The 281,227-nt window shown below is 38.9% G+C and overlaps 24 protein-coding genes and 1 long non-coding RNA gene across 34 annotated transcripts in view; 18 read left to right on the top strand and 7 right to left on the bottom strand.

The window, feature by feature from the left end:
* The window catches only part of sptlc1 (serine palmitoyltransferase, long chain base subunit 1), a 4,561-nt gene extending 1,026 nt beyond the window's left edge, over window positions 1-3,535 (top strand). The window contains exons 3-15 of the mRNA XM_033990179.2: window positions 1-63; window positions 163-256; window positions 335-407; window positions 524-656; window positions 734-863; window positions 935-1,024; window positions 1,477-1,584; window positions 2,179-2,274; window positions 2,349-2,445; window positions 2,529-2,583; window positions 2,714-2,831; window positions 2,922-2,995; window positions 3,082-3,535. The exon at window positions 1-63 is cut by the window's left edge and continues 32 nt beyond it. Coding sequence (XP_033846070.1) covers window positions 1-63; window positions 163-256; window positions 335-407; window positions 524-656; window positions 734-863; window positions 935-1,024; window positions 1,477-1,584; window positions 2,179-2,274; window positions 2,349-2,445; window positions 2,529-2,583; window positions 2,714-2,831; window positions 2,922-2,995; window positions 3,082-3,175 — 1,225 coding nt within the window. The 3' untranslated portion in view covers window positions 3,176-3,535. The remainder of the gene's footprint in view (window positions 64-162; window positions 257-334; window positions 408-523; window positions 657-733; window positions 864-934; window positions 1,025-1,476; window positions 1,585-2,178; window positions 2,275-2,348; window positions 2,446-2,528; window positions 2,584-2,713; window positions 2,832-2,921; window positions 2,996-3,081) is intronic.
* A 233-nt stretch (window positions 3,536-3,768) lies between these two features.
* ror2 (receptor tyrosine kinase-like orphan receptor 2) lies at window positions 3,769-28,539 on the top strand. The gene is made up of 9 exons (XM_033989773.2): window positions 3,769-4,077; window positions 16,334-16,405; window positions 22,097-22,384; window positions 22,741-22,771; window positions 25,021-25,142; window positions 25,225-25,539; window positions 25,610-25,864; window positions 26,297-26,502; window positions 26,587-28,539. The coding sequence occupies exons 1-9, from the start codon at window positions 4,014-4,016 to the stop codon at window positions 28,036-28,038; spliced, it is 2,805 nt and encodes a 934-aa protein (XP_033845664.1). The 5' UTR covers window positions 3,769-4,013; the 3' UTR covers window positions 28,039-28,539.
* An 844-nt stretch (window positions 28,540-29,383) lies between these two features.
* On the top strand, window positions 29,384-33,924 carry nfil3 (nuclear factor, interleukin 3 regulated). The gene is made up of 2 exons (XM_033989143.2): window positions 29,384-29,568; window positions 31,526-33,924. Exon 2 carries the CDS (start codon window positions 31,618-31,620, stop codon window positions 32,866-32,868), a length of 1,251 nt encoding a protein of 416 aa, XP_033845034.1. The 5' UTR covers window positions 29,384-29,568; window positions 31,526-31,617; the 3' UTR covers window positions 32,869-33,924.
* Window positions 33,925-34,515: 591 nt separating this feature from the next.
* On the top strand, window positions 34,516-37,658 carry auh (AU RNA binding protein/enoyl-CoA hydratase). Of its 2 annotated transcripts, none has more exons than XM_033989146.2 (10): window positions 34,516-34,780; window positions 35,098-35,165; window positions 35,236-35,323; window positions 35,403-35,489; window positions 35,592-35,684; window positions 35,831-35,887; window positions 35,970-36,157; window positions 36,228-36,278; window positions 36,359-36,406; window positions 36,470-37,656. In XM_033989146.2, the coding sequence occupies exons 1-10, from the start codon at window positions 34,552-34,554 to the stop codon at window positions 36,545-36,547; spliced, it is 987 nt and encodes a 328-aa protein (XP_033845037.1). In that variant the 5' UTR covers window positions 34,516-34,551; the 3' UTR covers window positions 36,548-37,656. The 2 variants fall into 2 exon arrangements, with proteins under 2 accessions (XP_033845037.1, XP_055087414.1); XM_055231439.1 differs by having other exon boundaries at window positions 34,518-34,780; window positions 35,592-35,693; window positions 36,470-37,658.
* A 1,649-nt stretch (window positions 37,659-39,307) lies between these two features.
* syk (spleen tyrosine kinase) lies at window positions 39,308-47,629 on the bottom strand. The gene is made up of 13 exons (XM_033989142.2): window positions 47,395-47,629; window positions 44,659-45,087; window positions 44,301-44,461; window positions 43,156-43,294; window positions 43,010-43,091; window positions 42,885-42,931; window positions 42,397-42,459; window positions 40,881-41,092; window positions 40,596-40,805; window positions 40,009-40,198; window positions 39,786-39,926; window positions 39,603-39,715; window positions 39,308-39,507 (listed from the first exon to the last, which is right to left on the bottom strand). The coding sequence occupies exons 2-13, from the start codon at window positions 45,058-45,060 to the stop codon at window positions 39,435-39,437; spliced, it is 1,833 nt and encodes a 610-aa protein (XP_033845033.1). The 5' UTR covers window positions 45,061-45,087; window positions 47,395-47,629; the 3' UTR covers window positions 39,308-39,434.
* Window positions 47,630-49,644: 2,015 nt separating this feature from the next.
* chd1 (chromodomain helicase DNA binding protein 1) lies at window positions 49,645-63,129 on the top strand. The gene is made up of 36 exons (XM_033989141.2): window positions 49,645-50,034; window positions 51,445-51,539; window positions 52,657-52,852; window positions 52,982-53,098; window positions 53,177-53,373; window positions 53,547-53,821; window positions 53,900-54,125; window positions 54,448-54,548; window positions 54,631-54,809; window positions 55,233-55,360; window positions 55,432-55,648; window positions 55,755-55,844; window positions 55,923-56,113; window positions 56,217-56,405; window positions 56,491-56,650; window positions 56,765-56,917; window positions 56,988-57,059; window positions 57,164-57,313; window positions 57,470-57,618; window positions 57,704-57,800; window positions 57,884-57,979; window positions 58,061-58,237; window positions 58,318-58,475; window positions 58,562-58,603; window positions 58,901-59,034; window positions 59,201-59,339; window positions 59,425-59,575; window positions 59,773-59,895; window positions 59,978-60,115; window positions 60,221-60,502; window positions 60,577-60,708; window positions 60,782-60,960; window positions 61,031-61,130; window positions 61,218-61,272; window positions 61,344-61,596; window positions 61,674-63,129. Exons 2-36 carry the CDS (start codon window positions 51,487-51,489, stop codon window positions 61,948-61,950), a joined length of 5,376 nt encoding a protein of 1,791 aa, XP_033845032.1. The 5' UTR covers window positions 49,645-50,034; window positions 51,445-51,486; the 3' UTR covers window positions 61,951-63,129.
* Window positions 63,130-63,375: 246 nt separating this feature from the next.
* reep5 (receptor accessory protein 5) lies at window positions 63,376-67,761 on the bottom strand. Its single transcript, XM_033989148.2, has 5 exons — window positions 67,538-67,761; window positions 67,229-67,322; window positions 64,286-64,424; window positions 63,771-63,939; window positions 63,376-63,684 (listed from the first exon to the last, which is right to left on the bottom strand). The coding sequence occupies exons 1-5, from the start codon at window positions 67,653-67,655 to the stop codon at window positions 63,635-63,637; spliced, it is 570 nt and encodes a 189-aa protein (XP_033845039.1). The 5' UTR covers window positions 67,656-67,761; the 3' UTR covers window positions 63,376-63,634.
* A 3,750-nt stretch (window positions 67,762-71,511) lies between these two features.
* On the top strand, window positions 71,512-75,341 carry dcp2 (decapping mRNA 2). Its single transcript, XM_033989145.2, has 11 exons — window positions 71,512-71,764; window positions 72,152-72,303; window positions 72,422-72,549; window positions 72,710-72,808; window positions 72,884-73,036; window positions 73,115-73,227; window positions 73,303-73,392; window positions 73,466-73,565; window positions 73,658-73,744; window positions 73,824-73,875; window positions 74,430-75,341. The coding sequence occupies exons 1-11, from the start codon at window positions 71,697-71,699 to the stop codon at window positions 74,552-74,554; spliced, it is 1,167 nt and encodes a 388-aa protein (XP_033845036.1). The 5' UTR covers window positions 71,512-71,696; the 3' UTR covers window positions 74,555-75,341.
* A 7,971-nt stretch (window positions 75,342-83,312) lies between these two features.
* Window positions 83,313-93,756, top strand: ythdc2 (YTH domain containing 2). Its single transcript, XM_033988996.2, has 31 exons — window positions 83,313-83,408; window positions 83,735-83,895; window positions 84,010-84,100; window positions 84,172-84,368; window positions 84,457-84,656; window positions 84,768-84,934; window positions 85,044-85,146; window positions 85,601-85,757; window positions 85,835-85,942; window positions 86,203-86,342; window positions 86,446-86,581; window positions 86,671-86,797; window positions 86,873-86,938; window positions 87,019-87,203; window positions 87,339-87,435; window positions 87,561-87,648; window positions 87,721-87,801; window positions 89,111-89,193; window positions 89,278-89,383; window positions 89,472-89,591; window positions 89,659-89,931; window positions 89,997-90,123; window positions 90,226-90,431; window positions 91,349-91,532; window positions 91,613-91,704; window positions 91,811-91,930; window positions 92,086-92,231; window positions 92,360-92,516; window positions 92,626-92,832; window positions 92,904-93,086; window positions 93,165-93,756. The coding sequence occupies exons 2-31, from the start codon at window positions 83,736-83,738 to the stop codon at window positions 93,225-93,227; spliced, it is 4,170 nt and encodes a 1,389-aa protein (XP_033844887.1). The 5' UTR covers window positions 83,313-83,408; window position 83,735; the 3' UTR covers window positions 93,228-93,756.
* Window positions 93,757-94,455: 699 nt separating this feature from the next.
* On the top strand, window positions 94,456-99,859 carry hmgcs1 (3-hydroxy-3-methylglutaryl-CoA synthase 1 (soluble)). Its single transcript, XM_033988997.2, has 10 exons — window positions 94,456-94,613; window positions 95,278-95,726; window positions 95,812-95,937; window positions 96,066-96,230; window positions 96,698-96,866; window positions 96,938-97,108; window positions 97,896-98,002; window positions 98,089-98,214; window positions 98,283-98,434; window positions 98,564-99,859. Exons 2-10 carry the CDS (start codon window positions 95,279-95,281, stop codon window positions 98,633-98,635), a joined length of 1,536 nt encoding a protein of 511 aa, XP_033844888.1. The 5' UTR covers window positions 94,456-94,613; window position 95,278; the 3' UTR covers window positions 98,636-99,859.
* Window positions 99,860-100,407: 548 nt separating this feature from the next.
* On the top strand, window positions 100,408-133,015 carry tln1 (talin 1). The gene is made up of 56 exons (XM_055231378.1): window positions 100,408-100,590; window positions 111,279-111,441; window positions 111,978-112,075; window positions 112,305-112,434; window positions 112,512-112,664; window positions 112,745-112,887; window positions 112,965-113,092; window positions 113,192-113,252; window positions 113,374-113,478; window positions 113,688-113,843; window positions 114,157-114,258; window positions 114,345-114,421; window positions 114,543-114,723; window positions 115,393-115,506; window positions 115,587-115,695; window positions 115,814-116,022; window positions 116,107-116,205; window positions 116,732-116,899; window positions 116,981-117,275; window positions 117,371-117,537; window positions 117,734-117,862; window positions 117,928-118,041; window positions 118,135-118,248; window positions 118,320-118,454; window positions 118,553-118,681; window positions 118,784-118,886; window positions 118,988-119,196; window positions 119,295-119,414; window positions 119,557-119,754; window positions 119,839-119,978; window positions 120,055-120,148; window positions 120,426-120,515; window positions 120,648-120,770; window positions 120,853-120,996; window positions 121,077-121,238; window positions 121,382-121,522; window positions 121,601-121,782; window positions 121,872-122,004; window positions 122,169-122,270; window positions 122,353-122,523; window positions 122,649-122,897; window positions 122,966-123,085; window positions 123,168-123,314; window positions 123,698-123,864; window positions 124,307-124,490; window positions 124,575-124,700; window positions 124,784-124,900; window positions 126,131-126,316; window positions 126,651-126,758; window positions 128,346-128,451; window positions 129,090-129,214; window positions 129,421-129,546; window positions 129,856-129,918; window positions 129,997-130,179; window positions 131,821-131,946; window positions 132,030-133,015. Exons 2-56 carry the CDS (start codon window positions 111,312-111,314, stop codon window positions 132,162-132,164), a joined length of 7,626 nt encoding a protein of 2,541 aa, XP_055087353.1. The 5' UTR covers window positions 100,408-100,590; window positions 111,279-111,311; the 3' UTR covers window positions 132,165-133,015.
* A 268-nt stretch (window positions 133,016-133,283) lies between these two features.
* Window positions 133,284-140,970, top strand: tpm2 (tropomyosin 2 (beta)). Of its 2 annotated transcripts, none has more exons than XM_033989715.2 (9): window positions 133,284-133,589; window positions 134,660-134,785; window positions 137,178-137,311; window positions 137,572-137,689; window positions 137,902-137,972; window positions 138,839-138,914; window positions 139,425-139,487; window positions 139,559-139,628; window positions 139,823-140,171. In XM_033989715.2, the coding sequence occupies exons 1-9, from the start codon at window positions 133,476-133,478 to the stop codon at window positions 139,903-139,905; spliced, it is 855 nt and encodes a 284-aa protein (XP_033845606.1). In that variant the 5' UTR covers window positions 133,284-133,475; the 3' UTR covers window positions 139,906-140,171. The 2 variants fall into 2 exon arrangements, with proteins under 2 accessions (XP_033845606.1, XP_033845607.1); XM_033989716.2 differs by lacking the exon at window positions 139,823-140,171 and adding an exon at window positions 140,695-140,970 and having other exon boundaries at window positions 133,346-133,589.
* A 776-nt stretch (window positions 140,971-141,746) lies between these two features.
* On the top strand, window positions 141,747-148,698 carry il6st (interleukin 6 cytokine family signal transduce). The gene is made up of 16 exons (XM_033989094.2): window positions 141,747-142,037; window positions 142,277-142,358; window positions 143,119-143,421; window positions 143,507-143,654; window positions 143,732-143,889; window positions 144,380-144,534; window positions 144,623-144,779; window positions 145,498-145,577; window positions 145,701-145,956; window positions 146,124-146,294; window positions 146,376-146,477; window positions 146,587-146,733; window positions 146,805-146,945; window positions 147,272-147,368; window positions 147,513-147,594; window positions 147,721-148,698. Exons 2-16 carry the CDS (start codon window positions 142,289-142,291, stop codon window positions 148,321-148,323), a joined length of 2,670 nt encoding a protein of 889 aa, XP_033844985.1. The 5' UTR covers window positions 141,747-142,037; window positions 142,277-142,288; the 3' UTR covers window positions 148,324-148,698.
* Window positions 148,699-149,171: 473 nt separating this feature from the next.
* On the top strand, window positions 149,172-153,301 carry purg (purine-rich element binding protein G). The gene has a single exon (XM_055231707.1). It carries the CDS (start codon window positions 149,475-149,477, stop codon window positions 150,474-150,476), a length of 1,002 nt encoding a protein of 333 aa, XP_055087682.1. The 5' UTR covers window positions 149,172-149,474; the 3' UTR covers window positions 150,477-153,301.
* Window positions 153,302-156,016: 2,715 nt separating this feature from the next.
* slc38a9 (solute carrier family 38 member 9) lies at window positions 156,017-161,415 on the top strand. 2 transcript variants are annotated; one of them, XM_033989095.2, is made up of 15 exons: window positions 156,017-156,366; window positions 156,852-156,982; window positions 157,739-157,868; window positions 158,087-158,205; window positions 158,296-158,359; window positions 158,447-158,540; window positions 158,854-159,024; window positions 159,096-159,155; window positions 159,229-159,429; window positions 159,512-159,619; window positions 159,709-159,815; window positions 159,893-160,006; window positions 160,102-160,250; window positions 160,438-160,527; window positions 160,647-161,415. In XM_033989095.2, the coding sequence occupies exons 2-15, from the start codon at window positions 156,888-156,890 to the stop codon at window positions 160,810-160,812; spliced, it is 1,668 nt and encodes a 555-aa protein (XP_033844986.1). In that variant the 5' UTR covers window positions 156,017-156,366; window positions 156,852-156,887; the 3' UTR covers window positions 160,813-161,415. The 2 variants fall into 2 exon arrangements, with proteins under 2 accessions (XP_033844986.1, XP_055087461.1); XM_055231486.1 differs by lacking the exons at window positions 156,017-156,366; window positions 157,739-157,868 and having other exon boundaries at window positions 156,847-156,982; window positions 160,647-161,372.
* Window positions 161,416-162,504: 1,089 nt separating this feature from the next.
* On the top strand, window positions 162,505-175,507 carry nrg1 (neuregulin 1). Of its 2 annotated transcripts, XM_033989098.2 has the most exons (9): window positions 162,505-163,187; window positions 163,278-164,252; window positions 167,560-167,698; window positions 169,515-169,573; window positions 171,168-171,270; window positions 171,516-171,639; window positions 171,728-171,846; window positions 172,237-172,437; window positions 173,895-174,003. In XM_033989098.2, the coding sequence occupies exons 2-8, from the start codon at window positions 163,544-163,546 to the stop codon at window positions 172,427-172,429; spliced, it is 1,446 nt and encodes a 481-aa protein (XP_033844989.2). In that variant the 5' UTR covers window positions 162,505-163,187; window positions 163,278-163,543; the 3' UTR covers window positions 172,430-172,437; window positions 173,895-174,003. The 2 variants fall into 2 exon arrangements, with proteins under 2 accessions (XP_033844989.2, XP_033844988.2); XM_033989097.2 differs by lacking the exon at window positions 172,237-172,437 and having other exon boundaries at window positions 173,895-175,507.
* A 786-nt stretch (window positions 175,508-176,293) lies between these two features.
* macir (macrophage immunometabolism regulator) lies at window positions 176,294-179,436 on the top strand. Its single transcript, XM_033989103.2, has 2 exons — window positions 176,294-176,375; window positions 177,214-179,436. Exon 2 carries the CDS (start codon window positions 177,217-177,219, stop codon window positions 177,862-177,864), a length of 648 nt encoding a protein of 215 aa, XP_033844994.1. The 5' UTR covers window positions 176,294-176,375; window positions 177,214-177,216; the 3' UTR covers window positions 177,865-179,436.
* A 154-nt stretch (window positions 179,437-179,590) lies between these two features.
* pdzph1 (PDZ and pleckstrin homology domains 1) lies at window positions 179,591-185,737 on the bottom strand. Its single transcript, XM_055231549.1, has 11 exons — window positions 185,680-185,737; window positions 185,070-185,216; window positions 182,352-182,513; window positions 181,854-181,955; window positions 181,660-181,770; window positions 181,041-181,219; window positions 180,505-180,662; window positions 180,368-180,410; window positions 180,072-180,258; window positions 179,851-179,986; window positions 179,591-179,744 (listed from the first exon to the last, which is right to left on the bottom strand). The coding sequence occupies exons 1-11, from the start codon at window positions 185,735-185,737 to the stop codon at window positions 179,645-179,647; spliced, it is 1,383 nt and encodes a 460-aa protein (XP_055087524.1). The 3' UTR covers window positions 179,591-179,644.
* Window positions 185,738-186,926: 1,189 nt separating this feature from the next.
* LOC129457381 (uncharacterized) lies at window positions 186,927-188,564 on the bottom strand. Its single transcript, XR_008649215.1, has 3 exons — window positions 188,338-188,564; window positions 187,144-187,205; window positions 186,927-187,044 (listed from the first exon to the last, which is right to left on the bottom strand). It is a non-coding gene; the product is annotated as an uncharacterized LOC129457381 (long non-coding RNA).
* Window positions 188,565-188,785: 221 nt separating this feature from the next.
* Window positions 188,786-222,830, bottom strand: LOC117391316 (peptidyl-glycine alpha-amidating monooxygenase-like). 5 transcript variants are annotated; one of them, XM_033989093.2, is made up of 26 exons: window positions 211,276-211,345; window positions 209,342-209,444; window positions 209,140-209,257; window positions 208,938-209,052; window positions 208,786-208,843; window positions 208,613-208,700; window positions 208,224-208,315; window positions 207,956-208,039; window positions 207,789-207,837; window positions 207,648-207,715; window positions 207,190-207,270; window positions 207,047-207,123; window positions 202,546-202,649; window positions 202,270-202,460; window positions 201,964-202,011; window positions 193,004-193,133; window positions 192,790-192,906; window positions 192,641-192,710; window positions 192,308-192,518; window positions 191,957-192,160; window positions 191,755-191,873; window positions 191,570-191,666; window positions 191,436-191,486; window positions 191,088-191,351; window positions 190,953-191,012; window positions 188,786-190,826 (listed from the first exon to the last, which is right to left on the bottom strand). In XM_033989093.2, the coding sequence occupies exons 3-26, from the start codon at window positions 209,229-209,231 to the stop codon at window positions 190,651-190,653; spliced, it is 2,646 nt and encodes an 881-aa protein (XP_033844984.1). In that variant the 5' UTR covers window positions 209,232-209,257; window positions 209,342-209,444; window positions 211,276-211,345; the 3' UTR covers window positions 188,786-190,650. The 5 variants fall into 5 exon arrangements, with proteins under 5 accessions (XP_033844984.1, XP_055087990.1, XP_055087989.1 ...); XM_055232015.1 differs by having other exon boundaries at window positions 191,088-191,348; XM_055232014.1 differs by having other exon boundaries at window positions 191,088-191,348; window positions 191,436-191,483; window positions 211,276-211,312.
* A 7,770-nt stretch (window positions 222,831-230,600) lies between these two features.
* On the bottom strand, window positions 230,601-248,462 carry LOC117391323 (peptidyl-glycine alpha-amidating monooxygenase-like). 2 transcript variants are annotated; one of them, XM_033989102.2, is made up of 16 exons: window positions 248,159-248,462; window positions 247,253-247,336; window positions 247,087-247,133; window positions 246,946-247,013; window positions 244,920-245,022; window positions 244,718-244,835; window positions 244,516-244,630; window positions 244,364-244,421; window positions 244,191-244,278; window positions 243,723-243,814; window positions 243,537-243,620; window positions 243,364-243,412; window positions 243,232-243,299; window positions 242,773-242,853; window positions 242,630-242,706; window positions 241,688-241,795 (listed from the first exon to the last, which is right to left on the bottom strand). In XM_033989102.2, exons 6-16 carry the CDS (start codon window positions 244,807-244,809, stop codon window positions 241,688-241,690), a joined length of 912 nt encoding a protein of 303 aa, XP_033844993.1. In that variant the 5' UTR covers window positions 244,810-244,835; window positions 244,920-245,022; window positions 246,946-247,013; window positions 247,087-247,133; window positions 247,253-247,336; window positions 248,159-248,462. The 2 variants fall into 2 exon arrangements, with proteins under 2 accessions (XP_055087992.1, XP_033844993.1); XM_055232017.1 differs by lacking the exons at window positions 241,688-241,795; window positions 242,630-242,706; window positions 242,773-242,853; ... (4 more) ...; window positions 247,087-247,133; window positions 247,253-247,336 and adding exons at window positions 230,601-230,644; window positions 231,508-231,698; window positions 231,784-231,887; ... (3 more) ...; window positions 233,294-233,342; window positions 233,461-233,544 and having other exon boundaries at window positions 248,159-248,199.
* pomk (protein O-mannose kinase) lies at window positions 248,432-250,416 on the top strand. Its single transcript, XM_033989099.2, has 3 exons — window positions 248,432-248,582; window positions 249,042-249,323; window positions 249,412-250,416. The coding sequence occupies exons 1-3, from the start codon at window positions 248,571-248,573 to the stop codon at window positions 250,180-250,182; spliced, it is 1,065 nt and encodes a 354-aa protein (XP_033844990.1). The 5' UTR covers window positions 248,432-248,570; the 3' UTR covers window positions 250,183-250,416.
* A 42-nt stretch (window positions 250,417-250,458) lies between these two features.
* On the bottom strand, window positions 250,459-253,568 carry LOC117392024 (thyrotropin receptor-like). The gene is made up of 12 exons (XM_055232016.1): window positions 253,372-253,568; window positions 253,224-253,295; window positions 253,043-253,117; window positions 252,886-252,960; window positions 252,739-252,813; window positions 252,587-252,661; window positions 252,431-252,499; window positions 252,172-252,249; window positions 251,853-252,041; window positions 250,913-251,666; window positions 250,628-250,665; window positions 250,459-250,542 (listed from the first exon to the last, which is right to left on the bottom strand). Exons 1-12 carry the CDS (start codon window positions 253,560-253,562, stop codon window positions 250,515-250,517), a joined length of 1,719 nt encoding a protein of 572 aa, XP_055087991.1. The 5' UTR covers window positions 253,563-253,568; the 3' UTR covers window positions 250,459-250,514.
* A 9,974-nt stretch (window positions 253,569-263,542) lies between these two features.
* Window positions 263,543-271,677, top strand: drd4-rs (dopamine receptor D4 related sequence). Its single transcript, XM_033989802.2, has 5 exons — window positions 263,543-263,704; window positions 267,709-268,179; window positions 268,939-269,051; window positions 269,384-270,066; window positions 271,149-271,677. Exons 2-5 carry the CDS (start codon window positions 267,928-267,930, stop codon window positions 271,349-271,351), a joined length of 1,251 nt encoding a protein of 416 aa, XP_033845693.1. The 5' UTR covers window positions 263,543-263,704; window positions 267,709-267,927; the 3' UTR covers window positions 271,352-271,677.
* A 3,908-nt stretch (window positions 271,678-275,585) lies between these two features.
* On the top strand, window positions 275,586-278,417 carry LOC117392023 (cadherin-related family member 5). Its single transcript, XM_055231548.1, has 9 exons — window positions 275,586-275,684; window positions 275,895-276,005; window positions 276,210-276,374; window positions 277,071-277,161; window positions 277,228-277,334; window positions 277,407-277,607; window positions 277,681-277,812; window positions 277,976-278,054; window positions 278,224-278,417. The coding sequence occupies exons 1-9, from the start codon at window positions 275,586-275,588 to the stop codon at window positions 278,415-278,417; spliced, it is 1,179 nt and encodes a 392-aa protein (XP_055087523.1).
* Window positions 278,418-281,227: the final 2,810 nt, after the last annotated feature.

The following is a 281,227-nucleotide window of genomic DNA, read 5'->3' as shown; positions in this document are numbered from 1 at the left end:
AGAGCCACTAGTCCCTCCTGTTTCCAAAGACCATCCTTCAATTAACTATGATGTTGTAACAGGGTAAAGCTCTTTGACTTAACTTGGATTTCAAATGGTCACTTAATGACAACTCCCTGTCTGTACATAAAACATTTCATGTATTTTACTTTGCCATTACAGGCCTCCCAGTCACAAAATTGTAATCAATGGGAAAGAATGCATTAATTTTGCTTCTTTTAACTTCCTTGGTCTACTTGACAATGATCGTGTCAAAGTAAGTTACCTTTTTGTACCTCCAAATGTATTTAAAAATATATAGTCATGGTATAAATGCATTTTTATCTAACTTCAGCAAAAGGCATTGGCTTCACTGAGAAAATATGGTGTGGGTACATGTGGCCCAAGAGGCTTCTATGGGACTTTTGGTGAGTGTAGAGTTGGGTTTCTACATTGCATTTTTTCATATATTGTTCTTTCAGGTTTCCATGTCACTCAGAATGTTACTGTTTTATCAATAATTAACTGCTGTTTGCTTCAATAGATGTTCACCTAGAATTGGAAAGTCGTCTGGCCAAATTTATGAAAACGGAGGAGGCTATTATCTACTCTTATGGTTTTGCAACTATTGCCAGTGCAATACCAGCCTACTCCAAGAGGGGGGATATCATCTTTGTGTGAGTATTTTCACTGCTAAATGATGTATAGTTTTTCAAAATGCATAAGTTACCATTGTTTTGTGTTGTAAACCCAGTGATGAGGCAGCCTGCTTTGCCATCCAGAAAGGCCTTCAAGCATCTCGCAGCTTTATCAAATACTTCAAACATAATGACATGGAAGATCTGGAGAGATTGCTGAGGGAACAAGAACAGGAGGACCAGAAGGTAAAATGTTAGATTTTTTCTATTATATTTCACTTTTCCTGTTGTGTTAATTTCTTTTCTATTCTTTTCAGAATCCCAGAAAGGCACGAGTGACGCGGAAGTTCATTGTAGTTGAGGGATTGTATATAAACACTGCAGATGTCTGTCCTCTTCCTGATCTGGTTTGTAAAACTAAAATATCAGTCCTTCTTATGACTATTCTTTTTGTTTTATTTAATGTATTTATTACATTATTTTTATTGAACACTTTGTGCTTTATACAAATAAAACTCAAAACAAACAAACCCCAAGAACAATAGAACAGCATAGCGTGTTACATCACCAAATGAACAGCATAATAATTCTATGAGATCAAATGCAGCAGTTCTGACAGAATAGAAGCAACAATCACCACTTACTCATTGTATTACACCACTACCCTTTTAATTTTCAGACAGTCTGGAGCATTTTCCCATCCCACAAGACAATATCTTAACCATTCTAAAGTCGCTGTCTCAGATATTCAATTCTACATTTGGACAGAAGGGGCGTCATTACCAACCCATTTTGACATTATAGTTTTTCAAGCTTCATTTTTGTTATTATTAACTTTTGCATTTTTGTGTATCATCAGGTAAAACTAAAGTACAAGTACAAAGTGCGGATCTTCTTGGAGGAGAGCATGTCTTTTGGGGTGTTGGGAGAACATGGCAGAGGTGTCACAGAGCATTTTGGAGTTAATGTGAGTTTCTTTTTTTTTTTTTATTAAATATGTAACTGCACACTGTTTGCTTTAGTCCTTGAATCAACATACTAGTCTCAAGTTACAAGACATGATCCAGTAATGGACTACAAACCAGCCTATTAAAGCATGTGTATATTTGGCATGAATCCAGCAGTAAACAGGGTCATTACTGTGATTGCTCCGTTCTAGAGTTTGACATCCCTGAACCACTGAATGCTGTGTGTGTTCCCAATTTGCTGTAATTTCATAAACTTTGTGTTTTTAGAATGAACTTGGGCCTCAAACTAATGACTGCTGTCTTTTAACTAGTGTTACACAAGATATTGCAAAACTAACTTTATCACAACATTAGCTAATACAAAATGCATATCTCAAGAAAATCTGAGGTTTATAATCTTATTCCTTGCAGTCTTAAGAGTCTTTATTGAAATAAATACATTTTTGTTTTATATATTTGAATGTTACAATAAATGTTTTGCAGTATGTCTAATTATCATACAGCCCAAATTTTTAGATTCTTCCCTATTCTGTCTTTTTTAGTTTCTCCATATACAAGCAGCATCACGTTTACATATAATTCTCCTCTTGTAGATAGATGACATTGATCTGATCAGTGCAAACATGGAAAATGCCGTAGCCTCCATCGGTGGGTTCTGCTGTGGTCGCTCCTTTGTTATTGACCACCAGGTAAACACATGTTTTTAAAAAATCATTTGTACAAAGTAAATATTCATTTTAAAAAAGGTTTCTTCTATCTGTAGCGTCTTTCAGGTCAAGGTTACTGCTTCTCTGCCTCTCTGCCTCCCATGCTGGCAGCTGCGGCCATCGAGGCACTAAACATTATGGAGGAGGATCCAGGTAAAACTGGACTTATCTGTATGTTTTATATAATAATTAAATAAGCTTGTACATTAGTGTAATTTGCACTTTGTGTTAAGCAGATATCTTCTCTGTCCTGAGAAAAAAGTGCAAGCATGTTTATGAGGCTTTACAAGAGTAAGTGAATCAATAATAATAGTGTCAAATAAGAATAACTTTTAGCCACTGTAGGTTTCACACATTTGTGTCATGTTTTAAGGCTTCTGTAATGAATTTATCTTTGATCTTCTTTTCTTGTTTGTGTTAGTATTGCTGGTTTGAAGTTGGTGGGAGTGCCATTTGCCCCAGCCCTCCACTTGCAGCTTGAAAGAACTACAGGCTCCAGAGACTCTGATTTGCAGCTGCTTCGCAACATTGTAGAATATGTATGCAACTCAGTCCATTAACTATCTAATTAAATAAGGGACTATTTTTAAAAAATATTTTTCTAATGTTTTTCTTATTTTTTGTGTCAGTGTATGGAACGAAGCATAGCTCTGACCCTTGCAAGGTATCTGGAGAAGGAGGAGCGTTTTCTGCCGGCTCCCAGGTAATACGTTTTCCTGAATCTGCTCTGAAAATCTGTTCAAATGCTTGAAGCAGATTTGCGACTTGTATGTTTCTGTTTGTGTGCAGCATCAGGGTGGTAATCACTGTTGAACAGACCGAAGAGGACATCCAAAAGGCTGTGTCTTGTATCAAAGAGGCAGTGACAACTATCCTTAAATGAACATGGTGGTGTCCGTGGCAGAAGGACGTAACTGTGAAGAGCACTAGAGTTTATTGACTGAACATTGTTCACTGGATGCTTTATGCAGCTTTGTTGTGTTATACATTTTTATTCATGACTTTTTTGAAGGTCCTTTTGAATGAATCTTTTTCATCGTGTGTCCTTACTGTTTTGCTAAAATTAACACATGTTCTCTTAATAGAATGATGGCAGTAAAAGAATAATTCTTAAATTGTTAACCAAAGTTATCTTATTTATCAACTATGTTTTGTACCCTGATGTACTTTTGTTAATTTTTTAAATAATATTATGACCTTTTTTGTTTAACACATTACAAATAAAATTGATCTGTTTTCATATATGACTTGATTTTTTTGTTAAGTGCTATTTCCAAGTTACTGTTCATTTTAAGTCCCTCTCAGAAAAGCATGAGAAGCATTTTAAAACTTAATATTCAAGTCAAATGGGATTCCTCAGTAGTCTTTTCTGTCACCCAGTGGCCTGTAGGTGGCGCCAGGTGACACCTTTTAACTTGCGCGTTTGAGGAGGCGCGTTCAGCTCATTCCTGCTCCAGAGTTTCACTGAGGGGCCACTTAAGGATCTGCTGCCCGCAGAGCGCACTTCACTCGACATCTCTGCTGGACTCACACCTCTTCACGGGATGAACGCGCCTTTGTTTCCAGCTTCAAACTCGTGTCTCTCCCGCAACAACTTCATGTTGCACCCCGCGACCTGAGCAGCGCAGATCAGGAGCCGAGGAGAGCCTCCTGGAGGGAGCTTCGACTGGATGTGACCATCTTCACTCACTCAAGAGAGTTTAGCAACGTTTCCTGACGCTATGACCACGTTCACCAGGACCTTATTTTGGATATTAATTTTACCTCTGAACCTGAGGTGCCAGGGTAAGTTCCCTGTAACAGCCCACTATAGTGTGAAGCTGAGACTGAAGTTTATGGGAAAGCGCACGGATGCTCCAGCGCAGCGCACTTGGTGATCTGAATGCTCAGGGTGGTTTAAATAGTCTATTTAATGTAATATAACCTGCCGAGCAGGTACAAGGTTATGAAGTTTAGGCATCTTATAAAGTTGTTAAACGGTCAGTTGGTTCCACCCGTGCCCCTTAAATCCTGTGATAAATGTCCACAGTGGACAGTGTCTGGTTGTCCCACTTTATTTCTTTCAGACATTTTTAAAATGTCCTCAGTAAGTTCTGATAAAATGGAGGTAGGGCTGTGTGTTTGGGGCGGGGGTCCCCCCCGCAGGTTTCAGTCCCACTCAAAGCCTTTGTCCTTTCTGTGCTTGTTGACATGTGTCCCTTTGCAACACGTAGCCTTGATTAAAAGTGCCTGTGTCAGACTCAAAGGGCCTCTGTGTCGTTGTCATGTTAATTGGACGCATAGCTTGAGGTGATCTCGTATCTTTGTCAGCATCTTGTGCGCACTGCTGAGATTTCCTGTTTTGTGGCTCTGAGGACTTGGCCATTTGGTATGAAGTGAAAGGGCCAGGGGGTAGGGCTAATCATTAGCACCTTTTACACCCTGCTTTTGCAGTTTGAGTCTCTAAATTTTAGTCTATAATGATGTTACTGATGTGGCATTACTCTTCTCTTTTGTAATGAAATTTTGAGGAGGTCAGATTTTCTCATTAGGTTGGTGATTTATATGGTGGTTTCCATGAGGCAGAGTGAGGCCTGTTGAAGACATAATGTAAATAAAGTGAAGTCTGCATTAATGAACAGGAGTCTCTTCTTTGGGTCTGCAGAAGTGGCCTGGATGGGCTCGGTCAGCAGCAGGGGGTGTTTGTATAGAGTCTAGCACTAACCTGAGCCATCTGAACTTACAGCCACAATAACCCATTACCTACCTATTATAATGTTACTAATTTATATGTCGGCATCGTAAGTTCACTTTAGTATCTGAACAGCAGTGACAAGAAACAGTTCTAAAAATATCTGCACTTATTCATACACTTGGCTCACATCTTGACCGCTGTTGTCAAAGCCCTGTTTCATGGACTCTGTGTTGCTAGCTTCCATCTATAAAACAGCAGGAGAGGGTTATTGTTATGAAGTCTTGTTGTGAGTTTAGGAAAACAGACCTTGTAGTCATCAGATGCCCTCCCATATTAATTTTGTACATCTGCAGCAAGGGTGGAGCCTCTGTGGTCTGACCAAGTAGTGGCTATAGCTATAGGCCAGTCATGATCAAACCAACATCACCAGGACAAAACATGATTAACTATTGAATGGCACGTAAGTTTTGCTTAAGATCTGTTGGCTCTGTGTCGGTAATAAAAGCATGTCTGGCTGGGCATGTGTTTCCTCAAGACAGAAATCTTTCAATATTTCTTGACCATGTACAATACGGATCTTTAATCACTGACATTTAGCTCAAACATTTTGACATTTCTTCTACCAATGTCTGATCTCCAAACCAAATGCATTTACTGAATTGGCCGGGGACTATTGATTAAAAAGACTCGAGCATATTATTGACGAATAGAAACAACTTGAATCGATAACTAAATTTGATTAATTGCACAGTTGACCCAGATGTAGCCAGAGGATAAGTTAGCAATAACTATTTTGTCTAGGTTGAGTCTGTCCTGTCTTTTTCATTATAAAAGTCTTTATCACCGGCGACAGAATAGTTAACCATCTTGCAGCCCATCTGGAGATAAGCTCAAGGAGTCTTCTTTCATGTTTCTCACTAAAGGGTCAAAGGTGAGGCTTTGTGTGACTGGTGTCTTGTCAGTACTTTCCCACATGTTCTCTTGTAGTGGTGGTGTAGAGGGGAGATGACCACTCACTGACCCTAAACTAACATGAGATTAAATGGGAGGCTAACTCATGAACTAAGAACCTGCCCTACTGCAAGCAACAATTATTTACTCAGGTCAGTATGTTGTAGATAGTCTTCTTGCATATCATAATGTGACTGATGCGTGTGCTTGTGAGCCTGTGTGTGTATCCACAGCATGATTGTTTAATACAGGGGTTCCAATAGCATTATAGCACTATAACGTTTTAATATTATTTTATTTAAAATGCAGTAGCCTGTATAAGAGTGGAATGTCATGGGTCGTTTGCATTTTAGTTTGGACAGTTTCAGTCAAAAAGTTGATGGTCACAACTCAAAGCCTCAATGATGAATAATTATGATGTATTCATAATCAGAGATGAGTGGTACTCAGTTACATTTTTACTTACCATATTTTTACTTGTGCTTAAGTAATATTTCAATCCTCTTGTAAGTGTTGGCTAATCTTCACACTATGATTTGGCCTACAAGTCTACAAGTAACAAAAGCTTTATGTTGATATTTTTTATGATTGAAACCATTGCACTTATGAACTTTATCTTCAGAAGTAATGTTACTATTACTTGAGTAGTATTTCGTCCACCTCTGCTAATAATAATTCTCACAGGAGTCATTCATCAAAGTGAAGCAAGGAATTTAAAAGTTTGGAAGCAGGAGATGACTGATCCCTTGACCCCCGACAAAGACCCCCTCTCCTCTGCTCTGCCTGTTTTCTCACACATTGTCAGCTTTATGATCACAACACCCGCACTCCCAAGTATGTGGCTACAGAAATGACCTTCAAAGTCATGAATAACTATAACTATAAGCCCACAGCAAACAAGGAGCATGGGGGGATTTGAAGTCTGTTTGTTTACATGATGTGACAAAACAGAGGAATGGTTATCAGGAAGTGCTCTGTTGTATGGCGGTATGTTCCAGGTCTGGTTCACATTATAGTGCAGTTGGATCTGGGACTAATTAGCCTGCTGCAGGACATTCCCATGGACAGGCCTCACTATGGAGTGACTTTTGAGCACAATACAATAGGTGCGTATGGTGCCATGTCATAAAATTGTTAAGGCAAAAGTAGTGGTTCTTACATCTTCACATTTTCCCAAACATGCCATCAAAGTTTAAAACAAAGTCGTAACAAAGACTAAACAACAGAAATGAACCAGGATCAAAACGCCAGCTCTAAACAGGACTATTCTCAGCACACAATTCAGACTGATTGTTACTCATCTGCGGCTATATTCTTAACCTTGACTAAGCTAAAACCAATGCACAGTCATCACATAAAACTATTCCAATGGTAGGTGTAAATCTGGAATAAACTAACGCTAGCTCGAAAACATTTACGAAAAAAAGACATGATAACAATTTTGACATAATAGTTTTATATAATGCTATTTCTAACCCACCCTTGTTTTAATATAGATCATAAAACAGGGCTATTTATGTATTTGTTCACTATCAAACCTAATCAAATCACTCATTCTTAATAATTTGTCAAGCAAAATCAGAACTCTGACTTCTACCACCAAACTAGCACACGGGTCGACTATTGTGCTACTTGAAAACTGTAACACATCGCCCAAGTACGACGCTTATGTACAGTGCTAATTGGTGAAGCATTGCAGAGGAAGGAGATGGGGCCCAGCTGCACCCGAGGAGAGGCAGTATAAGGTAGTAGTGCTTCTTTGTTGCTCTAACCCCATGTGAGACTCTATGTGGGTCAGTGAATGGGCCCCAATCACTGTTAGCTCCGAGATGATGAAGACATTTATGGCTGTGGTATGCCTCCCTTTACAATGTGCTGAGCAGCTATGTCAGGCATGCATTTTATTACAATAGCGGTGAGTGGGGACCTGACTGGACAGACAGCCTTATGGTCTGGATCTGGATCTGCTGCTCACATTGGCTGTATAAACGATTTTAAGAAAAGTCAACTGGAACTGACCACGGAAAATAATATATAATCAATTATTTTCATAAAGTTAATAATGAACAAGTACATTTCAAATCGCACTGTAAATCGGGCAAAAGGGAGGTTTCAAATTGAGACTGGATAAAATCTAGTGGTAACATTTCTTCAAAGGCTTATTATCTTCAGTGAGCATAATTACCTTTTCATGCTATATTCATACTGTAAATAAATGGCTAACTTTGCCTCGCATGGCTTCCATCCGGAAACATTCTTATTTATTTGCAGGTTTTGACATGCATTCAATTTAAACATATCTGTCAATTTCAAAAAGGTTAGTATTATATTCTATTGAGAAGATCCAATCATTTTAATGTTTTTTAACTGAGAAGTCCATAGCCAATCCAAGTTTTTGTGCAAAGTTCAGTCTTTGGAAAACTATTTTTAATATATTTTTGCGTTACCTCTGAGTATGTTTGGTCCAAGGCACCATCTTATCTGATACATAAATGATCCTCCTCAAGGAAAAAACAGGAAAAGTGCCAGATTAAAAGTTTCCCCTTAAGACCTCCTGATGCAGCAGTGTGAAGAGAGAGAGAAAAAAGAGGGATAAAACCACCCAGCTTTGTACCAGGTGGTTTTATCAGTTGTTTGCTTAGGACTACCTTTTGAACTGGTTACATTTTGCTTCATAACTTTCAGAGGTCAGCAGTAACTTTTGCAGGTTTGCCTCTCCTCAGTATATGAAGTGTTTTTGTGATCGGCTGCAGCTGTATTTCCCAGAAGAAGAGGATGGTGTTTTTAATGTGCGCTGATTCAAACATGTGCCTGTAATGGTGTGTTTGGACTACAGCGTGCTCAGAGCCACGGGCTGTGCTCCTCAGTCTGCTCATAATTATCCTGTTAAAGTGTCCCAGGATGTGTTCTCATGTTTTATAGTGCATACTTCCCTACCTGTGTAACCATCTTAGCACGGCCTTTCTGCCATTGATGTTTTGAACTCATACAAACAGATTAGTTACTTAAAGATACACTGTGCATCTTTTCTGGTTGAGGCCACCTGCTTGGCTCCGTGGAGATCCTATTTGTTATTTACTTACTTAATAACAGGGTCTAATATTTGTACAAATATATTATCTTAGTATAAAAGTGTTGTGAGTCTTCAGTGAATATTTTTATGCCCACATGTGACTTTTTCATAATTTTTTTTTTACACAAACAACAAATCCAAAGCAAACACATATGTCTTTTATTAACATTAATATCCATGAACAAAGACAACTTTTAGTCATTGCCAGTTCACAACAAAAATCACAAATGATTCATCCAAAATCTGAACTTCTCCTCAAATCCTTGATCTTCATTAAAATGTGATCGATTGCACAGTAGCCGTAACATGTAACTGTCAAATGCTGGTTTATCCCTTGCCTGTTTTGCCTTCTATATAAACAGTAAAATGGCAGCTGAGCATGGTGGGAGCTCAAAGGACTGTGGCTAATGCTAATAGGACCACTGGGCTGTTTAATTACTGATTATTTTATTATCTCACCAACTGGGGCTTTGGATTAAACCCTTAGAATATCCCTGAGATCCACATGGAGACAGAGGAGGCAGCACATGGGACATATCAGGCTTAGGAGCGGGCAATAACAATATCATTTGTAGAGCGTAGATCACTATTTCTATTCATGCTGTTTTTAGTTTTTTTTTTTCTATTTGTACGTCATTAAGAGGTAACTCGAGCCATCTTCTAATATGGAGAGTTCATACTTCACTGTGATTGTGTTAAATCCAGCTGTGACTCACTCAAAGCATGGTGGTGTAAGAGGTGTCTAAGTGTTTTCGTTGCAGTTTCTAAGCAAAGAGCTGCATTAAACACCAAAGAACTGAATCGCAATTTTATCTTGTCTCCAAAATAGCAAATAGATCAGATCATATTGGATTTTTTTAACACCCAGCCCTACTTTCTTCATGGAGACAGCTCCTATAAAAGTCTTCAGCAGTCGGACATAGCTCTGTGTGGAAATATGTTAACAGCAGACTTGTCAAGCTAATAGCCTCTCCCTCTTCCTCTACCAGATGCTTTCTTAAGACCTGTCACAGTAACAAATGTTCAAGTGCGCTGTATCACGATAAACGATAATATTGAAACTACTCTCACTACTCGCGCTAAGAAAAGATACACACAGTAAATAATTAGCCCCAAACATATTGTGACATGCTCAAAAAATGTTTCAATGGGATTTACCCTGCTGCTTGCTACTTCAAATGTCTGGGTTAAGGACACAGATAAACAATTGATACTACTGCTTAGTTAGTTTTGCATTTTCACAACTCTCCTCAGACTTGTTGGCAAGCATGCACTGGCTGATCATCGAGAGAAAAAGAGAGTGAGAGAGAGGGAGCGGGGGCTGGAGGGGCTTTTAAATGTAAATGAGTCAGCGTGTCCTCCAATCACAACCTTCCCCGCACATTTATTGTCTTGTCTTTGAGCTTCCAAATGGTCAAATATTTGAAGGGAAGTGGCTATGTTTTTTATGAGTTGGCCATTGTTGTTTTAACTCAGTCATGGGGATGGAGTTACCGGGCGAGTGCTGCCTTGGAGATGGGGGCTTACACAGTGAAGATAGTATCTGAACCAGCTAAGGCCAGGAAAATTCCACTGTAGGCAACTGATACCATCTCACCAGCACATTATAATGACATAAAACACTTTTTCTTCACTTCGATGAAGATGGTACAGTACAGATGGCATAATGACAAAGATGTGTATCTGTCACTTCTGCTCAGTGGCTACAGCTGCTTTATTTTAGGTCCACCTGTGTCAAATGAAGCTTTGTACAATTTCAAAATGTTTTTCTTAATTTATTATAATTTTAATGTAACCACGACTACCATTGCTGTCCTAACTTTCTTCACATTTTTTTCAGATTTATATATATATATATATATATATATATATATATATATATATATATATATATATATATATATATATATATATATATATATATATATATATATATATATATATATATATATATATAATATATTGTATTGTGTGAATTTTAAAGGGCATATGAGAGTTTAGACTACTCACTTTACTAAAACACAGTTAAAATCATTAGATTTAAGTTTTTGATAAAAGTTTTACATGTTTTTCCCCAGTTTGGCCATTTTTTAGGTTTAAAATTTTACTTCCTGACTGGAAATTATGACATCGAGCTAAGGAATTCTATCTAGCAACCACACACCAAGCAAAAATAACCCCTTTATTTTATTGAAATAATGTTTAGCAGAAAAAAAGTGTTTTGTATCTAAACCATGCCGAATTGGTTCTTGTCTGTTGTAAAACTATATTTATAACTTGTATTATTACATCAAAATAAGAACGAGAGAATCATAAATACACAGTTATACACATTTTAAAGGTGCGAGTTAAAAACTTTGAGTAACAAACTCACTTCTATAACTAAAGTGAAAATCTTGTTGATTTTTAAAAGTGTGATGTTAAAATCACATGGCACAAAGTACCTATTGTTTTTATTCTACTCAGCTCTTGGCACTTTTTTACTGCAGGCATTTTCCAATCTAATTAGTCCTAATGTCATTGTTTTCTGCACAGGAAAAGTGTCCAGAACTGTTTGTGTATTTGAGAGTCCAAATAGAATTAACAGACTTAACTGCTATTTGGCTTGTTTGGGACAGTCACTTGCCACATTATCATTTGTCACTCTTAGCAACATGCTCCATTTGTTTGAAGAGCGAAGAATGTATGAGCCCCTCTTTAGGAAACATCTCACAGCTGTTTCTGAAATTTAGTGTGAGATTTTCTTCTTTTTCATAATTTACCTGCATTTTACAGCTGTAAAATGTGTATGTTTTGATTTTGATTTTATAAAGGGAAGTTTTCTAAAAAGACCATTTAAATGTCCACCATTTTTAGCAAATCCTGAAGAAATAAATAGTATAAAACATGTGTTTGTACTCCACATTAAAGTGGCTGTAAAGTAGTTGTTGGTAGGGTTGAAATAAGATCACGCTCTGCATCTAATTAAAATAAAGAGGTTTATTGTCCAAGAACCAGATAGTGTGCTGTTAGAATTCTAGTTTTTGTTAGCCTAGCAGTGACGGCAAAACTCCGCTCTGGTTTCTGAAAGATGTGGAAAGTGCTTATAAAGTTATTGTGGTGAATAATTAGGATGCCAGGAATGTGTTAGAAAAAGGAGGACTAACTTGGACCACTGCAAACCGTTTGCAATGAAATAGATCTGATTTTCACCTCCATATTAACTTTCACATTTTGGGTCATTTGTATTGGTTCCATTGAATTATTATAGCTATGGGCAGTTTCCCCCGACACATTGACCCTCTTTTGTGTTACAGCAGGTTATAACTGAGCCATGGCCCTTTCACAATAAATACAAGTAAAGTTTTGGATGAGACCAGCCTGGCGACTTAGTAATACTACATTCCATCACATCAGATCCAGACTTTCCATCTCCGTCTTAACTGGCTTGGGAGACTAATAATTCAGGATTTCCGCTCTCATTTTTTCCTTGTCCCCGTAGTAGCCCAACTGACCAGACGCCCCCAGCTCATGGTGGTGGTAAAAGGGCTTCTGCTCAAAATTAGCCTGTCATTTAGTTTATGGTAGGGCAGTCATTCGGCTGCCGTTCGTCTAAGATTCCTGTTCAAACTGGTATTAGCGCATTTGCCTTACACTGAGTAAAGATCAAAACTGCTATTTGGTCTTTGTAGTAGGGCTCCCTGCTTAACTTAATTAAAATGTGGTTGGACACAGCGCTTTGCAAACTGTCTGTCACCACCTTCTTGATAAAGCGCTAAAGGAAAACCATCTCAAATATGAATACTTTCACTAGAGACAGGCCACATTGTTAACGAGGTTGAAGTTCTATATCTGAATGCAGCTGTCACTAATAAAAGACAAAGTAGGCTTTCATTGAGCTAAGGGCAACTTGGTGCTTTGTTGACAAATGTGTAGCATCCTTAGCCCTCAAATCTAAATAATGTGTATAAGAGATAGTGAAATAATGAGCCTTATGAGCCAATGCACGGCTAATATAAGTATAAGCTTTAAGTAATTTCACTGGGTCTGCATTTTAACCCGTCAGTGGTGGAATGTTTTGTCTTTGATGTCTGCAGTTAGTCTAACCTCTTGTTAGTAATTGTGCATTTATTATGACAGTTAAAACAATTGATAGTAGTAATTCACCTCTCAACCGGAGCCAAGTCAGGTAGAGCAGTGTCCAAGCAGACGCTGCCCAAAGACATTCCCCGGTTGGCTGAACACAGTCAGCCCAAAGTGTCCGGTAGAAGGCTATACCTGGGGCCTCTTCATGGTGGGACGTTGCAAGGACACATGCCCCAAAAGCCTTCAAAGGATGGTACAAAACAGACCCAAAGATATTGTGTTGGAGCAGTGGCTCTACTCCAAGCCCCAATTGAGTCATTGTTTAGTTTGACTGAAAGGACATTTTGCATTACTAAATAGACTAGGAAAGACAAGTTTATTTGTAAAGCACAATTCCTACACAAAAAAAATTCAAAGTGCTGATTGCTGGATACCTTAAATGTGCGCTATGTAACTTTTCTGGTGGGGGGGTTTCACTACCTGCTTGTCTGCATGGAGATATTATTGCTTTGCCTCGAATGTTCCGCAGTACGGTATTCAAAATTTGTATTAGTAACATGGTTTGGTCATGACACCTGCTTGTCTTCATGGAGGTGCGTAGATCCCAGACAAAAGCAATAGCATCTCCACGGCGACGAGCAGGTGGCAGACCCTCCACTAGAAAAAGTTACACAAAGAGGCATTAGAAGGATATGCAAGAATCTCTGTATGAGCTTTCTTAGTGTAAAGGAAACTTGCTAGTGGTGAAACTGAGGAGGGCCGATGTTTACCCCAGGGCAGAAAAATGAGCTGCTGACCGGTGGCACGGACAGAAAGAGCTCACAGTGAATCTGAACTGGATCTGGAGAAAAGAGAAAGCTTGACCAGAACTTGACATTTTCAACCAGAGAGATAATGCATGGCCCCATCCCAGCACAGTGTCTATCAGAGTGTACTACTGCCACTTGTGCAGCGGAGCAAGTGGCAGATGAGCAGATAAGGCCGGAGAAACGCAGAGACAAGCAATGCAAAATGAATCAGACAGTAGAAAGTCTAAAATTGAGCTGTTTTATTTCCATGGTGAAATACAGTAATCGTAAATAAGTATGTGGTCACGGAAGATTGTCTTGTAAATGTATCCACCCATTGATTTATTTTTACCACAATTTTCTGTATATTAAAAAAATAATGTCTCCAATGACGGCTGCCTTTTCTCACAACACTAAATAATTTGTTCTGAACTTTGACCTTTCCCTGTTAAATGTCTCTCGTGACAACTGAGAGGACAAGACTATTCATTCATGGCGTTGACTCTCAGTGAACATAAATAAACCCTAATGAAAGTCTATAAAACACTGCATAATTTACTCCGTCAGTTTCCCTCTACTCAAAACGCACAGCTTAACATACTCATGCAACATTTACATGATAACTTAAGCGCGCCACTGGTCCAAGTAAAAACATTATGGTTCCTGGTGGAATTAAAGGCACTCCATTAACCGCTCACCGTTTTGGAGGAAGGGGCAGCTCTGGTTTAGTTTTCAGTCTGCCCTCTGGTTCTCCGTTTCCATCTGCTGAGGTTTCTTTTTGCCAACGTCATTTGCCCTTATTCCTCAGTTGCTTTACATTACAGGAGTTTTACATTTACATACATACATTTTTGTCTTCTTTCTATAGATAGGTGGATTAACCTAAAAGATGAACCCTTAAAAAGTTCAGATTTGAGGGCAGAAAGGCGTGTGAGAAAAATGTAGTGATGTGTAGAGTTACGTGAGCCAGACAAACGCTTGTACACTCTCAGACATTTAAGCAGGAGAGGGAAGGAGCACGCTGAGGTGTGCCAGAAGGCCCTCAGTCCAAACCCCAGTAGATGGAGCCATGGCCTGGCCTCTTAGCTTTCAATGGGCTCTTTCATGGCTGAGGCAGCAGCCAGTTGGAATGCATGAACCAGAAGTTGCATTCAGCGAGGGAGGAAAACGCATCCCAACAATCCCTCATTTTGCAAGTTTGTGGATAGTTATAATCAATCTTGGCCCGGTGTGACGCAGGCAGTGAGACTGGTTTGGCCTGAGCTAAAGCGGCAACATATGAACTCTAAGCAGTGGAAATGTTTTAATGTGTAGTCAATACATGTGGTTACTGGTGTAATAAAATGTTTCTGCTTAGAAATAAGAAATGTTCACTAATTCAAAAATTATTTATTATTGTGGGACAAATATAGTAGAAGTAAGATTTTGTACTAATTTTGAGATTCAAATAGTAGTAGTAGACTAGTGCCTCAACACATTGTAAAGGAAAATATACTTTATAAACTAATGAGGCTGTCATAATCCTAAAAAAGAAAACGATCGTTTTGGAAAACAATTAGCTATAGTTGGCTGCAGTGTTACAAAAATACTTTGTACAGAATATACAAAAATTGCGTTAGCAATTAATAATCATTGAGTATCCTTGGTCAGTATGACTGACCATTAAAGGCAGATAGACCGTGGATTTGCCCTATACTTCTTTTTCTCCAGTCCCATCATAAAGACACTTCTCTGCACATGTTTCAGGATGTTGAAAGATACAACTGTCTTACTTTTATGGCCTGAGTTTTCAATGGTGCTTTGCGCACAGATTTATAACAGATGGTACCAGTGGATATGCTGCACTCTGATACTTTGTCTGTGAGGCAGTTTAATAGTACAGGCTGGCCATCCTCAGTGCCTAATACTATGTAATGTTCAGAGGAATATGTTGGACAAGTCAGGACTGGTCTTTAGAAGGAGCTGGTTTGAAGAACATGACCAACATGTTAAATGTGAGATAGAAGTACAGTCCCGGAGAGGGAAGTGTGGCTACTGCATGGAATGTCATATGGTTTTGTTCACTCACGTCTTTGGCACCACCAATTTCCTCCATCACCCACATCTGTGGGGCACATGTGCTGTACGACAGAGAAGACAGGAGCCAGCGCCAAGTCAAGTCGAGCTAATAGTCGATGCATACGTTGTGTCCATTGACAAGCGCCTGGTCCTGATTAACTTTCAAGGAGAGCCAGCCTCAATCAAACAGAACCGCCAGGGTATCTATTACGCTTACTCCTCATAAACTAGAGAACAGGAATGTGCATTGAGCATTATTTTTTTTATACAAAGAGATTTAAAAGATCAAGGTATTCTAATAAATGTGTTATTCATGGAATGGTACGGTAATAAAAGTTTGTGAAGCCTTTATAGGGTTTTCATGTGTTAATACAGTACTTTCTCAATGTCTTGCATAAGTTTATATTCACTGACTGCTGATTGTCTTTGCAGCTGACCTGGGTCTGTCAGTGGAGCCTGAGGGTTTGGCCGAGGCCCAGAGTGGAGCAGCACCTACAGCTGAAGGTAACACTTAATCATTAACCATTTCCATTTATGCTATAACTTGTCAACAGAAAGTTGTTAGCCCAGTAATTGCATTTTGCATTCTTGAAATGAGATCATGCCTGAACCCCACATGCTTAGCAAGCTGTATTTCATTGTATCTTTGCATGTGTGTGTGAGTGTATGTGCGTGACTCAATTTTGGAGTGAACCAACATGCTTTCATCTTTTAGGCTAGGCTAATCTTAATCTCCAGACAAGCACATGTCGTCATACCCCCTTAAAAACATCGCAAAAAGCTCAACCCTAAACTTCATTTATATAAAAATATTGTCCAAACTATAAGGTCATCTATTATTAGGTCTATCAACTAGGAGCCACAAGAAAATAGATTTTGAACAGTACAAATATCCCAAAACATGGTAATTCAAAATATATTTAATTGAATGGTAAAGGTGATTCATTGATTCTTTAAAAATAATGCAGTGTATGTACAAAAGCTCCCCTGAGGTCTGCGCCATACAGAGCCCCATCGTTTTCCCAACAGCAGCGGCACACACTGAGCCACACGTTTCTGCGTTTCCACGAACATGCTCTGTTTATTTGGGTTTGGTCCCACACAGACACTGTTCTGTTGCCACTAATACTCACCAGCACCGGCAACGTATATTTATCTACACCTGAAAACGGCTTCAGACAAATACCCCGTTTCCCCACAAAATACAGCTGTTAAAGATCCATAATAGTTATATATGTGTAAGCTCTTGTCAATAGTTCACCTCCAATCAAAATGTCAGGTAGAGTTTCAGCAGCACACAGCTAAGTGGGTGTTCATTCTCCAGGCTCTTGAACATCAATCATGCCATAATTTAAGGGGAAGCTTCACCGCTGTTGCAACAGGGTCTGTTTAGTACCAACTGAGGAAATGAAATGCTACAATGTAGGAGTTTTAGTTTTGACTGTCCAGAAAGAGCAGCCGAGAGTACTTCATGAGCAGTACTAGTTTGTCTTTAAATCTCTTGTATAACATTTGCCTTTTTATCCAAAAAAGCCTTCCACATACAGCACTATCATTTAATAGAGGTTAAGAACCAGTACTAATTAAAAAACTGGTTTGTTACGCCATGTAGCTGGATGGATTAATTCATGGATAACTGAAAACTCACTATCAATTACAATAATCATTCTATTTAAAATAAATAGCAAAAGTTGAATAAGCCTGCTCTGCAACTAACTGGCCACTGTCCAGGGGTTTCCCTTAAAGTCCATAGTTTCTTGGATAGGTTTAGGCACCCACAATCCACAACATCAATAAACGGAAAGGGTGAAAAGCAACTATCTACCCACTTGAAGTTGGATGTCACGGTTTTGCAGGTTTTTCAGCCAAGCACTTTCTGAGAGAGGTAAACTTTACAACAAGGAAACTTAGGAACGTCCCAAAGATTTTGCCCTGTAGGTAGAAAAGGCTAGCTTTTGGCTCTGGCTGTGAAGAAACGACAAAGTCTGGGGACCAAAATGCCGCTAAGATGACCTTCAAGTTAAATCCAGCTGCAAGGGGTGGCAGAGAGATGTCCCTGTCCACTTCCCCACCATTTTGAGGTGTTCTGGAGATTAAAGGGGCAAAACATCAATGAAAGATGGCTCCCAGCTGAAGACCCTGCAGCTGGCACCCGGCACCGGCAGAAGTGCATCAGGCAGTTTTGCCATGCAAGACCTACCTGTCTTAAAATATAGAGGTATTATTTACAGGACTTTTCCTTAAAAAGATTGGATATTTTGTTCTTTTCAGAGGACACTCTATTGTCTAAATATTTGCAGCCTTTACAATTTGATCATTTTGATTTTGATTAAATTGTAATATACTATAAAACACAATCAGAAAGAGTTCCTGTCTCTCTATGTGTAGATGTCTGCACCTGTGTCATTGTGTGGACAACTACTTTAGGAATAGCAGTACAAACGAGATTTGCGAGCAGCCAGCAGAGGAATCAGCCGGTGTTTTTCACACGGTCTCTCACCTCTGCCTCATGTGTGTTTTGTGGCTTTGATTTTCCCACAGCAGCATTCGCACACCTTATATCTCACATGTCACCTCTCATCAGCATTTGAATACAGCATCGCAAAGTTTTTGCCCTACAACCATGTCACATATTTTTGCTATGATTGACACAAGGATAGCCATTTTGGGGAGACTTGTTAACCGTGACCCCACTATTTTGTCTGTCATTCTCCCGCACCTCCGCCTCTCTCATTTCTTGGGCAAACACACGATTGGTTTAAAGCGGAGCATGCTTTGGGAGCTGTGCCAGAGCACTAGCTTTGAGAGAAGGCTGCTTTTCATTACCTCTATCTCCTGGGGATAGTACTAATCAATCAAGCACTTCAGCCTTGATATCTGAGACAGTGGGGCCTTTACAAAAGTCTTTTACTCTGCTCAAAGTAGTTTGGCTTTTGACCATGCGTCCCTGTGGGTCACTGGAAGTGGGTCCAGGATGCATGCTGTCTTTGGCTTGTGTTACTTTGCACAAGGAGACACTTGATTGATAAGAATTACATGTTGTATCTTTTACATGTTTTATATTTTAAACTATATACATTTTCTGGAGGAGGGCCTGCCACCTGCTTGTCTCGATGGAGGTGTTATTTCTTTGTCTTGAATGTACCTCAGTAAGTTGTTTAACTTATCAATTGCCATAGAGACAAGAAGGTGACACCATCAACCCATGTGGAGAGGCAACCTCACTTGCAGAAAAGTGACATTGTACACCTTTAACTTTCTAACCCCCTGCTTAAAAATGGATCAAGTCTCAATAGGTCACAGGATTCATTTGGGCTTGTCCCAAACCTGGGTAAATGGTAATATGTTTAGCTTGTTGTGGCCCCTCCCCAAGGCCATAGTACATGCACAAAGTTAAAACCTTATAATTACAGACCATGGTGGTGACCTCTTCTCTGTGTATCTGGCAGCGCAGTTCTTCCTTCTGATGAAGACTAACCAGGATTACATTGCTCATTTTCCATTGCATAAATTCACAATCTTGGCAGAGGTTCAAGACAGCACTAAATGCAGGGTACTCAACTGTCTCTGTGTTTATTAGACACTCACTCAAACTCAAACTCTTGCCCTTATACAGTAATGCACTCACAGTGACCATACTCAAAATTTCTTTTGTCAAAACGCTCAAATATCACTGCACCTCAAGCCAGATGTCTGCTCAAAATGTTTCAAAACTTTCTTAGCTTTAAAATGTGTTGTGGCCTAAATCAGGGTTAAGCAAATATATAGGTTGAAATAGTACACCTCTGTGACATGACATTTTGTAAATTCACTTTTTGGTGAAAAATAGCAGTAACAAGGTATAGGTTTTTTTAAACACAAACTCATTGTTTGTCTGTCTCTGACTCTGTTTAAAGAGGAATTGTTCAAATTAAGAGTTGGTGAGCAGCCAGTGACTTTTTGAGTTGAGAGAGGAAACAGGGCTGAGTATTTTCCTTTGGGAATATGACTGGACCCCTGCCCACTCTGCAGTGGCCTGTTAACTTTTGTTCTGTTTCACCTTTGTTTGTTTTTTCTTTCTGAGCTTGTGTGGATTTTCTTTTTCCATTACTTAAGTCCATTTATCCAGTCTCATTTCATCTCCTGTCAGCAACACCCACTGTAGCCTGGGTCCTTAATCAGCTCTTGGAAGTCGATTAGTTTTGGAGCCGTTGAGATTATGTGGGAGACATCCCAATGTTTTGGTACAGGGTCATCTGCAAGAAAATTTATCACTACACCCAAGAGATCATTTATTTTAACATAGATGTGACAATCCTCATTACATGACCTTCCATACCGGCTTAATTTTTAAGGAAGGTTCTATAAACAGTATATATTTATAAATGCTCAAATACCCTTACATCATATATGTTATACAACAGAACAATATGCGGCAGTAAATCTTCAATGATATAGGAAAACTGAGCTAATAACAAATCACACCAGATGACTCAGTGTACTGTCTCGGACTCTTGTGACTTACTTTTAGTCACTGTACATCATGGTCTATCTCTGACGTGTGAACGAGCTGCTGCATGTGTAGTTGAAAAAGGTTAACCTCAAGCTCCAGATGACTTTCCTCAGATTTATACATTTTAAACAGGGGAACAAGACCACCCATAGACTTACACACAGTCAGGCCGATATTTCCCCTAAACTTATAGAAGGTAATTCATCATATTCACAACAGTTGACAAAGAAGCATATGTTTTACTCTAAAATGCAAACATCCTCTATCTTCACATTTTCCAAAGCAGACACAATCTGCGGTGGAGAGAGGAGGAAATATGTCCACATGAATGTCTGCTTAGTGTTCTATTCTCCCAAAGACAGATATGGCTACAGACAGGCCTTGGACCGTCACTTCTTATTAATGTCTCCTTCCTTGTGGGGAACACATTTACAACTTTTACTTAGCATTCACTGAGCTCTCTGCAATAATAGATTTACCTTTGAAGTCTAAGAAACGGCCTGGGTCTTTTTTGAATCCCAAAGCTGTTGTTTATAAAATTAGACACTGACAAATGGTCACATGTGAGGAGACAGGGTTGTATAAAATAGAAAGGCAGACGATACAAATGCACGAAGAGTCATTATAAATTGGCAAGAATAAATAGTTTTATGGGAGAAGCGACCAAAAACTACAAGGTTCATCACTGTAATGTTCCCTGTGGTGCAAATATGACTAACAAATCAAAACAAAGCAGTACATTTTTCGCACAAATTGCTCCTGGACTCCAAAAGATGTCATATACAAAAATACATAATTGTTATCATCATCATTATCGTATTTAACTAACCTAAACAAAGTCATGTGAGTGTAATGTTACAATACCTCATTTTAAAGAGAGTCGGATCTCATCAGCTCAGAAATGATTACACATTGAGTTGAGTAGAGGCTTTGGCAGAGCAAGTTTCCAGTTGTCAGGACATTGGAGTGTTCAATGATTTCACCACATGTTCACTAGTTTGTTTGTCTCTCTATAGGACATCTCAAAAGAGGCTACATTACTATTTTTGTCAAGATTCAAATTTGCCATTAAAGCCAACAGCCCCTTTAGATACTATTGTTTATGTTTGAGGCGGCCAAGTGGGCTGAAATATCAACATACTCTGACGCTGGTTCCCTTTGAGTACAGCCCACAGGCATTAACACGGCTGTAGTGAGAAAGATGTTTGTGGTGTTAAGATGTTGAAGTTGTACATTTCTTTTCTTTATACCTCTTAGCACTTACTCTTCCTCTCGACTGAGTGAATTTATTTTCCCTTAAAGCACTAATAGAATTGTAAATTGTTGTGGGAAGTCAAAGAAAGAAATACTTGGGTTGTCATAAAATCCACTCTCAGATACTAATCGATACTTCAACTAGTATTGACACTGGAATTATATGTATTTTTTTATTGTGGTATTGAGTATCAAGCCTTTTCCTTAGTAGTGATACCATGTTTTTTTGGGTTTGTTTTTTTTTTGTATTGTAACAACCATAGACAACTCTACTATATACCGAATTTGAATGAATGTAAATGTGTTGATCAGTGTGACGATTATGCAGTTTTTGAAGAGACAGCAGTTGTGTTAGTAGTAATATGAGAGGCACAGCAGTAGCAGCATCATTTCAAGGTACTATTTTATCCATTTGCATGTTTTACACCCTTTTATATTTTTTTCTGCAGGTTATTATCTTGAGTTCTTGGAGCCAGTCAACAACATCACCCACTTCCAGGGCCAGACAGCGACACTGCAGTGTAAAGTGGCAGGGAACCCACGCCCCACTATTCGCTGGTTGAAGAATGACGCTCCGGTGGTCCAAGAGCAGGGCCGCATCACCATCCGAAAAACCGAGTCTGGATCCAAGCTTCGAATTCAAGACCTGGACACCACAGACACAGGCTACTACCAGTGTGTGGCATCTAACTCACATAAGGCCATCACCGCAACTGGGGTCCTCTACGTCAAGCTTGGTATGTATTGGTAGAAATATTCCTGGGTTTCAGATGACATCACTTTGTCCAATAATATTTAATACAGATGGCGGGCAGCCAACATATATATGGCATGCTAATATGAAATGCAGATTTTTGTTATAATACAGTGAGCTAGTTTCCAGTCACGCATATAAATCATCAGGTTCAACATTTAACCTTTTGGATGCTTCATGACAAAATGCAATGTTATTTATAGGGAAAAGTAGCTCTAGTGGCACGTCACCACATGCTCGAATCTGCAAACCACCAATTACTAGTGTTACTCTAAAATCATTGCTAAAAGTGACTGTAAATGTATTTATTTATTTGTTTGTTTTACTTTTTATTCACAGGCCTCATGCCCACTCATGGACCAGATGAATCGTAAGTGTTTTCCTAAACAGATTTAGTAACACACATTTGTAGAGTGTTCAGCTACCTGCTTGACTCCATGGAGGTCTTAATGCTTTGCCTGTAATGCTCCACAGTATGACAATTGAAACCATCTAGCACTTATGTAATTACAGGTGATTTTATCGGTCAAAGATACTACGAAAAACATACATTCTTACTGTGGGCTTGATAGCCACTCCACAGATCTAACATGTAATTTGGCCTGGTTTCACCCACTTGACTCCATGGAGATGGTTTTATCCCGTACTGTGGAACATTCCAGGCAAGGCAAAAGTATATCCATACAGAAAAGAAGGTGGCAGGCCCTCTACTAGAAAAGCTGAATAGTACAAATTTAGAAAAGCAAGGAAAAAATAATGAATATAATGTAAACGTAATATAAATGAATATGTTTACAAAAAAGAAAACAGTGGCTGTGTAAGGATTGTATAAATTATTAAAGTGGTTATAAACATTGGTGTGTACCGTCACCTTCTTACTCTCACCTCTGTTGTAGTATTTGCACAAATCTATGCTGTATATTTAAAGTAGAGGGTTCTGTCTCTTATCTTAAACACAGCACATTTCTTGTATAATGTTTGCCTGCCCAAAGCAAAAACAGACGTGCATGGACTTGAACTAGAAGTCATACCTCCAGTGTCTGGCTCTGACAATTAGACCTGATTGAAGATGTGTTGTGGTGCTATAACAGATGCTAGTGGCTGTGAGGAGATAGTGGACAATTAGCTTTTCCTCTTGTGGCTTGACTCAGGCATAGCTCACTAAAGTCAGACTCTCTCCCATTGGTGGTTTGGACAAACCTGCTTTGAACTGGAAACTCTGCTGATTCATGTCCTCTGCTTCAAATGGTTTCTTTTTGGATGCTTATCTCATCAGCTATTTTTTATGGCCCCTTTCAGGTCTCTTATCTTCAGTTGAGGGGGAATACATTGCATTGTGTGTCCTCAGGGTTGCAGTGTCCGTGTTTTAAGCCAGTGTCTATCTTATGACAAATTGACAAATTTAGTTTTTATTTTACTTGATATTTGTATTCCCTCATTTGTCCAGGAATGTTCCATGGTAGAAAAGGTTTCAAAGGTCATCTGGGCAATGTTTTAGCTCATCATTCAAAGGCCATTGCCAAGCTGTCCAGATTGATGTCTGTATATTAAAATAAATTTAAGTTTACCCTATATAGTACATTATATTCATTATATTATTCACCATTATGCATCCTGATGCCTCAGTCCAATGTTTGGAGAAAGACCTCTGGTTGGGTGGAAAAAATATGTCTTGAGATAAATTATCTATAAAGTACGAAAGAAGCTTTAACATAACACAGAGCAGACCCTATGTCTAAACAGCTGTGGCCTATACACAAACTACCCCGGAGCTGAGAGGAGGCTGTAGCAGCATTTCACCAAGGGACCATTTCTGTAAACAAAGACCCTTTCTGGTCAGGTTCACGTGGGTCTTGTTTGAGTGAGCACCTTCCATGAGAAAACATATTGAAAGTGATTTTTGGTTCTAATTCTGAAGGCGTATTTGCTATAACTTTTTGATAGTGTTAATTAATTAAGATTTGGTGCTGGTCTGTTTTCCTTCTAATTGTTTTATTGAGTTAAGACTTCCAACAAGGTGAGACTCAAGAAGAGATTGGGCAATTTAAGGTAAATTTGTTAATGTAATTTGGAAAACTTGTTGCTTGGCTCTATTGATAACAATTAGCAGGCAATGTCAAAAATAGCATAATATAAAAATAGATTCTTAAACCTCTGTATTTTTGCACACCTTTTAATGTAATTACCATGACCACACAAATTTGATTCTAGCACAAGTGAAAAGACACAAAATAAATATAGCCACCTCCCTAAAATTAGCATTCACAAGATAGAAATGCTGAGTGGAGCAGATATCCCTCCCTCTTTTAAGTCCTTGCTGTTTGTTTAGTGGATTAGGACTTAAGTCAGGCCTGAAAGGTAAGCTTTGCACAAACAGAGCACATAGACGAACCCAGCAGAGAGTGAAGTGTAAAAACAAGCTGGTCTTAGTGGATTTAATCTATACAGATTCCTAAAGCTGCTACCTTTTTATGTCTGTGTTCTCTATGCTTTCTTTTAATTTCATGTTACTTGTGTTGCGTATATATTGCACTAATCCTTGCTGCTACTTTGCTTTCTTTATATAAAATAAGGTTTATTAATAGTTAATGAAATATTCCACTCACTTCTGTCTTGTAGGTCTAATGAAAAAGGTTTCTGCCAGCCATATCGAGGCATAGCTTGTGCTCGATTCATTGGGAACCAAAGCATCTATGTGGAGTCTCTGCAGACTCAGGGCGAGAGTGAAAATCGCATCACAGGTATGAAAAGCCAGTCTATTTACATACATGGTCACAGAAAAACACCTTTATTTATTATATCTATTTCTGAATGCTTTTCTAGCTGCCTTCACAATGATTGGCACCTCTACTCATCTATCAGATCAGTGCTCCAATTTTGCCATCCCTTCTTTTTGCTACTATGTTTTCCCTCTTTGTGATGAGGGCTCTCGTGGACCTCGTAAACGCCAGCTCTGTAGAGATGAATGTGAGGCCTTGGAAAATGACCTGTGTCATGCAGAGTACACCATCGCTAGGTCAAACCCCATGATATTAATGCAGCTGCAGCTACCCAACTGCCACCTGCTGCCACGGCCTGGTACACCTGAAGCCTCCTCTTGCATGAGGATTGGAGTCCCAGCTGAAAAACTGGGATCATGTAAGTTTAAATTTATAGCCTCTACATTTGACTCAGACTTGGCCATAGATTTGATATTTTAATTTTGCAGACTCCCCTTCAGACCACAGCTGTTACAATGGAAGCGGAGCCGACTACAGAGGCACAGTGAGCGTCACAAGGTCTGGGCACCACTGCCAACCCTGGAGTGCGCAGTCCCCACACAGTCACCACCTCACTCAGGACTACCCCGAGCTCTGGGGGGGGCACAACTTCTGTCGAAATCCTGGAGGGCAGATGGAGGCCCCCTGGTGCTTTACACTAGACCCACAGGTCCGGGTGGGTCTGTGTGACATCCATGCTTGTCGTAAGTAGTTTTTTGTTCCGTATTACTTTACTACAGTAAATAAATATAACTGAAAAAATATACCCATGCTGCGTAGCTATTAAATATATATAACAACTTTCCCTTAGTTCATTCTTGAGTGCTCATAAAATTCATATTTTCACCTACCCTCCATTTCCGGTGACGGCTCTGTACTTACTTCTTACTGTCAAGTAAAACAATGTAGACTCCTGGTCATTCATAAATGTAGGGCACAAGATGTCACATAACTATTTTTCAACTGTACAGTTTTGAACAGGATGTCAAGTACACAAAAAGATGTGTGTACACAAAAAGATGTGTGTATACATATGTATAGGCAGAGACATAATATATGTTTATTTGTATTGTTGAAAAAATAAATTAAAAATATGTTTGTAACCTCTGGAATCTATGAATGTTTCTTTTGTGCAGAACCTCCTGAGAACCCCAGAAAGGAGATTCTGCTTATCCTTATCCCTGCTGTTGCCATCCCACTGGTTGTCGCTTGCCTGTTCTTTCTGGTTTGTATGTGTCGCAATAAACAAAAGGCATCCAGTGACACACCATCTCGTTGCCAACTCAACAGTTCACCCACCCAAGATGTAGAACTCTCTCTACTCGCTCAGCAAAAACACCAGGTAACACCCACTTTGAAATGGATTACCTCCTTGAATAATGTCATACTTAATCAAACAGTAACAGTGACTTTTTTGGGTATGCAGGCCAAACTGAGAGAGATCAACATGTCAGTTCTGCGGTTCATGGAAGAGCTTGGTGAAGACCGTTTTGGCAAAGTTTACAAAGGTCAGCTATATGGCACTGCACCTGGAGAGCAGACTCAAGTGGTGGCCATTAAGACTTTGAAGGATAAAGCTGATTCCTCTATATGTGAGGAATTTCGACATGAAGCCATGCGACGCTCTCACCTGCAGCACCATAACATTGTCTGTCTGTTAGGAGTAGTCACCAAAGACCAGCCAATGAGCATGGTCTTCTCTTTCTCCAGCATGGGGGACCTCCACAAGTATTTGGTTATGCGCTCCCCTAACTCGGATGTCGGTAGCTCAGATGACGGCAAGACCGTGAAATCTACGCTAGAACAGACAGACTTTCTTCATATCGTCACTCAGATAGCTGCTGGGATGGAGTACCTCTCAAATCAACAGGTTGTGCACAAAGATCTTGCAGCTCGCAACATTCTCGTTTCTGACAAACTCAGCATCAAAATCTTGGATCTGGGTCTCTATGGAGATGTATATTCAGCTGATTACTACAATCTGATGGGGAATCACTTCCCTATTCGTTGGATGTCTCCAGAGGCTATCATGTATGGCAAGTTCACCACAGACTCAGACATCTGGTCATATGGCGTTCTGTTGTGGGAGATCTACAGCTATGGTCTGCAGCCATACTGTGGCTACTCCAACCAGGATGTCATTGAAATGGTTCGTAGCCACCAGCTGCTGCCCTGCCCAGATGACTGCCCGTCCTGGGTCTACACACTAATGCTGGAGTGCTGGAGTGAGTTTCCTGCCAGAAGGCCTCGCTTCAAAGATATTCATGCTCGTCTGCGCTCCTGGGAAAACCTGACCAGCTACAACAGTTCTGCCCCTACCTCCGGCAATAGCAACACCACCCAGACCAGCTCCTTGAGCACCAGCCCCGTCAGCAACATTAGCATTGGAACAGCCAACGCCTCAAGATATGCCAGTCCCAAAAAGACCTCCTCCCCCTTTCACCAGCCACAGTTCATGCCAATGAAGGGTCAGATGCACCGGCCCATGGTTCCCCCACAGCTCTATATCCCAGTCAATGGATACCACCCCATGCCAGCCTACCCTTACATGCAGAACTTTTACCCCATGCAAATCCCCATGGCCATGCCACACCAGCAGATGCACCACCCTCCACAGATGGTGGCTAAAGCTGGTTCTCACCACAGTGGCAGTGGATCTACTTCTACAGGTTATGTCACCACTGCTCCCTCCAACACTTCAGCCACAGAGCGTGCTGCTCTTTTAAATGAGGACAAGGCAAACCATGAGGACTTAGTGGATGGAGTTTCACAGGAAGAACCGGAGCATCACGAGGACTCGTCAGTGCCAGAGACAGAGTTACTCGGCGACAGTGAGCCACAGACTGAAGAGCTGGTCATCCACTTGTCTGACTCATAAGGAAACAGTAGGCTAATATGAAGAAAATACAAAATAAAGTGAATGGAGCAAAATGGATTTGCAAATTCTTAATGTTTTTTAGCATTTCTTGATGGGACAGTAAAGTACGGAATTTTTGTAACTACAACTTTCATGTCATGGTTTTATCAAACTGAATATGTTGTTGCTCTGATCATGATAACTATAAATATCCATTAATGTTGCTGTGCAACTAACAAAATTATGTACTTTCAAATCCCAATCACCTATATGACTTTGCTGATGTGACTCTTGTGCTCACTGGTGACTGAACTTCAAATATTTGGATGAGACTATTTAATATTATTTTCTCAAGTGGAGGAACAGAAAAAAAGAATGTATACCACAGGATATCTCACACAAAGTTGAGGCATGCATCTGCTACAAATTGTACAGGATTTCATAAAAGAATGTACTTTTGTCTGAACATTTGTCTATAGATTAATTTTTTAAGCTTGTAGCATCACTGCTGGTATGTAAAATGATATTTTATTGTGTATCTCCATGTACATGGAGTATTCAATAAAGACTTTTTTATGCTTGTTTTGCTAGATGTTGGAGGCCTTTTATGTGTAACACACTGTGTGGATGCAGTTTTGGTCTTAATGTATTGTAAATTTATATAACCTAACATGCATGCACATACACACAAACAGGTTTTATCAGACAACGTGAGAGGTCTAATATATTATGCAATAAAAATCAGAATAACAAGCACAGGTAAAGGCTCTAAACACGTGACGTCACAACGTTTGCAAAGACATGTAGTACGATACAAATGCCTTCCTATCTACTCCCGTGTCAATGTGTGAATAAATTTATTATATGCTAATATAGGGGGGGGGGGGGGGGGGATAAAATAATATATATATTTTTTTTTTAAATAAATAAATCAAAAACAGATACTGTAGCCTACTGTAGATCTAACAGCTCTCGTCACAGGCCATACAAAAGCCTGAATAGTGAGGCAATGGGGACCCCTAGAGGATATTGTATGTAGCCTAAAAATGCTAAATGCAAATTTGGTTGATGAAAAGTGTGGGGTAGTCCGACTCCTAACCTCCTTCATGATACGAATTGATGCCAGTATCTGAATACTTTTTTGATTAGTAGCCATAAATAGAGCGAGTTGATTAGTGAGTCCTGTGATCCCGTGTACCTGAACGCAGCACACGTACAGTGGGTGACGTCACGCATTTTAGATGAGACGTGGGCTGTCCGTTAACGGCGAAGCTCATTGGCTGAAGTTGGAAAATGCCTCCTCCTCATTGGCTGCGCACACTGTCAATCAACGCACGCTGCCAATACACTTAACCAGTGACCTACTAACACAGATCCATGAGTCAGTGGCCACTTTGTGAGGAAAAAGGCGAGGGTGGAGAGACTTCGTAACTTATATGATTTTTGCCTACAGTATTATTTCTCTGTAAGCTCATGGATGATCTCCACTTCAGACCCGTGTCCGATACGGTGTTCAGCATAGTCGCTCTCTCGGCTGAAGTTGTAGAAAAGGTATGCTATTGATTTGATTTGTGTTTAACTGCATTAAGCCTGTCTTATCCTCGCCCCTGGTGATAGGAGGCTTTCTTGGGATCCGCGAGGTGTTTACGTGAACCGGGACATGCTGGATTGGATTTCGTGTAATGTTTACAACTTTATATAGCCTATAAAATTATTCAGGTGGCATTTTGAGATTAGACATTGAGACAGTTGCAGCCTGGGTTATTATCCGCCGGTGTGTAATTGTGCATTAGTTATTAAGTAATTATAGTTCCGCGGAGCTCATCTGCTAACAGGAAAATGGCCGATATAGGAGACAAGTGTTGAATGTTATTTAGGCACGTAGGCCGCTCGGAGCTCAATTTATGAATTGCAACACAGTGTCGTAACCCAAATGTTCTCGGCCTAATGTAATAGTAGCACCTAATAGCAGCATATAGTGGGTATTATAAAGCTGGTGTTCTTACAGTAAACCACGCCGATACATAGTGTAACTCCCCTGCATAGTTTATTGTACTTTTCAGTTGTCTTTTTAATAGGGCGTATATAAAGCCCGGCTTCAGTCGACTGTGTCATGAGTAAGCAAGCCATGATGTCATGTAACAGGGTGAATGCCCACATTGTCTTGGTACGCGCGTTAATTACTAATTTGACCAATTTTATTGTATGTATTATGTTGTAATAAGAGCCATAAAGTTGGAGACGAGTAGCCATCACATTGCCTCACAGGCGATTTCATAATGTCTGCAGTATATAGAAACTGCTGGCTTTCGGCTTCCCGGGGGTGGAGGTGGGGGCTCCATTTATTGTGTAATCCCGACACAATGAAGGAATCTGGGGCAATAGGACGTGTTGACTGGGCACCGCTGGCACGTCGCGCTGTGACCGCGTCAATGGCTGACGCTGAAACGACCGTGAACTCCGGGTGCCCCTTTCCTCTGCACACCCTGTTCACTGCACACCCTGTTCACTGCACACCCTGTTCACTGCACACCCTGCTCACTGCACACCCTGCTCACTGCACACCCTGCTCACTGCACACCCTGCTCACGCTGCGGCAGTGCAACCATCCACTTATATCACGTGTGATCCAGATTTAGTCTTGATGTCATGTTGTTGCTGTTACAGAAGACAAAAGAGAATGAGCAGTGATTTGTGAACAAACTCTGTCCTCCACAACAGTTCTCAAATAGTTGAATAATCCCATTGTAAAAGAGGACTAGGCAATCTATAGGTCTACAATTGTCTTATAGCTGCCCAATGTTTTCAAATGCTTTGTTGTGGGGTACATTTTTGTCAAACATTTTTTTTTTCAGTATACCCCAGGGCAAACCTGCAAACAGATTGAAGATGTATTTCACAACACAACATTGACATTGTATTATTCTGATTTTGAATTGTTTGGTATGGGGTGTGTCTTAGCCTTTGCAGGAGCAGGGCCACGTGTTATAACTACAGCTGTATGTATCCTTTGTTCCCTTCTTTTGGAAGTGAGGGAGTAGCATTAGAGAAGGTCAAACAATATCAATTGACTTTTACAACAGTCACGAATAATGAGCAGCCAGTTGCCCTATATCAGTCCTAATTTGGTTGACATAGTCATTATTTGGAGATCTAGTTTACTCATTCTAAGCTTATAATAGGTCATAGGCTCTATAACCTAATTAAGCTTTCTACATAGAGACTTCACTTCCTTGTTGCTGTTCGGTCACAGTTATTAGCTTAACAATGCGATGATTCATACAAAATTAACAGTGGATACTGTTCTAACACATATTACTCTTACAACATCGAGGCCATGTGATCTGTGAATTATGAAATACTTACTGTAATAGGCTGTTGCCATATAAGGAAACAGCAATGCTCAAGGTTATTAAGTTGATACATAATATAAACTCATTGTATGCTTTTATTGGATGGGAAATTGAATTATAAATAACATTATCTTACTTCTCTTTTGATTTGACAGACAGAAATGGATATACTCTTTTTTGGCTTCAGCTGTTGGATGCAATGATATTGCAGCGGACCTCCTCATGATTATCATTAAACACTGACGATATGCAATCAATCAAGAAAGAGGTGGACTCATCTGACACATACACTGGAGACGATGCTCTGGTGTTTGCTGTGGCCTTACAGGGAGCTAATCGAGACCTGTTGGGTCACCAACTTCCTGCATTGCCTTTCAAGCCTAAAACGACCTGTCGCAGGAAAAGGGAGTTCATTCCAGAGGAGAAGAAAGATCACTTGTACTGGGAGAGACGCCGCAAAAACAATGAGGCCGCAAAGCGTTCGAGAGAAAAGCGGCGCATCAATGACATGGTGTTAGAGAATAAGCTGCTGGCACTGGGGGAGGAGAATGCTTCTCTAAAGGCAGAGCTGTTGTCGCTTAAGCTAAAGTTTGGTCTGCTTAGCTCATCAGCCTACACACAGGAAGTGCAGAAACTAGCCAATGCAACCAGCACAAACCTTTACCAGGAGTTTGTAACCCAATGTAGTAGCCAGAGTCCTTCCAGCAGGGACACAGAGCTGCACATGCGCAGCAGTTGCATATCTGTCATTAAGCATTCGCCACACAGTCTTCTACCTGATAGGACTGAGGCAAGTACGACTGCTCAGGACAGCCTGAATATTTGTCGGGCTACAGGTGTAAAGCAGGAACCAGCAGGGAGTTACACACAGGAGCGCAGCAGTCCTTATGACATGTTCGGGCCGTACATGACCAGTCCTTTGAATGTAAACTACACACAGCCCCCTTCATTTGTGCAGATGAACCGCTCGTCCAGTGACTCCCCTGGAAGCTCTGAGGATGGAGCTGTGAGTAAGTCTTCGGACGGTGAAGAGGAGCAGCAGGTACCCAAAGGGCTGCCCGCTGACCCCACAAGTGTCATAGTATCCACGCACAAAGTGCCAGATGCAAATTCAGGATCTGCTTTGCCTCACAAACTACGAATAAAATCTAGGACCATCCAAATCAAAGTGGAGGCCATTGACCCAGAATATGAGACTTCTGGAAAGTCCTCTAACCACACCAATGGGGAAAGTTACCAGACTACTCAGGGCTGCCCTACATCATCCATGTGTGATTTGTCTGTGCAGGTGAATCATATGCATAACTGGACCCAGCAGTCAGAGTCGTGGCATAAAGATGAGACAGAGACGTTGACCCCAAGCCCCAGTTCAAATGGCTCCTATGCACACTCAGACAATGATGACACAAACCTGATCACAGGACGCCAGAATTCTGTTATAGAAACTGCCAAAGGTGCCACAGAACACCATGCACAGTTAGGAAATCCCTTGAAATAACAATTGTGTATTTGCATTTTCACAGTACATGCTGCATCACACTCCATGTCATGCGGTTTTTGCAAGGTTCATGCAAACAGGTACATTTCCAGTTTTGTTTTAACAATTGAACCCAGAAAATAACCATACTCACCATAATTTTAGAATGTATAGATTTATTCACTATTGTGTGGTGAGAGCACTGATGTGCACAACTTTGTACTGTGCTTTAGTTGACCACATTTTCAGAATGCTGAACACACCTTTAGTAACACCTTCCTGTTTTATTTTGTGGTGTTTCCTACAGTAGCATAAGGCTCTACTGTCACAAACCACTGTGTTAATAGGAGGCAGTTGACTTGCAGCCTGGCCAATCTTTGCCTTAAAGCGAATTTTCTGAAATTACAAACCTTTATTTTTGTTTGTCAGAGATGTGTTAACAGGATTAAAACATTTTTAAGTCACTTTCAGGAACACCCCTTCATGTTACATTTACATGTATTTAATGGGAAAACTCGTGGCTCTCACTCTGTGTTTAGCGCTCATGGCCTTGTAAAGACAGGGAGCTAATCGACATGGTGTACTCTCTCTGGTGGAGTTTAAACTTTTAGCTTTAATCTTTATTTTTGTTTTTCAAAAAGTGTTGCCTTCTGCACTAGTTCAGTATTTTATTTGAAAAGAACCTTAAATATTGCCAAACAACACATTTTGTTTTATGTTGTTTTGGTTGTTTTGTATTTTTCAGGGTGATACACGTAAATTAAAATAGTGGCACTGAGTTGGGATTGATGTTTAACAACATTTTACCCTTTTGCGTGTCATCTTTATTTACAATTTCTATCTTAAGGTTTTCATTCAATTTGCTCTTTTAGACATTGTTAATAACTACATCACTTCTATTTAGCTGTGTGTGTGTGTGTGTGTGTGTGTGTGTGTGTGCCTTTGTTTCCACATTTTGTACAATTTTGGTGGAACATGAAGAATTCACCCAGCAGCCTAATGTTCAGCAACATGTAATGTTGGGCACTTAAGACTTGTATTGGTAAGTTTTTGTTTACAATAAATGAAATGCATTGTCACTGTCACTCTCCTTGTTTTTTGTTATTATTATCGCTACAGAAACATACCAGTGAATTTACAAAGCCCAAAGGGGTTATTCAGTGTGGCGTTTCACAATCTATGACTACTGGTGGTATGTTTCTTGGCAGTCTACTGAGTCACTTTCATCTGCACAGTTGTCCTCATTTGGGTATATTCCATGTTTAGAAATATACTTAAGTAATGGTGTAATTCTATAATAGACTTGGTTTATCCCCAGATTAGATTATATAGTGTTTACTCAGATGACTATCTCTTCTTAGTGGGTGTGAAATTTAAAGCTTATAAATCTCTGTCTTAATGTTTTGTTTTGTTGTTGTTGTTTTTACACAAAAATGAAGATAGAACAAACCATTTAATGAACACCACTTGAAGAGTATAAACTGAGAAAGTAGAGCCCCAACATCAATTTTGACCTTGAAACTGAGAAATAAGTGGCACCGTAACCTCTATTTAGTAAAACATTTTGTCTGCATCACACACAAAGCTCCACAATAGGAATGTATAAAGAAGCTCTGCTTTAATCTAGAGTAGAGAGGAATCACGTGGCCCTGCTGCGTCACAGAGTTCAAAGTTGAAAGTCAAAAGCCTCTGCTGCTCTGCAGTATGGCGGCGTTGGTGGGACGCAGAGTCCTGCTGCAGGCTTTCCGAGGGCATGCAACCGACCGGGGCAGTGTATGTCGGCTCGGGGCGGTTTGCTACAGACCCCGGTTCTGTGGTCGCGGTAAAGAACTGGAGATGTCCGCTTTGGCGTGGAACAGAGCCACGGTGAGACACTACAGCTCCGACCCAAAGGATGACCTGCGCGTCAGGTATTTGGATGGAGAAGACGCCGGTAAATAAAGTTCACTTCCATTTCAAGAGGTTAAGTTTGAGCTGAAAACGCTTCTGCGCACGGACAGTGCTACACCACGCCTCCGTAACGAGAGACCAAGCAAAAGTCCACATATCCGGGTTAATATTCAGATCACGTAGGCTACTACCTGGTATAAACACATTGTGTTTCAAATGAATACTCCGAAAACTACAAAACACAGTTAATACTGGTTTAATCACAATATAGTAGACATATTAGACATACATTATATTAAAATAAAGCATAGGCTTCATTCATTCAGAAAAATGTTTATAAGTTGATCTTTTGTCTTTCAGGAATTGTTGTTGTCGGATTAAACAGACCCAAAGCAAAAAATGCCATCAGCAAAAACCTTGTTAAAATGGTTAGTTGCTTAAAAGAAGGCTACACACTGGTCTGTTGATTAGATTTATTCGATCTGTTTGTGTTTTCAGATGTATGATACAGTGGAAGATATAAAAAAGAATAACAAAGTACGAAGTGTGATCCTGTGTAGTGTCGTTCCTGGTGTTTTTTGTGCTGGTAAGTTATTATTGGCATGCTTTGTGATTGGCTTATTTACCTACAAAATAATGATCTCTCTACTTTGCCTGATGTGCAGGTGCTGATTTGAAGGAGAGAGCTAAGATGCACCAAAGCGAAGTAGGACCATTTGTGTCAAAAGCAAGAGCGCTTATCACAGAACTGGGTAAAGACTAGACCATAGTTACTTTCTGAAGTTATCACATATTTACTGCATTACCAAAAGGTGTCACATTGGTTACACTGTAACTAGTGGTCATTGTTACAGGTAACTTGCCAATGCCGATTATTGCTGCAATTGATGGAGCTGCATTAGGAGGAGGTTTAGAAATGGCCCTTGCTTGTGACATCAGGATTGCTGGTACGATAAGTGCATGCTGTGCATGATAAGTACAATGTTGTGTCCAAATAGAGTGAGTGAATACATTCAGTGTCACAAAAAGAGACCCACATTGTCCGTTAGATTCAACATGTATATTTATTTGGTTAATGTCCTGTGTGTAACAGCCAACTCTGCCAAAATGGGACTGGTTGAAGCCAAACTGGCGATTATCCCAGGAGCTGGTGAGATTTCATAATCCACACTGACACTATTTTCTGAATGTAACTGGCTTCAATGTAAACATGTTGTGCATATCCTGTGTAGGAGGTACACAGCGTCTTCCACGGGCCATTGGTGTTTCTCTTGCCAAGGAGCTAATTTTTGCCGCAAAGGTCGTCGATGGAGTAGAGGCCTGCCGCTTGGGGCTCGTCAACCATTCAGTGGAGCAGAATGAGAGTGGAGACGCTGCATATGTACGGGCACTGGAGCTTGCTAGAGAGATTAACCCTCAGGTATGTCGCCTGCGCCTGTGCTCAGAAAACATTATTATCAATGGTTTATTATTCAGTTATGTTGCCATAGGGTCCTATTGCTGTAAGAATGGCAAAACTGGCTATAAACCAGGGCATGGAGGTAAGTGACACTAGGGAGAGTAAGAAAATATTATTATGTACATTCAAAATTTGTTTTTATTACATTTGCATCATAACTAGGTTGATTTGTCAACTGGGCTGGCAATAGAAGAGGCCTGCTATTCCCAGGTTTGTATCTGTTTTTTTTAGTGTGAATAGCATAGCAGTATGTAACTTGAAATTTGATTCAAGGTGATCCCAACTAAAGACAGACTGGAAGGTTTGGCTGCCTTCAGAGAGAAGAGGTCTCCTCACTACAAAGGGGAGTGAGGTACCACTCCTTCAGTGCGCACTCTGAGTCGTGCCTATGTGCTCACCCCATGTACCTCCAGAGATAGTTAGGGTGACACGGCACATGACAATAACATAACAGGTACACTAACCAGGTGAAGTCTGCAGAATCAGGACTTTGGCTATGGCATGGGGTTTAGTCCAGTAAAGGTTTGAAGGCTGATGGACTGTATGTAGAACTAATCAGTGCAGTACACTATTAATAAACTGCTGTACATTTAGTCATTAACAATAATTACTGCAAATTATAACCTGCATCTGTGGGTTACTCAGCATGAGGCAACACACTCATCTTTATAGTTTGACCCAATATAACAGTAGTCTCTGCATGGATCATAGATATTCAGAAACATGACTCCTTGTTACCCAATAACATATCATAAAATGTACACACATGTCTAATGGCAGACAGATCTATAATGATCCATAATGTTAATTCAAACATTTTATTGTCATGGTCCATATTACTTGCAGCGCTGTTTTGTATTGTCAAGACCTACTTGTCTGTCACCCATATGTTTGCGTTTTCTTACAGATTTCCAAATAAAGGCTTACACTATGTAAGCACCTGTGCCTTCAGCAGCCATTTTATTTCATACATTACAGTTACATTTAAGCAGTTCAAATCCTATAGGATTTGCTGCTGTTGTGTCTAATGTTCTGTTCTGAATTATTTTTACTTTGTTTACACACAGTCCTATTGCATAACTTTAAGAATTACATTAATAATTCCACTTGTGCAATGTCAATAAAACACATGATCGACATTATTTTATCAGAAATACTAAATATGCATGCAGCAGTACACCTGGCCCATGTCAGTGAACTCCCATAAAGTGTCCTCTAATTGCATTTGTACCCTTGTCTCCCATTTACTGAATCTGTTTAGGTCCCTTCCTTCACTCATCTCACTTGTAGTCAGTGAAATATGTTCGGTCGATTATCCTCCTTTAAAGCAATGGGATGTCTTGAGTTAAATTGCAATGCAATATTACTGTCTTGATATGTGAAAGGATCAAGCCTCAAACATTTGATTTAGTCTGTTTCTGTGTCAAGAGTTCAAATAAAACCAAACACTGACACAACTGTGTCATTGTCATCTGTTGAGAATCATAGTTCATCTGAAAATGCCTAAGGATTATTACAAATTAAGTTGCCCAAAATTACAACTCAGTTCTACATGATTTATTTTACCATTATCCAAGACATTGTTGAATCTTTTTTAAATGCAAATAAAAAATACTAGTCTTTGAGGAAATGTCATGTAGCACAAATGTGTATTTAGGAAATTCATGAAATTACAAGAAAGACAAACCCAGTGTTTTATTACATGTTTAATTAAAGCCTAAATCAACAGTTGGTGGTTGATGGCTGTAGTGCCGTTGCTTGGTGTTACGGCCTATCATAAGTCCACATATAGACTATGACTGTTGGGGCCCCGGTGGCGGTTGTGAAGAGGCCTGCCCTGTGGCTTCATGCTGCTCCTCTGATACAGACACAGGCTGCACATCCCCACTGTGGCTCACCTGTTTCCGGCAGATGTCCAGCACTCAGCCGGAAGAATCCCACCACAAAGCAGGGTTGCGTAAAAAAAAAAGACCGGTTCCCCAATACTGAGGACCTGCACCCCACCAGATTCACATGGGAAATGTTACATGTATAACCCTCCATGCACTGTGTACCTTCTGGAGGCTTTCTATTTTTTTGTGCTTTAACAGTTTATCAGTAGTTGGTGTGAGTTCCCAACCATTTCATAAAAATAATGCTTTAATCTTATGTAGTGCTTCTCCAGATGCTCAAAGTTGCATTAACTGTTCCCCCCGTACTCCGGTGGTAAGCCATGTGTAGCTACAGCTGCCCTGGGGCAGACCAACGGAAGTGAGGCTGCTAATCTGTGCTATCAACCCTACAACCATCACCAACACTCAAGTACACACCACATTCATACTAGGCAAGGTGGCTGAAGTGTCTTGCCCAAGGACACATCAACAGTTAGCACTAGATTCACTGTTGCCTTGCTGTAGCACCTGGTATTTTATAATTGAAATTTGTACACATTCAACCCTGTAAATTTAGGTTTGTGTTGACATCGTATAAAAGGGGGCAGACAAGAGGGTTAGTAATTTGTGCACATACATAAAGTAATACATAACAAATAGTAAAATGTACTATTACGGATTTCTCTGTCTCAGCAAAACAATATATTTTTTAGGCCAGCTATAAATTAGCACTAATTTCTTTATTTCTTTTACTATATTTATTATTATATTGATTGTATATAGTACACACACACAAGTGAAGGCAAAGGAACTAAAGTCATGAGCCAGGGGTAAGGAAATGCAAATTGCTGTGAACAATGGAAATCTTCATCAGTCATATATGGAAGATAACGTGTGATGTGGTGGTGACCTCTGCTAGGTGTAGCCACAGTTCATTGCATGTATCAGCACGTTCGTTGTAATGTAGTATGTCTTATGACAGCAGCTTTAATCAGAATCAGTTTGCCTATGTATAACAGTATACATTAAAAGCTATTGAATTGAAAAACATTATACAGTTTATTTTATTTAGTTTATTTTTATTTAACTAACAAAAAGAAGTTCAATGTTTGTGGATCATTGATGTTGCAGTTGTTCAAGCCAGATGTGACTGTGGCTCAAAAAATGTATTGTTTTCTCATTGTTATACTATGCTACAATGCTTCCCCCTAATGGACAAAATCAGATAATTACACTTGAAAAGTTTTAAAAAATATTTTATTGTATGTCTAGTTCAATACTTACAAGCATATGTTGACAGTATAGTACAATAATAATTCATTTAAAATATCAACTGAAATAGTTTGCATAAAAGTACCCATCAGTCATCACTGTGAAATATCATAGTAATACTCTCTTAATCTTGGCTCAACCACAGCAAAAGTCGGCCTCTCTTCAACCCTGTCAAGACACCAGAAGACAAGTTAATAAATAATTAACCACAGACTTATAATTATGAGCTAAATTAAAACATAATTTGAGAACAGTGGTCATACTTGTAGGTCCAGCAGGTCCTCATCAGATCGTACATCTCCGGAGGACAATTCGCTGGCGCCTCCATACGTCCGCCACTTTCAATCATCTGCATTACGTCATTCCCTCTCATTCCCTAAGAAGCATCATTATCTTTAGTGCATTTTTGTATATGCTGTTGGTATTACCTACTTTGTATTACATACTTTGTATGGTTTCTGTCCAAGGGAAAAGGCTTCCCACATGAGAACCCCAAAACTCCAGACGTCACTTTTGGATGAAAATTTGAAAAAGTTGATGCATTCAGGAGCATACCACTTTACAGGCCACTTGCCATGTCCCTTGGCCTACGATCAAAGGCAAACACTCAGTAGATGTAGACTTAACATTTCTGTCTATATGCACTGATAGATATAAATAATAATTTACCAAATAGTAGTTCTGATCCTCACCAACAGCTTTGGAAAGGCCAAAGTCACTGATTTTTGCATAGTGCTGAGTGACAAGCAGAACATTCCTGGCCGCAAGGTCCCTGTGGACAAAGTTATGCTCCTCCAAGTACTTCATGCCCATAGATACCTGGTGGACCAGTTCTGTGATGTTCTTTAATGTTGTCGACCTATGAAGATAAGAGATCTCATAAAATTTTGAGGAAGAGACACAGCTAAACTATCCAATATTATGCATTATTTAGGCTTTTGAAAAGATGTTATACTGCATATGCATTTTTCATCTTTTACAGCTTTAAATATTGTACATAAAACAAGTTAAAGTAATTCTGACTGTCAAAACACCAGGATTGCATAGGGATAGAGTGTAGAGTTAAATTGTTTAAAATGAATGGCTACTGTAGCTTCAGAGTTGAGTTGACCTTGTGTGATGCATGAGTGTTAAAAACCTAGTTTTCAGCTCTAACAGTTGATTTAGCAAATATAAGATTATAACAACACATTAAAGGTCACTCCACACTTAAACATTTTGGTAGATGTTGTATAATGAAGTAGTAGAGATCCAACTTGTTTTTTTGCAGAAACTTGTGCAGTGGTCCCAGCTCAGCGAGCTCCATGACGAGCATGAGGTTCTCGGCTTCACAGATGCCGATCATGCGGACGATGTACGGGTTATCCAACTGTTGCATTACGTTTGCTTCCCGAAGCATCTCCTCTCGCACTGCGGGGTTGGTGTCGTCATTCTTTAGTATTTTCACTGCAACTGGTTTATCTGTCCTAAAGCAGAGTTATTTGATCATTACAGGCAAAACAGATTTGTCATAGTTTGAATCATTAATTCACAAATCATACTTTCTCATTTTGTAAATGCCTTTCATAACTGTGCCGAAGTTTCCTGAGCCCAACTCTCCATCCTCTAAAAGGAGCTGGCTGCGATCGACTGTGAAACTTCTGAGTTCTTCAGGGTCTGCGTAAGGACTTTCAAAGGTGGCTGAGTCCATTGGCAAGGCTTTGAAGACATAGTCATTGTCATCATGGGAGGTGGACCGCTGAGATGGGCGCTTCTGAAGCAGAGTAAATGGTGTGTATAATCATACTGATGTTAATATGTCATTTCATTCTTTTTTTTCACTGCACTGAAAAACCTGCATTACAGAAACCGTGAGCAAGCTTGCATTTCCACAAACCTGGCTTTTATTTGGGCTGGAGGAGGGCCTTCTCCTGCTTGTTTCCATGGAAATATTATACATTGGCTAATCTTCCTCAGTATGGAATAAGACTTGTCCATGTAGAATATTCCAAAGTTTTCTATCTCCATTTCGATCTCTATCTTTCTATTTCCATGGAATCATGCAGGTGACATACCACCTCCAGAAAGTTACATAGTGCTGCTTTTGAAACAGAACATTTAGTTCAGCATATTTCAGACAAAATGTGTGTATTTATGGTTCGTAAAATATGTTCTTATGCTTTTTTTACACATGTGACTATACTGGCTTGATTCACATAGTTAATACATTTGACCTGATCCTCACTACTGGCATAATTCCTTCAGTATAGAACACACACACGCACACACACAGCGCAGAGCGCAGAACACAGCAGAGGTTGTACCACAACTCAAAATATGAATGACTATCATCTAGTCTCTAAAATCAAATTTTCTCTCAATAAAATCCTAGAATTTCTAGTGATTTTCCCCTTCCATCAATCCAATTCAATTTTATCTGTATAACACATTTCAAATAAGCTTAAGTTACCCAACAACAACAACAACAAAAACAGGCAGAGGGCGCTGTTCCACAGTCTGTGCACTGCCACAGAAAAGGCTCTGTCACCCTGGTCTTTAGCCTTGCCTTGGCTGGATGAGCCTTATCCTATCCTGGATGAGCCCACTTCTGTCCCTCTGTCTTGAGTAGACTCCGGCTCTACTGACTTGAATTCTATCAACAAATTGATGTGCATCAGTCCTGGACACATCTATAGCCTGCCTGAGTGGATCTCCCCCTTGTGGTTCTCATAAAGAATTATCTTTTTCCCATTGTTTTTTTTTTTGTTTGTTTTGTTTTGTTTTTCCTTGGACATGTGCTGGGACAGTTGTTAATTTGCTTGTGCCATGTGGCTGTTGGTTGATCAGCCTCTCAAAGGCTCTAGGTGGGCCATGGCATGTCTAAATAAAGGAATATATTAGAATATTAAGGTTCCTGCTTGTAAATCACAGATAAAAATATAAATGGCATTAAATCATAAATTGTTTGTTATAACACTAAATGACCTGTAGATGGCATGAATACTTTTCAGACTGGTGGTTAACAAAGGGTTTAGAACTATATGCATGTTACCAAACAAAATGTGTGTGTAAGTGTACCTTTGGTAGGCCAGGCAGGTTCACAGACATGATTTTATCAAGTAATCCACCGGCTGCATTTCTCTAAAAAACAAAAGTTAAAGAAGTGGTTAGTGAGTGACCTAGTGGAGGACAGTCATGTGTTCTTAAGAGCTTTTTAATACAATACAAACAACTTAAACAAAAAAGGGTTTTAAATTCAAATATTACATTCACCTCATTAAAGTTTGTGTAGAATTTAGAGTTAGTGACAATTCATTTTCTTCCAAATATAGACATACACTGTATACATATGAGGCAATGCTATATTTAAACTGCAATAAAAATAATGCTATGATGAAAATGGAAGTGATACAAGTGCACAGACAATTTATATGTTCATTATCATAAATGTGTGTATACTGTACTAACTTTTAACATTGTAGCTACTGGTATGCATTTTAAAGGCCTATTCAATGGACTGTATAATTTACAGCGCTCTGTAAAAAAGTCTTTTATGGTTTACTTACAAAAGAACTTTGGTGAGGTGGTGGGATTAATGGTCTTCCCAAATGAGCTGTAAATCAAACCAGCATGTGTAAGATAAAAACCTGATTACAAATACAAAATATTTTAAGTAATTATTTGTGTCTACCATTGTCTCCGCCTGGTCGTGAACAAGGATCGGTCAGAACGTGCAAAAGCCCATCTGGTTTGTATGAGTAGTGTTCCACCAGCTGAGACAAGAAAATTATTCTTTAATCAATTCATACACTAAAATGCATTTGCCAGTGCCTATACCTGCCAAATGGTGTCAAACTTTTTCCCATCAGGTATAGAGAGTTTGCTGGCATGGTCCTTGTCGATGCGGTAGTGCATGACGTGCCCATCATGAAGCAAGCACAAGGCGAAGGACCCGTTCATGTCTCTTTGTCGAATCCTGCAGTGAGAGAGACACAAACATAAACACAGAACAAAGGTCCAACATGTAACGTGTGATCTTTGAAAGCCTGATTTGGATCTTTTCGAAACAATTTTATTTAACAAAGTATCTAATAAATCATTAAGAAATTAGTGGCTTGGATTTTTTTGTGGACTGTGTGAAAAAAATAGTGGAATGTTTAAAATAAGTACAAGGTTACTATTACAAAATTTTAATTTAGACACTCGGTTAAGTTGTTTGCATCAAGTAACACTGTTCTGTGTCGATTTTCACACCCCACCAACTATGTGTGACCAAGACTTCTCTTTTCACTGTAGGTAAAAAATAACATATTTTACTGTAATCTTGATGAGCCACATACAAAGAGACCTAGAATAGTACAATACAAATAAACTTTAGGTCATGATCCAGTTTTCTTACACACTTATTCAATATATATTTTTAGTAGCATTGTCTATTATTTGCTTTAGTTTCTATACTTTTCTTTTCATCTTTTTTTACACTTGAATTTTAACTTTTATGCATTAAGATTTTTGTAAAATGTCATTCTTTTTCTTGTTGGGCTACTTCAGGAAGTGTCTCGCTAACTGCCAGAGCGGAAACCACAGTGTGACTGAGCGTGAGCACAGACCACTGTGGTACAAGAGCTACTACATAAATAAAGTGACAACCATTGGATATCCGAGAGTCCAACAATTTCTGTATATAAACAAGTAGACCATTATTTTGTGCATCGTTAACCACAATAATGATCTAAAACAACCAAGTGCAAGGCTGTGAGTGAGGACAGGGGGTAGGTCAAAACTGATTTTGGAGAACTCAAAAGCAGGACAATACAGGATTACTCAGACATGCAGGAATCAATCTAAATCCAACTTTCAGTATGTTAATGATGAGGGAAAACCCGTATATGGTAAATTTTGCATGATATGATCATAAAAACAAATGTCTAGTGTTAGGGTTAATATGTCAGTGAGCTTATAAGATTATTGTAGAAACTTACAAGAACTTTCCATTTGCGCGGGAGCCATTTTGGAGCCTGGACTCAGACTCCTCTCGAGTTATTTTTTCATGAAACCAGGGCATTCTCTCATGGGCTTTTGTAGCAATGACTTTCTCTATCTGTGGTCGCTGACTGATGATGGCCTGTTCCAATGCAGCACCCTAAAACAGACACACACTTTAGGCCTGAGTAATAAACACAATCCCGAAGTGTCATATTTATTTTACTTCTTCCAATGATTTCAATCTTTAAATGTATATATGTGCAAGTTTGTGCGGTTTCCAATTGCAATTCCAATGTATTGTCATGACTTACAGACACTGAATGATCATTAAATATTTAAATGGTAGACAAAGACCTGCAAATTCCATGTCTGCTTCACAAACTCTCGAATCAGTTTTTCTTTCAGGTCGTCAAATGCTCCAACTTTGGGCTGCATGTTCTTGGGACGGTTGCAGGGCTTCTTGAGCAGGCACACAAGGCCATCACTCTCGTGGGAGTGGTAGTCGATGACATCCTGAGGGCTTCTATGGCTTTTGCCCCCTGCAATAGCATACGTTTCTCTGGGTTCTCTCTCGATCGTGTAGTGGTAGCACCGTCCTGCATAGGCCACAGAGAGGGCAAACCCACCAAGAAAATTTCTACTCTGTCGCAACAGGTAGAGCCCATTACCCAACCCGGCCTGTCGAAGGTATTCCTCTGCCTCTTCTCTGGTAATGCTGCCATAGAAGAAAGGCAGTGTATTCACCACGTCAGCCATTGTGAACCCAGGCTCAGAACGAGTTTTCTAAAATACAGAAAAAATCAATTACACATGAACAGTAGTTAAGTAGTTAGTAGTTGATAAATGTGTTGTGTAAACTGTGTGTGCGATATAGTGAGAGTATAGGGTGAGTTTATAAGTGTTTGATACGTTCATAGTATTTGACTGTCATGATAAAGTCCCTGTATTTATTGCTTTTCTATAATTAATCACGTCGCTTTTTAGTGGAATCTGAATTGTCAAAAGTCCTTTTAAGGACTGGTGTTACAATAAATAAATAAATATTGAGGAAAGTTTAGGAAAATTACTCAAGAAATCAGGGAGAGTCCAGGAACTCAACTATTTCTATAGTTGTCTGTTCCACAGGGCGTCAGTTCAAACTAGGCCTGTCAAATTTTAAAGCTCATATATAGATTAGGGCTGTGCAATTAATCAAATTAATCAGATTCATTTGGGTTTTTAATTGAAATTTTGAAAAATTGCAAAATCATGAAATCGAGGATTATTATGAAACAAGTTTACTCCTGACTTTCTTACTTAAGCAGGGTTATTATATAATTACAATTAGATATCTACACAAATGTAATTTAACAATTTCTTAAATATTAGGATATTATTTTTATACAATAGGATATGATAAGGATGGAAACGTAAAGAGCTTCTGCCTTTAGAACGATGAGCAGTCTCTGCTCTGACTTTGATTAAAATCAATTAAAATCGTAATCGATGTTTTTTTTCCTTTTTTTTTTTTGTCCATATCGCCCACCCCTAGTACAGAGATATACTGCGAGAAACGATGATAGTGAAACTACTTTATATCACTGACACAATAACAAAAGCGCAAGAAAATCCCAGTAAACTTTTTTTTAAGAAACAGTAGGCCTGAGCTGCAAAAAATAATGTACTATTATATGTGAATAATGAGCCAGAGAAATCACTTATTCAACCTCTTGCAGCTTAAATGTTATTGTACTCACTTGTGACTCAAATGTTATAGTATAGTATAGTATAGTATAGTATAGTATAGTATAGTATAGTATAGTATAGTATAGTATAGTATAGTATAGTATAGTATAGTATAATCAGTATCGCGACAGGCCTAGTCGCAGGTAAGTACAAACAACATAAGCTTTCATAATGGTCAGAAGGAAGAAAGAGAAAGAAGATTCTTTCTACCAGAAATGATGTGCAGATAAACTCTGGAGTAAAGATGAAAGACCTTGTGAAGATAATGGCTAATTCATTTCAAAATCCACGGTGAAACATACTATACAGAGATCAACCTTATTTGAGTCACGGCACACTTTAGTTGCTGAAAAACAGCTGCGGCCGTAACAGCACACCCTTCCCTAAAACATTATCAAATGACGCCCATTTGAAAAAAAAAAAAAGAAGTGTAAATAATTTTGGTGTATGGCATTAACAGTGGTCATTTTCACTACAAAATGGCCAGTTCTTAAATTAAATGACTTATGAGTATTACAATTACAAAATCCCCAAAATATAGATAAGATATAGATAAGGTTTAAAAAGAACAGCAGTGTAACTGTAATTACATAACACCAAATTTCATTTTTTTTTCACCCAATTTCAAAGGTTTATAAAAAATACAGTTCTAAATATGGCGGCAGTAGCATCATGTTGTGGGGGTATTTCGCTGCTAGTGGGACAGGATCTGGTGCATTCCACAACAGAGACCAGAAAGAAAAAGCATTATGTTGACATATCGAAGCTGTATCTCAAGACATCAGGCAGTCACACTCTATTTTTTCAACTAGAGAGATGTTAACTTTTGACCGTGCAAAAAATTGCTGCTTTAAAATCCAATATTTGATTTTTGGGAAATGCAACAATATAAATATTTCTTGTTCTTGGTAAGTATTATACTAACTAACCCCATTTGAAATGTTTGTAATGTTTGGTTCAATCCGTAAATAAAATTATTGAATATATCTCAATCAATGCCCACAGTAATGTTGTACAAACAAATGTATTACTTAAAATGATTTCAAATTCAAATCCATCCTGAATAATTTGGTATTAACTGTAAGTAAACAAATACGTTTTATGTTAGTTGTGGAGTTAGATATTACATTATAAACAAAACACATTTAATCTAATTTAGAAATACAATACTGCCCATGCCCCTCCCCTGATCAAGACTTTCATGATCAATCTGATTAAAACTATAATCTAGGACCATTTTTATGACAATATGTTTAAGATAAGCACCATATAGAAAATGTATGATAATTCTATACCTACTAGTATTATTATACTCAACTGAATCCTTTCTAAACCAGTTACAGTTACTGAAAAGTATATTCTCACCGTTTTGGTAGCCAATTGCAGCTCCTTTTTGGGCAAACTTCTATCAGCACATCTCCAGCAGAATGACCTTCAGTCAAACAAAGCACAAATATCATAAATGGTTGAGCGGTTTCCGGGCAAAGGCAGGCCTCAAAATGGTTTGATCTGATCTGCAGCTAACAAGTGTCTGCTGTCCAAACTTCCTTAATTTACTAACTTCCTTGAGAATTTAACTTAACTTCCCCATTTAAGCTGCGCACTGACCAACACATCTGCTACACACAGGAAATGACACGAAGGAGAATGATGCCATTTGTTAGACTGCTGTGTGATATGACTTAGCCATTTCATCATTATATCAAGAAGGTACATTATGGATTAAAGTTTATGAAAATGCACTTACTGCAGCCATTACTTATTTTACAAAGTGCTTTTGCATGAACTTTGAATATAATGTAATTATTTGTAAATAATAGCAATAATGAAAATATATGTATTGATAAACCTTTTTTATTCAGACTTTTTTTATTTTATTTTTATAGCCGATAGAATTCAAGCCATTCTGTTCACAGTGTGTTCTGTGCATTTGTGTTGCATTTCTTTAAGCAGTTAAAACATTTTGTGACGGAGCTCTCTCCACTTTCTTACCCTTAGAACTGTTGTGCAACACAGTGACATTTAAGGCATGTAGCCTATGCTTTTAGTCGTTACAGTTGATCTTGAAGATGAAAACAACGTTTACATGGTATGTCAGTATATTATTAACAAAAAAATGTGAAGACAAAACAGGATGTTTCGTATTGGATGCTATAAATATTCTGTTACACATGTTGTTGGCTCACTGGTTAGGTCTATGCACCAAATGAGCACTTTTACTAACAGGTGTCTCCACCTTGTGGAAAAAAATGTTGCTTACAAAACATTCACCAATGCAACTAAACTACTTACTGCAAATAATGGTTTATCAACATAAGGGCAATTCTTTCAGATTGTGTAAAAAAAGTTCAGAACAGGTGTCTTCAAACCTGGTTTAGGGCTGAATGAAACCTGGTTTAGGGTTTTGGCTTTTTTCCCCCTCATTGCTCTTGGTCTGTGCATGTCTGGCTACAGGCTCTTGGTTAGTTATGACTGGTTACTGCAGCTTATGGAATGTTCTTCAGTGTGGCATTAAACAGTCTATGCATTTTGCATTTCCTTCATTACAGAGTTTTATTGGTCAAAAAGACATTGACAGACATTCTTCTGGACATTCCTCACAGTACTGGTATATAACTTGGCCTGGTGGCTCTTTATAGAGATAGATCAATGTAATGCCATATAGTGAAACATACAGGCAATAACATCTCCATGGAGACAAGCAGGTGGTGGACCCTCAACCTTTAAATAAAGAGCATTAACAAAGTCTCTTAATATGTCATGTGGAGGACATGTGCAAGATAAGTGCAAATTGTCTATAAAATTTGTCATATAGGTCTACACATTTTTAAATCCCAAGTGCAATTTCATCAGGCATTAGAGAATGCTTTTTGCATTCAGCCCAGCTTTGTTCAGCAGTGCACGCTATAATCCTGTAACCCATACTTAAATAATAGCTCGGCTATATCTTCTACACAAGCCAAATAAAATTATGCTACTACAAAAGTATATAGGGGGAAATGCATGCAAAGTCATACTCACCTTGGATGGTGTCTTTTTGCCATCGGTGTTCCAGTTTCACAGTGTTTACCTATATAGTCTGGATCCTATAATGTTCACATTGCCGAGTCCCATCCTTCAGTCAGGACCAACTAGCTCTTCTATAGGCTCTCCTATCCTTTGGACATGGTCCGGACGGCTGTTTGGTGATGCAGAAGAATGCGCGCTTCCGCCTCGAGCTGCAGGATTCCTGGACCACTTTCTATTGGCCCATAGTATCTCTCAAGCTCTCTATCCAACCAATAATATGCGCACTCAACAAAAATAAACAAAAATATCCAAACACTGATCTATGGGTTTCTGTTAGTTTGTTGATAAGGCCTAACTCAGATCACACATATGCCACTGTGCAAGAACCAGACTGCCCAATAGCCTACGCCTCATAAACAAGGTGAGCTCCTAGAGTTCTTTTAAATGTGGCAAAAAATAAAATAAAAAAATTACATCACATCTGTATATTCCTCATATCGATATAACAATTCAATAATTCAAATATTTAAACAAGTATTAGCGTGTTAAAGACTGAGTGAGAGTATGTTTATAGTTTTATTCTGCCAGACGATGCTGGTGACCTGAAGATGCTGGAGTGGATGAGTGGATGAGTGGATGGCGCTGCCGTGGTTACGTCACTGTGCGGGGTTTCCTGTTGAGTGAACCGACGGCGTCATGGCGGAGGCCGGGTGTCGGAAGAAGACACGGGAATGAAATGCCATCGTTCTACTTTCACAGTTCAGCAGCGAGTATTATAACTTGTGAAGAAGGATAGGGGAAGCGGACTACAGTTTTCTGAAGTTGGGGCGTGAAGATTATCATACCAGTTCTTACCAGTGGGTAGTTTGTGGCTGCTCTCCCTTGGTGGGAGCTAGCAGCCTAACGTAGCTTGAGCTGGAACACCACGACTGATAAAAGAAACACACCTGAAGTGAGAGGAAGACTACATAAATAACCACTTCACAAGTTTCTCAGGTAACGGGAAATACAAGCTGCTGAAATTCAAGTAAAGGCTATTGTATCTTTTATTTGGTTAGAAAATAAAGCAACGCTGTATGTTGATTGGCGTAAAAGCCGCGAGAAGTGAGCGGCGAATGAAAACAAGATGGAAGAGGGTGAAGTTAGGTTAGCTCAGATGGTTATGTGGGTGAAATTATGAGCACTGCGTAAGAAATCACTGATCTGTGAACATTTACCTTTACATACATTTGCGTAGGATCTCCGCATGTGTTTCGAAAATGGAAAAAACGAGACCAACCAATCAGTTGTGCTTGGCTAAGATGAGCTAGCGCAAAGTTTTGGCATTTTGTTAGCCGCTGTGCTAGCCGCGTGCTCCTCGGCGTTAGCCTGCGTTACTTTCCTTGACAACCATGTAAACGGTAGCTCATCTCAACCCCAAGTTTGCTTTTTTCATTTACACTAGCTAACACTCTTCACAATCGATGACTGGTTAGGATCAAAACAATTCAACCTAGCCGTGCGATACTTTATTGATGGTATTGGTGTTTGTCGTATATGTTTTCGCTAACAAAACATAAGGGCTAACGCAACTCAATACATGCCCCATCTGTCAACGTGCAACATTAATGTCAACCTTTAAACATTTTTTAAATCTTAATGGTGCATATTTTATGTTTTTTACTTTTGAGTCAAACAATGCTTCATAGTCTCATTTAAACCGTTTAGTAAAGATGCTCTGTTTGCATCTCTTATACCTACCCCGCCAATAATAATGCTCGCGTCGCTCTTACCCTATGCTAGTTAGCTTGGAGCTAACAGCTAGCACTGCTAATGCTCTACCTGAACGATGCGTGTGCTGTGATGAAAATATTGAATGATTATTCTTTCCGAGCATAACATTTTCCACAGAGCTATTCATTGTTTGAATTTAAAATGATAACTTGACTCTGTCTTTTTATGAGTAAATATTACATCCACACGGGCCCGATAGGCCTTATAATTGAAGAAACATAACGAAGTTAACTTGTTTAGTTAGCCAATTTTTCATAGGCTCAATGTTTCTGCAACAGAGGCATAATAAAATCTCAATATTTTATCTGGCACATTGTGCAACTAATTATTATTATTTTATTTTTTTTGTTTTTTTTTGTTTAGAGCGTAGTATTTTATTAAATGTAATATTAAAATAGCAAATTCTGTATTTTTCTCAGCGTTGTTGGACTATTTCATTTTAGTTTGCTATTGTCTCTGTAACCTTTTTAAAAACGTTTTTCACCACTATAGAAGAGATTTATGAGAGAAGCAAGTAAAATATGAGAGTACAATAAACTATGGAAGCCCATCATAGTACTGCCTCAATGTTTTAACATACATTTCCATATAGAGTTGTAGGGTAGTTTTTAATGAGGACTGTCAATTTTTCAGGTTAACTACATAGACCTGGGGGGGGGGAGTCTAGACATCAGCATGGCTGGGCGCAGCGAGGATGAAAGTGTCAGCAATAGCAGTGGAGAATCAAGGTATGTAAATCCTATTTTTTGTAAAAAGTTGATCTGAAGATTGAATTTAGATTTGTATTAGGTGTAGACTGGCTCATGCCAGATTGATATGTATAGCACTCTAAACTGAGTTCTGCACATTATCAATCTGATTAGTTGTGGTGTCACAACAGTGGAACAAGCTGAAAAATCTAACTTTTGTTACGTCCAATTGAATGAAACGCACAGACACCTTTCCTGCCCACAAATGCACAAAGCGCTTACCTTCTGCATGTTTTTCACAAACAAACTAGTCCATATTGACTCTAAAATAGGCTGGAGTACATCTGTCGGCATTGCCATGTTTGTTTGGTTCCCTTGGGCTCCCACACTAACTTCAATGCTGCTCCGTTTTTGATCCACCCCCTGCTAGGTGAATTTGAACCTTACAGTGGGAGTATCTCAAGATGGATTCTTGTGAGATTGTGAACTTAAAAATATGACGATATCTAACGTTGGTTGATATTTGCCCTTTTTATCTTATAGGCTATAGGCCGTAGATCTCCAGCAGAGGCCAATATTTTGTTTGCCCCAACCAGCTGCCTAAAGATGTATAAAGAGTATGCCTAAAGCTTTATTTGAACCCTTTGAGTCCAAAGAGGGTACTGCACTGCGTAAATGTGACTACACTGCTTTTATCCATTTTGAAGAAAAACAAGGTCATGGATGAGTATGTACTAAATTCACATTGGATAATTTGGTGAAAATTGCCAAAATCGGCCCTACAAATTGGTAGAGCTCAAAACCCCTATCAGCAGGTCTCTCGTTTCTATAGGGCTTTCTGTCTGATCTAGAATAATTGGATTTTTAAGTGTTTTTTTTTTTTTCACTATTTGAAGTAGTATGTGCCATGGCAAAATCTGACACAGTGAGCGGTCTTTGAAGGGAAACGTAACACATCTATTTCTATTTTCCTATTTCTTTTGTGTGAAAACTGACAGGGGAAAGACAGCATGGTGTTTTTGAGAAACTATTTAATTTCTTTTGAGAATTTTGGTTTAAGTCAAAATGTTTATCTTTAAATACAATTAATGGTCATGTAAACATAAAGAATAAATCTCTTAAAATAATTTGTAAATCTACATCTTTGCTTCTATAGTAATTCAGATGATGAATCCGGCTCTGGGTCAGGATCAGGCTCTGGCTCCAGCTCAAGCTCCTCAAGCAGCAGCAGCCAATCAGGGAGCAGCGACTCAGGAAGTGGCTCGGACTCTGGCAGCCAGTCAGACTCTGATACAGAAAAATCTAAAGAGAAGATTGAACCGCCAAATAAGTCTAACATTGATGGAGCTGAGGTATATTTTAATATGATTGTATGTCATGTACATGCATGTGTAGGGTTCGAAATGTAAATTTATAAACTGACACATTGAACCAGTGAAGTTCAACTATGAGAAATTAAGTGGTTTAATTTTTGTTTGTAGTTCTGGAAATCCAATCCTAGTATCCTGGCAGTGCAGCGGTCTGCCATGCTCAGGAAACAACAACAACAGCAGCAGCAACAGCAGAGACAAAGCTCCTCAAACAGCGAATCTGATGAGGTATGTGTCAATCCACTTCAAAAATATACATATCTTTATTTAGTTGTTGATTTTAACAAAAAAAATCAAAACTTACAGGATTCATCAAGCAGCGATGATTCAGACTCATCTAGTGGATCTAAAACAAGGAGAAATTCTGGCTCCTCTGATTCTGAGTCTGGCTCTGGATCTGGCAGTGGGTCTGGATCAGACTCCTCTGCGGGTGATAACAGTGATGAGACTGCATCAGATTATGAGCCCAGTCACAAAGCAAAAAGCAAGAAACCTCCATCGAAGTAGGTTCACAGATGCAATCATTTTTCATCATTTTGGTTAATATTTTTGTCAGACTATTTAATTCATAGTTCTCTCTGTCTGAGCCCAATCTTCATCACTACATTCTGCAATCTAACCTTGTGTCATGTAACACACAGTCCGTGCTTTGAGTGTCAATTGTGTTGTATTTTAGGGCAAATTTTCGCAATGGGAAGAAAAGCAGCACTCACAGAAAGAAACCCCAAAAGTCTTCATCTTCTGAAGATGAAGAGGATAGCTACAAAAAGGCAATGTCAGCAGGGCTGCGCCGACAGGCCACTGTCAACATTAGCTACAAAGAGGACGAGGAGTTGAAGACGGACTCAGATGATTTGGTTGAAGTTCTAGGTGAGGATGTCCCACAACCAGAAGAAGATGAGTTTGAAACCCTGGAGAGAGTGATGGACTGTAGAATAGGACGGAAAGGAGGTGAGTGGCCATTTGGCTAATTCCTGGATTTTATTGGAAAAATCCTTTTCAACAAGTTATGCTTTGTATTCCTAACAGCCACAGGAAGCTCTACAACAGTATACACTGTAGAAGAAGAGGGAGATCCAAATGCAAATTTTACTCCCAACAAGGAGGCTGGTGACATCCAATATTTGATCAAATGGAAAAACTGGGCTCATATCCACAATACCTGGGAAACGGAAGAGACACTTAAGATGCAAAATGTCAAGGGAATGAAGAAATTAGACAATTTTAAGAAGAAGGAACAAGAGAAAAAGAAATGGTAAGAAAATATCATGCTATGGTTCTAGCTGCAAAGTTAATACTGGCACATAATTTACAGAAATGAATGTTCAGTTCACCTGTAATCTAATAAAGAAAACTACACTGTCAGATTTAGCTGAACCTAAACTAATCATTTTTAGAATCGCACCTGAAACCAAACTCACTCAGGTTGGGCCTGCCTAGAAGTGATACACATTCCTACTCATAGCAAACTATACTTTATTTTGGTTCATGCAGTTAACTAGTATTTGACTGACATCCTTTTAGTTAATTTTAGTCTGCTGTTTTTATTGTGACTTATGTACTTTTTTTGGTATCAGGCTTAAGTCAGCATCACCTGAAGACATTGAGTATTTTAATTGCCAAGAAGAACTGATGGATGACCTGCACTCTCAGTATCAGCTTGTAGAACGTATCATAGGTGAGTTTTTATTTTAAAATGTATTATTTACTCAAATTAATGAAATGCATTTTTTTGATCCATTATAAATTGTGTTGAGCAGGACATTCAAACCAGAAATCAGCAGCAGGTTACCCAGACTACCTCTGCAAGTGGCAGGGTTTGCCCTACTCTGAATGTAGCTGGGAAGATGGCGCTCTTATTGCCAAAAAATTTCAGAAATGCATAGATGACTACATGAGCAGAAACCAATCAAAAACCATTCCTTCTAGAGACTGTAAGGTAAGATTCATTCCTTCTAATTAGATTTTCATTTTAAAATTGAGTATACAGTATCCACACAACTCTACTTGAAAATTCATTAAAAAACACTTAAAACCCAAAAATAACTCGGACAGCTATAGACCAGTATATTACAAAAATTATCCCATTACTCAGTCATAGCTTTCCTCCCACCATTGATCCTCCCCAGCATCCTCTCTCTCACTCTCTTTCACATTTTAAGTGTAGAAATCTGTGGCTCTTTCCATAGTGAGCCTGTCACATGTCAGTCCAGTGTTCAGCTCTGAAAAGAGCATTTATTGAGGTTTTTATATTGAATACATTTACCTTGGGCTTCTCCTATACCCCCTTTTTTTTGCAATAATTAAGTCCCACGTGCAATCTTTAAATGTATAAATAACTCAAAAATGTTATATATAAAAGGTACTGAAACTGAGGCCCAGATTTGTGCCCATGAAGAAACAACCATCCTACATTGGAGTGGCAGATGGACTGGAGCTACGTGACTACCAACTAGATGGTTTGAACTGGATGGCACACTCTTGGTGCAAGTAAGGGAACCTTATTTTTAATTATTTATTTATTTATTTATTTATTTGATTTTGATGTGTTTATTTTTTAGAGGCAACAGTTGTATTCTTGCGGATGAAATGGGTCTTGGAAAAACCATCCAGACCATCTGTTTTTTGAACTACTTGTTCCATGAGCACCAGCTATACGGACCCTTCCTACTTGTGGTTCCACTGTCCACCTTAACTTCCTGGCAGAGGGAAATCCAACTCTGGGCACCTCAGATGAATATTGTTGTCTATCTTGGAGACATCAGCAGTAGAAATATGGTATGATATAATTTGCCCCTCCAGTAATGGGTTTAATGTTTAATGGACATTTAATGGTCAATGTAGAGAGTTATTTTTTAATTTTAGCATTTGTTGTGTTTTACAGATCAGAACTCATGAGTGGATGCATGTACACACCAAAAGATTAAAACTTAACATCCTTCTCACAACATATGAGATTCTTCTCAAAGATAAGGTCAGTTATATGTTTTTTAAATTGTGTAAAAGTTGTAAGCTGCTATTGACACTCGTCTTATCTTTTGGGTCTTTTTAGTCATTTCTAGGAAGTGTTGGCTGGGCTTTTATTGGCGTTGATGAGGCCCATCGACTGAAGAACGATGATTCCCTTCTTTATAAAACTATGATTGACTTTAAGTCCAATCACAGGCTATTGATCACAGGAACCCCCCTGCAGAACTCCCTGAAAGAACTCTGGTCCCTACTGCATTTCATCATGCCAGAAAAGTAAGTCACACCAATTACTGCTATCAAAAAGGAAAAACTAACAACTGTTTATTGATCATTTGCATTTTTATTTACCAATCTAATCATGTTTTTGATTGTATAGATTTCATTCCTGGGAGAGGTTTGAAGAGGAACATGGGAAAGGAAGAGATTCGGGATACACCAGTCTGCATAAAGAGCTGGAGCCATTTTTACTGCGCAGAGTGAAGAAAGATGTGGAGAAGTCTCTTCCCGCTAAAGTAGAGCAGATTCTTCGTGTGGAAATGAGTGCAATTCAAAAGCAGTATTACAAGTGAGTACTTACTGTACATTACAAAAACATAAGAATATTTATAGTCACTTTTTTTTTTTTTTACATTAACATCTTTTTATTACAGGTGGATTTTGACCAGAAACTACAAGGCTTTAAGTAAAGGGACAAAGGGCAGCACATCAGGCTTCCTGAACATAATGATGGAGCTCAAGAAGTGTTGTAATCATTGTTATCTTATTAAGCCTCCAGAAGATGAATTCATCAACAGAGCTGAAGCTTTACAGGTTTGTTAATTTATTGCTATAATGTGATGCAAATCAATGGCTATTGTCACAGCTATCATCTAGTTCTTTATTGTTCAAGATTAAATAAAAACTCAACGTGTTGTTCTTTCACAGCATCTTATCCGTAGTAGTGGGAAACTGGTTCTTCTGGATAAGCTGCTGGTTCGACTAAAGGAGCGAGGCCACAGAGTCCTAATATTCTCTCAGATGGTACGGATGCTGGACATCTTGGCTGACTATTTGCGCAGTCGTCAGTTTCTGTTTCAGGTAAACGTGACTAAACACAGATCCTTCTTCCACATAATGATTTATTGATTGATTTTATTGTATATTTCAGCGACTAGACGGCTCCATCAAAGGAGAGATGAGAAAACAAGCCTTGGACCACTTCAACGCTGAAGGTTCTGAAGTAAGTTTACACCTATTGTAAAAAAAAAATGCAAACATTTACCAGAATTCCTGTACATAAGGTACACAACATTGCATTAAAGGGAATTTTGTGTAATTTTGCAGGATTTCTGCTTCCTCTTATCGACTCGTGCTGGAGGTCTTGGTATTAATTTAGCCTCTGCTGATACTGTTGTCATCTTTGACTCTGACTGGAACCCTCAGAATGACCTCCAAGCCCAGGCACGAGCCCACAGGATTGGTCAGAAGAGACAGGTGTGAAATAGTATTTACATTTATGAATTACAACCTTTTTGTGTTTTTGTATTGCTTGCTTTTTAAGCACAGAAGAAGGGCATGATTTAGTCAAACAATTAACTTTTCATTTACCAGATATTTTCTATTGTATTAATTGATCTGGCTTTTTAACAGGTTAACATCTACAGACTAGTTACAAAGGGCTCCGTAGAGGAAGAGATTATAGAAAGGGCAAAGAAGAAAATGGTGCTAGATCACCTCGTTATTCAAAGAATGGACACTACAGGAAAGACCGTGCTGCACACTGGCTCTGCCCCCTCCAGGTTTGCATCAACTACTGCCTGAAACATTTCCATTGTCCCAATGACACCCGTGCAGTTAACTTATGATGTTCAAATGCTTTGACAGTTCAACACCTTTCAACAAAGAGGAACTATCCGCAATCCTAAAGTTTGGTGCTGAGGAACTTTTCAAAGAGCCTGAAGGAGAGGAACAGGAACCTCAGGTGTGTGTTTGTATTAATTTATATTTAAAATCATTATTGGATATTTAAATGTATCATGATCACGCTGATATTTTATCTTGTAGGAAATGGATATTGATGAAATTCTCAAGAGGGCTGAGACCAGAGAAAATGACCCTGGGCCCTCAACTGTTGGAGAGGAACTGTTGTCACAGTTCAAGGTATAAAGTTCTATCAAAGCCAGATAAAAGTTGTTTTCTGTTACATAGACATAAACTGCTGACTGCTTTTCACAATTAAAGGTTGCCAACTTCTCCATGATGGACGATGAAGAGCTTGACATTGACTCTGAGCGGAGTCAGCGCAGTTGGGATGATATTATCCCTGAGGATCAGAGGAGGAGGATGGAAGAAGAGGAAAGACAGAAGGAGCTGGAGGAGATCTACATGCTGCCACGAATGAGAAACTGTGCCAAACAGGTGAGTAACATGAAAGGAAAGCATCTCAAATGTTTATACCAGTTTTAGTTTTCATTAAATATTATGGTGTGTTTTTACAGATAAGCTTTAACGCTAATATGGGTCGGAGCAGGAACAGACGGTATTCTGGGTCAGATAGTGACTCCAACTCAGATCGAAAGAGGCCAAAGAAACGAGGTCGTCCTCGAACCATTCCACGTGAAAATATAAAAGGCTTCACAGATGCTGAGATTAGAAGGTGATTTATTGATCTTATTTGTTTATAACTAAAGAAGCTTAGTTTAAAAACTATAATTCTAACTAAAATGATCTGTTTTGCTTTAGATTTGTAAAGAGTTACAAGAAATTTGGTGGACCACTTGAACGGTACAATAAATTACACTCAATTCCTTTGACTTTTCTGGTGGAGGGTCTGCCACTCCCTTGTGAGGTTCACAGTAAGAAATAAGGTTTTCAAGGAATGTATTAACTATGCATTTCACACCTGTTATTGAATAAATGCAGGATGGATAGGCTTAATGCCATTTGAAATATTTCAGATAAAGCATTAATCAGGTGGCTTACCCTTCACCTGAAAATTTACACAGGACACCTTTAACTTTGGTTTTAATTACTAGTACCCATTAGTTTGTGTTCTTATATATGTTTTGTTTTGTTTTTTAGACTGGATGCTATAGCTCGAGATGCTGAACTTGTGGATAAATCCGAGCATGACTTAAAACGCTTGGCCGAAACGGTTCACAACGGCTGTCTACGAACACTACGAGAAAACCCATGTGGACCAGAAAAAAATTCAGGTGAGAGACAGATAAAACATACAAAGATGTACATTGGGTACATTGTTTTATGTTGCTTCAATCAAAAGCATTTTAGGAAGGGCTTGTTGTAACTTTTATGTTGTAAAATAATGCATTTATTTTAAACATTTACAACTAAAAATTATTATTATTATTATTATTATAGGAGGCAGAAGAGGAAAGGTGAAAGGCCCTACGTTCAGGATATCTGGTGTCCAAGTTAATGCCAAACTTGTTATATCCCATGAAGAAGAGCTGGCTCCGCTCCACAAGGCCATTCCAGCTGATCCAGAGGAGAGGAAGAAGTAACACTGTCATTTATTTAGTTTTAAAATCTTCTTAACAAAACCTAAAACCTGCTTATTAAAATGTCCCTTTATGTTCTGATAGATATATAATTCCATGCCACTCAAAGGCTGCACACTTTGACATTGAGTGGAGTAAAGAAGATGATTCTAGCCTCCTCATTGGAATCTATGAGTATGGATATGGAAGTTGGGAGATGATTAAGATGGACCCTGACTTGAATCTCACCCACAAGGTAACCAATGAAATACATTATTAAACTGACTTCAGTATGTTGTATAAGTAATGCATAGTTAACTACATTGCATTGCATTGTATATATTTACTCTTCACACTTTCTCACAACACATTTACTACATTTACAACAATACGCAATGTATTGCAATGCAAAAAAAGTCTTCACATCCTAATCAATGTCCATTTTCTGTTCAGCTTTTACCAGATGACCCCGACAAGAAACCTCAAGCTAAACAATTACAGACCCGAGCAGACTACCTCATAAAGTTACTGAGTAAAGACCTGGCCAAAAAGGAAGCCCAAAAATCACAATCATCTGTAAGACTATCATTATATTTTAGCCATGGTGAATATTTATCATTTTCTGTTGGTTGATTTTGTGTTGTTTTTTTTTTGGAAGGCCAATTCACGCAAAAGAAAACCCAGAAACAAAAAAAACAAAACAATTAAACTTGACAAATCAGAAGAAGTAAAGAGTCCATCTTCAGACCCTCCTTCAGACAAGATGTCTGACGATGACGACATCGAGGAGGAAAAGGCATGTTTTTTTTTAATTGTTTTTTTGTTTGTTTTTTTAGGACAAATGTGTTTTGGTTGTATTGTATAGTTTATGGGATTATTGTGAGTCCCTCATTTTCCACAGGAGGTTGTTCAGGTGAAATCCCAAAGCCGCCGAAGCCGAGCTGAGCGAGTGGTGGTGAAAAAGGAGGAGGAGGAGGAAGAGGACGAGGAGGAAGATGAGCAGGATGAAGAGGAAGATAATTCTTCATCAGGAGAGAAAGAAGTCAAAGACAAGGAAAGCAAGAAAGAAATCAAAAAGGAGAAAAGGGATGACAGCTGGGACACAAAAGAAAAGGAGCAGAAGGAGAAGAAGGATACAAAGCCCCCAGAGCCTGCTCACAAACAAGAGGAGCTTGTTGAAAAGGTACAGTAGTTACAGACTTTACATACTTTCTAAAGGCACTGTTAAGTTATATTGTTGTTTTCTGTCAAAATTAGAACGAAATTAAAAATGAGACCAGAGAGCGGTCGAAGAAGCTCTCTGATACGCCGCTCCACATAACAGCGTGTGGGGAGCCTGTGCCAGTGTTTGAGGAATCTGAGGAGCTGGACCAGAAGACGTTTAGTGTGGTAAGATGAATATTAAAATGACACACTCATTAGGAACTTGCAATGGGGACTTTATGACTGGTGCCTGTTTCAGTGTAAAGAGAGAATGCGCCCAGTGAAAGCCGCTCTAAAGCAGCTGGACCGACCAGAGAAAGGACTGTCTGAGCGTGAGCAGCTTGAACACACGCGGCAGTGTCTCATCAAAATTGGAGACCACATCACAGAGTGTCTGAAGGAATACTCCAACCCTGACCTCATTAAACAGTGGCGAAAGTAAGTACATATGTATGATTATAATATAGTACTACATTATAATCATACATATACAATCTTCTCTTTTTAGGAACCTGTGGATATTCGTTTCTAAATTTACTGAGTTTGATGCAAGGAAACTCCACAAACTCTACAAACATGCCATCAAGAAAAGACAAGAGAATGCACAGGTAGAAATGGGGCCCTTCAGCCTATACAGTGTAAAGTATACCTATTGTGTTGCTCCTTCCTATTAACCATAAGTGTGTCTAACACAGGCAATGGAACAAAACACTAGAGGTTCAAACACACACTCAAGTTATAAGCATGCAGGTACAGTAAATCAAATGGTGTATTTGTATTTTAGTTATTTATTGAAACAAAATGTGAACTTTGTTCTTCAGACATTGAAAGGCTGAAGGACAATTCTCACCATGACGACAGTAGCCGGGACAGCTACAGCTCAGACAGAATTGCTTCTTCTGGACGGTATCATGACAGCAACAAGGAGAGGCAAAGTTCAGAGCCCCATCGAAAGTCGTCATCAGGGGAGTCCAGGAAAAGACCCTATTCATCTTTCAGCAATGGCAAAGACCACCGAGACAGAGACCACTACAGACCAGACAGCAGGGACCGGGACCGGGACAGGCAGGACAGGTAATAAACCTCACTGCCTTAACACTGTTCAAACATTAGAGTTGTGTGCTTCATGTTCCATGTTTGTTCATATTTAGGTATTACAGTGACAGTAAACACAGGAAGATGGATGACTACCGTTCAAGAGACCATCGACTCGACATGAAAGATCATTCCCACCTGGACCACCGCTCGTCGTACAGATACCACTCAGAGCGGCCATCAGAGCGGCCATCAGCCAGCGGGCCGCGCTCTCCACGAGATCAGCGCTCACCCTACGACTCCCGCTCACCACTGGGACACCGCTCACCTTTTGATTACTCGTCAGACCACAAAAGCACACCAGAACAGATCTGGAGCAGCCGCAAAACATAACACAAACTACAAAGGCCTGCTTGTAGCAGCCACAGACTCATCTACACAGTAATGCCTTACAGGGACTGTACTCAGACCAGCAGCTGGAGCAGGTGAAGCACTGTGCGTCAGTCACATCTCGGGCTGTTCTTACCGAAGATGGATCATGAGCCGTGGGTCAGACCAGGCAGCAGACATAAATCAAAGCATATTTTTGTATTTAAGAATTTAAGCTGCAGTGCTGTGTGGACTTGGCAGCACACGGCACAAGTTTAGTTATTTTTATAATGTTTTTACTTTTGGAAATGGACAATGATGACCCTGAGTGCTGCCTCATGTTCACACCGTGACACTGGATCCTGTATTTGACTGTTCTGTGTGTTTGTCTGTCCCTGTTCCTCTTTATCATGCCTAATGTGGTGATCTACCTTTATTTAAGTGTTAAGAAGTGAGAAGTCCGTAGTCCCACCAATCACATCACAGGTCAATAGAAACCTGTCTGGTTGAATCCAGTCTGGGCTCAGGCTCACCACCTGAAGTACCTCATTTTCAAGCATTTCTCATTTTCTGTATCAGGTTTTCAATTCCCATCATCCGTGAATTATTTAACATATCTTAGCTGTAAAAAATAATTTGGGTTTGTTATTTTTCATGTAAGCAACTTGTATCATGTTTTTCTTTACAGTAATGTTTGTAAATTTTTGTAAAATAGTAAATCAGTGGTCTTTTTCCTCAGGCTTTTTTGGATTTATTATGACTCAACCTTTCCCCATCAACTCAGGCTTTTTGTCATTCGAGTGAGTATCTGTACAGTAGTTTCATAATGCTTTCAGAATGTAACTTGGTAAAGGGAAAGTTTAACATTCACTTTTATTGATTAGTTATTAGTATAATTTTGTCTGATTATGTAGAAAGAATTTGGTTTAAAGAGATGTTTCACCTAGAAACATCTATTAGATGGAGTAAAACTTTATACTTTTCTTTTTTATTTCTGAGTAGGCAATAATGTCCATGTTCTATGCAGCCAAGTATTTTTGTAGTGAACCACCAACTGAATGAAGTCACTGTTCCGGTTCACTCGGTTGTACATAAAGTTCTTCTATATTTCAAACAATTTACACTGAAAGTGCATGAATTTTTATGAATTGTTTTATATAGTTGTTTATGAAGCCATTAAAATGATCACTGTACTCACTCACACCATGTTTACCACAGCATTTTTTGTGTTTAATAGATATTCTACCCTAACTTTCAAAGTATACTCAGTTTAACAAGAAAAATCACAGCTAAAAGATGCTAAGCTAGTAAGCTTACAAATCTTCCTAAGGCACTGTAAGTTCTCATGAAATATATTGCCTCTTGGTAGGCAGTTTGAATATTGATTTGTCTGTCGTCTTAAACCAGATGACCTTCCTGATTAAATAATTACGTATATAAACATTAATGCTTTCTTAGTACAGCCTTTAATAATGGTTCAAATGACCACTCGAATAACCTTTATTCACTTCATTCTGCACCAGGCAATACATGACATACTTGAAATCTGTCTTAAAAGGCATTAAATAACTCAATTGGGAAATGGCTTGTCTTTACACATGAGGGTAACAGTTACTTTAGGTTAAGAAGACAAAATGTCTTAGAAGTATTCCAAGGCAACATATTTAGCATAAAGGGTTAGCTCCAAAGACGACGGGAAACAAGCTGCTTAGGTGCTCTTCTTCTCTTCGAAGATGAGGTTGGCTGTAGCTTTTTTAGCTTTTTTTAGGTAACAAAAAACAATATTGTGGATTAGAACAAAAACAATTTGTAATCAAAGGTAAAGGCCAATTGTTCAAAGTTACCTTCATCTTTAATCTTCCCAGCTGCATCTGATGCCTTGTCTTTCAAGTTCTGTACCACGTCGTCAATTTTTGCCTCATTCTTGAGGAAAAATGGTCGGATGATGCGGTTGTAAATGAGAGCAGCACCATTTGAAGAGGATGGAGCCATGCACCAGACTAAGAAGGCACACTGAGGACAGGACAAAAGACATATTTCAACAGTTATATTAAGTGGTTTGAGGGGTTTTAACAAGTCTGTAAGGCACATTACAAGTGTAAGGCATTGTTGTCATTAAAATCACTGTTACCAACACCCTGCTCTGTCTACACTTCTAAACATTTCTAGTGACCTTTATATGTTGCCAGTGTAAACAATTCAGATATTCTTTGTCAACAGCTTTTTGCTCCACCTACATTGTGTTAAAAGGATCTTTGCAATGCAGATTAGTTCAGTGACAATGTGACAATGACAAGTTCATAGAAAAAGGAAGTATAGGTATTTATTTGTGAGAAATATGTAATAAAATGACATCTACCTTCCCGATATAGTAGAATGGGAACCAGGAGAGAAAGATATCAGCAAAGAACTCAGCCACACTGAACACTCCATACACCACCCAGTAAATCAGCCACTGAGTGTCGTCCTCCTTGGTGACACTTTCAATGGCTTTGATGCTGTGGAGACAAAGTTTTGTTGAACCATCTGGAAACATCATTTCTTGAAACGGTACACATCACAAGCTAAAAACCAATTTGAGTCAGCCAACATGAAATGTAAAACTAACAATTTTTACAACTGTAATAAAACAAGAATTACAAATAACTATGAATCATAATTTTAAGTAAATACATTTTATTTTCACTTTGAATTGCATTTGAAAGAGAGGAGCTTTCCATTGATACAAACAGAAGAGGATGAGATTGGACCTCATTGGAGCTATCGACAGTGGCTGCATATTCAGTATTGGACTAAACCAGTTGGCAGAGTTTTATAATTGCCTTCAACTCATGAAAAGACCCTGACTTACATGTAGTATGTCGCAGTGCTATGGCTTACAAATACATTTAATTATTAAGAACAAACTACATTTTACACACATTTAGCAGTTTCTCATTGTTTACAGTGACAATGAGAAACTGCAAATATAAAGTGGCAAATATTATCCTGAATTAAATCTTGTTCTAAAATAAAATTTTTGCTACAGTAAACCAAAACACGATTTAAAGAGATTTAAAATTTAAAGGAGAAACTGAAGCTGGAAAAATATTTTCATTTGCAATAAAAACTGACAGACGCTGATCTGCAGTTGATCAAAATAATTTCAAAATGCTGTTATGGCTGATCACTTAAAGAATGTGCAAAAGCATTCTCAAGGCAAGTGTTTCGAGGAGACTGGGATGCTCCATGTGGTGAAGATGGCTGACCTCAGCAACAACAGCTCATTAGAGGATCTGCTGGTGCAGCTCAATGATCTGCCTCAAACACTGAACATTTGGAGATGTGCCGTCAAGAGGTGAGAAATCCATTTGGAGTTTGCAGATTAATCAACCAGAACCAGGTGTAGATTGTGTGAATGCTTCATAGAAAATATAATGAAAGCCAGATTTGTATCAAGAATTTGAAATATTTGTAGATTTTTTTTGCCATAAAATCTGAACTGTATAATTGCTACACTCTCTGAAGACTTTGAAGAAATTGCCCTCTACAGTCCCTTGAAATCCATACATTTTTTTTTATTACCCTACAGCATTTTTCTTGGATTACCCATTTCTATTGGATTTATTTTTTGTTTGTTTTTTTATTATATTTTTCTTTTTGTTTTTTTTTAATCAACTATTTGCTTTCCTCAGTCATTCTGAACCTCTCCTTGTTCATTAGATACATGTGCTACGGTTGCAACCCCAGTGACTCAGGTTTGCAGTCTCATAAATGCCATGGATAATCATTATTGTGCAATATGACCAAGGCAACACATGCTTCCCAAAGCACAAATCCAAAGAGACGGATTAATAGAACTATTAATACAGTGTTAATGGAGAAATATAGTAATAAAGATGTCTAAATGATCACAACATGGTCACAGCATCAAAATCAAAATATTTTAATGCCCTCCATTCAAAATCTAACAAATTATTAGTACACGGAAAGAAACAAGCAAACTATTCCCTTCATTATCCACCACACCACATCAAGCCATTGAAGTCTGTTTGCTCATGACAAAATTACTCTTCAATAAGCTATAAACAGCGCTGGAAAGATTTGGTTCCAATGAAAGTTTTATTTAATCATGTCATGGGAGCCTGAGAGTGGTCTGCATATTTCAGTGTACAATCTCCACTCTGTTCTGTGACAGTCACACGGCTCAATGCTGATTCATAAGTGAGCGGGAGGTTTGTCTGTGATGATGATCAGAGTCACATAGTGCGGATGGTACTTGGACAAATAAATGATGCGAGTACAAAGATGCAGGGTTAATGTGGTTAGTGATGGGCACAAATATAAATGCACTTGTGTACTTCAGTCTCAAAACAGTAAACACTCAATCTGCAAAAAGACAGCTGTTCATTCTATTCTTTTAAAATGTTTTAGAGCTACGCTGCACTAGGGTTGATCTCTAGTTTTAAGATTGAAAAACCAAATATGGGTTTTTTCATGGCCGATGCTAATACCCACTGCTTAGCATCCAGAGCAACCGATGGTTGATAAGCTCTGCTGATATTTTTGGGATGATATATAGGGCCAATTTTGATTATTTTCCATGTATGTAATTTAAATTGACTACAAACTCATTCACAGGCCCTTTTTTAACACAATCTTTTAAGAGAGCTGTGTGGCTATATTTTCTACAGTTATTGCATTGCATCCAAAGGGTTCAAATAAAGCTTTGTGTGTACCCTTAAGGCGGAAGGTCGGCCAAAACAAAATAAATATCAGCCTGTGCTGCAGATTTAAGACCGATAGCCAATGTGCTAAAAAGTACAAATGTTTATCTCTACTTAAAACTTTTTTTTTTACATGCCTTTCACTAGTAAAATAGTAATTTAACTTAACTAAATGGCCCTAACTCTACATTAGATAAGGAATCATAATTAGACTAACCTGTCCATCCTCTAACAGCTTCTTGTAAAAAAGAGAAAAATCAATATGACACAGGATAATACTCACTTGCTTATGTGATTTGTGACTATCAACGTGATCACTTGCACTATACCTTTTTGTTCTATATTCTTTATGCCAACATGAAGATAATATGAAGCCTACTAACTTTGAACAAATATTGTACAACAGGAAGTAGGTGTGCGGTTACTGCTATGACTAAACAAACCACTTCTGATGAACAGGGTTAAGCTCTTTTTTTCCTGTCTATTGCTTAAAGTGATCTGCTCCACCACTGTCCTGCAGGGCGAGTATTGTGTGTATGTGTAAAGGGGGTTACTAGGGTGGGTTTTCTTGGGTGGGCTAAGAATAAGACACTTACGATATGTAGGCTGGATAGAGAAAGCCGATGAGGTTACACAGTAGGGAGGCCCCGTAGCCAATCACCAAGTAAACTGCGATGAAACCAATGACAGCTGGAACAAAAGGAAAAAATATATCACCACGTTTTATGTATATCACAAACTGTTATACGCTGGTAATATGCTATAATGCCGAGTAAAAACATTAGGGTTAGTTAAATAAACCAAAATCAAGACACAATAACGGTCACTGTTGCGTTACCAGACCACGCTCCTTCCTGTACCATTTGCACTATGCTTTTTCCATCCGTGTTCCCGTAAATACTCACCCAGTGCGATGTACGTTCTGCTCACCCCAGTTCTTGCCTCTATTTTGGCCAACACATCTGTCATGAGGTTCTTTTCGTGTAGAAAGTGTTCAAATCTCTCTTTGAGTCCCAGCGCCATGGCTACGCTTCCTTCAAGGCGATGCTGCTGCTGATTTATGAAGTTAGCTGAATCCAAAACTGCGACACGCCTGCAGCGACGTACAGTTGAGCTCACTGGCGTCAAGCGTCTAAAGTGGCAGCTGTTTCTTTAAACGTGCACTTCAAAATAAAATACAGGTTGCGTAAAGTGGAACCTGAGTCATATGGTATCGTAAATCAGTACGTTTAATTACTTTTAAAATAGTTTCAAATATATGTTTTACAATTTTACTGAAATATGTTCATTAAACATTGTGCTTATAAAGACGATTCAACGCTCTGTTTCTTTGCTTGTCATTTTACTTTGAAGGTCTAAGGGAAAATATACTTTTACTTATAGCACAATTACATCTTGATGATACCTTTTGTAACATCTCTCTTTAAAGTAGCCCATTTTCAAAATTGAGTCATGTACATACGATATATTTTATAGGCTATTTATATTAATATTATCCAATTTAGCTAAATTAGACATAAAATCCAAATGTGCACATCTGCTTGTTGTCACCACACCCTTCGCTTCACTGATGACTTGGCAGAAATTGTGGCAGCATGGCACATCAGGGGTGGGTTTGTGTTTGGTCTACTCCCATTCTATATGATCGCCCTAGGACCTGAGTAGGGAGTGACTATATTAAAGGTGCACTCTGTAACGTTTCTGGTTGAAGGTCTGCTGCCTCCTTGTGTTTCATTGCTGATGATGCCATAGTGTGGAACATATAGGCAGTTATAATTACAGTTGAAACCAGAAGTTTACATACACTACATAAAAAGACACATGTGCTTTTTTTCCTCACTGTCTGACATGAAATCAGACTAAAGTTTTCCTGTTTTAGGTCCATTAAGACCTAGACCTAATTACCAAACTGATTTGTATTTGCTAAATACAAGAATAATGATAGGGATAAGCTTCTGATTTTTAGTTAATTATGGGGATGTATTTGAAGACTCACCTGAAACACACTGCTTCTGTGTGTAACATCATGGGGAAGTCAAAAGAAATCAGCCAAGCTATCAGGAAGAGAATTGTGGACTTGCACAAGTCTAGTTCACTGTTACGTGCACATTCATCTGTTCAAACAATTACAGTGCTGTGAAAAAGTATTTGCCCCATTACCAATTTCTTACTGTTTCTGCACCTTTGTCACTCTTTGCCCTTTCAGATCAAGCACAAATAATTTTAAGTGCCAATTTATTTACTAAGGGAAAAAGCCATCTGAACCTACATGGGCCATGTGAAAAAGTAATTGCCCCCTAAACCTAATAACTAATTGAACCACCCTTAGCAGCACTGAACACTCCATACACCACCCAGCAACTGCAGTCAAGCACTTGAGATAACTGGCAATGAGTCTTTCACATCATTGTGGAGGAATTTTGGCCCACTCTTCTGTGCAAAATAGTTTTAAAATCAGCCACATTGGAGGGTTTCTATTGGTTCAGATCTGGACTTTGACTAGGCCGCTCCAAAACCTTCAATTTGTTTTTTTTAAGCCATTAAGAAGTGGACTTGGAAACTGACATTTACTGAAGCAAGTGAGGCCAGTTGTTTGGATGCTGTTGTGAGTTCCTTTGTGACCTCTTGGTTCAGTCGTTGCTGTGCTCTTGGGGTAATTTTTGTAGGCCGGCCACTCCTGGGAAGGTTCACCACTGTGTACCAAGCTTTCTCCATTTGTGGATAATGGCTCTCACTATGGTTAGTTGGAGTCCCAAAGATTTAAAAATGGCTTTGTAACATTTTCAAGACTGAGACATGTCAATAACTTTTCTTCTTATCTTCTCCTGAATTTCTTTGAACCGTGGCATGATATCAATATGGCCTACTTCACCTTGCCAGACAGGTTTAAGTGATCTGATTTGAAAGGTCTGGCAGCAACCAGGGCTGGGTGTGGCAATGAAATTGAACTCAGCTTTCCACAGTAATATGATTATTCACAGTTACCTCATCATTTCACAACGGGGGGCAATAATTTTTTTTTTACACAGGATCATGTAGGTTCGGATAATATTTTTCGCATGACAAATAAAAAACATCACAGAAAAACTGTTTATTTGGGTTATTTTGTTTAATATTTAAATTTGTTTGATGATCTGAAACAGTTAAGTGTGACACACATGTAAAAAAGTAAGGAATCAGGAAGGGGGCAAATACTTTTTCATAGCACTGTATATGCAAGTCTAAACACAATGGGAATGTCCAGCCTTCATACCACTGAGGAAGGAGACAGGTTCTGTGTCCCAGAGATTAATGTGCTTTGGTCCAAAATGAGCATATCAACCTAAGAACAAAAGCAAAAGACTTTGTGAAGATGCTGCTGAAGCTGATAAGAGTGTATCATTATCCACAGTGAAACAAGTGCTGTACTGATATGGGCTGAAACCCTGCCAGGAGGAAGGCGTTACTCCAAAAGAAACATAAAACAGCCAGATTACAGTTTGTAAATGCACACAGGGACAAGGGCCTAAATTTTTTGAGTCAAGTCCTGTAGGCTGACAAGTATCCCAGTTGTGAAATACGGGGGTGGCAGCATCATGCTGTGGGGTTGTTTTGCTGCGGGAGGAACTGATGCACTTCACAAAATACATGGCATCATGAGGAAAGAACATAATGTGGAAATACTGAAGCAAAATCTCAAGACATCAGCCAGGAAGTTAAAATTTGGGCACAAATTGGTCTTCTGAATGGACAATGTCCCAAGGGCATGCCATACTGCCAAACTGGTTGCAAAGTGGCTTAAGGATAACAAAGTCAGTGTTTTGGAGTGGGCATCACAAAGCCCTGATCTCAGTCCTATTGAAATTTATGGGCAGGCCTGAAAAGGCATGTGCGAGACACGCGGCCTTCGAACATGGCTCTGTTACACCAGTTATGTCAGGAGGAATGACTCAAAATTCCTTGCAACTATTGTGAAGCTTGTGGAAGGATAATCAAAATGTTTAACCCAGGTCATACAGTTTAAAGGCAATGGTAAAAATACTAATGAAAGGTATGTAAACATCTGACTTTGAAGAAAGAGAATTGTCAAAAAAAAATCCTCTTGATATTCTGGCATTTAGCAAATAAAAATAATTTTGGGAATTGGCCTAAAACAGGAACACTTTATTCTGATGAGGAAAAAAGAGATCTTGTATTCTTGCTGCTTGGCAGCAGCTCTTTATCTTTATGTTTAGTATAAAAGGGGTAGGCGTCATAAGCTTTGGCTTCTGCCTATTCCTTTTTCAGACTTGTGTATTTTGATTGTTTCCTTGACTTAAGTATGAAATGTCTGGAAAGAAATCAAATAAAGTATCAAAGTAAAGTTGTACTCGGTTCACACAAGACAAAAACTACCACAAAGTTTAAACACCTTTTCTCTTGCAGTATTTGCATGTCAAACATAAAAACTGAATATGAGTGTAAGGTATTTTGTAGCTGGCGAGCCCTCTCACAATAAGAATGCATGTTTTTTTCCTAAGTAATTTTGACCAATGAAATAAATGTTAGATTTATGTTTAATGTCATATTGTGACACATTTCAGGAACAGCAACAAGGAGCAGAAAAGTTTACATTAAAGTATATGACACATGCAATATGCTCTAAGCATAAATATAGGGTACGTATTTTTTTCTGTTTCTCTGAAAAATGTATAAAATGTGATATTAGCCAAATGAGTAGGAAAAAGTGCACAAAAATGAAAATTCCAATGACAAATGATGCAAAGAACATAAGTCTCATACAAACTTGCTAGAGCCTCTCCATTACTGTCATGTTTATTGCGTAGATTGATTTAAGAGTTGGCCAATAGAAACTGAGAACTGAACGTAAGACCCGCCTACTTTGTTTTCATTGGTGCGTTTCATTTCCGCCTAAAGCCGTAAACTAAAACAAGAAACTTATCGCTCGGAGGAGACTACTCAGTTGATATTAGCTTTAGAGGCTAATGTAAAGCTGAGTTTTGGTGGACTCAAAGAGCAAAATGTGACGAAAGATGCTGTGGAAGTAGGTGTATTTTTGGCCTCTTGGTCTGACTTAATGTCGGGATGTTTTCGCCGAACATGGAAACAAAAAGAGTCGAGATCCCCACCGCGCTATTGGACGACCTCTGCAGGTAAGGGTTTATTTGCCACACTTCTTTTTGTTATTATCACAAAATATGGATATGTTATAATCCTAAACAGACAAATACTTCTACATATTAAATTTACAGCCACAATATTGGCTTAAGCTTACATGATTGTGATGATGTAGCCCACTGCCTGCCTGACTCGTATCCAGTCATCCGATATTATTAACAGTGTTTTTTGGTTTTATTTGAATCTATAACCAAATGCAATACTGAAAGTACATCCTGGAGCATTCTGAGAGTAATTATTGACTGGCAGTTATGAATTATTGTCAGCCACTAATGCCCTGACCATCTGCATCAAAAAGGGATGATGATTTTGGGTATTGTTTATGTTTTGTCCTAATGGTCATGCCTTCTCCTCTTTTGCAGTCGCTTTATTCTTCACATTCCAAGCGAGGAGAGGGACAATGCCATCCGTGTTTGCTTCCAGATCGAGCTGGCTCACTGGTTTTATTTGGACTTCTGCATGCAAAACACTCCAGGCGCCCCTCACTGTGGGATAAGAGATTTTGCAAAAGCTGATATCCTACAGCATTGAAATATTGATTGTAACATCTTATTATAACATTGTAGTTACAAATCAGTATTTTTTTTTAATCTATAAAACCTTGTAAATTGCTTACCTTAACAGCTCAATACTTTTCCAACACTGTCCCTTTCTGCTGCCTAATGGAGAGGATGTGCAGAAGGTTCTTGAACAGTGGAAAGAATACAAGATGGGTGTACCAACATATGGAGCTATTATTCTGGATGAATCACTTGAAAATGTAAGTCACTTTTTTTTTTTTTTTTATCGCCCTGTTTGTTTTTTTTTACACAGAAATATGTTTTGTCTCTATTATAGCCTGTGAGTAATCATTCAAATATTGGTTGTTGACTGTAATTCTAACCTAGTAACCTAGAGCCATCATGGTGTTTCTTTGGTAGGTGCTGCTTGTTCAGGGTTATCTGGCGAAATCAGGTTGGGGCTTTCCAAAGGGTAAAGTAAATGAAGAAGAAGCCCCTCATGACTGTGCAGTTCGTGAAGTGAGTTTTCCTTCATTAGTTTACACACCAAGAGCAATATGTGCATATATATGTATAATGTTATATGCATTTTAGGTGATGGAAGAGACGGGTTTTGATATTAAGAATCGCATCTGTAAAGACATGTACATAGAACAGAAAATCACTGACCAGTTAGTGCGCCTTTACATTATACCAGGTGTTTCCAAGGACACCAAGTTTAACCCCAAAACAAGAAAAGAGATCCGGGTATGTGCATGTATTTATCTGCCTTTATGGATTTATTATATTTTTTTCTATACTTCACATTATTTATGTGTGTTTTAGAACATTGAGTGGTTTCCTATTGAGAAGCTCCCGTGTCACAGAAATGACATGACTCCTAAGTCCAAACTTGGACTTGCCCCAAATAGATTTTTTATGGCCATTCCATTCATTAGGTACTTATTTGTCCTTGTATGCAAAATCTGTAATTAAATAACGATTAATAACATTGTACTCTCTCATTCTTGTAGACCACTGCGAGAGCGAATTAGTAGACTCAAAGGCGAGTCACCAGACAGTGATGAGGATAGTACTCCAAACAAATTTTCAGACAGTACTCGGTAAAATTATATATTTACTATACAATTCTGTATTTTCTCTGCACATTTATAGCAGCTTGATTGTTTTTTTTAGGTCCAAGTCTCGTCGCATGACAGGCACAGAAGTTCATTCGGCAGACACCAATGCCAAACACAAACAGCAGAAAATGACAGGCCAGTATGATCTGTATCAGGTTAGTAAATACATGTAAGCTCAATGAAAAATAATAATTTTAAATCTATTTATGTATAATATTTGAATGTATTATTACTATTATCTTGGTAGAACCAAACTATAAAAAGCAATGGGAAGAAAAGTCAAGACTCGCCCTATTTGAAGAAGGGTAGTGAAAATGGATTTAGCAGTGTGCAGGTAAAATCTTTTTACTGAAAGATTAAATGTTACAATAAAACCGTGTGTTACAGAGCATAATCACTGCGTAACCTTTCAGAAGGAAGACAAACGACTTCAGCCCAGAAGATTGCAAGACAGTTTTGAGAAAGGTACAGCTAACAAAATATTGAGAAACATTGCATCTTCTGGTCCTAAATAAATTTGAAGTCATCTACTATATGAAGCTGGCTGAACTTAAACCTACCAGGATAGACCAAACCAGGCGGTACCACAAGGCCCTGTCAACTCCAGATTATATGAAACTGTGTGCTGTCACACTGTGCTCTAGCACCAGCTGATCATTTAGAACTGAAGAGCACTCCCTACGTAATGAAAATAATACAAATCACAAAATATACGAGGAATTAAAAAATATAAGATAAATGTGGCTGTGTTCATGTAGAGTTGGCAAAATCATTGTAAGTCATGGATATGGATAAGCCAAACTAAAAGGTAAATGTGCTTAAATCGTAAATAACATATACTGCACCATGGACTGAATGAACAGCACATATGCATGCCCTAGAAACACAGCCTAATTTAAATAGTAGTCTACTGTTTAAATCTTTATATATTTCAATTGTAGGAATACAAACTATCTATAACCTGCATAAGCTAAATATGTTGGATAAACAATGTTTTGTGTTTTTTTTTTTTTTTACAGATATGTCTCAGTTCAACTCCAATGGCCATCAATCCTCTCCCTGTTCAGAGCAGCTTCTGTCATCCAATGCTTTCCTCAACTTCAAATTTGACAAAGAGGCAATCATGAAGTGTTTTGATTATTGATACAAACTGAGCTCTGTCTCTTGCACATTGAGGTGTACAAAGCCTTTGTGTCAATTTTTACCATCCTTTTTAAGACTATTCCTGAATTTGCCATGTTTAAAGTTTTAAATGAACACGCATTGTTTAAAGTAATTTTCTGAAAAAAAGACCTCTAGAATGGTAAACCTGGTCTCAATCCTTAGGTGTTTTTATCTTTCATGTTTTGTGCTAAATTTCTCACTAACGTACGAGATAAAACATTATCAGAACATTAGATTTTATATATTTGACTCAAAATTATTATTTTTTTGGCCAATATGGTAACAAAAATACCGTGTGTGCTGACTTTTTAGAAAAGCTTTATTGATGATGAACATTAGGAGTTTTATTTTACATGACAGTTACTAATGGTGATGTTTCAGATGCTACTCAGACATTATACCAACCATGTGCTTTTAAGATGAAAGTTACTAATGGTGATGTTTAAAATGCTGCTCAAATAGTATACCAACCATGTGCTTAAATGATTTTAAATTCAGATGTGTGCTTATCATTTATGCTCACAAAATGGTGCAATTTGATTCTTTACACACCAAAGGTTGTTTGTCTTTCTTAAATAATGAATTCATACATTATTTCCACCTTATGTGATAACATGATCACATCCACAGAAGTTTCAGCCATTATCTTCACATTGGCCTACAGCCAGATTCCTTTTTCGTTTGTTCTCAGATTATGTTGTGTCAGAAAAGCTGCACTGTGTATAAACTGGGGTTGCTTTTGTTTAATAAATTAATCTTTTTTCAGTATGTTCTCTTGTCTTTTTTGCTTAGTTTTAAGGAAGTACTTAAAATGAACGTGTAGCCCACCACAGATATACATAAGAAAAACAATTATTTATTTATTATCTTGATATTTTTTATGACAGTTTTTTTTATATGCCACAGGTACCATTTTTTTGTGAGCACGGCAAAATAAAATTACACTCTTGACAACGATAATAATTCTAAGTTAGTGGTTATTCTTTCGTCTAGTGTTAATATAAATCATTGGATGTGTGAGGTGAAAAATACGGTTTTTATCATATTATATTTGCATGTACGACGGAGTATAATATATAATATTATACGCTACGAGAAAAAAGTCGCAGTATTACGAGAAAAAAAAGTCGTAGTATTACGAGAAAAAAAAGTAATATTACGACAAAAAAGTCGTATTTTTTATGAGAGTATAGGCTGCTGTGCGTGAATGAGTGACCAATGCGTTATGCGTTATGGAGAATTTGGAGCATTTTGTTCAGATAAACTTTCAACTGGGGTTTACGCACGATAAAATACTGTGTCTTTTAGCCCACCATCACCACACTATCATCAGTATAAGTACTTTGAAGCGGCACTGCAAGCGTTTGAGTTTGTTTCGTCGGAGGAACCATACAGATTTGGGAGAAATTGCTACTTTTGTGGAAGAGGAACTGGCTGGAAGTGGTCGTCTGCAGGGATATCGGTGTTTACGCCATAGAGCTATACAGAGAGGATTTGTTGTTTCTCAAGAAACGATCCGAATTTTACTGAAAATATTGGATCCAAATGGGGTAGAGTTGCGAAGAAGGCGGCGTCTTCGGCGAAGACAGGGTAAGGGCCAAACGCATTGTGGCATTTGGATTCATATGATAAACTGAAGCCGTATGGCATCTGCATAAATGGCTGTATTTATGGCTTTAGTCGACACATTATGTAGATGGAGGCATACATTACTAACAGCGATCCGAAAGTAATTGCGGATTACTATATCAACACAGTCACTCGAGTTGCGGGGTGTCCGCAAAGGCTCCGGGTGGATCCAGGTACAGAGAATTCACATGCCCGAGACATGCAACGGTTCTTGCGCAGAAACCACACCGACGCATTTGCTGGGGATCAAAGCTTCATCTATGGATGCAGCACCGCCAATCAACGAATAGAGTCTTGGTGGGAAGTCCTGCGTAAACAATGCATTCAGTTTTGGATGGACATCTTTCAAACTCTAAAGGAACATGGACATTTCACCGGTGATTTCCTGGACAAAAACTTGGCACAATTCTGTTTCCTCAACATTATACAGGTAAGCTATTTTCAGTGTTGCATAGCTTTAGACACTCATTACTTCCCTGGAAAATTAGACTATAGCACGCTGGAGTATGAGCTATTACTTATTGAGCATATTCAATGTTCCCTCTAATTTTTCACGAGTCTGAGTAAACACACAAACTCCCTGAGCGTCCCATGGACCACTGTGAGCGACATCAGACGTGCGCACTGTGGTCATGCTGCATCACATCCATCCAAGTTAAATGGTTTATTAAAGGAATCAAATTACCACATTTACATTTCTGTATAAGACTTTTAATTAAGTGCTTTAGCCACTTATACAATGAAAATGACAAAAATCTTGCTCATGACCTGTTTAGTATGTTAATTTTTTATTTATTTGTTTATTTGATTGGGACAGTGCATGTTAATGAACAAAATTTCTAATTTCCATCCGTAGTCCCACGGTTCAGGGTCACAGGGATCAAAAATACAACAATAAAATTTACATTAAACAATGATCAGGCCTTAAATACAATTTTCAACCATACAATCTTACAATCTTAGTCACTTTGCACAAAACTCCATTAACATTCACTCAGCTCATTATCCAGACCCACAGTAGTATACAATACTAAAACGGCCCATAAAGGATACACAATATATAATAAAGAGCCTGGCACCTAGTGTGTGCAAGTTTGGTTTGCCCAGAGCCAGTTTTTCAGTTGAGCCTTAAATGAATTATATGTTGGGCACTACAGGTTCCCACCTCGGACAGACAGGACCATCTGACCAAAGGTGGTACGTCTGTGGGGTATGACCATATCTCCTCTGGCGGAGGCTCGTGTGGTTCTTTGTGTGTTTTCTTTACTCTTGATAAATTCTTTTATTGGTGGAAGAGCGAGAGAGTGCAGAACTTTATAGATCAAACATGCTGATTTTAGATTGATCATGTTTTGAAAATGCAGTAATTAATATTAATATTAATATATTAATGCTATTGGAAGTATAAATATTTCATTTTAACTATGGAAAAACATGAGCTTCCAACCAAACCAAGCCAACTGTAAACTCCAATGTTGAAAACACACTTAACATTTTTATTATAAAGCTCTGACGTATAAGCCATTGTGTGAAGCTTTTGCTGTGACTGAGTGAGATTGTCCTACTGTGTCTGGGAGACAGTCCGGTAACTCTTTTACAGTATATGACACGATCATTTGATTTTTACAACTCATAAACTAGTGACAGTCAATGACCAACACACACTGAGAGGAATCTGTATCTGCACACCCAGCTGCTCTATTACTGTACATTTGCATATCATATCAAAACACAATATATAAAATATATTCAAAACAAGTGGTATGGGTAAAAATAAATATATATTTACAAACCACACACTGCAAACAGTGAACAAACACACACACACACACACACACACACACACACACTTTAAAATGTAAACAAACACACACTGCAAACTAAAAACACACTGTACATGTGACAGTGTGACAGTCATTCTGTGACAGTGGCTCAGTGGTTAGAGGTTGGAGAATCGAGTCCCGCTCGGACCAATTTCTGTCATTGTGTCATTAGGCAAGACACTTCGCCCAAGTGGTGTGTGCGTGATGATTGATGGTGGTCGGGGGGTGCAGATTGGCATTAGCTAATGCTAATGATTACGCATGATATATTTGACCCACAATTAAGTCAATAGCAGAATAAACCACACTTACCGATCAAGAACAGCATCCAGTCCATCAAATTATAAGATCCTCTACTCCTGAGTCCACCATGAGATCTTCACTTGGTTCCACGAACCGCTCCGGGTCCGAGATGCCTCTAGTTTAACTTGTACAAACATCCAGTGTCCTCGGTCGCGTACTTCCTTTGTTTTGTCCGTTTCGTCATTTTTAAAACGCAAAACTGCTGCAAAACAGTGCGTAAAATTACGCACGCGTAATTGCGTAACAATTACGCGTGCGTAATTTTACGCGCGGATCTTTGCCCGACGGCGGGCCGTCGGAACATTAAGGGGTTAAACACTTAGAATCATTAGCGAGTCTTCACTTCACTAAAACTCTGATAGCGGCGCATGAGGAGCCTGTCAATGACGTTGATGAGCTGCGCAAATACGTATGTGAATCACATAATTGTCTGGAGCAGCTCGTCCCCGGTCACACTCACTGACTCACACTGAAAAATAGCTCAGAATGAATTGTTGTGTGTTTATTTTTTTTTCAACTCCGGTTCGATTTTTTTGTGCGCAGCACAGATTTTCTGTGCGCGGAGACCGTGTCAGCAGTGCGCAATTGCGCACGCGCGCAGCTTAGAGGGAACAGTGATCGTATTGCTGCTGTTGGCGATCTTTTTGTGAGGCCTAATTGTCCGTTTTGCGAGCTAAGAAGGGGCAGTCGCTGTGTCGTGCGTCTGTGGAAATGTGGATGTGGTTTTTATCCTCTATGCGCGAGTCTTTGGGAGCGCACATTCGCGCCACAAAGTATGCCAAAAAATGAAACTCCTATGGCTATTACTGAATCCCTGAAACGCGTCATAGGTAGGCTATAAAAGTAGGCTACTCTAATACTGGCTACATTAAAGTTGGTCTACTTTTAAAGTGTAAAACTGCTTGATACATTTGACACCCTGTAATTATTTCCAGTTAAACATATCTATTTATCGTATTATAGGGCGAAATAGATGGTGTGCCCCAGTAAATGGCTCCACAGCTGCAGAACTATACATACATTTAAGAAATGAAATACTTAACAATATTTGAACTGTTGAACTCACCACCTCTACTGAGAGGTGTTATGCTAAAGTTTTTTGTATTTGAAGGGGAAAAAAGTTAGCAGAATGTTTTATTTGAAAATTGTATTTATTGCTTAATTATTGTTATTGAACATTCAAAAAGTGCATAAAACTGCTTTTCTGTAAAATGTGTAACATTCAAAAGTTGCAAATGTGCCTACCAGAGGCAATGTAAAGACACTTGGTTTGAAACATGAACCGTAACAGTAGCATATTTGTCAAAAAATAAAATGTGAAAAATGAAACAATGTTCATTCATAGTAAATAAACATTTACTTTGTCATAAAAAAACAAGAAAAAGAAAACTGAAACAGTGCCATACTCATGTCTAAACAATATCCATTATCCAGATATTACTGTCAAGGATTGCGTGAAACTCACTGCGGAAGTCTGGGAAGTTATCATAGCTGTCTGGCAAATGCAAAAGTGATGCACAGGTACGCCCAATTGGTCTACTGGTAAATGCTGTCTGAACACAAACTCGACTTTGATAAAACCAGATACCAGCAAATCAGACCCTGTACAGAACCTCAGAAAGTTCTCGACTCTCTCTTCACTAAGTTCCTTGATATATTTTTTCAAGTACCATGCCACCTCTGCTTCATTTGGTGTCATTGTATCAGGAAAGTGTAACTTTTCAGCTACTGTTTTTGTAGTAGGTTTCCGCTCACTGTACATTTTTGTCAGTTCTTCAGAGTTGAGTAGCATATGTGGCTGTGCAATCCCCTGCCAGCAGTCAATAACAAACATTGGCTTTTGGATTATTTCTTTGTGTGCTAGCTCAAGTAATATTTCAGGAAGGGTTTCAGAACAGATTTTTCTGTGGCATTCATAGTTAGATAGCAGGTCTGTGATCTCATCAGCATCGACAGAATCAAGGTTAACAAGAGCCTTGTTGATAACATTTTGCTCATGGGAGCTGAAAAGCTTGAGAAAACTTTTGATTAGGTCACTGTAAATCTTCCCAAAAAGCATTTCCTCTAGAAACGGAGGGGCAACTTTAAGAGGCAGGTACCCACAATCTTGAAATCCCTTAACAAAGATCCTACCAATAGCCTTCCAAGTTACTTCAGTAAAATCATGTCTAAGAAAAGGCACTTTATAGGGGGTTCCCAGAGTACACCTTTCATAAAACTCTCCCCAGAAGCTAGTGTAGACATCTTTGAGTAAACCTGAACCACTACCCTTCTCCAGTCTGTTGTCTGGAAGAAAACGCTTAACTTTAATAGTTTTGCGTAGTATGTCATCATCTGAAAATCATTTCACTGAAGCTGTTTGCATGGTGTAAGATCAAAGTCACCTCTGGTATGATGCTTTGTGGACTGGGTGGGAGCGTACCATCAGGCTGGTAAATGAGCGTATCACTGAGAGAAGCCTCACTGTTAGTTGGGTCTGGGCCAAATGTAATCTCTGGGTCAGAGTTGGTAGCATTCAAAACAGAAATACTCTGAGCATAATCTGAAGTATCCAGAGGTATAGCCACTGAACTATCAACATGAAATGTTGCAAAATCTGTACCATCTTCTGCATAGGCTAACCCTGTGCTCATATCCTCTGGAAAAATATAGACCTCTGGCTGCATCTCTGGTAACAGTTTTTGTGGGTTATTAATAGCTTCTGGGTGCTCTTCATCTCCCTCAAAAGGTGTATAATCATCAACATCATCATCATCATCCACAATCACTGTTTTGGGTTGGGTTGCCAAATAAAACCTCAGAATTGGTAGCTTCACAGTATTGTATATGTATTCTACAGACATTTCATGAGGTAGGGGATTTTGTTTAAAATCCCAAACCTCAAAATCGAAATCAGTCTCAGCGCCTTTGTTAGATTTCCCCTGTGGAAAAAACAAGGATTTTCCTTGTTCTAAAATGTCATTAAATCCTGCCTGGGTGCTGATGGTAACCTTTCTTGTCCCTCCTCCTTGTTTTGCTCTGACCTGCTTTGTTATTTTGTTTTCAGTGTGGATCCAGCCTATTTCAATTATTCGGTGTAAATGGTATAGCTCTTTTTTTTGTTTTGTTAGATTGTCCTGGCTCTTCTTCCCCAGTTTGAGTTTGCTTTCATCAACTTTCATTCATTAACTTTAATTTTTTCCCTTAGTTTCTCAAAAAGTCCCTGTTTTCGTATGGTTGAATGTGGATGAGATTTGCAAAAATGTATCAATGCAATTCTGTCTCCATAGAATGGCAGGTGATCCTCCAAATCTGCATCTTCTATCAGCAAAATTACTTCTCTGTCAATCTGCAAGCAGTGCAAAATAATGAAAGTGTTGGGATCAAACAATTTTGATTGGAAAAATAAATGGACATCATTGTTAACAGTGAAACAAAAGTGGCAAGTAATTGATTTGTAATGTAACTGTTATAGGTGCATGTATTGGCCCAACTGCAATAGCATCTAAACATAGCCCATATGATATGAGGGTGCATTTTACAATAAAAGTAACCTTTTAGTCTTCAATCCATTTGATGGTTTCTTCTGAGACCTGACGCCTTCTTAAAAATGCCACTATTTCAGAAATTGAGTCATTCATTATGGATCTGTAAAAGACAAGAAAATATGCCAATAATTATCTGTCCATTTACTGTCTCTTAATTATACACTAGTCACAGCATAAAACTTACTAATATCATGATATTCACATCCAAAGCAAGTCTTCCTCCAAAACTGGATATGGCCATATCCTCAATCCACTGTAAAAACATGCCTTGGTGAATCGAGATATTCAATACATGCATAATTATGGCTTTTAATAGCGCTATGCTTAAATTTATGCTTTTGTCCGCTAGCACTGGTATGGGGACCCAGAACTACTATAGAGAATAAGAGAATTTGAGCAAAACTGGACCAACTCACGGGGACAGTTGCAAACAATGGCCTACTGTATTCTTGTAGATATTTTAAACAACATCGGTGTTGTTCGTAATGGCGCATGGAGCTGCCCGGTTTAGTCTTAGTTGTATGCGGGGAGAGAGATGGGTCAATTGCGGATAAGCATAGTAGGGATAGTGCTGTCCGCGCAAGGACGGAGCTAGCGCATTTCTCCGGGGATGATCAGTGCTGTGTTGGTGATGAGTGACGGTCGTCCGCTCGATCAGTTCCCGCGCGCTCCTCATCCCCACGTGTGCTCTCTGTGCCACATCCTTCTCGGACCTGGTTAGCGAGAACAGTCTGGCGCGGGACTATCCCGGAGGTCATGCTTACCTCGCGGTGGGCTTGTCTAAACCAGGTTTAAAACCTCTAATGCCGAACCAAACCGTGTCTAACGCAGCGTACAAACCAGACAAAATTGGCTAAGAGCGGCTCCATGCGCCATTACATTTAAACTCGTGAACCAGTTTAAGGACCACATATGGACAACGATTGTTCATACATGTGTGGACATATGTGAACAAACTCCCTCTGTCCGTGACGAGCAAACAGCGGCCCTGCCACGCAGTCGGTCCCTTAGCCAGGTGCGCGCAGAGCTTGGCTAGAAGAACTCTTATGCACTACCCACGGCCTGATGCTATAGGGAGAACATAAGGCCACCACACTGTAAATGTTTGAAAAATAATATTTCACATACCTATAATAAGATAATGGTCATTACCTGCTTCGAAAAGATGGTATAGAAACCAGAAGGAGAAGGTTCTCTTTGGTTCTTTAGCTTCGTCTCCCACGTTTTTACGATTTTGAGTTTATTCTCGTAATATTACGACTTTTTTTCTCGTAATACTACGACTTTTTTCTCGTAATACTACGACTTTTTTTCTCGTAATACTACGACTTTTTTCTCGTAATACTACGACTTTTTTCTCGTAGCGCCCGCATATATATTTTTTTTATTTAAGTGACCCTTATACTCCGTCGTTTGCATGGTCTTAATGTGTGTCTCTTTTATTTTGTACCGGAAGTGCAATCTTCGTTGGCGGCCATTGAAACAGGCAAGAGACCAGAGTCAGGTCCCGTCTTCGATGGAGCAACAAACCTACTAATTATAAAACAATAAGGTCTCTTTTTCTCCACACATATACTTAAGCATTGTTTGTACATTGCCAAGTCTTGCCAAAGGTATCTAACCTTTATGTCGCCCAACGTATAAGCTAATGTGTTCTTTTGCCTAGCTAACATACAGGGGTATAGCTTCTAGCTTTCGTTAATAAAATGAGAATGACGAAAGCGTAGATAAGAACCCAGTCCTGTGACAAGTACCCTATTAAAATACTCACATTCAGTCAACATATTCCTGAGCTGTGTGGTTAGGAAATGTACTAGAATATAAGTTATTTATAACGTCATAGAATTGTATTGTTAAATTATATCATTGTTTTCTCAGAATGTCTCATTCTGGTGTGTCCTCCAAAACACTGGCGAAAGGCCAAAGCATTCCAAAGAGGGGGCGTGTGTCCAATGGACTCAAAGAAATTCACATCGATGAAGAAGTGAAGATATCTGTGAACCTCTCTTTGGAGAGGTTTCGCTACAGTGACCAGAAAGGTGTGAAATAAAGGTGTAAATTGCCTTGAAAGTTGCCCCATACACATACACAAATTGGTTATAATTATTGTAACTGTTGAAAACGATATTTGATATGTAACCTTTGAAAAACAGAGATGGAGTTTCCCTCATCATTGTCAAGTACTGAAAGGGCCTTCATTCATCGCATAGCCCTGTCTCTGGGGTACATTTCCAAAAGCAAGGGGTAGGTTCAGAATATAATAGTGATTGAATGTGTACGCAAATTCAACTTGCCTTTGAAATGTTTCATTTTAGGAAAGGATCAAATCGATATCTTACAATCAGAAAAACTGATGGTTCAGAAAAACCTCGGCCAACAATGCCTCTTACTCTTTCCCACAACACTTTGCATTTTATTCGGAGCTTCCATCAGAGGTTTCCCATCACCAGTAAAGAACGCACAGACCTTCACCTTAGCAGTAACAGCAGCCTGAGGATGTCCACTGAACTTGGTAGGTCTAGACTATCAAATCCTCTCTGACTTGACTAGTGTGTAGTCAATGTATTTATTTTTACTATATTTTGTTATTGTTGTTGCAGACGGTTTTGACAAAAATAGAGCAAGTGGATGTTTAAATAATGGCATTCCTTTGGTGCCCAGAAGAAGAAATCCAACAGATATTGACAGTTTCAGGTGCTCTCTGCCAGTATACGAACGGCGTGCGGAGATTGTGCAACTCATTGCAGAAAATCGCGTCATTCTGGTGGTGGGAGAGACGGGCTCTGGTAAAACTACACAGGTAAACCCAATGTTGCTGAATACCACATTTCTGTAAATATTTTACTATTTGAGTATAAATATGCCACCAGTCCTGATAACAAAGCCAACTGAATTCTATGTTCTTATCCAGATTCCCCAGTTCCTTCTTGATGACTGCACTAGGACAGGAGTGCCCTGCAGGATCTTTTGCACACAGCCCAGACGCCTGGCTGCCATTGCTGTGGCTGAGAGGGTAGCTGCAGAAAGAGGAGAGAGTGTGGGGCAAACAGTTGGTTATCACATCAGATTGGAGAGCAGGTAAACACAGATGGATCATTTGAAAGTATCATTATCATATGTATCACTGTTTAGCGATTTCTAGCTGTTTTTATAGAGGCTAAATCTAAAACGGACTATGTGTTTTTAGGGTTTCTCCCAGGACGCTTTTGACTTTTTGTACAAGTGGAGTATTTGTCAGGACTCTAATGGCTGGAGATGCCAGTTTGACAACCGTCACACATGTTATAGTAGTGAGTAGAATTGTCACAATTTCAAAACTTGATTTTTGATGTCTCAATACAGATTTTTGATGCCATAATAATAAAAAATAATTATATATATATATATATATATATATATATATATATATATATATATATATATATATATATATATATATATATATATATATCAATGCTACATTTAACACAAAATAATCATACTTATTATTGTATTATATGTATTATTTCTTCCTCAGGAAATGTTATAAATTGTCCTATTTGTGGGCCTTTTTTTCAGTATTGATACTGAAATCCAAATTATTATTACTACCTTTGATTCAATTGATGTTGATTGTCTGTATTGTTTCTTTTTTTAGTGTTTTTTTTTTTTTTTTTTTTTTTTTTTACTGGTGAGCAATAGTTGGATCTAATATGGTGTTAGTCTAGTGGGCTATCAAAAGGTAAACTGCTGCTCTCTTTACAGGATGAAGTGCATGAACGTGATGGTCTGACTGATTTCCTGCTAACAAAGATGCGAGACGTGCTTCAGAAGATTCCCACTCTAAAACTGATCCTCTCGAGTGCTGCTCTGGATATTGACCTGTTTCTTCAGTACTTTGGATCCTGCCCTGTCCTCCACAGTGAGTGCTATTATATTTCTAATATATGTAACAGGGTATTGATATAGTAATAATCAGGTCTGTTTTTTTTATTCCAGTTAAAGGGAGACAGTTTGAAGTGAAGGAACTCTTTTTGGAAGACATTCTGAAGATTACTGATTACAAAGTTAAAGACATGAAAAAGTACAAGGAAGAAAAACAGAAAAGTAAGATCTGTGTTCTATATTATATTTTCTTTGTAGCTGTGTTTTATGCAATTATTTTGGACCATATTTGGGATTCAGCCTGATGTACTGGCAAGGGTAGGAAGTGAACGGAGGCTTTTTAGCGCTGCTATGAACAGCATAATGCTGAACAGAATTCAGGTGCAGTAACAGCAGTTTAAGGCTAAGTTCACTGAAAGTCAATTTAGCATTGTATAGAACACCAAGTTTCAACTATCTCACCACCCATGTCTTATTTACAGAAGAAACTAAAGAGAAGGTTTTGACAGAGTGGTGTAAAGCTGTGGAGAGCAGTTCTGTTGAGGGTCTGAATATGGCTGCGTCTGAGTTACTACAAAGCTGTAGTGACCCAAACACGGAGAGCAGCACCCTATGCAAATCAGTAAGTTAGACACATATTGTAGAAGAGACTAATCAAAGTGTAATATTTTAAATGTACTGTATTAATATGTTTGTCAACCATTTTCTTTGTACATTTTCGACAGGAAGAAAATAGCACAGATGTCCTTGAGCCGTGGCTGAAGACTGAGATGGACATGTGCATTTCCAACATCTTCCTTGGTGAAGATCAAGATGCATTTACCCAGATTTTTAATCTAATTCTCTATGAGAATGTAAATGGTGCGTCTGAGCTTGTATATTTGTATTTAATGTTTAATTCCACACAATTACAGCTTTTAGATTATTTATTGTCTTTTTTCCAAATTTAGTCGACTATACCCACAGTGAGACCGGTGCTACCGCTCTAATGGTTGCAGCAGGTCGAGGATGCATTGCACAGATGCGGCAACTCCTTAGTATGGGAGCTGATATGAACATAAGGGCGTCCAATGGTTGGTAAGTTATATTTTTTATGATTGTAAGATGCACAACATGTCCACACTGGAATGCCAACCTTTTTTATGTGTTCAGGTCTGCATTGGACTTTGCCATTCACTTTAACCAGATGGATGCAGTAGATCTACTCCGATCATCAATGTAAGATTTCTTTTTCTGTTGCATTCAGTTATATACAATAGATATTTGTTTGTTATTTTTCATTATTCTTGTTATTCCAGCCCCCTTGGAAAATTAAAATTAAATCAGACAGATGAAACTGCTCTGATGCAGTGTCCCAGTGCAGAGCTGAGCCTAGAGGACCAAGAACTGCTCAAGCTGTACCACCACAGCTTTGACGATGAGTTCGTAGATCTGGACCTCATCATGACCCTCCTTCATCACATCTGCTCCACCACCAGTGAAGGTTTGACAATGACTGCTTTTTCCTTTCCTTGACTGTTCACCATGTATATTACAAAACTACAAATATTTGGAGTAAATTGTAAATTATTCATAATATATTTTTTTACATTATCTGTGAATTTACTATATGGCTTAGGTGCTGTTCTGATTTTTCTCCCTGGCTATGATGAGATTGTGGCACTCAGGGATCGCATTCTCTTTGATGACAAAAGGTTTTCGACTCGCTCTGAAAGGTAATGTTTCATTAAAATATGTAGCAGTTTTACAGCAGCTGTTTTAGTTATTCTGTAAAGAGCTGGCCATTACTTCAATGCATCTTTCTAACATACCATTGCAACGAGCATGTTATTAATTGCAGATATGAGGTGTTCACCCTACATTCAGATATGCAAACTTCTGATCAGAAAAAAGCCATGAAGACGTCGCCACCTGGTGTCAGAAAAATTGTGAGACTGAGTTGCTTGTTGCAAGTATTGATTAGTGCAATAGTGCGAACTAAATGACAACTCTTTTCCTAGATCCTCTCTACAAACATAGCAGAAACAAGCATCACTATCAATGATGTGGTCTTTGTCATTGACTCTGGAAAAGTCAAAGAGGTAATGGAAAAATACTTATTGATAATCAGAGTTGCGTAGTACTCAGTTACATTTACTCAGTTGCATTTACTTGAAAAACTTATTAAAGAAGTTGTACTTTTCTAGCTGCATACTTTTACTCCTACTTGAATAATATTTTTATTGACAGTAACAGTACTCTTAAGTAAAGGTTTTACTTACCTTTCCCACTGTGAATAAAGTCCACCACACACTACAAAATTTTTCAGTCTTTAAAGATTTCTAAACGTTAGACAAAAAGTGCAGGCCACAGACGTGAGGAAAATCAGATTTAAAACTTTTCTATCTTGTGGGATATGACAGAGAGAGACAGCGCATCATAAGCTAGAAGTTGTGAGTGCACCTCGTATCAACTGTTTCCTGTCTAGGGTTTCTAGTTTAATGAAAGTCAAAACTGTTATTATTGTTAGTGAATGTGGTGAAATAGTTCAGTTAAATACTTTTAATTACACAGGAAGTAGAGCCAACTATCGTAGTTTACAGCAGCCTCACCATGATTCTCGCTTTGCGGATGTAAACAGACATACTTGAGGATCTACTCTCACCTTCTTACTTTCTAAAGTACACTTTTTAAAGAACACTTTATTAATAGTGCTGTTTTGTGGATTGGGTATCATTATTTGCGGAGAACAAATTCTTATGGAAGATATAGATGAGCGCTGCAGTTTAACTTTACAACTTTACGAGAAGTGAGTAATAAAACTTCAAATTTTTTTTCGCTATTTCCTGAGTTTGTATCTTGTGGCTCTGTGTCCGTCACTCTCACGATATGAAAGAGCAGCTCAGAGTCACACTGACACAACACACGAGGAGGGCAGTGAATTAAAAATCGCATACAAGGATCTAAAGTCAGCTAACGCTTCCCTGAAGTTAGGGAGAGGCAAATCAGGTCCTAAATTGGGCAAATCATCCTGTGGGGTGTGGCGGGCTTAAATGTACTAGTGACAAAAGCTTAACGTTGACAATATTAAATAATTTGAATATCTATGTTTCTTGCACTGCTCTTTCAGATAAGAGTTTTGTCCTTCCAATTATATCACAAATCAGATGTTGCAAACCAACGGCTACTTTTTAAGTTACTTTTACTTGAGTGGTAGTTTTCTCAAATACTTTTTTATTCTTATCTTGAGTAATTTCTTGGACACCTACTTTGTGCTTCTACTTCAATAATATAATTGGAAGTAAATATACTCTTACTTTAGTAAAAGTATAGCTTACTCTACCCACCTCTGTAAATCAATGATTTCTCATTTGGTTGTTAAATTGAACTGCAAATTATTTCTTGCTATAGAAATCCTTTGATACTTTGAGCCATGTATCAATGCTGAAGACTGTTTGGGTCTCAAAAGCTAGTGCACTTCAACGAAAAGGAAGGTAAATGTATGCACAAATCTCACTTTAAATAGATGTTTTTTTTCTAAAGTTAGCTTTACTCATGAATTTCTGACATGTCAACAGAGCTGGACGCTGTAGGCCAGGCGTCTGCTTTCATCTCTTTAGTCGACTCCGTTTCAACAACATGCAGGAGTTTCAGGTTCCCCAGCTGCTGCGGATGCCTCTGCAGGTGCACTTAAACGTGACCATGTAGAAGTAATTGAACATTACATAACTGTAAAGGCAGTTTTAAAAATGTATGCAATCTGTGTTTAAAGGAGTTGTGTCTACAAACCAAACTGCTGTCTCCTACCTCTTGCCCTGTGGCAGAGTTCTTGTCTAAAGCGCCGCAGCCTCCACCAACACATGCTATACGAAATGCTGTGCAAATGCTTAAGGTAACTTGTGTCCTCATACTTCTAAGTGTTTAACTTTTGTAATGCAGTTTCCTCCTCCTTTCCACAGACCATAGATGCACTGGACCAACATGAAGATCTCACTGATTTGGGCTACCATTTGGCTGATTTGCCGGTAGAACCACATCTGGGCAAAATGGTTCTCTGTGCTGTGGTGCTGAAGTGCCTGGACCCCATCCTTACCATCGCCTGCACCCTGGCTTATCGAGACCCCTTTGTACTACCCACCCAGGGCTCTCAGAAGAGAGCCGCTCTGCTGTGCCGCAAACGCTTTACCTCAGGCACCTTCAGTGACCACATGGCCCTGCTTCGGGCCTTTCAGGTTGATACTCAGCAGAAAAAGCTTGTTTTGAAAGACTACAAAAATTACAATTGTTTGTTTTTCAGGCTTGGCAAAAGGCTCGTAGCGAAGGTTGGGAACGATCTTTCTGTGAAAAGAACTTTCTTTCCCAGGCAACTATGGATATGATACTGGGAATGAGAACACAGTTGTTGGGACAGCTGCGTGCCATTGGTAAGGGACTATTCCTAGATGCATACAACACCAAACACTCATTTGGTGTTGTGTACATATATATATATATATATATATATATTTTTTTTTTTTTCCTTTCAGGTTTTGTTCGGGCACGAGGTGGTAGTGACATTCGAGATGTAAATCTGAACTCTGAGAACTGGGCAGTGGTAAAGGCAGCACTAGTTGCTGGGATGTATCCAAACCTTGTCCATATCAACAAGGAACAGTCTTTCATGTCCAGCAGCAAAGAGAAAAAGGTTAACTTCCATCCAACATCAATTTTAAGTCAGACCCAGTTAAAGGAGGTAAGACCCTTTCAACCTTGGTATTTTGAATATACAGTTGAAACCAGAAGTTTACATACGCTTTATTAAAAGACACTTTTTTTTTCTCCCTGTATGGCATGAAATCATATTAAACTTTTCCAGTTTTAGGTTAATTAGGATTACCAAAATTACTTCTTTCTTTCAATTTACTAAATGCCAGAATAATGAGGGAAGGATTTTTAGAAAATTTTTCATTACTTCCTTCAGTCACATGTTTACGTACATTTCATTAGTATTTGGTACCATTGACTTTAAACTGTATGACTTGGGTCAAACGTTTTGGATATCCTTCCACAAGCTTCTCTTCTCATAATAGTAATTTTGACTCATTCCTCCTGACAGAAATGGTGTAACTAAGCCAAGTTTGTAGTTTTTTTTCAGGTCTGTCCATTCATTTTCAATAGGACTGAAATCAGGGCTTTGTGATGGCCACTCCAAAACATTGACTTTGTTTATTCTTAAGTCACTTATCCTTAAGTCTTTCCCATGATGTTATTCAAAGAAGCAGTGTGTTTCAGGTGTGCCTTAATATATATCCACAGGTGTGTCTCTAATTAACTCAAATGTTGTCAATAAACCTGTCAGAAGCTTTCAAAGACATGACATTGTCATCTGGGTTTTCGCAAATTGTTTAAATGCATAGTAATCTTACTGTATGTAAACTTCTGACTTGAATGAATGAATTAATTAATGAAGAATCCTTCTTGTTATTCTTGCATTTAGCAAATAGGAATAATTTTGGTAGTCCTAATTGACCTAAAACAGGAAAGGTTTAGTCTGATTTCATGTCAGTGAGAAAAAAAGCACATGTCTTTTTATATAGTGTATGTAAACTTCTGCTTTCAACTATATTTAGGCTTTTCAGTCAGTTTAAAACGAAAGTTTATCATTGTCAGAGCACCTCAACCAAGGAGGCACAGACTCTTCCCACAGACTGGCTCATATATGATGAGATGAGGAGAGGCCAAAGAATGGCCAGTGTTCGCTGTTGCTCTATGGTCACCCCTGTCACTGTTGCTGTTTTTGGTGGTTGTGCAAAGTTACCAAGCTCTGCACTGCATGAACCTGCCTCTCTAAAAGGTAATTTTAAACATAATGACACCTCTGTAAAATCAGCAAGTGTGTTGAATGTCCTGATTCACTCATGGTTTGTCTTGTAGATAGCTCAGTTAATGAAACGAGTGACAGTGACTCAGAGGAGCTGGCTGAGATAAAGCTTGATGATTGGCTTGTTTTCCAGTTAGACACAGAGGTAAATTGCACTTTCAGTTTTACTGTTTACATTTGTTGTGATTTATTTTGTTATCTAGGTATTTTATTTGAATGTATTTGTATTTTCATGTACTGTCTCTTCTCAGACAGCAGGACTGGTGTTTGAGCTCAGACAGAAATGGCAAAATCTTTTCATCAAAAGGATAAAATGTCCTTCAAAGCCCTGGTCTCCTCAAGATGATGCTGTCATATGCACACTGGTTTCTGTATGTCACACTACAAACCTATTATTCTTCTATAAATGCCATTAACACAGAATGCACTCTAATAACGCCACGTAACTTGTTTCTTCTTGTTATAAAACAGTTACATTAAATAATGTTTTAAAAGAGACAAAAATTACTCTGTGATTCTCTGTCAGGTGCTTTCAGCAGAGGAGCAGAGAGCAGGCTTACAACAACCTACAGGGATAGGCCAACGACCTCGGCCCATGATATCAGAAAAGGGTTACCAGCCAACCTTGAAAAGCTCCAAGAACAACTCTCAAAGCAGCAATACAGATGACCGGTAAGCACTTAATGATTGTTGAGCATAGTGTTGTGATTTATGCTCTGTGTTTGTTCTTCGACATGAAATAAGCCATAATTATATAGCAATTACTTTATTTTGAAATTATGTGTTGTTCATTCCCTCAGACAATGTAGCGTTTGGGGAAATTCTGTCCATTCAAAGAGTGATGAGGTCTCACTGGGCATAACCCCTCTGTCTGATGACACCCTGTCCTCCAGTAGCTCATCTTATTGTGTGAGCTTAAACAGTCCCTCTGGAAGCCCCTGCACCTCCTCAGCAAAAGTATTTAGCATTATGGAATAATTTAAAATATTCCATTATGTCACTTTTCAGCTTTAGTTATACTTGTTCCGGTAACTTTTATAGTTGGTCTCCATTTTGTTCTTTGCAGCACTCAACCCAAACATCTCCTCAGCTAACCATGTCATCCATCCGTTACTTCATCATGAAGAGCAGCAGTATTAGAAATATAGAGATATCTCAGCAGAAGGGAATATGGTCCACCACCCCATGCAATGAGGCCAGACTGTCCAAAGCTTACTTGGAAAATAAGTTAATCATCCTCATTTTCTCTGTTCAAGGCTCTGGGCACTTTCAGGCAAGTCTCCATACAGCGTGTGTGTGGCATCTTTCACACATGTACCTACTCACATATTTACACTCTTACAGGGCTATGCTCGCATGACATCAGTCATCAGCAGAGACAGCTGCCAGGACTGGGGGCTTATGGGACTTGGTGGTGCCTTCAGTGTAGAATGGATTCACAAAGAGAGCCTGTCTTTTCAGTCTACTCAGCACATCCTCAATCCATGGAATGGTAACAAGAAGGTCCAAGTTAGCAGAGATGGACAAGTGAGTACCAGCTATGTAATTTTTACATATGGCAAAGAATGTACATGCTCAGTGAATCAATGTATGTTTTTATTGCAGGAGTTAGAACCCCAGACTGGGAGTCAACTGTTGTTAATGTGGGATAGAAATTTTGGAAATTAGTAAGAGAAAAGCACTACTGTGCTGACTGTGATTATTGCAATTAGTAGATGAAACTATGCAAATGAAAGCAGTGGTGAGAAGATGTTTTTGTTCTTAAAGTCTCTGTTTACATTTATTACTTTTTCTTGATTATCTGCCATGTTTTTATATTTGCACCACTATAATATAGACTTTTATACAAATGCCTTAATCTCATATCAACAAATTGTTTGCCTATTTGCATAACCATATGATCGTACATCTTCTGTAAAGATACATATTCTGTGTTTTGTAGTTTACATTATTTATTCAGTGTTCATGTTATCTCCTGTGCTGGACGATTAGCTGAGAGCAAAATTCTGGTCCACCTTTACTGGTATGTTTAATACTATGTTTTATTATCTTTTCAATTTTCAAAATCAGAAATTGTTGTTCCTGAGTTATCTCAAAACTAACTGTAATTGGTTGTCAATTTTGTCAAATATGCAAACAACCAAACCTCCTAACAGACTGGCATTGCCAGGCTTAAAAATAAAACATTTTGATCAGTAAGTAGTATGTTTTCTGTTGCTTTATCTAAATTTCTCTATGTGAATTTAAGTGAATGCTGGTCTTTCTGGTCTAGGGTGTAAGGCAAGACAAGGCAAGTTTATTTGTATAGCACTATTTCTTACACAAAGTCATTCAAACTACAGAATAATAAATAATAAATAAAATCACACAAATCAAAATATAAATAACCACAAATAATCATCATAAAAATTTAAATGAAATTAAAATGTACCCTCGCCAGGCCAGGATATTATAGGCATTTGAAAACTAGAAAACCAGACAAAATCACAGCTGGAAAGTTGCACTCTTCCAGCCCAATGAGAGTTGCCCATGGACCACAAGTTCTCAGATTGATCTGGTGGTCAACTGTTAGTTGTAACTTACACCAATGGGGACAGGAGGGTTATGAATACGTCCAGTTTTAGACAATATGTAACAGGTAACAGTCTAAATTGTATGGCAAATTTGCGGAATGTCTCTTGTTACACTATCACAATCTTCCACTGAACTGCCCCCGCGCCAGAAATGATTAGTACCGTGAGATTGGTCGTGTCTCTCTCACCAGACATCACACACGGCTCCTGATTGGTTGTCGAGCGAGGATCCTGCGCGTGGTTGTGTTTTCTCGGCTCTGATTGGTCGGATACGTGCACCATGCGTAACGCCGTATGTAGACGAGAGGAAGTGGCCTATGATTGGAGGGAGAGCCAGGCAGGGTAGTCCGGGCGCTGGGCTCTACCGTTGACTCGTCACACATAAATACTTGTCTGCACGGGGTTACAAGGACGAACGGGGAAATATAGATACACATTACCCTGGTACATTCTTTTACCTCCCTCGACAGCAAATTCAGAGGTACGTGGTTGTTCCCAGCTCTTGTTTCTTTTACAGAAAGGTGATCTATGGTAGCTAATTCGTCAAGGCAAAGGTGTCTGTCGCTGTTAGAAACACATTTGTGCCGTATGTTAGAAAAAGGAAATACATAACGTTAGAGTTTAGTTTATTTGGAGCTTTTAAAAGTAAAAATGCGAAGTTATTCATCTATTCGTTGTTGTTTTACACGTTTATATCCCTTATATACAGTTATAGGAAACAGTTCCGCCGTGTATTTAGTCCGGGTAGCAATGTTTTAGAGTTTGTCCCATTAATGTAATTTTTGTATTATTCGCATATTATTTTCTGTAGTTATTAAATATATTGCCTAAGGTATTCCTGAATTTCCTGGATGTTTTGTTCAAATGACTTTAACATTCTCTAAGTCGGGGAAAATCCCGTTGCCCTTTCACCTACTTGTGCTCCAATGCTCCATGTCCGACGCCAGTCTGCATCCACTGGCTGGACATAGACGTACTGTGAGCAAAACGCCTGGTTATTGTCATGTTCTTATTGAACGCATTGTGTGCATTGTCTGAATGGACATTAGCATTATAAATGATAAGGATTAAAGCTTATTCTGACATCCAACAAGTTGAAACTTCATACAGTCTCTATGGATAATGTGTAATCTTGATTGTTACAGAATGCCTGGATCAGCCTCAATCAGCTGTTTGGGACCATGGCCCAAAGATGTTGGTATCATTGCCATGGAGTTGTACATCCCTTCTCAATATGTCGACCAGACTGAACTTGAGCAGTTTGATGGAGTTTCAGCTGGAAAATACACAGTGGGCCTGGGCCAAGCTGCCATGGGTTTCTGCTCTGATCGAGAGGATATCAACTCTCTGTGCTTGACTGTGGTACAGAGACTAATGGAGAGAAATGGCCTCTCCTATGACAGTGTGGGACGACTGGAGGTTGGGACAGAGACAATTATTGACAAGTCCAAGTCTGTGAAGACTGTCCTTATGCAGCTTTTTGAGGACTCTGGGAACACTGATGTTGAGGGTATTGATACAACCAATGCTTGCTATGGTGGCACAGCAGCGCTCTTTAATGCTGTCAACTGGGTGGAGTCCAGCTCATGGGATGGTGAGTTACCTATTCTATTTCTTGTGTTACAAAGACTGATTAACTAGTTCTAGTTAACAAGGTTAACAAAACAACTTTTTTCCAGGACGTTATGCTTTAGTTGTAGCAGGAGATATTGCTGTCTATGCCACTGGAAGTGCACGACCAACAGGAGGGGCAGGTGCTGTGGCGATGCTTGTGGGGCCAAATGCTCCTTTGGCCTTTGAAAGAGGTTGGTTTATTGTGAATAATCTGCTAACATTTAGTGCCCTCTTCTAAATTATTTCTTGCTTGTTCTCTTATTTTGTAAGTTCATGAAACCGATGTCTTCCTTGTCGTTCATAACATTTTTGTCCTAAGGTCTTCGAGGAACCCATATGCAGCATGCATATGACTTCTATAAACCAGACATGGTTTCAGAGTATCCAGTTGTTGATGGAAAACTTTCTATAGAGTGTTACCTGAGTGCTTTGGACCGTTGTTATTCTGTGTACCGTAACAAGATCCATGCACAATGGCAAAGAGGTAAGTGCATTTTTGTTTGAATGGGATGGATGAAAAATATATAATCTGTATTGGTTTCTTAAGCTGTTGAGTTTAGTTTTGTACTAGAATAGCAACAAAGTTATTACAGTTGGAAGTAAAACTCTAAGGAGCGCCTGAACAGATAATGGTTTAATTAGATAAGAGGGTTTAGAATGTCACCTACAGGATTTGTGCATGGCTTCTTCAGCTAAGACAATTACCCAAGTTCAGTGACTATGGTCCGATGTCTTTTAATAAAAATCCAATGGTGTAATGTTAACATCACCATTTATCAACCCTTTGTCACACTCTGTGGCCCTTTAGAAAGCCATTTGGAAAAAAGCCTAAGTATTGACAGATTTGGGTAACGCTATTAATGAATGTCTGCCATTTGGGGATTTTTGATAAAGTGGCTCCTTGAGTTAACAGACCTGCATTGATGTACCTTGATGTATTTTATTTTGCAGAGGGTTCAGAAAAGCATTTCAACCTGGAGGACTTTGGCTATCTAGTATTCCACTCTCCTTATTGCAAACTTGTTCAGAAGTCACTGGCAAGGTTGATGCTTAATGACTTCCTGAGCCACCCAAACCCAAACATGGAAGTGGGACCTTTCACTGGCCTGGAGGCCTTCAGGTAATCAAATATTGTGCAGTTTTATAATGATATTATGATGACTCATTTACAATTAAACATTAAAATTTCAGAGATGTCAAGCCTGAAGAGACTTACTTTGACCGAGATGTGGAGAAGGCCTTCTTGAAGGCCAGTTCTGAGCTGTTTGAGAAGAAGACTAAACCCTCGCTACTCATTTCAAATCAGAATGGAAACATGTACACCCCATCAGTCTACGGTTGCCTAGCATCTCTTATTGCACAGTAAGTTTTGTACTGTTTTGTTTGGTTTTGTGTAGATAATAAAGGTCATTTTCACACATGTTCATGCTCTCTCTGGTCCGACCCCAGTGCAGACTAGATTTAGTTATATTTACTTTACTTTTGGGTCGGCCTTGTTCACATACACCGCGCATCATTCACCCCAAACGTGGACCACAACTCACGTGAGAGTCCATCAACAAACTTATTTCTATGACAAAGGGACAGAGCCCTGTGAATATGTGTGCCCATGCTCGCTTTGTATATAGTAGTGGTCTTTTCTTTGTGGCTAACTACACTGAAGGCTACATGCGCTGGTGGAGGAGGAGAAAAAGTAACACACAGACGGACCCTGACTCATCTGTGTAGACAGAGGAAGAGGAGAACTGTCGCTAATATTAAGTTGATCCAAATTGACGAACATGTCAAATAGTAGCTCTGCAGTGCCCATTCATACCAATATACGTGATCTGCATGCTTTTTGCCCAATTTCAAGCACTGAGAGAGTGCGTAGATCAGCAACACCACGCTTGCCCCACTCTTAAATGCGGGTGGAGCTGCTCCGAGACCTCCTGTGTCAAGTGCTCTTGGACTGACTGTTTACTGTGGTACAGAGAGTGACTGTTGAGTTCACACTGGCCCAAGTGCACTGCTCTCGGAGCAAATGCTCTTTTACATTGACCTAAGTCTAGCTGGACACAAAATTTATGAATGTTATTGCAGACCTTTAACCATCAGTTAAATCATGGATGTTACATGTTGAGGTGCTCAGATCAAGTCTCTCTTGTAGGAAAACTGCTGCACAGCTAGCTGGTCAAAGAATTGGTGTTTTCTCTTATGGATCAGGATTTGCAGCCACTCTGTACTCTCTTCGCATCACTCAGGACCATACCCCAGGTAAGTTTGTTGTCACTTTGTTTTGTTGTTTGCAATAGAACATTTCCCTATTTACCCAAATTCCCTAATATTTTTAATATTTACAGGATCCAATTTGGACAAACTTGTCAGTAGTCTAAGTGACCTTCAGGTCAGACTTAAGTCACGGAAGAAGGTTTCCCCAGCTGTCTTTTCAGAAAATATGAAATTGAGGGAGGAAACTCATCATTTAGGTGTGTACATGGTTGGCTCTTAGATGTTTTAACATAATCACTAAACACTGACTTATGACATTTTACAGCTAGCTATGTTCCCCGTGGTCCAGTGGATGATCTCTTCCCTGGAACATGGTACCTAACACGGGTGGATGACAAACACAGAAGGGAATATGCCCGCCGACCTGTGGAATGTGAGGTGAATGCAGAGGCTGAGATTGTTTGCTCAAGTACAGAGGTAACACAGCAAGTACCACACATTTATGTAACTAAAATAAACTAAATTGAACCACACTGCAGTCATCTATTGAATTGTTTTTCTCATATTTATATCAGACTGTATTTTGATGCATCATTTCTGTTACAGCATATCCCAAGTCCAGTCAAGAAAATGCCTCGCATCCCTGCTCCTGCGCCTGAAGCTGCAGTGAGCAGTTAGACGGCCCATTTACCTCTGAGAGGTATTGAAAGTCCAACCACTTCCAGACCAGATTAGAAAACTGAACTGCCTGGACAATGAATTATCACCATTATCATAATTGCTGTCAAATGTGGTCATAAGGATCTTTCATCATTTCTATGTGAAACTTTTTATGGGCTGGTTCCAGCCTGAGCAAATACAAGGTTATCTTCAAATTCAGGATCCCCTCTGATGGAGCAAATGGGAGAGGCACTATATATATGCAATAACATTGAGCTGATGCTGCTTCCATGGGAACTCAGCCTAAGCTCTCATTTTAAAGCAGAGCTCATTCTCTATACCTCAGTTTTAATTCAGGATGCTGCACCTTCACCTTCGGCATATGTTGCTTACTTAATGCAGTCAACTGGATTGAGTTTATAATAGTCTACAGTTCCTGGTGAGCTTAATTCATGTGCTTCACTGCACTATTTGTCCTGTTTGTTTTTAAAACAAATATTGTGATCAACAGGTATATGATCAACTTATTGTACAGTTTTTTTTCATACACTAAAATGTTTGTTGTTTTGGGACAGTTTTATGATGTGGTACACGTCCAAGAAGCATTGTAATTATGTTGTAATGTATTATAATCACAATATTCTGATGATGAAAGACTTGAAACACAAGGATATATGAGAGTCACCAAATAATTCAACCTGCTTAGGAAAAAGTGCAACATTCAGCTTTTATTTGTAAAGCAACTTGAGTTGCGTTAACCATGTCACAGAACTTAGCAGTGTGAGGTACCCATATCCAAACGCCTACATTTTTCACTATGTTGATGCAATCATGTGTCATCTTTGACTAAGCCTTAATAAGCAAGGGCTTTTGTTTTTGAAACCTGCTTTGTCATGTAATGTATTATACATACATAGTTTTATTTTTGTGATTCATTCTGATATTTAGTTATAAGAGTGGTTGCACTCAGAAGCAATTTTTTAACTGACAGCATTGACTTTGTTGGTGTATCACAGGTGTTAATGATAGATATATAAAGGAAAACTTAAGAAATAAAAGGACCGTTCTCTAAAAGCCTTATCTGCTTAATATTCTTAATTATACACCCACTTTATTTCTGCTGTCATGTCACCGTATCTACTAGAGGCCAAACCTTGTAGAAATGTATCAAAATTGTAATATTTAAACTTGATATGAATGGAGAAGTAATGTAAAAAATTTGAATAAATGTATATTCAGTCATGTCTCTTGGTCTGGTTGCCATATCTGCTTGTCATTATTTTAAAAATAAATATGACAATCTTGATGGACAAAAAAAGCACTCCAACAATTATGATTATTAGTTAATTTATTATTCCAGAAGATAAAAATGGGTACCAGATTTGTCTAAAGCCACCACAAGATGGCGCTAAAATGAAATTATAAAGGCCAGATCTGAATATGATGCCCCACCAAACCGACCAAGGTTATATTTTTGTATATTCTTATGATTTTACGTGTTTCTATTGCCTTAAAAAAAGATTAACTGATTTCAAGATTTTCAAATTCGTCTCGTAAAATAAAAGATGGTGTTTAATCATTGGGGCTTGACTTCTCTGGAGCACAGTGGGTCTGGGCGGCTGCGCTCCGGCGGCCTCTGTGCAGCCGTGGAGTGGCTCCTATCTCCACCTCCACTGCCTCCACCACGGATCTATGCCTCCACCACGGATCTATGCCTCCACCGTGGATCTACGCCTCCACGCACAGGAGCACCGCCCCCCCGGAGTACAGCGGTGCAGCGACACAGCCCGCCTGGGTGGAGTTAGCGCCGCCACTGCTGAGAGCGGATAAGGAGGGGAACTCGGGAAAAAAAATCGCCATCTGGCTGTTCCCCTCGCTATAAACGCTATTATCTCGGGGAAATTCAAACACCATCAACACATTTGGATCATAAAAACCGGGCCACGGCAGCGGGAAGGACCGTATTTGTTCAGGTCAGAAACATCTTAAGATTTTGAACTTTGAAAACTTTCCACCATTCTTGAAGTCCTTGACGTCACCAGAGTCTTATGTGGAGGACAGAAAACCCTGTCAAGTCCGAGCACAGAGCCTCTGATAAATGCAGAATGATTTAAGTGTGATTTAATAATGTGATTGTGTCGCACTGTTGATGATTCTTGTACTTTTAGTGAGATGTTTTGTTGTACCTCAGGCGTCAGTCAGAGGAGCCTTTGCCCCACATACCTACACGCATATACAACTGTACTGTATGTGAGGGGCTGCAAAGGCAACAATATCACGAGAAAATGAATGGCCCTGGCTGCAATAACACGATAATCTAACGACATGGTAGGATTTGATTGTTTTGACAAGGTTAGGGAACTCGCAGTATACTTTTTAAGGTCTGTAACTTTAGGTCAGTGGGCCACAGCTCCATCAGGTTGTCAACATTTGCCCTCTCATCAGTCTTTTGTGTCTTGTGTGACAAGCAGAAGTATGCATGCATGCTGGGTGTGTTGTAGTGCAGCTTTCACGAACAAGGAAAAAGTCTAGCCTCCGGGTGCAAGTTTTCACACCGCGGCGCTGTGCTGTACGACACAAGAGTTTGCACGGACATTTACTTTAAGAGTAGAAAGAGCTGTCAGGAATATGACAAAAATGCAGGTTAGTCATTTAAAGCAAGCTAAAGTTGGAGTGGGCTTGGTACAAAGGGGACTTGCCTAATAGCAGCCTGCGTTCATTGCTGAAGGGCTGGTTGCTGTGGCCTAGCCCTGCATGCTGGCACATGAGAGGCGTCTGCAGAGTGCAGTCTATTCTTTTGGCGTCTGCAGAGTGCAGTGTAACATATGTATGCACACAATTGTGTTCATGTACTCATGAGGTCTATGTTTAGAGTTATACAAACTGTAGAACAAATGTGAACAACTCAATGGCCCAATTCAGTTTGCTGTTCAGTTTATCTGCACTGGACAATCATCAACTGAGACGAGAACAGGCAGAAGCAGTAGACTATGAAGATGCCTTTTTAATCATTTTTAAATCAACCAAAAATTACTATTTTAGTTACAACTTTCTATAGGCTGCAATGCATAGATCCTTTCATGGTGTAATGTCATAATTATAAACTTAGTACTGAACTAATATTTTCTTTGGGTTTTACTGTCATTTGATAAGTCTAGAGAATTTCTGTTTAAGTCTTGGACTGACTTGTAGTTTTACGAGCCCTACCCCAAATCCAGATGGTGACATTGCAGTGGCAGTGCAGGAGGTGCTGGTCACTTCCTGTTTCAAAAAGACTGCTCTGCTGAGAAGGCATAAGCGTATACTTGACATTTGTACTGTATCACAGGATGCAGTCTCAGTTATGGTTTTCCTTTTCTTCTTCTGGGAGTAGTATTTTGTAAATTAGAACTCAAATGTTTAAAGGAAATGTATAAATACTAAATAGGTTTGGGGTTTCCACACTGTTAAAAATTTCCCGGAAGTCTTTTAAATCATGACTTCATTCCTGTCATAACACGTTTTTGTAATATTGTCATATGATCATGTATGCACAAACACAGACACTTTTCCCCACCAACTCCTCTTATTGATCAGTCATAATGCTCTGAGTGAGCGAAAGGTCGATTTAATTTATCACAGTGTAATGTGAACTTAGGGAAACAGCAGATTCAGTCACCTCTTAATAGTAAGTACATATATTACAATGTTTCACACTGTGTGAACCTTAATTCATGAAAAGCTGTCCAGTAGTTACTTGCAGGATCGATAACAACTACAGAACAAAATTGGATCCATTTTGTAATAGTTGACTGTGTTTTAACTTGCATTGGGTAATATTGGGCATCAGCCAAAGTATGAATATGGTGTCGTACCTGAAATATCTGGTTCTGTGCATCCCTAACCCCATCCCTGTGCAGCCTTAAATACTCTTGGTACCAGCCCCCTGCTCTGTTCTTCACAGAGCAGTCTCATGTTGTTGGGAGGTGTCAGTGGCTTATGTCAGGTCCACACGCTCTCCACTTAAGGAGACCTGCTTTTCATTCCAGGCTTCTGGAAATTGGCCTGTAGTGTTTTCACTCAGCCATATTTGGTAAAGGCAACATGTGCTGCCACTCCCCCAGTACCAGAAATGATTTGTCTTATAAAGGAGACAATTCCTAAAAGTGTTTAAAATGGGGTAAATATTCTGAAATAAAGCCACTGGTAATATTGTTTGAGTGCTAAACTGATCGCCTCTTAGTTCCCAGGTGAAAGCATTTCTGAGACTATAAGCTCGACGGTACAAGGACTAGCTGCAGTTGCACACTCAAAATCTGATTACTATTATCATAATTTTGGGGTTAAAATATTCTTAAAATGAAATGAAACAGCCAAATCATTTGATTTCTGTCTGATTTCTGTCTGATCGGTGTCCATCTGATTACTTTGCCTGACACTCCCGTCCTAATATAATATACAAGGAAATGAAGGGATGGATCCCAGGCAACTGATCACTGACATCAAATTGTGCAGTTTGTATGTCCAAGTAAATTTAAAGGTATAGAAATCAGATTTTAATCATCTTTTGGTGAGCTTGTAACCACAGCCACTGCAGGGTTGTTTAACCATTTAGATTTTTTTTAATGTATTTTTTGTTTGTTGCTTTTGTCAAACTGTAGCAGTGAGGCTGTGGTGTAATCTGTGGACCATTTCCTCTTTATTACCATGGAGATGTTATTTATGTATGTATCTAATGTATAATTACTAAATAGGTTTGGGTTTTCAGCACTGTAAAAATTTCTTGTAAGTCTTTTAAATCATGACTTCGTTCCTGTCATAACACGTTTTTGTGATATTGTCATATGGGTATGCACAAACACAGACACTTTTCCCTACCAACTCCTCTTATTGATTAGTCATAATGCTCTGAGTGAGTGACAGGTGGATTTAACTTATTACAGTGTAATGTGAACGTAAGAAAACAGCAGATTCAGTCACCTCTTAATAGTAAGTACATATATTACAATGTTTCACACTGTTTGAACCTTAATTCATGAAAAACTGTCCAGTAGTTGCTTGCATTGTATTATCGGATCGATAATAACTACAGAACGTAACTGGATCCATTTTGTAATAGTTGACTGTGTTTTAACTCGGAGATGTTATTTATTTGCCTGGAGTGTTCAAGAGTGGGGCATTAAACTCCATGGTGACAAGCAGGTGACACCACCAGGCCAATATACAGGACAGGTGGGATTTGTGGAGAGCCAAGCCCACTCACAGTAAGAAATGTTTTTCAAGATATTTTGTAAAATTATGTACCAATTATAAATTCAAGCTTTATAAGCTTAATGCAGTATGGTGGACTTTTACAGGCAAAGCAATAACATTTCCCTGAAAACAAGCCAAGACCCCATCAGAAATTTGGCATAGTGCACGTTTTACTTCTCCTTCTCTCTGACTTTGGGTTCTTTTAAGAATTAAATCACGCTGTATTTTACACTTTCAAATCAGTTCTGGACTGCATTCAGTGGACAAGTCCTTGTATTTTTCCTTTGAGTGCAGAAACAGCTGCTCACGTGTGAATGAATGTGTTGTAAGCTTTGGGCACTCAGCTGACCTGTGTAGGCAGTTGTGTATGACATGCCATAGTAATAGAGGCTGTGCTGATCTGCCCTGCATTTACAGTCAGTTTTACATGTCAACATACACACATCATGATATGTAAGAGATGCATAGTGCAGCAGCACAATATATTGCAATTGAATCAAAATTGCAATTTAAGTTGACCTTTACAAACATGTTCTGAAATTCATGTGATGTTGTTTTGTTTATCATTTGTTCATATTTCATTCTCTGAAATAGTGCAACCCTAAAACACAAAGACACAAATTGTAATGTGGAGGATATGGTTTAGTGACTCTAATGACATGTCCTGGACTCTCCAACTGTAAAGTGAACCACGAAAGTGTAGAAGACGTCTATGGAAGATTACACTGGAGCTTCATTTTAATCCAATCCTTTTGTCACTTTATTGTAACAAATGTTCCCTTTTTATTTAGCGAATCAAACAACAATTTTAGACCATATATAGAGACCCTTAAACCACTTTTAATGGGAAACCCGATGACTAACAGAAACTCACATCTAGACCTGGATCTGGAGTAGTTTTTATGTCTTTGTCTTTGAGTCCTAGTCTTAATGATTTTGTAGTTTATAAACCGAACTGAAGGATTCAAAATATCATTATTTCTTTTGGATTATTTTTAAAAATATTTCCCAGTCAGTGTTGTCTATATATGTAGCTGACTTTTTCGCTCAAATTGTGAATCTGACCAAGGCTGCTGTTTATAGAGGGCAAAATCAGCAGCCCCCTGATGTTTAATAAGATTTAGTTTGCACTGTAGCAGTTACAGGTTGCATTATTTGGATACATAGTTTTAAAGTGATTTAAACTTAAACAGAATAGAAAATTAGCCCAAACTGACTTTTGGATGTTATTCCCTGCGTTCCTGTCTCAGATTGTAGATGAGATTTTATCGTCCTTTGCTCCTTCTTAGCATTCCTGTTTTCCACTGGGACATTTTTTGTGCTGGCTGCTATAGAGACATACTGTTTAATATCAACTTCCTTTTCTTCTAAATGTGTTCTTTCTAGTTCTGTCTTCGGTCTCTCTTCTGAGTATGTCACTATTACTGGAGATGGTTGCCTCAGACACACCCTCACAATAGCACAGAAGTAAATATAACTCAGCAGTGTGGACACAATAGTCAGTGTCTCTGTGGTCGGGCTGATGCAGAAGAATGCACAGTGAATTCCTGTGCAGGCTGGAGGCAGCGCTGCAGCCATTGGCCCCAACCCTATGTTGCTCTGCTAAATATGTACACAGTCTTTTTTGAGTGATGCTGAAAGACTCTTAACTATGAAGTGTCAGAAGGCCAGTGTGCTATGTTAACTATTAGAAACATAAACCACATTTTTAATGCTTGTCTGTCTCTGTGGCCATGATAACACATTTTATTTTTAGTGGTACTTGCATGTCCTCAGTGGAGTTCAGGGCTGGTTTTGGGCTGCACCCTCTAAGCCCAGATGTGTTGCTGCTTTCACAGACTTCTCAGTTTGTTGTTGCATGTTTACAGCCTCTTTTCATATGTGGTCACTCTGTTAGTTTGAGGGACAGTGTTTGCTTGTTGGCAGCTTTTGTGGTTCCAAGGAAAATGGTCAGCTTGGTAGTGGAGAATCGGTGTATCCCAATTATCTGGCTTTCAATTTAGAACCCACAAAGGAAATTTCTTACTAGAGAGAAAAGTGGAGTAATAATGGCAGTTGTGTATTCAGTGCATTGAGGAGCTTTTGGTTAGTTTCTTTGCTGATGAAGCAGTTTTTTTTTTAACCTAGGCGTGTTGTTTGGCTTGCATAAAGCTGCAAACTGCCTACTGTCAGTTCCATCTCATTGTCCAAATAGTGTTGTTATTGTCATAAGCAGCAGCTGTGTCCACTTCCCTGTGACATGGCCTTGATCACAGCACTCAGTTTCATTTAGCATACAGTAGTACCTGGTGATTTAAAGTTTGTTGATTTGCAAATGTGTGTTCTCACAGTAAATTCTAACCCCAACCCTCAATTTAGATACCAAGAAAAATACTTAATACCAATTTTGATATTACACTTTCAATTTCATCACAATTCATATACACTTTGTATTTTACCATTGCTAACTAATATTTGTAATTTAAGCATATTTGAGCTGCATTAATATTTGGAAATAGTGAATCACAATATGAATGATTAAAATGGCAGATTGTCACTAGGCCTGTCACAATAACACATTTTGAATTGCAACATATTGCTGTAGAAAATATAGATGCTAAACGATAATACTGAATGCCATTATGCCTCTGAGCAGGATTTCTACCTGAAAACTATGCTACATGTACAGTATTGTTAATGAACTTGAGCTGCATGAAATAAATGAAACAGTTATTGAGTCCTAGAAGTTGTTTATTCAACCGTCTACTGCTCAAAAATAACAAAATGATCCTCACTAGTTCAAAGAAAAAGCACCTAAAATAAAAATTGTCCCCCTAAATTTACTGTTTTGTCTTACATTTATTGAACAATGAGTTGGTGTAGCAATTATCGTGACAGACCTAATTGTCACAGGGAGACCACAGTTCGATTTTGACCACCATATCGCCAGCCTTACTGCAGAGAAAGGTTTATCATAGCTATTGACAGCATTTCTGACCGCCCACTATTTAGATGGGTTGCATCATTTCTAATGTATTTTCTATTATGAAATCATAGGGGTGTTTCTGGGCTAACTTGCATCATTGCTTGTCCTCACTTAAGACCGTATCCCATCACCCTGCACCGCCTTCTGAGGGCAACTTTATCATGATGGAATGTCTCGAAGCCTCAGACAGTATGAAAAAGTCTGGGCATCGGCCAGAGAATGTGCACTGCCTGCCCAACTGTGGATCTGGTCAAGAAAAGAGACATGCCTTTTATCAGTGGCAGTGGCTGGTATGCCTTACATCCTCCCAGCCTCTCCATAGGGCCTCCAGTTCATGAAGCTGGAGGTGTCTATATATATATATATATATATATATATATAAACTATTTATAATTACTTTCTCAAATATTGTTTACTTTATGAAAGTTGGAACAATAATTTTGGGGGCTCCATACTTATCCTGTGTACTTTTTTTGTTAGTTTTGGTAATATTTTATAATTTGAGCCTGTAAAGGGAAAGTGTAAATCACCACCTGTACTCCTCCCTTAGAGTTATTGTCATAAAGTAGTTTCAGTTTTATCATTTGTCATTTTTTTGTGTGTGTTTGTAGTTTTATATGGCACATCTGGTTATCGTGACAGGGCTATGTATGACTGGGAGATCATCACACGACCTGATCTGTGGAAGTGAAGTCAGATTGAAGCATTTGAAAACAAAGTTACAAAGTCGTCAAGAATTGTGATGAAATGAACATTGTGAAGGCTCTACGAAAATTGGTGACATTCATTTTTTGTCCCATTGCCTACCTCGACTTGAAGCACACTTTTATTGCTAGGCTCAGGTGAGGTTAGCCTAAAAGCTAAAGGTTGACTGCTCACATTAGCTCAGCTCTGACCTTGCGTCTCATCTTTTTGAGACTCCATCCGTTTTCTTCCACTTATCCGGGGCCGGGTCACAGGTGCAGCAGTCTAAGCAGTGACTCCTGGAGTCCTAGATTTCCATCACCCCAGCCACGTCCTCCAGCTCCTCCGGTTGGACCCCAAGGCATTCCCCGGACAGCAGAGAGACATAGTCCCTCCAGCGTGTCCTGGGTCTTCCCCGGCGCCTCCTTCTAGTGCGACATGCCCGGAACACCTCCCTAAGAGGCATCCAGGAGGCATCCTGAACAGATACCTGAGCCACCTCAGCTGGTGGAGCAGAAGCTTCACTCCAAGCTCCTCACCCCATCTCTAAGCCACCAGCCACCCTGTGGAGGAAACACATTTTGGCTGCTTTTATCCATGATCTTGTCCTTTCGGTCATTACCATTGCCTCAAATAGAGAAGTTCAAGTATCTCAGGGTCTTTTTGAGACACACCCAGCATTATTACCAAATCATGTCCTATTAATAGATGAGACTATGGTGGATTATGATCCATGTATAATCCACATATAAGATTTCCCTATTCCCCTTATTTGGCCCTGCTCCCATCTCTCTTTGTTTGTGGTGGCTCTTCTTTTCAGTAGCAAACTGGGGAAAAGTTTTGCCTCAAATATGATATAAAGTAGCATTGCAAAAGAAAAATCTGTCAACTGGACAAAACATTGTAGGAGTGAACATTTCGCTGCTTATCCAAGCCACTTCTAACTGGTCCAGTTGACAGATTTTAATTTTCTTTTGCAATGGATCGGACCTGCACGACTGAGAGGTTACGCAGATATAAAGTATTGTTGATTTGGGTTAAATGTTCATGTGCGCTAACAAGTCAACACCTCACTGATTCTTTGGAGGCTTTAAAACGGCTCTATAGTCCAAATCAAACTTATTTGCTGTCAAAATCACAGCCCCATGCAAAATACTATAATCCAAATGACGTTGGCAGTGCCCACGGCTACTTTTGGAGTAAGGTGAATAAGACCAACAAACAAGATGTTTAAATAGTATAAAAACAGTAACTTTTTGATCATTACATTGGGACTAGTTATAGATGAAATAGAAGACAAGGTCTAATGATGCAGCATTATAAACCTCTGAGACATATCAGCATTATCATAAAATATAAATATCATTACATTAATTTGGGCTGCAGTTCTGCTGTTGTCCCATATAAATTCTACCCCATAAATCCGACCCAGAGCCCATCAACCGATTAATCGAGTAAAGGACTACAGCCCTATAAATATCATTATATATATTGTGCTTGCCTTTCCGGGTAAGTGTGCATACATTAAATTTAAGTGGTGCAGTGGTTAGGAGCTATACAAGAAGATTATTTCCTTTGTACGTTCAAATGTCAAGTTGTTTGATCTGCTAATATCATTTAATATCATAACACCGCATATTTAGAGTCCTATAGAAGAACAGCATACATTTCCTAGAAACATTGCATATGTTGAATCTGGTTAATTTCTAAACATTTGTACAGTAAATTCAGAGTAAATTTTGTATGGCAATGCACTTGTCACTTCTCTTTACTTCTGCTCGGATATTTTGCAAAGTGTTGATTCATGTGGGGATGAGGTTGAACAAAAGTGTCACTGGGTTCATGAGAGCGAAACACAAACTCTCATGTTGTGCTGCGGGTCTGTGTCTGTCACAGAGCTCAGCCAGGACTGCACACTTACATCTTTACTGTTATTATGTTTTAAATTATGTGTTAAACATTTATAGTTTTTTGATCCCGAACAAAATTTTATATTGCACTGAGCCACATTTATTTGAATAAAACCATACTCCGCTTGAAATAATGTTCTGAGAGAGAAAAAAAGTATACTTTTGGAGTACATGGCTAACAGATAAGTTTGTGGTATGTTGCTTTGATACGTGTAGCATTGGCTCTCTGGTTCAGATCAGGTGACAATGTGTGTGCTTCAGAATGGATAAAAATGGAGATGCTTTTACCGCGTATCATATGATTCTTGTTGCATTTTATTCTGCTGTTTGTTAACCATTTAGTATTTCTACATTCTTCTGTACAGTTTTTGTGCTATTTCTACAATACATGGAAATCATTAAGTTTTTCATTAATGTGTTGTCAGGTCATTGCTGGAGCAAAACAAACTTTTTTTTATTTAAAAAGAAAGTGGAACAGCACATGTTATATTTGGACCTGTCATGTAATTCCACAGACAGTTCCTCTTATCAGTTGCACAGTGCATAGAAAAAAAAGGAAATGTACTTTTTGTGCTTGTTTGTGATAAATAATTCTGGACATTGCTGAAACAACAGTTCTATACTGGACACGTGTGGCACTTCTATTGCATTATATTATAGTTAGTTTGTCCATAGAAAGCATGACTTGTATTGTTGTACTCTTGTTTGGAAGTCTAACCACTCTTTTCCTCATAAGCTGAAGTAATTGCTGTTGTGACCCGGCACTTCCCTTTTTGCAGGGCGGAGCAGCAGGAATTTGTACAACAATTTTTGCTACTCCCTTAAGATTTTGTGGCGCAAGAGTTAATGACCCCTAAAGAGCAAACAAATAATCTAACAAATAATTCCTTGCATGTTTAAATTTGATGTATGAATCTATTTAAAGAAATATCAAAATGTTGTGAGCTGCAGTCTTTGTGGTCTACAAACTCCTGAATCAGCTTTACATCATTAAGCACCTTTCCTCAAGCCAAACAAAGCATGCTAACATTCACGCTGGATAAACAGGATACACTGCCCCCCAGCTGAATCATGGCTGCAAGCTTACAGATAACTCAGATGCCCTTTTATGGCTTTGGAGGGAGTTTTGAAACAGGAAATGACATCACAACGTATGAGTGGGAATCTCAGTCATTCCATGGTAAAGACAGGCCCAAGTTTGTCTGTGTGTGAAGCTGCTACTAACTCTTCTGCTCCACAAAACTGAAGCACATTATGTTGAATAACTGTGGTTGCTGAGCAGGGAGACTCACTGTCTAGTGGACGTGAGATTTTTAGGCACAAATTTAGTTATGTTAGTTGTGTCGTGTGGTTTCTTCATCCATGTATTGTTGTACCAACTGTAAGTGGAACCTGATGTGCCATAGTAAGAATTTTGCACCTCCCTGTTATATGCTATGACTAAGCCTAAAAAAGGATGAAAAATGACAATCCAAGCAGGCCAGAATGGGAGCCTGAGGATGGCAGGGCGTCTGTGTTGTGACATTCAATCTCCCCCAACACACGCCACGCTGTTTTCTGCCCACACTATCACTAGACTACTCTACAACAATGCAAACATTTATAAGAAACCTGCGTTTAAAATTTGCATTTGAACTTATGAACTTGATATCATCAAGAAAGTTTATAGAAAATGTAAATCCCATTTAAGGGAAATGTGAGATCTGTCAGTTTGCTAAGAATGTTTGCAGTCAAAATAACTGTGCTAACCTGATAAGAACAACTGTACACACAAAGTTCTTATGTTGCATCTGTCTAAAATTTTTTACCAAGATTTTAATGTTTTTTGAGTAGTTTTGATAAAAACCTCTATTTTTCATGTGTGATTCAGAAGTGACTTGGGTGGAGGAGCAGAGAAGCAAACATGGTGGCCCTGTCCCTGAAGATCAGTGTGGGCAACGTGGTGAAGACCATGCAGTTTGAGCCCTCCACCATGGTGTACGACGCCTGTCGGATCATCAGAGAGAGAGTCCCTGAGGCGCAGCTCGGCCAGCGTGAGTGTTACAGACATCACTATCATTAATCAAACAGGGAAGTGCTTTCATCATCACTTCTTTTACTTGCACATTCAATCATAAGATTAAATATGCTGGAAGCCACACCACAGGACTGACAAAGCATTTTTATCAGTAACATAAACTTGGAGCTTTACTCTAACCTGAGAATTAAACTATTAAACAATTCAAAAACTTAGAACTATACTGAAAAAAATATACCACTGACAATATTATTCACAACAGCTATAATGGAAAACAGGTGACCACAGCTAAAGCTCAGAGTATTCGTTCTAAAATAGCCCACCTCTCTCTGTTTTATGGCATGAAATATCTGATTATATAAGTTTTTGTTCTGCCAGACATGTTCAAACCTGTATGTCATTATGTACAGCTCCAAGACAAAGACCAAAAAACATTGCTTTGTTTGGCATCAACATTGTAATGTTCCCAGAGCCACATATTTCCATTGTCTTGATAGTAACTAACACATGTATTTCGAGTACTTTCTAAATGTATTCCTGTCTTTTTTTCAGCAAATGACTATGGCCTATTTCTGTCTGACGAAGATCCAAAGAAAGGCATTTGGCTGGAGGCTGGAAAGGCCCTTGATTACTACATGTTGAGGAATGGCGTGAGTCACACAAAAACCACTTAACACAGCTGTGATGTCAGTGGCTATTTCAATCCAACATCATACTCACATGAATAACCATATACCTGTATTATTATCATTACTAATCTTTGATAGAATCTTCATTTTTTGTTATTCTTATTTTTATTTTACATTACAAATATATATGTTTTTACATCTACATTCTGTGGTTGCCCTTCATTCACACATATGTTCTCCTGTTATGTAGGATACCCTAGAATACAAGAAAAAGCAGAGACCCCTGAAGATTCGTATGTTGGATGGCACAGTGAAGACCGTGATGGTAGATGACTCCAAAATTGTCAGTGACATGCTCATGACCATCTGTGCACGAATAGGTAACAAGTTTGATAATTATTGTACAATATCAATGTCTTAAACAACACTAATCACAATTTGTTTAAATGTTCGCAAGGAATTACAAACTATGATGAGTATTCACTGGTGCGTGATATTGGTGAGGAGAAGAAAGAGGAGAATACTGGTACCCTTAAAAGAGACAAGACCTTACTACGAGATGACAAGAAGATGGAAAAACTAAAACAAAAACTACATACAGATGATGAATGTATGGATATGAAATTACATAACATACATTAACATCAGCCATAAAATAAGTTTTTAATGTTTTTTTTTTTTATTGAATAGTGAACTGGTTGGACCATGGAAGAACACTGAGGGAACAAGGTGTAGAGGAAACTGAGATGCTGCTTCTCAGGAGAAAATTTTTTTATTCAGACCAGAATGTGGATTCCCGAGATCCAGTGCAGCTCAACCTGCTCTATGTCCAGGTACTTGGATAACATGTGGTCAAGTTACTGTAGGAAAGTGAAATCATTTAACTTTAACTAAATGTGGGTGTGAACAGGCTCGAGATGACATTCTCAACGGTTCTCATCCTGTCTCCTTTGACAAAGCCTGTGAATTCGCTGGTTATCAGTGTCAGATCCAGTTTGGGGACCACAATGAGTCTAAACACAAATCCGGGTTCTTAGAGTGAGTCACCCCATCTTTATAGTATATTGGTGACAGTTTTGTCACAATAAAAACTTAGTTGTCAGATTTGTTGTGAAATTTGTATTTTCTTTTTATTAGTTTAAAAGAATTCCTACCCAAAGAGTACATCAAGAACAAAGGAGAGAAAAAGATCTTTCAGGTAGGAGCTTTGTAATGCATCTGTGTACTCTCAACAACAGGAAAGTAATTATACAACAAAGAGTTCAATAAAAACAATTGAAAATATTTCTGTTAAAATTATGTCCTTCTTTTTTCTGTAGGCACATAAAAACTGCCAGAATATGACAGAAATTGAAGCCAAAGTCAGTTATGTGAAGCTGGCCAGGTCCCTAAAAACATATGGAGTGTCTTTCTTTTTGGTCAAGGTGAGAACAGCATAAACCGATATGACATTACCAAGATGATGCACTATACAGAATCCTTTGTTAATTAGAAAACAAAGCACAGTCTTACTTATTTACCAACTCATAAATCTTACAATTTTACTTTTCATTCATAAACTCACCATTTTAACAAATATTTAATTTTAACATTTAATTTACTCTCTTACAACTTACAATGTTCTTCCAAATAGGAAAAAATGAAAGGAAAGAACAAGCTTGTTCCTCGCCTGCTGGGCATCACAAAAGAGAGTGTGATGAGAGTGGACGAGAAGACCAAAGAGGTGATACAGGAGTGGAACTTGACTAATATCAAACGCTGGGCTGCGTCACCTAAAAGTTTTACTTTGGTAAGACTTTTTAATTCAGTGTACTGAAATGTTTTTTTCCCTGCTTTCTGGTCTTTCTGTGAGATCTCTTTCATAACTCTTGCCAAATTTGTTATTCATTGCTTGGCTTGATACTCTGAGTCCAAACATGTGTGCTTCTGCATATTATTGGAAAACAACATTCCGCCTCTGAAGCAATATTAGCAAACTCAGTTCTTACTTAATATCATTATAAGTACAAAATCCAAATCTTAGTTGGCCTTTGATTTCCATTTTGTCCTCAGTGTAATGCATTACAGAGTATTTTGTATGAATTGTGTTTTCATTCTTTTAGGACTTTGGAGACTATCAGGATGGATATTATTCTGTCCAAACCACTGAGGGAGAACAGATAGCCCAGCTTATTGCTGGATATATTGATATCATCCTGAAAAAGGTAACTCCAATTACAATAATTTGTCTTAAAAAGCTGTGAAAGTGATATGTACAAAAAAAAAACTTGTTCTGTCTTTGTTTCTGCAGAAAAAAAGTAAAGATCACTTTGGGTTGGAGGGAGATGAAGAATCAACTATGTTGGAAGATTCAGTGTCACCTAAAAAGTATGTACTGTTTCTATAACAAGCTGAAAAATGAAATGCTCTTTAAAATAAAATGAACAACCAGACACTCTCACTTTTTGTAGTTCATTCTTTGTCTATTTGTTAATTTCATTTCATTCAGATCTACAGTGTTGCAGCAGCAATTCAACAAAGTTGGAAAAGTAGAGACAGGTTCTGTTGCGTTGCCGGCGATCATGCGCTCTGGAGCTGGGGGTCCAGAGAGCTTCCAGATGGGCTCCATGCCACAGGCCAAACAACATATCACCAGTGGACAGATGCACAGGGGACACATGCCCCCTCTGGTAAAATTCATGGTTCATATACACTGCCTGGCCAAAAAAAAATCTCCACCAAAACAAAGGTCACACACTCTAATATTTCGTTGCACCGCCTGTAGCTTTGATGACAGCACGCATTCACTGTGGCGTTGTTTCGATTTTGCTTCTGCAGTGTCACAAGATTTATTTCCATCCAATGTCGCAATAATTTTTCACTAACATCTTGCATTGATGATGGTAGAGTCTGACCGCTGCTCAAAGCTTCTCCAGCACATCCCAAAGATTCTCAATGAGGTTAAGGTCTGGACTCTGTGGTGGACAATCCATGTGTGAAAATGATGCCTCATGCTCCCTGAACCACTCTTTCACAATTTGAACTCAATGAATCCTGGCATTGTTATCTTGGAATATACCCGTGCCACCAGGGAAGAAAAACTCTATTGATGGAATAACCTAGTCATTCAGTATATTCAGGTGTCAGCTGACCTCATGCTTTGAGCACAGACTGTTGCTGAACCTAGATCTGACCAACTGTAGGAGGCTCGTACCTATTCGCTTAAGTAAATCCAGGTGGTGACTTTTTTTTTTTTTTTTGGCCGAGCAGTGTATGTCAGATAATAATCATGAAGTGATTATGTACAGATACTAAATGGCCTGTAACTATGTAATATGACATATACAATAATTTTACAGACATCAGCTCAACAAGCCTTAACCGGAACGATCAACTCCAGTATGCATGCAGTCCAGGCTGCCCAGGCCTCCCTGGATGATTTTGACACCTTGCCTCCATTAGGGACAGATGCTGTAAGACATTACTTTTTCTTTTGGTAATTGTTATTTCATTCTATGATAAGATCATTATCTCAGTGCAATATTTTTTTTAGGCATCTCAAGCTTGGCGAAAAAACAAAATGGATGAATCAAAACACGAAATCCACTCCCAGGTGGATGCCATCACAGCAGGCACTGCCTCTATGGTTAACCTCACTGCAGGTAAGACTGCAGAAGTCATAGTTTATAACTGTATGGAGCCTTGATGGACAATCTATAGACCTTTATTCAGGGAAACTAAAACATTGATGATTTAGTGATTTTCTCTTCTTGTCCTCAGGGGACCCCTCTGAAACAGACTACACTGCAGTGGGCTGCGCTGTTACCACAATTTCCTCAAATCTAACGGAAATGTCTAAGGGAGTTAAACTGTTAGCTGCCCTAATGGAGGATGAAGGAGGAAATGGGCAGCAGCTGCTGGGTGCTGCTAAAAACCTGGCCTGTGCAGTATCTGATATGCTTAAGACTGCCCAGCCTGCCAACACAGAGGTATACCAGTCATTAGAGTTATAGTTTTAGGGATGGTCAATATCTTCATAAAAGAAAAGCTAATTGTAATTTGTTTCTCTTTAGCCTCGACAGAATCTGCTGCAGGCAGCTGGAAACGTGGGTCAGGCCAGTGGAGAGCTATTGTCACACATTGGAGAAACAGACACTGATCCACAGTTCCAGGTGAGCCCATGGTCTGTATATTTATTACTGAAGTTGTTCTACATATTGGTGAACACAATTAAACATTTACTTTATTAATTTATAAGACATGTACTAACATTAAGCTATATTCAGTGTGGGTTCATGTATTATTCAACAGTTTTTAGGTAAAGGATCTTTCAGGGGTGCAAGAAGAAAAGTACCATATTGTCAAATAATGGTAAAAGAAAGACCCTTAAACAAAAATCTGCCTGATCACAAAAAATCATATGAATGATACAATCATCAAAATTGTTTTTAATCAATATCATTTTATTAAAATTGTTATATTATAGTTTTGTCATTATTCATTTCATAGTAAATTGGGCGTAATTGGTATTTATCTAGTTTAAATCTTACGCAATCAACCTTTTCTCTAAGATAAATCTAACGTTAATTGTATATTCTGCTCCATCAGAGCATATCATGGTATTTTAACTAATTCATTATATGAAATCTGTGTTTAATATAATTTAATTTGGTATGTGGTACTTTTTGTCTATTCTAGGACATGTTGATGCAGTTGGCTAAAGCTGTAGCTAATGCTGCTGCAGCTCTTGTGCTCAAAGCTAAAAATGTTGCCCAGAAGACGGAGGACTCAGCCCAACAGAACCGGGTCATTGCTGCAGCCACACAGTGTGCCTTATCCACGTCTCAGCTTGTGGCCTGCACCAGGGTAAGTCAAATGTGCTAAACAATGAATACTGTTTCTTGAGTCATAATACTTGATAGTAAATATTATTGTTCTTGTTTGCAGGTTGTTGCACCTACAATCAGTTCACCGGTGTGTCAGGAACAGCTGATTGAGGCAGGCAAACTGGTGGCCAAATCTGTGGAGGGCTGCGTTGATGCCTCACAAGGAGCCACCAGCGATGAGGGTCTGCTCAAACAAGTAGGTGCAGCGGCCACAGGTGTGACTCATGCACTCAATGACCTGCTGCAGCACATCAAACAGTATGCCAGTGGAGGGCACCCCATCGGGCGCCATGGAGAAGCTACAGACCGCATCCTAGATGTCACTGAAAATATTTTCAGCTCGATGGGTGATGCGGGTACACTGTCTTATTTCATTTTATTTGTTTACTTTAAGCATATAAAAGCATATTCCTTATTAATAATGCAAAGTTGTTTTTTACCCCTCCTTCAGGTGAAATGGTTCGACAGGCTCGGATCCTTGCCCAGGCCACTTCTGATTTGGTTAATGCTATCAAAATGGATGCGGAAGGAGAGTCTGATCTGGAGAACTCTCGCAAGCTCCTTTCGGCCGCCAAGCTACTGGCTGATGCCACTGCAAAGATGGTGGAAGCTGCTAAGGTCCGCTGGATTTATTGCACCCCTGACATCTAAACAATCGCTAGATAAAATGGGCTATGATTTTTCTAGATTCAGAAAACTGTATTCTTCTCAAAGGGCAATTCATTTTCAGCTCCACAGTTACTGATTGAAGAAAATTAGAAATTATAATTATGGCTAAAATGTTGATTCATATTATTTGTATTCACCAACCTAGGGTGCGGCAGCAAACCCAGACAGTGAAGAACAGCAGCAGAAGTTACGAGAGGCAGCAGAAGGGCTCCGCATGGCAACCAACGCTGCAGCACAGAATGCCATCAAGAAACGTTTGATTAACAAACTTGAGGTATGACCCAGAAAGAATACGAAGTTGCGCAAATCTACATCAAATAATGTTACTTTTCCCCTCAGAATGCAGCAAAACAAGCAGCTGCAGCAGCCACTCAGACAATTGCTGCTGCTCAGCACGCTGCCTCCTCCAACAAGAACCTGGCAGCCCAACAGCAACTTGTTCAAAGTTGCAAGGTCATTTTCACCATAAATCTATAATGTGAACTACCATACTCAGAGCCTTGCAAATGTGAGCTGTCATCATTGTATTTTATGTGTGGCCTGTAGGTAGTGGCAGAGCAAATCCCTCAACTGGTCCAGGGTGTTCGAGGCAGCCAGTCTCAGCCTGATAGTCCCAGTGCTCAACTTGCTCTTATCAGTGCCAGCCAAAACTTTCTACAGGTAACGTTCTCATTAGCAGCTCATACCCATTTTAATAAACATCTAATTTCTTGTCCTTATTTATCTGCCAGCCTGGTGCCAAAATGGTTACCGCATCAAAAGCTACTGTTCCCACCATCAGCGATCAGGCTTCTGCCATGCAGCTGAGCCAGTGTGCCAAGAACTTGGCAAGTGCTCTTGCTGAGCTGCGGACTGCCTCCCAGAAGGTATAAACACATTTTAGATATAATGTAAATAAATAAATAAATATTTTATGCACTTAATTTTCTGTGAATTCTGTCAATTTTGAAATTGTCTGTTGCAGGCACAAGAAGCATGTGGTCCACTAGAGATAGATAATGCTTTGTCAATGATTCGAGATCTAGAGAAGGACATGCACGAGGCCAAAACTTCCTCTGAAGAGGGCAAACTCAAGCCACTGCCTGGAGAGACGGTGAGGTTTCTTCTTGTTCATATTATTCTCTGTTGGCATCCACAGATGAGAGGTCTCTACTCTGTATCACATCTTTTATTCTGAATTGTTTTTGTTATTCAGCTGGAGAAGTGTTCTCAGGATCTTGGGACCAGCACCAAGGCAGTGAGTTCAGCCATTGCTCAGTTACTGAGTGAAGCAACCCAGGGCAATGAAAACTACACAGGTGAGTGTTTTACTGAATAAGCAGACAACATGACAGTTTGTGGCACTGCATTCATAATACAAATGTGACATGGTGAATATTAACAGCATATTGAAACACAGGTATGGCAGCCAGAGATGTGGCTCAGGCACTTAAGTCTCTGGCCTCTGGTGCCCGCGGTGTAGCTGCCACTACAACAGACGTGCCGGCTCGTGGTGCTATGTTGGACTGTGCTGGAGATGTCATGGACAAGTCAGCCAACCTCATTGAAGAGACCAAGAGGGCAATTGCTAAGCCTGGGGATGCAGAGAGTCAGCAGAGGCTTGCCCAGGTGCACAATATAAACATAAACTGAAGCCATGTGGAAATTTATGTAGCTTTGAAGTCCTTTAAAGTAGACCCAACTGTTCTTTCAATGCCTGCTTGTAGGTTGCAAAGGCAGTGTCCCAGGCCCTGAACAGATGTGTGAATTGCCTTCCTGGCCAGAGGGATGTGGACAATGCGATCCGCTCTGTAGGCGAAGCCAGCAAGACACTTCTCTCAGATTCTGTGAGTCAAACCTGTTTATTTTCAAAACCACACATGTGCTTACAAAATTCTGCTTATCAGGGCATTGTATTGATTGTTTTCAAACTAAATTAACAATAGTCAATTAAAAAACTAAGTGAGAGTTTGGCTATTTTTTTTCTAGTTCCCATCCAGTGGTAAACCTTTCCCGGAGGTTCAGGCTCACCTGAATGAGGTGGCAGCTGGTTTGAACCAGTCGGCAAATGAAGTCGTCCAAGCCTCCCGGGGCACCACCCAAGACTTGGCCAGAGCCACTGGCAAGTTTGGAAAGGATTTCAGCAACTTCCTCGAGGCCGGAGTTGACATGGCTGGGACATCCCAGGTTTAATAACATTCACATATGTTCAGTGCAAAGTCAAATGTATTTGACTGTGTAAAATATGAATATAATTATACTTTTTTGCAGTCAAAGGAGGATCAAACTCAGGTTGTGTCCAACCTGAAGACCATTTCCATGTCATCCAGTAAACTTTTGTTGGCTGCCAAAGCTCTGTCAACAGATCCCAACTCTCCCAATCTGAAGAACCAACTTGCTAATGCAGCTAGGTAAGACCGTGCTCCCGTTTTATCATATTGTGAGTCTTCCTTCTCATTTATTTATTTTCTGTTTATGCATAAACAGGGCTGTTACTGACAGTATCAATCAACTCATCACAATGTGCACTCAGCAAGCCCCTGGTCAAAAAGAGTGTGATAATGCTCTTAGAGAGTTGGAGGTAATTAATATTCTCATTTCTTTTATTTTTTTTGTGTCACAAATAGTTTTTCTATGTATGAATCATTTCATAAACATTTACACAACAGGGTTTCTGTTAAGTTAGAATGCAAAAGCTAAAAACTCTGTCCAAATGAATATCTTATTACCTATGCTTTCTTTTTATCTCGAATAGATAGATAAGAGACTAATAAGAGTTGAGATGCACGGATCCGTAAAAAATTTGATGTCGCTCTGGGTGTAGGATAATGATACATTGGTTCTGTGTTTGCTTGTAGTCTGTGAGAGGGATGCTTGAAAACCCAACTGAAGCAGTCAACGACATGTCTTACTTTGACTGTATTGACGGGGTCATGGAGAACTCCAAGGTATGCTCTTTATTTTTTTGTCATTTCCTACTTGAAATTACTACCCTCATTGTTGGTGTTGCTCTATGCCATTTTTATATCAAACTATATTTTATCCTCCGTTTAATATTTTTAATACAAATGTGTTGAAAGGTACTTGGTGAGTCTATGGCAGGTATTTCCCATCATGCCAAGAACTCAAATTTGCCTGAGTTTGGTGACTCAGTCAGTGCTGGCTCCAAAGCATTGTGTGGCCTTACAGAAGCAGCAGCACAGGTAGAAAACACAACAATATATTTCATATTACATGTTTTGACACATAAGAGATGAAGAACCTAAGATAAGTATTTATTTTTAGGCTGCCTATCTGGTGGGAGTGTCTGACCCTAATAGCACTGCGGGCCAGAAGGGTTTGGTGGATCCTGCTCAGTTCGCCAAGGCCAATCAGTCCATTCAAATGGCGTGTCAAAATCTGGTGGACCCTGCCTGCACTCAGTCACAAGTATTAAACTGCTATGTTTTTACTAGTGCATACCACATCATCACTGCACATCTTATTCACATCACGCTCTTTCTCACCAGGTGCTTTCTGCAGCCACCATTGTGGCTAAACATACTTCAGCATTATGCAACGCCTGCCGACTTGCCTCCTCCAAGACACCCAACCCAGTCGCCAAGAGGCAGTTTGTGCAGTCAGCCAAAGAGGTGGCAAACACCACTGCCAACCTTGTCAAGTCTATTAAGGTCAGTAGTAGTAAAAAGCCTAGTGCGGTTTTACTCACTCCATATTAAACATAAACCCGACCATAGTAGTAGTTTACTGCAGTCTCTTTTAAGATTCTGCCAATGTAGTAGTTTGTGGTAAATTTGTATTTCTTCATCAACAGGCTTTGGATGGAGCCTTTAACCAGGACAACAGAGAAAAGTGTAAGGCTGCTACTGGCCCTCTTATAGAAGCCGTGGACAACCTCACAGCCTTTGCCTCAAACCCAGAGTTTGCCAGCATTCCTGCTCAAATCAGCCCTGAAGTATTGCCAAATATTGAACCCCTCTATAAAGCTTAACTGACATGAAACATGTTTTTGATAAACACTTTTTTCCCATAGGGTCATGCTGCTATGGAGCCCATAGTTGCAGCAGCACAAACCATGCTGGAAAGTTCAACAGGTCTGATTGAAACTGCCCGTTCTCTGGCTGTCAACCCCAAAGACCCCCCCAAGTGGTCAGTGTTGGCAGGCCATTCCAGAACTGTGTCGGATTCTATCAAGAAGCTTATTACCAACATGAGGTATATGTCCATTAATAAAATATTTTAATGTTCTCCATTATTAATTACATTTATCATCAATTATTTACGAAACTTTGATGCAAATACAGGGATAAGGCGCCTGGCCAGAGAGAGTGTGATGATGCTATTGAAGTGCTCAACAACTGCATCCGTGAGGTGGACCAGGCCTCTCTCGCTGCTATCAGCCAGCATCTCACACCTCGAGATGACATCTCCATGGAGGCAAGTCTACTGTCAATACAATACAAATGGCACATTCAATAATAACTACAACATAATGCATGATTTGGTAACATTCATTATTATGGTTTGGTAACATTCATTATTATTGTTAAGTCATGTGATACCACTAATTACTCTAATGTTTGTATCCTTGTATGTTGTAGACTCTTCATGAGCAGATGGCGGCTTCAGTTCATGAAATAAGTAACTTGATTGAACCTGTTGCTGTGGCTGCCCGATCTGAGGCCTCTCAGCTTGGTCACAAGGTAGATGACAGACAACATGTAAAACAGTATGTTTATGTGATTGTTACCAGTTTCATAATATACAACATATTTTACTTTACAGGTTTCTCAGATGGCTAGCTACTTTGAGCCCCTGATTATGGCTGCCATTGGCACAGCCTCAAAGATTCTCAGCAGCCAACAGCAGATGGCTGTTTTAGACCAGACCAAGACCCTCACAGAGTCTGCCCTGCAGATGCTCTATACTGCCAAGGAGGCTGGTGGAAACCCGAAGGTATTGAAATAGCGTATCACAATTTGACTTCAGTAATATGTAACTGAAATAATAACTGAAGTCATTTCATTTTCTCCGAAGTGCATTTTTGGTACACAATGTTTTAAGCATGGTGTATTTTTCAGGCAGCACATATGCAGGAAGCTCTTGAAGAGTCTGTGCAGATGATGAAGGAAGCTGTAGATGATCTTGGAGCGACTCTGGCGGAGGCGGCGAGTGCTGCAGGTGCTGTGGGCGGTATGGTGGATTCAATCAATGACTCCATCAATAAAATGGAAGAAACTCCTGCTCTTGATCCTGAGGGCACATTTGTAGACTACCAGACTACCATGGTTAAAACCGCTAAAGCAATTGCAGTCACTGTTCAGGAGATGGTACGTAGGTGATGAGTATCACAGTCCTCATATGGCAAATGAGAAATCTATAACAATTTACTCTTAAGGTCACAAAGTCTAACACCAACCCTGATGACCTTGGAGGACTAGCGAACCAACTAACCAATGAGTTTGGGAATCTGGCCACAGAAGCTAAATATGCAGCTGTCACTGCAGAGAGTGATGAGGTAATTATGTTAATTATATATTTGTAAACAGTGTGTTTTATGTTTTATTTTTTTATTTTCATCGTATGTATTTGATGTTTAGATTGGCCATCATATTAAGAAGCAAGTGGGCGAGCTTGGTTTCAGCTGCACAAGTCTGGTGACAAAGGCAGGAGCTCTGCAGTGCAGCCCTAATGACTCCTTTACCAAAAAAGAGCTCATAGAAAGTGCTCGAAAAGTTTCAGAGAAGGTAAAAACAAATCTTTACTTTATTTAAATGATTACATTCTCGGCGTTTCAGTTTTATGCAGCTAAAACCTGGAACAATCTTTCTGAAGATGTGAGACAGACCTCTGCTTTGACAAAGTCCAGGCTCAAAACAGTTCTGTTTAGCTTTGTATGTGACTGAAATGTTTTTTTATTCTGCACTCTTCTGTTTTAATGTTAATTTTATGATGATTATTTGTGATTATTTATGTTTTGATTTTGATTTGTGTGATTTTAATGTCCTTCTTATTCTGTAAAGCACTTTGAATTACTTTGTGTACAAATTGTGCTATACAAATAAACTTGCCTTGCCTTACTTATGTGATAGTGTTCCAGTATTAACAGATCTTTTTTCTTTGTCCATAGGTGTCTCATGTTTTGGCAGCTTTACAGGCAGGTAACCGTGGTACTCAGGCCTGTATCACAGCTGCCAGTGCCGTATCAGGGATTATCGCAGACCTGGACACCACCATCATGTTTGCCACTGCGGGTACTTTGAACAGAGAGAATGCTGAGACCTTTGCAGACCACAGGTGCAGTATCTAAAATATACTGTTCTAAACATTCAATGATGATTGACTATATGTTTTTAAAGATGATCTTTTAAGTTATTTTTTGCCGGAGAGCTTTCAAATGTATTGAAATCGATTAAATATTTTACACCACTCAACCTTTTACCTCTCAGCTAGTCAAAACTACTTGAATCTAGGATTAATGTTATTAAGATTAGATATTCTATTCTATTTGTACTATTGGCTGACCCCATGTTCTGCTTGCTTAAACCCAATAGCATGAGATGTCCCACAACGCCCCCTGTGGTTTCATTATTGTAAAGCATGCATAGAGGCACACAGGGGCCATCATACCCTGTTACTGAGTTTTATACATATATGTACATACATACACACATACTATATACATACATACACACTTACACACACACAATTGTTTCAAACATTTCTATTCTATGCTCAGAGAGTGCATCTTGAAGACAGCTAAAGCACTGGTTGAGGACACTAAATTATTAGTGTCTGGGGCTGGTGCAAGTCAGGAGAAACTCGCCCAGGCAGCCCAGTCCTCAGTGACAACCATCACTAAATTGGCAGATGTGGTTAAACTGGGAGCTGCAAGTCTTGGGTCTGAAGATCCAGAGACTCAGGTAATGATTACTGAGCCGCACCAAATTATTTTTCAATATCATTGTCTATTAATGATACCCCTAATTACACTAATATTTTTACAGGTTGTTCTGATTAACGCCGTCAAAGATGTAGCTAAAGCTCTCGGAAATCTTATTAGTGCAACAAAGGCAGCTGCAGGCAAACCTCATGATGACCCTAGCATGCTTCAATTAAAGAACTCTGCAAAGGTATGACCCCAAAGTTTAAGCTGTACTCAACGAACAAAGTATTTTAACTTGTATTTAATGAGTTTTTTTAATTATTATTTTAGGTGATGGTTACCAATGTGACATCACTCCTAAAGACTGTAAAGGCAGTGGAGGATGAAGCCACTAAGGGCACCAGAGCTTTAGAGGCCACAATTGAACATATTAAGCAAGAGCTGACCGTAAGTAACTATTTATTTAACATAACATCTCCTGTGTACTATAATTTTGGGTTAAATACTGTAGGTATCAATCTTATTGTTGTTGTTGTGTGTGCGTGTATATGTATATATATATAATAAATATATCTATATTTTATATTATTTATTATATAATATTATATTTATATATTATAATCTCCTACTGACTAAATAAACTCACTGCTCTCCATGAGCACCTGGCAGCAAAAATGAATGATCCTGATCCTGAGTGATCTCTCAAAGGGTCCAGTCCGATCCAACTATCGGCCAATAACCTGTCTCTCCACAACATGGAAGTTGTGGCAGTGGCAGTTCATGGCAGTAAGTGGGCACATGGATCAGTACATGAGCCCAGCACAGAAGGGCATCAGCAAAGATACCAAGGGAGCCAAACACCAGCTTCTGGTAGACCAAACAGTTGCCCGAGACTGCAGCACCCATCAGACCAACCTGTGTACCACCAGGATCTACAGCACAGACTTTGGACTGTGCTGGACGATGACTTTGTCATTCGGGCTTGAGAAGTGTAGTAGGATGGTGACAGAGAGGAAGAGAGGAAAGGTATTCCACACAGAAGGGGTCTCAATCCCAGAAGGAACAAGAGTACACATTGAGGACAGATACAACTATCTTGGTATTCCACAAGTAAATGGCAATGTTGACGAGGCAACAAGTGTGAGAGTCTGTCCAAGATGAAACATCCCAGATCCATAAGTACATCAAGACAAGGCCCCAACAGATGACGTGTTTAGCAAATGTCTCAGACAGTGGTGTGCAGAGGAAGAGCGGCTGGAGGGACCGTCATGGGAGGGCAAGCCCTTACATGGGATGTACCACCTGAAATATAACTGAAGGGGCCTTGAGCAATAGAGCAATAGAGGTCCAGATTTACCACACCAGACAAGACACAAGGTGTAGGCTGTGTAAAGAGACCCCTGAGACAGTTCAGCACATAACTGTAGGTTGTAAGATGTGGTGTAGATTGTGGTGGTGGATAAACAACAGAGCAAAGCAGTTGTGGTGGACATTGCAGTACCAAGTGGTGGGAACATCAGGAAAAATATATATATATATATATTTTTTTAAATGTTTTTTCAATTTTGCAACCGAAATTATACACATTTTCCTATCGCAATTCACATGCAAATGGCACATGGTTTTCTAATATTTATACTGAAACTTCTAACTGTTGTATATTATTTGTGTGAATAGGTATTCAGCAGCTCTGACCCTCCACCAAAGACGACGACACCCGAAGAGTTTATTCGAATGACTAAAGGAATTACCATGGCAACAGCAAAGGCAGTGGCAGCTGGAAACTCATGTCGTCAAGAGGACATCATTGCCACAGCTAACCTTAGCCGAAGAGCCATTGCTGATATGCTGCACTCCTGCAAGGTACACAATACATATTATAAATGCAGATAGTAATGAACTTTAGAAAGTGGTCAGAGGGTTTTGGTCTAGTGTGTACTATACGTGTATGTATTATCCCTAGTAGCAACTAAACTTCCTAAACAGCTGGTAGAAGTCCTAAGTAGCTGATGTAGGTAGAAGTTATACTGCATCTAAGTGACAGAATATAAAATAAAAAGCAAAATAATTTAGTTTTAAGACTGAATCTAACACACATCTGATCGTTTGGCATAGTCACTCTAACGTGGGTCTGAGAGTTGAGCTACGGAACAACGCATTATCATATGGATCTAATATGTTTGTATTGCTCTTATAGGAGGCTGCCTATCATCCAGAGGTCAACAGGGATGTGCAGATGAGAGCCCTCCGCTATGGCAATGAATGCGCCACTGGATATTTGGGGCTTCTGGAGCATGTGTTGGTGGTAAGACAACTTTTGAAACAATAACTATTACACTTTCATATACCTGCTGTCTGTCTTATTTTAAACCTGTGCTCACACTTTTTACTACTTTCCTTGTTTTCATGTCAAGTTCTTCTTTTTCTTTTCTGCTCTGTTAAATCTCATTAAACCTGTGACTCATTGATGTTGGTGCAAGCCGGTGAGTAGACATCACTACTGACCTGTGTTTGAAGTGTGGCTGCTTCCCTAGATCAGCCATTCCAAAAGTCTGCTGTGCCCCCCTATCTATGCGAAGATCACACTGGGCCCCTCTAATAATATTTTGCACTACATATAAAATAATATGTAATGTTTTCTCTTTAGATAAGATGTTAAAACAACACATTCCTGTGGACTTAATACTAATATAAAGAAAAATAAGCAAATACCTTATGTAAAGTTGATTTAAAAACTCTATTTTTCTTTCTTGCTCGTTGTGTGAAAAACCCTTGGCAGCCCCCCTACAATGCTTTTGAGGCCAAGGTACATTGACACGTATAACCTATGCAAATATGGCAGAACAGTGATGCTATTTCTAGGGACCTGAAAGTTTATTGTTCTATTATGTCAAGATAATAATTGATAAATACTAAGGATGAAAAGTAATAATTATAACATGCATGGACTTTTTTCTAACTGCATTATTTCATTGCTGCAGTAAATCATGTGGAGTAAGTAAGTTGGCACACTTGAGTTTGTGTATTCTATGTCTGTTCTATGTGTGTAAGTTTGTGTCTGGCTTGTGGCATGCATTCTTGTGCTGTTACGTCTGAACTTTATTTTCTCATGACAACGCATCAGGATAAACCCAGGCACGGCAGCAGCGAGCCCTGTTAATACTCTGCACCTGTCACTCTCTTCTCCAACCTGAATATAAACTGTATATCAACCTTAGAGAGCCTGAGGTCATTGGCTTCTGTTAACATTATAATTCAATTAAAAGTGACATAATGTGCTTTTGTGGGAGTATTTAGTACTACACTATAACATACACAAATCATGATTTTACATTTTGTTCATTGTAAACCACAATATTGAGTTAAAACGGTTTGATAGTAGAAGTTCATTGACTTTTTGTTTAAAACAGTAGAACTGATAGACCCCACCTCTTCATAATGAAATTTCACCATAACAAGCAGCGGGAATTTATTTATCCGTATCTTATGTTGAAAAATGTGGTCACTGTGGCTCTGAACGTACTTGCAATAATAAAATAAATAAAAAAAATAATAAATAAAGGGCAATACAGAAATGTTGTTATAACATTGTTAAAAGCTCATAGAAATTGATTTTGCAAAATATCTCCCTTTTATGTGAGTGAACTTCGGCCATTATTCAAATTGATACTAAAAGAAAGGTGAAAACTGATCAAACAATATGTCATATGAAGACTGAAAAATATCATGCTATAAGATCAGGGTCTGCATTGTGTGTGTATATATAGTAACTGTATTTGGTTAAACAAAAAGTTGGCCATACAGTTTCTCATCCCATACATTTTTTCTGTGCAAAAAGTATCACCATTTTATGTTTAAGTGATTGATTTGTTTTCTGTGTTTATTATCACAGATCATCCAAAAGCCCACGCATGATCTGAAGCAGCAGCTGGCCAACTACTCAAAGAAAGTGGCAAACTCGGTCACAGAGCTTATCCAGGCGGCAGAGGCTATGAAAGGTATCTGACTTCACACCTCTACTGTTGCCTAAATACAACAAATATAACATATTGATTTATTATAGATTTATAGTGTAAATATTCCTACTAGAAGTTGGACCTAGGTTTGCTCAAAACAAGCCAAACAGATTTAGAGTCATGGATGCAAATTACTCTGACAGTAATTTGAAGAGGGATTAGGCAGTGTCCCTTGTAGACTTCTACAGTTTCCGACAGCGATGCTGTGAGGTCTCCTGCTTCAAGCTAAAGTACCACATACCTGGTGTGATTCAAGGCACGATCATGTGTCAGATGGAGGCAGGAAATTCCCCATCACCCTAGAGGAGTCCCTGCGCCGTTTAAAGACATTATGAGCAACTGAAACCTGCTGGATCACAGTTGGAAGCCCAATACGTCATTCAAGTTTATGTTGTGATAATGATAACATGACCTCGTACATTACACTATACTGTACAATTTAGTACATTCAGTTCAGTAATAGAATATGGTAATTGCATAATTCTAATAAATATATCGTTTTTTTTACACTTGATGACAAGAACAATTGTTTCAACTGTAGCTAACAAATATTGCATGTTCATAAATAGAATGCATGTATTAGTGGTTTCTGTGATTTTAATTTTATTGTTTTAATCCAGGTACTGAGTGGGTGGATCCCGAGGATCCCACTGTTATTGCAGAAAATGAACTGCTAGGAGCAGCCGCAGCCATTGAAGCCGCTGCCAAGAAACTGGAGCAGCTGAGGCCAAGGACCAAACCCAAGGTCATAGAGCTTTTTACAGAGCTGTAGTCTTGACAGTGAGCTTCTTAACCTCAGCACAGGGTCAAATGTTTAGGGTCTAACCTCTTCACACTTCACACCGATAAACTGTACCTGTCCTTACCTTGTTAGCTCTCCAGCCTGAGGCTTTGTTTGCCCATACTGTTTTGAAATTCCTCACATGACTAAAAGTCTCCTTTCATACTCAGGAGGCGGACGAGAGCTTGAACTTTGAGGAACAAATACTTGAAGCAGCCAAGTCTATTGCAGCTGCCACCAGTGCCCTGGTCAAAGCTGCCTCAGCCGCGCAGAGGGAGCTGGTGGCACAAGGAAAGGTATGTCTTAATCACCTCACACCATGATGTGGTGCTAAAAACACTTCCACACTATCACAAAGTTATGTTTCGCAGCTCTTAAATATCATACTTTTCTATAATTAATGGATTATTATGCACATATATTTTTAAAATATTTTATTACCCAATTTAGGCAGTAAATTGTCAATATACTGTTGACTATAACACAACAGCCCAAGAAGGAAGAATATAATATTTAAAAATGAACACATTTAATATTAACTACCTAAATATGTTGATTGTGTTACCATCTAACTCATGTGGGGCTAAGCTTTTATGTGTTTGTAGGTTGGAGCAATTCCTGCCAATGCAGTGGATGATGGACAGTGGTCACAAGGCCTTATTTCAGCTGTAAGTTAGTTAAATATCAAGATTAATTGTGAAACATCAGTCAACAGAAAACCACCTGAACTGTTGTTCGTTTCACAGGCTCGTATGGTTGCGGCGGCAACTAACAATCTGTGTGAGGCGGCTAACTCTGCAGTCCAAGGCCACGCCAGTGAGGAGAAGCTCATTTCTTCTGCTAAGCAAGTGGCAGCCTCCACTGCCCAGCTTTTGGTGGCCTGCAAGGTCAAGGCTGACCAGGACTCCCAGACCATGAAGAGGCTACAGGTTAGCAGTGTATTTATATCTAGAAAAGCACCACTGATACTGTAGTACATGTTGCTATGTAATGCTTTGGTATATCCAAACATTTGTATGTTCATATAGCAAACCGATTCAGTCTTGTTCAGTTTGTTTTGTCTTGCCTTGAAGCAGAAGTTTTGAGCAGAAACTTTTGATGAATGATAATTACTTCCTTTTGGAGAAAATAGTTTAAAAAAAAAGGGAACCACAGCAAAAATGTTGCATGAAAGTTAATGTTGAGGTCGAAGTTGTCTTAAAACCCCTGTATCCTGCTTAGTCAATCTGACATTTAATACTAACAAATGCGTTCTGACAAGTATGATACTTATGCGTCAGTGATTATATAATACTACATGACATGCTGAGCAAACAAAACAGAAGTCCTTGTGAAAAGTTGATCTTGTGCTAAATTTGTATGTTATGTTAAGCATTTTTAGATAAGTTCTTAGTTATATAATTATTAACAATGTGTTTGTCAACAGATACAACTGTATTAAAAAGTAGAGTGTTGGATTGTTAAAATATGTACCTTCATAATCACATACTTTGACACAGTGACCAGCTTTTCTTTTAAAATCACTCTGTAATAAATACATAACCGAGCATTATGAAGACAGTATTGAACAGTGTAAACAGCTAACTAATTATTTGTCCTAACACATTGGCGTTAAATACTTTCACCAATAGTTTCACCAGTTACTGTTTATGTGACCTTTTATTTGTAGTGAATGCAGTCAGTCCAAAACACTATATTTAATGCCTGATGTATTCTAGTGGTGAGCACATCAGGCTGCCGGGCCCAGCTCATATTCACTGGTCCAATCAGCAGTGGCTTATCTCCTCCTCTTCTAGGCCTGCAGCTGCCACCACAGTAATTCCCATACATTTATGTCTATGAGCCCTCTGGAAACAATCCACCAATCAGACCATGGCACCTTGAGCTGGAAACATTAGCCTTGATCTATGATTACTCTCAGCAGCAGCATTTGCTCTCTTCACTCTTTGCCGTGATGCTTTTTAAGGCTACAATTATCAAGTGTGCTGTTGATTATTATGTTCCATTTGAACCAACAACAAACACACTTAAAACTGAAATAATTTTCAGTGGTAGTTCTGTACAAATGCCAGTAATAATGACGACAAAAGATAACTGTAATAATTTTTATGCTTTCACTGTTTGTTTAGACTTGTTGCCTTTTGAATAGAGAAAGTTTGACAGTGTTATTGTATTGAATATGAGAGATGGACAAACGGCAACATTCTTGGCAAAGATGAACCAGCTGATGTGTTCTTAGTGAAGTTTGCCTGACCAGGACGCACTGTCTTAGCTCAGCCCCCCGAGCCACAAAAGGAGAAAATGTCCCTCTTTGTTGGAGTGAAGTGGTCCAATGAAATAAATGTTTGGCTTTGAGTGCTGTTCAGCAGACAGCTCTTGCCTTTTACAGATATTCTCAGACACTGGAGAAAAAAAGCTGTGTTAGTAGTGAACATTTCCTTTCCTGGGCCTGTTGTTGCTGCCACAAGTCTGCAGCCTATACTACACTTTTGAGTATTTTGTTTGAAATGTCCTGCTTTGTCAAGTAGCCAGAACTCATAATGAATGTGTGTCATAAAACCTGTTGCTAGGCTGCTGGAAATGCTGTGAAGAGGGCATCTGACAACTTGGTAAAAGCTGCACAGAAAGCAGCTTTTGAAGCCGAGGATGACCAGGCTGTGGTGGTCAAGAGCAAGATGGTTGGTGGGATAGCTCAGGTAAGTTCAACTCTCAAATTATTGCTTTAACCGGTGAAATATTTTCCATATATATTGAACTGTAAAAAAAATGTTTTTTACAGATCATCGCCGCTCAGGAGGAAATGTTGAGGAAAGAAAGGGAGTTGGATGAAGCCAGGAAAAAGCTGGCTATGATCCGACAACAGCAGTACAAGTTCCTCCCCTCTGAGCTGCGAGAGGATGGCGAGGACCAGTGAGCAAGTATGGGGCAGAGAAAACATTCAATGATGATCCACGAGACACTGTCCTTTTTCTGCTATAGACTCTATGCTTCAACTCAAAAATAATGGATATGTAATGGGCAAACCATGGCTAGAGCGATTTGATAAACAATTATACAATGTAAGCATTATTCATTCATAGATTGTATGAACATATCTCTGAAATGTTAACTCTTTCAAATGTTTTGCATTAGTGTAGTACTTTTTCTATTGGAATTTATCTCTCTGTGTAAATGTTTTGAGTAACTCAATCAGTGCTTTAATGTTTTATGCAAATGAACTATGCACACAAAAGAAAGTATTATTTTAAGACACAGACAGTAACGATATTCAGATTGCAACTTGTCATACTGTTTGAAAGGTTAAATTAAATGACTATGTTTGTCTATATTAGCAATAATTAACTATGCAATGAAACACCAGATTGGAAAGTATTTTTTAAGACTTATGAAATATATTAAGAGGTTTCTATAACATGACAGGCTAAGCATTTAGTTAGTACAATGAGCTCTAGAATATAATAATGTCCCTACATACAAACCACAAAGCCATATATTTAACTTTAAACTTGTATTGACTGTCTTTAGGTTATTATCGGTGTTTCATATACCTACTGTAATGTTTTACAGTACCACAAGCCTTGTGTAATGTAAAAGTAAATGTATTTGATTACGTATGGTTTCTCTGTTAAAAAGTGTACGCCTTAAAGACCAAAATGCTCCATTGGAACAAACGAGGCACATGGCAAAATGTGTATTTGTAAAATGCAGCGCCACATCAGAGGCATAAATCTAAGATTTCTATACAATAAAGACAATCTTCATAAACACTGTGCAGTGTTAATCTACTATATTGCATGTTGTAAATTTTATACACATATACACTACAACCAAAATTTCCACGGATTTGAATATTTGAAGGTTTTTCTATCTCACTTTCTGTAGGTAAAGGTCCAAATAATGGAGGAAAAGTTTTAGTCCAAATTATTTCTCTTGCACGTTCTACGTTTCGTTTTTGATTCATTCAACATTCCCCAGCTTCAAATTGTTCTCGGTGGATTTATTTATACACGCAAACTAGACGTCCCACTGAGGCTGAACTATAATCGCTGACTAAATAAGGGCAATGTCCTCGTGAGGATGAGTGGGGGAAAAGTATGGGACTCCTCCTGTTACTACTCCATCCAAGATCTCTCAGACAAGCCAGGACCTCAGCCTCTGTCTCCGTCTGGATAACCCAGCGCTCCGCGTATTTTTCTTCTGGTAGAATCACAGAATCTGAGCAAACATGGAGGCCATCAAGAAGAAAATGCAGATGCTGAAGTTGGACAAGGAGAATGCCATAGATCGAGCCGAACAAGCAGAGGTGGACAAGAAAGGAGCAGAGGACAAGTGCAAACTGGTGGGGCCCGCAAAGCGCACATCTCACCTGAATGCGTCTATAGAGGGAGATTCGTTCAAGGACTTATACAGGAAAATGTGTTTAAATTAGACTATAAATCTCTAATGTATAATGACAAGAGCGAGATTAGGATATAACAGCTCACTTAAGATATAGTTTAAAAAGTTGGCTTCTTTTGTGATTCTTTTGTTTATCTGTTGTGATTTCGGAGTTATTTTTTAACGTCTAGATTTTAATCACTCAAAAGCATTATTTTGAGAATGAAGTGATTTCCATCACTAGACCAACAAAACAAGCAAACATTGCTTTTTGAACGTATGCCTTTTTTCCAGTACCCAAGTCTGTGGGATGACCTGCTGTCCTCTCAATGTTCACAGTTGCAATGTGAATAATATCTATTCATAGACAACTATTCAACTGCCCACATAGCTTTTGTTCCCAGTGGATGGTTGACCATTGCATAGCTTTTACAATGCATCCGCAATCACTTCTCTTTGGGATCACCATATACCAGCAGGTCTATTTCTGTGATCCCCTAAGACCCCCGCCTTCTTTGGATTGTTGCTCTGCACAAAGAGACATCATAGAGTTTGGTTGCTGCCACAATGCCGACAGTGGGATCAGAACTGTCAGGCTATTTGAGACTCCGAGGCCTTACATGGATACTGGCTGGGCAGACAGTGAGGGGATGACGTTTGTTCAAGGGACATTTAAAAGTCTGGTGTTATGTATTTTAAAGCTGCCAATGTACTCGACAATTACCGAGTGCTGTAAATTATATGGTTCCTCTCATCATATAAAATGAGAGATTACAATATGCTAAATTAGTTAATCTAGTTCAGTTTCTCAGTTAATCAAACAAATAAACAATCATGTTATTAACTATTTTTTAGAAAACAGCCCAAGCCAAATAATCATGTAATTGAATGCATACCAGTCAGGATAAAACGTCATAGTCAGTGTCATAAAGGAGATGTGTAAGTATAATTGTTGTACTTGCATTGATGTCTCTGTAAAGCAAACTTAAGTGTTTTGTCTTTTGTGTGTCTTTCTCCTGTTTCCTGGTCTAGCTGGAGGAAGAGCTGCTGGGTTTACAGAAGAAGCTGAAGGGAGTGGAAGATGAGCTGGACAAATACTCAGAGTCCCTGAAGGATGCCCAAGAAAAGCTTGAGCAGGCGGAGAAAAAGGCTACAGATGTGAGTGAGGGGCTAATTATACCAGGGTTAACATTAAATCTTTTGTAATCTGCTAGCTTCACTCATGAGAAATCAACAGGTAAATAATTCAACAGGTAAGCTTGAAAAAACAAAGTAGTATCACAAGGGTCACACTATTACACAATATCAGTTAGGTCTATATAATTCAAATAAACAAAAATAACTATAGATGGGAAATGTGTTTAATATTGACGTTTTTAGGAAGAAGAGAGAGAGGTGATAAACTAAAACAGTCTTAGGCAAAACCAAGAGGAGAAGGGACTTTTATTATGGCCAAAAAAGGCTATAGGGACCGTCCTGTTACCGAGATGTTACCAAAGAAGGAAAGGAAGTGGCAGGCCGGGACTTTGTTTACGTCTACTTTGTTACATGAAGATGTGTGTGATGGTCTCCAACAAGGGCTATGCATTAATTGGACTTGGAAACTGTATCGGATGAATATGTGTAGAGTGGGACAGTAACGTTTGATCCTCTTTATTTAAAAAATGCATGCACTTCTGTGACTTTAAGTTAAACCTAGCCTATATGACTTAAGTGCACAGAAATAAAATAAAAAAAATTGTTTTGTGGAATTGACATCAATGTTAAAATAATTATATTACATTCTACGGGGGAATATTTAAGTGCAGCTAAAATTAAAATTGTTAAAATGCAGCTTTTCTAGGGTCTAGTCACTAATGGATATTTTATGGAAAAGTAAAATGTATTCAAAGGAAATCATCACATTTTAGAATCTCAAAACCACCAATAAAACTGAATGGTGAGCGAGCCCAATAACATAACCTTTGGCATAAATGTTGTCGAGGTTAAGGACAATGTGTATTTGGTCAAATTTAACCTGCTATACTTAAATTTGGCATTCACATCAAATTATTATGCTCACTCACTAAACAAATGCTAGAACATGTTGGGTTATAAGCTCCTTATATATCCTCAGACTGACAAACATATGATAGCCTTTAGGTGCCAACAACCTCTGAAATCACATAGGCAGGCACGTGCTGTTATGTGTACGGTGTGGTGTCTTGCCAAAAGATCCAGCAACACTGTGGGGGTGGAATGGCAAACAATTGGGTTATGTGTGAAAATCTTTACTTTAGTGACCTCCTGCTTCCCCACTAGTCCAGCACATAACTCATATAGAAAGGTACACACTAGATTCTAAGCCTATGAAGACTCCATGATCACGTACGCTGCACAAGCCCATTATCGTGCTGTAGCCTACAACATTTCAGTGGTTCTAAAAATGACTATAATGTAGCCTTTTTAAATAACACTATTCTCTGTATTGCTGTTTATTATAAGCCACTATTATTTTGTAGAAAAAACAAAACAAAACAAACAAAAACAGTATGATGGGAAAATTTGGACTGAGGTCATGGATCAGGATAATAACTTAAACCTTTATTTAAAAAAAAAAAAAAAAAAAAAGCTTATAATAAGATCTTAGCCTACCTTAACTTGCTCCCTATAGTTCTTAGCAGCACATAGGCCAGAAATGCAATGACCAAATACTACGTTTTGCCTTCTAAAATTCAAATTACCTTTTATCTGACATCCGTATCTTATTTCTTTTTAATCATACAAGCATTCAACAGGAAAGCCAGCAAAAACAAAAAAACAACAAAACTGCGACGATTTTATTTTAGAACCGGAAATGAAATGCACAGCGACCTTTGACCGCGTTGTCATGGTAACCCAGTGACACAACTCTCCTCTTGCCGACGGAGCCGCTTAGAGCCGCAAAAGTAACGCCAAATCTAACTTTTCAGCCTCATGGCGGTTTTTAAATCCGTCGACTCTGTGCGCAAGAAAATCCTGTCACTGCAACAAGTGGCGTACGATGCGGAGGACCAAGCTGAGGTTATTCAGAGGGAGGCAGAAATGGAGAGACAGGCCAGAGAGACGGTAACACTGTGTGGATGGGGGCTCATATTAATATAGGTTATGTTAAATAATCGAAACGTGTGTAATCCCAAACCAAATAAGCTACCCCGATATGTGAGCATATTTTTGAGTAACACATTATTTGGGTTGCAACCTTTAAGATATAGGCCTATAATCACACACAATTCCCCACGTACTACGTTTTCTTACCAGTCAACACTTCAAGATGCTCAGACAGTTCACTTTTGTCAGATAGGCTATTCTATGATGGTGATCTGGAGAAGTGTCCCCAGCCCCAGACAGGTATTGCATTTTAGTTGTCCTGACAGATGATATATTGCAGGCTAAATCAAATATATAGGAGACATTTTTTCCTGTTAAGATAATAGTATTAATCTATCACTATAATGTGCTTAATTTAATGGGAGTGTTCTAGCAACTGTTCAGAAATTGACCACTATAACTGTTTGTGTGCTGTATGCAGGCCGAGGCTGAGGTGGCTTCTTTAAACAGACGTATCCAGCTGGTGGAGGAGGAGTTGGACAGAGCTCAAGAGAGGCTGGCCACTGCCCTTCAGAAGCTTGAGGAGGCTGAAAAGGCTGCAGATGAGAGCGAAAGGTGCTCGACCCATTATAGTGCCTGATATCAACACATGTCCAATGCACATAAATAGTCAATGTATATTCCAATGAATGCATCCAAACAATTTGGAACATAAGTTTATAATTCATGCTCGACTGGAGTTAATAGTAGTGATGTTAGTGACCTCTGAATTGCATGTAAGTATAACAACTAATTTGAAAACATGTCTGAAAGAGTCTTTTAAAACCAAACTTTTAACACCTTTTTAAAAATAAATTGTTCTTTCACTCAAACAGAGGAATGAAGGTCATAGAGAACAGAGCCACCAAAGATGAGGAGAAAATGGAGATCCAAGAGATGCAGCTTAAAGAGGCCAAACACATCGCTGAAGAGGCTGATCGCAAATATGAGGAGGTGGGGGATAGTGTGGAAGTGGTTGGTGGTGAATGTTACCTGAATGGTTTTAATGAACAATTGTGGTAAAATAGACATTTTAATACCAATACACATATTGCACTATTTTGTTGCAGTATTTACCCTTAAACAATATTACACTTGTAACATTATTTTACATGGAGGAAAGGGAGAAACTGAAAATAGACTCTGGTGTATTTTTCTGTCCTTAGGTAGCTCGCAAACTGGTGATCCTTGAGGGTGATCTAGAGCGTTCTGAAGAGCGCGCTGAAGTTGCTGAAGCGTAAGTCAATACTTGTGCTGTGAAACTTACACTGTCACTAGAGCCCACATAAAAAAATAATCATGCTAAATTAACATGTATGCTAACCACCTTCACTTTTCTTGTGGCTTAATGAACAAATGTAATTTTTGTGGATTGTGTTTTTCAATGTATGTCTGTATGAATATGACTGCTTTCGAAACTAACCCCACTTGGCTGTAAACTAAATGCTGCAGTCGTGTGATGGAGCTGGAGGAGGAGCTTGGACTCATGGACCAGAATTTGAAGGCTATGATGTGTGGAGAGGAAGAGGTACAAGTCCTTCATCTACTCACTGAAACCACCTGTCCATGACCTGCTGCCCCTGCTTTCAACTCTCTGTTCTCACTTTCAACACTGAACAAGGGCTGTGCAGTATATCAAACAAAATATTTATATTACAATAATAATGCCTGAAACTAAATATCATCTGACAGATTTTTTAAAATTATTATTAAAATGCAAAATAGTCTCAATTTGGCCTTGCTTGAACTTGGTTCACAGAGTTTGACAACTAAATAAGGCATGAATGTTTTTGTTTTATTAATTAAGTATATTTAAAATATCACAATTGTATAGTTATTGCAGTTCTAAACATGGTTATCAAACATTGCCGTATTTTCACATACTGTGCAGCCCTACACTGCATATTTAATAAATCTTAAAAAGCATTGAATAATGAAATAATCTGTATTATTAATATAAAGATATCAGTAATGTAGAGCACTGCATGACCAGGTTCCTCCATTTAACATGTACTAGAGTTAGTCATGTTTGAATTACTCTTATTTTAGTCTTCACTTGCTGTCTTTCCCTTTTGTTGGCTTTCTCTCTTCCTAAAATAATAGTAAATCAGGTGATCTTGAAGAAGAGCTGAAAAATGTTACCAACAACTTGAAGTCCCTTGAGGCCCAGGCTGAGAAGGTACAGCCTCTGTTTAAAAAAAATAAAAATAAAAGTAGCATTAAAGAAACAAAACATGCACACAAAACAAACACAGTGGTTCCCAACCCCTTTCTTTCACATGGGATATATATTCGAGACATATATTTTTCCAGTGAACATATTGACAACAGTACCAATCTCCTGAAGAAAAAAAATAAGTAAAATATATTTGTATTTATTTTTTGTATAATGAATTAGAAACCAAGCTAATCTCTACAACATTATGTGATCTCTGCAATGCGCTAGCTTCACTTCACTTCCTTTTCAAAACTATTGGTTACCCTCTCTGTTCCTCTTGTGACCCCTAGTGGCAGATTCGAGACCCATGTTGGGAATCACTGTTCTGTTGTGAAATACTGTAGAAATGGCTTGCATTGTGTAATATTGCATATGCCCTGTGCAGTAATTATTATGAAAAACACTATGTTTTCCTGTTAATGCAAAAATAATATTTATTCTTTGATCCTGTTTTGTTAATTTGTATTTCAGTACTCACAAAAGGAGGACAAATATGAAGAAGAAATTAGGGTTCTCACTGAAAAACTTAAAGAAGTAAGTTTCAAATCTTTCAGTGTCTTGTTGTGATACTTTGCACACTTTTTACATATTTGTGATTTATTTAGGCTGAAACTCGTGCTGAGTTTGCTGAGAGGTCTGTGGCCAAACTGGAGAAGACCATTGACGATCTAGAAGGTAAAACACAGTAACTGTTATAGGCTCAAAGGAGTCTGGAAGAACCAGTTTTATTTGAAGTTTTATTTATTTTGTTTAGTTGTGCAGACATATTTAATCTATAAATGTCCTTAAACCTTTCTGCCCTCTGTCCTTTATCCTGATGTCTCTTCTCTTGGTGTGTGCTTCTCTTTGATTGTTTGTGTGTCCTGCAGATGAAGTGTATGCTCAGAAGCTGAAGGGCAAGGCTTTGAGTGAGGAGTTGGACTTGGCTCTTAACGATATGACTATGGTGTAACTTCCTCTGTCCTCCTCCTGCTGCATCCTGTCCACAGCTGTCCTCCCGTACTCTTGTTTTGTCTCATTCCACATTTAGTTTTGAAACCCCCCCCCTCTTCTGTGAACTCTTCTGTTACCTTTGTCTTACTCAACAAGTGCTTTACCGCAGATGGCTGAGTCACTGCACTTATGGCCACATGCTCTGAAAGACACGTTCTACTCTTCTTGTTCCTCTCATTGCTTAATGTTTCTTCCGCCATCTGTAATAAATCTTTTTAAACCTTGTTTCTTTTCTCTCCCTTTTCTGGCTCTTTCTTTCTGTATCATTAAGTTAATTAGTTATGGTTTAATGAGTTAACTTAAAAATGACTATACACTAATTAGCCTTACTAAAGCATGAAGAAAGACTTAATCCATATTGAACAAATTATTTATTAATTACTTAGCATTACCGTATAAATAAAGTAGTTACTACACCTGAAGGATCCTTAATAAAGATGCCTACACAGCACAGGTGCTTTGGGTACATATAACCTTAAAACTACATATATATATATATATATATATATATATATATATATATATATATATATATATAGAGTTAGAACCCATTAGTATCTAACTTAATGTTTGAGCAAGAGAAATATATAAGCAAATGATTTAATACAAAACACAAAGGACATTAAATATACAATATAAAGAGCGGTAAACCAGTGTTTGAGTCAGTCTAGACTGAATTGTTATTTGGATGTTTTAAAGCCAGTCTATACAGGTCTCTTAAATGATGCAGCTTTATCCAATTTTCCAGAGAAACTGGCCCAAGCCAAAGAAGAAAACTTGGAAATGCACCAGGTATTGGACCAAACTCTCATGGAGCTTAACAACCTATAGATGTCTGACATAAACCATGTAACAAGACCAAACAAGATCCCGATTGGAATCCTAGTGCTCACCTTCACTCTCATGTCTTACTATCCTCAATTGTCTGTGGTTTCATTTTGTTTGAAATAATTCTGGAAGACCAAATATTATCCTTGGTATTGCAGCACTCGACTGGGAGATTTAATTAATGTAAACAATAAAAGCATTGTCTGAAATATGTGTATTTATTTATAGGAATTGTATACCTCATTGGGAAAAACATATAACAATATACCAGCTGTGTAATCGCATGAACATGATCATTTTCTTAAAAGAAATAGAAATAAACAAACAACATAACAACAAAAAAGTCCAAAAACCTTAATGAATAAGGACTGGTGGATGAGATGAAATAGCATATGCTTTTCTTTGGGCATTTAGTATGTAGATTATTATTCCACTTCAGTTCATTATATACTTATATACTGCAATGTTGAACTTTAAAGGGTTAAAACCTCAACTATGTCCAAAACTGCAAACTTATCCAAATCTTTTCAAAATTAAATTTCACTGCAGCAACAATTATTTTTTGGGCTATACGTATTTTTTATTGTTGAAAACTGTTCACGTACAGAGCAGTGGGCGGAGATGGGGGCTTGGTGAAAAATACTTTTTCTGAGCCCCGAGGTTCAAATGCAGGACATTACAGTATTACTCAAACATGCAAAAATCTACAAACAACTCTGTCTGAGCCAATAATGAGAACATTAGGCCTATAACATAGTTATAAGCTCAAATATTGATGTTACATGTCTCTTTATCCTGACAAATTATCAAACTATTTATTTTGTCCATTTATTTACACTATACGAAGCAGTGTCCTGTGCACAGCTTGGGCCGTTGCCAGATCGTGAGGGGGCGGAGACATACTGGAAGTGAACGTGGTGAAGTCTCCTCGGCCCATCCCCATAATAGACAACAATAACATGTTTTCTGATCAGTCTTCTGAAGATCTGTAAAGAAAGTACAGCACTGTTAACGTGGATGTGGGATTTTATTGGTCCACGACATGGTCCAGTCCACACAGCGTTTAGAAATCAGAAAAATGTGGCTGTGATAAACAGTAGAGACAGAGGCGGGCTCCTCTGACGGGAAATGGGTGGGACTACGCTCCTAACCCGTCAATGGTCAGAATAGGCTCAAATGTCCAAACGAAATGTCCGACATCGTATATTATCTATTTATTACACACGAAAAATGATAATTTAGATTTTCTACTCGACATTGTTGGTAAGTAACTTCAGATTATTTACATTTAACTACACGAGCAACATGGCGTCAACTGCGACACAAACGAGCGCTGGAAATGCTACTGCAAATTCGACCATAGTTTCTTCTAAAACATCACGAACTGTGTGGAAACAGTAGCCCACGTGTACGTTAATATGTGACATCAATGTTTTTTACGTGTAGAAGGGACAGGTCAGGCTTGAAACATGTTAGATACAACTGTTAATGGTGTTTTTCAGTGTTTCGGGACCATGGGCGCTGTACGTGTGGTGCAGCTGGCTGTGTTGGCCTGGTTGGCCTCTGCTATCGCCTCTCACGAAGGTCAGTATTTATATTCCACAGTAATTTTGTACAATTGTGCTTTAGTTTTAGTTGAACTACATTCATGTTTAGATTGATCTTCATTACTTACAGAAGGTGAATTTTTTTCATTGAAAACACTGCACGGACTTGTTTGACTAGTTGTTTCGTGCTTAAATTTCTGTGCGTTAAAATACAAATCCTCTTGAGGTGACTTGATGTGAATTAAGTGGATTAGTTCTTGAATATAAAAAAATAGTGGGCTGCCATATCTCCATTCAACCCTAGAGCATCCTTAATGAAATACTAAGTATACATTGAAGCATAGGTCTGGGCAAAAAATCCTTGTGATTCATCTCTCTTTTTTTTTTTTTTTTTTTTGTAAATATAGCTTTAATTACGATGAAGAAACAGTTTATATATACGTTTTCATTAAACACACAATAAAACCCATGTTTTTTCTCAAAAATCTTGCCTCCTTTCCAAACCACATGAGTTTACTGCTACAGGATTAACTGCTCCTAAATGATTGCTGTGATCTACAAACATTTGGTCAGCTTTTATAAATTTGATCAACTAAGCAGCATATAAGGTGAAGTTGTAATTACAAATCGCAAGAAAATGATTCTGTTCACATGTTGGTTCTTTTGACTTTGAACAAGGACAGAAAGAGGTTTAGTGCCCTCTAGTGGAACTGTTATTATATGCACATGCATTTTATTACTACACAGTGCGTCTTGGGTTATGCTTTGTACCTCAGATCTATTTTCTGTTTTTCTAGATAGTGTACAGTACTTGGTGACTGCCCCACAAAAGCCAGAGCTGCAGATTGGAACAAATTTCACAGCAACCTGTTTCATCAAAAACACAACTGAAGTTACAGCAGATGACTTACGCTGGAAGTACGCTAAGGGAGAAATCCCTCCAGAACAGTATACAAAGATCAGTGAGACTGCCCTTAATGTTACCATCACAGTCACCAACGAAACCTCTCGGTGGCTCTTCTGCTTTATCCCAAAAAATTCAGAACATGTTAAAATCGACAGATGGAAATATTACCACGGCATCAACTTAAAAAAAGGCTGTAAGTTTTGTTTTAACCAGTTGCAACAATACAGGATTTGTGTGATATTTTTGTGTAATAACTTACTTTCATTATATTGGATTAGATCTCCCAAAAAAGCCAGAGAACCTGACTTGCAAGGCTGTTCAATATAAAATGTCCATCTCTCAATTTCTCCACTGTGAATGGGAACCAAAGCACCAGCAACCTGGAGATTTCAGCACATTTTATAAACTGAATGTCCATGTTCTTAAGTGAGTATTACTGTTACTATTGCTGTGAGCTATACAAAATATTTTTCTGTTTCATATTTGTATGTACTTTTTTCTAGCACTGAGAAAGTCTTCAATAAGACTACAACTGAGAGCAGCGCGGATATAGACACAGAGACTTTTCCTAGTTTTATGACGCTGGAAATCTGGGTAGAAGCAGAGAATGCGCTTGGAAAGGTGGAGTCGGAGCATCTAAGAATGGAAGCCAATTCATTTAGTAAGTAAAGCTTGAATTCTTCAGCCAGGCCAGATTCTGTACAAAGATGACTGGTATATTTGATAGATTGAAAATTTCCCGGCAGAATAACCAATTAGGAAAATGACTGGCCTCATCCCCTGACAAAAGATGTTGATGGTGCCATACAAATCCAGAAATGCTCTCTGTTTATCCAATGCATAAAATACTATGAAACTTGTACCTTTTACATCAGGATTTAAATGCCTTTTAAAATTGCAACAAGACAATACAAAATCCTCATACAATGGCTAGGTTAACCAAACAGCAGACTTTCGCAGCATAAATAGGTGACTCAGGAAAGCCCTATCTGACTTCTATGGTTAGCTTTGAAAGAGTTACTGTGAGGAAGCTACTAGCTTGCTCCTCTTTTTGGAAAGAAAGCAGGAGGAGGTGATCGCCAGGTGAGGGATTTAGGGACAAGGGTTTATCTCAGCTTCTGTTCTGACCTATATCTGTTTTATTTTTTCAGTAAAGACAGACCCTCCATCGAACATCAATATAATTTCTGAGGACAGTTTCCCAACATCGCTCCTTCTAAATTGGACGCGTCCGATTGATAAAACGCATGTGTACTTAATTTATGAAATTCGGTTTGCTCCAAATGGTTCCCACACTTGGTCTCATGTATGTATTTTTTTTTAATACCTTTTATATATTATACTGTTATTTTACTAAGTGTTCATAATGAAACATAATTTCATTTCACTTTTAGGTGCCTCAGGCAGACACAAATATTGACATACAATCCTTCAGGCTTCAAAACCTTCAACCAAACACTGTTTATATCACTCAAGTGCGCTGCAAAAATGAGAGGGATGGCTACTGGAGCGAGTGGAGTAACAACTCAACAAAAAGAACACCTTCATCTAGTAAGGATCACTTTGAGGGGGGTATTCCATCAAAGTTGCTTAACAAGTCTAGATTTATCCTAAAATCATGCATAAGCTGAAACTAGCTCCATCTCCAGCTCCACGTTGAGCCAATTTTCAGTGATGTGGAGAACAAAGGTGCCTGACCCCTTCCCAATGCGCAGTAGCCTTCTACATGTTGAGCTTGTGCTGCCGTGCGCAAAAGTAAAGCTATAATAGAATTATTCGCATGTAACAAGAAGTAGCCAATCAAGTCAGCGCATATATTTGTGCGGTTTGGGTTTGACAGGGAAACTGAGAACTCACTGAAATCCAGCTCATTCTTAGAGTTCAAACCAGCATCAGTGTCTCTGTGCAAAAGCTGCTCTGCCTCTCACAACAGCCACACGTGTAAGCTAATTTTAATGAAATAATGGTCATTATATTACTTGCGCCTTTTAATGAATGCAGCGTCCACACACGTTCTTTAGACGTTATTGGAGACATAGCCAAAATAATCTTGACAGTTAACCTGGTCCCAACTAAGTTTGTGGCCGGGTGTTTTTTACTACGGCAACTCAGTGCTAACTTTGGTTAGTCACTTTGATGGAACGGAATTGAGGATTAGACAAGCCTGGATTGCCCAAATAAGACAGGCTTTGGCTTTAGCTCACTTCATGGAATTAACCCCAAGAACCATTATAAATGTTGTTTTGTTTTTGTTTTGTTTTTTTTACAGAACCAGCAAGTAAACCTGATGTCTGGCTCTGGCATATAAGTGAGTCTGCAGATGAAGAACAAGTATGGTTGTTCAGTAAGGTGAATGATGTTTATTTGATTGAAAGAAAAAATATGCATATTGTCACATATGCCAACAAAAATAAATAAATAAGTAATAATAATTAATACAGTTTAACATACATAAGTGCTTATCTTTTTCAGGAGCCTGAATTTGCCAATGGAGAGATAATAGAGTATCAAATCAGCATTCAAGACTCCAAGGAAAAACTTCCAAACAAAAATATGTGGGAGAAAATCCGTGTCACTAATCCAAATGCAGACAGCAGCACTAAGCACGCTACTTCACTGAAGGAAATTGACCTCCGTGAAAAAAGATCTCATATTGTCAAAGTCACTGCTGTCAATGTAAAAGGCACCTCTCCAGTGGCCACAATTGTGATCCCTGAAAAAGAAAATGGTTTGTGAATTCACAGAATTTCAGTTTGATGTGCATATTGTAACAAGTAACACTGATATAGTTTAGTTTACAGAACATATCTATGACAAGTTGTGTGTAGCTCAGTGCATTTTACTGAGTGCCATTGTAACAAGTGCTTTTTGTATCTTCTGTGTGTGTAAATGCAGTGCCCCCTCCAGTGCAGAAATTAGAAGTATATCCTGATGCGGGAAAACTGTGTGTCGAATGGACCTCTCCCAACAGTACAGCAGTTTCCGAGTATGTGGTGCAGTGGACCCGTGCTGGTAAAATGAACTGGCAGAGAGAGAAAAAGGGCATTAGGAAGACTAGCGTCCGAGGTATGCTTATTGTGTTGTTTAATGTAATGCAATTGTTTATTATTAAAATGTTGATTATATATTTTATACTTGTTTTTTTAGGAAACCTTGAGGAGTTTGTTAGGTACAATGTGTCTGTATACCCACTTTACTCTGGATGGATTGGGAAACCATTACATGTAGAAACATATTTTGAACAAGGAGGTAACTTGTGCATAAATTAATTAATACAATACATTTCTTTATTCATAATTATTTTAGAATTTAACTAAATAATACGCCATATTAAAGTCACACTTTGTTGTGGTTACAGCTCCGATAAAAGGGCCCTCGGTTAAACTAAATGGAAAACCTGGATCTACAGAGGTCCATTTGGTATGGGAGGAAATTCCCTTAAACGAGCAGAGAGGCTTTATCTCAAACTACACAATCTTTTACTCTGATGGCACTAAAACTGAAGGTATGGACTTAGGTCAGGTGATCTTTTATATTATAGATCGAAACTTGATCATTTTAATACTCATTTTGCAGCTATCACAGTCTCACGGGACACTCTGTCATATACTCTGAAGCCTCTGACCCGTAACACTAGATACGACACATGGATCAGGGTTTCAAACGTTAAGGGTTTTGCTGATGGCCATAATCACACCTTTACCACTGTCAAGTATGGTGAGTCCATAGTCTTCATGTTTGCTTTCTCTTCTGAAAACAGACTATTTTCTTCTGTATATTATGTTTTTATCACTAAATATTTTGTGAATGGTTTATCAATTTCTGACTATTTACCATTTGTACTGATTTAATCTGAATAATATTATCACGATTATGGTATTTATTATTGTTTGTATGATACTGCATTTTAGAAATTAAGATGCCCCCAGTTTTCTCTTTATTTTTGGATCACCCTGTTCTTATTATAGTATCACCTGTCCATTGTATCCATTGTTTAATTGATTTTCAGATGGTAATTTCTGTTTTAATTGATCTCTCTTTAGCACCTGGTGAGATTGAGGGCATTGTAGTCGGAGTGAGCCTGTGCTTCTTATTCGTTGTTGTTCTGACCATGCTGATCTGCATTTGTAAAAGAGATGTGTAAGTGCAAATATAACTATTTTGGGTTTATGGATTGTACAGTTACTTCATTAGACACAATTTTAATACTGGTCAGTTGTCACTGATAAAGTTCACTCACTCAGCTTCACTCAGACCAATTTTGTTTTTTTTGTTTTTTTTTAGCATCAAGGAAAGTTTTTGGCCTCAAATTCCAAATCCTGGAGCAAGTACTATTGGGACCTGGTCTCCAGATTATCACATTAAGGTATTTTCACTTGGAATACAGCCACTAAATAAGTCTTCATCTTTGCTGGAGAGCTCCTTTTGGAAAAGTAATTTTATATTCACCTATAGAACCAAATATAATGAGTTATTTGTCCTGTGTCAACAGGCTGAAACTTCAAGTGAAAACTGTCTGTCTGGCATCAGCGTACTTGATGTGGATATTTGTGATGGGAAGTCAGTGTTTGAAGAGGACAAGGCTTGTCTCCCCCTTAAGAAGGACAAATATATGTCTGAGGAGCACAGCAGCGGTATCGGAGGCTCCTCCTGCATGTCCTCACCTCGGCAGAGTGTGTCTGACAGCGATGAGGGGGGTGATATTGCTGACACAACTGCTAGCACCGTCCAGTACTCCTCGGTGGTAGCCTCCAGTGGATACAAGGGCCAGACACCAAGCCTGCCATCCCAGCAAGCTGTATTTTCCAGGTCTGAATCCACACAACCCCTCTTGGAGTCAGAGGAGAATCCAGACATGTTGTCACTAGAGGGCAGCAGACAGTCCCAGCGGTTTCCTCCTGAAAGCCTCAGTCATTGCGAGGGGAACTCTGACAACCCCAACCAGGTGGAAATAGAGGCAAAGACATTGGACTTTTGTCCAGTGGGAGATGATTCAGAGGACAGACAGTCTGATGATGCACAGTCCCATGAGTGGTCGACAACAGCACCGATCTCCAGCTATATGCCTCAGCTGGGTGGCTACAGGCCACAGTAAAACAACAAACTCAAACCTGAACATTGTAAAATAGTACGTGCCTTTTATGCCTTTGTTTAATTCAGAGTCAAATATTTCAATGCAAATTCAAAAGACCGAGTCTTATTTTGCACATTACTGCTTGTAGAGGCATTTACAGTGCAAGCTGAACTGACTTGACCTTTTTCTGGAAAAAAAGGTTAACTGCACTTTGTTACCTATGGAAAGTGTTACACTACTCAATGTATTTGCCCTGTACATCTTCACTGACATGCTGAAACCGTGGTAACTTCTAACAATATTGTGGAGAAATCATTGTGATTGCATGCACAAATGTTTGCATTGACTTGTTGATGTTATAATTTTTATGCAGTTGACACGAAAATCTTAAAATAAGGCTGTTTTTTCGTTCGCCTCCTCAATATTATTGACTACAGATTTGTTATACACTAATTGCGGATGTGGAACAAATAAAATCACATCCAACCAAATTACCTTGGGTAAGTAGTAACATGCTTGTTGTATCCTAATAAAACTAACTACTAAAAATGTCACAGTTTTATAGTATATATATTAAGAGTCATTATGTTAATACTGCGTCAATTGATGCAGCGCCTTTATTCACGTTTATGTTATTCAGCAAGCAGTCCAACAGTCCAATGACAGACTTGCTTCAGATTGAATATTTGTATTTTAAGACCAAAACACATGTGTAGCTGTCTTTAAAAGGCTAAACATGCCTTTGTGTGAATCTAGTGCGCGCCTGTGCGTGCGTGTGTACGGCATGTTCCTTTAACAGAGGTATTCTCAGGACAGGGAGGGGGTGGATAGGTTCAACGGGTTCATGTAGTATTGGACGCCTCCTCCCATTTCAGGTTGGCTGCTTCTCTGACTCCTTCAGCAAAGGGGTATCTTTTAGGCAAAAAGGTGATGGAAAACGCTTTGACGTTTGCGGGAGAGTAGTTAAATAGTGTACTTTGACCTTTCCGTCAGGACAAGGAAACTGGAACAGCTGACGACTCCAAACTAGCTGCCATTTTCGGGTCATTTGAGGATAGGAGTTGTTTCCCGCAGCCAGCAGCAGTTGTTGCATGGATTAGCTCTCCTTTTCGGCTGTCACTGGCATGGGGGCATCGCTTTGTGTTGTACTGTTTACTGGGGGAATATAAACCATGATGGCTGATGGATGTTGCAGAAGCATGGAAAGAGTCAGGGGTAAGATTGCATCAGATCCTTCTTCTCAAAGAACATATCCTCCTCAGCAGTTCGTCCAGACCGGCTCCACGCAGCCGCCTCAACAGGGCAGTGACATCCAGGAGCTGGCCTCCAAGCGCGTGGACATCCAAAAGAAGCGCTTCTATCTGGACGTGAAGCAGAGCGTACGCGGACGCTTCCTAAAAATCGCAGAGGTTTGGATTGGCAGGGGGCGCCATGACAACATCAGAAAGAGTAAACTCACTCTGTCCATGTCCATGGCCCCGGCTTTGCGCTACTGTCTGGGGGACTTCATAGACTACTATGCCAGGATTGGGCTGCGGGGGAGCCTTGCGCCCCCTAATATTGAGGACACGCGCAGGAGACCGCAGGAGCAGCAGCTGTCTCCTACCGGCTCCGCCGCATCCGAGGACCACGCGCACCGTGTGCTCAAAAGCGAGTTTATAGAAAGGGACAACAGAAAGTACTTTTTGGATCTGAAGGAGAACCAAAGGGGCAGATTCCTTCGCATTCGACAAACTGTCAGCAAGGGATACGGCACGATGGGTTACTATGGCCAGGGCATTGAGCAGACCATCGTGCTGCCCGCGCAGGGTCTCATTGAGTTCAGAGACGCGCTGTCGCAGCTCATCGAGGACTACGGGGACGACGACGGCGAGGACCGCGGCCAAGGAGCTTTACGGAACCATGAAGACCAGCCCGAGCTCCCAGAGGCTGCGTCCTTCCGAGTGGACAACAAGAGGTTTTACTTTGATGTGGGGTCTAACCGGTACGGAGTCTTTCTAAAGATTAGTGAGGTGCGACAGCCTTACAGGAACACTATCACGGTTCCACTCAAAGCCTGGGCTCGCTTTGGGGAAAACTTCATCAGGTATGAAGAGGAAATGAGACGCATCTTCTCCTGTCACAAAGATAAGAGGACAGATGTGCGACAGGACAGTGAGGAGCAGGACGCCTGAGCTGTACGTGTGCGCTGCACTCTGCATGTCACGCGTGTTGTGAATAGACTGTACCGCGCAGGCTCCTCTTGGAGTTGGCTGATCGTGTCCCTAAATGCCCCCATTAATTCTTCCGGCAGGCTCCTTTGGAAGGGCTGCTAAATCTGTCGAAAAGCTGTCAAGAAGTCGTCCTAGTCTAATTTTCGTATTGCCAATGTCAACTTTTAGCCCTTTTCCCCATCAACTTCAAATTCTTGATCGGCCCTGTCTGTCGCCTATTATATGATCAGTATAGGCTGTGGAGGCCACATAGACGGTGTTGCATCATTTGCTTATGATACATGGGTCTGCTAGACCCTTTTTTTTTTTGCTCTATGGAAAAGTGTGAATGCAGGTGTATGCAGCAGTCCTGTCCTTTCCAGTCTGCAGCCTGACTGCTTTAGTCATCTTAAAGGTACATTGCTTTGCACCACTGTCTGCTGCCATGTTCCATAAGGACCTCACATTCCTTTGACATTTATTGACCTAAAATCCTTCTATGAAAAAATAATCTAGACACAAATGTTAGCTAGAACTTCATTTACTCAATGATTAATGAAACACTGTGCTGCTGGCTCTACTTGGTAATTATGATGTGGTCATAGACGTTCAGCACCACACAAAGGCTACTGAACTAGATATGATGTGGCATGAAGTATGATGAGCTGTGAGCAGACTGGGGTCAGACAGGACACCAGTGGAATCAAAGCCCTGCTTCTTTGAGTAAAACGCTTGCTTGTGCAATATAGTGAAATGACTATCATTCTTCCTAACAGAAGAACTTATGTAGAACCCAAGCTATTCAACTTTGTATATATTATTTAATTCAAAATAATTCAAGCCTCAACTAACAATACTTGAACTTAAACATTTGAATTTATTAAGAGATTACTGCGAAAAAATCTCTAAAAGATGAGGACTACTAAAATGTATTGTTTATTTATTTTGGGAAAACTTGTCATGCATGATGCCACTTGAGCACAGATGAAAGATTCTTTTTCATGTTGCAGATGTGTTTTTCTTTTCTTAAATCGTAGAGCCAGATGTTAATCTAAATTATCTAGTATGAATAAGGCAGCTTAACAGATATTGTGCATTATTCTGGCTGGTACAGCTCAGACTTCATACATCACTCATTGGACCTCACCAATAGCTTTCTTGTTTGCCCTTTGAAATTAATGCCTGAGCTGATGGTTCTAAAATTGCATTTAGGCACTGACAAAGTGGCCTTAATGAAGCCTTGAAAAATACTTGAAAGATTTTTTACTTAATATTTTGGGCTTCATAAATACACAGCTAAGAAAGAAAGGCTTCAGCCGTGGGATCAACCCTTAATTAGGACGCTGAATAGTTATGTCTTGTTTGGTGCTATGATAATTTCAGCTGCTCATGACTTTGCTGTTGATAAAAATAACAAACCTTTGTGCTTTAAACGTAGCAGACAAGCTTGAGCAATTAAAGAACTGTGTAAGAATGAATGAGTGATAATATAGCTCTGAGAAATGGTCCTGCTTCGTCCATTTATTAACCAAAATCATCCCTTCTAGAGGCTGATCAGCCTATCAACTAGTTCTTGTGGGAGGACTTGTGAAGCTGTTATACTGTCCCAGAGAGAAAGTGGTCATGGTCAAGAGTGCAATGCAGCTGCCTAAATTTACAGTACTTGCAATGAGAGAGGAAAACATGACAAGTTGTTCCAGAGATTCCATTACTTTAAATGTGTAGATTTTAATGAAGCTAGAGAGTTTTTAAATGATTCCAGTATTGTCCATCTCTACAACCACGTATCACAAACTGACGATGGGTGGTCTGTGTGCCTGTGATAGTTATTCTGGCTCCACACAGCACTCTGCCCTGTAGAGTTCAGGTGGAACAAAATAACATTATCGTTAGAAGAACATGTCGAGGCACTTATTTTATTTTAACTGATGCCTTTAGTGCATGAAAGCACAGGATTAGGTATGTATAGCTGCTCAGTTTATGTGTGCTTTAGCGAGTGTATAAAGTATAATTTAAGCACAATTTATTTTAGCTGGAAAAATATTCATTCATTAAAAAAAGTTGGGCAGTATGAAGCTTATATATGAGTATGGAGTTTTACGATATATATGACATTAAAATAGCACTTATTGTAAATAAAATTATAAAATGAATCCATTCCCCGAATAAGGGTCATTGTTGTTAGACATTTGAACATCTATTTTAAATAAGCACTTTAATTGCTTTGCTTAAGCTAGACGTGATCTGTTGAGGGACCATGTCAGTTTAAGCCTTTGGCATGATGGGACAATCATCGCTCCAATATCAACATTGCAGTCTTATAAATTTGAGATCATTGAAATTTTCATGTTAAACCTGTGGCTTTGTTGAAACCTCTTGTTGAATGCACATCATTCATAATACTCTGTTATACAGATATGTCATACGTTATTATAAGCTCATCTGAAGACAAATTGAATCGTAAACTACCAGATAAAACTCATTATGGTGACAGTGATTAGTCGTTTGTTTACTGCGGTGTTAACATTCAAAGCGAGCTCGGTGAACGGGCCATGTCAGGCCGATTGTCTGTGCTGTTGCCTTGGCAACAGCACACATTTCATTTTTAAAGCTGCGAGGTGAAGTGAGGACACACGGGATAGACATCAAGTCCAGAAACAATAGTTTGTACATGTTTCATTGGAGACTGTATATCCTATGTTTCTAAACTATCATACCTTATTCACCTTTGTGCTTATTTCATTGACAATACACTGTCCCTTTCACTTTTAAGATCTCAAATGAAGAGTGCACTGCAGCAAAGAAAAAAAAAACTAAGAAAGGGAAAAGCACTTTATCAGTGTGGGCTTTCCGATCACCTAAATCTAATAATTTTATTACATATTTCAAGAGAAATATTTTAATGTGCATAAGGTTTTTCTACAACATAAATGATGCTCTTAAATGTGTCCCAGCCCAGTTACAACAACAGTCTTGTAGTTTCCGTTCAACAGTTTTACCTCACATACCACAATGACATGCAGTCCTCATGAAGTCATAGCCAGCGAACAATGTAACAGATGTAAATATAAAGGTGTTATTACAGTTCTTCACATGGTAACCTCTGCTGACATAGTTAAACTGTTTCACAACAATGGAGAAAATACAAGGGCTGAGTTGTTATTTTAACCTATTTCCTGTGCAATATGCATATTTTAAAATAGTAATTCCATGTCAAAAATATTTATTATAAAGGCTAAGATTATAGAATACTGTGCAAGGGTCTTAGGAAAGCTTAAATTAATTGCTCTAGTTTTGTCGATGTATGAAAGTACACAGACTTAAAAAGCACTTCAACAGCTTACACCAGGCAAAGGTATTTTCGTATTGGGAAATACTTTCTTCCTTAAATCTTTCCTGGATGTTTTCTGTTTGTATTTGTATGGTCTTTCGGTATAGTCTGTTCACTCCTAGGTGTGGTAGCTTTCCAATTCTATAATGAACTGTCTTTCCAAAGACACGATAATTATAATAAAAAAAGACTGAACCACCAGGCTTCTGGTAGATGGGCAAATGTCTATACTCTGAACAGTATGCATACTGTTAACATCTAGGACTTTTGCACAGTATTGTATAAAACCTGGGCTCACACTTCTCATTTGTAAAATAAAGCGTTTTAGAGTAAATCATGCCTCAGTGTGTAGCCTTCAGTGGAAAATATCCTTTTTTGGTACATTCACAGGCTTTGTTCGAAGCATTCAACAGCAGGAACGCTCCTGATACTGTTCAATGAGGTTGCACTGTCAGCACAGCGCACTTGAAGAGGCCTGAAGTGGTTGGACTGTAAATGAACACAAGGAAAGAAATCTGGATTGTTTCCAACCCTGACGCCTTAAAGCACTTTTGCAGAGTGTATATTTTCATTCATGTGCTTTGTTTTAGCAGTTATCTTGTTCAAGCTAATTATAACTGCTCCTCATTGACCTGGATGCCACAGCTGGGTCTGGGATGACAATAACTTTTACAAAGTCTTACTGTAAATTTTTGTGTTTGTGATGTGAATGTAAACTAACAAAATATCATGTTTTGTTTTTTCTTTTTTAAATCATTTAAGTTTTGAAATAGTATCATTTAAAAAGAGTTTAAATGAAAATTGAAATGTGAAAAGGTGTATAAATACATAAATGTAATGTAATACATTGGTGTGTCCTATTAGTCCTCTAGAGTAAGGCTAAAAAGAAAGTTTTGTACGGTAGCACTTTCTTTAATGTAAACTGTATTTGTTCATCTTCTACATGTAAAGTACTGTATGGATATTCATAACTTGCCTTGTACTGTTTGAAACAAATTTTAGAAATGGCAACCAGAAAACTAAGTCTTAGAGTGTGTGCATGCCTAGGGATGGGTCCCATATACTTAAATATATAGGAATATATTAAAAAATGGTGCTACGTTACATAAAGGTGCTTCTATGGACCCCAGCTGAATGCATGCCAAGAGGAAGAAAAAAGATCACATTGATGTCCTATTGCTGTTTCCATATAGTGCTGCTTTCCAAAGATGTCGGAAATGTTAACGTTTCAACTTGTATTAAAATGCCCAGTTCATTCCCTAAAACCTAAAACCCGAAATCTCGGTCTGAAAAGGTGGATTTCAGGATTGCCACAAATAAGCACATGATCATTCTTTGAAATTCATCACAAGGAAGTGGCATTTTAACACAAGCTGGAAACATCTGTGATAGTGGTGGTCTATTTCAAATAACTTAAGAGCTATATCACTTCAATATAAAGGGTGATTTTATATTAACTTAAGAAATTTCCAACATCTGTAACCAATGCGAAGGGCAGGATATGTCTGCGTAGTCTTAAAGAAAGTATCTGTGTTGTTTTTCCATAAATTGACAATATCTGATCATTTTCATAAAGGTGCCAGTGAAATTGTAAGTTGTCATTGGACATGCCACCAACTAAAGAATCAAATCCAACATCACTGCCTTTGTGAGAAAGGTCTAAAGATCTATAGACAATCTAATCACTTTGCACTCATGGTTCTTCAAATGTTTATGTGTTCAATATTTTATGTGGAAGAGTTATCGGTAAAGAAACTATTTAGTAAATGGTCAATGTTGTATGAGTTTGGAGACAATTGCACTGATTGTTGGATGATAAAGACATTGGAAACTGTTTATTGTAGTACTGATTGTCATTATTTTTTGTTGTTCATTAAATGTTTCATAGGATTACCCAAGGCCTTTTTTCTTTGTTATACTTTAATTATTATTCATTTAATTATTTTATTTACCCTCTATATATGCATAATAATCAACACATATATTGATATTCTAATAATTGAATAACAAATGTTCTTTGTAGTAAATCAATAAAGCGAATAAAGTATTCATCAACTTTAGATCTTGTCAAAAATACTAAATGGACAATAATAATTCAGGATTTCCAACCAAAAATCTCCCATAGAAGTGTCCGGGGACAGTCACGTGCGAGCAGACCTCCACGTGATGGCGCTAAGTTGCTGCACAGATTGAAAAGCGCAGAAGAAGAAGAAGGACAGGAGGAAATAAAAACAAAAGGCTCCATTAAAACTACACTTTTGTTATGAAAGGGAAATAGCGTCCGGCACTTCCACAATTTTATTTATCACAGAACTTCCTCAAGTATCCGGCCAGTGTCTACTCAAACCTGAAAGTGCGGTTTGTGCTTTGGACAGTCAAAGGCATTTCCTGACTACTTCTGCTGCGTGGACTTCTTTTTATTTTTGCTAAACAACAGGTTTTTTTTTTTTTTTTTTTTTTTACCATTTGCTGACAAAGCAAATGTGAAATGAGTTGTGAAATTAGTTAACGCATACAAAAGAGAAGCTTCTTTTTTACAAGGTATGGGCTGCCAATCTTGTTTTATTATAAGACTGCTAAAACTAACAGCTGTGACAAAGCGATTAGACATGTTGTGTTATTTACTGTCATGGTCATGTAGACAACCACAGCATGAAATCTAATTATTTTTGCTTATTAAATGCACTGCTCTTCCACAGCTTTAGAGGACTAAGGTCGACTAATGGCCATATAAGCACATGCTAGTACATTAAAGTACAATGCTTTATGTAGCTAGGAACTACATTTGATTTTAGGAACTTAGACTTGAATATTAGATTCATGTGAAGTGAAATGTCACGTGCCGTGCTTTCACTGTGTTCTTTGCTTTTTCCACAAAATCACATTTTTGGCATACTTAGGTATACTTTATTCAAAGAAACAAAGACCTATTTGCATCGTAATGTTTGTCAACACTGACAACTTGTGCAACTTTTTATGAGCTTAAAGTCTTAGTGTTTTATATGACTGAATGACTTTTGTGTCAGGTGATGCGACCTGTGACAGTCGAAGTCTGATCCATCATGGAGGATGACAGCCGACCACTGCTGGCTTCAGAGCAGACGGGAGAGTGCTCTCTTCGGGGCTCCACTGACTCTCTGGACATAAAAGTCAAGAGGTGGGTCCTGATGACACATCACTGATCATGGTAAAAGTCAAAGGTAAATCTGTCCAAGCCGCTTCTTCAGTTCTGAAGTGAAGAAGCGGCTTGGATGGTTAGTGAAATGTCTTCACTCCTACAATGTTTTGTTCAGTTGACAGATTTAACTTTCAGTTTTTATTATGCATCAGACCTGGATGACTGAGAGATTACACAGACATCATTGATCATGTTCACTGTTTCCATGTATCTGTGAAGGAAAAGGCCATTGAAAAATGAGCGTCTAAACAGTATCTTTGCTTTTGGTCCGATGTAAATGGCAGGCTGCTGGCATTTAAGTATATAGAAGCTTGGGGGTATTCACTGCTTATTTTAAACAGGTGTAGATTAATTATTATTATTATTATTATTATTTTTTCGCTTTGATTATCCTTAAATTATTCATAATTCAAATAAATATTGTGAAGCGTAAACACTTTTACTTGCCCAGACCTTGATCACTGTGGGAGCATTTTGCCATGAACAGTAAACACTTTGTTCATTCTAGTGAGTAAGCTTCCAGGAAGTGACTTGACAAGCAAATGCCAAAACGTCAACTTTGTACGTGTGCTTTAGCACCATGCAGCCGTGTTAGCATTTCTGTGTTTTAATCCAGTTAGGTATTTCACAGTACCCAATGAGGTCTTTTTCACGTAATGTATTATGAAGTTCACACTCACAAGCTGCATTTGAAGCCTTATGAACTGTAAATAAATCTAATATAAATTCCTGCAGACCGTTCCACGTGGAGCCCAGGAACATTGTAGCTGATGACCCGCAGGAGAGGGTGTCTGCTGAAGCCGCCATTCTCAATAGTCGAGTGCATTACTACAGCAAACTGACCGGCTCCTCTGATAGACTTCTGGTCAGTGCCTTTCTCAGCACTCTATAAACATCTCTAAACATATATCCACTATAATAACAAATAGTTTTATAATATAATATAATATAATACACACACACACTGATAAACACACTGAAATCAAATACACTGAAAGTTAGATAAGGTGGCTTATAGAACATGGTATTTATTTTATACATGGATTTATTATGTACATCTAATCTATTTGCCAATCTTTCCAGAGTCCTCCAAATCATGTGATCCCACGACCAGAAGAAATTTACATCTACAGCCCTCTGGGGACGGCTTTTAAGGTTACCAGCAGTGACCAATCATCTAAAAACCCCAGTATAATTACTATGTGAGCCACGTTTTTTATCAAAAGGGAATCATTATCCATATACTTTGTTAATTGTTTTAATAAAGCTTTCATTATGCTTTTTCTTCTCAGATTTGCTATATGGAACACAATGATGGGTACTTCTATACTTAGTATACCATGGGGCATAAAACAGGTAAGGTTATAAGACACTTGGCCAAGTAAAATGTCTGCAATTCCATAGTGTGACCAAATTATACATATATTTGTGCACTATCGCCAGGCTGGTTTCACTATGGGGATCCTTATTCTCATCTTCACTGGTCTGCTCTTGCTGTACTGTTGTTACATTGTGCTCAAATCACCAAAATCTATCCGTGAGTTCAATTGTTTTCCACTAGCCATTTCACCTTATTCCTAAAATCATATTTTATAACTATACCTCCATGCTCTTAATGAGTGTTTTAATGAAAACTTGATATTCACTTTTATCCAACAAGCACATTGTATGTCAACTGTACATATTTCATAAATTTAATCCATCTGACAATTATAAGAAGCATATGAATCTAACTGTCTTTTAACATTATTATGCCCAAATAGTGTTGTTGGCAGTAATGCACTATTTCATATGGTTTACGTCATTTGCTTTGTATTCTTTGATATTATAATTGTCTTTTTAATTTGCAGCTTATATAGATACATCGGATTGGGAATTCCCTGATGTCTGTCGGTACTACTTTGGCAAGTTTGGCCAATGGTCCAGTCTTTTCTTTTCAATGGTTTCTTTAATAGGAGCCATGGTGGTCTACTGGGTTCTTATGTCCAACTTTCTCTTTAACAGTGGACAGTTTATCTACAGTAAGTGACAGAATTAGTCCCACTGGACATTCATTCTACTGAAATACTGTTATAAACTTTTCTTTTTTTAGACTATGTTCACCATGTCAATGTGTCAGACCATGAATTTGGAACAAATGGTTCCGACAAAGGTAAAAAGCCAAATGTTTTTCTTTGTATAAACAAATATAAGATGTGCCTAATAAAAAATATATATATTTACAGTGATCTGCCCGTTCCCAAATTATCCGGACTCAAATTCTAGCTCATTGTTTGTGGACCAAAATGCAAACAACAGTTCTGATGACACCTCTTTTGCACATTGGTGGAGCAAGACCCATACCATCCCTCTGTATCTAATTGTGCTCCTCCTGCCACTACTCTGCTTTCGTTCTGCTTCATTTTTTGCAAGATTTACTTTTTTGGGTAAGACATTGGGTATACAGATTTATGTGGATACTCTATAGTTTTAAATGTATCATAATTCTTAAAAATGTTTTTTATGTAGGCACAATCTCTGTTCTCTACCTCATTACACTGGTCACTTACAAAGCTTTCCGCCTTGGCTTTCACTTGGAGTTCCACTGGTTTGATCACACACAGTTTTTTGTTCCAGGTAAAAACTTTTATTTTCTCATTACATTTGCACAGGATTGTCTAGAATCCTTAATCTCTAAAAAATAAATTTACATTTCTTCCTCCCAGAGTTTAGACTTCAATTTCCTCAACTGACTGGTGTTCTCACACTGGCTTTTTTTATTCACAACTGTATCATCACTTTAATGAAAAGCAACAAAAACCAAGAAAACAACGTGAGTGGCACTGACCAGTTTATTTGTGAATATTTGTTGTGCATACTTTAAATGGGTGATCTGTGCTTTTGTTTTAGGTGCGAGACCTTTCTGTGGCCTACCTCCTGGTTGGCCTGACCTATCTTTACGTGGGGGTTTTGATCTTTTCTGCTTTTCCCTCTCCTCCTTTAACCAAAGAATGCATTGAACCGGTACAAAGTACACTTAGTTTGTATACATTGTCAATGAGGTTGATGATTACAAAAGTGCTTACAAAAACTATGTCTGTCTGCATACCTTCCTTTAGAACTTTCTAGATAATTTCCCCAGCAGTGATGTGATGGTGTTTGTAGCACGGGCATTTCTGTTATTTCAAATGATAACAGTATACCCCCTTCTGGGATATCTAGTGCGTGTTCAAGTGATGAGCCAGTTCTTTGGGAACAACTATCCCAGGTAACACTTCAACAGTGAAACTATTTTAAAGTTACAAACCATCTGCAAACTGAATCTTTTTCATTCTTTCAGCTGTGTATTCCATACATTGTTTGTTTTATATAATTGTGTTTCATTTGGCTTTAACCTGATAACACTGTAATGGGTGTGTAGCATTATTAGTTATTATTTTTCTTTATTTTTCCAGTTTCTTTCATGTTCTGCTGCTAAATGTCTTCATTGTTGGAGCAGGGGTCCTTACTGCGATGTTTTATCCCAATATTGGCTCTATCATCAGGTAAGCACTTAATACTTACAATTAAACTACACAGGAGTCCAAAGAAGTAGACCTGCCCAATGACAAGTACTGTAGTGTGACTTGTAGAGACTGTCTATTCACTTGTGTTTTCTCTGTAGATTTTCCGGTGCCACGTGTGGTCTGGCTTTGGTGTTCATCTTCCCTGCCTTGGTCCACATGATCTCACTTCATCGACAAGGAACACTCACCTGGCCATCTGCCGTCTTCCACAGTTTTCTGATTCTGCTGGGAATGGCTAACCTTCTGGCTCAGTTCTTCATGTAGACCCTCAGGCTCTTAGAGGCTGATTAAAGGATTAGACTTACCAGACACACTCTGTGGTTGGGTGACATGTTAAAGGTCATGTTTGGGGGTGAAAAAATGCTTCGAAATCTATAATCTTGTTGTTTGAACATCCTCTTTTCTCCTCAATGCCAACTTGTGCCTATAATAATTAACACACATTCATGAATATTAGTGCAGTGCAAGATATTTGGAATCACACACTTTGCATTTTACAGACTAGCTAGCGATATTAAAGTTGTCTTTTTAGTAATGTCACGTAAGCATTGACGAGAACCAGGATAGTGTGTATGCTTTTTTATTTACAATTCTAACTTATCCTTCCGAACAAATGTTTTGTATATTCATGTTGTAATGCACAAAGCCATCTTGTATGCTTGTGGTATACAGTTCTCTCTCTTCTGTCTTTCTAATTATGTTTTATGCTGTCTGGCTGTTATGTTTACACTCACACTGTTTGTATTTAATGTGTTTATATTTAGTATTTTATCAAAGCATTTTACTAATGTTAGGATAGACAAAGGGACTGTGGATGTCGAAAGGTACTCTAATTAATTTATAAATTAAATATACCAATTTCTTTGTCGTTGTAGTTACTTTCAATTAATATAATAATGAACATTTCCAGACCACTCTTTAAGTTGCATTACATTTACCGTGTGTTGATATTAATTCACTTCTCTGTCACTCTAATGTGACTTAAAATTGTTTTACAATGCTTTTAACAGGATAAGAACGATTTTGTATTTTTGTATTAAACTATGGCCACCAGAGGGCGATCGAAAATATTTTTTCCCCTCACAACAGCCATCTCATCAGTCCACACTCACCTGCAGAGCAAAAGTGCTGATTAGAGGTTATAAAGTTACTTGTTATTCATCTTCCAATGTTGCTAATTTACAAGTAATGCCAACAAGGTAAGTGGCAGCAGAGCTTTCATGGACCTGAAAAAGTAACAAATTCGCTTTTAAATTAGGCCTATAGAATTTATATATATGTTGGCCTGTATAGGATTCAGTTTGTATTTTCCTATGGGAGCATTTCATGGTAGGCTACATATTATGTATATTATATTAATTTATTTTGAACCTGTTTTCAAGCACGTGTCATGTGAGAAATACATCTCCAACATACACCCCCTCCAAACAAAGGACCCAAGAAAATAAAGTGAAAGGGCTGAGAAGGTAATCAATATGCAGGTCCCTAATTCAGGGAGTCTGACAGGAAGTGCTCTCTGGCAGATACCATTACTGGTATTAATTCTGTCTGAGGATTGGAAAGGGTCACACTGGTGTCAGTATTCAGTGTGGCAGTGACCTGACCTCTGCTCGTCCTCATCTTATTTAAGCACGTGCACTGTCCTGCGAGCCTATTATGGAGGTGTGTTTGGGGGCTGGGGACTTGAGACTTTATGGTCGGTCTGGGGGCTTTTTGTCACATTTATTCGCTCTGTGATAAACTTGGAGTGTGGACATTAATGTTTGACATTAATGTTTTATTACCATTTATTTTTGTTTATTATTCCAAAAGATAGCTTTCAATATGAAGAAATCTTTGCATTCTGTATAAAATATATCCAACTTGCACATACATTCATAATTAATATAGTTATTGCTAAAGTGTGAATATGAATATGCATCAACTTATTGAGCAGGTGAAGCATCATGTATTTGAAGTTCATTATTATTCATGGACATTATTAAACTAATAACTTGAAAGGAGTAGAGCACAATGGCTGCAGTCTCCTGGGACAGATCATATGTCTGCTTCTCTGGCTCCTTCCCCTTGACAGAAAACACACCCTATAGTACCAGTAGCACAATGGGGAGTGGTGCTAGAGGGGTGGCCATGGCTATAGCCTGTCTGTGATTCGCTGACACGGACTCTAATTGGATCAAGTTGGAACTTGCTTAGCTGGATGCTTTGTGCATGGATTGAGAGAAGTCTGCAATGAGAGTATAGCAGTAGACAGGAAAGGAGGAAGAGCAGCACTGAGGGAGGAGGCAGCAGAGGCTGTCCTGCACACCACTTTGAGAGTAAGAGAGAGGAGGAGTGAGCTCTAGAAAAGGGGAGTATCCCGTCTGCCCTTCAGTGCTGCTGCAGCCCTCCCGCCCTCCTCTTCCTCACTCTACATGCTCTTTTTTTCTTTCTCCTTACTCATCTGTTTCTGTGGCTGGTGCTGTGCGGACGGGCACCTGCCTATCCCTGATGATTCAGCCTTTCTGTTGCTTGGAGCTCCACAGACAAGACAGCATGTCCCTTGTGCCACTGCAGTGCCTGGCCCTCCTGTCCTCTACACCACAGCAACCGCAGCCTCTGCAGCTGGTCCGCCCCACATCCTCACTCCAAGTTCCCAGGTGAGTAACAGACTGCTGTCCAACCACTCAAGTGCAGTATGCAAAGGTTTATTGACCTCTAATTTTGTTTTTTTCTGTTCTTATCTGCAGCATTTATGACAAATCTATTTTTAGGCGCATGCTTTTTTCTTAAAGAAAGCACGAATCCGGAGCTTTTTTTTTCTAATATTTAAAAGGCTCCCTGGGTGTTTCTGTTAACAAGGTCAGGGCAGTGAATCTCAAGAGCGTTTCTAACTTTTTTTCACAAATCCCAGCTAATAATAATGGAAGCAGCACTGGATGATGGCCGGCCACAGTGCGATGCTCTGAGTTAATATTTGCAGAGTTACTAAAGCCTTCCCGTTGTGCCGGGAAGGATGACTGAGGGAATGGAGGATATCAGTGCCGGGACGGTGTCCCCAACCGGTTCAACTGTTGATACCGGACAAATCCCAGAGGAGAAAGAGGAGATGGGGGCAACTGATGAGGCTGAAGAGGGGATTGATGAGGAAACTGCGCAGGAGGGCGACTCTGGACAGAACGAGGAGCAGGTAGAGGAGCAGGGAGAGGAGCAGGGAGAGGAGAGAGCTGGAGCCCTGGCCGTGACCTGCTGTGTGTGCATACAAATGGAGCAGATTAGCAACTGCCTTCACTCTGAGAAAATCTGCATCCTTCCCATCCTGGCTTGTCTGCTTAGCTTAGCCCTCTGTACAGCTGGCCTCAAGTGGGTCTTTGTGGATAAGATCTTTGAGTATGAACCACCCACACACTTAGACCCTAAACGTATTGGACAAGACCCTTTCGTTATATCAGCTGATCCTACCATGGGATTGACTTTGCCCCCTCCGCATTTGCCTTGGTCGACACGGTCTCCCTCCAGTGCTGTCCCCATCACCTCTGGGCGTCCTGAAGTGTTGGTGGAGGACAAATCTACTCAGCGGCCGTCTGTGCCTCTCTCTCCTAAAGTGACTCAGAGTGACTCCTCAGTGACAATGAAATTTAATGCTGAAAAAACCACCCCTGGAAAGCAGACCCCCAGTGCTCAAACCACCCAGGGGTTAAACAGCAATGACATCCCAACTATATGTAAGTACCACTCTCCTTATGCCATTCAGACCAGACCGCAGTTATTATAAGACAGAAGCACTTGCACTAGAAGTGTCCTGTCTAACCTTGAAGGATATTTTTTGTGATACTCAAAGGGAAGCCTATCATCCACATACTAAAAATGTAAATCCTTTTCCTCATTGATTTTGTAAATGCTTTTGAGCAATGTTTTAGGAAGTGTCAGCTTTCAGAACTTTGCCTGACGCAGACAGGTTGTGACTTGCACTGTGTAGTTGAGGTTGGTGACTAAACCACTGAAAAATTACACTGAAGCCAATAGTACTCATTACACAAAATGTATTACCTCAGGGGATGGATTATCATTGTCACAGAAAGTATGTTGTACAACTTGCTGGTTTCAGAAATTATAGTAGCCCCTCTTATGTGTTCAAGTTACCACATGGTTCCAGTCATAAGAAAAAGTGGAAATCAATAAATGATGCATGAAAAAACTGAAACTCGTGGTACAGAGAGACTTCCTGTTGAGGGCCGATCTCCATTTCAAGGTCAGATTGGCTGGAGGCTAATTGATGTCGTCCATCCCACAGCCGCTAATACAGTCCACTGTCTGCGGCGGCTCACCACTGTCATGTCTCCGTTGTAGTCACATCTGTGCTGATTTACATCTCCCTAAGTGAGTTAGCTCATAAGGTGCTGCTAAAAGGGTCAGTCTCCACATGGCTTCCGGTATTATGCTGTGAGTCTGTGACAAACAAAAACTATAAGAAAGGTTGCAGTTTTTTCACAGGTGACAGTGATGACAACATGTCCCATGATCATATCTGAGGTGCTCATGTACTTGTTCTGACTGGTCTTGATGATGCACAGTTTAGGCCTCTGGATACACCCCAACACAAAGCCCCTGTCACTGCTCACTTTTGCCAATCAACTTACTGCCATGCAACTATTGCTGTGAAAATCAAATCATATTAACGCCAAGTGCCAAAATTGAAATCAAACCCAAAAATAATACATAATTCTTATTCTTATTCATGATATAATAATAATAATAATAATAATAATAATAATCATGATAATAATCATAATCATAATTATTATTATAGATCTCCATTTAATAATAATAAACAAACAATATGGCCTAGCATCTCTTTAGCCTTTTAAACCTTCAGATATAAATTAAAATGCATACTATTACTAAAATTCAACATGTCCAAAAGTGAGACGACATCCATGCAGGGTTCTTTTTATGTCACAGGTCTTGACTTAGGTCAGCTGGCATGAGCATTGATTGCACAGCTTCATAATGAATGATCTAAATTGTAAAATAGAAATTTTTAACTATTACAAGATTTTATTCAATAGAAGAGTTCAGTACATGTTAACCAAATGGATGGTTGCAATAGAGGTAAAAAATTCAAGTTCAGTAATAAGCCACTTCAAACCTTCGTGTTTTTTAAGGTAGTAGGTGTTGAAGGTACCGAATGAGCCTGCTAATTCAATTCTGTGTATATAACTTCTATGACTGAACTAACAATGTGAAAACAACAAAGTTTTATTTTTAAGTTGATTAGAAACTATGAAATGGCAGGGATGTTTATATCTTCTATATTGGTATCACATTACATTTATGACTGAACCAATAATATTAATTCACTATAATACAGTAATCAGCAGAGGTCGAGGCATTTTGTCAAAACAGTCTGACAGAATCTTCTGAAGTTTCAGTTTGCTCTAAACAGTATTTTTCCAAGCGTAAGATCACAGTGTTTGACGTGTTTCCTGGGAGGTTGTTGCATCAGGTCAGAGTCCTCTTTGTTTCCTGTGAACCTCAGCTCTCTCAGTCACAGATGTGATTACGGGATGAGTCAACATATTAGTTGGTTTACATTGATGATATCACTCACTGTCATCTATGTTTGCATATTTTTTTTATTTACGTCACATTATGACGCTTGGAAGAAGTCTCTCCAAGAAATAGTTTTAGTTGTTTTAGCTTAGTTTATGTAACACAACAGTTTATCTTAAAATCAAAATCAGAATATTCCTTGTAGATGTTTTAGGGAAAAAGTTAAACTGGGGGCTGCATAGAGGGTTGGCCAAGTGAATGATTCACTTGATCCTCTCCCTCTAGTGGCTGTTTGAGCCATTAGGCCTCAGGAGCAGAGGGTGTGTCTCACCACAGATCAATAGGATGCCATATTCAGGCACACTTGTACTGTGTCTAACTGTAATGGCTCTTTGAAGATTTTCCTGTTTCTCTCTTTAGAATGAGTTCTTTCACTCCCCTTTTAATGAAATACTGCACTTGAAGATGAGGTTATCTGTTTACAGATGTAGTAACTGAATGACAGTGATATTGTCTTTTTGGATATTGTGTATCATTTAACAAGCCTTGAATTAATATTATAGGTGTTAGTATTGTAATCAATAGTTTCAGTACTGTAACCAATAGTCAAAAACCTCTCACTTATTTCAGGCTAATTGTGGTTTTAGATCTTGGTCTTTACTTTAAAAAGTCATCTGTGGGGACTCTCCTAAGTCATGCTAAGATGAATGTGTGCTGGTGCAGTGCATCAGGATTTGCCCTTGGTAACGCGTGAGAGAAACTCCATCCACTGCAGTCAACTGATGCATCTGCAAATATCAGCAGAGAAAGGGAGGCCTGCTGGCTCCTCTCCAGCCCTGTATCACTGTTCAATAGGCTAATGTTTCTGATGCTCCAGACTAAGCAGGGAATCTGTATTCCCTTTTTGCACTGTCAAAAGTATAACAAAGACAGAATCGACTGCGCCATACTCATGCTGAGTCACGGTCACACAGTTATAGGATTGCTGTAACTAGCCCTGAAAAATACTGGCTAGATGCTGTCTACATATGACTGGTGCATGCTTCTTGTTCTTTTTCTACAATAGAATTTTCCTGTTTAAGTTCTTCAATGAAGATCTGCCATGAGTTTACATTAACATTTAGGCTTATTGCATGAATGTGAATGCCATGCTGAGTTCCTAATCAATGTGGATATGTTGTCTGCAGTAACCACACTCACATCTCAGGAAGAGGCAGTCTCCGGTTTATGCTTTTTGCAGTTGTCATAAAGTAAAATATTCAGTTCTTCCTGCCGTCCACATAAGAAACAAGAATATTTGAATTTCTGTTTTACTTGGGCAAATGACATTGTATACAGACACATAATAGTCTTTAACCTGCCTTATGCAAGATTTGTTTGAGGTTCAAGTGCTTAGTAGTTAATCTGCACAATCTCTGTATTTGTTGACACAGTGTTTTTAGCCTTTTATGTTACACTAATGATGGCTGTCTTTTACAGCAACCACCAGCGCAACCACAACATTAAAGACCTCCAGCCATGTGACCCGCTGCAGCGACAGCCAGAAAAACTATTGCGTAAATGGAGGCGAATGCTTCACCCTCGAAATCATGCCTGGCAGCACCAAGTTCCTCTGCAGGTGGGGCTACTGTACAGTGTGTATGGGTAATTGGGTATATTATCTCTCGTCCGCCCTTGTCTCAGTGCTCAATTTGGCTATTTTAATGAACGTTTTGTTGTTGCATTGTTGATCTTTTGGAATTTCATAGAGGTCCTAATGCTTCTATTTAAACAGATTGATCATTTGACATTTAATGCAATGCTTTTTGAAATTTTCACACCACCAAATGGTATGGCCTTCCGGGAAGCACAAGATTTAAGCCAGATCCAAAGTAGCTCTAAACTATGACCAAAGTAGCTCTAAACAGTGAGTAACCCAGAGGAGGCCAAAATCATCATAAAATGGCCTTTAAATTAAACAAAGACTAACAGCAGAGGAGCCCTCATACCATCAGAAGAAGGCTGCATGCCCCCAGTGGTACTCAGTTTGAGAAGCTTAGATCAATAGATTCAGAGAGAGGTTTAAATTAATTTTCACATATGGCTTAGCTGTGGATAAATCTAATGAAGGTGCAGTAGTTCTTTTGAGGACAGCAGAAGCGCAGGGCAGTGATCTAATTAGTCCAGGCACGTCCGCACAAAAGGTTATAGTCCAGTAAGTCTAGTTGTTTTAGTTTAACTTTTGATATATCTCAATCCTGTATGTCTAAAAATGTGCATCAATTAAAAGATTACAGTAAAATTAAAGTGCATATGACAGGTTGGACTACGTAATTATATTTAAGATTCAGCTAAAAATATCTTGTTTTGTATTTCCTTGATTGAAAGTTTTCATGAGATTTATAGCTTTTCAAACTGTCAGTAAAATGTCACTTATGTCATCAGTGTGTTTTACAATTTCTTTCTTTAATTTTTGACTCAACTTTCATACACTCCCTCTTGGCCAGTGTAAAACAATGATTGCACAATTATTATCATACCAAACTAAGTAATAAAACCTCTCATTTGCACTTTAAGTAATAGGCAAGTATTCATTCATGCTTCATACCTGTCCCATTCACAGTATTAAGCATTGTTACGAAAGATGCCTATTTCCACTGCTGTTTATATGTTTCCTTTTCTACTCACCAACCAGGTGCTTGGCAGGCTTCACTGGGCACCGATGTGAACGAGCTGTGCTTAAGAGAGTCTCAAATCCAAACGTATGTGAACCCTGATCTCAGCCCCACATGTCATTACTGGTGTTTCACCTCTCTCATGTTTCTGACAAAGAAAGAGGGAAAATCTGACTTTCCCCTTAGTAACTTTGAATCGGCTGTCCAGTTCTATCTTAGTTAATGGGTGTCTTTACTTTATTGAAATTTGCATGTACATTGCATTTCATCACATTATTGCCACCAGTCGCTCAGGCTCAGGTCGGTTTGCTCTGTGGTACAGGTAATGCCACTGCCTCCCTTTAGCTCCATTTTCATTAACTTAGGGCATATCATAACACTAACTCCATGCATATCACAGTTGTTATCTACAGGAGTGTTGAACCTATGGGAAACGGGAGACCCTGGTAATCACTGGTTGGGCTGCCGTCATTTTAAACATAGAGCTGTTTCATACATTGTGTGTCCTTATGGAAGAGCCATAACTTCATTCAGTACAGCAACCATTAATATTGTCTTGAGTGGCCAAGTGTGTACATGCACATCTCACTGTTGTGTGAAGTCATTCGATTTAATTGGACTTCATCAAAACAACTGCAAATTGTCCTCTTATGACTAGACACTTTGGCCTAGCTGGCCTGTCTTGCCAACACCAGTGATGACTGTTGTGGGTCATTTACAGCTTCTATAGACTAATCTGGTCTGTTCTGTCTCCCTCCCTCCTCTTCTGTTTCTACATAGGTGTCCCAATGAATTCACTGGTGATCGATGCCAAAACTATGTAATGGCCAGCTTTTACAGTATGTTATTTTCCTCTTTTTACTAAATGCATGGTGCTTGTGGTATGTGGCTGTGCTTTTTCACCTTGTATCCTGCACATTGGTTTGGGTGTTGCAATGTTTTGTGTATTTTCAGCATATTTTAAAATATATGTTCATCATTGGCATGCTCCAATCCTTTATTATTAAGTTGAAGATCCTAATTCCCTCTACCAAAAGGTGGAAGATGACTTTTCATTGTGAAAAAAAATTTAAGTAGTATAGAACCCTTTCTTGGGTCACTTTAAAACAACTATAAAAATGTGATAAATAAAGGTTTCCCACATGCACACTAATGGACCCAGCAAAATCTAAAGGTTGGTAATTGTAGACCATTAAACTGCAACAAAGAATTGACACAATTCTGCGATGTGTCCAGATCTTAATCCTGAGTCACAGAAGGTCATATTCTAAACGCAGGAGCCATTTTGGCCCTGATGTGACCTTGATTGTGAGGCAAAGGAAATGACAGTGTGGGTGTCAAGTTACTGAATCTATATTAAGTCTTCATGTGATGAGGTCCCCTGTACATTGACCAGAGCTAAGAAAAAACCTGCTGATTCCTCGATTTCTGTGCAATTGCTCCGTCAGCTACATTTTTTGCTTTTCCTTTCTTTAAGCAGTGATTGTGGCTACAGCTTCATTCTTTATTGTAGACTTTTTAAGTGAGTGTGTCTGTGTGAGTGTGTCTGTGTGAGTGTGTCTGTGTGAGTGTGTCTGTGTGAGTGTGTCTGTGTGAGTGTGTCTGTGTGAGTGTGTGTCTATGTATGTGGGTGTGTGTGTGTGTCTGTGGGGGTGTGTCTGTGTGAGTGTGTCTGTGTGAGTGTGTCTGTGGGGGTGTGTCTGTGTGAGTGTGTCTGTGTGAGTGTGTCTGTGTGAGAGTGTCTGTGTAGTAACACACTGTAGACAACCGTTTAACACTTAAATATCTGTTCATGAGAGAATTATATCCAATAATCTATTGAGGCCTAAATTCCTGAGCAGGGCAGATTGTTTTCATGGATAAATCTCCAAAGCTAGTCTTCCTTGTCAAAATTAACATAAGGTCTAATTTTCGCAGCAATCATGTTCAAATAAAAGTTCTGACTCAGCACCATCAGGTTTACTGACAGTAAAGAACCAAGGCACCAGGATTCATGACTTCAGTTTAACACAAACTAATTATACTGTGATTATTTACCTTGTATTTTCTATGGCAAAGCACAAAATAACTTGCATTAATTGTCCGGGTTTTCCTTTCCTAATAGTTTAAATCATTTCAGCAGAATTATAAATAGAGTCAGGTGTGGTGAATACCTTCCTCAGTGGTGGTTGCACTGTTGTTCTGCATGTCATAATTTTGCAAATCTAAATTGGCAACTGTTTTTTCATGTGATGCATGTTCAAATTATAATACCACCTGTTTATAAAGGCATTCACAAGCAGTAAATGCATATATCTATTAAATGTCCTTGATATATGCTGCATGTACTTGTTCTATCTGTATTCACAAGGTTTTCTAGAATAGCATCTTGTGAATTTTGCTGGGCCTGTAGGTTTGTGTTGAGGTTTAAAGTGAATTGTCTTCTTTTTTCAGAAGCGGAGGAGCTGTATCAGAAACGTATTTTAACAATTACAGGGATCTGCATTGCCCTCCTGGTAGTTGGAATCATGTGTGTGGTTGCCTACTGCAGAACAAAGTAATTTGCCCTTTTATATTTTTGTTTCAACAACACTGTTGAAAAAACCAAAGCAAAAATACTGAGGTACCATTTAATGACCCAAGTCATAAAGACATAGTTAAATAGTTCATGCAAAACTGCAGAAAATGACCAGCAACCTTTTCTAATCATATTTTAACCACAACTACATGAAAATGTATGTAATAAAACTATACATAAATTAATAAATAAATTAATTAATAAAAAAAAAAAATTTGTTCCAGGAAGGAGAGGAAGAAGCTCCATGATCGCCTGAAGCGAAGCCTCAGGAGAAAAAAAAAGAGTGGTGTGAGCTGCAGAGGGCGCCCGAGTTCTCAGCTGGCGCTAAAAGACTTACAGCTGCCTAATGTAAGCCTCCTCCACCAACAGACTCAGCCCCATACAGTCTATGGTCAGGCCAGTGTAGTTGGTATTTATTCATGCTCTTTTTGAACAGAAGAACAACGGAGAGGCTGTACAGACTGCAGTAGAGAAGGACACAGAAACATCAGTCTCCACAAGCAAATGCGCCTTATCTGCCAATGAGCCCACTGCTATCACACACATCAGCCAAAGGTACTCATTTTCCCTATAAGTGTTTATGCTAGCCATCCAAACATTTAAGTGGGACTGCTGTCTCATGCAAGCTTTTCTTTGATTTGCCACAGTTTTTACAACGTGCATTAACAGAAGTGTGGCACTGTATGGAGAGATAAATTAGTGTGTAAAAAGCAGACAATAATCTCAGCTAACATGTGGGATTATTATTATTGTCATTAGATAGTGATAGTTGAACTGGTCCAAACATTTAAATAAGAAGTAAGATACAGTCATTGAGTGAGCTCACATCCTTAAATCACATCCATGCAGAATTAAAACCCAAAGAATAAAATAAAAATAATGTTCTGGACTAGAGGCCTCTCTGACTCGTGTCTCCATGTAAACGCCCCATCCCTGTCTCCGCAGCTGGAGTAATGAGTGGAGCACCAGTGTCCTGTCTGACACTGAGTCTGTCTCGGTGATGTCATTGGCGGAGAGTAGCCAGCGTGACACACAGGGCCGCCGGGGTCGTCTCTATGCCACAGGCGGCACCAGAGACTTAAATCCTCATTCAAAGAAGTGCAGAGACACACCCAGCTCCGACAGGGACTTGTCTTAAAATACGAGGTAATCGACAAAGTGATTTTCACATAAATGGGTCAGGAATTTACCTCTTCATCTTTAACTCTCGTGAGCCCACTAAAACATATCAGCAACCAGCCACATCTGACATTAACTCAATACTTTTTCTTCTTTTTCTTTTGGCTTGGTTTCTGTGGACCCCCTATGGCTCTTTTACTAACCCAGTGCTAAAAAAGAATAAAAAGAATAGACCTATGCATAGGGGTGGATGATATCTCCAATAATCAATACTTTCTTATCTAGATAACAATATTCAGATGATAATTTCACTATGCACCAGGAGTATATTAAATGTGCCTGTAAATGTCATGGTTGAGGATCGAATTGAGCACAAAATGTAAATGGACCATAAAATTTTAAATATCACTGCTCTAGTGAGATTACACTAGTCATTTCTGTCTATTTTTTAGGTCAGTTTTAATAGTTGTACAAAATTTTAATATTGAATATGTCGTCTATAATTACATCTCCAAAACAACAATTTCTATATATCTTCCACCTCTAACTATGCATTAACTTTACTTAACATTTTGTTGTGACCTAACAGTGGAATGTAAACTAAGAGACTAAAGGACAGGGACAAAAATGGCTAGTTCTTTATACCACAATTGCACAGAGAGGAAAGATGAAAGCAATCTAGCAATCTAAACCAATTACAACTAGGAAGGTAAACGTCTAGCAGCTGAGTAATGTCCCGTGATTAGGTTAGGGTAATGATTGGTCACCAAGCTCATGCCCCTGCATTGATCTCATCAGGGAGTAAAAAGGATGAGAGACAAAAAAGCAGATCAAGGTGGATTTATTGTTTGAGAGTTAACGATGAATCATACTCCAGACTTAAGTGAATTGGCTAAAGGTTGTTTGCTCTGCTGTGGCTTTATTGATGTATTTAACTTTTTCATGTTTTTGTTTGAGCCATTACTTCATGTATCTTAATCGATGTTTATGATTGAGGTCGATATTTTTACTACGTTACTTTCAGCAGTTACATTGCAAGAAAACAAATTGCCGTAGAAAAAGGGGCTTTTCAAAAAGTAGCTTGTTCATATTATTACCATCAGGCCCAAAATATAGCTTCAGAGATTCAGAAATAGAGCTTTGTATTTATTTTTAAAGGTACTTTGGTGTGTTAAGACTTAATTTGTGCAAGTACAGCCATAGAGAGCTTCGAGAGACATTTGGTAAATGGTCAGTGTCTAGACCAACAGTAGTTAGTCAGCATATGCATTACATGCTCTACTGGTATATGAGGTATATTGTGGCACATTGCTGTATTTCTCCTTTATTTGCTTAAAACTACCTAAATATTACTAGCATTTACTGTGCACTTTGCGTTGCTTATTCTTATCATAATTATAGTTTTAATGTTTTTAGAATCTGATTTTTACCTGTTGCAATCTGCTGTGTATGATTGTAGTGTTTTGGTTGTGCTTGTGTTGTAGGTATATATCGGCTGTGCCCTCTCCTGGTACTCCGGGGTCTCCTCCATCAGAGATGTCCGCTCCTCTGTCCAGCCAGGCTGTCTCTGTCCCCTCAGTGGCTCTAAGCCCCTCTGGTGAGGAGGAACGGCCCCTGTTGCTGTCAAATGTGCAACAGCACAAAGATTTAAGTCACGACAAACAGAAGAGGAGCTCTGCCCATTACAATCATGGACACGACGCTCACAGCCTACCCTCCAGCCCGCTGCTTTTTAGGGAGCACAGCAACTATAACTCCACAAGTAAACATAACCCCACTGCTGCCAGCTACAAGGAGATATCTGAGAAGCTACTTAATAACAACATAAATGACTACAACTTTAAAGGAGCAACAGTGGCCAATGGGGCTGTCCTGTACAATGCAGAGTCCTGCAGTGACGGTATGCTTCAGAGTGAGACAGAGGAGTCTCAGGGGGAGTATATATCCTTCTTCAATGGTGACGTGACAACTGCCCCATTGCTAAGGGCTACTGACAGTGTTAGGACTACCCCAGCATCATCAAATGATACTCCACAAGTCATGTCATGTAACGCTACAATAAAGCAAGATCAAGTTGCTGTGTGAGATAGAAATTTGAGAAAGGTTTACGTTGAATAAAGGAGAGTGGTGACAACCAAACCTTTATTTTCTATAACTTATTTGCTGTGTTATAAAACACAAATACAAATTATCATTTTTATTTTAGTGATATAGGGAATTAAAAAAAATCTTTTATATTAAAATGTACATGTGTCCATGTGTTGAAGGTAATGTGCCATACTCAAGTATGTTAGCAAAAGTTCACTGTATAGTTCCATGCAGAAAGAATGACAAAGGTGCCTTTCTGTTTGATGCTTAAGGAAGCACTGCATACTGGGTCATATATTCATCTAATCCAGTTAACAATACTAAATAATGCTGGCTGCCTTATTGTCTTACATTTGGAGGTGCCCACTGAATGACGGAGTGTTCAGTCTGTGTGAGCCTGCAGAGATGCATGCGACTTAATGCTGTGAATGAAATGAGGACTTGCTCATTATATCACAAATCAATGTTTCAGTTTCTGCTTTTCACTCAACACTTATTCTGTTAAATGCACTTGTGAGATGCCTGGCTGGGGCATGACTGTGTTTTATATCATCTTAATAATCCAGAAAGAACAAACACAAGAATGATGGTTCTGTGCAAAATTACACCATTGACCATAATGTAATAAACATTGATAATTAAAAATACAAAAGGATTATCTTTTTTACTGTAGGTCAGGTGCAACACACTGCATGTCTGCTAGATTGAACTTAATGAAGATACAAAAAACTGTAAACGAACATCAATGGAAGCATTGTCTTAATAATGTCAGCTAACAAGACACAAAAATATGCAGTGAAGCCGTTATGAAACCGTGTGTGTGGCTTTTTTGAGTGGATGCTGTGAAATTGTGGCTATAGTTGTTAGTTTAGTGGATCTCATTTATTTGGTCACTAACAACTTTTATGCTTAATTTATGAGATGTTTTGTGAATCGTAAAGCTACAACGCTTTCAAGAGTGTCTTAAGATGATGTACATACACATGGATCCTGTTTCTAATAAAACTGTGAACACAATATCTCCTTTTTATTTCTTACTGTGTTATCAACCCAGTAGGCCAAGTAATCTCCATAGAACTTTAGTATTCAGGAAATGGTAAGCATTAATATTTTAGTGAATATCTTTGGAGGTAGAGCACGAGATACAGGACATCTGCTCATAGTAGCAGAGGAGGTGACAGGGCATTTTTTTATGCAAATGCATTTTAATGTAGCCCACTTTTTCCGCAGTAGCTTAACATAGGGTAACATAAAAGCTACCATACCCACCCAAGTTCTATTATAATAATATTAATAATACAGTAATACAATACAATACAATACAATACAATACAATACAATAATACGATAAAGTAATAATAATAAAACGATGTGAAAACTTTAAAGTCCTATCATTGCATTTTATTTGCCTGTATTGGAAAATCTATTTGGCCAGAGGAAACAGGAATCTAAACTCCAAACGTATTTAGAGGTGAGATTAGTAATTAAATTGTTCTATTTATTCTATGTGGGCTATTTAATCACATTGCTACTAGGCCAAGTACTAGTCTACAAAGCTGCTGTGCCTATTTAAAGAACTCAATAATAAAATCTGATTAATCCGGATTTAAAAGCTTCTCTTAAACCAGGGATGTTTAGGCTGCTACATTTTAATCAGATGGTTTTCTTTAGTCCCAAAGGCTGATGTAGACCTATTGCCGCAAACTGGTGAAATAATACTGTCCTGTTACTGTATTTGGACCACACCCACGCCGTCGGATTATTTTATTTTATTGTGAAGGTCCAGCCGGAAGTTGCGGGAGAGGGCCGAGGACTCGCAGGCAGAGGCCGAGAAGGAGGCAGGTTGAATATCGGATTTTCCACTGCCACAAGGACAGGTTAGTACATCCCTTATCCCATTATATATTCGTCCCTTTTTACATTCAATAAACAATTAAAGTCATTTGATCGCGTGCTCATTTTAGAAGAGTATCCTTAGAACAGAAAAAAAACGTTGCCGTGACGCGCTGACAGGTTGTTTTGCCATAACAGAGGTTAATATTCATCTAGCTGTTAAGTACTGTACCCATAATAAAACAGATTTCCACGCCAATGCCCAGAGAGGCCTTTTTCCTCTGGGGCGTTATAATCTCGGCCTGTACCACAGCCATTTTTACTGCTGTGGTCAAAGCCTGCATCCTGCTGACACTGACGACACCACATCCAGCTTCTGGCAGCATCTCTATATCAGCAACATGATGATAACGTGGACTGGATCTGTGCAGGACCAGCACTAGTCTGGACTAGCCCAGTCCCTTTTAGCCTGGACGACCACCACTGTGGGCTCTAGTGTGGGTTTAACCGCGCCATGACATTGACAGACCGACATGGAATATTGTCTTCTCCCATCAGCGAACGAAGTGAATTTTATTTATTTTTTCCCCAGAAAATGTAATTCATTTGTTAAAAGAGGCTGCATATCATTTTCTATTTATTTTGGGGTTTAGTTAAAATGTTTATTATTGGATGCACATTTGTTGTCACACCATGTTACTACCACGGGTGCCCGATAGAGGGCGTAAGAGGTATTTCAGTGCTGTATCATTATCATTTCAAGAACCGAGCCTGTAAGTTATCATAACAAGCGTTTATGTATGCACTAAATATAAGCGTAAAAATATGTAATACCAAATGTGAATTAATACTGAAATTGCTCTTTTGTCTTTCTCCACCCAGAATATGTCTTTGAAGATGGAGATGGATGTGAGTGGAGTGTCTAGGGCACATGTGGGACCATCAACTGAAGGTAAAGCCACATTAAAGCCAGAGGCAGAGAGGCCTCGCTGTGCCAGCACCCCTTGCTCACCCATCAGAGGGACCGTAGCAGGCTACCAGATCCTCCACATGGACTCCAACTATCTGGTGGGCTTCACCACGGGTGAGGAGCTGCTCAAACTGGCCCACACATGGTCTGACAGCCCCCCAGATAAGGGCTCTGTGTTAGAGGCTTTGCCAAGCCCTCTCCCAAGCACTGTCCCCAAATCACTAAACCTGGGCGTAAACCACTCCTCCCGAATCTTTAAAGCCAAAAATCGCTACTACCAGCCATATGACATTCCTGCTGCCAGTGGGAGGAGGCGGCGCCGCATGCCCAGCTCTAGTGAAACTCTGCTCAAATCTCTGGGTCCTGGGGACACAGTCAGGACCCTCCACACACCACTGCCCCTCTGTTTGCTCAAGGGCAAAAGGGCCCAATCCAAGTCACTGGACTACCTGAATCTGGACAAGATGACTATCAAAGAGTCCACAGACACTGAGGTCCTCCAGTACCAGCTACAGCACCTCACACTGCGAGGAGAGCGAGTGTTTTCAAGAAACAAGACATGAAAACAGCACTTTGCCTTTAGACGTCTCCTGACCATCCCGGGGATTTGGGTGCTATTCTCAGCTCTGTTTTCTCACCTGAGGTTATTAGCAGTTCAGTCTGATAATCCCGTTAGATCATTGGGGTATACCTCGTAACATAGGTTTGTGAATTCTTAAAATATTCCTTACACTCTACCAAGGTTGTTGGGGTTAAAATGTGAAAATAGCAATAACTGGTAACTTATTTAAGAAACTATAGTGTGTGCGTGTACATATTGGAGACGCATTGATGTGTCAGCATCAGCTGATAGAAGCACATATCACCGACTGTCAGCTTTAAATGCAACATGAGAGTTTTACTGCCATCTGCGAGCTGTGCTACTGAATGGATGTGAATCCTTCTGTGACCTGTATTCAGACACCACACACCTTATGGTTTATCATTTTAAATTCCTGTCAGTCATCAGTTTGTTTTAAATATTATCAAACATAACACTTTTAACCATTTCATCTGAGAAGTGTTGGCCAAGTCTGCATAACACTCAGTAAATATATCACTGTTGGTTGCCTAAATAAAAACATTTTCTTCTTTACTGTTTTGTGGCCTTTGTGCCTTGAACCAGTTGGAGGCCACATGCAATGCCATATTAATTTCTAAACATACATATTTTTTCCCTTTTTGCTGTGAAAAGTCCCCAAATGTAGGTGCACTTAATACTTTGTGTAGTCACAAATCCACTAACATTAATCTTTGATTTATTCTTAAACCTTAATGTGATAAACTAACTGATGCTGCCTGCAGCACTTACTGCTGTAACTGGGTGTCACAGTGATCATTTAGTGCGCATTTTAAAGCTGCAGTTTGGTTTGGTCTTGGGTGTGGCCTCAGTGCCTCTACTGTAGATGTACTTAATACTTTCCTCACATATTTCTACTGCTACTGCAGTGTATCTCTGGGCATCTTCATTTCGTTACCACTTTCAGTTAAAATTCTCCAGTACAATTTTGTCAAATAATTAAGCAACCAATTTTCTGTTATTTGTTATATAAATGTTTCTGTTTCATTTTACTAAAGAAAAGCAATAGAAATGATTATTCATATTGAGCCCCAGTGTGTTAAATGCTTTGGTGATTGTTTTATTTTAAATTTATCCTTATTATTTTTAAAGTCCGACAATCAGAGTAAAGCTGCTAATGCAGTCTGTAGAATTATGACCTAATTATCACTATGAAGGAATTGCTGTCAATGACTTGTCATTGGTCTTCAGGATACCTCTTAGTCTTAAATGATGACTTTTTGAATTATTTCTTTTCAAAACTACATTACATTGTGTTTTTGTACCTCAGTTAAACCCAAACCAGTTTCTGCTGTAAATGCTCCTTTTACAGTTTGTGCATTGTCCAGTTTTTGTCACATCCGTCCCCATCACATTTACAATGTTTGAGCTACCTGCTGGGAACTCAACAGTGACTAGTGTTACTGTTACAGGACTGGGAATGTTCTTTGTTTTCTGAACTATATCCTGTTTTTGTCATTTGGAATTAGAATGTGCTGTTGATATTGGTCCAAAATAAAGGCCTTACTCAACACTTAATAATAATATTTGACAATGAGTGTGAATTATTCATACATTAATCATTTATTAAGTATGTTTATGTAAGAGTGGTATCAAAACATTATTTATCTGCAACCATGCAAGACAAAAGTATTTAGTGGTTTCCAAGAGGCCATTTCACACGTAAAAAGTCATGTTACTAGAGCTATGTGGCTTAATCTAAGAGCAGCAGTGTAGTGTATGTTTCACATCCTGGTCTCCTCTGGTTGGTGATTATTATAATCTTGAAGTGCTTGATGCAAAGGCAACCATTTTTTTATTGAAGCCTTAATGGCAGCAATCCATCTGTAAAGCACAAATATGCATTAGGTCATGTACATGATCTCTGTGATGTACTGTAGTCTAAGCATCATTTAAAGGGCTAAATACTCATAGCTCATTGCCTCCTGACCGTTTATTATCGTTGGGGTTTTCAGCACAAAGGTAGAAACTCTTGAATTCATCAGATGGAGGTTTCAATTCAATTGTGCATTTTCTGGATCCATATGGCTGCTCTCTCACTGTGTAACCCTGAAGATAAATGCCACCTAAGACACATAGTTACAACATGCATGTTAAAGACAGTGAGGTGACAGATTAAACAGTAAAATGACTTTACAGTAAGACTCATACCATGTGCATGTGTGGCACGTATGCCACTGTAGAGGTACAGGCATCCATCCTTCAGAATACAGTAGTGTTGGATCCACATGTCTTTGATTCTGTCCATTTTGTGGAGCAGTCCGAGACACTCTGGGTTTTTCACAGCCAGAGGAGGCAGGTTAGAGTTGTGTTGTGTCACATCCACCCATACATGATTCTGAAATAGCGTTGATTCATGGGGTTAAACTTACATCACACCTCCTCTACTGAAGAAATAACATTCAAAACAACATATAGGCTAAAAGGATCTCACCAGCCTGTCTTACCTGAGTAACTGGGTGAATAGCTTTCTCCAGAGCCACTATCCACCTAAATTACACAGATGTTATGCAAATACCATTGAAATGAGTTTTCATTGTTTATTATTAAGTTTTTGGGAGGAAAGGAGAATTAAGCATGATACCTTTTCATCTCCTGGTTCGATGTGGCACAGAAAAAGTACACGCGATTTTCCAACAGGGGGCGACATTTGAACACAAACTGTTTTCCCAATGACAGATCTGGTCCAACTTCGGCTCTTTCCAGCTTTATTGTGGACACGGCTAGTCTTTTACCTTCATCCTGGACATACATAAGGAGGGTAAAAACTGGTAAAAAGCAACACATCGTCTGTGCTGTTCAGAATATTGCTATAGACAATAAGCATATAATTAAAATCATTTAATTAATTCAGACTATTTTAGAATGGAGTGAATCAGCAGGCATAATTGGCTCTTGTTTAATATTTCAAAGAAGTTATAAGTAGCCTAATATTTTTGCACATTTCTGATGGACTGCAAAAATATTATTCATTACATAGACTTGTTTTGGTCCTGATCTAGTCCAGATTTAGACCCATTTTTATGAGTAATGTAATTATGTGAACACACTCTATCAGTTGTGCAGGTGTTGTGGAAAGTTTTAACCACATCTATGCATTTGTGTATCTTTATATCTCACCCATTTATGCCTGTAGTAGTGCAGACAGCAGTCGTGTGTCAGTACAAACCACCTCTTCCTCCACCCTTTGATGAGACCAGACTGGGTGCGCTTGTGGAGATAGCCACGGCATCCAGGACGAGGAGTGTTAGGGCCACGGGCAATGTCAGATCCAATAGTGAGTGTTAAAACATCTGGCCCTAAAACAGTGGTATTTGTTTAGTGTGTTGTACCAATGGATTTTTTCATTAAGGGTGCTCTATATATCTTTTCTGGTGGAGGGTCCACTATCTTCTCGTCTCCATAGAAATGTTATTGCATTACCTGGAATGCTCTACGATATGATATTTGACTTAACTTCTTTCACCGTTTAGACAAGCAGGTGAGGACCCAATGCCAAATAGAAGGGTACATCTGTGACTAGGGGAACCTCTCACAGTAAGAATGCATGTTTTTCATTGGGTATTTCTTGAGCAATAAAAACATGCCTAACTTAATAAATGCAATGTGAATAAGTTTAATGCCATATTGTGAAACATTCAGGCAAAGAAATAATATCTCCACCAGACAAGTTACATGGTACACTAGAAATCTGAATCAATATTTGCTCTTTAAATTGATGAGCCATGAAAGGGATCACCTTGTCTGGCCAAATCCGCTGCCTCCGAATGGGGGATGCTGGTGACATCTGTCCCATTGACGGCCAGAACATAGTCCCCCACCATCAGGCCTGCCTCCTCGGCGGCCCCATCTAAACGTAAAAGTAAAGATATTTCAGTTCCATAGTTAAAGTATTTTTCGCTTTTATACAAAACAATGTAGCTCTAAACTCACTAGTATCGACCTCTGTGACTACAATGGGCTTTGAGAACTGGATCCTGAAGCCCCAGGGGTAGTCTCCTGTTCCTTTGTTTATTCTGACCGTCCTTTCTCGAACTATAATCAAACAAAACACATTATGCTGTTTTAGCAGCAACATGTGAACTAAAACACTCGACACTGAACATATCAAAGGTGGATGCCACATCCACTTAGGCCTTTGTTTATTTTTTTATTGGCAAAAATCAAATTGTTCATCCAAATGAGTGTATTTTGAAGCATGCTTCAGTCTTAGTTTAGAGCTGTGGTTTTGCCTGTAAAGTGTTTATTGTTTAAAAACTTGAAAGCTTAATATCTATCCTCATCAGGCCAGGATCATTTGAACCAAATTGATTGATAATGCTGTCACAAAGTACATGTGCACATGGGTTATATGATCTGAACGAAGAATGAAGAAAGTCCCAAAATACACGAGTCAAATAGTACATTGTCCACTTGTACAATTGCACGTACTTGATATGACTCTGCTCCTGCTGTTGAGCGTGGGCGGCATGGCTCCTGTGATGTCATTGTCTCCCTGATATACCCATGCTGCAGAGTGGAAGGTTTCAGTGTAAAAGCCTCCTATTTCTGTGTCCTGAGTTGTCATGTCCAGAGATGGAGCGTCCTCGGAGACTACAGAAAAATGTACACCAATCAATGACTATAGTGTTTCTGCTATGCACTTACAGTGACCTTTGACCCCCTCCTATAGTTTCCCATTGTACATTGATCCAAATTTGTCAGACACAGCCCCATTCATAAAACAAATGTATGTAATTATCTAGCCATCGCCTACCATCATTTGTACATGATGGTAATACTTTTCAGACAGAAGCTATAACCTTTTCATTATTTCAACCACTGTTCCTTCCTAAGACGGCTTTTGATAGACACTGAAGAAGATGGCTAAATGAGTACACATAAGTGCAGCAATTTCAGAGCAATTTTCATCCCTATTTAACGTTTGACAATTTTCTCTAACTTGTTCATTCACCTTTTCTGCATAATTAAACCTCCATTAAAATTTGTTAAAATGAGTTACAAAATCCAACTGTGAAGAATGTTTTATGAATAGTGATTGGTTAAGGTGCACTTAAAGGTGACTGTGTAACTTTTCAGGCGTAGGGTCTGCCACCTTTTTGTCTCCATGGAGATATTTGCCTTTGCCCTAAATGTTCAAGATGGCACTGAGGCAAGGCACCGTTGCAAGAACTCTGCTGTGTTCTGTTTGTTTTGTGTTGGTTAACCTATCATAACCTATTATCCACAGTATGGCATTAAACATCATCATCATCATGAAGGACACCACTTGGCCACATTAGGTCAAATGTGTGGAGAGGTGACCCCACTCATAAAAAGTATACATGTGTTTGTAACAGGGCTGTCAACTGATTACACTGTTACATTTTTTTCATGATTAAATGCATGATTGTTCTGAGATAACTCGTGAGTAATCACATTTGATATGTATATTTTTAATGTATGTTTTAAGAACACATTTAGCTTTTAAAATACATTTAGCATTTTTCTCTTTTTCTTAATACTTACTTTACTAATGCCTTTATTTGTAAGCATAAATAATAAATACTTAATGTGTTTTGGAAACAATCTTATATCTCATATAGGCCTATCTAGGCAGTGGGCCAAGAGCATCTCTCTGCTTTTGTGAAAACATAAGTCTCCATGGAAGGAAGATACAGAATTCCATATATAAAAAGAATAGATTTTCTCAACCAAACCCACTTTGTCACCACTTGAGATTCTTGCCCATTTTCACAAAATTCACATCTTTATCTGGTCAATTTTCAGGCAAATGTCAAGGTCAACACAACCAATGCTATGCTACACCGCAACCGGACTAAAGGACAGGATTTTATGGAATATTTGTTGGGACAAGGGACAGAGCAGAGGCTGAGCAGCTCATGGCGAGTCTGGAGAATATTTATTCTGTTTTGTACATGGGTATATATTGAGATGTTGGAGGTGGTTCATGTTTAAACACTAGGATCATTTAAATGCACCAACATGTTGAAATTTGTATTAAAAACAGTGCAGCAGAGGATGTGGATGCTTATTGTACTCTGTTTTGTGAGTATTGTAGTCTTTTATTAAACAACTGCAGTGTCACATGGCTGCTTCTCCTATCTACCTAGGATTCTTATGGTTGACCCCGTGACATAGCTCCAAAGGTGAAGGAGTTAGGGGCTAGGGCCTACGAGCTAGGAGCCATGATCTGAACAATTCAGAAGAAGCCACATTTTATCACTAAACAAAAATTCCGCTAAGCGATGAGGCGTTACTTCCAGCGGTATTTCCAGCAGCTTACGAACATTTCCAGAGATGGATTAATCGAGTTTTATTTTAACCTAGGCTTAAAATACAAGGACATTGTGAAAACCCTTGCATGGAGTTTCAGTAATTCTAAGTTTAAAAATTAAGTTCTTAATTTGTGGGAACAAATTGGCTAAAGTGTGGGTATGAATTGCATGTTGTGGAAACAAAATCATAATTCGAGGCCACACTTTAGTATGTCACTTCACACAGGTCATCAGGCAGGCTCCATACATTAATGTGACTGTTAGAAAATGGTCAATGATCACATTTGCAGACAGCAAAGCCTATTCTTTTGCAATAACGTAATGGCTGTATGCTTATAGATCAGTTTAAGATTTTTTTGGAATTGCACTTTTGTGCAAATAATTATTCTGTTGGTTTCCTTATTTTGTGGATATTTTTAATATTGGTTATCATGTTATATCATGTTAGTAAGTTGCTGTGAAAGAAGAGATTTTATAATAGATCCATGGTAGAGACAAACAATATCAAAAAACAGGACATAGTAAGCATAAAAAGTCATCGCACCATCTCATTCATAGATCATCCATTCAGTTAAACACTGCTGTGGCTCTACTGTCACGTGTCCAACAATAACATGCTCTGCTGCTATGTGACTCTTTCACAATAAGACTATTTCTGCTTTGGGATTCGACTGTATAAAGAATGGATCCATGTTTTGAAAAGCTATCGTTTTAGTTATTTTGTAACAATAAAAACACCTGTAATTTAATACATGCAAGCTCTATCAGTTTTATGCCATACTAGCAAAGCATTTTTTTTACTAGCAAAGCAATAAACAACAAAGTTCCACTGTTAATGATGTCGTCGATGTGAATGTTTTGGGACACTCACCGGAGCCCTCTGTGATGTCGCTGGTTATGGAGCCCTCCCCTGTAGAGCTCTTCTGTTTGCTCTCTTTGAACAGTTTTCGCCTTTTGGCCCAATGATCAGGACCCCCACCCTCCACGGGCTTAAGGAGCTCTTTGGTATCTGAAACGGCTGAAGAAAAATCAGCATTGTATTATTAACAAAGCTTTCACATACAAATCATAACCTTCTGTAAACACACGCAGACACTTACATCTACATTGTGTTATTTTGTCTTCTTCATTGATTTGCTGTTTTGAAGCGAGACAAGCTAGAGATATACTTCTGAGATCGTCATGCCTGTCATTTTCTGAAGGAAGCTCAGAAACCTCTTCACTTATTGTTGTTGAAAAATAAGCAGCCATCTCGGTATTTTCTGGAACAATTTCGTCTGTCATGTCCTCTGTAGTAATCATATCAAACTCTTGTGCGTTTCCCAGTGCACATCTTGTGGGTTGAACCATCTGCTCCACTGACGTACAACATGATGGAGGTATGACTTGTATGGCTAAAGTTCTCCGGTTTAGCTGATCAGTTGGCGTTTCGGAGCTCATCTGACAATTTTCTTGATCAAATACACTGTCTCTTTTGTCACCTTGGTGATCAGTGTCAATGCCATTCACAAAAGTTTGGTCAGTGCCCTGCATACCCATACCTATGCAAGTATTCCCCCTGCTGCTTATTCTACTACTCTTCTCCCTAACTTTATTTGCATTATAACTTCGGATCGCTGCAAACTTGTCAACATCCATATTTATACTCCCTTGCCTGTGAGTTTGAGTATGGTGATACAAAGAGGAGTTTGTATCTGAAGAAAACGACTCCCTGAAATGCATGAGCTGATCTTCTTGGAGAGATCCCGAGGTACGCAATAGTCTTGGGAATGTTTGACGTCTCCTTTTTGGAAATAAGCATGTTTTGTGCTCCACTGTCGCAATGCTGTTGTTTCTGATCCATGATTTTGTTTTCTGAGAGTTGATAAAGTCTTTTGTAAAACTGGACCTGTTTGTTGACACAGAAGGCCTCATAGACATAGGGTCATAGCCAGAGTCGGACAACTGTTCAAAGTCGAGTCCACCCCCAACTTCTAAACAATATGAATTTTCTGATTTGTTAAAAGATTCCCCTTGTTTGTAACCAGGGCTGCAGCCATCAATCCTGCATGATGATATGCCAAGAATTAGATCATCCAAAGTGTTGCATTCACTGTCTGCAAATTCTTGGCGTGGAAGAGGAATATTACTGGATTGGTCACTGCTGTAACTTCTACCAAAATATTTCCTTCTAGGTTGAATATTGGCACATGGTGGTTGATCTAAATTATGTTGGTGGATGCCTGGACTTTCTAAAAATGTAGATGAACTGACGGTGGTTGATGGGCTTTCCCCTGGTTGCCCATTACTACTGAGGGTGAAGCTAAAGTTTGGTGTATACTGGCTGTGGATGGTCCAGGCAGGTGATGATTGACCATTATTGGGTATCCTCTCACATGTACTCCTAAACACCGTCTCAAGCCCATCTCCTTTCTCATTATAAAAAACAAAAGAAGTCTTAACTCCAGCTGTATTGGTCTCTTGCAGCTCTAGTTTGACCTTTGACCCTTGGCAATTTATCTTCATGATGCTACTTGCTGGTTTGGCTGGATTTGTCTCCAGGGGTTCCTGTAATTGCTGGAATGTGATGTTTGGAGTTGAATTGTCCATATCCTCCACAGACACAGAGGTCACAATCTTTACACCTTTTGCTTCATCATTAGTTGTTGCAGTGTAGATATTTCTCTGATTTGGAAAGACATTCACTTGATAATCATACTTAAATCGTTTTTCTTTAGGTGGAAGATGTTTTTCTTCATCTTCTAAATGTGTATATTCTTTTCCAAAGGTGTCCGATTCACCCTTTTCAACAAGTTCTTCATTATTGTTCTTATTTGTCTTGGGGTTGATGTACTGGGAGGTGCTCTCTGAAAGAAGACCAGAAAATGTGTTGGTAAACCGTGGGTAGAAATGTGACTGAGTTAAGTAGTAGATTAGGCTAAGTGCAGTCAAAAGCTTTAGCTCACGTTTGCGGCTGCTGGAGCTCTTCCGGCGCCGGCTGCTTCTCCTCCTCCCTCTTTTACTCATTCTGAAAATACACAAGGGTCATTGCAAAGGGTTGGGTAAGGATATATACATGTGCATTAAAGGTACAGTATGTAACTTTGGAGGTGGCACAACACCTGCATGGTTCCATAGAAATGAAAAGTTAAAACCAAACTTCAGAACATTCTCCATGGATATAGATGAACTGACAAACTGTGGAATATTATTACCAAAGGAAAACCATTACCGTGAAAAGAAGCAGTAGGAGGCCCTCCTCCAAGACAAATCCTCAGTTTTGTGGAGATGCAAGTCCACTAGTAGTGTGGAATGAATGAATAATGCCATGTAAAGTGTTTTGGATGTCTTGAGAGGAATAATTTAAATAAATTTAATATAATTATATAATATAATAACAATAATAATACATTGTGTGTGTGTGTGTGTGTGTGTGTGTGTGTGTGTGTGTGTGTGTGTGTGTGTGTGTGTATATATATATATATATATATATATATATATATATATATATATATATATATATATATATATATATATATATATATATATATATATACATATACATATACACACACACAATGGTTTGAGAGCCATTTATTTGTAGTTTGCTAATGAAACTCACTTAAACAATTCTAATGAGTGTAAAATAGTAAAATAATGTGTTTAAGGCAGCATTACTTTGTTGGCGTCAAAGGAAACTTTGCCATGACATCAGTAAGGTTTTCCTGGCTCATTCATCACATTAGAGCTGGATCTCCTGTATCATCTTGGCACCATTTGGTACTGTAAACTTAGTCGATGCCGTTCATTGAGATTTTTAGCTGTCCCAGTTTGATAGTAAATACAGTCACCCAATCCAACAAGAATACAAAAACAAAGATGCTGGGTATGTGGCTTGATTCTTATAGTTTGTTTTTGCACTTTCTGCTTCATGTAGACAGTCAGCAGACTCTGAAGACACTTAATTTAAATGCTACATTGAGGATTCCATTCCAGTCCACTAAGAAGAGAAATGTATATACATAAGCTAAATGCCACTATTCTAACATTGAATTAACGAAACATCAAAATATTATGAGAGCGCAATGCCAAAGTGGGCCACACTCAATAGTGATGTTATTTAATCTTAAGTGATAAGCAGTCATAAAAAGCAGACATACCTTTTAGGTCAGGTCCTTCGGGGTTCCATGTGACTATAACATCAACAGTGTGGTCATGTGTAGCAGCTGTGCGCTGCACACCGCCACATACGCGCATCAGACTGCTCCACTTCTTATTGATACTATTCTGAACACAAAGCTGATTATAGGTCTAAGCTCCTGAGCCACCAGTGATGTCAATGTGAGCATTGATTACTCCGTTTAACCAGTGAAGATACTTTAGAATAATAGTAGAACAAAGGCATAAAAAACATATTAACCAACATGGGGAAAAGGTGAGCACATGACTCTACTTGTGCTAGCTACTGAATTGCAAACTTGATAACAGACCAGGCAGTCGAGAAGTTGAGTGGGAGATTGTGACCTCATGTGACTGAGAGACAGAGTTGTACACCATTGATTTTGACCATTCACAACAATGCATTGAATTACATCTGCAACCTCAGAGTGATGCTTTGCAAACACTTTATTACACAAATACAATTGTTACTGAAAATAGTACTCTTGCAGCAAAACCAGTGTGTCACAATAAATATTTGATAATCCACATTTGGCCAAAACATTCAAATTGTATGCCATGCTATTAAGATGATCATTCATACAATGTCTTCAGTGACTTGGTATGGCAAACAGACATGTTAACGTAAGACTACAATATGGGGATCTTGTTTAACTTACATAGGCTTCAGGATTTGGGCTACATGTACATAAACATAACTAAATCCACATTACAGTGTAAGTAGTATGTAGTTAGATGTAATAACAGCAGCTTTTCAAAAACAAACCATTGTTGTTGGTACAAAAAAAAAATAAAAAAATCTCCAACTTTAAAACAATACCACATGGAATATTTGTCATTGAAATCATTGAGGCTTTTTCTCAGTAAAAATCACTTCTCAACATTTACTATACTTCTCATCTGTTACATAAAGCAACTACTTAAGAAATAATGAAGACAAATAAAAGGCTGGTGTGTGCTGCTGAAGTTTGGCACATACAGGCTTAAGAGATTAAGCAGTACTACCCTCTTGATTTTGATTTGAAAAAAGCTGACTGAAAGTCCTGTATAATTTATACTTAAAATTAACAAGGATAAAGACATTTTCTTGGAAGCTTATGGGCAACTTGACAGAGATAATCCTGTCAGCTATGAGGTGCCATCATAAATATTTAATTATGAAGATTAAACTGAATGTTATGTAAAGAGTGACAAAACCATCATTCTGTGCAAAAGTGAATTTCCTAAGGCTTTAGAAACTCAAAACAGTTGTAAAATTGTAAATGTTTGGTCAGTGACAAGATGCAGCTATAAAATATTGAAGTTTAGATTTGTTAACTCAAGTTCACAAGACGTGGCTGAATGTGCACATTGCCCTGAAGAGTTACAGTGATAAGGACTCTAAAGAAATAGCTACACACACGCATACATATATTTATATATAATATACTTTGTAATTTGAAATAGAAGATAAATTTATATATTACAAGCTCTTCGAGCAGCAGCTATTTTTCCTGTTGTGCATTTTATAATGGAAAATGCTGAAGGAAGGCAAAATACAGACAAAAAGGCACCAAATTACAAGTAAAATGCTACAAAACTGAAATGGCGATTCAATAATTACATAAAGACTGATGATTGCAGCTTTACTACATTTTAGGGCAGTTATATTTGTACTACAGTGCCATTATACAATTATTTAGTTTGGTTCAAAAAGATGTAACAATTTGCAGTTCAGGAAAGGTCTTCAGCGTTTCAGTTAATGCCATTTAAATATTGGATTGACCAGAGTGAAGAGGGGGTGAGTGGCACAGAACAGAGGTGTCAGCGCATTTGTTTGAGAAATTATAATTAAATAACTTACCCTGCTTTTTTCTATGTACAGCACTTCACCACTACAGAGAAAAACTGTCCATTGTACAATACAGCCTCACTCATTCCTGCTCAACTCTGGTTATAATGCCGCAAAAGGGGAGAGGGTTGGGGTGTTGGCCTGGTCCCTTAGAAACAAAACAGTAGCTGGATATTAAAATATTTATCAGAAATTCTTTCTCTTGCAATGCAATATATCCTTCAGATTTACCACTAGTAATTAATTATCTAAAAATTCTCTATTAGACATTTTATGTTTGGACTCTATAAATTTACTTGAAATGTCAAGACCTCTTAAAAGTCATTGTAAAATTATGATTAACTATCCTGAATGTATTTACATCATAAAACAAAATAGGCCACAATATACACTGAATATATAAATAGGAAAAACATTGGCAACAAAACTGGACATCCTGGTAATGTAAGCATGGACAGACTGTCTAGGAGGTGCGGGGCGGGGGCAGGGCGGAATACTCTTCGTTCTCAGAGTCACTGCTGTCCTCGTCGATCCTCTCCTGGTCGCTGCCCTCGGTGCTCAGCTGGTCAAAGCCCTGCCGACTGTAACCTTTGTGAGCTGCAAAGAAATTCCCCAGGTTCAGGCTGCCCACAGCTTTACCTGTTAACACAATATAGACAGGTCTATTCTGGGAATTAAATAATGTGGGTAATTTTCAATGATTTGGCTCCAATGATTTGTATAATCATACAATACATAATACAATGATATAATGATATAATGCACCTCTTAGTTTACCCAAGATTCCTCCCACAGAAGTTGGTTCTGGCTTCACTTCATACTGATCTGTGAATGAAACTGTTGATAAGATTTTAAAGTGCACTAATTATGTGAATATGAGCCTTACAATGGGGCACATACTTCTTTTCCTGTAGCATATAAAACCTGCCATGATGACGACCAGGAGCAGAGGTACGAGCAGCAGAGTCGTCATGACGATGGGGAACACACTCTGATCCTTGTTTGGCTTAGCCTCTGCTTTTGTCTTCTCTGCATCCTCATCCACCATCTTCTGTATTTGAGGAACAATTTGCTTCTGTGGGCCCACAGTAGCCCTTTCAATTTTAGGCTCAGATTTCAGTTTGAACTCTGGTTTAAGTTTGGCTTGAACATATGCCTCCACTTCTGAAATAAATATTCAAATTACAATCGCAAAAAGTAACAGGTATAGACAGTGTACATACAACAGAATATATAAGAAAAACCTACCCTCAAGCTCCTGAACTTCAATCCCAGCTTTTTTGACAGATCGATGTGCTTCTGAATGACATGATATTAATTAAAATCAATCACAATTATGACACTAACAAAAAAACAAAACAAACAAACAAACAAACACTTACTTTCAGAGGTAAACTTGTAGACTGCTTTTGTCCCTACATCTCCAACAAACACAGTGCCATCTTTGGTCACAGCAATGTCATGTGGCATTTTAAAGCCCTGTAATGAAGTCAATAATGAAGTCAATAATGAAGCCATACCTCTAAGCGGGCAACTATAGCTCTGCATGACTTATTTGTACGCTTACCTTGTGATCTGGCTGGAATGTGTCTATTACACCTTTGGTAGAATAATTGATTACAAAACCCTTTGGAGGTGCAGCAAGGCCAAATCGAGTATCGCAAATAACAGCATAGATCAACCCATCTAAACAAAAACATAAAATGTACATGAAAGATACTCACATGATGATATATATTATGAGAACTTGTATAAACTCGGGGCCTGACCTCCAACAGGGCTATATGTGATTGCAAAGACTTCACCAGAAAATTCATCTTTCTTGATTTCTTTGACAAACTCCCCAGTTTCAGCGATGAAACATTGGATACGGCGATTTTCCCTGTCGGCAACACACACTTCACGCCTATCGGGAAGGAAGACCAGACTGTGGGGTATCCTGAATGGGAAACGCCTTCTTCTGTCCGTGTAGCCTTCCAAATAAAGTAAAAAAAGCTCAGTTAACAATGGCCTTCACACTTCAAAAAATATTTCTTCCTTGTCTACAAGCTCAAGCCATGTCATTTTCAGGTAATTCATTTAAAAATACAAACAGTTTTCATAAATATGAGTGTTAATACCTCCACCCCACTGAGACAAGTATTTGCCGTCAGCAGAGAACTTGAGTATTCTGGCATTGCAATAGCCATCTGAAATAAAGATGTTTCCATTTTCACTATCTACTGCAACATCGGTGGGTTTGCAGAAGTGGTGATGGTCACTTCCTGGTACAAAAGCCTCTCCCAGACTAAGAAGTATTTGGTCTCTGCCGTCACTGCTCACTTTAAACACCTAGACAACACCACCTCTCATTAATAATAACTTAAATTATTATATTATTTATAAATATTTTGCATAAAAAGTGTATTAAATAAATAAAAAATTGAAAAAAGTAATATAACTGTAGCACATACCTGATGAAGAGCAACATCGGTCACCCAGTAATGGTTCCCATCTGTAGTTATCCCATGAGGCAAATAAAACCTTTAAAAACACACATTTGCAAGCTTAACAAAATGTACTACATTGTTCTGTGTCCAATAGCACAAATCATAGAGCTTACATGTTCCTGCCCGATGCCTTTAGGATCTTGCCACTTACAGTGTCCAGAACTAAAATAGTGGATTGCTGAATTGGTCCAAGAGTTTTCTGCTGGTATCTATCTTTTGAATCAAATGATCTTAAAAACACAATATATTCAATACAATTTTCAGTATGAAGACATGTATACTTGGCAATCAGCTATGTAGAAAATCATGTGCATAAGAGAACCTTACTTATCTTCCCAGGCATGGTCACCACGATGGAAAACGACCAGGTTTGAGTCCGCGTCTATGGCGACTCCTGACACCTGCCCCAGCTGAAGGGGTCCCTGTGGCCAATTTATCACTTGCTCCAAATGAAAATCTACAGAGAACATGTTTTTTTAAGGTTAGGTTCAGATGATTAACCTATGAATGCATTAGACCAGGGGTGGGCAAACTTTTTGACACACAGGCCACAATGGGTTCTAAAATTTGACAGAGGAGTCGGGCCAGGAGATATATATATATATATATATATATATATATATATATATTAGATTAGAGATTTGGCCTGTAACATGTAGCAAAACATAAATATGCAAGGCTCAAAGTACAAATTGCTTTCCAAATGCATTCTTTTAAAAACTCGCCTTCAGAGAAAGGCTTGCTACCTTTTGCTAATTTGAATGCCAGCAAAAAACTTGCCTTGGTACTTTGATCGGACTTTGGTGAAAAAATATTTTGTTGTCCACGCTGTATTAAACACTCAGCGCTCACTAACCACTTTTCTTTTCTTGTATAAGGTATTTTTGCAGAAGGGCTGATAAGAGAATAAGAGAGGAATAAAAGGTTGTAGCTGAAGTGCGCCCTAATTCGGTCACATTCGGCGGACCGGATTAATAAGCCCAACGGACCGTATGTGGCCCCCGGGCCATAGTTTGCCCACCCCTGCATTAGACAAACTTTACACACATTTGAATTTAACAAGATAACAATGAAGCAAAATCCAAAAGTAAATCAGGATATCACACATAGGACCAGAGAGCAGCACACAGAACTCAATGGGCATGTCAGGGGGACAGATATACCAGGAACTCATAAAGACATTTTAAGCACACCCCTGCCTCTAAAGGATCTGCTTGTCTTCAGTTCAAACAGTTAAGACATAACATTAAATCTATATTTTCTATTTCAAGTTCCTTGCAGAAGGTTTAGGGAAAAAAACGCAGATGGAACGATAAAGCCTTTATCAGTAATTTTTCTATGCACGTATAGCTTGAACAAAAAAAAAATCCATAGTGAAAAGATACAGTTTAGTACTTCTAAACTGTTCAAAATAAAACATGAGGGCAACAGCATGAAGTCCACAACACTTGCTGGACCCACCTTGTCCTTCAGCTAGCAGCTTGCTTCGTAGTGGCTTTGGCATATCCTCAAGCTGATGGAATTTGTGGACTCTGTCCCTCACCAAAACAGGATCTTCCCTGGCTTTGTAGACTAGTTTACCAGTAGGAGAGGCCAGTTCCTTGCTTAGCATTATGTCTCTAATTTGAGCCACCAGCTCGTCCTGAGCTCTAAGCATGTCGCTGGGGCTAAACTTGTGAAAATAACCTACATCTTTGCTCTGCCTTAAGAGCTTTGATATTTGTGAATACAGGTCACCTGCACAAAGACAAGTAAAGACAGTAAAGAGCAGGAATAAAAGACATGGAAACTGACAGCAAGATGCTACAGCTGCATATGCAAACAGAGAGGGCATCTGTGTTTGAACCAGTCCAAATTTAAAATTCAACTGAGAAGGACAGGTTAGCCCGCAAGAAACTGGAGAGAAATGATGAATGTCAATAAAATGCCTTTTTACAGTTAATATGGACTACTTTAATAAAGCTGACAACATATACACTGGTTGAAAATAATTAGAATGTAACTTGTAAACAGCACTTGTACGTGCATATTGAGGGATTAAGAACAATTTTATGGTTAAAGAGGGGGTATTTTACTTTTATGTGCTAACACATACATATTTAGATCACCATGTTCCCTCTGCACCCCCCCCCCCCCATGTATTGTTTTCATGATTTTGTATATTCATGGAGAATTGTTGCGCAGGAGAATGGGTGACATAGGCTGAGCATTGGACAGAATCTTACAGCTAACCATAAGGAGGGTTCAAATAGGGTCAGGAGAGATTACTGAAACATGCATGGGTGACATCTAAAACCTCTTAGGTATGTTCCTGATGAGAGAATAACATAACGTGGTAGAAATCTCAAAAAAAAAAAGGTGATTTGGCACAATACCCCCTCTTTAATGTAATATACAGTTTGTGCTTGTGAGAGGTGCTGTGGGTGCTCTGATGTCCATTTCAGTTTTAAAGATGCATTGCGCAAGTTAAAATGATCAAAATGACAAATATTTCACTCCTGTACTTGCTTAAGCAATTACCTGATGTACAGAATGCCTCTATAAGCTCACACAGTCAATTATATGAGAGCATTTCAGGTTTGAAAAACTTGTGCTGTCTGAGAGGAAGCGATGCAATGTATGTCCTTGGTTCATTGGATCTGACCTCTTCATACACTGTCATGAGCGGGGTTTTTGCGATCATAGCAGAGTTGGAAGATGAATTCTGCATTGTCAAAATAGAGACTGACCTTGAGCGCTTCCCAAACAGCCATCTGAGCGGCAAGAGACAATCAAGAAATCTGGTCGCACTAGATAAAACCATACTTTAGAGTAGAGTCTGACCGGCACCGGCGCCAGAGTTCGACAAGAGTAAATATCTGAGCAGCATTTGGGAAATGGAGAGAGCTCAGATTTACGCAGGGTATAAGAAGCAATGTTTGGCAAGATCCTTCAAAAAAGTGATTATAGTTAGGTTATAGTTGCCTGTTATACATTTCAATTTAACAAGATAACAATGAAGCAAATCCAAAAACCAAAAGTAAAACAGGATATCACATGTAGGACCAGAGAGCAGCACACAGTGACTCAATGGCCATGTCAGGCGTACAATGAATGCGTGAACAAAACACAGCCCATGTCACATCAGTTAATTTTGACATTGGTCTAAACCAGTTTAAGATCTCATATCCATAGTGAAATGTAGTGTTAAACAAGTGTTAACACAGAGCTTTAAGTATTGAATCATAAGAGATATTCTCTTGCAGACAAGCAGGATTAAGTGTAACCTTTTAGCTATTGCATTTGTTTACAGAGCTTTGTATGACATTTGAACAGCCCTATTGAGACAATAGGTTTGCAAATTGCATAACTGTTAGAACCAGATTTACCATGAACTCATAAAGACATTTTAAGCACACCTCTGCCTCTAAAGCACATGTGTCAAACTGAAGGCCCGCGGGCCAAACATGGCCCTCCACATCATCTTATGTGGCCCTCGACAAGGTAAATTAAAAGGTGATGGTCTCAAAATGTCAATTTATCAGGAGATACACAGTTACAAAGCCATATTTTTACATCTAGGCAAATGCATGTGCAATATTTGTGACCTGAATAAGTAATAAATACAGAAAAAGTTAATTCAAAAGTTAAAAAAGTAGTTTGATTTATTTTACATCTGGCCCTTTGAGAGTAGCCATTTTGCTGATGTGGCCCTCATTGTAATTTAGTAATTATCCGATGAATGTATGGCTTGCATCAAAAATATCCACAGTGAAAAGATACAGTTCAGTATTTCTAAACTGTTCAAACTGTTTTGGCATATCCTCAAGCTGATGGAATTTGTGGACTCTAGTCTACAAAGCCATGGAAGATCCTGTTTTGGTGAGGGATAGTTTACCAGTAGGCAAGGCCAGCTCCAAATGCATGTAGAGCCAGCGTTATAAGCTGTTTTCTTCTACAGAGGTCAAACTCCCCAACAAGTACTCACAACTGTACAGTCAGAACAACGCAGAACAAACTACTGTCCCCTTTACACAGCAGACTGAGGCCAAACAGCGCATTTACCAGAGATATCATAACGTTACAAACGTGCACGCTGCATGACAGCGCTGATACAAATGTAAAACCAAAGGTGAACCGCCAAGAAATTGGCTGCATTTATGATGAGTAACATGAGCAGGGGAGTCCCCTGTCACATTGGTGATGTCTTTTTAGCGATCTGTAAACCCTAAATGCACATGTCACTCCTGCTCTAGTTGCCTGTTTGTACTCCAATCACAAAGAGTCGCCAAATAACTATGTTTATCAATAAAATCCAAAAGAATCTGTATATTTTCTTGTGTGTCGAAAACAATGAGTATTCGACCGCACGCCAGAGCTTAACCAATGGAATGCCAGGAAAGTCTTTATGGCCACCTAGCTTTGCTTCTGATTAGTAACCTTTACAGTCAGTCTGTTTTAGCTGATTAGTTTTACTGTCTCTAATCAATCATCTCGGTCTTGTTTACCTCCCGAAACAAAGAAAAAACTTTGCAGCTCCTCTGAATGAGACAAAAGAGCTGAGTATGTCTGTGATCGCTGCTGAGACAATAAAATAACAAGCCCCAATACACTGACAGTAGCTATAACCATTACTAATGCAGTTATACTTTCCAACAGTGTGATAAGAAGTGACCTACTGTTGTTTTTTCGTCTGATGAGAAGGCTGATATTTCATGTTAATCTAGATGTTAGCCAGGCACATTGGCTCCAATCACATTAAACTACAATGGTCCGAGGTGTTGGAAAATGACTTCAAATTGCTTATAGACACAGTCCTAAAGTCCAGAAAACAATGCATAATGTCTGGTCCAATTCCATCTTCCAGTATGGATGATATGAAATTTAGTTGAATATGCCAACTTCACGTTTGGCTGAAGGGTTATTGCAGTGCTCTTGGAATTCCTTTTGTGGATTCTGGAAGAAGAATAATCTGTATGTCCATGATGGCTTTCATTTAAATAGAACTGGGAAAAAACTGACAAGAGTGACAATATCAAACTAACGCTGGTGTCTGCACCTCATAGGCCGAATGAATGACTCCTTATGTGTAGGATAAACAGCAAAGAAAGAAAAATTATTGGAGGTCATGAAACTTGGTTGACAACAATATTACTAGCAAATCTAATTCCCAGGCGTCAAATCAATCCCAGTCAAACTCAAATAAAGTTATTATCCCTAAGGAGCTAGGTAGGTCATATCTAAAACTTCAAGACAAGGAAGGTACTGGGAATTATACATATGGATGTAAGTAGTATCTTATCTAAATTAGATTACATTAAAGTCTGGGCAGATAAAACAGACCCAGATATATCTATTTTCTGAAATCTGACTATCAAAAAAAATAAGTGGTAAAGTTATTATAAATTATGAAGTTTTTCATTGTGACAGGCTATCTTGATATGTGCTGGCGCCCCTTTGCCCCATTATCTTGCGTGTATATTTTTGTTTGTTTCGGGCGTGGCTGGTCGCAGTACAAAATAAGCCGCCTATTCAACGCGTGCTCACACACGCTCACTGCGCCTCACCATCCACACCTGCGGCATGAGCTTGTCGTTGTGCATGCTTCACGGCTCTGACTGCTGCTCGGTGCAGGATACTGGTTAACTGCAGTTACCCTTTTCATCTTTGACCTGGTGGGACCGCTTGTCCTGTTTTTGCCTTTTGTTTGCTAAGGTTAGTTTGGAGACGTTTTCTGTTTTAAGTTAGTGATGTCGACACAGGCTTCTACGGCCCTGTACGGAGTTGACCTGGTGCCTCATCCTTTTGTTCTGGTTGGCCGGCTCATCAGGGCCACCTTTCTGTTGTTACTTTGTTTTTTGGGCATGTGAGGGGGTTTGGGGCATTTTATTGAATTAAAATTAACTTAAAATAAACTATTTAACTTTTCGTAACCTTTTTCACTTCTGTGTCCTCTTTAATATGTTTGATCCCCCCGGGTTGAGACGAATCTAAAGGAGGTGGCGTTGCCATTTATGTCAAAGATCACCTGTCTGTGGACTTTCTATTTTCCTGTTCACAGCCCAAATGTTTTGAATATCTGTCTGTGTCTGTTTGTTATGCAAATGATCCTAATAAAAAATAGGCTCTTCCTGGTATTTATCATGCCCTTCAGCCTATAAACAAGATGCTTTCTAAACTGGAAAATTATGAGGCCCTAATAATGGGTGATATAAATATTAATAGCATGGAGAAAGACGCATCCACGCGTAAAGGTTAGAAGATCATATAAACATTGCAATGAGCAGGCCTTCATCTCTGACCTGTATTACAGTGATTATAAGGGTAAGGTCAGCATTCCTTGACCCTGATATTGCCTGAAACTTTTTTTAAAATACATTTAATGAAACTGTAGATCAATATGTGCCTCTAAGAAAATTTAGAATGAAAAACTGGAGCAATCCTTGGCTCAACTCAGAAATTTAAAGTTTCATTAGAGAAAGAAACGCTGCCCTGAAAACTGCGCACACAAAAAGTTGGATTTGGATTTGGAAATTTTTTCGCCAGAAGAGAAATAAATGTTTATCAGCAGTTAGAAAGGTAAAATATCGTACTTGGTGTCTGCATTGATAGTGAAGTTCTGGAGGACAGTCAGATCCCTCTCAGAACCAGTATTCATACATTACCAACCAATATTTTATTTGATTCAGCTATTGTAAATTCTAAAGAGGAAATATATGATGCTTTCAATAAGCAATTTATTTCTGCATGTGATGTTTTGGATAATAATGTGGTCCTTCTGATCTTGATTATGTTGAGTCTGAACCTCAGGCAGATAATCACATTTTTTTTTTAAGACCTTTCACTTAAATGGAGGTCTTAAATGCTCTCCCCTCCACGGGAGATGATGACCTTGATCGAAAACTTCTATTACTAGCTGCCCCATATTCAGCCTCTATTACATATTTTTAATTTATCAATACAAGTGACAGTTATACCAGAATTATGGAAAATAGCACCTTTACGTAAGTGTAGGACAACTAAAAATGTAAATAATTTCAGGACAATATCTAAATTACCTTGTGTTGCAAAGGTTTTAGAAAAGTTAGTTACAAATCAAGTTACACTTATTTAAATAAATGCTCCATATTAAAGTCTTATCCATCAGGTAACAGAAAAGGGCATAGTACTGTCACTGCAAACTCAAGTTTTAAATGATATTTTCTCAGCCCTTGATGATAAACAAGATAGTGTAGCTCTGATTTAACAAAATCTTTTAATTCGATGGATCATGGAGTTCTCTTGGAGCATATTGGATTTGACAATGCTACATGTAATTGGTTCCAAAATTATCTTTCAAACTGAACCCAGGCAGTGTTAGCCATGGATTTAAATCAGATATTCTAACTTTATGTGAAGGAGTGCCCCAAGGCTCAATTTTGGGCCCCCGACTTTTTTTAAAAATTGTTTTTATTAATTCTACTGGTTAAAATTTAAAAGAAAGCCACATGCATTTATATGCAGATGATGCTTTTTTGTGTGCAAGTGCTCTTTCTGCTGATCAGCCGCTTTTAAAACTGTAACAAGGTTTTAATGAAATCCAAAATTCCCTGATAAATCTTAAACTGTCTTTGAACGCAAATAAAACTAAGTATACATTTTTTTTTCTAAAAAAAACATTTAAGTAACGTGCAAGCTACAAATCTTTATATGCTAAATGGTACATCCTTTGAAAGAGTCGACACTTATAAAATATCTTGGATTTTGGCTTGATGAAAAGTTATCCTTAAAAAAAACATCTCAGAATCATGTAATCATTTAAAAATATAAATTATTACTTTATTAGAGAATGAAATATTGTATTCCAATAAATAACAAAAAAGAAATAGTGCAAGCAACGTTCCTCTCCATACTGGATTATGGGGATGCGGTGTACATGCAGACTTCAGACCCTAATACCAGATCACATGACTATATAAGTCTAAGGACTAGCTGCACCAGAACTGAGACGGGAAAGAGGGCTTTTAACTGTTTTGCTTCACAGAAATCCATTACACTCAAACAAAAAGCAAAACTGGATACGTTCGTGACACAGTCAATTTAGTAATCTGATAAACAACTTTTATACTGTACACACACCTGCACCTGGTTTTAAATGTTTTATATGGGCTTGTTTGTTTCGTTTGTTTTTCTGTTTGTATTGTATTTTAAAAGGGTGCCCATGAAAAAGAGAGTCCAAGTGCTCTCATTGGGTTCCCCTGTATAAATATACATAAATAAAATAAATTGAATCTGTGTAGCTACATATAGTGTTTTTGTTTGATAGATGCACTGCACATTATGCAGTTGCAGTACATGAATAACAGCTTGTTGTGAATTGGTCACTTGCTGTGTCTTTGCAGCGTTACCGCCAATGTAGTTATGATTATGAAGTAATGTGTGACTTTTTCGCAAACTGCATTTACGTGAGCCATGATGACATAGTAACAATTGTTTGCGAGGAAAGCTAATCATTATTAGCAACTTATGAGTTTACCAGCATAATACAAGCAAAATAGAATCGACACTGATCAAGTCCTTTCAGGAGAGGAAGGCCGAAGATGTGTCTGAAAGTAGTTTGGGTCATGTTCGTACCAGTCTGAGCACAGTGGACGCACACAGCGCTGCAGTTGCAGTTACACTTCAAGCCAGATGTGGCAAACTAGTACAAAAACTCTAACTTGCGCAATGCTCTTTTAAGACTTGCATGACGGAAAGCACTGTACGTTGTCAGCCCCTTTTTTTCAAAAATACATTTACAGGGTGTCCAAAAGTCTCTGTGCAATTTAAAAAATGTATTACAAAGGCAACTGATAAGATATCTTAATCAGACTTGTTCTATTGTACTCAGTGGTTTCCAAAGGTTTTATCTCGCTTAATACACCTCTCTTTTACACAATTGATGTTTTTCTCAGATTTTCTTAGTTGCCCACTTCTCTTTCTACCCAACACTGTCCCTGTCTCTATAAATTTCTTGTTCCATGTATGAACTGACATGATGGTGGCTCTGTTCCAGTCTTTGTTCTGTATTTTCGCTGAGTCTGTGTATCTGATTTTGCCTCTTTAATAAACAGGATGCTTAAACTACACAAATGCAATGTGTTTAAAAACTTTTTATAACTACTGAGTACAACAGAACAAATCTAATTAATATGTCTTATCAATCGCCTTTGTAATTACAATTTAAAATTGTAAAGAGACTTAATGCTGGATTAAATGCAACCTGTGAACTATATACAGTTTCCATTAACACTATTAAAAAAAATGTATTCAAATGATAACCAGCTTACCTTGGTCCTGACTCTGAGCAGCATCTTTGGGTGCTATATCTTGGTTATCTTTGAAAGGAAAATAGTGACGTCAATTTTTTATTTGTATTGCAACATTAAGAATGGTTGATTTTCAGAATCTAGATTGTCAATCCCTGATTGACAAGATTGTAAATATCCAAACAAAACCTGATCCTTTCAATTAGTGCCGATTCTATGATATTAGTGATTAGGAGTTTCACCTGGGCTCCATCTCCATTAATTACTATTGGCCTATAAAAAGGTTTTGATGTCATTTGAAAACCCAATAATATGAGAAGTACCTACCCGAATGTCCCTTGTGTGTCATAGAATGCATTAGGTTTGGTGGTACATTAATGGGGACATTGGCCTCAGCTGGGATTTCCTGGAACAACTCTTTTGAGCCTGTTTTCATGCAGTTGAAGAAGGGGATTGCGTGTTTCCGGTCCATGTAGTACATTATGTAAAAATTGCACATCTCATCATCAGAAGTACTACTGCACCAGGAACAGACACAAGAGCATTAGCAATCATAACCATAACACTTAAAATACAAAGAAAACATTAAAAGAAAGCATTTACCCAATAGAGGTTTTAGAGGTTCTCCCTTCACCAGTAAAAACACATCTGGCTGCAAGTGTGTCACCATATTTAACTTCCACATCCTTATTAACCGGATAAAAAGCCTGTAAACAGCAACATTAAGGGTTAATAAATAATGTAAAATAGTGGACGCCATTTTTTACTTGCCCAGACACCCAGATCTACTTGTCTGTTAAAACAAAAGAATGCTTCATTTAAATTAAGTGTAAATGTGTTTTTTTCATATGGATACGAACATGACACAAAATGTGACAGGAACATCTATAGTCTAGGTCAGGTGTGTCAAACATGTGGCCCGGGGGCCGGATTCGGCCCTCAGCTGGTTTGTAATAAAAATACACTCAGCAAAAAATTGAATTTTAAATTTTTTTTCTTTTCTGATTGCTAGCAAAGTAGCATCATCTTCGAAACCATAATAATGAACTTTAATCAAACAAAGCTGTGCTCAAAGCTAACACACAAGCACTTAAATGACATTTTGAAATTGGCAGCTACTTAGGATATGCTGCCTGATATTGATGCAATTGTGCAGGCTAAAAGATGCAAAGTTTCTGGATCAAAAACAAAGCATGACTAAATCCTGTAAAATAAAAAGGTAAAATGCTGATGATTATAGGTCTGGATCTTTTTTTTTTGTTTTTATGTGCACAATATTGAGTTCAAATCATTTCTGTATTAATCTGCACATGCTCTAATAAAATCTAAATGTTTTTTTTTGTTTCAAAATTACAGTATTGAGCACAAAAATGAGACAGTTTCAGGTTGTTCTTAATATTTTATAAAGGAACAGTTCTCTTCAATTTTACATGTTTCGCTGCACAAATGTTTCTACTTATTGCAAGTATTTATGCTGTGAGTTTTCTGGTCCGGCCCCCTTGAGATCAAATTAGGTTGTATGTGGCCCTCAGACCAAAATTTGTTTGACCCCCTGGTCTATGTGCTGTCATCCTATAGAAAAGCCATTGTGACAACATGCACTTTCATTGCACACAGTTTTGCCCTTTACAAAGAACACTTACAATGCATTGATACACTCATAGGCCTGTATTTGCTTTTAGGATGTAGTGTTGTTTAAATGGATTTTAAGGGATTCCATATCTGTCGTCATCTGTGTAACGAATCTTCTTATTTACTTTCTATCTGTTAAAGGAAATGTGAGCTTTATGTGAGTATATACAGGTTACTGTATTGAGTTTAACCTCTCTAAGCCTCCTTCCCCCGACACTCACCCAGTTTTAGAAACAGACTTTCACTTGCACATAACACATCGCAAATATTTTAGTTGTAGTACATAGCAAAAGACGAAGTTCAAATCTGTCAATTGGACAAATCGCTGTAGAAGTGAAGACGTTTCGCTGCTCATCCTAGCCGCTTCTTCAGTTCTGGTCAGATTGCTGGTGGCCACTGCCTTATATCTATCTGAGGGGACGGATACACTGAAACTGTATACAGATATTGTTTCCAGTTTCAGCTGAGACTACCCTATTCAGCCCTGAACTTGTCAGACCGTGAGCTTACTCAGTCAGAAAGAGAGGTACTTTCCAAAGGACTGAACTTCTCTGTAACTTCTAACCAGATCCCCACAGTGGACTACATGACAGCAGCAGAAACAGCCATTAGAAACAATAAGCTTACACAGGCGGAAGCTGGTGACCTGAGAAGGAAAGTAACAGCCACACTGAGCAGCGCCAAACCTCCTCCCTCCAACATAACATCAGAGGAAAGGAAGACTCTCACTGCTCTAGAAAAGGACCACAGCATCAACATTTTGCCAGCTGACAAAGGGAGATGTACCCATGATCCTGAACTCAGCTGATTACGAGGCTAAAGTGAACAGCCTCCTCAGTGACACCGCCACCTATGAATTACTGAAATGAGACCCTACCAGTGGGTACAAGAAGAAAATCATAGACTGCTTGCAGAAGCTGGAGAAGGAGGAAGTCACTGATAGACAGCTGTATTACAGACTCGCTTACAGACTATCCTGGTGATTCCGTTCCTTGTATCTATGGCCTCCCAAAGATCCACAAAGAAGGAGTACCCTTCAGACACATTGTATGTAGTGTTGATTCTATCACATACAATGTGGCCAAACAGCTGAAGACCATCCTGGCTCCTCTGGTGGGCAACATGGAGCACCATATTGAGAACACAGTAGAAATTGTGAGCAAAATCAAAGATCTCCAAGTTGATCCGGATGAGACCATGGTTTAATTTGATATGACCTCTCTTTTCACTTGAATCCCTACATCGGTAGCGGTGGAGGCAGCAAAGAGGAGGCTACCGCAGGATATTAAAGTTAAAAGAGAGAACAAAACTGACATGGGACCAAATCTGCAAACTGCTGGAAATTTATTTTAATACCACATATTTCTAGTTTAGAGAAAACTTCTACAGGCAAATCCACGGCTGTGCCATGGGCTCATCGGTCTCTCCTATTATGGCTAACTTATTGTCATGATCCCAGTCTGTCCTGCCTCGCTTGTTGTCCTTTCCCCCTCCTTCACGTGTCTGAGTCTGGAGCTGGGCGGAGATCTTGGCTCCTCCCATGCACACCTGGAAGCAATCATCATCAGCTGCACCTGCAGTGGATAAGAGGAGTCAGGACCCGACACTCGGCGCCAGATCGTCCACGTGTTCACGTGAATATACCTTACTCGGCTTTGTTCATGTTTTTTCTCTGCTCTTTACGTGCTTACTGGATTACCTTTGCTCTTAACCAGATCCCGCTCCTTGGACCAGCTCAGCACTCCCGCCTTTGACCCTGCTTCCCTGTGCCGGTACCGTACTCCTTGTCTCAGACTCCTCACGTTTTCCCCCGGACCACGGCTACTCCCCACTCCCGACACACCATCTGATCTACCGTCATTTATCAACCCTCACCTTGTAAATAAACACTGTTGAAACTTCCCTGAGTTATGTATTTTTGGTCCCTTGTGCCTAGTGTTACAACACATACATGGAACAATTTGAATAGGAGGCTTTGGCCTCATTTCCAGGCACTCCAACCACTCATTGATATCAATATATGGATGACAACTGGACTAAAATCAAAATTCAGGATCTGGAGCCTTTTACTGCACATATTAATGCTGTGGATCCAAACATCAAGTTCATACAGGAAGAACCCAAGGAGAACAAACTGGCATTCTTAGATTGCGCAGTAACAATAGGAGAGGACCGGCGACTCCAGGTAGACGTTTTCAGGAAGCCCACACACACTGACCAATACCTGCAGTTTGATTCACACCATTCACTGCAGCACAAACACGGAGTGATCCATACTCTACAACATAGAGCTCAAGTGGTGCCTACAAACACAGAGAGAAAAGTGAAGGAGGAGCAACATGTGGAGAAAGCCCTCTCTGCTTGTAGATATCCAAAATGGGCCTTCAGTAGATCTAAGGGAGCTAAAAAAAAAATAGGACAACAGGGAATCTGAACCCAGAAGGAAAGGTGTTACCATCCCTTATACTGCGGGTGTGTCTGAAAAACTTCAGAAAATTTTCAGAGAATGAGATGTCTTTTTCAAACACACAAACACTAATACAAAAACTGGTTCACCCAAAGGACAAAATCCTGAGCCATAAACAAAGTAATGCAGTCTACTCCATTCAGTGTAGTCAAGAGTGCAGTGAGTGTTATATTGGAGAAACAAACCAGCTACTCCATAACAGGATGTACCAAAACCGGCGTGAGAGCTCCTCTGGACCCCAGTCTGCCGTGCATCTCCATCTCAAAGCCACTAACCACTGCTTTGAAGATAGTGAGTTCAGATTTTAGCCAGAGAAAAGACATGGTTTAAGAGGGGAGTTAAAGAAGCTATTTTCGTTGGGAAACAGAATATTTCCTTAAACAGAAATGGGGACCTGAGACATAATCTTTGTCCCATCTACAACTCCATCCTCAGACCCAGAACAATGAGAACAAAAGCAGGGTCATTAATACGGTAGTCTCAGCTGAAACTGGAAACAATAGCTGTATACAGTTTCAGTGTGGTTAGCCAGTCCCCTCAGACAGATATAAGACAGTGGCCACCAGCAATCTGACCACAACTGAAGAAGCGGCTTGGATGGGCAGCGAAACGTCTTCACTTCTACAACGATTTGTCCAGTTGACAGATTTGAACTTTGTCTTTTGCTATGGATCAGACCTGGATGACTAAGGGTCTACACAGATAGTTGTAGTACATTCATTATTATTGCAGTGAACAACACTGAACATAAGCAAAAAATAGCTTTATGGCGGACAATCAATCGCTCAGTTTGCCAAACCAAATAATTAGTTATTATAAATGGGGGATACACTTATGTTTCTGTATTTTACTTGCCCATTCGGGAAACTAGGCAGAGGGGAGCACTTGCCCGGACAAAACTTTCAATTGCCCCAGACCAGCGGACAACCATTAATGTCGAGCCCAGTATGTATGTTATAGTTTAACAAAGAATACAAGGAAAAACATAATATGACTACATCATACCTGTGGAAGCTGAGGGGACTGTCTCCCAATCAAGGTCCACTTCCCATCTCTGACCCTGTAGCCACTCACCACTTTACCTAAAGCACAAACAGTTATGTGCACTGCTGAGGGTTTATGCGTGCAAATCTGTACCTACAACTTACCAAGGCTGTGGGTGTGGGTCCTGAAGGCAAACGGGTACATGGGGTATGAAGTGTAATCACAGGCAGAATCCATATTTGTAACTGGCAAAGCAAAGTGAACTAATCATTTTTTGTCAAGGCAAATGTGGTAGCTAAACATATAAACAAATTTAAAGTTAAAGCTACAGTCATCCGTGTCTCAAGCATTTTCACGAACTTGCGAACACATTACCTAAAACTAATACATTAGTTGCTATGGAAACGCATAATTAGAGCTGCTTCATTTATTTAACACAAGTGCTCCAGCAAGACATGTAATTGTAAAGCCTTTTGTAATTGTAAAATTTCAGTGCCTAACCTTACTAAAACCATGTAATTAGCAGTATTTGATGCAGGTTTTTAAATGAAACATTCAATGCACAGTCACAGTATGCAAATGACCATTAAAAATGTTATTATAGAAATATGTCGACCATTACCAATGTTTCCAGGGGGAATGACTGTATCTACTGTCATCAGAAGATATATACCAGCAATAAATGGCTGCCTAGTAAAAAGAAATGTTACATAGTTTAACAAATTCTTTACCAAATTGAAAAACAACAATCTAATAATCTTACGGTTTAGTTGTCAGACTCATTGATACTCCCGAGCAATCCTTATGATGGTCTGTGGGACAAAGCAGAAATTTCATTTGTGTGTTCTAGACATATGAGACACATGTTCCTTAAAATGTCTGACCCTACTTTCTAAATAAATGAAAAGAGAGATAAAAACGTATAGTTACCTTTAAAAGCAGTTACATCACCATAATGCACTTGTAGAACAAAGTAGGAGATTTTTGAATGCCCTCCAACTTTAAACCCAACATCTAGAAAAAAGAGAGCAAATGATGTTATTGTATATATAAAATTATATATATATATATATATATATATTATATATATATATATATACACACACACACACACACACACACACACACACACACACACACATATATAGATAAGAGATTGCAATGATTAGATTAAAATATCAATAATGATTATTGTGACCTTTTGGCAGTTTGGTTGGTGGTGCGTTCCGAGCCCAGGCATACATAATGGAGGACTCATCTTCACAGGTTCCTTGTGAACTGCCACAATCCCTAGAGAAACCACAAAGCTTGCAATAGTTGCAATGTCAACAACCACATTGAACTGAATGTTACTAAAGCTGGTTGCAAAAGACTATTTCCTCAGATTGTATGGTTGGTTGTCTTAGTAAAAGCTGATATATTTTGGGTTGTTTTATATGTTACAGCAAGTCATAAAAAGTTGGAAAAACTAATGAGAGATGCTTAAATGATTAACTCAAAAAAGGACTTACTATTGCCAGTTTAAAGCTATTTTTCACTGCATACAGTTCAAGGACATGGAGAGGTACTGTAGGTGTTGAGGCTTACCAGTAGCCACTTGTAGAGACAGGAGTCTGGCAGCCAAACAGTAGCATGTGATGAACTGTGTCCATACTGGCATAAGGAGTAAAATCCACTGAGAACAGAGTCAATACAGCAAATATTAACATCTCCTCAAACAATAAATATGAAAGAAAATGGAAGTAAAAACAGATACTGACCAATGTAGACCTCTTGATTTGTTGGTACAGGAGAGGACATGCACAAGTATGAGTCCGACTGAAAAACATGTACCACATAAGGTATATCAGATTGTGAATTCAAACCCAACAGCTACAGGATGCAACTGTAAATGAATGCTGCAATTACTTACATGAGGGGGAACAACGCCTGGCATTCGAAGATCTACTGTGAAATTGTTCAGGTTCCCCCTGAACTGAGGCTGTTGGGATACTGGCTCACAGCTTCCAGGTACATTTTGATCAGATCTGGGAATTAGTACAATCATTTTAAACATGTATTGCTTTAGGAAAATTAATTACAAACAAATAAAAAAATAAAAACAAAATCCAAACCGTTTAAACTTGTGGAGTTGATCTGTTATCACCAGGCTATGTGTGACACAGACGACAGCCAGTGTCATCAAGCAGCAAACAGTAAGACTCATTTTGCCTCTGCAGCCTTTTCCCTCCACTGGATTATAGATGCAGAAAGGAGGCAGCTTAAAAGAAGTCATTGAGAAATCAAACGCACAAGGGAGGCCTGTCTGTTGTTTACCTGTTATCCTGGATGTTGTGGGATTCGACTAAAACACTTGATCGCAGAGTCTTCACTCATTCATCATTCAGTTTGGTTACCTCCATAAGCAAGAATATGCAAACTGTAAAAGAGGAAAATGACAAAGCATATTTCAGTCATTTCCTTCCTTATGATTTCTTCTTTCTATTTGTTTTTTAATAATCCACCTTTCTTTCCTTTCTCGCTTTTCCTTTCGTTGCAAATTTATTTCTTCTTTTTGAGAATGATTTAATCATTGTTATTATTACAGTTATTACTACTCTACGTCTCATTACCCCTCTATAAATCACATGGACTGATGGATTTGAAAATAAAAAAAGGTTTCATAAATCCCTCAGTAGACCAGATCTAATCCAAAGTAAGAGCAGAAGTTAAATCTGTCAACTGGACAAAAACGTGTAAGAGTGAAGACGCTTTCCTGCTTATCCAAACCGCTTCTTCAGTTCTGGTCAGATTGCTGAATCTATCTAATCTATCTATCTGAATATCTATCTAACTACACTGAAACACCTATTGTAAACAGCTATTGTTTACAGTTTCTGTATGTAGGCTAGGTCTACTGAGTTACACTAAGTGTGAACTGAGCCTGGGACCTACTTAGCATAATCATTCAGCCTCAACGAACCTACTGGCTAGCTCTTTTGTTTTCTTTGTTCTCTTTGTTTGCTTTGGGTCTGAGGATGGAGTTACTAGTCATACTGTTATGTTACCCCCTCTCACTCACTGTTTATATCTTTAAAATGCCATTTAAAAGCTTTCAAAATAATTGATACTATAAAAACGAAAAAGAAAAACATTATCTTTAAACAAATGCTGACAGACAAGATAAATATGAAGTCTACTAAAAACATACAATACATGTAATGAAAATTAAGATATATAAATGTGTTTATTACACTAATTAATACTCTCCATTTTGTAACTTTTACTTCGAGACCAGGAGGCGGCAAACCTTTCACCAAAAAAGTTACATAGTGCACCTTTAACTGATTTATTTAAGGATCACTTGAGTGTCTAGAAAGTGGCACTTGGATGTTCAGTGACAGTGCACAGTGCCATATGACGTGTTCTGTAAATGGTATGAACAGTCCACCTTTTAATTTGAGTTTACAACCTTAAGCCTTTAAACCTTATAAACACAATATTACACATGTCTAATCTTAATAAGCCATTGTGAGGCGCGCCATTTCTTTATGTGTGCTAGGTGTGATGTCTACAGACTGCATGGGGATATCGTGCTGGTGTGGGTGAGTCATCCCTGATAGCTTTGCGGGGTGGGGTGAGGGCCATTGCTGCGGTGACATCACGAGCCCCTGAGAAGATGGAGGAAACTATGGAAACAGGGATCGGCCACGGAGGACCACCACTGCACGTATCAGCCTCAAAAACAAACAGGACCAACCCACAAATTACAGCTTGGCTTCTCCACAAGGCAAACCGACGCTAGAGATCACCATCTGATGATAAATTAGCTCAGATTTCACATACGTAATAGCAGTACATGTCGCACAAGATTTTTAATACACACACCAGTTTAACATTAACATCACATCATCATTAAAGGTACAATTCCGCTCACTCCAGCTATCCCTTTCAATAAACAAATCACCCCTGAGATGAAAATGAAACAACGTGCTGTGTCAATCCCTCCTCCTGCTTCCTATTATTCGGATTCTTTCCAAAATGTACAAAATACTGATGGAAACCCAAGTAAAGCACCGAAAAGCAGCGTTCACGTATCGTATTATTACTAGCTTATTGAGCTAACGATGCTATTTTTGCGTAGGCGTGTCGACGGGTTGATAAGACCACGCATCACGTGAAAATAACACATTTACAAAAGGTGTATAAATCACTATTTACGACAGCTTGTAAAATGGCGTTGTAAAAAGTGTGTAAAGTGTAAACGATACCTGTTCGCAGCAGCTGCCTTCGGAACCTCTCTGAGATGCGACGGTCGTTTGTGATAAAAACTGTCGGCCCGAGACTTTCACAATAAAAGTGTATAAAATCTGTATTCGGAGGTATACGTTATAACTCATTTGCTCGGGAGGTGTGACTCATTTAAATCCTTAACGTTTGTTGCGCATCTTCATTTCAGTGAATTTAAAATAAAGACCAATTTATTTTACAAAATGAATGAAGAGAAGTTAAAGTGGAATTTTGTCATGACTCTTGATCTTGTTGTGTTATCTAGACCGGAAGTTCCGTCGTGTCGACTTCCGTGTGTCTGTAAACAAGCTACGAAAAGAAGCATAGAGAAAGAAGTCATTGCTACTTTCCTTTACAAACTATGGGTGGTAAAATGCCAAAATATGTACTTTAATGCAGTTCCAGGTACGTTACAAACATAGATGGTTAAAAACCCATCCAGTAATCAATAATAGAGTGTGTAATACTTACTGTGCTCTCAAGTACACAAACTCCTGTCCAATGATTTGTTACTGTTTGCGTTTTAAACAGTAGCCTACTGCCTCTTTTGTGATGTGTTTTAGATGCAGTGCCACCAGTGGCAGCAGTACCAGGCCCATTTCCCACAGTGTCTTGGCTGTGGTGGTGTGCCTTGTTGCTTTACTTATATGTAGTGATGGTGAGATGAAGCCTACGACGGAGTATAAGGGTCAGTTAAATAAAATAAATTATGCGGGTGCTACGAGAATAAAGTCGTAGCATTTCGACATTAAAGACGTCATTTGGGCATTGAACCACTTGAGCCAATTGTTTCGAAAAAGGGTTCATTTCGCGAAGCTTCATGTGCGCACGAAACCACCTACTGGACAAGTGTATAATCACAGGCAGCTCTATCTGAACCACATGTGTGATGTTTTTTGTTTTTTTTTTGTGTCTGTTATGTCTGTTAGGAATGACTATGAATTACAAAAAATGTATGACCAAATAATTTATCAACATATATTATCACATATGTGTATAATACATTTTGTATGTATTCTGTGTGTGTACATTTTTCCCAAAATTGTAATATATGGCAGGTTAAGCTGTTTTTCTTAAAATGGCAAGGGCATAATCAGGCAGAGGACAGTGAAAGTGCTTGTGGAACTAAGAAAAGGGCACAGATTATGCTTGTGTAACTTGGACAATGATGTACAGGACAGGGGAAATTTTATTCATTTTTATTCAAAAACAAGAGTTTCTCACCAGTTTTTGATTTAAACACAGGGCACAGATTAGGCAGGCATACACAGCACACACACCGCTAACTTATATAAATACACATATACATGGGCTCTGGATATACATATTTCTGACTTTCCCAGTATTGAAGGGGGTGCTCCAACCTTGGAGTATTTGGCTCCATCATGTAGCGTTGGACCTCAATATTTGCGTCTGCTATCACATTTTGTGTTTGTGTCTGCCTGACACCGTCATCCAGGCGACACCACAGGTTGTTACTTACGGCAAAATCCAAACCACTTGCTCAATCAGTCACGTGGTACAGCCGGGCAGCAAAGCTTTGGACGTCATCATTTTCAGCTTCTCCCCAAAATGAAGCAAGCCTCGATATTCGCATCGTGGAACAGCTAAAATCAAAATGACAATATTTCACTCCTATACTTGCTTGCCTGATGCACAGAATTAGTTTTTTCTGTTTATCCCGTGGCTGCCTCTGTAAGCTCCCACAGCCAATTATATGAGAGCATTTCAGGTTTGAAAAACTCGTGCTGTCTGAGAAAACTGGTCACACTAGATAAAACCATACTTTAGAGTAGAGTCTGACTGGTGCCAGAGTCTGACAAGAGTAAATATCTGAGCAGCATTTGGGAAATGGAGAGAGCTCAGATTTACGCAGGGTATAAGAAGCAATGTTTGGCAAGATCCTTCAAAAAAGTGATTATAGTTAGGTTATAGTTGCCTGTTATACATTTCAATTTAACAAGATAACAATGAAGCAAATCCAAAATCCAAAAGTAAAACAGGACACACAATAACTCAATGGCCATGTCAGGCATATGTGAAAAGATACAGTTCAGTATTTCTAAACTGTTCAAACTGTTTTGGCATATCCTCAAGCTGATGGAATTTGTGGACTCAGTCTCTCTGTCAGTCTGTTTTAGCTGATTAGATTTACTGTCTCTAATCCCTCATCTCAGTCTTGTTTACCTCCTGAAACAAAGAAAAAACTTTGCAGCTCCTCTGAATAAGACAAGAGAGTTGAGTATGTCTGTGATCGCTGCTAAGACAATAAAATAACGAGTCTCGTTACACTGACAGTAGCTATAACCATTACTAATGCAGTTATACTTCCCAACAGTGTGATAAGAAGTGACCCACTGTTGTTTTTTCGTCTGATGAGAAGGCTTATATTTCATGTTAATCTAGATGTTAGCCAGGCACATTGGCTCCAATCACATTAAACTACAATGGTCCGAGTGTGTTGGAAAATTACTTCAAATTGCTTATAGACACAGTCCTAAAGTCCGGAAAACAATGCATAATGTCTGGTCCAATTCCATCTTCCAGTTTGGGTGATATGAAATTTAGTTGAATATGCCAACTTCACGTTTGGCTGAAGGGTTATTGCAGTGCTCTTGGAATTCCTTTTGTGGATAATTTTTGTGGATTCTTATCCACAAAAGAAGAAGATTCTGTATGTCCATGATGGCTTTCATTTAAATAGAACTGGGAAAAAACTGTGACAAGAGTGACAATATCAAACTAACACTGGAGTCTGCACCTCATAGGCCGACTGAATGACTCCTTATGTATAGGATAAAAAGCTAAGAAAGAAAGAAATTATTGGTCATGGTCATGTAACTTGGTTGACAATAATATTACTAGCAAATCTAATTCCCAGGCGTCAAATTGATCCCAGTCAAACTCAAAGTTATTATCCCTAAGGAGCTAGGTAGGTGATATCCAAAACTTCAAGACAAGGAAGGTACTGGGAATTATACATATGTATGTAAGTAGTATCTTAACTAAATTAGATTACATTAAAGTCTGGGCAGAAAAAACAGACCCAGATATATTGTTAGTTTGGAGACGTTTTCTGTTTTAAGTTAGTGATGTCGACACAGGCTTCTACGGCCCTGTACGGAGTTGACCTGGTGCCTCATTCTTTTGTTCTGGTTGGCCGGCTCATCAGGGCCACCTTTTTGTTGTTACTTTGTGTTTGGGGCATTTTATTGAATTAAAATTAACTTAAAATAAACTATTTAACTTTTCGTAACCTGTTTCACTCCTGTGTCCTCTTTAATATGTTTGATCCCCCCAGGTTGAGACAAATCTAAAGGAGGTGGCGTTGCCATTTATGTCAAAGATCACCTGTCTGTGGACTTTCTATTTTCCTGTTCACAGCCCAAATGTTTTGAATATCTGTCTGTGTCTGTTTGTTATGCAAATGATCCTAATAAAAAATAGGCTCTTCCTGGTATTTATCATGCCCTTCAGCCTATAAATGCCCTTAATGATCTGTTCAAGATGCTTTCTAAACTGGAAAATTATGAGGCCCTAATAATGGGTGATATAAATATTAATAGCATGGAGAAAGATTCTGAAACTCTGACCTATGCAATGGCCTAACACAATTGATTCCTTTTCCGACTAGACCTGACCCTACAAATTTAAATGAAGGCACACTCATTATTGTAATATTGACAAACCCCATAATTATCAGGCAAATAGTGTTTTTCCACTTGATTTTAGTGACCATTGTCAAATTGGTTGTATTCAAAATACAAAAGTGAAAAAGACGCATCCGTACGTACGTAAGGATCATATAAACATTGCAATGAGCAGGCCTTCATCTCTGACCTGTATTACAGTGATTATAAGGGTAAGGTCAGCATTCCTTGACCCTGATATTGCCTGAAACCTTTTTTTAAATACATTTAATGAAACTGTAGATCAATATGCGCCTATAAGAAAAAAACTGGAGCAATCCTTGGCTCAACTCAGAAATTGAAAGTTTCATCATTAGAGAAAACTGCGCACACAAAAAGTTGGATTTGGATTTGGAAATTTTTTCGCCAGAAGAGAAATAAATGTTTATCAGCAGTTAGAAAGGTAAAATATCGTACTTGGTGTCTGCATTGATAGTGAACCATGGAAACCTGGCAAAGTTCTGGAGGACAGTCAGATCCCTCTCAGAACCAGTATTCATACATTACCAACCAATATTTTATTTGATTCAGCTATTGTAAATTCTAAAGAGGAAATATATGATGCTTTCAATAAGCAATTTATTTCTGCATGTGATGTTTTGGATAATAATGTGGTCCTTCTGATCTTGATTATGTTGAGTCTGAACCTCAGGCAGATAATCACATTTTTTTCGTTAAAACCTTTCACTTACATGGATGTAGCTACCCTGGTTTTCTTCTCTAATAAAAGGACTTCACGCTCCTTACTGATGTTCATGTACCAATGTTTTAATCTCGTTCACACTTTTCACCTTCACACCGTGAACACCGTGAAAACTAAAGGACAGATAAAATAAAATTTGCTTAACTCTAATACATACAATACATTTAAATAAATACAAAAACACAATGTTTACCGTGTTCGTCATCATGACATCTTTGCACTTTCCTGCATTTCTTTTGCTCGTTCGTTTACACTTTCCGCGGATATATTATTTCTCTCTCTGTTTAACTTCCGGGGCAACCATGTGGTCACGTGACTCACAACATTAAATTATTTTTACAAATACGATATATAAAAATTTATAAAATGAGGACATCAATGCTTTGACTCAAATACAGAACATTTGAATTACATTCTGAAAACAAATATACTGACATATTACCGTCAGCTACAATGGAGGTCTTAAATGCTCTCCCCTCCAGTCATCCAGCTGATGACCTTGATCCAAAACTTCTATTACTAGCTGCCCCATATTCAGCCTCTATTACATATTTTTAATTCATCAATTCAAGTGACAGTTATGGAAAATGGCACATGTTTTACCTTTACATAAGTGTGGGACAACTAAAAATGTAAATAATTTCAGGACAATATCTAAATGACCTTGTCTTGCAAAAGTTTTATAAAAGTTAGTTACAAATCAAGTTACACTTATTTAAATAAATGCTCCATATTGAAGTCTTATCCATCAGGTAACAGAAAAGGGCATAGTACTGTCACTGCAAACTCAAGTTTTAAATGATATTTTCTCAGCCCTTGATGATAAACAAGATAGTGTAGCTCTGATTTAACAAAATCTTTTAATTCGATGGATCGTGGAGTTCTCTTGGAGCATATTGGATTTGACAATGCTACATGTAATTGGTTCCAAAATTATCTTTCAAACTGAACCCAGGCAGTGTTAGCCATGGATTTAAATCAGATATTCTAACTTTATGTGAAGGAGTGCCCCAAGGCCCAAAACATTTAAGTAACGTGCAAGCTACAAATCTTTATATGCTAAATGGTACATCCTTTGAAAGAGTCGACACTTATAAAATATCTTGGATTTTGGCTTGATGAAAAGTTATCCTTAAAAAAAAAAATCTCAGAATCATGTAATCGTTTAAAATTGACATTATTATTTTATTAGAGAATCAAATATTGCATTCCAATAAATAACAGAAAAGAAATAGTGCAAGCAACGTTCCTCTCCATACTGGATTATGGGGATGCGGTGTACATGCAGACTTCAGCCTCTACTTTGAAACTGTTGGATCCACTCTTTCACTCTGCCCTTCATTTTAATACCGGGGATGGATTTAAAACCCATCACTGTATTCTCTATGAAAAAGTGGGTTGGTCATCACTATCTGTTAGAAGAGAACAGCACTGTATGAAATGTATCTATAAATTAACATGCATGTTAATCATTGATACTGGAACATTTAATACCAGATCACATGACTATATAAGTCTAAGGACTAGCTGCACCAGAACTGAGACGGGAAAGAGGGCTTTTAACTGTTTTGCTTCACAAAAATCCATTACACTCAAACAAAAAGCAAAACTGGATACGTTCGTGACACAGTCACAATTTAGTAATCTGATAAACAACTTTTATACTGTACACACACCTGCACCTGGTTTTAAATGTTTTATATGGGCTTGTTTGTTTCGTTTGTTTTTCTGTTTGTATTGTATTTTAAATGGGGTGCCCATGAAAAAGAGAGCCCAAGTGCTCTCATTGGGTTCCCCTGTATAAATAAATATACATAAATAAAATAAATTGAATCTGTGCAGCTACATATAGTGTTTTTGTTTGATAGATGCACTGCACATTATGCAGTTGCAGTACATGAATAACAGCTTGTTGTGAATTGGTCACTTGCTGTGTCTTTGCAGCGTTACCACCAATGTAGTTATGATTATGAAGTAATGTGTGACTTGTTCACAAACTGCATTTACGTGAGCCATGATGACATAGTAACAATTGTTTGCAAGGAAAGCTAATCATTATTAGCAACTTATGAGTTTACCAGCATAATACAAGCAAAATAGAATCGACGCTGATCAAGTCCTTTCAGGAGAGGAAGGCCGAAGATGTGTCTGAAAGTAGTTTGGGTCATGTTTGTACCAGTCTGAGCACAGTGGACGCGCACAGCGCTGCAGTTGCAGTTACACTTCAAGCCAGATGTGGCAAACTAGTACAAAAACTCTACCTTGCACAATGCTCTTTTAAGACTTATATGACGGAAAGCACTGTACATTGTCAGCCCCTTTTTTTCAAAAATACATTTACAGGGTGTCCAAAAGTCTCTGTGCAATTTAAAAAATGTATTACAAAGGCAACTGATAAGATATCTTAATCAGACTTGTTCTATTGTACTCAGTGGTTTCCAAAGGTTTTATCTCGCTTAATACACCTCTGTTTTACACAATCGATGTTTTTCTCAGATGTTCTTAGTTGCCCACTTCTCTTTCTACCCAACACTGTCCCTGTCTCTATAAATTTCTTGTTCCATGTATGAACTGACATGATGGTGGCTCTGTTCCAGTCTTTGTTATGTATTTTCACTGAGTCTGTGTATCTGATTTTGCCTATTTAATAAACAGGATGCTTAAACTACACAAATGCAATGTGTTTAAAAACCTTTATAACTACTGAGTACAACAGAACAAATCTAATTAATATGTCTTATCAATCGCCTTTGTAATTACAATTTAAAATTGTAAAGAGACTTAATGCTGGATTAAATGCAACCTGTGAACTATATACAGTTTCCATTAACACTATTAAAAAAAATGTACCGGTATTCAAATGATAACCAGCTTACCTTGGTCCTGACTCTGAGCAGCATCTTTGGGTGCTATATCTTGGTTATCTTTGAAAGGAAAATAGTGACGTCAATTTTTTATTTGTATAGCAACATTAAGAATGGTTGATTTTCAGAATCTAGATTGTCAATCCCTGATTGACAAGATTGTAAATATCCAAACAAAACCTGATCCTTTCAATTAGTGCCGATTCTATGATATTAGTGATTAGGAGTTTCACCTGGGCTCCATCTCCATTAATTATTATTGGCCTATAAAAAGGTTTTGATGTCATTTGAAAACCCAATAATATGAGAAGTACCTACCCGAATCTCCCTTGTGTGTCATAGAATGCATTAGGTTTGGTGGTACATTAATGGGGACATTGGTCTCAGCTGGGATTTCCTGGAACAACTCTGTTGAGTCTGTTATCCAGCAGTGGATGAAGGGGACTGCGTGTTTCCTGTCCATGTAGTACATTATGTAAAAATTGCACATCTCATCATCAGCATTGTAACTGCACCAGGAACAGACACAAGAGCATTAGCAATCATAACCATAACACTTAAAATACAAAGAAAACATTAAAAGAAAGCATTTACCCAAAATAGGTGTTAGAGGTTCTCCCTTCACCAGTAAAAACACATCTGACTGCAAGTGTGTCACCATATTTGAATTCCACATCCTTATTAACTGGATAAAAAGCCTGTAAACAGCAACATTAAGGGTTAATAAATAATGTAAAATAGTGGACACCATTTTTTACTTGCCCAGACACCCAGATCTACTTGTCTGTTAAAACAAAAGAATGCTTCATTTAAATTAAGGTCAAATTAACTTGTTCAAATATATGGACAGGTCTACACAAACATGTGTTTTTTTCATATAAATACGAAAATAACACAAAATGTGACATGAACATCTATTGTCTAGGTGCTGTCATCCTATAGAAAAGCCATTGTGACAACATGCACTTTCATTACACACAGTTTTGCTCTTTACAAAGAACAGTACAATGCACTGATACACTCATAGGCCTGTATTTGCTTTTGGGATGTAGTGTTGTTTAAATGGATTTTAAGGGTTTCCATATCTGTCGTCAACTGTGTAATGTATCTTGTTATTTATTTTCTACCTAGTAAAGGAAATGTGAGCTTTATGTGAGTATGTACAGGTTACTGTATTGAGTTTAACCTCTCCAAGCCTCCTACCCCCGACACTCACCCAGTTTTAGAAACAGACTTTCACTTCCACATAACACATTGCATTTCAAATATTTTAGCTGTAGTACACTTATTATTATTGCAGTGAACAACACTGGACATAAGCAAAAAATAGCTTTATGGCGGACAATCAATCGCGCAGTTTGCCAAACCAAATAATTAGTTATTATAAATGGGGGATACACTTATGTTTCTGTATTTTACTTGCCCATTCGGGCAACTAGGCAGAGGGGAGCAACCATTAATGTCGAGTCCAGTATGTATGTTATAGTTTAACAAAGAATACAAGGAAAAACATAATATGACTACATCATACCTGTGGAAGCTGAGGGGACTGACTCCCAACCAAGGTCCATTTCCCATCTCTGACCCTGTAGCCACTCATCACTTTACCTAAAGCACAAACAGTTATGTGCACTGCTGAGGGTTTATGTGTGCAAATCTGTACCTACAACTTACCAAGGTCGTGAGTGTGGGTCCTGAAGGCAAACGGGTACATGGGGTATGAAGTGTAATTACAGGCAGAATTCACAATTGTAACTGTCAAAGCAAAGTGAACTAATTGTTTTTTGTCAAGGCAAATGTGTAAGCTAAACATATCAACCAATTTTAAGTTTAAGTTTAAGCTACAATCTTCCATGTCTCAAGCATTTTCACGATATCACGATAATGATAATAGCTAAAACTAATACATTAGTTGCTATGGAAACGCATAATTAGAGCTGCTTCATTTATTTAACACAAGCGCTCCAGCAAGACATGTAATTGTAAAGCCTTTTGTAATTGTAAAATTTCAGTGCCTAACCATACTAAAACCATGTAATTAGCAGTATTTGATGCAGGTTTTTAAATGAAACATTCAATGCACAGCCACAGTATGCAAATGACCAATGAAAATGTCATTGTAGAAATATGTCAACCCTTACCAGTGTTTCCAGGGGGAATGACTGCATCTACTGTGATCAGAAGAAATATACCAGCAATAAATGGCTGCCTAGTAAAAAAGAGAAATATTACATAGTTTAACAAAATCTTTACCAAATTGAAAAACAACAATCTAATAATCTTACGGTTTAGTTGTCAGAGTCATTGAGACTCCCGAGCAATCCTTATGATGGTCTGTGGGACAAAGCAGAAATTACATTTCTTTGTTCTAGACATATGAAACACGTGTTCATTAAAATGTCTGACCCTACTTTCTAAAGAAATGAAAAGAGAGATAAAAGCGTATAGTTACCTTCAAAAGCAGTTACATCAGCGTAATGCACTTGTAGCACAAGATAGGAAACGTTTGAATGCGCTCCAACTTTAAACCCAACATCTACAAAAAAAGAGCAAATGATGTATGTAAACATTTGTTTTTTATTTTTTATATATTAGATTGCAATGATTAGATTAAAAAATAAATAATGATTAGTATGACCTTTTGGCAGTTTGGTTGGTGGTGCGTTCAGAGCCCAGGCATATATAACAGAGTACTTATCTTCACAGACTGCTTCCGTACTAATACAATCCCTAGAGAAACCACAGAGCTCCACAGATAAGAAAATTCAAATTAAGAAAAAAAAAAAAGTTTATAGTTTTTACACTACAATAGTTGCAATGTCAACAACCACATTGAACTGAATGTTACTAAAGCTGGTTGCAAAAGACTGTTTCTTCAGATTGTATGGTTGGTTGTCTTAGTAAAAGCTGATATATTTTGGGTTGTTTTATATGTTACAGCAAGTCATTTGGAAAAACTAATGAGCGTTGCTTAAATGATTAACTATAAAAAGGACTTACTATTGCCATCTTAAAGCTATTGTTCACTGCATACAGTTCAAGGACATGGAGAGGTACTGTAGGTGTTGAGGCTTACCAGTAGCCACTTGTAGAGACAGGAGTCTGGCAGCCAAACACTACCATGTGATGAACTGTGTCCATACTGGCATAAGGAGTAAAGTCCACTGAGAACAGAGTCAATACAGCAAATATTAACATCACCATAACATCAGAAAAAACAACTCGAGTCACTAGGGTGACCTCTAGAGGAGAGTGCAGCGTTCCAAAACGTAGGACTTCTTTTGCTAAATCGGCTTTCTCAGTTGTTGCTGTGAGTCAGTGGAATAGTTTGTCACATGAGATTATAGCATGCACAAGTTTTCAAAAGTTTGCACAGGTGATAAAGGAATGACTATTATCAAAGCAAATTTGCACTCATTAGTGAATGTGTATGAAAGAAAGATTATCTTCATATTTGAAACTCAGTGTTTGTGTGTGTGAATAATTTGGTATGGAAGTGTGTGTGTGTGTGAGCTGAATGTTTTTAGAAATGTCGTATTTGAGTGTGAGATGTGTTGTATTTGATATGTGTACCATAGATTTACAGGTTTCTCATCCATCTACACCAAACTTATTTTTACTAAACAACAGCCTGTCCAGGGACTACAGGTGGAAATTTGTATTTTTGCTATAACCTGGCACCAAACATCTTTCCTGTTTTCGAAGGTCAATGTAATGTTGTGCACTGTCCCTGTTCAAATAAAAGCATACCATACCATACCTCAAACAATAAATATGAAAGAAGATGGAAATAAAAACAGATACTGACAAATGTAGACCTCTTCGTTTGTTGGTACAGGAAAGGCCGTGCAGAAGTATGAGTCCGACTGAAAAACATGTACCACATAAGGTATATCAGATTGTGAATTCAAACCCAACATCTACAGGATGCAACTGTAAATGAATGCTGCAATTACTTACATGAGGGGGAACAACGCCTGGCATTCGAAGATCTACTGTGAAATTGTTGGAGTTCCCCCTGAACTGAGGCTGTTGGGATACTGGCTCACAGCTTCCAGGTACATTTTGATCAGATCTGGGAATTAGTACAATCATTTTAAACATGTATTGCTTTAGGAAAATTAATTACAAACAAATAAAAAAATAAAAACAAAATGCAAACCTTTTAGACTTGTGGAGTTGATCAGTTATCACCAGGCTATGTGTGACACAGACGACAGCCAGTGTCATCAAGCAGCAAACAGTAAGACTCATTTTGCCTCTGCAGCCTTTTCCCTCCACTGGATTATAGATGCAGAAAGGAGGCAGCTTATAAGAAGTCACTGAAAAACCAAACACACAAGGGAGGCCTGTCTGTTGTTTACCTGTTATCCTGGATGTTGTGGGATTTGACTAAAACATGTGATCACAGAGTCTTCACTCATTCATCATTCAGTTTGGTTACCTCCATAAGCAAGAATATGCAAACTGTAAAAGAGGAAAATGACAAAGCATATTTCAGTTATTTCCTTCCTCATGATTTCTTATTTTGTTTTGTTTTCTTTTTGTTTTTTAATCGTCCATCTTTCTTTCCTTTCTCACTTTTTCTTTCATTGCTAAATTTACTTCTTCTTTTTGTGAATGATTTACTCATTGTTATTATTACAGTTATTACTACTCTACGTCTCATTACCCTGCTATAAATCACATGGACTGATGGATTTGAAATGGAAAAAAAGGTTTCATAAATCCCTCGGTAGACCAGATCTAATCCAAAGTAAAAGCAGAATCTAAATCTGTCAACTGGACAAAAAAGAGTAAAGATGCTTTCCTGCTTATCCAAGATAAGAAGTGACCCATTGTAGTTTTTTTTATTCTGATGAGAAGGCTTATATTTCATGTTAATCTAGATGTTAGCCAGTCGGCACGTTGGCTCCAATCACATTAAACTACAACGCTCTGAGGTGTTGGAAAATGACTTCAAATTGCTTTTAGACACAGTCCTAAAGTCCGGAAAACAATGCGTAATGTCTGGTCCAATTCCATCTCCCAGTTTGGATGACATGCTCACTGCGCCTCACCATCCACACCTGCAGCATGAGCTTGTGGTCATGCACGCCCTTCAGCCCCTAAATGCCCTTCATGATCTGTTCAAGATGCTTTCTAAAGTGGAAAATTATGAGGCCCTAATACTGGGTGATATAAATATTAATTGCATGGAGAAAGATTCTGAAACTCTGACCTATGCAATGGCCTAACACAATTAATTTCTATTTTGACTACACCTGACCCTACAAATTTAAATAAAGACATACTCATTAATGTAATCTTGACAAACCCCATAATTATGAGGCAAATGGTGTTTTTCCACTTCATTTTAGTGACCATTGTAAAATTGGTTGTATTCAAAATACAAAAGTGAAAAAGATGCATTCCATGCGTAAAGGTTAGAAGATCATATAAACATTGCAGTGAGCAGGCCTTTATCTCTGACCTGTATGACAGTGATATCAGGGACAGGCCAATACAAACATGTGTTTTTCATATGGATATGAACATAACACAAAATGTGACATGAACATCTATTGTCTAGGTGCTGTCATCCTATAGAAAAGCCATTGTGACAACATGCACTTTCATTACACAGTTTTGCCCTTTACAAAGAACAGTACAATGCATTGATACACTCACAGGCCTGTATTTGCTTTTAGGATGTAGTGTTGTTTAAATGGATTTTAAGGGATTCCATATCTGTCATCAATTGTGTAACATACCTTATTATTTACTTTCTATCTGTTAACCCCTTACCATTCCGGGTTATTTTGGTGAAATTGCCTTTGTTCTGGCCTCTCCAAATTAAAATGATAACCATTATTGAACCCTCAGTAGTATATACACAAGTTTGGGGTCTTTGTAAAGGTAACACCCTATAGTTTTACCCACAGGTGTCAGAATCATTGTAAGTATGTCTGCTAAGCATTTATACACTTTGGAACATACATTAAAAAAAATATTTTTTATCATCCTCGCCTAATTTGTTTTGTTAAAATGAAGACGTAGAAAGTTGCAGTAGGGAGCTGGGGACAAAAATACACTATATCTCAACTGAAAATATTCTTGAACACTCACATTTTAAATTTGAGGTCAATATCTATAAAAATTAGATTTTTACACTAATTTTATCATTAGTAAATCCAGGCCTCTCCAAACCTATCCAAATGAAGATATTTGGAGAACGTTTGGAAAAAATGCAATAACTTTTCAATACTTCCACCCACAGACATCAATGAGGCTCTACTGAAAACTTACACTGAGAGGAATCTTCACACCCAGCTGCTTTATTACTGTACATTTATATTGCATATCAAAACACAATATAAAACCGAACTGCCATCTTAACGTGGTGGAGGGGTTTGAGCACCCGAATGATCCTGGGAGCTATGTTGTCGGGGGCTTCATGCCCCTGGTAGGGTCACCCATGGCAAACAGGTCCTGGGAGACGGGTCTGACTAAGAGCAGTTCAGAAGCCCCCCATGAAAAGAAAAAGAACAAGGCCAGTTACGTCGCCCGGATTGGCATTACCGGGGCCCCACCCTGGAGCCAGGCCTGGGGTGGGTGCTCGGCAGCGAGCGCCTGGTGGCCGGGCCTTTCCCCACGGGGCCCGGTCGGGCCCAGTCCGAAGGAACGATGTGGGTTGTCCTCCTGTGGACCCACCACCTGCGGGAGGAGCCATGAGGGGCGGGTGCAGAGAGATCCGGGCGGCAGTCGAAGGCGGGGACCTCGACGACCGGATCTCCGGACATGGAGACTAGCTCTGGGGACGTGGAATGTCACCTCGCTGGGGGGGAAGGAGCCTGAGCTTGTGCGGGAGGTTGAGTGTTACCGGCTAGATATAGTCGGCCTCACCTCCACGCACAGCTTGGGCTCTGGAACCCAACTTCTTGAGAGGGGTTGGACTCTCCATTTCTCTGGCGTTGCCCGCGGGGAGCGGCGGCGAGCTGGTGTGGGCTTGCTCATTGCCCCACAGCTCAGCCGCTGCGTGTTGGGGTTCACTCCGGTGAACGAGAGGGTCGCGTCCCTGCACCTTCAGGTCGGGGACAGGTCTCTCACTGTTGTGTCGGCCTACGGGCCAAACAGCAGTGCAGAGTACCCGGCCTTATTGGAGTCCCTGGGAGGGGTACTAGACAGTGCACCAACCGGGGACTCCGTTGTTCTCCTGGGGGACTTCAACGCCCATGTGGGTAATGACAGTGACACTTGGAGGGGCGTGATTGGGAGGAATGGCCTCCCCGATCTGAACCCGAGCGGTGTTTTGTTATTGGACTTCTGTGCTAGTCACAGCTTGTCCATAACAAACATCATGTTCGAGCACAAGGGTGTCCATCAGTGCACGTGGCACCAGGACACTCTAGGTCGGAAGTCAATGATCGACTTTGTTGTCGTGTCATCTGACCTCTGACCATGTGTCTTGGACACTCGGGTGAAGAGAGGGGCTGAGCTGTCAACCGATCACCACCTGGTGGTGAGTTGGATCCGCTGGCAGAGGAGGAAGCCAGACAGACCTGGCAGGCCCAAGCGCATTGTGAGGGTCTGCTGGGAACATCTGGCGGAGCCCTCTGTCAGGGGGGTCTTTAACTCCCACCTCCGGGAGAGCTTCTCCCTGATCCCGGGGGAGGTTGGAGACATGTTCTCCACCTCTATTGTCGATGCGGCTGCTCGTAGCTGTGGTCGTAAGGTCTGTGGTGCTTGTCGCGGCGGCAATCCCCGAACCCGTTGGTGGACACCGGAAGTAAGGGATGCCGTCAAGCTGAAGAAGTCCTATAGAGCCTTGTTGGCTCGTGGGACTCCTGAGGCAGCTGATGAGTACCGGCGGGCCAAGCGTGCCGCGGCTCGGGCCATCACGGAGGCAAAAACTCAGGGTTGGGAGGAGTTCGGGGAGGCCATGGAGGAGGACTATTGGACGGCCTCAAAGAGATTCTGGCAAACCGTCCGACACCTCAGGAGGGGTTAGCAGTGCTTCACCAACACTGTTTACAGTGCGGGTGGAGAACTGCTGACCTCGACTGGGGATGTTGTCGGGCGGTGGAAGGAATACTTTGAGGATCTCCTCAATCCCACTGTCACGTCTTCCGAGGAGGAAGCAGAAACTGGGGACCCAGAGGCGGACTCGTCCATCACCCTGGCTGAAGTCACTGAGGTGGTTAGCAAGCTCCTCGGTGGCAAGGCTCCGGGGGTGGACGAGATCCGTCCTGAGTACCTCAAGTCTCTGGATGTTGTTGGGCTGTCTTGGCTGACACGTCTCTGCAACATCGCGTGGCGGTCGGGGACAGTACCTGTGGAATGGCAGACCGGGGTGGTGGTCCCTCTGTATAAAAAGGGGGACCGGAGGGTGTGTTCCAATTACAGGGGAATCACACTCCTCAGCCTTCCCGGTAAGGTCTATTCCAGGGTACTGGAGAGGAGAATCCGACCGATAGTCGAACCTCAGATTCAGGAGGAGCAGTGTGGTTTTCGTCCTGGTCGTGGAACACTGGACCAGCTCTATATTCTCCTCGAGGGCTCATGGGAGTATGCCCAACCAGTCCACATGTGTTTTGTGGATCTGGAGAAGGCATTCGACTGTGTCCCTCGTGGTGTCCTTTGGGGGGTGCTCTGGGAGTATGGAGTCCGGGGCTCTTTGCTAAGGGCTGTCCGGTCCCTGTATTACCGGAGCAGGAGCTGTGTTTGCATTGCCGGCAGTAAGTCAGACCTGTTCCCGGTGCATGTTGGACTCTGCCAGGGCTGCCCTTTGTCACCGGTTCTGTTCATTATATTTATGGACAGAACTTCTAGGCGCAACCAGGGGCCGGAGGGGGCCTGGTTTGGGAACCACAGGATTTCATCTCTGCTGTTTGCAGATGATGTTGTCCTGATGGCTTCTTCGAGCCAGGACCTGCAGCAGGCACTGGGGCGGTTTGCAGCCGAGTGTGAAGCGGCTGGGATGAGAATCAGCTCCTCCAAATCCGAGGCCATGGTTCTCGACCGGAAAAAGGTGGTTTGCCCTCTCTGGGTGGGTGGTGAGTCTCTGCCTCAAGTGGAGGAGTTCAAGTATCTCGGGGTCTTGTTCACGAGTGAGGGAAGGATGGAGCGGGAGATTGACAGGTGGATCGGTGCAGCGTCTGCAGTGATGCGGTCGCTGTATCGGTCCGTTGTGGTGAAGAAGGAGCTGAGCCGGAAGGCAAAGCTCTCGATTTACCGGTCAATCTACGTTCCTACCCTCACCTATGGTCATGAGCTCTGGGTAATGACCGAAAGGACAAGATCGCGGATACAAGCGGCTGAAATGGGCTTCCTCCGCAGAGTGGCCGGGCGCACCCTTACGGATAGGGTGAGGAGCTCGGTCACACGGGAGGAGCTCGGAGTAGAGCCGCTGCTCCTACACGTTGAGAGGAACCAGCTGAGGTGGCTCGGGCATCTGCTCAGGATGCCTCCTGGACGCCTCCCTAGGGAGGTGTTCTGGGCATGTCCCACCGGGAGGAGGCCTTGGGGAAGACCCAGGACACGCTGGAGGGACTATGTCTCTCGGCAGGCCTGGGAACGCCTTGGGGTCCCACCGGAGGAGCTGGAGGACGTGTCCGGGGTGAGGGAAGTCTTGGAGTCCCTGCTTAGACTGCTGCCCCCGCGACCCGGCCCCGGATAAGCGGAAGAAAATGGATGGATGGAGGGAAAATGTATATTTGTATATAAAATATAGTCAAAACAAGTGGTGTGGGTCAAAATAAATATATATTTACAAACCACACACTGCAAACAGTGAACAAACACGAACTGCAAACTGAAAACACACTGTACATGATTACTGTGTGTGATTAGAGCTTTGTTTGTGTGGGTGGCGTAGAAATATGTGTACATTGCTGTAAAGTTGTAACATAAAGGCGACAGCCAGAACGTTAAAGGGTTAAAGGAAATGTGAGCTTTATGTGAGTATATACAGGTTACTGTATTGAGTTTAACCTCTCTCAGGCCCCTTCCCCCGACACTCACCCAGTTTTAGAAACAGACTTTCACTTCCACATAACACATCGCCTTTCAAATATTTTAGCTGTAGTACACTTATTATTATTGCAGTGAACAACACTGGACATAAGCAAAAAATAGCTTTATGGCGGACAATCAATCGCTCAGTTTGCCAAACAAAATAATTAGTTATAAATGGGGGATACACTTATGTTTCTGTATTTTACTTGCCCATTCGGGCAACTAGGCAGAGGGGAGCACTTGCCCGGACCAAACCTTTAATTGCCCCGGACCAGCGGACAACCGTTAATGTCGAGCCCAGTATGTATGTTATAGTTTAACAAAGAATACAAGGAAAAACATAATATGACTACATCATACCTGTGGAAGCTGAGGGGACTGTCTCCCAATCAAGGTCCATTTCCCATCTCTGACCCTGTAGCCACTCACCACTTTACCTAAAGCACAAACAATTATGTGCACTGCTGAGGGTTTATGTGTGCAAATCTGTACCTTACAACTTTCATCGTGCGTAAACCCTTGTTGGAAGTTTATCTGAACAAAATGCTCCAAATTCTCCATAATGCATAACGCACTGGTCACTCATTCACGCACAGCAGCCTACACTCTCATAAAGTGACAACTTTATTCTCGTAGTACTATGACTTTATTCTCATAAAATTACGACATTTTCAGATTTCGACTTTATTCTCGTAAAATTACGTATTTAATGCTGAAATGCTACGACTTTATTCTCGTAGCACCCGCATAATTTATTTTATTTAACTGACCCTTATGCTCCGTCGTTGAAGCCTCATGAGGCATTGAACCACTTGAGCCAGTTTGTTCGAAAAAGGGTTCATTTCTCTTAAAAAATATTCAAAATTGAACATTTTTCCCTTGTTGCTGTTATTGTATGCTGTTCTTCAAAAAATGTGTATTGTGGACTATGCAACCCAAAATGTGTTGTGTTGACTGTGGGGGCCATTGTAGTACAGTGAACTCATTGTCATGTTCAAGAAACCAATTTGAAATGATTGGAGCTTTATGACATGGTGCATTATCCTGCTGGAAGTAGCCATCAGAGGATGGGTACATGGTGGTCATGAAGGGATGGACATGGTCAGAAACAATGTTCAGGTAGCCCGTGGCATTTAAACGATGCCCAATTGGCACTAAGGGATCTAAAGTGTGCCAAGAAAACATCCCCCACACCATTACACCACCACCACCAGCCTGCACAGTGGTAACAAGGCATGATGGATCCATGTTCTCATTCTGTTTACGCCAAATTCTGACTCTACCATTTGAATGTCTCAACAGAAATCGAGACTCATCAGACCAGGCAACATTTTTCCAGTCTTCAACTGTCCAATTTTGGTGAGCTCGTGCAAATTGTAGCCTTTTCCCTATTTGTAGTGGAGATGAGTGGTACCCGGTGGGGTCTTTTGCTGTTGTAGCCCATCCGCCTCAAGGTTGTGTGTGTTGTGGCTTCACAAATGCTTTGCTGCATTCCTCGGTTGTAACGAGTGGTTATTTCAGTCAACGTTGCTCTTCTATCAGCTTGAATCACTTGGCCCATTCTCCTCTAACCTCTAGCATCAACAAGACATTTTCACCGACAGGACTGCCGCATACTGGATGTTTTTCCCTTTTCACACCATTCTTTGTAAACTCTAGAAATAGTTGTGCGTGAAAATCCCAGTAACTGAGCAGATTGTGAAATACTCAGACCGGCCCGTCTGGCACCAACAGCCATGCCATGCTCAAAATTGCTTAAATCACCTTTCTTTACACTTATAAAATATCTTGGATTTTGGCTTGATGAAAACTTATCCTTTAAAAAAACATGTCTCAGAATCATGTAACAGTTTAAAATTGACATTATTATTTTATTAGAGACTCAAATATTGTATTCCAATAAATAACAGAAAAGAAATAGTGCAAGCAACGTTCCTCTCCATACTGGATTATGGGGATGCGGTGTACATGCAGACTTCAGCCTCTACTTTGAAACTGTCGGATCCACTCTTTCACTCTGCCCTTCATTTTAATACCGGGGATGGATTTAAAACCCATCACTGTATTCTCTATGAAAAAGTGGGTTGGTCATCACTATCTGTTAGAAGAGAACAGCACTGTATGAAATGTATCTATAAATTAACATGCATGTTAATCATTGATACTGGAACATTTAATACCAGATCACATGACTATATAAGTCTAAGGACTAACTGCACCAGAACTGAGATGGGAAAGAGGGCTTTTAGCTGTTTTGCTTCACAAAAATCCATTACACTCAAACAAAAAGCAAAACTGGATACGGTCGTGACACTGTCACAATTTAGTAATCAGATAAACAACTTTTATACTGTACACACACCTGCACCTGGTTTTAAATGTTTTATATGGGCTTGTTTGTTTCGTTTGTTTTTCTGTTTGTATTGTATTTTAAAAGGGTGCCCATGAAAAAGAGAGCCCAAGTGCTCTCATTGGGTTCCCCTGTATAAATAAATATACATAAATAAAATAAATTGAACCTGTGTAGCTACATATAGTGTTTTTGTTTGATAGATGCACTGCACATTATGCAGTTGCAGTACATGAATAACAGCTTGTTGTGAATTGGTCACTTGCTGTGTCTTTGCAACGTTACCGCCAATGTAGTTATGATTATGAAGTAATGTGTGACTTGTTCACAAACTGCATTTACGTGAGCCATGATGACATAGTAACAATTGTTTGCGAGGAAAGCTAATCATTATTAGCAACTTATGAGTTTACCAGCATAATGCAAGCAAAATAGAATCGACGCTGACAAGATTGTACATTTCTAAACAAAACCTGATCCTTTCTATTAGTGCCGATTCTATGATATTAGTGATTAGTAGTTTCACCTGGGCTCTATCTCCATTAATTATTATTGGCCTATAAAAAGGTTTTGATGTCATTTGAAAACCCAATAATATGAGAAGTACCTACCCGAATCTCCCTTGTGTGTCATAGAATGCATTAGGTTTGGTGGCACATTAATAGCGACATTGGCCTCAGCTGGGATTTCCTGGAACAACTCTTTTGAGTCTGTTTTCATGCAGTTGAAGAAGGGGATTGCGTGTTTCCTGTCCATGTAGTACATTATGTAAAAATTGCACATCTCATCATCAAAACCATTACTGCACCAGGAACAGACACAAGAGCATTAGCAATCATAACCATAACACTTAAAATACAAAGAAAACATTAAAAGAAAGCATTTACCCAAAATAGGTGTTAGAGGTTCTCCCTTCACCAGTAAAAACACATCTGACTGCAAGTGTGTCACCATATTTAACTTCCACATCCTTATTAACTGGATAAAAAACCTGTAAACAGCAATATTAAGGGTTAATAAACCAAATACTAGTGGATGCCATTTTTTACTTGCCCAGACACCCACATCTACTTGTCTGTTAAAACAAAAGAATACTTCATTTAAATTAAGGTCAAATTAACTTGTTCAAATATATGGACAGGTCTACACAAACATGTGTTTTTTTGCAGATAAATACGAACATAAAAAATGTGACAGTAACATCTATTGTCTAGGTGCTGTCATCCTATAGAAAAGCCATTGTGACAACATGCACTTTCATTACACACAGTATTGTGTGCAATGTATTTGTATTTGCTTTTGGGATGTAGTGTTGTTTGAAGAGATTTTCACTTGCTTTCACTTCCATTTCAAATATTTTAGCTGTAGTACACTTATTATTATTGCAGTGAACAACACTGGACATAAGAAAAAAATAGCTTTATGGCGGACAATCAATCGCTCAGTTTGCCAAACAAAATAATTAGTTATTATAAATGGGGGATACACTTATGTTTCTGTATTTTACTTGCCCATTCGGGCAACTAGGCAGAGGGGAGGACTTTCCCGGAACAAACCTTTAATTGCCCCGGACCAGCGGACAACCGTTAATGTCGAGTCCAGTATGTATGTTATAGTTTAACAAAGAATACAAGGAAAAACATAATATGACTACATCATACCTGTGGAAGCTGAGGGGACTGTCTCCCAATCAATGTCCATTTCCCATCTCTGACCCTGTAGCCACTCATCACTTTACCTAAAGCACAAACAGTTATGTGCACTGCTGAGGGTTTATGTGTGCAAATCCATACCTACAACTTACCAAGGCCGTGAGTGCGGGTCCTGAAGGCAAACGGGTACATGGGGTATGAAGTGTAATTACAGGCAGAATCCACAATTGTAACTGTCAAAGCAAAGTGAACTAATTGTTTTTTGTCAAGGCAAATGTGGAAGCTAAACATATAAACAAAGTTAAAGTTAAAGCTACAATCTTCCATGTCTCAAGCATTTTCACAATATCACGATAATGATAATAGCTAAAACTAATACATTAGTTGTTATGGAAACGCATAATTGGAGCGGCTTCATTTATTTAACACAAGCGCTCCAGCAAGACATGTAATTGTAAAGCCTTTTGTAATTGTAAAATTTCAGTGCCTAACCATACTAAAACCATGTAATTAGCAGTATTTGATGCAGGTTTTTAAATGAAACATTCAATGCACAGCCACAGTATGCAAATGACCATTAAAAATGTTATTATAGAAATATGTCAACCATTACCAATGTTTCCAGGGGGAATGACTGCATCTACTGTCCTCAGAAGATATATACCAGCAATAAATGGCTGCCTAGTAAAAAAGAGAAATACTACATAGTTTAACAAAATCTTTACCAACAATCTAATAATCTTACGGTTTAGTTGTCAGAGTCATTGAGACTCCCGAGCAATCCTTATGATGGTCTGTGGGACAAAGCAGAAATTTCATTTCTTTGTTCTAGACATATGAAACACGTGTTCATTAAAATGTCTGACCCTACTTTCTAAAGAAATGAAAAGAGAGATAAAAGCGTATAGTTACCTTTAAAAGCAGTTACATCAGTGTAATGCACTTTTAGCACAAAGTAGGAAATGTTTGAATGCCCTCCAACTTTAAACCCAACATCTACAAAAAAAAGACCAAATGATGTATGTAAACATTTGTTTTTTATTTTTTATATATTAGATTGCAATGATTAGATTAAAAAATAAATAATGATTAGTATGACCTTTTGGAAGTTTGGTTTGTGGTGCGTTCAGAAACCAGACATACATAACAGAGTACTCATCTTCACAGATATCTTGTGACATGCCACAATCCCTAGAGCCACAGAGCTCGACAGATAAGTAAATTCAAATAAAGAAAAAAAAGATTTATAGTTATTACACTACAATAGTTGCAATGTCAACAACCACATTGAACTGAATGTTACTAAAGCTGGTTGCAAAAGACTATTTCCTCAGATTGTATGGTTGGTTGTCTTAGTAAAAGCTGATATATTTTGGGTTGTTTTAAATGTTACAGCAAGTCATGGAAATTTGGAAAAACTAATGAGCGTTGCTTAAATGATTAACTCAAAAAAGGACTTACTATTGCCATTTAAAGCTATTGTTCACTGCATACAGTTCAAGGACATGGAGAGGTACTGTAGGTGTTGAGGCTTACCAGTAGCCACTTGTAGAGACAGGATTCTGGCAGCCAAACAGTACCATGTGATGAACTGTGTCCATACTGGCATAAGGAGTAAAGTCCACTGAGAACAGAGTCAATACAGCAAATATTAACATCTCCTCAAACAATAAATATGAAAGAAAATGAAAGTAAAAACAGATACTGACAAATGTAGACCTCTTCATTTGTTGGTACAGGAAAGGCCATGCAGAAGAATGTGCTCGGCTGAAAAACATGTACCACATAAGGTATATCAGATTGTGAATTCAAACCCAACATCTACAGGATGCAACTGTAAATGAATGCTGCAATTACTTACATGAGGGGGAACAACGCCTGGCATTCGAAGATCTACTGTGAAATTGTTGGAGTTCCCCCTGAACTGAGGCTGTTGGGATACTGGCTCACAGCTTCCAGGTACATTTTGATCAGATCTGGGAATTAGTACAATAATTTTAAACATGTATTGCATTAGGAAAATTAATTACAAACAAATAAAAAAATAAAAACAAAATGCAAACCTTTTAGACTTGTGGAGTTGATCAGTTATCACCAGGCTATGTGTGACACAGACGACAGCCAGTGTCATCAAGCAGCAAACATTAAGACTCATTTTGCCTCTGCAGCCTTTTCCCTCCACTGGATTATAGATGCAGAAAGGAGGCAGCTTATAAGAAGTCACTGAAAAACCAAACACACAAGGGAGGCCTGTCTGTTGTTTACCTGTTATCCTGGATGTTGTGGGATTCGACTAAAACATGTGATCACAGAGTCTTCACTCATTCATCATTCAGTTTGGTTACCTTCATAAGCAAGAATATGCAAACTGTAAAAGAGGAAAATGACAAAGCATATTTCAGTTATTTCCTTCCTCATGATTTCTTCTTTTTTTCTTTTTATTTTTTAATCATCTGTCTTTCTTTCCTTTCTCACTTTTCCTTTCTTTGCAAATGTATTTCTTCTTTTTGTGAATGATTTACCGATACTCATTGTTATTATTACAGTTATTACTACTCTACGTCTCATTACCCCTCTATAAATCACATGGACTGATGGATTTGAAAGGAAAAAAAGGTTTCATAAATCCCTCAGATGTCCAGATCTAATCCAAAGTAAAAGCAGAATCTAAATCTGTCAACTGGACAAAAAAGAGTAAAGACGCTTTCCTGCTTATCCAAGCTTCTTCTTCAGTTCTGGTCAGATTGCTGGTGGACACTGCCTAATATCGAACAGTTATACAGTTATATTTCCCAACAGTGTGATAAGAAGTGACCCATTGTAGTTTTTTCTTCTGATGAGAAGAAAAAATGTACCACACATTTCATGTTAATCTAGATGTTAGCCAGTCGGCACATTGGCTCCAATGACATTAAACTACAACGCTCTGAGGTGTTGGAAAATGACTTCAAATTGCTTATAGACACAGTCCTAAAGTCCGGAAAACAATGCGTAATGTCTGGTCCAATTCCATCTCCCAGTTTGGATGACATGCTCACTGCGCCTCACCATCCACACCTGCAGCATGAGCTTGTGGTCATGCACGCCCTTCAGCCCCTAAATGCCCTTCATGATCTGTTCAAGATGCTTTCTAAAGTGGAAAATTATGAGGCCTTAATAATGGGTGATATAAATATTAATTGCATGGAGAAAGATTCTGAAACTCTGACCTATGCAATGGCCTAACACAATTAATTTCTATTTTGACTACACCTGACCCTACAACTTTAAATAAAGACATACTCATTAATGTAATCTTGACAAACCCCATAATTATGAGGCAAATGGTGTTTTTCCACTTCATTTTAGTGACCATTGTAAAATTGGTTGTATTCAAAATACAAAAGTGAAAAAGATGCATTCCATGCGTAAAGGTTAGAAGATCATATAAACATTGCAGTGAGCAGGCCTTTATCTCTGACCTGTATGACAGTGATATCAGGGACAGGCCAATACAAACATGTGTTTTTCATATGGATATGAACATAACACAAAATGTGACATGAACATCTATTGTCTAGGTGCTGTCATCCTATAGAAAAGCCATTGTGACAACATGCACTTTCATTACACAGTTTTGCCCTTTACAAAGAACAGTACAATGCATTGATACACTCATAGGCCTGTATTTGCTTTTAGGATGTAGTGTTGTTTAAATGGATTTTAAGGGATTCCATATCTGTCATCAATTGTGTAACATACCTTATTATTTACTTTCTATCTGTTAACCCCTTACCATTCCGGGTTATTTTGGTGAAATTGCCTTTGTTCTGGCCTCTCCAAATTAAAATGATAACCATTATTGAACCCTCAGTAGTATATACACAAGTTTGGGGTCTTTGTAAAGGTAACACCCTATAGCAGTGGTCGGCAACGTCCGGCCCGCGGGAAAATGTTGGCCCTTTGCCAATTTATTTTGGCCCGCGAGAGGATTTTGGACTTTCTTCCGGCATTGATTCTTTAATACTGTCATGATCCGCTCCGTCTGCTCCACGTTTTTCCTCCTGTCCTGCTCGTTCCCTCCCTCACCTGCCGAGCTGGGCTGAGCTCCTGGCTCCTCCTGCGCGCACCTGCAGCTCATCAGCGCGATCACCACCACCTGCTGTGTATAAGAGGAGGCAGGACCAGACACTCAGGGCGAGATCATCTGCGTTTCTACACCCTGTTCAGTGCCGGTTCATCTTCGTATCAGCCTCATCCCGTTCGGTGCCGGATCGTATGTGCGTCTCCACCCAGCTTGCTGGACCGTCTCAGCTCCAGCGCTCCCGGCTCAGCTCCGACCCTGCTTCCACCCTGCTTCCCAGCCCTGGTACTGTCTGTTTTATCTCTGCATTCCGCGACCCCGGACCCTGGTTAGCACTCTGCGTCCTGCCCTGGTGCTGCCCGCATCGTCATCTCCGCTGCGCTCCACGTTCCGCTCCTGGATCCTGGTCCGTGCCTCACCTCCTGCTCACTGCCGGATCAACCCTCGAACTGCACCATTTGTCATTTCTTTAATAAATACTGTAAATATTCCCCGAGTCTGCATCCTTTGGTCCGCTACACCCACCGTTACGACAAATACCAAGTTATGTGGGCACTGCTACGGGCATTCCACTGCCCATGGTGTGCATGTAACACAACATTAAAAGCAAACAATGAACTGGTGTGTATATACACCTTCACCAGTCAAAATCGTGGCTAACTGTTTTTGGACATCTGGTGAGGCAAGTGTGCAGACTGCGCGCAGCTCAAGGAATGTGTACCCGTTACGCTATAGCCTTCTTGCACTTCTGTGGTTAGTTATTCAAAATTCCCTATTTTATTAAAATAAATCACTTAATCACAAAACTGTCAAAATACTCAGTTTGAAGATTTCTTTTAACCGGGGTGGGGACTTGCTTTTTGTCCGCATGTCAGGTTTTATTGTTCCCGACCTTTGCTCATGTTTGACACAACATAAATCCACTTAGCCATGTCAATTTTAAACATTTTTCATTTACGTTGTGATTTTATCACGATCCTTGCTGCACTTGGCATCATCCAAGTCCTACAGCTCTCCCACAGTCGTGCGTAAAGGTGCAGGTCATTACGGCACCAAATGCGGAGTAAGGAAGCCGTTAGTGCGGTATTACGCACGACTAAAAGCCTGTCGTAGTTTAACCTTCGAGGCAGAGCTAAATCGCAGCGATGGTCACAAGAAGACAGCGTGAGAAAAGAATTTTGATGGAGAGATTTGACGATAAGCAATAATTACGCAGCTTCCTGGTTCAAGTAACCGTCTTAGAAAGATTTTATCCTTGTTTAAATCCACACATTTTAACCACAAAAGTATTAGTTTCAATTAATATCATGAGACAAAGACCTGAATAAATGAGGTAAAACCTTAAAGTGAAAAGTTTTTCATAGCTCTACCCGATACTGTGCGCCTTTAGTATCCATATTACCATGTTCAACAAAGGCATAATTCTTACCAAAACCATAATAAAAGGAGCAAAAGCTTTTGCCCGAGGATTTTTTAATTGGCTGTTTTAGGTGAGTTAAAATGCATGTAATTCATATTTATGTATTTATAAATATATGTAAGCCAATACCTTTACCATCTGGCCCGCCACCTGTGGGCGCTGAAAAAAATTGGCCCGAAGCCAAGCGAAGTTGCCGACCCCTGATATACAGGTTACTGTATTGAGTTTAACCTCTCTCAGGCCCCTTCCCCCGACACTCACCCAGTTTTAGAAACAGACTTTCACTTCCACATAACACATCGCCTTTCAAATATTTTAGCTGTAGTACACTTATTATTATTGCAGTGAACAACACTGGACATAAGCAAAAAATAGCTTTATGGCGGACAATCAATCGCTCAGTTTGCCAAACAAAATAATTAGTTATAAATGGGGGATACACTTATGTTTCTGTATTTTACTTGCCCATTCGGGCAACTAGGCAGAGGGGAGCACTTGCCCGGACCAAACCTTTAATTGCCCCGGACCAGCGGACAACCGTTAATGTCGAGCCCAGTATGTATGTTATAGTTTAACAAAGAATACAAGGAAAAACATAATATGACTACATCATACCTGTGGAAGCTGAGGGGACTGTCTCCCAATCAAGGTCCATTTCCCATCTCTGACCCTGTAGCCACTCACCACTTTACCTAAAGCACAAACAATTATGTGCACTGCTGAGGGTTTATGTGTGCAAATCTGTACCTTACAACTTTCATCGTGCGTAAACCCTTGTTGGAAGTTTATCTGAACAAAATGCTCCAAATTCTCCATAATGCATAACGCACTGGTCACTCATTCACGCACAGCAGCCTACACTCTCATAAAGTGACAACTTTATTCTCGTAGTACTATGACTTTATTCTCATAAAATTACGACATTTTCAGATTTCGACTTTATTCTCGTAAAATTACGTATTTAATGCTGAAATGCTACGACTTTATTCTCGTAGCACCCGCATAATTTATTTTATTTAACTGACCCTTATGCTCCGTCGTTGAAGCCTCATGAGGCATTGAACCACTTGAGCCAGTTTGTTCGAAAAAGGGTTCATTTCTCTTAAAAAATATTCAAAATTGAACATTTTTCCCTTGTTGCTGTTATTGTATGCTGTTCTTCAAAAAATGTGTATTGTGGACTATGCAACCCAAAATGTGTTGTGTTGACTGTGGGGGCCATTGTAGTACAGTGAACTCATTGTCATGTTCAAGAAACCAATTTGAAATGATTGGAGCTTTATGACATGGTGCATTATCCTGCTGGAAGTAGCCATCAGATGATGGGTACATGGTGGTCATGAAGGGATGGACATGGTCAGAAACAATGTTCAGGTAGCCCGTGGCATTTAAACGATGCCCAATTGGCACTAAGGGATCTAAAGTGTGCCAAGAAAACATCCCCCACACCATTACACCACCACCACCAGCCTGCACAGTGGTAACAAGGCATGATGGATCCATGTTCTCATTCTGTTTACGCCAAATTCTGACTCTACCATTTGAATGTCTCAACAGAAATCGAGACTCATCAGACCAGGCAACATTTTTCCAGTCTTCAACTGTCCAATTTTGGTGAGCTCGTGCAAATTGTAGCCTTTTCCCTATTTGTAGTGGAGATGAGTGGTACCCGGTGGGGTCTTTTGCTGTTGTAGCCCATCCGCCTCAAGGTTGTGTGTGTTGTGGCTTCACAAATGCTTTGCTGCATTCCTCGGTTGTAACGAGTGGTTATTTCAGTCAACGTTGCTCTTCTATCAGCTTGAATCACTTGGCCCATTCTCCTCTAACCTCTAGCATCAACAAGACATTTTCACCAACAGGACTGCCGCATACTGGATGTTTTTCCCTTTTCACACCATTCTTTGTAAACTCTAGAAATAGTTGTGCGTGAAAATCCCAGTAACTGAGCAGATTGTGAAATACTCAGACCGGCCCGTCTGGCACCAACAGCCATGCCACGCTCAAAATTGCTTAAATCACCTTTCTTTACACTTATAAAATATCTTGGATTTTGGCTTGATGAAAACTTATCCTTTAAAAAAACATGTCTCAGAATCATGTAACAGTTTAAAATTGACATTATTATTTTATTAGAGACTCAAATATTGTATTCCAATAAATAACAGAAAAGAAATAGTGCAAGCAATGTTCCTCTCCATACTGGATTATGGGGATGCGGTGTACATGCAGACTTCAGCCTCTACTTTGAAACTGTTGGATCCACTCTTTCACTCTGCCCTTCATTTTAATACCGGGGATGGATTTAAAACCCATCACTGTATTCTCTATGAAAAAGTGGGTTGGTCATCACTATCTGTTAGAAGAGAACAGCACTGTATGAAATGTATCTATAAATTAACATGCATGTTAATCATTGATACTGGAACATTTAATACCAGATCACATGACTATATAAGTCTAAGGACTAGCTGCACCAGAACTGAGACGGGAAAGAGGGCTTTTAACTGTTTTGCTTCACAAAAATCCATTACACTCAAACAAAAAGCAAAACTGGATACGTTCGTGACACAGTCACAATTTAGTAATCTGATAAACAACTTTTATACTGTACACACACCTGCACCTGGTTTTAAATGTTTTATATGGGCTTGTTTGTTTTGTTTGTTTTTCTGTTTGTATTGTATTTTAAAAGGGTGCCCATGAAAAAGAGAGCCCAAGTGCTCTCATTGGGTTCCCCTGTATAAATAAATATACATAAATAAAATAAATTGAATCTGTGCAGCTACATATAGTGTTTTTGTTTGATAGATGCACTGCACATTATGCAGTTGCAGTACATGAATAACAGCTTGTTGTGAATTGGTCACTTGCTGTGTCTTTGCAGCATTACCGCCAATGTAGTTATGATTATGAAGTAATGTGTGACTTGTTCACAAACTGCATTTACATGAGCCATGATGACAAAGTAACAACTGTTTGCGAGGAAAGCTAATCATTATTAGCAACTTATGAGTTTACCAGCATAATACAAGCAAAATAGAATCGACGCTGATCAAGTCCTTTCTGGAGAGGAAGGCCGAAGATGTGTCTGAAAGTAGTTTGGGTCATGTTCGTACCAGTCTGAGCACAGTGGACGCGCACAGCGCTGCAGTTGCAGTTACACTTCAAGCCAGATGTGGCAAACTAGTACAAAAACTCTAACTTGCGCAATGCTCTTTTAAGACTTATATGACGGAAAGCACTGTACGTTGTCAGACCCTTTTTTTCAAAAATACATTTACAGGGTGTCCAAAAGTCTCCAGTCTCCATCTCCATTACATTATTATTGGCCTATAAAAAGGTTTTGATGTCATTTGAAAACCCAATAATATGAGAAGTACCTACCCGAATCTCCCTTGTGTGTCATAGAATGCATTAGGTTTGGTGGCACATTAATAGCGACATTGGCCTCAGCTGGGATTTCCTGGAACAACTCTTTTGAGCCTGTTTTCATGCAGTGGAAGAAGGGGATTGCGTGTTTCCTGTCCATGTAGTACATTATGTAAAAATTGCACATCTCATCATCAACACCATTACTGCACCAGGAACAGACACAAGAGCATTAGCAATCATAACCATAACACTTAAAATACAAAGAAAACATTAAAAGAAAGCATTTACCCAATATAGGTGTTAGAGGTTCTCCCTTCACCAGTAAAAACACATCTGACTGCAAGTGTGTCACCATATTTAACTTCCACATCCTTATTAACTGGATAAAAAGCCTGTAAACAGCAACATTAAGGGTTAATAAACCAAATACTAGTGGATGCCATTTTTTACTTGCCCGGACACCCAGATCTACTTGTCTGTTAAAACAAAAGAATACTTCATTTAAATTAAGGTCAAATTAACTTTTTTTCATATAAATACGAACATAACACAAAATGTGACATGAACATCTATTGTCTAGGTGCTGTCATCCTATAGAAAAGCCATTGTGACAACATGCACTTTCATTACACACAGTTTTGCCCTTTACAAAGAACAGTACAATGCATTGATACACTCATAGGCCTGTATTTGCTTTTGGGATGTAGTATTTAAATGGATTTTAAGGGTTTCCATATCTGTCGTCAACTGTGTAATATATCTTGTTATTTATTTTCTATCTAGTAAAGGAAATGTGAGCTTTATGTGAGTATGTACAGGTTACTGTATTGAGTTTAACCTCTCTCAGGCCCCTTCCCCTGACACTCACCCAGTTTTAGAAACAGACTTTCACTTCCACATAACACATTGCATTTCATATATTTTTGTTGTAGTACACTTATTATTATTGCAGTGAACAACATTGGACATAAGCATAAAATAGCTTTATGGGTGGACAATCAATCGCTCAGTTTGCCAAACCAAATAATTAGTTATTATAAATGGGGGATACACTTATGTTTCTGTATTTTACTTGCCCATTCGGGCAACTAGGCAGAGGGGAGCACTTGCCCGGACCAAACCTTTAATTGCCCCGGACCAGTGGACAACCGTTAATGTCGAGTCCAGTATGTATGTTATAGTTTAACAAAGAATACAAGGAAAAACATAATATGACTACATCATACCTGTGGAAGCTGAGGGGACTGTCTCCCAATCAAGGTCCACTTCCCATCTCTGACCCTGTAGCCACTCACCACTTTACCTAAAGCACAAACAGTTATGTGCACTGCTGAGGGTTTATGTGTGCAAATCTGTACCTACAACTTACCGAGGCTGTGGGTGTGGATCCTAAAGGCAAATGGGTACATGGGGTATGAAGTGTAATCACAGGCAGAATCCATATTTGTAACTGGCAAAGCAAAGTGAACAAAGTTTTTTGTCAATGCAAATGTGGAAGCTAAACATATAAACAAAGTTAAAGTTAAAGCTACAATCTTCCATGTCTCAAGCATTTTCACGATATCATGATAATGATAATAGCTAAAACTAATACATTAGTTGCTATCGAAACGCATAATTACAGCTGCTTCATTTATTTAACACAAGTGCTCCAGTAAGACATGTAATTGTAAAGGCTTTTGTAATTGTAAAATTTCAGTGCCTAACCATACTAAAACCATGTAATTAGCAGTATTTGATGCAGGTTTTTAAATGAAACATTCAATGCACAGCCACAGTATGCAAATGACCAATGAAAATGTCATTATAGAAATACATCAACCATTACCAATGTTTCCAGGGGGAATGACTGCATCTACTGTCCTCAGAAGATATATACCAGCAATAAATGGCTGCCTAGTAAAAAAGAGAAATATTACATAGTTTAACAAAATCTTTACCAACAATCTAATAATCTTACGGTTTAGTTGTCAGAGTCATTGAGACTCCCGAGCAATCCTTATGATGGTCTGTGGGACAAAGCAGAAATTACATTTCTTTGTTCTAGACATATGAAACACGTGTTCCTTAAAATGTGTTAAAATGACCCTACTTTCTAAAGAAATGAAAAGAGAGATAAAAGCGTATAGTTACCTTTAAAAGCAGTTACGTCAGGGTAATGCGCTTGTAGCACAAAGTAGGAAACGTTTGACTGCGCTCCAACTTTAAACCCAACATCTACAAAAAAAGAGCAAATGATGTATGTAAACATTTGTTTTTTATTTTTTATATATTAGATTGCAATGATTAGATTAAAAAATAAATAATGATTAGTATGACCTTTTGGCAGTTTGGTTGGTGGTGCGTTCAGACCCCAGGCATATATAACAGAGTACTTATCTTCACAGATATCTTGTGAACTGCCACAATCCCTAGAGCCACAGAGCTCGACAGATAAGTAAATTCAAATTAAGAAAAAAAAGTTATATAGTTATATATTATAGTTATATATTATAGTTATTACACTACAATAGTTGCAACCACATTGAACTGAACCACATTGAACTGAATGTTACTAAAGCTGGTTGCAAAAGACTATTTCCTCAGATTGTATGGTTGGTTGTCTTAGTAAAAGCTGATATGTTTTGGGTTGTTTTATATGTTACAGCAAGTAATGAAAATGTGGAAAAACTAATGAGCGTTGCTTAAATGATTAACTCTAAAAATATTTACTATTGCCATTTAAAGCTATTGTTCACTGCATACAGTTCAAGGACATGGAGAGGTACTGTAGGTGTTGAGGCTTACCAGTAGCCACTTGTAGAGACAGGAGTCTGGCAGCCAAACAGTACCATGTGATGAACTGTGTCCATACTGGCATAAGGAGTAAAGTCCACTGAGAACAGAGTCAATACAGCAAATATTAACATCTCCTCAAACAATAAATATGAAAGAAAATGGAAATAAACCCAGATACTGACAAATATAGACCTCTTCGTTTGTTGGTACAGGAAAGGCCATGCAGAAGTATGTGTCCGGCTAAAAAACATGTAGCACATAAGGAATATTATATTGTGAATTCAAACCCAACATCTACAGGATGCAACTGTAAATGAATGCTGCAATTACTTACATGAGGGGGAACAACGCCTGGCATTCGAAGATCTACTGTGAAATTGTTGGAGTTCCCCCTGAACTGAGGCTGTTGGGATACTGGCTCACAGCTTCCAGGTACATTTTGATCAGATCTGGGAATTAGTACAATAATTTTAAACATGTATTGCATTAGGAAAATTAATTACAAACAAATAAAAAAATAAAAACAAAATGCAAACCTTTTAGACTTGTGGAGTTGATCAGTTATCACCAGGCTATGTGTGACACAGACGACAGCCAGTGTCATCAAGCAGCAAACAGTAAGACTCATTTTGCCTCTGCAGCCTTTTCCCTCCACTGGATTATAGATGCAGAAAGGAGGCAGTTTATAAGAAGTCACTGAAAAACCAAACACACAAGAGAGGCCTGTCTGTTGTTTACCTGTTATCCTGGATGTTGTGGGATTCGACTAAAACACTTGATCGCAGAGTCTTCACTCATTCATCATTCAGTTTGGTTACCTTCATAAGCAAGAATATGCAAACTGTAAAAGAGGAAAATGACAAAGCATATTTCAGTTATTTCCTTCCTTTTTATTTTTTAATCATCCGTCTTTCTTTCCTTTCTCACTTTTCCTTTCTTTGCAAATGTATTTCTTCTTTTTGTGAATGATTTACCGATACTCATTGTTATTATTACAGTTATTACTACTCTACGTCTCATTACCCCTCTATAAATCACATGGACTGATGGATTTGAAAGGAAAAAAAGGTTTCATAAATCCCTCAGATGTCCAGATCTAATCCGAAGTAAAAGCAGAATCTAAATCTGTCAACTGGACAAAAAAGAGTAAAGCCGCTTTCCTGCTTATCCAAGCTTCTTCTTCAGTTCTGGTCAGATTGCTGGTGGACTGCCTAATATTGATCTGTTATACAGTTATACTTCCCAACAGTGTGATAAGAAGTGACCCATTGTAGTTTTTTCTTCTGATGAGAAGAAAAAATGTACCACACATTTCATGTTAATCTAGATGTTAGCCAGTCGGCACATTGGCTCCAATGACATTTAACTACAACGCTCTGAGGTGTTGGAAAATGACTTCAAATTGCTTATAGACACAGTCCTAAAGTCCGGAAAACAATGCGTAATGTCTGGTCCAATTCCATCTCCCAGTTTGGATGACATGCTCACTCGCGCTCACTGCGCCTCACCATCCACACCTGCAGCATGAGCTTGTGGTCATGCACGCCCTTCAGCCCCTAAATGCCCTTCATGATCTGTTCAAGATGCTTTCTAAAGTGGAAAATTATGAGGCCCTAATAATGGGTGATATAAATATTAATTGCATGGAGAAAGATTCTGAAACTCTGACCTATGCAATGGCCTAACACAATTAATTTCTATTTTGACTACACCTGACCCTACAACTTTAAATAAAGACACACTCATTAATGTAATCTTGACAAACCCCATAATTATGAGGCAAATGGTGTTTTTCCACTTCATTTTAGTGACCATTGTAAAATTGGTTGTATTCAAAATACAAAAGTGAAAAAGATGCATTCCATGCGTAAAGGTTAGAAGATCATATAAACATTGCAGTGAGCAGGCCTTTATCTCTGACCTGTATGACAGTGATATCAGGGACAGGCCAATACAAACATGTGTTTTTCATATGGATATGAACATAACACAAAATGTGACATGAACATCTATTGTCTAGGTGCTGTCATCCTATAGAAAAGCCATTGTGACAACATGCACTTTCATTACACAGTTTTGCCCTTTACAAAGAACAGTACAATGCATTGATACACTCACAGGCCTGTATTTGCTTTTAGGATGTAGTGTTGTTTAAATGGATTTTAAGGGATTCCATATCTGTCATCAATTGTGTAACATACCTTATTATTTACTTTCGATCTGTTAACCCCTTACCATTCCGGGTTATTTTGGTGAAATTGCCTTTGTTCTGGCCTCTCCAAATTAAAATGAAAACCATTATTGAACCCTCAGTAGTATATACACAAGTTTGGGGTCTTGACATCGACAATCGACAATCGACAATCGACAATCGACAATTGTAACTGTCAAAGCAAAGTGAACTAATTGTTTTTTGTCAAGGTAAATGTGGAAGCTAAACATATAAACAAATTTAAAGTTAAAGCTACAATCTTCCATGTTTCAAGCATTTTCACGATATATCGATAATAATAATAGCTAAAAATAATACATTAGTTGCTATGGAAATGCATAATTAGAGCTGCTTCATTTATTTAACACAAGCGCTCCAGCAAGACATGTAATTGTAAAGCCTTTTGTAATTGTAAAATTTCAGTGCCTAACCATACTAAAACCATGTAATTAGCAGTATTTGATGCAGGTTTTTAAATGAAACATTCAATGCACAGTCACAGTATGCAAATGACCAATGAAAATGTCATTGTAGAAATACATCAACCCTTACCAGTGTTTCCAGGGCAAATGACTGCATCTACTGTGATCAGAAGAAATATACCAGCAATAAATGGCTGCCTAGTAAAAAAGAGAAATATATAGTTTTACAAATTCTTTACCATATTGAAAAACAACAATCTAATGATCTTACGGTTTAGTTGTCAGTCATTGAGACTCCCGAGCAATCCTTATGATGGTCTGTAGGACAAAGCAGAAATTTCATTTGCGTGTTCTAGACATATGAAACACGTGTTCATTAAAATGTCTGACCCTACTTTCTAAATAAATGAGAAGATGGATAAAAAATGTATAGTTACTTTTAAAAGCAGCTGCATCACGATAATGCACTTGTAGCACAAAGGAGGACATTTTTGAATGCCCTCCAACTTTAAACCGAACATCTACAAAAAAAGACCAAATGATGTATGTAAACATTTGATTTTTTGTTTATATATATATATATATATATATATATATATATATATATATATATATATATATATATATATATATATATATATATATAAAATAAAAAATATATATAAAATTTGAGGTCAATATCTATAAAAATTAGATTTTTACACTAATTTTATCATTAGTAAATCCAGGCCTCTCCAAACCTATCCAAATGAAGATATTTGGAGAACGTTTGGAAAAAATGCAATAACTTTTCAATACTTCCACCCACAGACATCAATGAGGCTCTACTGAAAACTTGATATTGCATATCAAAACACAATATAAAATGTATATTTGTATATAAAATATAGTCAAAACAAGTGGTGTGGGTCAAAATAAATATATATTTACAAACCACACACTGCAAACAGTGAACAAACACAAACTGAAAACTGAACACGATTACTGTGTGTGATTAGAGCTTTGTTTGTGTGGGTGGCGTAGAAATATGTGTACATTGCTGTAAAGTTGTAACATAAAGGCGACAGCCAGAACGTTAAAGGGTTAAAGGAAATGTGAGCTTTATGTGAGTATGTACAGGTTACTGTATTGAGTTTGAGGTTAACCTCTCTCAGCCCACTATATATATATAAATAAAATTATGTGCATGAGGCAAGCAAGTATCGGAGTGAAAAATTGTCATTTTGATTTTAGCGGTTCCACGATGTTTAGGGGAGGAGCTGAAAATGATGACGTTGCAATTATTAGATTATTATTACTGCTTGTAAAAAATGGCGTTGTAAAAAGTGTGTAAAGTGTAATACCTGTTCGCAGCAGCTGCCTTCGGAACCTCTCTGAGATGCGACGGTCGTTTGTGATAAAAACTGTCGGCCCGAGACTTTCACAATAAAAGTGTATAAAATCTGTATTCGGAGGTATACGTTATAACTCATTTGGTCGGGAGGTGTGACTCATTTAAATCCTTAACGTGTGTTGCGCATCTTTGTTTCAGTGAATTTAAAATAAAAACCAATTTATTTTACAAAATGAATGGAGAGAAGTTAAAGTGGAATTTTGTCATGACTCTTGATCTTGTTGTGTTATCTAGACCGGAAGTTCCGTCGTGTCGACTTCCGTGTGTCTGTAAACAAGCTACGAAAAGAAGCATAGAGAAAGAAGTCATTGCTACTTTCTTTTACAACTTATGGGTGGTAAAATGCCAAAATATGTACTTTGATGCAGTTCCAGGTACGTTACCAATATAGATGGTTACAAACCCATCCAGTAATCAATAATAGAGTCAATACTTACTGTGTCAATACTTACTGTGCTCTCAAGTACACAAACTCCTGTCCAATGTTTTGTTACTGTTTGCGTTTTAAACAGTAGCCTACTGCCTCTTTTGTGATCCTGTTATAACACATTTTCTAATATTGTTTTCTGTACAACGTCATATGACATACTGAAAAAAATGGAAAGTGCGCTGGTCTAATTTAAAATTGCAATGCATTCCATACATTGCGAAAGCCTAGGTGTCCCTGGGCTTCTCGTTCTAAACAGAGTTTTATTTTCCATTCATATTTCCAACCTAATAATACACCTCCTTGGCTTCTTTTTTTTATTTTATTATTTTTTTATGCCTCCTTTAGCAACGTTTTACTTATTATTTGTGGTTTACTCAGTCAGGTCTTAACATTTGTGTTTTAGATGCAGAGTGCCACCAGTCGCAGCAGTACCAGGCCCATTTCCCACAGTGTCTTGGCTGTGGTGGTGTGCCTTGTTGTTTTACTTTTATGCAATGTCATCATCTACTTTTACCTGGATTTGCTGTACAACAGTAATGGACAACAGGTGTCTTCTTCCTCTGGCTGCCGACCAGGATATTTTAAAATGGCCACCATGAAGAACTGCACTCCATGGCTTCAGTGTGCAGAAATAAATAATGAAGTACGCAGGTTAAAGCTTATTGGCCAAGGAGCAGTAAAGCAGGTATAGCTATTTTTTGCATCATATCTCTGCATACCACTATTCTGTATCCATATCTACATCTAAATATATAATTTTTGTATTCCCCTAGGTGTATCTGGCAGAATGGAGAGGTCAGAAGGTAGCTCTGTCCATCTTAACTTCACCTAAATACTCAGAGGATTTTCTCCATGGTTTGTCCATGTTGCGAGCCCTGCAAGGTCCCAAGGTCGTTCAGCTGGTTGGCTTCTGCGTCCAGGATCATGTCTTAGTGACAGAGTACCACCCTCTTGGCTCACTGCTTAACCTGGATTTGGTGCTTTCACAAGCTCACTACCTTAAACACAACACATGGCAGGTGCGTCTCAGGCTGGCTATAGACTACGTCTCCATACTCCATTACCTCCACACAAGTCCTGCTGGGTGCCGTGTGATGTGCGACTCCAACAGTTTGGAGAAAACCTTGTCCCAATTTTTGCTGACAAATGATTTACATCTTATAGTAAATGACTTAGATGCTCTGCCAGAAGTGGACAAAAACAAGAATTTATTAGCAAAGTGTGGGCACCGGGAGCTATCTGGGGACTTTGTTGCTCCTGAGCAGCTGTGGCCTTTTGTTAAGGATGGCAAGCCTTTCTCAGATGACCTTATGCCAGGGTACGATGAAATGACAGACATTTGGAAGATACCAGAAGTGACACAATTCCTGATGGAAAGAGTATCTGGGGGTGATTTAGTTCACTTCCATCTTTTTCAAATCCACAAAGAATGCAAAAAAAAGGACCCAAAACTTCGGCCGGTGGCTCAACAAGTTTTACATGTGTACAAAACGGTTTATAGCAATATGGTGAGGGAGAGCTCAGGTGTAAGAGATATGCTGTGATGTAAGATAACACAATGCTTTAATAATTATAAATGGAGAATATGTAAATAAGTTTTGTATGTAGTCGGTTTAAATAAATACAACATACTGTTAACAGTAAAGACAAGTTTTAATTTACAATCAGGACCGCACAAGGCTATGGCTCTGAGACATAGACCGCTGTTGGTTGGGAGCAGGAGAGACAGAAAGAATAATGTTGCCCAGATAAAGAAGCTGGCTTCGGTAAAGATGAGCCTGCTTCTGGCACAGCCCCATCCTATTCAGCAGCATCAAGATGTCTTGATGAAAGTCTTTGGTGAGAATGGCATAGAAAAACGGATGGCTGCATGAGTTTAGAGGATAGAAAAGCACAAGTAGCACCTGCAGCAACAAAGCAGACATGTAAATATGAAGCAATACATCTGTGGTAATCTGTTCAGTTTTAAAGTATGAAAAATCAAGTAACCTTGGAGTCAGTGACAGTGATGAGTGGCTGATGCAGGGCTGCGGACAAACCATAGAAGCAGATTGGCACCAGACACAAAAAGTTTGTAAAAATGAGGATGGCCATGCGTTTTGCCATACCAGTGTCATATTTACTTGACTGGTGCTGGGGATTATGCACCATACAATAGATATGGAGGTAACATAAACAAACTACCAGGAAAGAAGTGACATTCATCATGAGCACAATGACCACATAGAACCGTGCAGCTGTGCTCCCAGTGTCCATGGGTAAGCAAACGCTCACCTTTTGGTAACTGCTCACCCCAACCACGGGCAGCAGGGCCACAGTCCCACAGAGTGCCCAGCCTATGATCATCAATACTACTGCATGGCGTAGGCGCATTTTGTTGTCCAGCCTCATAGCATTGAAAATGGCATACCACCTCTGAATACTGATTAAAGTTAAAGTATAGACAGAAAGCTCACAGGCAAATACTGATAGTGTTCCTGCAAGACTACAGCCAGCTCCATTTTGCCAAACCATAGCATAGTGGTAATAATGAGACTGTGTGTAGATGTCCACAGATGCAATAAGGAGTAGGTATGCTCCCATGCAGAAGTCTGCAAAAGCCAGTTGGCCCATTAAAAATCGAGTAACAGTTAACTTCTGCTGACTGGTCAAAAGAGTCAACATCACCAGTAGGTTGGCAGAGAGGGCCAAAAGACTGACCACCCAGAGCAGTGGTCGGAGGAAATTTTGGCTGATTACATCTTCACAGGGATTGAATGGATCAGGCACAGGGTAGCACACAAGCTCAGTGTCAGCACCAACACTATTACAGAGGGCAAAGTTAAAACCCTCAGAAGGGTTTTCTGTCGGGAATTCCACATGAAAAAGAGCCTTGTTTTCACAGTCCACATCTGAACAAACAGGAACATTGGACATGCGTGCTGATTGTAGGTCATCGGAGTCATAGCTTTCTAACTGAGAGGAGGAGGAGTCTCGAGGCCTTGTCAGTGTGCTCTTTGAAAGGTTGCAAATGGCCATCTCTGAGGGTCTTGAAAAGAGAATTACAAAATCAAGTTTGTAAGAGTTATTCTACATATTTAAAATGATCATGAACTGGAATTTACATAAGCCCTTTGCTGAATTAAGTCTATAGCCAAAAAAGTTGGCATTCCTGATTGTACATTAAAAACTTTTCTAATCATTCTTCACTGATCCTCAGTTTTTTTCTACTCACCCCTTCCATCTCCTCAACATTTTTAAACCACAACAATGACTTGGGTAGGTCAATTCAGCATGTTGTAAATGGATGAAGGTCCTAAGTGGAGGAAGCACTTTGAGAGTCCAAGTGTTTTTAGCCTGAAGCTTTTCAATGGCTTCCATACCTATTGAAGGCAGGGACTGCACTTTAGTTTCTGAAATGTCTCTGTAAAACAAATAAAGAATTTAATCTGCATGTATGTGGTAAGAAGCAAATTTGTTCCCACCAATAGCCTCAATAATACAAGCGCTAATGGCAAAATAAGTCTTAATGAATATGCTGTTCAATCACTTACATATGAGTTGGGCCACAATTCACTCCATGAAAAGCAAACTTGTCTATTTGGTCCATATACATATTCCTTTGGAGATACCTGCATTAAAAATGTATGTATGTATGTATATATATATATATATATATATATATATATATATATATATATATATATATATATATATATATATATATATATATATATATATATATATATATATATATATATAATTAACTGAGACTATTCCATGATACATTATGCAGCAGCACTGAAGACATACACTTCTTCAAGACAACTCCCATTAAATGCAAAGCGCTGGATCTCTCTTAAGCCATTACTATGGAGCATTCTGAAATGTAAACAGCATATATATAAAAAATGATACATACATAATAGTCCTTTATAATAGCGACATGACCTTCAGCTTTGCACTTACACAATAAGACTCTCTGAGATTCCACTCAGAGCATTAGCAGGCATAACTTTAACTAGAGCATTCTCAACAATCTCCCTGAAAAATAAAGTTGCTATATGATAATAAAATAACTTCACTGAAATTTTGCAAATCATTTAGAAAAAAATACAGACAAAACGAAATCGTCTTGAAATGAATGGATATGTTGCAACTCAGGAAATGTTCTGATACCGGTGTTGATGATCCCCCTGTTACAGAACATGTACAGAAAGAGCTTAACTTGACACAAACAATAAAAATAAAGTAGAGAAAACACTCACAGGTACTTCAAATTTGGCAGATTCTTGAATGCTTCACAGTCAATAAAGGCTAACGTTTTTATGCTGGTGAGTTGTCTATAAGGCACAATGAAAAAAAAAAAAAACTTATAAAAATTATGGAAAATATTTCTTAAATCTCCAAGTTATGCTCACTTACATGTGCCTGACTCTGGGCAAATTGTAGAAAGAATGCTTCTCCAGATACCCTAAAGTGTTGTCATTGGAGATGTATCTAAAAATTCAGAAAAGCCGTAATGCAATTGAATGTGAAAGGATGTAGAGTGGCTTACAATATTTGAATAAAAGCAGCATATTGCATTAGAGAAAAAAAGTTTTACATGTGAGAGATGTTGAGCAGGTAAGCAAAAGCATCTTGGGGTACAAATAAGAGTTTTGTCTCCAGAAGCCACCTGAGAAGAGACGAAGACAAGTCCACTGATAAAAGCAGAGCAACAGTCGGCGTGTGCTGAGCTGTGTGGTACTTACACCTCCTGTGTGCTGAGGGGGAATCTTGGCATCATGTTAGATCCAGAACATGTCATGCTGTGAGTATCCCAGTCACACTGACAGGACGTAGGACACTTCTCCAAAGCAGCTCCAGTCACTGTTGTGAAGAAAATAGAAAAACACACTCTCAAATAATGAGCCATTGCAACTGCATGTGGCCAGAAAAGCATGCCTAATAACACTGGGCATATGGAGTGTTCTCAGGTGCACAAAGACATAGGCCTTTGGACTGCTGCTTCAAAATAAGAGCATAGGAAACTAACCAAATTATAAGAAGCAGTAAAACACTTAAATCACACTGGTGATTAATGAATACATTTACAAATATTGAATATATTTTTGATATATGTTGAATGCTGGTCAATTATTACTATTATTAATTTATTGACTTGTATTAATTGCTAACAAATTATAAACAAAAAAGGTATTTTGCAAAATATATAATATAAAATGTTGGTTCAAATGAAAAATAAAAAAGCCAATTTTAAGGGAGTTTGTGACACTATAATTGAATAAACAACTATTTGTTATTACACTATTTCTATCTATTCAGAGAACACAACACTATCACAACACAACACTTGTTATTTATGAAGACTATGTTCCAAAAGTAGCTTCTAAGAGCCCCAGTAGAGGGCAGTGTCTGAATAATATCTTCAACATTACACGTGGATGCACTGAATTCTTTATTCTTATGAGCCTAAACTAAACGTTGTTGTTTTTTTGTTTTTTTTACCTTAATCTCTGGTAATCATCTCTCCATGTCATCTTTTGCTTGTCTCTTTAGAGCAGGGGTGGTCAGACTTTTTCAGTATGTGAGCTACTTTTGAAATGATCGTGTCTGAAAGATCTACCACCTAATACAAAAATGTTAAACATATATTTATTTCTAAATGTATTATGAATTCTTACATGTACAGTGCATTTTGATGTACCTTGCACAACGTCATGAGATAATACTGCACAACACAATTGAACTTCCTACATGTTCATAATTGATGAATGATGATTACTGCTCTGATGACACTGAATGGAATCAGTGAGGGATGCATAGTTCGGGCAGTATCTTCTGACAGCCAGGAGTAAAACTGCTTTTTTCGTTTGAAAGCAATAACAGAGCTAATCATGTTGATTACGGTTTTGTCTTTTTTTATAGCCATAAAAATCATGTTAAACGAAGTATCAGAACTGACTACATTTTTTCACACAACTACTTCTATTTTACACATCCATCTGTATTTTTTCTTTTACGCATCGAATAAATGAGTGTGAAAATCCCCACAGCCCCGTGCTCTCATTCGTCGCCTTCGAGGGGCAACAGAGGCAGATTATCGTAATGAGGGTAAAATATTTAGATAGCCCCATGTCTCCGCTCTGAGACGCCGTTTGAATTTACATGAGAGCACGACTGGTTGCGGAGTTACGCTGCTGGAAAGTCCGCGACCCGCTCTATCTGCGACCATAGGATCTGACGCTATAGGGATAAACTAACTCGCGCTTGTTTATGCGCGTGCAGCGCCCATGATGTGACCTAGGGTCAGGTGTAATCTGACTGTTGTCCTGTATATTAGTCATGTGACTGGATGGATGACGGGACGTGATCTACACAAAATGCCTTCGCGATCGACTGATAGATCGCGATCGACGTAATGAACACCCCCGCTTTAGAGCGTTTACAGTTAGTATGTTGTTGACCATATACTTCTTACTCTTAAAGGTGCACTATCTAACTTTTCTGTCTCTGAATGGCTAACCTATTCCATCTTATATTTATTAAATTACAACAATTTTTATCGCTCAAAAATAATGTGAATTTTTCAGGTCACTACTTTATAAAATATAATAACTCAAGTGGAAGTAATAAAGTACATTTCATTACATTTTGCTAAGGTTTTAGGTTTGCTTGTCTTTTGTCAATGACTTTCCAGTTGGGTTGTTTTTGTTCCTTACAAAGGTTGAGGCCGTAATTGCTTCAGAGTAGATGTGATGTTCTGCAGTAGCACAGGAAACAGGCAGTTTATTATTAGAAGGCCGCAGTGGAGTCGCCAACACATGAGATTGGACTTCTCCTTGGAAACAGCCCATGCTACACCAGATCTCAGCCCTGATTAAAGCTGGTCACTTTACCCACATTTAAGACTGCATATCTGAGATTCATTAAAACATATTAACATAATCATATTTAAGATGTTTGATGAAGTCTATAACTTGACTTTCTGGTTGAACATGCAGATATGATTTAGGAAGCGGTATCCTCTAGCCTACCAAGGTATAAACAAGGGCCAAAGTGAAGCTAAATTACACAGTTACTATAATTTGATTGCAATGAATGTTCCCAAATGAATGTTTAAACTGCATTTTGCATAGAATTTTGTGTAGTGATGACATAGGAAACAAGGATTGTTTAATTCAACTTTTCTTTGCAAACTGCCACTTGACTAATATACCTTGATAAATATTGACTGAAGTAATGAAAAACATGAAAACCTGTCTTATTAAAGAAACTTTATGCAAGATTTTGATTTAAATTTTTATAAACTTGACCTATCTGTGTCCTCAGATACAAGATAACATGTTCAAATCAGATATAGCCTTTACTTACAACAATTGTAATGATGATTTTTTTTTTTTTTTTAAATTATAAAAATACTGGGCATGATGTCCCATTTATTTATGGTATAATTTTATGTTCTCAAGCCAATTATCCAATCAGAAAGCAGAATGAGCCTCACGCGAGTCTCTCATTTGGGTCATTTCAATGCTGAAATCCAGTTGGTTTAGCTACAGTGACGTAGAACTGCCATTCTATACTTAAATAAAGATGAGCTGTATCATGAAATTATGTGATAGTATAACATAACTACATGATAGTTTCATGTTAAAACATGATACAAAATTATCATGAAAATTTGTGAAAAGAAATGATCATGAAACAATTCCATATGTAAAATGAGGAACTACGGCAACAATGGAGGATCCAGTTTTACTCATTTGTATAACAAGGTATACTGTAGGCCAGAGGTGCCCAAACGTGTTTTATTGAGGGCCACATCTCAAAAAATATTGAAAGCGGAGGGCCACAGACCAGTAGAACTTCTCCCCGTGTATAAAGGCCGCCTCACCAATGGTAAGATGAGCCCATGAGGGATCACTGAAATGACAGTGTCAGCACTGTAAGCCACCTGTGGTCCTCCACATTCAAGTCTGTGGCTGAATGAACCCAACTCGGAGCTATGGGAGATGAATGACTTAAGTCGCCCTCTTTACGCACAGATTGAGATGCCCATAGTCTACAGCTGTGCACACTGCAAGAAGCAGCTCTCTATGGTTAACCAAAGCCTATACCTTCAGCAAATAAATCATATGTTTAATAGTTCATGCTTAAGCAGCCTCTGATCATTCTGATCCAGTATGTGTCTTATGCTCTTCTGCTGTCATTGTCACAGAGTAATCTATCCTCCGTGCATAAAGAATTCAAGTGGCAGTGGTAGGATGGAGTGTGTGGCCAGACGTACACTCACCTAAAGGATTATTAGGAACACCTGTTCAATTTCTCCTTAATGCAATTATCTAATCAACCAATCACATGGCAGTTGCTTCAATGCATTTAGGGGTGTGGTCAAGACAATCTCCTGAACTCCAAACTGAATGTCAGAATGGGAAAGAAAGGTGATTTAAGCAATTTTGAGCGTGGCATGATTGTTGGTGCCAGACGGGCCGGTCTGAGTATTTCACAATCTGCTCAGTTACTGGGATTTTCACGCACAACCATTTCTAGGGTTTACAAAGAATGGTGTGAAAAGGAAAAAATATCCAGTATGCGGCAGTCCTGTGGGTGAAAATGCCTTGTTGATGCTAGAGGTCAGAGGAGAATGGGCCGAGTGATTCAAGCTGATAGAAGAGCAACGTTGACTGAAATAGCCACTCGTTACAACCGAGGAATGCAGTAAAGCATTTGTGAAGCCACAACACACACAACCTTGAGGCGGATGGGCTACAACAGCAAAAGACCCCACCGGGTACCACTCATCTCCACTACAAATAGGAAAAAGAGGCTACAATTTGCACAAGCTCACCAAAATTGGACAGTTGAAGACTGGAAAAATGTTGCCTGGTCTGATGAGTCTCGATTTCTGTTGAGACATTCAAATGGTAGAGTCAGAATTTGGCGTAAACAGAATGAGAACATGGATCCATCATGCCTTGTTACCACTGTGCAGGCTGGTGGTGTAATGGTGTGGGGGATGTTTTCTTGGCACACTTTAGATCCCTTAGTGCCAATTGGGCATCGCTTAAATGCCACGGGCTACCTGAACATTGTTTCTGACCATGTCCATCCCTTCATGACCACCATGTACCCGTCCTCTGATGGCTACTTCCAGCAGGATAATGCACCGTGTCATAAAGCTCCAATCATTTCAAATTGGTTTCTTGAACATGACAATGAGTTCACTGTACTACAATGGCCCCCACAGTCACCAGATCTCACCCCGATAGAGCATCTTTGGGATGTGGTGGAACGGGAGCTTCGTGCCCTGGATGTGCATCCCACAAATCTCCATCAACTGCAAGATGCTCCTATCAATATGGGCCAACATTTCTAAAGAATGAATCAGCACCTTGTTGAATCAATGCCACGTAGAATTAAGGCAGTTCTGAAGGCAAAAGGGGTCAAACACCGTATTAGTATGGTGTTCCTAATAATCCTTCAGGTGAGTGTATAAGCTGCACAGCCTACAGTAAATGTTACATTTGGATGAATATTATATATATATATATAATATATATATGAGTAAATCAAAATTAGGCTGATTTCGTGTCAGTCCAGTTCAGAACTGAAGAAGTGGCTTGGATGAGCAGCGAAACGTCTTCACTCCTACAAGATTTGTCCAGTTGACAGATTTAACTTCGTTGTTTGCTATACTTTGATGTAGTAGATTCATGTTAAAATGTGACAAACTATCATGAAATCATGTGATAAGAAATAAACTTGAAATAGCATTACATGTAAAACAAGGAAGTACAGTAAGAAGTCCACTTTTGCATGTTTGTACGGACACACAGCGAGATAACTGCTATGTTGTCACAAGTTTCCCACTCGTAATAGTAGTGGGACCATTCACACAGAGCATTAGTGCCCAGCTGACCTTTACACATGGGGGTAGATTACTGCGTGACAGTGACAACAGAAAAGGTTTCCTGATCAGAATGAGGATACAGAGGCTGTTTAAGTAGATGCTATTATTTATTTACTGAAGGGGTAAGCTTTTGTCAAAGACAAATCAATATTGCTTCTTGCTTTGTGCAAAAGCATAATATTATAGAAAAAGATAGTATCTCAAAATGACATAATAGTATCTTGAAATTTTTCACAATTTTTATTTCGAGATAGTAATTTCAGGATAGTATAAAAACATAATACAGTTGCTGATTAAGACACATTTGGCAGCTCTACACCACCACACAAACAAGTTATGTGCTTCCAAAAACATAAGCAACATTTGTATGTGTGGAAGGATGGCGTGCATTTTTATTTTTAATTTATATTGTAGGAGTAGGTGTGAAAAGAACAAGAACAAAGGAAACAGTTTGTAGTGAGTTTATCATGGATTCAAAAGATCTTTATTTAAAATCAGACTGAGCAGTCCCACCTGTGGACAAAGCTACATGAATACAAATACACTTGGCCATCAAACAGAGCAAACAGTGCAGATGGAGTAAACCGGAAATGGTCATTTATTCTGTTTACTGACCTGAATCGAGACACCGGCAAACCATGAAGCCAGAATAGAAACATTTAGGCTACAATTCAATTTATACTCTTGGGGAGGACATTTGTCTGTCTGGGGGGCATGTTCATGTGGAATAGACTACCATACTGAAGAAGAATCAGACAAACTGGTTTAAACAAGGACAGAACCAGGCAGAACATAGAAGGTGAATTAACTTAGAAGGTAATAAAAGTCCATTCCATACATGTGCGCAGCTCCCCACTGTGCACTGGTTAAAATGCCAATTAATAGCCCTTTGTGGATGAATGTAGGTACATGATTGTTGTAGATGTTTTTACATCAGCCCTAAGACACATTTTTTGGATTTGCTGTCATTGTTTTGTAAAAAAAAAAAAAAAAAAAAGAACTATGTAGATGTAAAGTTTTATTTGGCCATGTTTCCCAGTAAGTAACAAGCAAAATAAGATGAAACCGATGTGTTGTCAAAAAATGAAATTCAAGCATATTTGCAGTTGTTTAAAAGTTACTCAGGTGTTGCTACTAATTGTACAGTAATAAAATATGACTTGTCATATTCAGTAAACATCAGAATACTTACTAACAGATGCATCAAGATAAGGGGTGATGCAAAGAGAACAGTAGATGCTTACCATATTTCAAAATAAAGTGTACAAAATACAAAGTGCAGGTGGAGTGGCCATAGTATCTGCTAATATATTTTTGTGTTTATGTATTGATGTTATATATAAACAAGTAAAAAGTGTCATGAAATGTTCACTTAATTCATTCCAGTGCAACCATGTTTCTTATGTGAGGTCACACATTTAAAAAAAATAAAAAATACAAGTAACTGCAAAAATCCTTTTGGAGCAATTGTATTCTGGTACATTTACTCATTTGGGGGTGTTCAGTTACTTTACTAAAATCGCATTACAGTTCTTGACCACACAATTCAAGCTTCAAACACAGCATAAGAAAATAGATTCACAGTTCTTGTAGTGTGTGTGTGTTTTTCCTTCTCTTATTAGTGATAAATAAATGTATTACAAACAGTGCAGCAAACGTGAAGCTTTTTTTAAACACTATATAATGCAACTCAATGTAAAGTATCTCAAGTATTCAGAATAAAGTGCTCTAATTGGACCATGTAATGAAATATGTTGCAAAATACATTTTAAATGTTTTCTGTATTCTGTGAGTAAAAAACTTCTTATTTTTGGTAATTCTATGCCACTGTGTCATATCTATGGAGCTGTGTAAAGGTCAAATGTGTGGAGTATCAGATGGCTCCTGTCACAGAGCACAATGAAACGTGTGAAACACTAAAACGATTTACTAACAACACAACGATGAAGGACGAACTGAGGGACAGAGGAAGGACAAACAAAACAGGGCAAGGAAAACACATTTCATCTTTGGGTAAACTAATATGTGAAATAATGCATTGAGGTAAAACAACAGTGTACCAATATCTAACATAAATGTAAGGACTGAATTAAGAGGCCTATGGTTACATACTTTTATAAGACAAAGGCAGGAAATAATAAATAAATTATATAAATAAATAAAATAAAAAATAAATACATAAAATAAATTAATACATTTAGCAATAAGTGTGCACCCAATATGACTATGAGTAGTAGTTTCATTCAAGCCAGAACATGGCAACATGAATATTCACAAGCTATATTCATTCATTTGTGTATTTTTCTAACAGTCACACGAGCTGTGGGCATATAGCCAAGTGTGATCAATATTAAGTAAATGTTTCTGAAGATGTTGCTGTATAGGTCAGAAGAACAGTTGTGTTTAAAAACCTCTACACAGAGCACTGTCAGGACAAATCAAATGTGTGACTGTGTCTCTGTGTGTGTTAGAGGCATTTCCATGTCTGAAGTTCAATTGTGGATTCTGTTATTTAAATGAGTGCATTACGGTTTAGTGCTAAGCAACACTGGGCTGATGTTGTGCAAACAGTGTTTTAATGTCCACCAGAGACAGGAGAGTAAACCACTGATTTCACATGCACATTTGCAGAGCACTGATGAATTATGTAGGGCATAGGTTCAACAGGATCAGTCTATTCTGGATGAGGGGATATTTCTTTCTCTCACAAATGTTAATGACACAACTCATCTCCATTACGACAATGCAAGAGCATCTCTCTGGCTCATGAAAAGGAGAGCAGCAAACACTGTAGGTCTGACAAGACTTGAGCAGTTCAACATGTGAAGGTACATATAGGGTTAATCCTTACTAGTACCATTATCTCATTCATAACACACAAAGTAAACTATCCTTTATATACTACATGCATATGTGTATATGAGGCAATAGAGAAAATTATATTTCAATGCAAACAGAGAGCTATATTAAGATAACATCGCACGTGAGATGAGAAGATGCAACTTTCAAATGTTTTCAAAAAGACTGAGCCGATACACACATGGAAACAAGGATCAAGACAAGGCAAAAATAAGATATTCATCAACTCCGAGGATCACGTCTCCATGGGAACTGCAGCCCAAGTTGTGAGTGGGTGTGGCAGAGGTTTAAGTGTGCTCTCTGGCACAGGGTTACAAATTCACATATATATATATTTTTTTACTTTCTTGTCTAGGACAATACATTCTGAATCACAAGCTGTTGACTACAAGGCATTACAAAAAAAAAAAAGCTTTTATCCAAGTTACAAAACTAAAAATAATTTCTTTCAAATGAAATATGTATATTGGGACCTCCAGAACATGGCAGGATGTGTTAATTCATGCTTTGAGATTCTATTTACTGTGATATAGCAACTAACATTTTTTGCATATCAACAGTTTATTTTTAATTGAATTGACAAACAAATCTGTGGCATCCGTTAAAAGAAACTTTGAGAGAATGAGTGCTTTACAGTTCTTAAACCAAGGTTCAGAAATAAAAAGGTCATGGTTTTCAGAAATGCTAGCATTAGCAGGCCTCTGTTTTTCATGAATGAGGAGCGCAGGTGCTTCTGGCTCTATGGCCACGTTTAATCAATGTCTTATTAGACTGTGAGGCTTTAAGGCTTTTCTGATCAATGCTGAGCACACAGGCAAAACACAGCATAGCTCCACAGTCTGTTTACAGGGCATTGTAATCTGCTTATCACTTCATTACCTTTGGTAATGATATTATGATAACATAATAATTGTTTTCCTTTTTGGAAATTCAGATCGATTGTTCTCAGCAGGTATAGGCATCAGTTGTCCTAAGGTTTTGCATTAGATTAAAATAGAAGATAAAATGTTCTCTTATCCAGTGTTGCATATGATGATAATGGTGTTAAAGGAAGTTGCATATGATCTGGGAGCCTATTGCCTCAGAGCCCCTCCTGTAAGAGGCCTGATAAAGGGATGAGGAGGGTCACCTCCAGGTGTCACAGTTGACAGGTCTCTACTCTGAGGTGTGACAGGGGCCTCTGTCTTATCCTTTTAAGGAGGAATTAGCTCTGCTCATCTATCAACCTGCAGAAAAGGTCAGCCTGGTTTAATGGATTTGTTGAAATGTTTTTCCAATATGATACAAAAACAAATAAGAGACATGAACATGTATAGGTCAAATAACTAAAATAAATAAAGAACCATCAAAATGTCAGAATGTTACTGTGTCCGGTGTCAGCCTGCATAAACATATCGCAGAGAATATGCAAATATATGGTAATTGACTAAATGTAGAAATGCTTTAAACTAAATAGTTTGTTTAGTATTTTGTTGAAATAAGCTTGAAGGCTGATTTCAATGACTGTCAGAAAGTAAACAAATGTAGGCCTATTCAGTGCAAAATGATTCATCAACTGTAGGGAGCAGCAATATGCCAATGTTTATCCAATTTGAATGTGTTTACGCATTTATTTTCATCCTGAAAAGTCCTTCTTTTTAAGGACTCTCTTTTAACACATCATTCTGTACAGCCAAGTGACTATTATAATTTGTCTGTTCTAATGAACAAAGGATGCTATGAATATGTTAAGATAAATGTTTTTGGAGATATACAAATTTACATTATCAAACATATTGTCTACAAGAACTATGCAAAAAAGCAGATTTTGTAATGAAAGAAAAACAATGACGTGGTGATATGTCCGCACTTTTGTGTTTAATTCTACAATCTATACACTTTTTTATGATATAAACTAAGACATTTGCAGGCACGTAATAACACATTCCTGATGAATTGCTATAGTATTGTCTGTATATTGTCATGAGGAAAACGCTAATAATATTGAGAGATTCATTTTTGTCAAAGCACCCACCCCTTCATTGCACATATTAGTAGTTGGAGGAGAGAGAGTGAGTTGCTTTCACATCAGCAGAGCCACCAGCCAATCAGAGTACAGGACAATCATGAGGGGCAGGCACACGCAGAAAGCAATCTGCTGGGTATGTTGTGTCAGTCCATTAAAAAGTTGGGAACAGAGGTAGGTAAGAGAGAGTTTTGCCCCATGTTGGATACAATCTGGTCTACATTTTGGCAGATATTAGGATGCTAATGGAGAAATACAAACAAGAAATTGCCTAAAGGATGCAGAGCTCATGGATTTCTTCTTTTTACAAGTAAGTGTAAGTGTTTGGTTTAATTTTCAGTAATTTATGGTAAGCCAAGTGTTTTAAAATATACCAAGCAATGAATAGACATTCATTTTTCTAAAAAAGGGAGTTTTTGTCTATTGTTTTGAAACCTGGTTAAATTAATCAAGAAAGGAATCTGGTATAGATAAAAACCTATGCTAAACTGTACACATTGCTAGAGGTAATGCCAATTAAAACATTGCGCCAAGTTTGATTAAATGACACTGTTAGAAATGACAAAAGAAGAAAAACCATTGATGTGGTCTGAGGATAAGATAAGAGAAGAAAGAAGTGAATTTGGTTACCAGGGAGCAGATGGTTTTTTAAAATGTATTAATCTTTTTAGATTTTGAATGGTCATCTTTTACTGCACAGTCACAACCTATATTGTAATTTGTATTTAAAAGACATACAATATACACACAATTTGTAAATCGTTGGTGAATCGGTCACTTTCTTGATTTCATTGACTTCCTCTTCAAGTGCCTTAATCCCTACATGATGTTTTCTGTTGATCTGGTCATCTCAGTCACGTTGACCTGCTGACCTCACAACCGTCCCACTGCGCAACACCTGGCTCTGCAGATTAATTCATGATTGGTCCGCTTCCTCTGTCACAGCTCATAGATATCATAATGTAATAATGAATTGACCAATTACAGATAAGCCCCTTGAACACCCAGTACCGAAAGTCCACTTATGTTCATTTTTTAATATAAATGACATGGAACTCAGGTTAAGCAATACAACTGTGAATTACAATGAAAGATACATTACATTCAAATAAGTTTACGTGGCATACTGGCTTAACATCCTGACATGCATCTCCAGGTGATAAGCTCTGATTAGGACCCATAATTCAGTACAGTGGTAAACATCTTATGGTCAGTTGCTATGGTTTCGTAGCGGAGAGGGTTTAATGTGTGCGTCTTCTGTCTCAAAAGATGAGGCCTGTTATTTCAGAAATGACAGGTTCTGGTGGCCCCCTTTTGGTCACAAACACAAGACAGCAGCTGGAGCTCACTTCACAGGGACCAAATCAGGGGAGACTTTAAATTAATCATATACAATTCTGACGTTGAGGTGTATCTGAAAAGCCAGGCTCAGATAAAAGTAGATTCATCACTCAACTCAAGGAAAAGCAAATTGGTAAGAGGTTGATTGGTGTGTTGTAGTTTTTGTGTTGTCAATTAAACAAGCCATCTCAGTAAATAACCCCACCAAATGCTGCTAATAAAAGGGGACATATTAGGTTAAATCCATGTTTATCAGCTTTTCATTCTAACCATGTTGCCTCTTCCTTAGTTTATTATCAGAGTTATACACTGTCTGGGCAAAAAAAAAAGTTACCACCAAAAAAAAAAAAAAAATGTCACACGCTAATATTTCGTTGAACTGCCTTTAGCTTTGATTACAGCACACATTTGCTGTGGCATTGTTTAGATAAGCTTCTGCAGTGTCACAAGATTTATTTCCATCCAGTGTTGCATTCATTTTTCACCAAGATCTTGCACTGATGCTGGTCGAGTCTGACCGCTGCACAAAGCCTTCTCCAGCACATCCCAAAGATTCTCAATGGGGTTAAGGTCTGGACTCTGTGGTGAACAATCCATGTGTGAAAATGATGTCTCATGCTCCTGAACCACTCTTTCACAATTTGAGCCCGATGAATCCTGGCATTGTCATCTTGGAATATGCCCGTGCCATCAGGGAAGAAAAAATCCAATGATGGAATAACCTGGTCATTCAGTATATTCTTATATATCATTTAAATGAATTATACACTTGGAACAATATTGAGCAGGCTGACAGGTAGATGCGGAGGTAGCCTAATGGTTGGAGAGTTGGCAGGAACAAAACCATTAGCACATCAGCAAACCCGGGCCCCAGCCACGTGTGTGTGAAGGCCTGATGACACATGATCATCATCATTACTGGCACCTGTAAGAATGTCACCTCTACACAGTATTACAGAGCCTTGTTCTGGTCATCAAACGCCTGTCTACAAATGTAAGGGCTTGTAAGCTATAGTGGCATTTGGTCTGTAAGCCACTCTCAGAAAATGGGAAAATGACACAATTTCACATGAGAATATCAAAGGTAAATAGCTGTGAAGAGTGAAGACAGAAGTTACAGGTGCACTATGTAACATTTCTGGAGGATGGTTTGCCTGCTTGTCTCCATGAAGATGTTATTGCTTTGCCTGGATTGCTCCACAGTATGGCAATATGGCCATCTCCAGGGAGACCAAAAAGGAGGCACCCTCATTATTTTCATTTTTGATGCCATACTGTGAAACATTCCAGGCAAAACAATAACATCTCTGTAGACAAGCAGGTGGCTCACCCTCCAACAGTAAAGTACAGTGCACCTTTAAGCGAATCAGACAATTTTCTGTTTTCATGCCATGCAGTTTCACATTTTGACATACACTGCTCATTTACCCATTTGCCATCGTGGTGGAAACCGTCTGTCATTGGACGCATGCGAGGATGGCAAAACAAGCTGTTCCACATTACACTACATTATCGTCAGAATATAAATACATGGCAGAGACATTGCTTTTAACAATGAAATTATTGTCAAGGAAAAGTCAGATTTCACAAGCTTCTTATTTTGAGTAATTGTGTGCAGTGGAGCAGTACCATTGTGGTGACAGCATAAGATGGGTTTTTCATAGAGGAAACTAAACCACATAGAGCTTGTGATATAATTGCCTAATGGTTCTGATGGCCTACTGTTAGTGAATCGGAGATAGTACTGATGTGTGTATGGAATGTGCTTGTTACAAAGCCATTATAGACTGACAGCAGGAGAGGTAACAAAATACACAGCTCCTCTACCGACAATCCCAACAATCCCTCAACAATCATCCCCAAAGCGCTCTGCACATTCGGCTCTGAATTAAAACATGAAACTTTCCTACCACTGTACTGTTCACATGTGATCTGCACACTGACAGCTTTTGGTCCACAGCTTTTGTCACTGATTCATTGGCCCTCAATGAGCCAGAGTGGTTGTGCTGCAGAATGGTTATGGTAATTACTGTCATTTTGTTTCCTGACAGTTTTGCGCTGTTTTTGGTGCTCATGGTGTGGCAACATCACGGCTCTCACCTGCCACTCCCTCCATCAAAGCTGACCCTACGGCCGGTCCTGAGGCGAACTAAAGCTAACTGTTAGCAGAGGACTTGTGTCGTGTGTACAGTATTAGATTATTGTCCTCAGTCTCACTGTGTTTCTAGTCTAATGTGCATTTACACATAGAAACATTATTCTTAAATTGCTCTTTGTAAGAGACAAAGTCCACATATTTTACAGCTATCTGATAAATAGAAAAGATCAATATGGGATCATGGGAGCATTGGGCATACTCAGAAAAGGATTGGGTCGATATAATGCAGAGAGACTTGTCAAAATTGATCCAATATATTATTAATCAATTTAATTGATTAAAATGACCCAACACATGGTTGTTATGTAATCCAAAGTGCCGAAATTAAACACATATAACTGAGAAGTAACATCACCGTGTCTGAAAAAAGGACCAGTTTGAGGACAAGTTTGCTGTGTACATTTGTTTGAAAATTCCAGCAAGGCTTTACAAACTATTTCAGATGCATTTATTTTTCAAAGTAAATATGCACAGGATAGAAAAAACAAACAGGGTCTGTTTGTGTTTGCTCCTGCCATGGAAACGCTCCAAAGCAGCCTGAGCATCATAGGCTTCAGAGCACTGATCCACAGAGACACTTGACCAAAACAATACAGCTAACATTTATCACAACCTCATTCCATACATGGACAAGTGGGAATGCTCAGCCTCAACCTAAAGCAATAAACATAAGTATGTAAACAACTGGTAACAGCAATGTAAATCTCAAACAAAGTCCTACTGTATCTTATTTTTGTTTGCTGATTAATAAGGGACATTATCATCTGGTCAAATACCTACATATTTTACAGAATTGGTTTATCTTGTCATTGCAGGGGCATCCAGGAAACTCAAATCAACAGAATCATAATGACCACCAGCATGGTAAAGACTGGAAAAGATCAGGCCTCTCTGCACTCCAACACTGTCTATTCACCAGAGACACAGAAACGCAGGGACATATTATAACAGCAATAGACGGATTTACAAGCTGCACTTCTCTGTGTTTGTGGCGTTAACTGTTGACCAAAGACTCTACAGATGCGGCTGTGTGCATGTCCTCCATCATGGACAATGTGACCCCGGAGAGCCTCCCAGGTGACATGGGCCTGGTGGACTACAACTATCTGGCCCTGATCTTGGGGGTGCCTCTCATATTGATCATAATCCTGGGAAACATCCTGGTGTGTCTGAGTGTGCTCACAGAGCGCTCCCTCAAAACTGCCACCAACTACTTCATATTCAGTCTGGCCATAGCCGACCTGCTGCTGGCTGTGCTGGTGCTGCCCCTCTACGTCTACTCCGAGGTCAGAGGTCTGCATGAAAATATATGTTTGTTAATGAGCATACATACAAGCACATAAATAAAAATGATTGGGATATTCCTATGTAAAATGTTTCTCATTAGGAATTCCAAAACATCAATTGATGATGTTCCATACAGGGACAATAAAGAGTAAGCTTATGCCAAGTTTTCTTTGTTTAATGGCATAATACATGGTAGATAGGTTTAATTAAAATTTTAAGAGCTTGGGCCCTTGACAGTATGGTTGCAGGGGGACAGAGAATGTATACCCTATCATCTGTCAGACATGCCCACTGTTTTATCAGAAGCTAAACAAAGCATAACAAATGTAATTATTAATGTTTTTGTAAAATGTATAGTCTAATTTTACATATGTCCACTTTAAACCACTATATAATCTAATAAATAAGTCTCAAGCATAGTGTCAAAATAAGGACAATTATTTAATTAAAAAAAGCAATGCTGATATGAAGTACACGTTAACATCTTAACATCTACGGCTATATTATTCATTTAATAGCTGAAAGAATGTGTCTGTTACAATCAGTATTAGGCTGCCTTGAGTGTTTTGTTAATCAAATCTTATCATTTAGTAATTAATTTCCCTAAGGACCCCATAGAAGATTTCTTACATCAATAGACAGCACAGGAGAACACATTACGGAGAACTTGCAATAATTTGATAAGGACTGTTTAAATTGTTTTAAACTGATACTAGGATATCAGATGTAAATGTAATCAGTTTCTATTTTGCGTGCAGTTCATGGGAGGAATATGGACACTGAGCACTTCCATTTGCGACTTGCTGATGACGATGGATGTAATGCTGTGTACTGCCTCCATCCTCAACCTGTGCGCCATCAGTGTGGACAGGTGAGACAGGCACTGAATACGTTTACAAGTTTAAGAGCTTAAGTTAAAAGCAAAGATATTCATGTGGGAAAAATTCATTACAATAATATCATTAAATTAGAATGAGCTCTATCAGTTTGAGGATACGGGTGTAATTAGCATTGTCTATAATGAAATACTTCTAAAAGACTTCAGAAATAGCTGCTTAAATTAAAAGTGAAAGAAAGCATTAGAGTAGGCTTGTACACTATCTCTGCAATGTAGTGGTACATTTTTTGGAGTTAGAGTTAGGGATGAGTTGAACTTGACCTTTGAAATTAGAGGGACATTTAAACACGTATTTATCATTTCAGGTACATTGCAGTGGTGGTGCCTCTCAAGTACAACAGAAACCAGTTCAGCGTGCGGCAGCTGGCCCTCATAACTGCCACTTGGGTTTTGTCTCTGGGTGTGGCTAGTCCCGTCATCTTCGGTCTGAACCAGGTTCCTGGACGTGATCCCAGTGTGTGTAAACTGGAGGATGATCGTTTCGTGGTCTACTCCTCCATCTGCTCCTTCTTTGTGCCTTGTCCTGTCATGCTCTTCTTATATTACTGGATGTTTCGTGGGCTGAAGCGTTGGAGTGGGCGCTCACGGTCTCAAGCTGGACGGGATAATCGCCATACTCTCTCCTTACACTTAAACTCCGCCCTCCGCCGCGCAAAAGCCACAACAACAGGAAATCAAGAAAAGGTTGTGTATGCAGTGGCACCTGGTCTGAGCCCAACTTCCCCTTCCACTATTTCCCAGATTACTCCCTCGGTTACCCCGGTGACTGATGAGCAGGATGTGGAGGCAGTGGTGATGGAGAGTGACCCCATGACAATGCAGAATGACAGTGTGTCGGATGCAGACCTGACAGAGAGGAGGGACGGCAGCCAGCAAGGAAAATACTCCTCCAAAAGCAGTGCAGTGAAAAGAGGCAGAAGAAACAGCAAGAGCAGCAGAGTGAGCGGACGTGAGCGCAAAGCCATGAAGGTCCTGCCAGTGGTAGTAGGTGAGTTAAGTGCAAAGTGTCTCATTGATAAATCAAGAATCAGAATCACAAGAGTTATATTGCCGTTGTTAGTGAACAAAATTCACAAACTAGTTCAACCATATGGTGCAACATTAAGCAAGAACTAAAGATGGTCCAATATGGATTTTTTGAACCAATACCGATAGATGATATTTTGTCTGCTGCGGTGCCTGATCATACATATTTGCCAAATAACAAATAACATTGCCAATGTTTATGCAATTAGAAATAAATCAACATTACAGTTATTATTAGCAAAAGCATACTTTGGTTTGGACATGTTTACCTCATTTCTGGGGGCACAGAGATCTCATCTTTGTGAAATTTACAATCAGAATCTTACATAAATTCCCTTTAAATACAAAATATATACACAGTATGGAGAGAACAACAATGCATGTTATTGACATGAGTTATTAAAAGTGACAGACAAATATGTGAATGTATCGAAACGACTGTGAGATGACTGAGCTGCTTTTAGGATTATCAGTTGAAATGTTTTTCCTGTGGTGACTCTTATGGATGATAAATGAGACATTGTGCCTCTCAGTTGGAGTTTGCGTGTTTTTCACTAACAGAGAGAAGCTGCGAGCTACACAATCAAAATAGAAACAATCTCCCTGGAAACCATTTTACTGAAGCACCACAGGTTCACACTCAAGCTAAATTTAATCTCAATCATCACACACACTGACAAACTTTGTGAAAAACTGATCACAGATTAAAGAAGAACACAAAAAGAACACATTCATAGTTGAGCATTTTACATTCTGACACCGTAGCTTTTGAGACCATTTGCTCCACATCAAGTCCAATTTAAAAGGTGCACTTTTAAGGTGGATGCTCCACTATGTGCGTCTCTCCATTGAGAAGCCATTGCTTTGCCTGGAATGTTCCATGGGAACAAGCAAGTGATGCCATCAGGCTTAATTAAAAAATATAATTTAAAACTTGACTTGGATCTATCTTGAATTATTTTGGTCACTCACACATTACTGATTTAGGTTACAGAGCATTAATTATGTGAATTACTTCTTTTTTCTCCCAAATATTTTCCTTAGGTGTGTTCCTGGCCTGCTGGACTCCATTCTTCGTAGTTCACGTCACTAATGTGTTGTGTCAGTCCTGCCACATCGGGCCCACCCTGATTTCAGTGGTAACATGGCTGGGTTATGTCAACAGCGCAGTGAACCCCATCATCTACACAGTGTTCAACCCCGAGTTCAGAAACGTCTTTCACAAACTGCTTTGCTGCCAGACATGAGACTCAGTCCATGTGTCTCATTGTCCTTGGAGTGTTTATGGTTTTTAGAGACTTACGAAAATGAAGCCTTTTGTCAAAGATTAAATTTGTTTTTATTGAAACTACTACAGTCTTCTATGGTGTCCTCTTGGCCCAGAAGCATAAAATGTGATCATGTGCGAACCATGGACTGAGTTTAATTCAGTGTGCAAATTAATAATACTATGAAATATTTGTTGCAAACTGGGCACTGTATTATTAAAAGTATATGTTATTATTTGTAAAGTGAAGTAATCAAATCATCTTCAACAAATTGTTCAAAAATAAATACATAATAATAATGTATGAAATATATCTGATGAAGCAGCTTTGAAACAATTCAGAATGTGTTGGAGTTAATGATTACTGTGGCAGGTTGGGTGGTGTGGTTCAGTGGAACTACCGTCTGCTAAAGACCCACACGTGTTGTTAGGTGGGTGGGCAGGTGTCCACCTACCTCCTCCTGTCTTTGGTTAATTCCTACACAGCTCCTTTCAACTAAAGCCTGTGAGACACAGGGTGCATCAGCACAGTGGTGTGTAAAATGTGGTTTGTTCATTGTAGGGGGTAGATATTTTCTGCATGGAGCTTTGTCCAATCAAAGACCAAGACTAACCGCATGGAGTAACCACGGTAACACAGAGAGCGCATGTCCAACATACAGCTCCAGAGCATGACAACTTTAGTTCAGCCACTGTGGGCAATGCTAGGAGACCACAACGTCCACCACCAATCACTCATGCACAACCTTTTGCAATTATTATATTAGTAAATGTTATTTAAGTAGCAACTTAAATTATAGAAAAAAAAACAAATCAGTTATACTTATCATAAATCTGACATAAGTTCTTTAGCAAAGGTTTAAGTTTGACATCATAAGGAAAAGCAGGAAAGGAAAAGGAAAGGAAACAAACTGAGGAACAAAAAAGGAATGAGAAACAAACCTTCACACTGCACGCTCCTTTAGCACACTGCTATTCATGAACCAGACAAAGGTGCAAATGTGCACAGTAGCATCAGTGTGAACACGAGTTATACATAGTGTGAGGGGCTGTATAGTGAGACATCTTATTTAAGGTTATGTTCACAGATTTCTCAGATAACCAAACAGATCCAAGACCAAAACTACAGTCGTCATAGTAACTTGTTAGATTGCAATCCATAGAGTTCATGTTTCAAAGCTGGTTTGATTGGTCTGTCTGTTCTTTGATAAGGGACAAGAGAAAGTGGATCAATGGCAGCTCAGTGTGAGACACAAACACATGTGGGAGACAAAAGCACAGGGCAGATCGTGGTGAGGGAGAGGGGTAATCAAGAGCCATGATGACTCTAATGAATGCACTTTAATTATGCATCTTGGAAACACCTGGTACTGCGCTGGCAGGTGCATAGAGCCATGTGAAATAACTGAGCTTCAGTGAGACTGTGGCTGACTGGTCTGTGTAATCACTCTGAGATGAGCTCCATTAGACAGCATCATTGAAGTAAAGTCAGAGCTGATAAACACCAACAAAGTGGAGGTAGTTGCAACATCTATGTTACAATGCAGCTGTAACCACATTTAAACATGGACAGTAACTCAATTAAATATTGTGAGGCTTCATGTAAATATTTGGGAGAGTGGAATAATTACTGGTCAATGACACCACAGTGAAACCAAGCCTGACCTGTGACCTTTGTGATTACAAAGCATTCACCAAAATGATTTCCATAATTGACAGGCAAGGTGAGAAAAAAGTGGCACGTGTGAACTGACCTGCAGTCACACAATACCATTACTGGTGTGCACCTCGCAGATATGACAGTCCACTGTCAGTCTTGTCAGCGTGTTTCAGGCTCATGAATGAATGAAATTTGGTTCATTTAGGCCCACTGGTGGGTCTGAGACTATTATAATACCACATTTGGATTGAAGAATAAATAAATGTTGCAATGGTTTGCTATTGTGAGAGTGCAAATATGCCGAAGGGGTAAAATCCTGCTGACCTACTTGTGAGCTCATTATTGCTAAGCCTTATGAGCTGCTAATACAGACACATAAATGGACAGAGGCAGGCGGCGGTTTGGAGACATGTCTGAATATGTGAATATGTAAATATAAAACATGACAACACAGCATCAATGCAGGTCAATAGAAGACACTGCTCCATGGACCAGCTCCACAGACACACAGGTGAGTGAGCATTTACTTACAGCATAATGTTAGCACTCTGGGCAATTACACTTGATTAGCTAAAGTAATAACAACAGAACATTGTGTTTATCTGAACTGTAAACTTAGCTTTATTTGAGGATTTCTATGAGTTAGGAATAGGGCAAAGGTCTTTTCAGGCTAAGTGGTGAGCACTGTTTGAATTTAATGAGAATGCTTGGGTCTCCTGAATAGAGACAAGAGAATGCTGAATAGGTGCAGACTGATGCTGCTGCTGCAGGTGACACTGCGACTGATGTCCCATGTTGTTTTTGGTAAGTGACAAAGTTACATAAATGAGGTCAGACTTTAAACAGAATAAGTATGTTCTTTGTCTCAGGGAGTCCCTGTCAGAGAGGCTCTGACATCTTTGCAGCCATCACAGAAAACAGTCCTATGGGACAGTTCATAGCCAACACCAACCTCACTGCAGAGCCTGGGTCTAATGGCCTCCGCCTGTGTCTAGAGGGGCCAAATGTACATTGGATTTTTCTGGATGGACCTACCATCCGCCTCAACACCTCCCACTCCAGAGTCCTGGACAGAGAGGTACTCCTGAAACCTGCACCCAAATGTCTCATCCCATTTCTCACTCTGTCCCAAAAGTCTCACACTGTCCCAGATGTCTCACCCTATCTCCCACCCTGTCCCAAATGTATCAAACTGTGTTGTACCGTCCCAAATGTTTCACAAAGTCCCAAATGTCTCACACTTTCTCTCACTCTGTCCCAAATGTCTCAGCCTGTCTCTTACCATGTCCCAAATGTCTCACACTGTCCGTCACCCTGTCCCAAATGTGAACCCTGTCTCAATATCTCACAATGTCTCATCCTACAGGTCCAAGGGTCACTGCTGATTGCACAGCTCATCTGCCATGATAATGTTGTACAAGTGAGTTTTCAAAATGGATCATATTATATTCTCAAATAATACTGCAGTGATATGTGACAGGACTCATGAATGATTGGTAACAGAGACACTACAGGATCCAGATCCAGATTCTGAATGAAAACGACAACAAACCAGAATTTTCACAGGAATCCACAAGAGCCACCATCAGTGAGGTATACACATAAACCACCAGACTTTGGGGTTAGGTTGTAAAGTAAAACTAGTAAACGTGAAATGTAAATATCCTACTTCATTGTGTTTTCTATTCTGTAAAAGAAACATGATTGCATTCTCTTGAAAGGCATTTTGCCCTAATAGAGTGAGTCTCCAGGTCACTCCAAGTTAAAGATAAAATGATGGTATTTAAACTGGCAAAACTGAGCATTTACTTCCACTTTACAACCATAGAAGAGAGTATCAAAACACAATACCCCATGGAGTATACCAAAAGGAAGTCATAAGAAAATTAACAATTCAAGCAAAAAAAAAAAAAAAAAAAAAAAAAAAAAAAAAAAAAAAGAACTGCTTGGTTTTTACCTTAAAGTTTTTTTTTCCTGCTACTACGTGTACTGTGTACATGGTGTTTTAATAGCATTACCCATTTTTCTATTTTTAGTTTATTTTTTAAGTCTATTTTTTTTATTATTTTAAGCTATTTATCTATTATCTTGTTTTATTGCATGTACCATTTTCCTTCTGTTCTTTAGCTGTGCGGTGCAATATTGGAATTTCCCCAATGTGGGACTAATAAAGGCATATCTTATCTTATCTTATCTATCTTATCTTTTCTCATTTTGGGGGAATTTTAGTGCAATTTGCAGTTTTCTGGTCAAAAATAGTAAAAATTGTAATGTGTGCTGCAGTTTCCACGTAGTTGGTCACATCACACATTACTTCCCTGATTACAGCCAGGTGTTTTTGATAACAACCATCTGGCTTCAGGATGGAGTTTGAAGTGTGGATACTAGACCAATCACACTGTTCCTTATACCTTCAGACCCTACCTCTCTTCCCCTCTCATGCTTTTCTTTAGTCCTCCAAGCTCCTCCGGCTTCAAAATGTGGTTCTAGAGTAGAGTTTAAGTGTTTAGTCCCACTTTAAACTAACAACTTTTTGAACTTAACATAAAATGCAATGTTTTTACAGCTTGCAGCAGTAAACACTGTTGTTTTCACTGTGAAGGCAATGGATGCTGATGGAGACATGCTTAGATACACCATTGACCCAGCAACGGTGAGAATTTGTTCTTTCTCATACTGTACTAGAACAGTTCCAGGTTGGTGATTATTATGTGTAGTCTGAAGGCTAATATGTGATAGTTGAATAGTTGCCTGTATATTGTTTCACAATGCAAATTGAATGTGAGTTTAATTAAATGACCCATGCATTTTAGGGATTCTATTTTGTGACCTAACACCTGTCATATGACCTCATTACTCACAGTTAGACTCGTCCTACTTCAGGATTGATCAATCAAACAGCGGCAATGTAGTTCTGGACAAGCCCTTGGACTACGAGACCAAAACAAATCTGAAGATGTTGATCTGGGCCATGGTAATCCCCTTAATTCTTGAATCAATCTGAAAGGCAATCACGAAAGCAGAAAAGAAACCAAATAGTCAGCTAAATGTTGATATGCAAGTTAATTTTGTTTCAATATAAGGATGATTAAAGGTGTTTAATTTAATGTCAAAAAGAAGATTTCATAGTTTCATAGCAAAGTCAACTCCAGCTTATGGTTACTTTGGATTTCCTTAGGAAACCAATACAGCAGAAAGGTTCAGTACCTCCACTGAAGTGATTGTCAGTGTCCAGGATGGAGACGACCAGTATCCTCACTTTCTGCCCTGTGTGCCTCTATCGCTTGAACTTCCCGTCTGCACTAACCCCTCCTACAGCACCAATGTCACTGAGAAACAAAAGGCAAGTAGAATACGCATTGTGAAATTAACAATGTGTTCCATATAACTCATAATAATGTGGATACAGAATCTGTTTAAAATGTTTCCCTCCAAAATGGGGTGTTGATTCTCTTCATCCAAAGAAAATTATTGTACAGGATGCCCATAAAGTCTCTTTACAATTTAAAAGTTTTTTGCCTCACTTTTACACCTATATACGGGTACTCAATTTTCTTGCCATGTTCGCTGTAGCATAGTTTGCTTTAGTTCAGCAATGTCCTGTATCTTTGTTTGATACATGGTATCTTAACATAGCCCCAAAGAACCCATGATACACATTGTGCCTTCTCTTGAGCAGTAGCCATTTCTTAGGGTTCATTCAAAAGGATGCCTCTTTAATCAACAGGATGTATGACATACAGAAATGCAATGTGATTAAAAACTTGTATAACCATTGAGTGCAATAGAACAAATCTAATTAATATATCTTATCAATTGCCTTTGCAATTACATGTTTAAATTCTAAAGAGACTTTATGGACACCCAGCACATTGTTAGCACAGTAAAGATTCTGCCACTTAGGACTACTTCATTCAGTAGTCCTAAGTGGCACAGTGGCTGTGCCACTTAGGACTACTGAATGAACGTTATAGAAATAAATGTGTGAAAGCAAATATTGCCTAGTAGAAACTGCTAGGTTTCTTTTTTTTCCACTCAGAATCTTGTGTTGAAGTTTTCTCCTGGCCCAGTAAAGGCTGAAGATGGAGACAGGGGTCTGGACACTCCTCTTAAGTACAGTATCCTCTCAGGTGAGACACAGCTGCATTGTCCATGCCATTAAATTCCTCCTGTGACACCTGGGCATTTGAACACAGGCAATGACTGGGACAGATTTGTGATAAACAGCAGCACAGGCCAGATCACATTAACTAAAGCTGCAGAGGATCGGCGTCAGACTCCTTTCTTCAGACTCAACATCATGGTACTCTCACCAACTACGACTGTTTCACCTGCACCTGTAACTATTAACCAATGCACTTGTTCTCACTGCCAGGCCTCTCAGCTTGATGACCCAATCAAGTACAGTATTGCATCAGTCCTAGTCCGAGTTGTGGCGGAGAACATGTATCCCCCTGTTTTCAACCAATCCACATACAAAGGTTTTGTTGTTCAAAGCTCCAGCCCTGCCGCCATTGTCTCCACTTATGGAAATCAGGTGCTGCTCATCCAGGTTTCAGACCTGGACTTTCCAGATGTAAGCAGGTTTTGTAACGTGTATAATGATCCTCATGGACAGTGTTTTACACAACATTGTCCTGTCCCACCAGGGGCGGAACCCAAATGTGCAGTACTCCCTCTACAGTCCGTCAGTCACAGAGGGACTGTACCACATCACACAAGGAGGAGTGCTTATAGCCAAAACAGACCGCCTCTATGCCTTTGACAGACACATCATACAGGTGGGTTTCTTTAACTGCAGGAGGTATCAGTTTCTCAGGTTTCTCAGCATGAGGTCGTCGGACTCCTGTGAACCTGTACACCGAATCAATCAAGCTATTACATGATTATGTGAGATATTAAGCCAATTATATTAATTCTGGCTGTGTGATGCGCACTCTGCAGGTAATTGCCAGAGATGAAGAATCAGGAGAGGAAGTATCCGCTTCAGTGGATATTGAGGTCCTGCAGAGAGGACAAGCTAGTAAGCACAAATTAACTGTAAACTAATGTTTTTCAAAAGCTACAAAGTTGATGGATAGTTTTGTAAAGTCCAACTAAGTATATTTAGAAACACATATACACATATACCTTTGACCTTGATGTTACCATTTTTAATCACATTCAATGATGCTCTGTGCTTTATATTGCAGCTCCTCGTGGAACACTCACTGAGGAGCAGTTTGTACGAGATATTGAAACTGGAGTAATTTCGGCTGCCATCTTGTTGCTCTTACTCACAGCTGCCCTTTTTCTCCTGCTAAGAATGCTCAGGAGAAAGCACAACAGGCAAAAACTTGAAAGAGAAGCTAAAGATGAGAGACAGCACATAGAGGTATTAAACTAAAAAAGAAAAACTAGACCAGTTGCTGGATTTTAGATTTAATATGTCTACAATATTTAATAGAACTGGATGCAAGTAAAGACTGTTAAGCTCAATTTTTTTTTTTTAATTGGTTAAATGAAGGTAAAAAAAAACAAAAAAAACCCAAAAAAACATATATATATATATGCTATTGTTAAATAAATGTTATAGTGTTTTGAGTGGGTAGTCTTGCTGTGATTTGATAGCTTGTCCATCTGTACTTCCTGCATGTGTTTATTCTAAAGGTTCATGAAGCATGAAATGTCTGAATCCTTGTGTGAAATGTATGTAGAGAACAAACTGAATCTAAAAATCACAAAAATACACAGTGACAGCCACTGCTCCTGACAGGATGTTCCATGGAGCCAAGTTCCCTAAGGGGACTATAGTGTACCTTAACCTTAATTTCATATGGGATTATCTTCTGCTGGACAGGTCACCAGTCGGCCAGCATTGAGTGGTGAACCATCTTGCTCAGGTAGTCTCCATGGACATCACGGCCTCTACACCAGAAAACTGTCTATACTTCCTTCACCATCAACATTCACTGAAGCAACAAATAAAGGAAGCAGTGCTACAATTGTGTTTTCTACACAAGAAAGGTCAGAGGGCTCAATCGATCCAGTGACATTATCGCAGACAGACGAAGGAGCAGACAGGAGCAGTGTACTACAGGAGCACTCTGCTTTAGGATGTATTAATATGGTCAGCCACAGTAGCACAAGTCAGACTGATGACCCATACAACACAAAGATCACTGCAATCTGTGTAGAAGATTAACAATGAATGTGTATGGAGGGTTTAATCTGACCTGGACATGTGTCACAAGTCAGTCCATAAATATAGAAGCTTAAAAGTTTCAATAACAGGATTCTACTTTTGGCCACCCTGTTAAAGATTACCATGATGCATGTAGAAAACAAATGACAGTAATTCAGCTCTAATGAGCGGACAAAATATTGAAGATTCCATCCGAGGATGCGCTTATATATTACCTCTACTAGAGCCCTCTGCTGGTACATCGAAGCTAGAAACAATGGCAGCTATACATTTTAGAGAGAGAGCTGACATCATCTGATCAGGTTCATAAGCAAACTCTGCAGGATTTACTTTAACGTGTTTACCCATGTTACAACGCGTCCCCTCATAATTAGTTTAGAGTTGTTTTTCAACTGGTTCATGCATGTTTGAGTAATCTTGTAGCCCTATTTTCCCTGACGCTTTAGTACCCAGAAGATACCCGTTTTCACCTAACCCCCGTCTTTGCCCATTGTACTTGCAATCATTAAAAAATAAATAAAAATCTGACCCAATACCCACACTATGCACTGCACGCTTCAATGAAGTGTGCCCTTACTGAAAAAGCGCCAGTCATCTGAAGGGCACACTTCAGATGACTGGCACAGGGGACGTGGTAAACATCCAAGCTGCGTAAAACAGCAGTGAGTGACGTTGGTAAACTGCAGTTCAGTTCATTAGAAAGCCACAGTCTGTAGGCCTGTTTTAGCCATAAAAAGTAAGATCTGTGTTAACGCTTTTACAGTGGTGTGCGCTGACTGTCTAGGCCGTTTGAAAACAGTCCAGTGAAATGCATTGTGAGGTTTGCCTGAAATCTGCAGTTCTCCACACCTGCTGGAAAACGGTGCGGTGAAGTGCGGATTAAAATATTCAAAAGAAAGGACACACTGCCCACTTCACGGGAACGCGCATCTGAAGTGCGTAAGTGCGAGTGTTGGGACAGGGCCAGAGCGGGAATGAAACAAAACACTCATGTAAGTCTCAAAAGTTGTTTTTTAGGATGATTAAAAGGATATTCAATTTAATTTATCCTACCATATTTAGCATATTATTGGTTTCCTTTCTTAATGCTAAGTATCCACAACCTAAAAACAACTGAAATGTACAAACTAAAAAAAAACAAAAAACTCAGGACCACTGTCTGCTTTAGCCTATGTGTCTACAACGCCCTCTTATGGTTTACATTGTTAACTACACAAAAACATGCAGGCACAGTGAGCCTATGCAACATAATACAGGGTGACCAGATGAAAACCAACAGAATGTAGGACAACACCTTTGTTTCAGTGCGGCAAAGAGTAATAATAAGGGTTACTAGTGCAAATAAATCGATACATTTTATTGTATATAGTATAGTATTCGAGTGCTAACATTCTACTAACTACTCAGCAGTTCATGTAGACAACACCTAACATATGCAAAACTTTAACTTTGAACACTGAACCATAACCATATAACCAGGCCAGTAGTTATTATTATTTGCACCAACTAAATCACTGAAACTACTAAATGACTGACAAACAAACTATTCTGTTTTGGAATAGAACTGTAAATTTTCAACAAGTCATGGGGGAGGTAAAATCTGGCTGAAACAAAGTCTTAGTTCCTAAAGTGCAACAGCTGACCTGCAAGCTAAAGGCACACAGTAGCAATTAGTTAGAAACGTTTCATTTATATATAAAAAAAAATATTTAAGGTTTAATATTATTCAACAAATCTATACTTACATTCCAAGTTGGTCTTGTATTTCCAGCTGAATTGTTCACATTCTAACAATGATTTCTCTTTCAGTAACGCAGAGTTATGGGAATCTTTACTTGCAGTGTTTTACTTAATTTGTACTTTGTCATATAGGCTGGTTTATGAGATGGATATTCAGACCTAAGTGTCAGCATCTTAACGGCATATTAGGTGCCAGATTAGACTAAATGTTTATGCTATGTTACAAGTGGTTTGGCCTTGTTCTCCTTTAACATGTTTAAACTGTTTTTTCT

Source organism: Periophthalmus magnuspinnatus, chromosome 23 (genome assembly GCF_009829125.3).
Source record: "Periophthalmus magnuspinnatus isolate fPerMag1 chromosome 23, fPerMag1.2.pri, whole genome shotgun sequence".
Classification (NCBI taxonomy): Eukaryota; Metazoa; Chordata; class Actinopteri; order Gobiiformes; family Gobiidae; genus Periophthalmus; species Periophthalmus magnuspinnatus.
This window is presented reverse-complemented; position numbering and strand designations above follow the sequence as displayed.

What these genes read in the sequence shown, in the direction of transcription:
- tpm2 (XM_033989716.2), top strand. Translation starts at nt 133,476, where the DNA reads ATGGAGGCCATCAAGAAGAAAATGCAGATGCTGAAGTTGGACAAGGAG. An exon ending in CAGAGGACAAGTGCAAACTG is followed by an intron (nt 133,590 to 134,659) that starts GTGGGGCCCGCA and finishes TTCCTGGTCTAG; the next exon opens with CTGGAGGAAGAGCTGCTGGG. An exon ending in CTGATCGCAAATATGAGGAG is followed by an intron (nt 137,690 to 137,901) that starts GTGGGGGATAGT and finishes TTCTGTCCTTAG; the next exon opens with GTAGCTCGCAAACTGGTGAT.
- nfil3 (XM_033989143.2), top strand. Translation starts at nt 31,618, where the DNA reads ATGCAATCAATCAAGAAAGAGGTGGACTCATCTGACACATACACTGGA.
- LOC117391323 (XM_055232017.1), bottom strand. Translation starts at nt 244,809, where the DNA reads ATGAGTCTTACTGTTTGCTGCTTGATGACACTGGCTGTCGTCTGTGTC. An exon ending in AAACGAAGAGGTCTATATTT is followed by an intron (nt 244,279 to 244,363) that starts GTCAGTATCTGG and finishes CTCTGTTCTCAG; the next exon opens with TGGACTTTACTCCTTATGCC. An exon ending in CATTCCCCCTGGAAACATTG is followed by an intron (nt 232,782 to 233,161) that starts GTAATGGTTGAC and finishes TTGCTTTGACAG; the next exon opens with TTACAATTGTGGATTCTGCC.
- syk (XM_033989142.2), bottom strand. Translation starts at nt 45,060, where the DNA reads ATGGCTGACGTGGTGAATACACTGCCTTTCTTCTATGGCAGCATTACC. An exon ending in GGCATTTACAAAATGAGAAA is followed by an intron (nt 40,806 to 40,880) that starts GTATGATTTGTG and finishes ACTCTGCTTTAG; the next exon opens with GACAGATAAACCAGTTGCAG. An exon ending in TTGGACAGAAACCATACAAA is followed by an intron (nt 39,716 to 39,785) that starts GTATGTAATACA and finishes GATGCTTCTTAG; the next exon opens with GGAATGAGAGGGAATGACGT.
- purg (XM_055231707.1), top strand. Translation starts at nt 149,475, where the DNA reads ATGATGGCTGATGGATGTTGCAGAAGCATGGAAAGAGTCAGGGGTAAG.
- LOC117392023 (XM_055231548.1), top strand. Translation starts at nt 275,586, where the DNA reads ATGTTTTTACAGCTTGCAGCAGTAAACACTGTTGTTTTCACTGTGAAG. An exon ending in ACACCATTGACCCAGCAACG is followed by an intron (nt 275,685 to 275,894) that starts GTGAGAATTTGT and finishes CATTACTCACAG; the next exon opens with TTAGACTCGTCCTACTTCAG. An exon ending in TAAGTACAGTATCCTCTCAG is followed by an intron (nt 277,162 to 277,227) that starts GTGAGACACAGC and finishes ATTTGAACACAG; the next exon opens with GCAATGACTGGGACAGATTT.
- reep5 (XM_033989148.2), bottom strand. Translation starts at nt 67,655, where the DNA reads ATGGCGCTGGGACTCAAAGAGAGATTTGAACACTTTCTACACGAAAAG. An exon ending in CAGAACGTACATCGCACTGG is followed by an intron (nt 67,323 to 67,537) that starts GTGAGTATTTAC and finishes CTTTTGTTCCAG; the next exon opens with CTGTCATTGGTTTCATCGCA. An exon ending in CATTCTACTATATCGGGAAG is followed by an intron (nt 63,940 to 64,285) that starts GTAGATGTCATT and finishes TCCTGTCCTCAG; the next exon opens with TGTGCCTTCTTAGTCTGGTG.
- ror2 (XM_033989773.2), top strand. Translation starts at nt 4,014, where the DNA reads ATGACCACGTTCACCAGGACCTTATTTTGGATATTAATTTTACCTCTG. An exon ending in TCTGAACCTGAGGTGCCAGG is followed by an intron (nt 4,078 to 16,333) that starts GTAAGTTCCCTG and finishes TTGTCTTTGCAG; the next exon opens with CTGACCTGGGTCTGTCAGTG. An exon ending in AGCAGCACCTACAGCTGAAG is followed by an intron (nt 16,406 to 22,096) that starts GTAACACTTAAT and finishes TTTTTTCTGCAG; the next exon opens with GTTATTATCTTGAGTTCTTG.
- LOC117392024 (XM_055232016.1), bottom strand. Translation starts at nt 253,562, where the DNA reads ATGCTTTTCTGGCCACATGCAGTTGCAATGGCTCATTATTTGAGAGTG. An exon ending in CTGCTCAACATCTCTCACAT is followed by an intron (nt 253,118 to 253,223) that starts GTAAAACTTTTT and finishes CTGAATTTTTAG; the next exon opens with ATACATCTCCAATGACAACA. An exon ending in ATCTCAGAGAGTCTTATTGT is followed by an intron (nt 252,500 to 252,586) that starts GTAAGTGCAAAG and finishes TTTACATTTCAG; the next exon opens with AATGCTCCATAGTAATGGCT.
- LOC117391316 (XM_055232012.1), bottom strand. Translation starts at nt 222,804, where the DNA reads ATGAGTCTTACTGTTTGCTGCTTGATGACACTGGCTGTCGTCTGTGTC. An exon ending in AAATCAAGAGGTCTACATTG is followed by an intron (nt 208,701 to 208,785) that starts GTCAGTATCTGT and finishes CTCTGTTCTCAG; the next exon opens with TGGATTTTACTCCTTATGCC. An exon ending in GACACACAAGGGACATTCGG is followed by an intron (nt 202,012 to 202,269) that starts GTAGGTACTTCT and finishes TTCCTTTCAAAG; the next exon opens with ATAACCAAGATATAGCACCC.
- drd4-rs (XM_033989802.2), top strand. Translation starts at nt 267,928, where the DNA reads ATGTCCTCCATCATGGACAATGTGACCCCGGAGAGCCTCCCAGGTGAC. An exon ending in CCCTCTACGTCTACTCCGAG is followed by an intron (nt 268,180 to 268,938) that starts GTCAGAGGTCTG and finishes TTTTGCGTGCAG; the next exon opens with TTCATGGGAGGAATATGGAC. An exon ending in GGTCCTGCCAGTGGTAGTAG is followed by an intron (nt 270,067 to 271,148) that starts GTGAGTTAAGTG and finishes TATTTTCCTTAG; the next exon opens with GTGTGTTCCTGGCCTGCTGG.
- macir (XM_033989103.2), top strand. Translation starts at nt 177,217, where the DNA reads ATGTCTTTGAAGATGGAGATGGATGTGAGTGGAGTGTCTAGGGCACAT.
- hmgcs1 (XM_033988997.2), top strand. Translation starts at nt 95,279, where the DNA reads ATGCCTGGATCAGCCTCAATCAGCTGTTTGGGACCATGGCCCAAAGAT. An exon ending in TCCTTTGGCCTTTGAAAGAG is followed by an intron (nt 95,938 to 96,065) that starts GTTGGTTTATTG and finishes TTTTGTCCTAAG; the next exon opens with GTCTTCGAGGAACCCATATG. An exon ending in CTAGCATCTCTTATTGCACA is followed by an intron (nt 97,109 to 97,895) that starts GTAAGTTTTGTA and finishes TCTCTCTTGTAG; the next exon opens with GAAAACTGCTGCACAGCTAG.
- nrg1 (XM_033989097.2), top strand. Translation starts at nt 163,544, where the DNA reads ATGACTGAGGGAATGGAGGATATCAGTGCCGGGACGGTGTCCCCAACC. An exon ending in TGTAATGGCCAGCTTTTACA is followed by an intron (nt 169,574 to 171,167) that starts GTATGTTATTTT and finishes TTCTTTTTTCAG; the next exon opens with AAGCGGAGGAGCTGTATCAG. An exon ending in AAGACTTACAGCTGCCTAAT is followed by an intron (nt 171,640 to 171,727) that starts GTAAGCCTCCTC and finishes CTTTTTGAACAG; the next exon opens with AAGAACAACGGAGAGGCTGT.
- slc38a9 (XM_033989095.2), top strand. Translation starts at nt 156,888, where the DNA reads ATGGAGGATGACAGCCGACCACTGCTGGCTTCAGAGCAGACGGGAGAG. An exon ending in AACCCCAGTATAATTACTAT is followed by an intron (nt 158,206 to 158,295) that starts GTGAGCCACGTT and finishes TTTTCTTCTCAG; the next exon opens with ATTTGCTATATGGAACACAA. An exon ending in AATATTGGCTCTATCATCAG is followed by an intron (nt 160,528 to 160,646) that starts GTAAGCACTTAA and finishes TTTTCTCTGTAG; the next exon opens with ATTTTCCGGTGCCACGTGTG.
- chd1 (XM_033989141.2), top strand. Translation starts at nt 51,487, where the DNA reads ATGGCTGGGCGCAGCGAGGATGAAAGTGTCAGCAATAGCAGTGGAGAA. An exon ending in GAACAAGAGAAAAAGAAATG is followed by an intron (nt 54,126 to 54,447) that starts GTAAGAAAATAT and finishes TTTTGGTATCAG; the next exon opens with GCTTAAGTCAGCATCACCTG. An exon ending in ACATCAGCAGTAGAAATATG is followed by an intron (nt 55,649 to 55,754) that starts GTATGATATAAT and finishes TGTGTTTTACAG; the next exon opens with ATCAGAACTCATGAGTGGAT.
- pomk (XM_033989099.2), top strand. An exon ending in GCCAAGGAGCAGTAAAGCAG is followed by an intron (nt 249,324 to 249,411) that starts GTATAGCTATTT and finishes GTATTCCCCTAG; the next exon opens with GTGTATCTGGCAGAATGGAG.
- il6st (XM_033989094.2), top strand. Translation starts at nt 142,289, where the DNA reads ATGGGCGCTGTACGTGTGGTGCAGCTGGCTGTGTTGGCCTGGTTGGCC. An exon ending in CTGAATGTCCATGTTCTTAA is followed by an intron (nt 143,655 to 143,731) that starts GTGAGTATTACT and finishes ACTTTTTTCTAG; the next exon opens with CACTGAGAAAGTCTTCAATA. An exon ending in TGCATTTGTAAAAGAGATGT is followed by an intron (nt 147,369 to 147,512) that starts GTAAGTGCAAAT and finishes GTTTTTTTTTAG; the next exon opens with CATCAAGGAAAGTTTTTGGC.
- dcp2 (XM_033989145.2), top strand. Translation starts at nt 71,697, where the DNA reads ATGTTTTCGCCGAACATGGAAACAAAAAGAGTCGAGATCCCCACCGCG. An exon ending in CTATTGGACGACCTCTGCAG is followed by an intron (nt 71,765 to 72,151) that starts GTAAGGGTTTAT and finishes CCTCTTTTGCAG; the next exon opens with TCGCTTTATTCTTCACATTC. An exon ending in GCAAGACAGTTTTGAGAAAG is followed by an intron (nt 73,876 to 74,429) that starts GTACAGCTAACA and finishes TTTTTTTTACAG; the next exon opens with ATATGTCTCAGTTCAACTCC.
- pdzph1 (XM_055231549.1), bottom strand. Translation starts at nt 185,737, where the DNA reads ATGGGTATGCAGGGCACTGACCAAACTTTTGTGAATGGCATTGACACT. An exon ending in TCGAACCAGGAGATGAAAAG is followed by an intron (nt 180,411 to 180,504) that starts GTATCATGCTTA and finishes TGTGTAATTTAG; the next exon opens with GTGGATAGTGGCTCTGGAGA. An exon ending in AACCCCAACGATAATAAACG is followed by an intron (nt 179,745 to 179,850) that starts GTCAGGAGGCAA and finishes TGTGCTTTACAG; the next exon opens with ATGGATTGCTGCCATTAAGG.
- ythdc2 (XM_033988996.2), top strand. Translation starts at nt 83,736, where the DNA reads ATGTCTCATTCTGGTGTGTCCTCCAAAACACTGGCGAAAGGCCAAAGC. An exon ending in TACATTTCCAAAAGCAAGGG is followed by an intron (nt 84,101 to 84,171) that starts GTAGGTTCAGAA and finishes GTTTCATTTTAG; the next exon opens with GAAAGGATCAAATCGATATC. An exon ending in GCAGCACCCTATGCAAATCA is followed by an intron (nt 86,343 to 86,445) that starts GTAAGTTAGACA and finishes CATTTTCGACAG; the next exon opens with GAAGAAAATAGCACAGATGT.
- tln1 (XM_055231378.1), top strand. Translation starts at nt 111,312, where the DNA reads ATGGTGGCCCTGTCCCTGAAGATCAGTGTGGGCAACGTGGTGAAGACC. An exon ending in TGCGGACTGCCTCCCAGAAG is followed by an intron (nt 118,455 to 118,552) that starts GTATAAACACAT and finishes TGTCTGTTGCAG; the next exon opens with GCACAAGAAGCATGTGGTCC. An exon ending in ACATGGCTGGGACATCCCAG is followed by an intron (nt 119,755 to 119,838) that starts GTTTAATAACAT and finishes ACTTTTTTGCAG; the next exon opens with TCAAAGGAGGATCAAACTCA.
- auh (XM_055231439.1), top strand. Translation starts at nt 34,552, where the DNA reads ATGGCGGCGTTGGTGGGACGCAGAGTCCTGCTGCAGGCTTTCCGAGGG. An exon ending in TTTGGATGGAGAAGACGCCG is followed by an intron (nt 34,781 to 35,097) that starts GTAAATAAAGTT and finishes TTTGTCTTTCAG; the next exon opens with GAATTGTTGTTGTCGGATTA. An exon ending in CAGGATTGCTGGTACGATAA is followed by an intron (nt 35,694 to 35,830) that starts GTGCATGCTGTG and finishes TGTGTGTAACAG; the next exon opens with CCAACTCTGCCAAAATGGGA.